This window comes from Natator depressus, chromosome 1 (assembly GCF_965152275.1).
Source record: "Natator depressus isolate rNatDep1 chromosome 1, rNatDep2.hap1, whole genome shotgun sequence".
Taxonomy (NCBI): domain Eukaryota; kingdom Metazoa; phylum Chordata; order Testudines; family Cheloniidae; genus Natator; species Natator depressus.
The window spans coordinates 130791938-131018237 of record NC_134234.1 but is presented as its reverse complement, the minus strand read 5'-3'; the positions used below and the strand labels follow the sequence as shown (position 1 = coordinate 131018237).

The 226300-nt window shown below is 42.3% G+C and overlaps 2 protein-coding genes and 1 pseudogene across 5 annotated transcripts; all 3 read right to left on the bottom strand.

The window, feature by feature from the left end:
• Positions 1-4641: 4641 nt before the first annotated feature.
• WWC3 (WWC family member 3) lies at positions 4642-175198 on the bottom strand. Of its 4 annotated transcripts, none has more exons than XM_074966528.1 (23): positions 174996-175138; positions 129181-129290; positions 124517-124720; positions 102371-102447; positions 99788-99867; positions 83890-84019; positions 79562-79711; positions 77161-77234; positions 42024-42266; positions 38713-38802; positions 35919-36493; positions 28235-28355; positions 26950-27027; positions 25567-25653; positions 23914-24106; positions 20246-20413; positions 19175-19326; positions 15268-15427; positions 13933-14097; positions 10971-11063; positions 9712-9939; positions 8791-8918; positions 4642-7075 (listed from the first exon to the last, which is right to left on the bottom strand). In XM_074966528.1, the coding sequence occupies exons 2-23, from the start codon at positions 129194-129196 to the stop codon at positions 7009-7011; spliced, it is 3279 nt and encodes a 1092-aa protein (XP_074822629.1). In that variant the 5' UTR covers positions 129197-129290; positions 174996-175138; the 3' UTR covers positions 4642-7008. The 4 variants fall into 4 exon arrangements, with proteins under 4 accessions (XP_074822629.1, XP_074822616.1, XP_074822620.1 ...); XM_074966515.1 differs by having other exon boundaries at positions 4644-7075; positions 9712-9942; positions 174996-175198; XM_074966519.1 differs by having other exon boundaries at positions 4644-7075; positions 9712-9942; positions 28307-28355; positions 174996-175124.
• Positions 175199-207003: 31805 nt separating this feature from the next.
• LOC141983098 (claudin-34-like) lies at positions 207004-207660 on the bottom strand. The gene has a single exon (XM_074945828.1). The coding sequence runs from the start codon at positions 207658-207660 to the stop codon at positions 207004-207006; it is 657 nt and encodes a 218-aa protein (XP_074801929.1).
• An 11686-nt stretch (positions 207661-219346) lies between these two features.
• On the bottom strand, positions 219347-223377 carry LOC141981478 (claudin-34-like; annotated as a pseudogene).
• Positions 223378-226300: the final 2923 nt, after the last annotated feature.

Genomic DNA, 226300 nt, shown 5'->3' with positions numbered 1-226300 from the left:
TAAGTAACTATGAACTCATGTGTCCGTATGTTATGAGCAATATTTCTGTTTATTTCATAGCAATGCCCCAAGGCCTCATTACATATTTCATAAAGATGAAAAGTTACTTCACAGTAGTAGTAAGTTACAATCACAGTAGTTTGAAAATGGCACAAACCACAAATTTCATAATCTCTTGCTATCCTCTGACATGCTTCTCACCTTACCCCTTACCAAGTCTATCAAAAAATGCAGCTGCAAAAAACATCTTTTTCTCCCACCATTTCACACTCTCATTATGTTGGATCATATTAAAGAAGTTCTGTATTAAAATCACAAATGAGTTTGATTCCCCATAGTTTAAATTCCAGGGTATTACTAATTAAGAGGTCTCTTGGTTTTTGGTACTGTTTCTCTCCCTCTCTATGTGAAACTTGCAAGCTGCTAATTGTGTTAGTACATTCTAAGACAGAGTCTGTTCGCAAAGCAATTCTTTGTAACAACAACTACTCACACAGAGAGACTCAAAGCAATACTCTGTAACAACAGAAACAGCACCCAGAGACTCCCCGCCCTTTTGTTGTATTCATCTCGCTTTGTTAACAATTGTGATTAAAATAGAGATAGGGGATGTATGTGGATGGATGCTTGGTGTGGATAATAACTGAATGATCAGGGAGGTGCCAGCCTAAGAATCCAGTGTCCATCAGCTGAAGAAGGCGTCAAGTGGAAATAACCACAGAACCCCCGGAGGGCAGACTGGAATCCACCCAACAGCCTCAAGAATGGGAGAACCAAAGAACAAGGTAACATCTGGCAGCACGGAGCCGTCAGGAATGTACCATCTGCTGATTGATTCAGCAACAGCATGATGAAGCAATTCCCATAGACTGGCATAGGAAGAAATTCCTATAAAAATGGACTCTAGAAAGTGAGAACTTTGGGGTCTGATTCTGCAAACCAACTTCCAGGAGCACCAGGTGTGCACCTGACAAGGCGCTGCTCCCTCCTCGTGTCCAGGCCACCTGGCCAGTGACTCGGCATGAGCGACTCTAAGGCTGGTAACTATGATAACAACCTTGCAGAACCCGTGTGTGTATGAATGAATGTGTGAATATATATGAAATTGAATGGAATGTTATAGCTATAACTAACTGCTTACTATGATTCTTTCTGTATTCACAATAAATATGGCATTTTGCCTTGTTCCCCTTTAATAAGATCCTGCTGGTTTTTATTTTATTGGTATAAGAGTTGAACCCTTTAACTGACTTCCTTTATCTTCCGCATCATGTTCAAGCTTCTTATCCTTACCTCCAAAGTTCAATACCTCCCTCCAGCTATGTTCTGATCTCTTATTCCCCCATTTTGCTTGCCCAGCCTAACCTCTCATTTTTGTATTCTTCTCCTACTCATCTTTCTCCCCTTTCTCTTCCATGCTGCCCCTTGTACTTGAAATTGTTCTTTTTCTATGTGCCACATGTTTACCCTCGTTTGTCAAATTTCTGTTTAATTATTTCCATGGAATCTTTTACTGACAATTCACTTAAAATACATTAAATAGCTTTAAAAAACCCCAAAACAAAAAAATCCCAAAACCCACAATCTTCATTGCTCCGACTTTCAAATCATTGGTCATCCAGCAGATCACATTTAGAACCATTCTCTAAGGAAAAGTTTGGACTGAGTTTTAGTCTAATTACAGTACTATTCTGTGCACACTGACAGTTCTCTAGTTCTAAAACTTTTTTTTTGTAAGAATTGTGTATGCCTCTAGATTTACCTTTCACAGTACATAGTTCCCAATGAAATTTTACAAAATATACTGTATATACATAATTCTGTAGGAGCATGTTAGCAAATTTTTTGTTTTATTATAGCATTACACTCACATTATTCATCCTCCCTTATTTGAATATAGCCTTAATGATCTTCAGTGAAGACTTTTTCAATACCAAACAGGAGAGTAAACACAGCAACATTTAAGGTGTTGTCTTAAGTCTTGCACTTTTATTACAATATTCTCTTTGCATCCTCCACAAGTCTCTCACTCACTTGGAATATGCATTTTGAACTGGTCCTCAAGTCCACTAGTCTCCTCATGGTCAAAGCCTTCCTCAAAATCCACTTCTATTGTGATACCTATGAAAAATTAGCTACCTAACAATAGGTAGGCTAAAATAGTATGTTTGCTCTCAGGGAATCATTAGCAGGCTACAGAGGGGGCACACAGGGGGATTCCACCCATACCTTTTTGGGTTGACAAAACAGTTCTGCAGCAGTTCTCTTTGCATTCATGTAGAACATCTGGGGCAGGCCAAACAAATAGCCAGCAGGTCCATAACTCTGTATACCCAACTGGGCCAAATCCTTAGGTAGGGACTGCATAGCAGGAGTTACTGTAAATAGCAAACTGGATTAGTGACTTCAGAATGGCTACACAGCTGCTCCAAATCTGGGCTCCAGGTTGAAGGAAGTGCCTGTCTCCCTGGTTTCTCATGCAGATCCTCTGACGAAAGCCCATTTACATGGACTTTGCATAAGAGTAGAGCTTGGCACTTAGTCTGCTATGTCTGGGTTTTCTCAAACATTTTCATTGCGTGGACCACATCTTAAGAGAGAGACTGGCTTATGATCCACCTCCCTGCACATGATCAGGCAGATCACCTCTCCCCCATCCTCATTTATAATCATGAAAGAGCCCTGTGCCAATTACAACAATTGTATCCATGGAAAAGTAGCAGTAGGAAAGTTTTTAGGGTAGGACGTTCAAAAGAGCTCAGTGCTATCCTAACTCTGCTCTACCTGGAATCAGGAGTAAAACTCCAATTGAGTTCAATGGAAGCAGCTAGGCTGTCCCATCTCTTGAAAATCCCATGATTAAGGGACCTGGAGTTTTGTTTAATGGAGTTTAGCAGTTCAAAATAAGGAGAGCAGGTACCATGTGACCCATCAGCTCCTTATGGGCCACAGCTGAGGAACATCCTATTACATACAAAATAATCCTAGTACCATAACCCTGGCCATAAGCAAGGGAGTGGATGGCTCCAATCAAATGAGCATACACCAAAGGGCTCTCTTTGTGTATAGAGAAGCTTCTACATTAATGGTATGATTCTTCCCTTCTTCTGTATTAGTCTCACTGAACTCATCCCAAAGTTTTATTCTCTGCCTATCACATCCTTGATGTGTATTTTTAGTATGATGGGCTCATTACTAATATGCTGAAGGATTTAAGGGGCAAAATAACTAATTCACCATAAAAAATAAAATTCTACCAGCTAGATGTTTCTGTAGGTTACAAACACACATGCAGCTAAAATATCCTGTAAAAGCTTTAAATAATCTGCTCAATTTATAGTCTCATATTGAATGGTGAAAAAGCAGTAGTACTGTATACATAATGGTTTTTCCTTTTGGGGGTGCGGTGGGGGATAGTTTTGTTTTCTCTAGTACAAAAGTTCTTGAGTATTTTAAACCTTCTCCCCGTAACTGGAACCTTTTAAAATCTCTCCTGTCTTCTACTTGTGGGGTTCCTCTACACTTAAAAAGCATACTGGATTCGTAAGGAACATAGTCTTCTTCCCTGGGATAAAATTTGGAATTTTATTATCCTCAACAGAACCTATAGTTAACATACATAATCATCTAAGCCTTAGAAAAACCTTGTCATCGTTATTTAACACTTACCTTGAACGATCATCTTTCAATATATTTACCACTGTTTGAGTAAAAGAGATACATAAAACTTTGTTCTCATACCATGTTGCAATTCCAACATATCCCCTTTAACTTTGTTGTTGATCTTGATGGCAGCAATGAGTGAAGGCTAAAACTTCCAAAGGCTATTTCCAGTAGACAGGTTAAAAATAGTCTAGCTCTATTATACCCATAATGCCTTGTAAACAGTGAACTGAGAACAGCGTACGTCCAGTGCTATAAATCCCCTCTGTGCTTATGCTGCCCATGGTTACACAGATACAATCAGGTCCCCACGCTTCTGCAGCATAGTGATCCACTGTCTTCCATGTGTATTGTATATTCATTTTCAAATTGAATGCATATTCTTCCGAAGAAAATGTCCTAGTGTGGCTTAGTAATAGGTCTGTCAAGCTAGGAATGGAACGCAAAAATTAACTTATCCTGTAAATCTTACTTCTGTTTGAAGTGATTTCCATCTAGGAACTATGATGCTCAATAAGTTGATAAAGAAGTAAAAGTAGTAGTAAGTAGTATGATGACGCTGTCTGCAGAGCACAAATTAAACCTTAGCAAGGAAATTTTGAACAGCCTTTTCTCTTCAGAGAAATTGCTCATCATAATACAAAAGTAGCAAATAAGCCCAGAAAAGATCTTAACCGTGAGCCTCTGATGCAGATGAGAGCTTGTTTTCAAGGGGAGGTATTAGTGCTAAGGCTTCAGGACTTTATTCCCATATATGGCACTCTGGATCCATTTCAAGCCTTCAGGGTAACCTTTCTGGACTGACTGGTTTACTATTAGATGAAAGTTTATTATAGTGATGTCATCTAAATAATGCTCTACAGCCCACGAAATTGCTTTGTAAAGGTATTATAATGACTTATACGTAATTATTTCAAAAACATCTTATATTGTGGGACATAACAAAGCTCTATTTGTATTTATAGTAAATTATTTTATTCTGTAAAAGAAATACTTTCCAAATAATACAAATGACACAATTGTACAAAACTGTGACAAAAACAAGAGAGATGAATACTGAATATTATAACTGATTACCACATCAAAAGAGTACTCGTTACAGCAGTCAGTCTTGGACTCTCAAAACATTCTGGTGATACTGTACCATTAAAAAAAAAAAAAACAACAGGAACATTCGCCATTAGATACCGCACTGTTATTTCCTAGTCTAGGTATAGGACAAGTCTGTGACATTTCAGATATCACAGTGCGTACCTGTTGGTAAATACTGCCTTTTTAATGGCAATCACTGTAAAGGAGACAGATCTATTCCCTCTCACGCACTGGGACATTCAGGTAATGAGCACTTAAAGAGTTGGTATTCTCAGACTTTCATCCCAACACAGACAATTCTTTCAATCGGTTTTTAGTTATTTATTTTAGTAAGTATTTATTTTTGTTGGCTTATATTCTGTTCATTTTTTGAATCTCTCTTATTCAGGCTTGAGACCCTTATCTACAGCTACCAATACCACTGTGAAGAAAAGAGGCTTGAAGGCAGTTAGTATGATAAAGCCAAATATTCTTTTTTCATGCCAAACTGGATGATAGGAAGCTTACAAACACTATGTCAGGTAAAAAGGAATATAATTTAAAAACAGAAATGTCTATGTTACTAATAATGTTCAATTACTAATCTGATGGGGTTTTTAATATAACATACTTTTGCTATTTATATTCTGCTTACTTTCTTCCACAGCTTGGACAATGAAAATAGACCCAGTCAGTTTAACTTTTAGGTTCTCATACTCTTACATAATGCTACAGTACATGAGTCCTAACACCGCAGGGAATGTTTACTTGTTTCTAAAAATAAATGAAAACGATCTACTGGTCAGAGATTTTGCAATTTTGTTAGCTTTTTACAAAACCTAAATTTGGGGCCAAATCTGTCCTGACGATGTCCCTTGAACCGAGAGAGACCTTGATTTTCACACTGGATGTTCCAACATTAGGTTAAATAAGTCTTGTGTGGGGTGCCCTTCTCCTTAGGTAATGCATGTTAGAAAATATTAGAAACTGCCTATAGTAGCTCAGTAAGAAGCATTTTTACATACTTGCAAGATGCAAGGACACAAAACTGGCATTGTCGGGAATTTAGGGTGACAGTCCTATGTTAAAGCAAATGGTAACAAATAAAATCATTCCTGGCCAAGTTGTAGTTGGCCCAGCTGCCAACCAAGTGAGCTATTTCTTCCAGAGGTATAAGCCCTGTTTCTGAAAAGCATCAGGAAAGCACTTACACATGTGCCTAACTCAAAGCACCTGCTTAAAAAGCTATGCATGTGTTTAACCCCCCTTCTGAATAGGGATGCTTTCCAGAATATAGGACTTAAGTACTTCCTGAATGGGGCCACAATCTTTAAAACTACTCGGATGCTATATTCTTTTACTGGTTTTATTAATATGGGAAGTCCCCTGCTCCCCCATTTCCATCTTTATTAAATCATAGCAAAACAAAGACCTGCCACCCTTTTCCTTTCCCCCGTTTAAATTGAGAATCTAATTAAAAATATAAAGATACATTAAACACAACTGAAATGAGAACAATCTGTTAGTGCACAGTAAGAACATGCAAATGAGTTCTGCAATGTTGAATGGCATTTTTAATCAGTATTAAAAACATTGCAGGTGATAATATTTTGCTATAACACAGACAGTGCTAAAGAATACAATTTACATGATAGGATACAGATAGTAAAGCTGATAAAAGTGACAAATTTAGAACATAGTATTTTCATTTCAGGTATCAGAAACAAAACCAGCTCAATGGTTCCATTCTACTGTATGACAAATACTGAAGAACAAAATTTCAGTCTTAAAATACATCTTAAAGTAGGTATTTTCCTTCAAGGAAAAATGTGCTATAAATAAATTACAATACAGTGAATTTGCCTGAACTCACTTTGTTTCTGTCTTCCAGCCTTTAAATCAAATAAAACAGCATAAAAACTGTACACACTCTTAACAGGATAGCTGATCTTTTATAAAATAAGTTGTCTTCAGAGATGTCAATTTCACAACAAGGAAAAACCAAGCCTTGTTGCAGTCACTATTATAAAATATATATGTGTGTGTGTGTGTGTGTGTGTGTGTGTGTGTGTGTGTGTGTGTGTGTGTGTATATATATATATATATATTTATTTATATATTTTTTTACTTTTACTTTTTTTACGTTTTTATTTTTTACAAAAGGTGTATATTAATAGTATTTTGCACAAACTTTTTAAAAGAAATTTAGCTAGTCTAATAATTTCATTAAAATAAAACAGACAGATAAATACTTCATGTTTACAATGCAACCTATTACACATCATCAGCTGGCAGAGGAGGTATGTTAATCCTTGGTCTGGTAAAAAATGCTATCTTCTCTCTGTCATTGAAAAAATAGAGATAAAAAGTAGTCAAACAAATGCATATATACAGACTTCAAGAAACTGAATTTGTTTCAATATTTATTTAGCTCATTAAATTCTTCAGATCAAATATTTATTGAGGTGTTTATAAACATAGTAAACCAGGCTCATATTGTATAGCTATAATAAATAATAATAAACAACACCTTGCCCTTTATATAGCACTTTTCATCAGTGCTTTGCAAAGGAGGTCAGCATCATAGAATCAGTCTTTTGGAAGAAACAAAAAAAGAACTAGTATCCACTACTAGCTATACACGATTGAACTAAATGGGGAATACAGACAAATTCCTCGACAATATAAACCACAGACACTATTACTTTTTGGATGAAAGCTGCCCCAGAGTACACAGAACCACACAAGGCTCTACACATCAGCTAAGCCTTGCATAGTTCCTCTTCACTGGACAAAACTGCACTGTTTCAGTTTTTACTGACAACACAGACAGAAAGTAACAGACTATTTCTGGATGCATTCATATCTAAAATAAGGAAATTCTTATTCTTTTCACTTTTTTATTGAGCAAACACCACAGACAGCAGATTAAATGTGATTAGAAACTATCCATGGTTTCATCTCTGCATACCAGCCCGTATATTTGATTTATTTCGTCCCTGCCTTGTGTTCCCCAATATGCAGGATTTAAGTTGGCTTCATTATTGTGGGAATTAGAGAGCTATCAAAAACCAACCCTGCAATTTCTGCTCTCCTGAGGTCCTGCCTGTCAGCCTAGGAGAAAGGGATTTTTGACAGCATCTCCCAAATGAAAAATGAAATTAAAGACCTGATTCATTTATTTTTCATTTAAGCCTTCCTGTTACCATTATAGCACATTTTTTCAATAATTACAATCAATAAAAAGAGATTCTAACAACCAAAGTGTTCTGTGAGTGTCTGCCTAATATGAAACACTAGCTGTGTTTTCCTACACAGTCATTGCATTGCAAGCATTTACTCTTAAACACTTTATGACATGGAGTATACATATGAATATACAAAACAAACTGCTATTTTAATACTAACAGTCAGAAAAATCATCATCTGAAATGCATGTTAATATTTACCAAAGTCACTGGTAAGCAAAGTTTAAAACTGTATATTTGACATAAGAACTATAAGCAGAGGAGGAAGGGATGAGGAAGGATACAAAGCACAGAGATTTTTGGAAAGAGCAGTTGGGAAACAGGACTTTGGTTTGAATAGTAAGAACAAACAGTTATGGGTACAATGCTGTTTACTAGAGTACATACAGAACATTAACTAATTGACTGTGCATACAGGGATGCAACTGGTTCCTTGGAGAACTGAAACCATGTTAGCTTGGAGCCCAAAGAATATGGTGGTGTTAGTAGCTGCCCGAATTAGCATTATAGCCTAAAAATGTGTGTACATAAATTTGGACACTCTCTTTTTGTACTACAGCATTTTTTTATTTGCACGTTGGGTGACAGCGCTTCTTCACTTCCGTTTTTAGTCTTTGTACCATGAATTGCTCAAAAGAAAAGCACTCTAATGAAGACAGGCCCACATCAATATATAAGTAAAGGTTATAGATACACAGGACACTGCACAGTGAAGGAGCTACTATAGTAATACATTAGTACATTACAACCAACAGAGACCGGTAAAGATTAAACATGTGCTATTTTCAATACAGATGTTATTGCTTACCTAAAAGTCTGCACCTGAATAGGCTCTTTCTGGTTTTGTCCACGCAGTAGGTATACTTCTTTGGATGCTTTCTTTAGCATTTTTTCAGCTACTTGTTCTTGGTGATGTTCAAATTTGGTCTGTCTTGTCTGAAAAGTATTAAAACCAAACTAAAAATGAATAGCTGGAAACATATGGAAATGAAGACATCTGTTTAAATAATATGCTTTCCCACTTCATCTCAGTGAAACCAGCCAAACACAAGGTCTGAAATAGCTAGACTCCCCAGAGCCACAGGACTGTTTCAGTCCCTATTGCTCCTGAGAAAGATGTGTTAAATTCCACGTAGTTTACTGTATTTCGATCTTTCAAATGAGACCGTAAACTAGAGATTATGTGTGCTCTATGTGGGCACTGAAAATCCAATGGCAATTTTTTGTAGTTTGCCCCAGCATGCTTTGGTACACTTCCCTTTCCCATCAATGGGAATTACAGTATGCATACACAGTAAGAGGAAATTATGCAGAACACTCATTTATGATAAAATATCAAATCAGTGGATATTCATCCAGAGGCCACGTGGGGAAAAATGCATTGCGATTCCCCTACTAAATATCTATAACTTACAGAAATATCAGAAAATGCTTTTAAAAATACCAGAAAGAAATCAAACTTTTGATGGAGAGTTTTAACGTCTCAGACACATTAAACAGTTCCATTCTCCAGTAATTGTCACCAGTGTGGTATTCAATAATAATCAATGAAATGATGTTTTCATGAGGGTAACAACAAGGGCATCCGGTTGAAACTGTTTATTTGAAATCATGTAACATTATAAAGGTCCATTCATTTAACTTCAGCACTTCCAAGGTATACTTACAATCAAGCAGGCTTTAATCAAGGGTTCTGAGTATGCCCAACATACAGCCCAAGAAACCATACCTGTCTCTCTGCTTCCTTCAACAAATTTCGGAATCGTTCGTCCCGAAGGACCCAGTGGGGAAGATCAGTTTGCCCTCTGAGTTGGGCATCTTCCAGACGTTGCTTCAACTCTCTCAAAACACATATCTCCTCATTCAGTTGTCTCTGTCTAGTTCTGGATGCCTGGAGATCCAGCTCCAGGTCTAGGGATGTCCTTGCCATAAGCTCAGCCAAAGAAGATCTACAGGACTGCTGGATTATTATAATTCAAATAAAACACACAACAGAGATGTTATTCAGAACATGTTCTATTGATATATTCTTAGCTGATTCAGGCAGACATTTCACGCATGTCTTTAACTCTTCTGGCACGGAAGTTTTGGAAATAACGTACCAATCTCACTGTGACAAGACTAAACATATTTTGTATTTCAGGTATACTATTTCAATTCGTGTTTGATGGCAGATCCAAATTTTGGTCTCAAAAAACTAACCACCTTTTCCTAGTAAGATGTCTTAGTTCATAAATATGCATAGGGTTGTGAACCAAGCGTTCTTATTTACATACATTCTGCTGCCATCATGAAATTCTTACTGTTAAATGATGACTTCAGGAATAGCTTTCAGCAAAGGGTGATGTACAAACTACACCACTCAGGAGTAAACCCAAAATGCATTGTGACTCAGGAGACACATCCTGAGTAAAAATTCCTTCCCAAGCTTCCTCCTTGCTCTGAAGGTGGTAGCAATTTGCTACTCATCTCTTCCAGCAATAAGTTACGACACCTGCACTGGCCAGAAAGTATGAGGGATGAAAACAAGGCTCCGCACACTCCCTGCCCCCCTTACTCTGGTAAGAGACTAAAGGGGCACTTAACCTTGCTTACTTCTGAACACCTAGGACCAAGGTCTAGGTGGACCACATAGGGTCGTGACCGGGATTTCTAATTGGTCTCACCGCACTTTGTGGGTATGCAGCCAAGCACAGTCTTACCGATAGCGTTTTAACACACTGGATAATTAAACCAATCCATAATCAGAATTGATTTAAATTGGTCATTAGGTGACAAGCAAGTTTTTGCAGTTGTTTATGACTGTATCTCAAATATCTGTCTCTTCTCCTAAAAAAACCCCAATTAATTTATTACATTACAGTATCAGATGCTTCATAAAAATTGTCTTAAATACACCTTTGAAATCCAGGTCAAAGTACTGCTGCTTCAATTTGTAAAAAAGGTCTCAGCAGAGAAAAATCCACATGCTCATATACTGTAGTATACCTGCTTATAGCGCAAAGTACGCCTTTCCAATGTATTGCGGATGAAGGGTGATTTCCTTGGCAGGGTTGAACTGTCACTGTCACTACGATACAGCTGATTAAAAAAGATATTAAACATAAATGGACATTTATTCATGGTTGCTTTGGAATCACCAATGTTACAAGCTTTTAATTGGAAACAATGCTAGACAACAGACTACTTTTCTAGGACACTTGGGATTTACTTACATTAATGGACAAAAGTTCTCAGACTGCATCATAAATTCATACTTGCCTTCACTTTAAAAAAATTCTGTTGTGCAGTTTCTGAACAATGTTTATTTGTTAAAAGATGGTGCACGTGCTTCACTATGTTTCTTTTTAAATTGCCAAATTGCCAGATTGTTGTGGTTAGCAAGAGTGATCTACCATTAAAAGTGGTTTATTGTTGTGTATAACAAGCCAATCTCCTTAGCGTATTTGCAAGAAGGTGGCATGTGACCAGGATTCATCACTGAATTTGGTCCGCTGGTGTCATAAATATAAAGGGAAGGGTAAACCCCTTTAAAATCCCTCCTGGCCAGAGGAAAAATCCTCTCACCTGTAAAGGGTTATGAAGCTAAAGGTAACCTCGCTGGCACCTGACCAAAATGATCAATGAGGAGACAAGATACTTTCAAAAGCTGGGAGGAGGGAGAAAAACAAAGGGTCTGTGTCTGTCTGTGTGATGCTTTTGCCGGGGACAGAACAGGAATGGAGTCTTAGAACTTAGTAAGTAATCTAGCTAGGTATGTGTTAGATTAGGATTTCTTTAAATGGCTGAGAAAACAGCTGTGCTGAATAGAATGAATATTCCTGTCTGTGTGGTTTTTTTGTAACTTAAGATTTTGCCTAGAGGGATTCTCTATGTTTTGAATCTAATTACCCTGTAAGGTATTTACCATCCTGATTTTACAGAGGTGATTCTTTTTTACTTCTATTAAAAGTCTTCTTGTAAGAAAACTGAATGCTTTTTCATTGTTCTAAGATCCAAGGGTTTGGGTCTGTGGTCACCTATGCAAATTGGTGAGGATTTTTACCAAACCTTCCCCACAAAGTGGGGTGCAAGGGTTGGGAGGATTTTGGGGGGGAAAGACGTTTCCAAACTATGTTTTCTCAGGAACCCAGATAAAGTTTGGTTGTGGCAGTGGAAGTCCAAGGGCAAAGGGTAAAATAGTTTGTACCTTGGGGAAGTTTTAACCTAAGTTGGTAAAAGTAAGCTTAGGAGGTTTTCAAGCAGGTCCCCACATCTGTACCCTAGAGTTCAGAGTGGGGAAGGAACCTTGAGAGCTGGTTAGATCATTAGCTTTCCCAGCCAAAGCTGGGTACTGACAGGGAGCGCGACATGAACAGTGATCCATGCCAATGTAAGGGGACTGTTGGCCCCTTACTGAAAGTTAGTGGGTTTTTTTGGCCCTCTCCCAGTATCAAAAGAAAGGGCCAATGAGAAATCAAGACCCTGAGACAGACAATCCCCAGGGCCAATGCTCCAGGTCAGTCTGATTGACAGGGCAGGCCAGCCAATGAGGGAGTCGGGAGTCCAGGGTCCCGTCCCTCGGTGTGAGCTTCCAGGAGCAGAGTGGGTTGGAGGTAAGGAGAGAGCAGCAGCCAGAGCCAGAGAGATCCAGAGAGCAGAGCTGGAGGCAGAACAGCAGCCGTGCTGAGGCAGAGTGGAGCTGCAAGCGGAGCAGTCCGGAGCCGGGTGCAGTGAGCAGCTGGGGGGAGTGTGGGGGGACCCTGGGCAGGGGGCCCAGCGCAGGGAGACACCCCTGGCCAAGAGGCCTTGCAGGCCGGACTTGGGAGGGGATTGTAACCCCGACGGGGGCAACACGGGGAAGAAGGGTCCTGCCACCTAGAGCCTGAGGGCGTGTGGCCGCTCCAGAGCAAGTGTATCACCACAGCACAGCCACGGCCGGGGAAGGCGGCCTTGGACATGTGAGGAACAGACTGAACTTCCCTGACATTCCAGAGATAGCTATTTGTGGTTCCCCCATACTCACAGGGTAGGGTTATATGTTTTCCTTTAACCTTTCCCATATTTTTCTTAATTTTTTTTAATTAGTTGCTATTTAATAAATTGTATTTGCTTTGAACTATATGCAATGACCAGTGGGTCAGGGAAGCACCCAGTGTAGAGAGAGCACCCTAGTGTGGGGCACTCTATCCCCGGTCCTAAGTGAGCACAACAAAGTTGGGGGGTCGAGCCCCCCAGGAAACCTTGCCCCGGCCTTGTTGGGGTTATGGGACTCTGCCTCACAGGAGAGTGGAAGGGGAGATAAGGCAGGCCTCTGTATAAAGGGAGTGGGAGCGAGGACTCAGATCTTTTGCTCACCAATTCCATCAGGGTGGTGTATGAGCCAGGAAAGTTCCTCACAATAGTGGGACTATTCCCCCACTTACACCAATGTCACTAAATTACTAGCTTTTCAGATTCAGTGAGGTGCCTGCTTTAAACAGTATATATTAAAAGAGTGTCTAGCATTACATAGTGCTTCACTTTGGATAGAAATGTGCAGCAATTTTATCTGAGCCTCTTGCAGAATGAGATAACAATGCATTTTCAAGGCGTGTCAAGTGGCTGCTATGTGAGTTATTATTTGTATTATGGTAGCAAGAAGGAATTCTGAACAAGGATCAGAACTCCATGATGTTAGACACCAAATAGACAAAAAACAAAGAAGAGTTATGTTATGGAAGTCAGCAGTATCTAGCATAAGACCCTAAAAGACTATTCTATCATTTAATTCTTAGTATTTTATAGAGAAATAGGTTCCTATCAGTGAACTCTTTCCAGTGATGATAATTTAATGCAGTGCAGAATTTTTGGCTGAACTTTAAAAAAAATATAAATACTAATTCTTGTAAATATGATGTAAGTACTGAAAAAGCACACTTTAATACACTTTCTGCTTCTGAACGTAAAACCACAAAAAATTTCTACTCACTCTGCAAACATACTGACTTCGTGCTCCAGGTGAGAAGGTCTGTGATCGAACAATAGTGCTACTACGAACAAAAGCAGAACCACGGGGCCTTCGGCAGGTTCTCTCTTTTGGAAGAATAGCGACTTCTTCTGGGAAGAGATCTTCTGTGTTAGTTTCTTTATCCACCTAGAATCACAGCCAAAAACAGTACTTTTACTCCACTGACCTCTTCTACAACAAAAGCAGAAAAACTTGTTAGTTATGATCTAGTTGTAATTAATATGTCCAGTGCATGAATCATCTCTCATTTAAGAAACCATAATTCTAAAACCACACAATTCAAGATAGTGGGACTGGTTTGCAAGTGCTAACAGCCTTTCTGCTGGGCCTTAAACCATCAGGAGATTAACATGTAGCATTCTGTAGCCACATCACCAAATCTGCTGGACTGGACAGCTTTCTAAGCTCTTACCTCAATGGACGGAGAGAACTAAATCACTTTTCAGAAAACTGTGCTGATTCTCGGGAAGGGAGCAGCCCCGCAACTAAGTCATTACAAAGGTAGGGAGACGAGTCAATCACGAGGAACCCGGAGACTTTGAGGATATCACAGAAAAACCTCAAAGCATTTGGAGATCCTGAACATATAAGTTTTGAACCAAGCCTCCAAACTTTTAGATGGCTCACTTAACTGTTCTGTATGACCCAACCACAATGTGACACTGAATGGTGTACCACACTCTGACAGGACAAGTTTCTCAGTACGTGTAAATAGATGTAGTTCCACTGACTTTCTGTGAGTTTCCAGAAGCTGATTTAAATGACGTACAGCCTTCAACACACCAAATTTGGTCTGAAAACCAGCTACGTTTATTTTAACACAGTGAAAGCAAGGTAACAAACTTAACCTTTCAGTTTTTACATTTTAAAAATCTTCCACGAATGCGTCATTGGTATGAGTATTTGCATTTGGGAATGGCCTTCTCCAAAACACTTCTAGGAAACACAGTTACTGAGTGTAAGTCTATACTCACTCATTATGCAGGAGCAAAAATATTTTAACTTACGAGCTGACAAAGTGATTCTGTTCAACAAGAAACTGGACAAGTATCCAATTATAGGAAGTAAAATTCAGAGACAACACGCAGTTTCCCCCCAAAAGTAACTAAAAAGAGTAAGTTTAACAACTCAATATAGATTATGATTTTCTGCATTGCAGACAACAATAGGTCAGGGTTCTTGATGCAGCTCTGATTTTATTTTCTGACCAAATGACACAAGTTCAGCTAGTGCCAGTAATGCACAGTGCGCTAGGCATTTGCCAGTCTTCAAGAGTATAGTGTTTTCTCTTCTTACCTTTAGGGGTGGAGGCTGCACTTTACCAGAACTGTATTGACCTGCCTGAACTGCAAACATATGTCCACGTAACGAATCGCCACAACATGCCTCTGGATAAGGTGGGCTGGTCTGAGTGCAATTACTACATCCACTGTCAACAGATTCTGCTTGCCAACTCCTAAGGACAGAACATTTCAAGGAACTTTTAAGAAATGTGATGGAACTGTGCAAAAATATATGCTGTGTTAATGAATTTCAATATCCAAATCTTCAAGGATAATTTGCCTTTTAAAAAATTTTGTTCCTGCAGTTCTGATTCATTCCATTTGAATGAGGTGATTATCCTATTTGGACCTCTAAGGTACACAGACAAGCCATTAATTTCAGGTCTTTCATGTAAGAACCAGCTTTTCTAGTCCTCCCAGCCAGTCACTTCCCAGCCTTGAAAAGAGCATTAAAATAAATAAAAGGACAAAATGCCTCTCAAACAACAAACTAACAACATGAAAAACAGTGATGTATAAAATAAAAGACTGCAAAGGTTGGATTATTTAGCTTGTAAAACAGAAGAGCAATAGGAGCACTAAGTGAAGGTATTCAAAATTATGAACACCATAAAGAAAGCGGCCAGTTCCTCTTTTTAAAATCTCTCTTATAACATGAAAAGAAAGGAACATTGTGTAATTAAAAGGAAGAAGAATACAGAACTCCTTAGTTATGCAGTTTATGAGGGCATTTTGTGATGTGATATTCAATATCAAGACTCTGTATAAAGTGGGCAGTGGGAGGGTGGTATCAAATCTCGCTGTTTGTTTTCTGAGGGATTCATCACACCACATGGCTAGCTTTGGGGGAACACACTTTTTTTTTTAAATGGTTCAGGTCCATCTTTCCGGGACCTACCCCTTTTCTTAAATAGATATAGCTATACCAGATCAGGCTGCTGGTACAGTTAATCTGGTATAATGCCTCCAGCAGCAGATCCTTAGCCAGTTGGAGGTTGGACAATTCCTGATGCTTGCAATGTACACCCGATAGTATGAGATTTGGTTGCCCATGTCATTATCTTACCTTGAATAACTCCAAGTATTGTTACTAGATCTACAACTATGCAGTCACTTTTTAAAGTCCAGCCACAATGTTTTTTGCTGAGAATTTCTGCATCAATAAATACAGGTTGATTATGCACTGTGTAATGAAACAGCCTCCCTCGTGCAACTTTTATCTAAGACAATACAACCCTAACCTAAAAATATCTTTTTAATACAAGCCAAAGCAAAAAGAAACATGGATAAGCAATATTTAAGGGCCTCTACTATCCTTGGCATTGGCAAAAGCTTTCTTTTCTTAAAAGTGGGTCATTCCAGGAGGTGAGACTGAAAATGTACTTGCTATATGAAAGGAGGTCCTAGTTTTGAAAATAAAGATAAAGACTAACCTTTATGGTTCATTTGTTGGTAGGAAAGGTGAAAAAAATGGTTTCTATAAGACGAAGCTAGTAACCTGCACAACTTTTTGATGGGAAAACAGTAATACTAAAATAAGTTGTTCACTTACTGACTCTTGAGAAGTAAGATTCAGCTTTAAAGCAGCTTCGCTGATCTAACTGGGATTCTCAGCCCATATGTCCCTAAAGAAACTAAAAGGGCAAAGGTCTTACAGACCACTGACATATCTCCTGCTCCCAAGAGGAATTTCAACGTTGTCACAATGTCTTTTCAAAAATGGACAACCCTGGAACTCATACCACCTATCAGCTATGTTCTACACTCATATATAAAAGACAAATGTCAAAGCATGTCAACATATTTAAGGTGCTAACTTCTGAAATGCCCTTCTTTCAAAAGCCAGGGAAAAATAGCAAAAATCTTCACTGTTGCATACAGCAAAGAAAGTCTGAATGCAGCAGCTAAAGGCATCTTATCAGTATAGAGAAATTGACCGTGTCTGTCACTTCCAGAACATCTAGGGAACGTGCCACAAGGGATTAAATCTTTTATGTAGAATTTGGGAATGGGAGGTGAATGGATTGGTTTATATGAAACACTGAGACAACTTTGGGCAGTAACTTGGAATGAGGCCTGGCAGTGACCCTGTCCTTATGAAACACACTGTACAAGGAGAACATGAGGGCCTGAGTCCACCTTACCCTTTGAGCTGAGATAAAGGCTATTAAAAAGGCATTTTTAATTGATAGGTGGTACAGGATAGGATTGATAGGAACAGGTGGGCGGTGCTCCTTTCTGCCTGTCAGAGGATGCCAAGATAGTGATAGACTCAGGAAAACTCTGAGAAGATCTGGCCTGAGAGCTCAGGGTGGAATCTTGGCTCTCCAGGCACTAACAGAGAGAGACTGACCAGATGGCTGAGGCCTTACAGTAGTCTTCCACTCAGTGTCTGAAGAGGTTCACATTGTTCTCTTGAGGAGTGCACTTGGAGAAAGACTGACAAATGGAACATTGCCACGGGATGTGTCCCTCTCCTCTGCACAGTACACACTGGGAGTGCCCGTGTCAATAGACATCAAAATATTGTACAAGGGATAGGTCTTGAATCCTAGAGATTTCGCTTCTGCCACATTTCTATTACAAATCGCTACCCTAACTGAAGTTTTCTAGCATATCTGAATCTTATCTAAGAAGTCATTAACTTTTAATAGTATATATATTGCCAACAGGCAATTAACTAAGATAAGTAACACTAGCTCTGTGTGCAGAGAAAAGGTGGACACTGCAGGGGTTCCATCTCACTGCCACAGGTGATAAGAAAGAACTAAGGGATAGTTGGGCCCATTCTTCCCTTTATATCCTGAGATGGAGGGTGTGAGGACATCTAGGGTTGATACAGCCTGGTTGGACACTGCTGGCAAAAAGAATCCAATCTCATGTACACGGGGTATAAGCGTACCAACAGTGGAATCCATGTGGACAACGTATCTTCAGTAAGAACTTAAGCCCTCAAGTCACTCAGGCACTTCTGAAATGTTACCTTACATATGAATAAATTCAGGATCAGCTGAATATTTCAAAAAGGAATCACCATAATAAGAAAACTCTCAAAAGCATGATGACTCTCTGCTGAGAATTGTAATCCAGCCATGCTGCATTTTACAAGATAGTTATGGGGTTTTATAAAATTCATTAAAATGCTCCGTGGAATCAGTGTTGTGAATGTCCTTAATTTTTGCACATTTCCCACCCTGTCCAGTTGATAGCACTGTATTGTCTCTAGTGTCCAAACTGGATCTTTTTGCTCTTATTGTAAGTGAGAGGAGTTAGGAAAATAGAAGACTGTGGTATTGTTAATGTATAACAAAATCAATCCCTCCCTCTCCCTTCCACCAGAAAATGCATCCTTTTATAGGGTAAACAACTCATGTCTAATTTTTGTACAAGGTCATACATAAACAATTTAAACGTATAAATGGGTATGGCCCAATCCTGAACACACAGGTATAGGTGTTTGCAAGGTCAGGACATGAACTATCTACATTTCCATTTTGTTTCCTCTGCAACATGCAGTTTTATTTCAACTTTCCTTCATGAATACAACAGAATTTTAATTAAAGTGCAAATTACATTCTAGAAAGTGACTGCAACAATGGCACTGCAGGGTTCCCTGCTTTCTGTTTCGCAATATCTCCATGTAAAAGGTACTCAGTTTGTAACAAAAAGTCATTTTCCACCCCCTTCCTAGCTGCCATCCCTGCAGACTCAACCTGGGATCTGAGAGGTAAGTTGGGTTCCCTTCTGCTTGCACGTGCTGATAGGCTATAATGATCTGAAACACTGAATACAGGCAGGGAGCAGAATTCAGAGTAAGATCTGTTGTTTTTACAGTCATATTTGAGGACAGAACCACAGTGTAAACTTCAGCCAAGATCTTACAAATTCTTTTTGATCAGGGTTTAACCTAATATTTTTACCTCTCTGATACAGCTTCTGCCTGATCTTCCTTTCTTTCAATCTCTAGGATTTCCTCCTCTGTGTACTCCAATTTCACTCTCTCTTCTGCCAGCTCTCTCTCCACTGCTTCCAGCTGAGCTGTGGTCCTAGCTAATAGGGCTGTCACTGCATCCTGAAAGAGAAAACGGGTTTCAAATGAAACAGCTTAAACCATGACTTAGCTTTTATGGAGTATTCAGAATAAAAGAAGTGTGTCCTGAATCATGACTTTATACTTACCAGGTGACCAAAACATAAATGCTGTTCAGTTACTGGAACTCTCCAGAGAGGTGGCAGCCTTTCATTGGGAAAGGGTGAATGTTTTACATTTATTTTAAATAGCAGTAATAGGATTAGGGTTGAGCACTAGCGTAAATGCTTGCAGTATCTCAGCCTTTATTCTAGCAAAGTGTGGAAAACTGGATAAGATTTGTGATTTCTTTTAAAGATACTGCAAAATGTAAGATATTTTCAGATTCTTGAGGAGTATCAGTGTATACAACTGGAACAAAATACAGCCTAATATTAATTGTCCTTCACAGAGAAAGGAATTAAGCAATTACAATGCAGTGTTCCTTACACTGAAAACGTAAGTTTGATACTTCTATTTTATAAAATACTTTCAAAATACTGTTTTTTAAATCATCATCAAATACTGCAATTAACAGAACACAAAGCACTCTCCCATATTAGAAAGCTATATTTTCTACTAAAATTCAGTGGTTCTGAAACTTTGTATGACCACCCATTTTCTGCAGCCTAAATGCTGCAGATTAGTTGAACAATTAAGCGGGGGGGTGGGGGGGGGATCAAACCTCTTTACAAGACACACATTTCTTCTGCTTTGATTATTCGTGCACATATGATGAGCATTGTATTATAATAGAAGAAACATTCATTTTTTTCTTTCGATGGTAGCCCCTCCAACAAAAACAAAGTTAAAATTTCACCTGTGTGTGCAGATAGTATACAAATTCCACACAGGAACAAACAAACAAACTTGTAGAGGATGAGGCTCCACTTTAAGTTAATACCGATTTCACTGGCCATACCGATTTCACTGTAGCTGTATTTCCAGAACTCTGTGGAGTGCTTTCTTCACACTGGTTTTTCTCCTTCACCCTTTGTGGGTCTGAACCAGTGAATATCTGGACAGGATACCAGTGAAGCTGCATCTCAGTGGAACTCTCATGATCAGCCAGGCTAATCTGAGCGATGCCCTGTAAAAACGATAGGCCAAAATGAGCAAAGAAAAGAATATACTTCCCATTCACAGAACTCTCTCATTTAATAGAAATACTGCATCAAAATAGTACACCTTATGGGTGACTGGCAATGGAAAAAAGTATAAAGTCTCCCTTGTTTTTCTTATTTATGTATACCAAAAAAAACAAAAACAAAAAACACCTTTCTTCCCACACCCCACCCCACAAAAGAGAAGTTTTTTTTTTTAAATTAAGAATCTAATTGCTAAGTTTGATGTTCCTGAGGTTTACTGGATACTGTTAGAAAGCTCAGCTCTTTATCTTTTACAAAGACAGCTTTTCGCTCAAGTGTTAATTCATATATTTGAGTTAAATTGTCATTAATGAAAAAAATTAATCTGAATAAAAATCACTACTGTTCTCAGTGAATCGAGTCTTCCAGGGGGGAAAAACAAAAAAAGATAGATAAGACCAGAACTGCTATGTAAAAAACAAGTAGTAAAAGCTTTCAAGCTTTCCTTATACATCATAAAGAAGCCAAATTGGGAATAAACCAAATTTGTTTCCTTTGTAAGTCACCTTTAGAAAGCCCCAAAATTCAAGGGGGCAACAAAGAATGAGGGATGAAGTGACCCTAATTAAATGTTAGACTAATTCACCCATCTGCAACTTATGCCTTTATCTAGCTAGCCATGGGACTTTATTTTTCTATGCTATGAACCTACCAGCAGGGGTCTCTTTCATTGAAATGGGTTATGTAAAAAGTATGGCTTAGATCTCTCACAATACAAGTTGGCTGAAGAAGTGTATCTAACAGTACAGTAAGTTAGTACATGTGTTCAGAAATTGTAATTTAACTTTAAGCAGATTTTTAAAAAAAAAAAGAGTTAATTAGAAATTGTGTAAAGTATTTATTTTATTTGTTTCCATGCCAAAAGTTCCCTAAGGCTCTGTTTGAACAGGTGGACAAGGGACAAATGACTGCAATGAACAAAATAAAATAACATACTGGGAAATAAATTATGGAGACTATAACGATTTTATGTCAATATTGCATACCACAAAGTAATACACGATTCATTTGGTATATTTGTTGCATCATCCAAAAAAAAAGGACTGCCTTGTTCCACAGCTGATATTTATTTTGGCTCAATACTAGAGAAAGAAACATCTTTTGCAGATACTGACACTAAACATCAAAAGGTGGAGGGTTCTATTAGAGAGGTTTGTATTTGTTTTTTTTTTTTAAAGACACAAACATTCCTCCAGAGTAAGCTCTGATAGAGACAGATTGGTTAAGTCAAACAAGGACTGCAAGATGGAAGCTATACAATAACTTTCATATCTTTACTCTTTCCTATATCCGTGAAATCTAGGGCTACTTGGGAGAACATTTCTTAGATTCTCTCTCTTGCTTAATCAAGGCCCAATTGAGATTTGAATCTTTTCTGTGGGAAAATCACTAACTGGGGTGGTACAGGTGAAGCAAAGGCAGCCATCAATGGTGGCAGAGAAAGATGAATAGGCTACATGGATCAAAGGCATGGAGAAGGCTGTAATCTTCTTCTTGGAACAGTTTTCGGAATGATAACACAGGAGATCACCACTATAAGTATGAAGGACCAGTTCACAACGAAAAGAGTATATAAGAAAATCCATTTTCAGGCCACTAAGAAAGGATGACTTGTATGCAACACTTTGAACTGTTCTTTTGTCAATCTTTGGTGGCAGCAGCAACTATAATTCTTTTACTTTTTCCAACACAACTTTCTAAGTAATAATATATTATTAGTATTCTTAATCGACCAAGTCTCACAGGAATCTGTGGACCAGCATTCTATTCATTTTAATAAGGCTCTGCATTGAAAAAGTGATGAAATACAGGCAGTCCTCAGTCTTATGACACAATTGGTTCCTGAACATTGCGTCATAAGTCAAAACGTCGTAACTCGGAACCACAATCCACTCAATTGCGGGACCAAGTGTCGTAAAGTATTGTCGTAAGTCAAATCAGGGTGTCAATTCAGAAGTATTTTAAGTGCCATTCGTCGTAAGTCGAATGCTGTGAAGTCAAGGACTGCCTGTAGCACCACAAATATACAGCAGGTAATATTAAAATTTTGGCATTCTCCAAGACAGGGGTGGGCAAACTACGGCCTGTGGGCCGGATCTGGCCCATCAGGGCTTTGGATCCGGCCCATGGGATTGCCACCCCCATAGCGTCGCGGGTCCCACCACTGCTCCCGGAAGCGGCCGGCACCACGTCCCTGCAGTCCCTGGGGGAGGGGAGCCAGAGCGCTCCGCGCGCTGCCCTTGCCTGCAGGCACCGCCCACTGCAGCTCCCATTGGCCAGGAACAGGGAACCATGGCCAATAGGAGCTTTGGGGGAGGTACCCACAGGTGAGGGCAGCATGTGGAGCCCTCTGCTACTCCCTCCCCCAGGGGCCACAGGGACATGGTGCCAGCGGCTTCCAGGAGCAGAGCAGTGCAGGGCCAGGGCAGGCAGGGAGCCTGCCATGGCCCCGGTGCGCACAGCTGCCACCCCGAAGCTGCTCCAGGTAACCGGCGCTGGGTCGGAGCTGCACCCCGAACCCCTGCTACAGACGGCACCCCAACACCCTGCCCTGAGCCCCCTGCCGCACCCCTCCTGCACCCCAACTGCCTGCCTTGAGCCCCCTGCTGCAGCCCACATCCCTGCTGCACCGAACCCCCTGCCGCACTCCTCCCTGCACCCCTGCCCTGAGCCCCCTCCGCACCCCCTCCTGCGCTCCAACCCCTTGCCCTGAGCCCTTTCCTGCGCACTACATCCCAACCCCACATTCATGGCCCTGAATGCAATTTCCTCACGCAGCTGTGGCCCTCGGGCCAAAAAGTTTGCCCACCCCTACTCCAAGACCTGTAACACTCTATTTTTAGCTAATTTCTTTGAACATTTAGACAGGGATTTTCAAAAGTTCCTAAGTGAACGAGAAGCACGAGCTCATTGACTTTGAAAATGGCTTTTGAAAATCCCATCCTTAAATTATATTTAAATTACAGGCAGTCCTCAACTTTACGACGTTCAGCTTATGACGAACGGCACTTATGACACTTCTGAATCGACACCCTGATTCGACTCATGACAACTGGTTTTGACTTTACAATGCTGGGCCCTGCAATGAAGTGGATTGTGGTTCCAAGTTATGATGTTTCGACTTATGACACAATTTTCAGGAACCAATTGTGTCGTAAGTCCAAGGACTGCCTGTATTTCTTGTTAGTTAGACAGACCTCAGACAGACAATTATACCAGTTATTCTTGTTATCTACATGGAAAAATACCCCTGATGATGAGTAGTCCAAAGAGATGCTCTGTATCAACACACTCCCTTCAGATTCCAGCTACATTTCTCTTATGCTTAAGAAAAAAATTAGTCCTTTTGGTGTCCTTTGCTGATATGGAAGTTACTTTTATTAAGGAACTTAGAGCACACAATACCATTTTTTTTTTTTTTCAGGAAAAATGGACCATTTACCAAGAGTTCTTCTTGCTGCTGGTGGTCAACTGAACAAATATACAGCTGCAGCGATTTTAATTTCAATGCACTTGAATGCACCGGGATTCGGAAAACGTCATTAAATATTAACGGAGTTTGGAATTCCAAAGCTCTAGAGCAGTAAGTGGTAGGTGTGCCTGACTCCAGGGGAGGTAAGTAAACTCGAACATGTCTGGGAACAGAAAAACAAGCAAAAAACAGCACAACTGAAATAAAGAAAGCTAGGTTCAAATTATTTTTTAAGTTTCTAAAAATTAAACTGAACAATAAAAATAAATGTAATTTCTACAGTACCGACACACGCTTGCAACTCTTCATTAAGGGAATTTAGTCTTGCATTCGTTAAGTGAAAGAAACACAAGGTTGAGCAGTTCTTCCACTTTCCAACACTACTGATTAACCCGGAGACATTACAATATAGCTATTGTTATTGTGTCCTGTTGACACCCCCTCCCTGCCCCCTTGGAGTTTTGCTGGAGAAGTGAGGCAGGAGGGGAAGAAAAGAAAGGTCACAGAGGGTGCCTTACGATTGACAATCCCTTACCTTCTTCTTTCACCGATGAAACTCCAAGCCCAAATTAGTAGTCACTACGTTTTAGGATGACTGTCACTATATGTGGCTCTCTTCAGAGACTATAAAAATCTCTCTTATTACATAGGAGCATGCGTTGAACAATACAAGATGATCTGTACCATCCCCTTCTATTCCCAAGAAAACCAAACCTTTGTATTCTATGTATGGCAGCAGACTAACATTAGGACAGGACCCAGCTTATTTTGAATTATTTTTAGCTGTAGCTTGGGGGAGAGGAGAAAGAGGGGAAAGAACAAGCTTTATGATCAAGAGGCCTTATGTTAATTTAAGAATCCCATTGGAATGATTTACTTTACAACGCTCATAACAGTTCTACAGTACATAAACTTTCCCAAGTTTTCAGGCAAGTTCATTGGGCAGAAATAAAAGCAGACACCTAATTTTCATGGTCCCGATCGTTTGTCATTAATTTAGAGATATATTGTCAGCTAAATTTCATCTGATGTTTAAATACAGAAATATAATTTCTGTAACTTTGGGTAAGAAATTCTGTAAATACACCTAATTAGAAATGTAGGTATATGTTCTATATATTGTGGCAAAGAAATGGAAGGGATGAATTGTCATACTATTAGACCAGATGTAGAGAGACTATAATTCCTCATTCTGAGACTCTGTCAGATAATTTCTTTGTTAAAATTAGTTTATCTTTATGGATTCTATCCCAAATGGTCTTTATAGCTGCAAAACCTACAGAAGTACACAGTGCTCCTGGGCTTTACAGCTGGATTATTACAATTAGCTAAGGGTCATAAATCATTACTTATGCGAGTAAAGGTTGCCATGACTGGGCCTCTAAGACAACTATTTCCTTAATGGTCACTTGTTAATGTCCCTGAATATTAACACAATGCAACCTCCCCTCCCCACCCTCCCCCATCTAGATGGATATAAAATTACCAAATTTTCACGCTTCCCCAAATATTGTACCATTTTATACAAACAGCATGTATCCAGATTTATTGCACATTTGTGGCTGGGGCACAATATAAGCAACGATCTGTAATAATCAGACCTTTGGTGATATTTGAGCTTACATTTTGCAGCCTTCTTTCACAAAGACACCAGTAAAGTTCTTCAGCTGTAACACATGGACTAGGAGACATTCACATCCACCATCATGCCTGGAAAAATAAATTGCCTGAGTAAGTTAGCAGAACTCAGTGTTTAGCTTGCCAAATTTGGAGGGAAGAATAAAAATGTTACAAGGAAGAAAAGCAGCTATGTTCAGAGTAAGATAAATCTTTTCTGTATATGCGGTTGAATGAAGTTAGTTAAAATTCTGTTGACATCCAGTGTGATTCTGGGTATCACATTCTGGTAAGAGAAACACAATATTATTACAATACTACACTAAAGAACCTATTAGAACCAACAGTATAAGAATCAAGTACTATTAAATTAAAAAAAAAAATCTCATCCATGCTACCACCCCTCAGCTACAACTGGGGCTTACCTATCCACAAACATTGTATTGCTTTCATTATACGGCTATAGTTAGAGCAGTACAACCACCTTCATGTAGATGAGGTTGTATCAGCATGAAGGTGCGTTATGCCACTAGAGCTCTTTTCATATGGGAAGGGGAATAAGCTAACACAGCTGTAAGGCACCTTTATACTGATTTAACTGCATCCACACTAAGAGTTGTACCAGTGTAACTAGACTGATAAAAGCATCTGAACATCAGTTGCAGTTTGCCATGGTCTACATTCTTTCGCTAATTCATGCACTGTATAAATAAGAGTTAATTTTTTCATGTCAACATTAATTTGGAAACTGAACAAACAAGTTAGACCTATTAGCTGAGGATCTGTGATGCACCTCTTAGAGAGACAGAGCAGAACTCATAGCCTCGGTGGAGGACTGCTCTGCGGGCTGACAGGCCCCTGGCATAACACAGACTTGGTGGCCTGTCTAGGTGCCTGTGGCTGCCATACAGGTGGCAGTGCTACCTGAAATCCCTTCAGCACGGTGTGCTGTGACCAGCCCTCCCCCCAGTACCAGGGCTTGCAAGGGGATACTTGGGAGGCAGCCTTAAACCTGTCTTCCACTGTGCTTTACGTGACACTAAGGGGCCAGAGAAAGGGTGATGATCTCATGTACTGAGACAAATCCTCATCTTCTTACTCACACAGAATTCCAAACTATGAAAAGGATACTGTGGAAACAGCTGGAAGGATGGAAAAGTGCGGCAAACCAGGTGCTCCTTTGCCAACCAAGGTAGAGGGAACTGAATGGAATGCCTGATGGTAGTATTTATATACTTCAGTGGTTGGTACATGATATCCAGTAAGGGCCTGGTTCATGCCCACACCCAGCTACCACTGCCCTCAGTGTTCGACGCTTAATAGATAAGACCTGAGAAGGAGAATCCTGGTGGGCAGTATCTACCGAAGAACCCAAGTATCATTACTTACAGGAATCCAACATGTATTTGTGGTTCTTCACTACTAGCAACAACATCACTGTAAACAGGGTCTTCAACATCCTCATTCCTACATGTTAAAAAAAAGCCAACTGTAAATTACACGCTGATTTGGAGGGGTTTATTTTATGATTAAAATGGATATATCCATTTAAAATGCAAAAAATGGATACAAGCTTTGTGACTTGTTTTGTGACCTGAAACACTGCAAATCAGAAAACATGGGAAAAGCTCATTAGGTAATCTAGGGTATGTCTACACTGCAAACAAACACCCACAGCCGGCCCGCATCGGCTGACTTAGGCTTCCAGGTTTCAGGCTGCAGGACTATAAAACTGTCGTGTGTATGTTTGAGCTTGGGCTCCAGCCCAGGCCCTGGGACCCTGTGAGTGGGAAAGGTTCCAAAGCCTGGGATCCAGCCCGAACCCAAACTTACACACTGCAGTTTTATAGCTCTGTAGCCCAAGCCTAAGTCAGCTGGCACAGGCCAGCCACAGGTGTATTATTGAGATGTAGACATACCCATAGTTAGGCTCCTGCCACTACAGGACATTCAGCTATATGTTCTACAGTGGTTACGCTAGACCAGTGTTAAATGATTCAAGGAATGGGCCTTCTACAGCTTCTCTGGAAAAATTATTTCACAGTCCAAGTGATGTCACTTTTAGAATGATTTTTTTCCAGATATTCTTTCCTTGATTGCTGTTTTACAGTGTTTACACACTTGTATATTGTTATACATGCTCCCCTTAATCATCATTTGGCCAAGCTATACATTTTAGTTTTACAATTTTCCACAAAAATCAATTATTCCTTTCCCTTTAATCATTTTTGTTTCCCTTCTGTTTCCAGAACTGTAAATAGTATTTTGTAGAATATTGTTTTCATGTTGATAAAATACAAATAGAATACATGATGACAGATGCTGAAATCAGAAAAGTGTTAGGATATGATGAGACAGCCAAAATAATTCAGCAAGAGGAAAAAGCAGCATTTTACATGTAAAAGGGAAAAAAATCTTATAGGTTGTTAGGAGAGGTACAAGGTGGAAGTGACATACTAACACCTGTGAAGATGACAGTGGAATGGCATGTAGTCAGCCTCCATTCTTTCTAAAGTGTTTTAACTTAATATTCTTACATTATTAAATATTAGGCATTATCACATATCCGGTAAGAAAAAATTATACCTATTTTAGAAATTTACAAACTATTTTTGCAGACTTTATGTGGTAGAAAAAGGACATTTCCAATTTATTGTGCATTTATACACCTGACCTTTTGCTTAAAGCTTCAAACACGCCACTGTCACTAGCCAGTGAATAATCGGATAGACATGCTGAGACTCGCCTGGCTCGCCTCGCCGACCTTCTTGCACTGTCTTCGCGTAGAGTTACGGCTACAATGGAAGGCAAAAAATTAAAGAAAGTGTCAGGTTGCAATAATCCCTCACAATGCACTATATAAAAAGCATATTTAATCCCTCTTAAACAGCCCAAACAAACATACAGTTGATGTAAATACAATTACACATGCTGGAACATTATTGCAACTTAGAACAATATATAAAATGGATTGGAGTTACTTTGCTGGAGAATTTAGGAAGGATGTTGATGGCTAACTTCTCCATGACAAGATAAAATATAAACTGATCTCCTCACTGTGCAATGTATTCCTGAGAGAACCACCACCACCAATGGGGTAAGCCTTAAACTGCCTCAACCCCAGCATGTATACACACACTATAGCCTAATATTAGGATTTACCTATTAACCATCCATTTATAAATGTGTGACACATTGGAAATATCCATAATGCCTATTTCTTTTAACCTAGCTAAAAAGTAAAGATTTAGGAAGGAATTTGCTGTTGGCAGTATGGGGGTTTTATTTGTTTTTAAACATTAATTCCTCAATCACAAATCAAACTGCCTTAGTCAGACCACAGTAGCAGCTTCTACTTGCAGTATGAGGCACACTGTCAAAATGGACCCGAACCTGACAAGCAGAGGTGGGTGACCTTTTTTTAAAATAAAAAATAAAATTTAAAAAAAAAAAAGATGAATTTTTTTTAAAAAAATTTGACATTCCCCTTCTTCTCACCCCTTACAAGCTAACTCAAACAAAAATAGTATGGACAATCACTTTCATATCATAAGGTACATAACAGAATGTATGCAAAATAGTTTTGCATATACAAGTGAGTATTGCAGTGTAGAACCTCAAATGGGCATGCACAAGTGACAGTGCTCAAGAACTGAGTGCAAAGTTATGCACATTCAAAAGGCCCTGTACGTTCTGAAATTCTATCTCTTGAGTCTCTGAGAGATTTACTTAAGTGTTTCCTCATTGCACAAATATCGCACATGATCTTTCCAAATTTAATTTCCCTTCCCTCAAAGGCAGAATTAAAACAGAAAACAGGAAAGCAACTAAAAATGTTTTAAGGAAGGTGAGTAGTGAGATGTGGCATTCACAAGTGGGGTAAAACAGAAATATATAATTCCCCTATCTATCCATGCTGTGATATTTCAAGGGGTGGTTTTGAGGTGCATCAAACTGCAACAAGCAACCCTTTCAGACAATTGTGTTTTTGCACATGCATGGATGGTAAGGGACAGTACATTGGAAAAAAATGACTAAAGCATACAGCCTATTACTATGGAGAAAGTACACAATGTATATCCTACGACAAACAGAAAGCACAATTAATTAATAAGTGCATCCTAAAGATTAATTATTTTAATGAATGGCAGTAAAACATTAATATTCACGATGGATGAAAAGCACCGCACTGTGCAAAGGGCCAGCACACTGCTGGGCATACGTGATGCGCAGGCCTTGGGCAAACCCTCTGCACTAAGGTGAATCTCAGCCCCTTTTGAGCGCAATATGAAGAGGACCGCGTAATTACTTATGTCATGCTCACGAAAGCCTTCAAATTACTGCATGTGTGCAGCTGTTGGTTTTCAAATATCAGTACCTGCTGTCACCAGAAAACTTTGGTCAGGATTAAATTAATCATGTGTTTCAACCTTCTACTGGACCACTTCACAATGGAGTTTAGCTGTCACCTAGATCAATGGGTCTCAACCAACGGTACATGTACCACTGCGGATACGCAGTGGTCTTCTAGGGGGTACATCAATTCATCAAGCTATTTGCCTACCTTTACAACAGGCTATGTAACAAGCACTAGTGAGTACAAACTAAAATTTCATATTGAAAATGACTTGTTTATACTGCTCAATATACTGTATGCTGAAATATAAGTACAATATTTATATTCCAATTGATTTATTTTATAATTATATGGTAAAATGAGAAAGTAAGCAATTTTTCAGTAATAGTGTGCTGTGAAACTTTTGTATTTTTATGTCTGATTTCATAAGCAAGTAGTTTTTAAGTGAGATGAAACTTGGTACAAAAGACAAATCAGACTCCGGAAAAGGGTACAGTAATCTGGAAAGGTTGAGAGCCACTGAGCTAGATGACTTACCTCATTGCAAGCCTGATATACGTTACAAACTCAAATGTTAAGAAAACAATGTACCTTGAGACTTGCAAAAGGTGAAAAGACCTGTGCAGAATCCAGAATTCAAACAACTAAATGAAGAGTATCCAAGTGTTTGCCTTTGTGGACTGATAACAAGCCATGTTTACCCTCCTCCAAATCTAATGTTTCTAGCTATCTGTATCTACTTAGGAAATTTAGACCTTCAATCAGGAGTGTCCCAATCTCTTTCTAAATCAGTAGAAGTGTCTTTGAGCTTGAAGAAAGAATTAAGCTCTCCTGGATCATTGCTTCCCATCTTAATCGTCCAGTAAAGATCATCATGCAACAGAGTGCATCTCAACCTTACCAAAAATACAAGCCAACTTCTCATCTCCAGTTAATTAGAGGAAGCAAAGGACTGAAGAAACGATATGCAAACTATGATGATGTTTGCATAATACCCCAATATGAGGCCTTCAAGATGGCGTGTGACAGTGAGTTTTTTTTATGCTACTCATTTCATTTTTTCGCTTGTCTACGTGAAAAAGTAGCATCAGCATAATTTAAGGTGTGAAATTAAAGTAGTACATTTTAACCGGTACAAAAGGCTGGATGGGCACTATTATTTTAGTATAAGAGCAGCTTACTTTGGATTAGTTTAAGTCAGTTAGGAACAGTTTCAGCTAGATTGATATAAGCCACTTTTACATCACAATAAGTGTCCAAAGAGCCTTTTGCACCAGTGTAACTGTATTAGTTTAAACACCACCTCAAGTTACACTGGTGCAATTTTTCACTACATGGATGGCTTGTGTGGATATAGGAGACAAAAGTAAACCCTGTAACCATAATAGGCACTTTGCAAGCTCTCTGTTTTGGGCTGTCATCTTTTGGAAATCTGTCTGATACGAAAAATTGATCTCAAAATGCAACGTGGTGAAGTCATGAATAAGTGATGTTACAACAATGTTGCAACTTACTAATGTTTTGCTTGCTGCCTGGAGGCCACGGAAACACCTGATAATATCAGGAAAATCCCACAGAATTTGGGATAGGTGGCAAATATCAGAACATGCCTTTGATTAGAAAATCAACGTGAAAAACAGCTTGACAACCAGAAAGTAACACCTTTGGTTTTGGATCTCATGTAATGGGATTTACCACTAGTTTTAGTCAAAGCTGGAAACTGGAAAGTTTTATTTAAAATAAAATTTGGTATTTCTACTGTAGAGGCAGCATTTCATCTTTTACTATCTAACGCCATATCTTAGAAATTTGGATACAAAATACTGACCTATATTTTCAGAAATGACTTGTGATCTTGGGTCAGCTGATACACTTTAAACATGCCTGGTTTCAGAAAGTTCTGAGAATCCACTATCTGAAAAAGTGGACTTTTTAAGGTGTCTCAAACTAGCGGTTAAATAACTGAGGCACCAAAATCACCAGCTACTTTGGAGACTGTAACCCATGTTTTATGAACTTGAAGTGCTGTGTATCAGCTCAAAATGCATTTTAATAGCAGAGTTAAACAGTCTCCAGAAAATAAACTTATAATGGAGACACAAACAGACCCTTATCTGCAATGGTACTGCTGGGTATTAGCAAGATATAATAAAGCTGAAGCTTACAGAAAAGTTTTTCTGAGAAGTCATCCGCAGCCATGAATATAATGTTTAGTGGATATAGCAAAAACGTAAGTATCCCATAATAATTAAACATATACAATGTGATACCAACTAAAACCAAATGTAGCACAGCCACCCTCTTCTCCACATGCAAATCACAGAGAACATACACACTACACACAAAAAAACACGCTAAGCATTACAGGCAAAACCAGCACAATAAGTAATTCCAGGTTCACTTACAGTGAATTTTTCTGCTGTGTCGCATGAGAAACAAGATACAAAATGAAAAGCACACGGTGATAAATCAATTTTTTATACAAAAGATTAGACATTAAATGGAAACTTTATACCTAAATAATTGTATCTGGATCTGAATTTTCCCCAAGTTTGGTAATGTTTGGATCAAGGATTTTAACTTGGCCCATTGTAGAGGTAAGGGCTGGCTGTGAAGTTTGGATCTAAATCCAAACTTCCCCAAAGTTCAGGGTTGTAGATATGGATTTTCTGTTTGGTTCCCTCTCTATAAGAAAACAAAATATTCCTCTATATTTAAATGAATATATAATTTAAACTAACAAAAATCATATTAATGATGGAAGTTCTTTAAATTAAAATTCACAGAAGAGGAGACAGGAAAAATGTAAAAGTTTAAAAACAATGTTCTATTCAGATGTGATTTTTCCCCCTGTGATCGTTGCAAGCCTCTTCCTGCAAGTGAGATGAATTCCATGGCTCAGTCGGGTTCTTTTTGTACACATCATAAAATCACCATATATTTTAGCACAATTCTTAGTATATTCTCAGGAGAGATGCCAGACTGGAGGAGCAGCAGAGGTGCCGGTCAACACTGAGGGGCATAAACAAGACATTTTGTGAAGAAATCTTGCACGCTGGCTGCATGCAGTAAAGAAGGGACTGTTTGCTGGGACTGTTAGTTTCTCCCCCACTTCCATGAGTAATAAAGTTCATCAAAATTACTACGCACTTTATTTTATTTGAATATTTAAGAAAGTTGTTTGAAGTGTCAGAATTAAGATTTGTTCCCTTTGCATTATGCTACAACACCAGTAGGTGGCAGCAACCAAACGCTTTGAACAAGAACTTAAAACCAACAAGCTAGCTCTAAGCCCCAGAGTTCCAATCTGTGGTATATGTACCCTGTTGGTACGTGAGCATCATGTTCCATCAGTTCACTTCACAACAGTTCTTCAGGTGGTATGTGAACCAATAAAGTTTGAGAAATGCTGCTTGAAAACAGCTGCTATGAAACAGAATACAAACTATCCAAGTCAATCAATTTACAGAGTGCAAAAGAGTCAAGAGCCTTGGCAAGAAATGTAAAGGGGAACCATTTTTTCCTAAATAATAATTTTAAAATTCACACATTAAAAGCAGCTCAAAAGAACACCACCAGAATAATTCTTTGGCCTTGTACTGTTTTTCTATTTCCAGTGTAAAGTTGCATGCTATATACAGTGAAGAAATAGGTGACCACAATGGAACAGAAAGCACTCTAGTGACAAAAGCAGAAGACAATGTTTAAATGAAAGAAAAGAGAAAAGACAGGAAAGAAAAGTTCATAGGAGGTGGGGAGAAGAGTTTAACTGAAGCAGCATCCCAGCCCCACTACAGCCTTCCTTATCTCAACACTCAAATCAGGTCTTAATTTCTAGGAACTAAGTTTAAGTAGGGCCCTACCAAATTCACAGCTGTGAAAAACACGTCACAGACCTTGAAATCTGGTCATCTCCGCAAAATCTGGTCTTTTGTGTATTTTTACCCTATACTATGCCATATTCTTTTACCCTATGCCTTCAGAGCTGGGCACTGAGAGCACGGCGGCTGATGGCTGGGCACCCAGCTCTGAAGCCAGCATCACCGCCAGCAGCAGTGCAGAAGTAAGGGTGGCATGGTATGAACACATCTGCAAAATTTGCCATTTATGCTGTGACCAACCCACAAAAAAAATGTGTGATTTCTCCAAGATTTAATATACCCCTACATATTCAATTTGTGATCCACTATAGCCTGCAGCTCCTTTTCACCAGCGCTACCACATGGCCAGTTATTCCCCATTTTGTAGTTGTGCATTTGATTTTTCCTTCCTAAGTGTAGTACTTTGCGCTTGTCTCTACTGAATTTCATCGTGTTGCTTTCAGACCAATTCTCTAATTTGTCAAGGATGTTTTGAATTCTAATTCTGTTCTCCAACGTGCTTGCAACCACTCCCAGCTTGGTTTCATCTTCAAATTTTATAAGCACTCTATTATCCAAGTCAGAAATGAAAATATGGAATGGTACCAGACCCAGGACTGACCCATGCAGGACCTCACTAAATATGTCCTCCCACTTTGATAGCAACCATTGATAATTACTCTTGGAATATGGTCTATACCCACCTTATACCAATTTAATCTATACCATATTTCCCTAGTTTACTTACGAGAATATCATGTAGGACTATGTCAAAAGCCTTATTAAAATCAAGGTAGATCATATCTACAGCTCTCCGCCTGTCTCCCATTCCCTCAATTCTAATCCCTAATGCCCCACTAATCCCTCAATTAGTGGCCCCCACTAAGCCAGTAACTCCGTCAAAGAAAGAAATTAGGTTGGTTTGGTCTGACTTGTTCTTGACAAATCCATGATGACTATTCCAACTCTCTGGCCCTTTAGGTATTTACAAATTGATTAATAAATTTGTTCCAGTATCTTTCCAGGTATTGAAGTTAGGCTGACTGGTCTATAATTCCCCAGGTTCTCTTTGTTCCCCATATTAAAGGCAGGTATTATGCATGCCCTTCTCCAGTTCTCTGGGACCTCACGCATTCTCCATGAGTTCCCAAAGATAACTGGTAATGGTTTATATGTGGGGAGCACCCATAATGAATGACCTGTTGTGATCATTTGCAATACAAGTGGAATAGTACCTATTTCAGGACAAATGGTATATATTTTTGAAAGTGTGTTGTGGTAACCACAGATTTTAGAGTAGAGATATTGTAAGAGTATAACTGCCCTTCCCTTCCTACACTTCAAGATCTGGAGATCCCTAATAGTCTCAACCAGCTCACTTGTTCGTTTTCCCCCTAAATTCCTGTATGCATGTCAGTTCACGTAAACAGAATAAGTGCTGGGTGGCACCCATCCATCCCAATTCTGGCCCAAATAACACTCACACACAGACATTACATACTCTGCCCACACAAATCAAGAAATACAGTAACATCACAGACTTACAAGCCAGTTGTGTTTGCCTGCCTCATACGATTGTAAAACAAAAGGGTCTGATCTGCATGAACCAGGTAGATTTCAAAGGTGTAGTTACTGCTGTTACTTGTGTTCTCTCATTGTTTGTTCCTAGTTCAGCCAGTTCAGGTTTTATCCCCATTTCCCTCCATCAAACTTACTGCTATTACTGAGTGTGTTAGGCACACAAAGAGAAGTGAGATCAGCTGGGGCACAGTCTAAGACTGTTCAGGTTCTCTCATTCGGGAATTTTCCTAAGAAGTAAACACGCAGGCCTGGTTTTTTTAATCAACAAAATTGGCATATTTTCAGAACAGTACTGAAGTTTCCATTATCAATTTATGTTAAAGTCTAAAAAAATTACTACACACACACACATTCTCTGCACTTCACCTTTGAACAAAAAATTTTTTTAGTTAACATCAGTTGTAGAATTGTTTTTTTTTTTAAATTAAATTAAAAAATAAATCAAACTGATAGCAGATGTGTATCCTCTATTATAATGCCATGCGTACATTTTTCTTGTGTTTTTCATTATCCCTTGAAGATTAAAAGAGACAAGATGGTAATGAAGAAAACAAACTCACCTCCACCAGTTTGGATATTTGCCAGGTGTGGTCCCATTTCTTGCAGTCCTTCATCATCCACGGGGTAAGCAGGAGTCTGTGATGAAGTTGTTCCTTGGGCATCATCGTCACCCAAAACCGAGACCTGAGCTCTGCGCATTTCTAGGGCTCCTACTCCTGCTATCTCCTCAAATCCTTCTGACATCTGGGCAAGTGGAGAATCCCGAGAAGCAGAAAGGAAGGGGGTGTCCAGAGGGGAACTTGGAGGGGACAGTGATGACAAAGAGGACCGTGATGACAGGGATGCCAGGGATTGAGGAGTATCCAAGGACCTCCTTTGTTTATTGAAGTTAAAATGCCCAGTGGGATCAGAGTACTGCACATCTTTACTGAGAGAATCAAATGGAATCAGGTCAAAGCGTAGATGTTGTGCATAGTCAGTAACACTGTCTGATTTGTCATACTGTGGGAGGCCATATATGTCCGTGAAGCTGACAGAGCTTAGAGACCCTCTGCTGGACGCCAGTGATCCTCGGCTGGATGCCAGTGATCCCCTACTGCTGCCAGAAGACATTGTGAGGGTGCTAGCAGACAAACTAAAACAGAGGAAGATCCATTAATATATGAATTATATAGCTAGGAACACAACATAGACAGAAAAATACCCATGTTAAGGTAGAGGATTTTACATGCATTCAGCATTGTAATACTTAGGTTAAGGGCCATCTTTCTTCTCCTCCCTTGCCTTTAGGCATAAAGGTGATGAAAGTAGTATAAATGAGAACCAACTTAGGCCAGCATGCCTAAAAAGAAGAAGTGGAGCAAGAAGGATCACCACATCCCTTCCTCAAATCTGCAGATGGCTCTCTGTGGGTTTTGCTGCAAAGGTGGCCAGAGAGAGGACTGGTGAAGGAAAGTCATAGATTCATGGAGTTTAAAGCCAGAAGGGACCATTAGTTATCTAGTCTCAACTCCTGTATAACATAAGCCATTATATTTCAATCAGTTGCTTCTGACTTGAGTCCAATAACTTGGTTCAAGAGGAGTGGGACATCAGCAGAACCAGGGAAGTGTCATTCTTTACAGCAGGGATCGGCAACCTTTGGCTTGCGGCCTGCCAGGGTAAGCCCCCGGCGGGCTGGGACGGTTATTTTATCTGTCGCGTCCACAAGTTCGCTGCGGGAAGCGGCGGCCAGGACATCCCTTGGCCCGCATCGCTTCCCACAGCCTGCATTGGCCTGGAGCGGCGAACCGTGGCCAGTGGGAGCTGCGATCAGCCAAACCTGCAGATGCGGCAGGTAAACAAGCTGGCCCGGCCTGCCAGGGGGCTTACCCTGGTGGGCCGCATGCCAAAGGTTGCCGATCCCTGCTATACAGCTTTATATCCAAGCAAACTCACAGAATTTCCATTTGAAAGCTCCCATTTGTGGGAGCTTTCAAGTAGCAATTTCAGCACGAACCCCAATCCTCTGCCACTCTACAAATGTGGAGATAAGAGTATAGCAGTGGTTAAAGTGTGAACCAACAGGAGCTAGGCTCCTGCATGTGGTGTGCTGGTGAGATAAGGGGGTCCTCAAGAGGCTGATCCTTCACGAAGATACTCTCAAACCTGTAGGATTTCCCTGTAGACCTCAGGGCATCTTCATGTTTACAGGGTGACATCTTCTGTCCCCGCCATAGCATGCAAACTCCTACTCTGGGTGACTATTGTCTTGGAATGTCAGAGTAGTGAATCTCTCAGAATGTTCCGAGCACATTTTATCCTCTTGCATTTTATCTCTTTCTCACTTCTGACTACGCTGTTTACCCTTTCATACCAGAAGTGAACCCTGAGCTCATTTCTGTCTTCAACTCTTCAGCGTTTGTGGGGGAGAGGGGAGGTTGGTCGGACTGTGGTTAGTGGAAGTAGTGGCTGTTTTGCTGCTACTGCTGCTGCCACTGTACTCATGCGTTTCTTCCAGCTGAAAATTATAAGATTTGCATAAAACCGGCAGTCTGGAAAGAGCCAGTTCTGATAGTGGATGCTGGGAAGACACATCACAACCTTTTCTGTTTCTTCTTAGCCCAAACTCCAGTGCATCAAGTGCCTATTGTTTCTTCTTTCACATCCCTCCTCAGAATTAACTTCTCCCACAAAACACAGTCCATGTCAGTAAAATGCTGCCTCCCCGATCATATATTGACTCCCCATTTACCTTCCTCTCGTTACCTAGGAGTTGTGTGTCTGATCTGTACTGTCTATTTAGCCTGTCTTCTGTGTTGTTTTCCGGTACAGCACCAGAGACCATCAATGCTTAAGAAACAAGAAATCACTAATATGGGCTTAAGAATGGCACCCTGAATGTAACTGAATTTTCCGTCTTTTGTCATGTGTAGTTTAAAGGCTTAATCTTGTTTGTGTGTAAATTTTTATTTATAAACAAAAATAATAATAAAATGGGTTCATCTGTATTTCTCCTTTCCACATATTATACAGACAGATCTCACTAACTTTCAAACCAGGCAGTCCAGATAGCTATTATTAAAAGTGAAAAGTACATTTCTCCTTTTTAATAACACTCTATCCAAACCACTGAATTTACGACACATCAAATACTTTGCTCAACTGCAAGCTGTGAATGCCTTTCAGTGCCCAAACTGTACTTAAAGAAAAAGATCAACAAAGTAGAAACCAATGCCCATCCTTTACTTATATTACAAACACACAAAAGTAGTATGAAAAAGTAAAATGGTCTGTTCTGTTTGTACTTTTTCCTTTTTCTGTGCAATTCAATTTTTTTTTTAAAAAAAATACTATTTTCTCTAAAGAACTCACCTTTTTAACTGGGAGTGTAAATAGGAGGCTAAACGAGTAGCTTCTTCCAGCTGCAAAAGCAAACAATTTCTCTTCTCCTGTAACAGTATCCTATAATTAAAAATTGCAATTATTTTTTTTCTTCTTTTGTTTATATTGCAGTAGTGTTCAAAATGTGCTAAGAGCTTTCCAAACACAGAAGAAGAGACCGTTCTTGTTGTATTAGGAGTATTCAGTGAATCCTTTTTTAACAAATAGAATTAGTTCACTTAGGGCAATACACAGTGTTTAATCCATGACGGAACTCCCATTGAGAGCATAGGAACTGTGAGCACTTACAGAACTGCAGTAACTGAGGAATAGGGAACCAAAAGAAAACACAAGAACTCTGGTGGTGAAGGTATATAACAGAAATTGCTAAGGCCTACCGTAAGGTGACATGTAAGAGGCAGGAGCAGCTGATTAAAAACAGTAAGACTTCTTTTCTTCCTGGTGTCAATATCATAGCTCAAGTAATACAGAGAAAACTATGTCACTTAACTGTCTGTTGCAGGAAAAAGTACATGGAAGTACCTCAATTACCCATACAGATCGAAAGTCAAACATCAAAAGGAAAAGACTTTTTTTTTTTTTTTTTTTTGATAACTTCTGTTCTGTTTTATCACCAAACTCTGTGATCCTGGCTTTCATTCAGATATACTGTGGCAGGAGAGGAGTGAGGAAGCACTGGGAAAACAGATAAGTATCGATTTGACCTTTAAGTAATGCCCCAAGAGTGAATTTACTGTAGTAAACTGTAATTATAATTTTTTAAATGTTTGTTAATGTATTTCTTGTATTGTTCTCCTTCAAACAGAAGTTAGAGCATTCAAAACATTAAACTATGATAAAAACTTCTTTCTGCTTGAGGAAAAAAAGTGACCATTATTGTTTCTTTACTGAGGCAAAAGCAAATTACTCAGCATTACTGCCCGAACAAAAACAGAGTCGTCATAACTTTGCCTGTATTATATGCTTGTAAAGTACTCTGATTACATTTTGAAATTATTAAACTTTATTTTAAAAAGGTGCAGCATTTGTTCCCAACCCCCCACCACCACCATTTATTCTCTACCGGAAATACAGAGTTCTCTATGTTTTTTCTGGAGTTTTATTCTTTTAACTCCAAATTAAAACCTCTCTCTCCACCGATTAAAATCAAGGGGGGTAATTTGTTTTGTTTCTTGGCATAATATGTCTCCATGCTGCAGCCCAGACCTGATACTTCCTCAGTCCTCAACGTTCCCAAGCTGGCTGATATTTGGAATGCAGGGGAACAAAGGGGTGGGTGTCCAGAGCTCTCTGGCTTAGCCAAGGGCAGTGTTAACTGGCTCCACAGACAGTCCCATCAAACCCTCCTTGACTGTAAAAACAGTTAATAAGATGCAGGGGGTTTGACAGAGAGGGTAGTAAAGGGGAATCGTTCAGATGAGTGAAATTAAAAATTAAATGTCAGCCTTAACCACTCATATTATAGCTATTTAAGAAACAAGAAAAAGCTACCTTCTCTACACAGCATAATCTTGAAGCCCCAGTGTAGTTTACTGTATGAGTTTTAAGTTATGCCAGCTCTTCGTGTGCTTAATGTTATATTTTAAAATCAGTAACAACAGAACTCTTATTAAATGTGCTTAAACATCAACCCCTTTTTGCAAGCTGGGGGAAGAAGAGGGGATGTGGAGGGAGATCCTCCAGTGATAAATGTTTTTTGTCTCAGACAGAATAATTAGTCTAGTCTCTGGTGTTGATCTCTCTCTTTTATTATAAAAAATACAGCATCCTTAAATATTGTGCTAACTTTTGCTCAATTTCTTGCTAGAATCTGAAATATCAAATATCACCCTGGAATGTTGGTTTCCACAGCACAGACTACAACATGGAAAAAGAGCTTGCTCTTTTTGCCAGCAGAAGTATGTGCTACCTAACATGAGATCCCAAAAACAACAAATAAAATTTACTACACTGCAGTGTAAAGTGAACTCCCTTCTCTGTCATTTTCTAGGCTGGAGTGCCAATATTGCAAAAATCACAAATAATGTCATACAAAACATCAACTGTGAATTCAGCTGTGAATTCTCAATCACCATTTGGATTTACTGCCTGAAGTAAGCCTTTTCAAATCAAAAAGAGTTCTACAAACTCGGATATGGGGCCATTTTCAAGTAATTATAAAGATCAACTTAATCACATAAGTGTTAATGTTAGACAAGATTGTATTAACATTGCCCAGTGTAGTGTCCTCAAGTGTCAAAGTTGGCTTTTTTCCATTAATTCATGCCTCAACCTGTGACAAAAACCAAAAGAATGCACAGAAAATCTGGGAAAACCTCTCACAGATGCTAGCTGCTTGCATGGAAGAACTAAGTGGGCAGAAATATTTCCTCTAATGTAAGAAAAAGTTCACCATAAAGCTTGGCAACGTTATTAGAGTATTAGGAGAAATGAGTTTTAGACAGAAGCTCTGTCCCTCTAATTGAAGGCATTTTATAATATGCACAGTTTATTGACATACTTGGCTGGAATTATAGTCCATTCCTTAAATTCGGATGACAATTTATGGCACCTTGAAATGAACAATACATCCCCCCAAGTGAAGAATGTTTTCATTTCTAATAAAACAGAGAGCTTCATATTGGTTTTAAATACAGAAAAATTATATATAGAATCTCAAAAAATCTTAGGGCCACATTTGGGTCCAGCCAAACTGTACATTGCACAGGTCAATGGGAATGTCAGTGTGTACAACTACAGCATAAAGATCATCTTTAAACTTCCTGGGTTCTGGGGCTACTGCTGTGTGCAGGGCTGATCTCTGTTCTGGTGTCTCTGCTGTTTCTGGGGATGTGACCTCAATCACTCTAACTTAACTCCAGGTGCCTACCAACTATCCCCATCATCTCAGGTCACCATTGTTTGGGTCCCCATTCATCCTGAGTAGCTCAATGGCATGTCTCTGCAGCTCAGAGCTTTTCCAAAGATAAGTGAAAAACTGACATGATTCTTATCAGTTCTGCTGCACCCCGGGTCTGAATAGGAAAAGGGAAAGTGACTAGTCTTGTTGATTTCACTCTAATACCACTTAGAGGAAAGCTTTCAGAAGATTGGATCTAAACAGTGGCATGGTCAGGAAGTGCCGACTGGGACCCCAGTTCCTTTTGTAAGCAAAGTGCACAAATAACCACTGTACTGCTTTGATCTCATATAAAGCTGGTAAACTGCACCAGCTCTTCACTTGGAATCTATGCAGCTGCATCCTATGGTAGATAAGAAAATAATTTGTTAAGTCCCCAAACCTTTCAGTGGCCCCCTGAGCAGAACTGGCCCGAGCCTGCTGAATTTCATCCTCCAAGCGCCTTTTTTCTTCCTCCAAACGTGCAATGTATTCTGGGGATCGTCTCTGCTGACTGATGAGCTGCAGTTCCTGAAGGAGAGCCTCTTTCTCCTTGATGAGCTGAAGACGGTCCCTGTCCGCCTCAGCCATTCCTGGCCAAGATTCACTATCTAGCAAGGCCAGCTGCTGCTGTACATTGGAAACTCTTGGGGGGAAAAAATGAGAGCGCGCATAAGAAATAGATAAGTAACGGGGGAAAAACACTGTGGAATAACTGTTGAGGAAAATCATTCCCAGACCACTAGCACTTAGCTACTTTTATTCTTAAAACTATTTGTATATGTGAAATAAACCACAAAAACTTGCAAGCATACATTTATAGTCTCACATAAGTGAATATGTTCAGATCTATAGCTTAACATCTTTAACTTACACATACACCCCGTTATGTTGGGCATTTAAAAGATACTTAATGACTTCTTCCACACTGTACCATATATGCTGCAGACAGATTCAAAAGATGATGTAAGGATACAATTGGGGAGTTTACTCTCCGCTTCCTCTCTTTGTTGGCTTTAAATTAGACCCTAATTTATATCTGAATTTTTTTAAATAGCAAATGAAGAATTAACAAAACTAATCATCACAACTATCATAATTAATTAGAGTGGACAATGTCTGCCATGATATTTTAGCAGTTTTGAGCTGCTATAATTCATATTATAAAGATGTGAATAAAATGACTATTTTTAAGATGACTAGATGCAGTTAACACGAAACTCGTTGACTGCTGTTCTAAGGAAATAGTCTGAGTGCTGTTTGTGTAGCCTAAGAAGCTGCCTTCTATTCTGAAGGAAATAGTCCCCTTTATTTCTTATTCTCCCCAGTCAGGATTTTGGGAATGCTTTGAGCCATCAACAAGTTCCATAATGTCTACAGCCAAGCTATTCTCCAAGCGACTGTATATCATTCAGCTGGGAAAAATCTTTAAGGGACAGAAAATATTTGGCACTCCATGGCTGACAACTCAAGGACAGGAATAAATAAGCCATGAGTCCAAAAAATATGGGGCTGGAGCAGAACAGTTGCCGCCAGGAGAAGCCATTATACAAGTACGACTGGGAAGAAGCCAAGCCCTCCCATACCCACCACTCCAACAACTTATTTCTTTTGTTTGAAAACAAAACACAAGCCATAACAGCCCATCCGCAAACCAAGAATTATTCAAGAGAGTACTGCAGCCTTAGGGTGGTATGGTGATGGGCAGAGAAGTAGAAATGAACAAACTTATCTTGAATATTAAGAGTTGAGGAATGCAGAAGTCATGGAGTTTATCTGCATAAACACTACTCCCTTTAGAGCAGAGTTCTTTTGAGTTTCCTAACAAATCAAATCAAGTTCTTTGAAATTTAAATTCAGTTTGAACAGTTTCCTTTTTCATTCGGACATGCCTCTGAACTTCCTCATCCTACCCAGGCCTGCAAGACCCAAATTCCCATGATCTCAAAGGCCTAAGGGACAAAATCTTCCAACCACACTAAGTTTGTCGACAAAACTGTCAGTGTAAGCTATGCTGGCCAACCTCCAGTGTAGATGCAGCTATGTCAACAGAAGAATGCTTCTGTTAACATTGTTAACTTGGTTTGGAAAGATGACATTCCTATGCTACCCCTTCTGTCAGTGTAAGCTGCATCTACGTTCAAGGGTTGTGCTGACATAGCTATGCCAACATAGCAATGCAGGTATAATCTCTGCAATGTAGGCACAGCCCAAGGGTGGCAAAATCTGGTCCTAATTTTGTAAAGCCAAACAATTCTGATAGGCAACTAAACAGAAGTAAATATCCTGATGCTGAAGTTTGTCCATCACTTTGCAAAACATGTCAGTTTTAAGTTTATGTATATGTAACAGGAAACAGCAGGAGTACAGAATCAGGGTTAGTGCACCTCAGTGGGACTATTTACCTAAGTAGAGTTTCTATGATGTGACCCTAAAGGTTAAAATCTAAAAAGCCTAGCCCATATTATTAAAATAATTAAGAAACACAAAAACCCAAGAGACCTTTTTATTTTAGAGTGTGAACAAAAATTCTTCAAAGCTACATGATACTATTTGTTCTATGCACTCAAATTAAAAAAAATGTCCAGAAGTTTGTTTCAGTGTGTGTTCCCTAGTGAAAATCTGGAATGACATGTCTACAGGAGATCTGATGTAAACAACCACATTCTTGTCACTCAATTACCAACATTCTGACAGCTCTTTCAGTAAAGTGGACGTATGCAAGAGGAAGAAAGTTTTGTAGGTGCAATATAAAATTTGCCATAATTTTTCCTCAGTTCTTAGGAACCTTGGCAATTAACCAACAATACTGCCATGCTGAATAACTTAAAAATGTTCAGTGGTTTCATTTCATTAAAAAGATGTTAACTAAAAATGTTTGTAAGTCAAATTCATGAAACAGATTCAAAACAGGAACATATTCATTTTAATCAGAGTTTTTTTTTTAAAAAAAAGATCATTCTATGTTCATCCTGATAAAATAAAACAAATTACATGCAATTTTACAAATACAGCAATTAATTATATCAACTCTGCTCCTGAAATCCAGATTACTTCAATGGTACTCTACACAGGCCCAGAAGTCCATCAGTGAAGATCCAATTGCAATACCGGGGTCTACCAAAGGATTTTAAATTCTGTCAGGTGAGTTTGCTGAAAGGCTATTGACAGACAGCTGAAGAGTAGTAGTGACTGGGACAGTGATCAGATCTGAAGCAAGATTTTTTTTTTTAAATGTAAACTTACAATAAACTATTATTTTTAAAAAATTCATTAATGAAGTGGGGCAAAAAAAATGGTATGGAAACCTGTAACTAATTATTGCATATTTCAAGTCTAATATGCACGCAACTACATTCCACAAGTACTTTCAAACATTGTACCGAGTGTCAAGAGGTGTATTCATTGCAACACAATTATGACCAGCACATTAGGGGCAAGGCCCATCTTTTAAATAGGAGAATCACTTCTTATCACAAACTACAGTTATACCAGTCCCAGGAAAAGTTTTTCAATAGGTAGTAATAGCACTACTTATCATCCATCTCAGTCACTCTTTGAAAGGATTCCATTCATCCAGTTCGATAGGATATATATATATTTTTTAATGTAAGTGAAATCAAGGTTTCCCTTGAGCTGGATGTTCCTCTTCACGGGAGCTAGCTAAAATGTTTCCTCCTTTTTTGTGCTGCTTTCTGTAGGTCACATTTCAAAAAATGTGAAGTTCCTACATCAGATTTTTCATGTAACCATTGTTTTGATAGCCCTAAGGCAAGAGATTTAAGCTACTGTTTAAACCAGTGGTCTCCTTCTTGTGTTATTCAATATTGACAATCGTGCCTTGTCTTGAAAAGGACCTCTAACTACTTGAAGAATGTTTGAGAGTCTAAAACTTTCTTGTGAAGCATTTAGGGTTGTTACACCCAATATACCTGGCATCCATGAAAACAATGAAACGAAAAGTTAGGACATTTAAACTTCTACTCCTCCACCCAGCAGAACATACCTTTCCATTACTAGACACTACAGGCCACACAGAACAGCCTTAACTCTATTGATTACAATTTGGTAAAGAAGTCTTCAGAGAAGTATTCTTCTTTAAGGATGCTTAGGAAAGCAGAGTTAAAGTTATAATGCATGGCCTATATTGGGTATGGTAGCTGTAGTAATGGTTAGGTATGGCCTGTGGATAAAGGAGAAGTTACTGTTAAGTTACTTAACTCTTCATTTCTTTGGCTTTGTGAGTTGTCTCAAGTACGTTATGAGTAGAAACTCTAACAGCTTCACAATGAAGTTTGGGTATTAATTTCCTAGGTTTTTGGGTTATTTTAAATTCTTAAGCAGGGCAAGCGTGGGACAGAGGAGATGCAGAAGTACTGCTGCAGCTGGAGAAAATTTTATCTGTCAGCAGCTGTGCATGAACCTTTGCATGTCAGCAGCTATGTATGAAACTTTCTCTGTTGTAGGATAAAATCTAACAGAATGTGTAGCTCCTGACAGAAGAATGTGTGCAATCAATCAGGTTTTCCTGGCCCCGCTCAATTAGATTTAGTCACACAGCACATAAACTAGCAGCATGATTATAGCCTAAAAATGACCCCTCCCAACCCCCCCTTTTTTTTTTAAATAATGAAAACTACTTGTTGCATCACATCTACTGAGGACACACCTTTCTATCAAGTCCGGGGTATCCAGAATTATTATTATTATTTTTTTTTAAGAAAGATATCAGTCAAAAAAGACTAGTAGAACTTCCCTGGAAAAAGAGCCAAATTCAAGCCAGAGCCTAAATTCAAGACTACCCATTAAAAATATATTAGGAGAAACCAAACACACACTGTACAGAAAATTCAAGGGGCATAAAAAACTAACCTAGTATGGCATTTCACGCTAATTGGCCACATATTTGGAAATGCAGGAATTTATGCCCCACTTCAAGCCCATTTCAAAACGTAACCCTAACTATGGAGTCGGTATCAGGCACCTCCTGATCATTTTTTCAATGTTTCTTAGTGCTTGACCTTGCAACATAGATAATGTTCTTTTAACAGTTTTTTGTAAGCGATAGTACATTAAAGACAAAAAAACACACTTAGTGGTGAGATGAGAAATTTTCGTCTCATTCTCATTAGGGCTGTCGATTAATCGCAGTTAACTCATGCAATTAACAAAAAAAAATTGCACTTAATCACAGTTTTAATTGCACTGTTAAACAATAGAATACCAATTGAAATGTATTAAATATTTTTGGTTGTTTTTCTACATTTGCAAATACATTGATTTCAATTACAAGACAGAATATAAAGTGTACAGTGCTCACTTTATATTATTTTTATTACAAATATTTCCACTGTAAAAATGATAAAATAAATAGTATTTTTCAATTCACCTCATAGAAGTACTGTAATGCAATCTCTTTATTGTGAAAGTGAAACTTATAAATGTAGATTTTTGTTACATAACTGCATTCGAAAACAAAACAATGTAAAACTTTAGCACTTACAAGTACACTCAGTCTTACTTCTTGTTCAGCCAATCGCTAAGACAAACAAGTCTGTTTACATTTTTGGGAGATAATGCTACCCACTTTTCATTTACAATGTCACCTGAAAGCGAGAACAGGTGTTCCCATGGCACTTTTGTAGCCGGCATTGCAAGGTATTTACGCTCCACGTATGCTGAACATTTGTATGCCTCTTCGTGCTTCAGTCACCGCTCCAGAGGACATGCTTCCAGGCTGATGACACTCGTTAAAAAAATGTGTTAATTAAATTTGTGACTGTACTCCTTGGGGGAGAGTTGTATGTCTCCTGCTTTGTGTTTTACCCGTATTCTGCCATTTATTTCATGTTATAGCAATCTCGGATGATGAATCAGCACATGTTGTTCGTTTTAAGAACAATTTCACTGGAGATTTGGCAAAAAGCAAAGAAGGAAATCTCACATTGGTACGAAAGATAGCTACAGCACTCGACCCAAGGTTTAAGAATCTTAAGCGCCTTCCAAAATCTGAGAGGGATGAGGTGTGAAGCATGCTTTCAGAAGTCTTAAAAGAGCAACACTCTGATGCAGAAACTACAGAACCCAACCACCAAAAAAGAAAATCAACCTTCTGCTGGTGGCATTTGACTCGGATGATGAAAATCAACATGTCGGTCTGCTCTGCTTTGGATCGTTATTGAGCAGAACCCATCATCAGTATGGACGCATGTCCTCTGGAATGGTGGTTGAAGCACGAAGGTACATATGAATCTTTAGCGCATCTGGCACATAAATATCTTGCAACACCGGCTACAACAGTGCTGTGCAAATGCCTTTTCTCACTTTCAGGTGACATTGTAAACAAGAAGCGGTCAGCATTATCTCCTGCATATGTACATAAACTTGTTTGTCTGAGCGACTGGCTGAACAAGAAGTAGGACTGGGTAGACTTGTAGGCTCTAAAGTTTGACATTGTTTTATTTTTGAATGCAGTTATTTTTTGTGCATAATTATACATTTCTAAGTTCAACTTTCATGATAAAGAGATTGCACTACAGTACTTTTTAAGTGAATTGAAAAATACTATTTCTTTTGTTTTTACAGTGCAAACATTCAAAATAAAAATATACATAAAGTTAGCACTGTGCACTTTGTATTCTGTGTTGAAATTGAAATATATTTGAAAATGTGGAAAACATCCAAAAATATTTAAATAAATGGTATTCTATTATTGTTTAAACAGTGTGATTAATCACGATTAATTTTTTTAATTGCTTGACAGCCCTAATTTTCATTACTATTTGAATGTACAGATACTCTTCTTTCTCAATTGAACGTTTCTTGACTCAGTGGCAGCATTCCATCCAGTGCTGTTTCAATCTCCACTGTTGGAAAATGGGTGTTCTATCTGCATCAGGCTCAAGGTACCTTTCCCATGCATTTGCAATTATCTGCGAAGATTTCTTGTTGGAGGCTTTATGTAGGAATAAAATGATCTCATATCTGGTGTATACTCCAGGTTTTTTGTACTGAAGTAGCTACATCAGTGCATGGTCAGTTACTGGTGCCCCATTTTGCACCAATGTAGTAAGTCTATACTATGTGGGATTGCACCAGTGTATTTATACCCCATTACCAAGGTTACCTAGATGCAAATTTCCCTACTCAAGAAAAGCCTAACATTGTATTTAAATCCACCTTTGGTATTTTCCCTGTGAAATTCCTTTTTGCTTTACTGAATGTGAGAAACATTCTGAGACGTACAGTAAATTTCAAATAAAGGTTGTAACACAGCAGTACACTTATATTATGTAAAGGAGGAACAAAGCAGTAGTTCTATACATAACAGTGAATAGCAGTTACTTTATTGGAAGGTGTATGCTGCCATTTTAAATCTGTGTTCACTTATGAACTACAGTGAAAGTTTTGTTTTCTTCTCTGTGAACCTCCCTCCTCTGCAGGAGCACTTACATTTTTTCAAAGTACATTTTGATATTCAAATAAGCAGCAGTCAGCCTGTTGACCCAGAAAGCAATAATTTGATACCACCTACTGGAGTATTGAATGCAAGCCCATCGGTACTTGTTATTCATGGATGGGAATGGGCAAAATGCCTAGAACACTGTTCGATATTTCAGAAATTTAGTTTTTTCAGAAAAATGTTAAATTACTACATCAACAGAGACTTCTATTTTTGGTATACAACCTAATGAAAGTATTACTTTTTAAGTTTAGTCACCGAAAAAAACCCATATATCTTCAAAAGCTTGTAGCAGGAAGAAAAAAATTATTTCTGAAAAACTGAAGTTTTACACAAGACTTTAAATGTGCATTTTGTCAGTTACATCTCTGTCAATACATTCATTAATTGTAAGAAGTTTGGGAAACCTCTTGTAAGAGGTGGTTAGGGAAAGCAAGTGTATTCTCTGACCCTGAAAAACAAAACAAAGCATACCCACTCTTTTTGGAACAGGCCAAAAGTAAAAAAATGGCTGAAGTTTAGAGGCTGAAAATTAGCCTATGCACATTCAATAGGGAACATATGCTTAGCGACAGTAGGTTTGAGAAGTGTGGGATGAGAGAGAAATACTACAGGCAATTCAAAAACACTTCTGAGCATGCTCAGTACACTGAGCATAAGGGTCAGCTTTGAGAAGAGCTGAATGTACTGCCCAGCCTCACATGCATAAGTGCAGCTGCTCTCAGATTTGCTTGAGGGAGAATGCAAATATGCCGATGAAATACAAACAAAAATGCTCCAAAAACCCTACAGAGACCAGAGAAAATGTAAACTACTGAGCATGTGATTTTTAGAGTCTCATCACAGTATGCAATATTATGCAAGTTCTAAGTTTTCCTTTTTTAAAAGAAGTGTAGTTCTCATGACCAAAGCTATATTTTAATTAATGTAATTTTTGTTATCATAAAGGTCTCATTTGGGGATTAGAGGCTTTTTACAAAAAAAAAATGTTATCCTCTGCCTTCCAGCCTTTTCCTTTACTCTGTAGCTGAAGGCAGACCAATGGTTGTTGCTCTGAGATCACGAATAGGGCCCTGAAAACAGTAACAGGGAGCAGCAAGGCAGGTTTAGCAAATAGTAGTTATTTACCTGCAACGGGAGGTTCTTTGAGATGTGTGATACCTATCTATATTCCACATGTGGGATACACATGCGTACCACATGACTCAGTCCAGAGTTTCTTGCAAGTAGTGTCTGCTGACCCACATATGCACAGTACCTCTCCTTGTGCTCCCAACCAAGGCATAAAGGCTGGGGTAGGCTGACACATCTCCAGTTTCCCACTCTTACTGCAGTGTAACCAATCCACAGCACAGAGGACAGACGGTAGGTAGCGGAATACAGATAAGGACCATGCATCTTAAAGAACCTCCAGTTTCGGGTAAGTATCCTCCATTTCTTCTTCAAGTGATGATCCCTATGTCTTTTCCACATGTGGAAGATAAACAAGCAGTCAAACAGGTGATGACTGTAGTATTGCTGTCCCCAAAGCCATAGCCACAGCTAACGACTGTACCAGGCCGTAATGGCTTGGGAAGGTGCACAAACAGCTCCAAGTAGCTACCCTCCATATCTGTAATATGGGTATGTCTCTCAGAGATGCAGCTGAAGTGGCTTGCCCCTTGGTGGAATGAGCCTTTACCCCTTCCTGGGACAGAAAGGGATGCCGAATAGCTGGTAAGAAAAAGGTAATACAACCCGAGATCCATTTTGAAAGTCTCTGCACTGATACAGGTTGATGACCTGATACCTCTGCTATGGAAACAAACAGTTTAAGGTGTCTTTCTTATGTCCTTTGCTCATTGCAGATAAAAGGCCAAAGCCCTCTGGGCGTCCAGAGAATGCAGTTCTCTCTCCTCGTCTGCGACATGTGGTTTAGGACAATATATAGATGACCTGACTCATGGGAAACGGAGAAACTACCTTGGCAAAGCAAGACCTTTTCTTTATAAAAGATAGTATATGGTGGGCCCACCATAAGCGCTCCCAGTTCACTAACTCTTCTGGCTGACTTTGTAGCTATCAGAAAGGCCACTTTCATGGACAGATGGGACATAGATCATGTAGCCAGCAGCTCAAAGGGAGTCTTAGTGAGAGGTGATAGAATAAAATTGAGGCCCTACTGAGGTGCGAACTTCACCACTGGTAGAAAGGATCTGAGCATCCTCTTCAAAAATCTAGTTGTGACAGGGTGCATGAAGATTATACGGTTAGCCACTGGAGGATGGAAAGAGTTGACTGCTGCTAAATGCACCCACAGGGAACTGAACGCAAGACCTGAAGACTTAAGGGTAAGTAGACACTCTAAAACGTCAAGCATTCTGGGGGACTCTGGAAACAAATTGCGTTGATGAGCCCAAGCAGATAAGTGTTTCCATTTAGCTGAGTAACAGCTTTGTGTAGAAATCTTTTTAACTTTGGATTACACCCTCCTGGAACATGAGCATTCGCTTTCTGATGGCCATCCAAATATACACAGCTTTGAGTTGCAGTCGCTCCTGAATTGCTGTGCGTGACCTTGCCCATGTTGTGTTAGCAGTTCCAGCAACAAGGGGATGCTCACAGGTGGTTGCACTGAGAGTTTCAACAGATCTGTGAACCAGAACTGTCTCGGTTCTGAGGAGTTGAGCATGAGGAGGATGACTCCAGCTGTCTCAGCAGATCTTCCATAGAACTTGTGTGATCAAAGGAATTGGAGGGAAGACATACCCCAAGTGACCCTCTGTGACATCAGGGGGCAATGAGCTTTTTTCAAGACCTGCTCTAAAACAGTATAGAGGAAGCTTCCTGTTTACCTGTGACGCAAAAAGGTCACAAGCTAGCATTCTCCATTAAGCAAAGACATCACTGAGAATGGAATCAAGACTCTCCCATTCGTGATTCACAGAAAAGTGTCTGCTCAGGCAGTCCAGTAGGGAATTTTGAACCCCAGGTAAGTAAGCTCTGATAAGGCTATGTGATGTTTGATTCACCAGTTTCAGAGTGTGACTGTCTCTATGCACAAAGAAAGGGCTCTTGTTCCCCTTTGCTTACTTATATAACTATTATTACTATTATATTATCCAACATTAACTGAACATATTTGGATTGGATGAGTAGGAGAAAAGCATTGCAGGCCTGGTGGACTGCCCTGGATTCTAGTAAGTTCATGTGCATTCTGGACTCCCAGGGTATCCAGCTGCCCTGTGCCACTTGATTGCCCATGTGCACACTACAGCTCATTCCTCCTCTTCCTCCTCTCAGCATCTATGCTGTGAGATGCGGGGAGCTGAACGCTGGTTGCAAAACCTGATTGTTATACTGAGTCAGAAGATCAGGATGAGGAGGAAGGGGTATGGGAGGCCGAACCGATAACATGAGGAGGTCAGAGAACCAGTATTGTTTTGGCCACACTAGAGCAATAAGAATGAGCTTTGCACAATCCAATTTAAGCTTGAGAATGACTTGTGGGATGCAGAAGAGCAGAAACCTTCAACCCTTGTGTGGCAATGAAGCACTGTTTCTCTCAGCATTTCACTGTAGGGGGCAACAAAGCTGGGGTATTCTAGAGGGCCTTTGAAGGTGCCAGGAAAGACTCATTTATCAGGACAGCTACTCTCCCCTGGAGCTGATGGTTGGAGAATATCCAGCATCTTATGGATATTCTCCTACAGGAATATTCTGCCTGGATACCAAAGGTAGCAGCCATACACCTCAGGAGGCCCTGATGCAACTTAAAATCCTTGGATACTGAGGGAGAGGAAGATTCCAGCACAGTACAGTCATCCAGGGAGGACAAAGAGGCAGTTAGGTGCGCCAACAATGGATCCTGTTCTTGTACCACAGGATCCAGCTGGAAGAACCCTGTAGGTCCCAGGGAATGGACTAAGTAGTTGCTTGCAGTTGAGAGGTACAGCAGTGGAAGCTACTATTGGGACTGATGACCTCACTCTGAAGTGGGTCAAAGAACAGGAACTCAGGGACCGAGGAGCACTCCAGTGATTCCAAGGAGGCCACTGGGCAGAAGGAGAAGGCGTTGGTGGCCAGTAGGCACTGGTCCAAGAGCCCCTGTCCTAACTTTGGGACAGATGCTGATCTTGGTATCCATAATGGTCTGAGTGCAATCTTTGGCGCCTATCCGGGAGGACAACCCAGAGGTTCTGTAATGACAACAGGAGGGCTTTGCCCACCCACTTCCTGGATCCCAATAGGACAACAGGAGAGCCAACCCTGATGGGGGCAAACAACTGATCAGACTCATATGAAGCCAAATAAGGAGGCAGCATTGGTGCTGAAAAGAAGTGAAGTGGAGTGTCGGCACTGGTGGCATCAAATGGGACACACTTGCCCCCACTACCAGGAAAGGTGTCGGCACCCATGCCAGTACCAAATTCCAGGATGGGATCTGCTGCCACGATGCCACCACCGCCGAAGGATGCAGCAGTGTCAAAAGGGTCTTCAGTGCTGGACCTGGCCTCGACTCCCTAGTCTACAACTCAGCTGGTTCGAGCTGCGGTGCCAATGAACCCGGCAGCTCTGTGACATGACCAGATATTGTCCAGGGCACTCTGGAGGACGAGCCGGTGGAAGCCATAGCACCAGAGAACTCCTGAACTAGCTGAGAGTCTGGGACTGAGAGGCAAAGTAAGTCTGATGCCGCCTAGTATGCTATCAGCTTTGAGACAGTTGGCACTGGTGCCAGCATCATCAGTACTGGACTCAATGGACACCCCACGGCTGGAATCAGAGTTGACAGTACAGGCCCTTGCTGCTCACAGCACGATACCGGGAGCTGTTGGATGGACCTGCTCCATCCCATGTGACGGAGGGAGTAAAGTGCCAGTCAGCACTCCCCTTCAAAGAGAAGTCTCCCCGAGCCCTGGAACAGTCTCAACACATTTAATGGGCCATCTTCTGCACTGCACCAGAGAAAGTTGAATGACCCCTTTTCCTCTTGGGGGAAACGCCAGAGCTTGAGTGTGCAGTAGCATCACCTGCCAGATCCAAAGGTGACAACTGATCAGATGAGGGTCTCGGTGCCGAAGCGGGCTTCATGGCCTGTTCCAGAAGGTGCTGCTTCAACCACAAGTCTCTCACCACCTGAGTCCTCTTTGTGAACGACTCGCAGATGGAGCATCTCTCTTTAATATGTCTGTTGCTAAGACACAACAATCACCTTGTGTGGGGGGTCGCTGTTGGGGATGGCCCTCCTACACAACAGGCAATCCTTGAACCCTGGTGAGAACATCACACAGGGCAACCAGCTACTCTAACACTAAACTAACACAAACTAAATCTATGGTATAACAACCACCATATACAAAAAATTCTCAGAAAACAGAGCAAAAGTGTGAGGTGAAGACACCCCGCACAGCTCCGAATCTAGCCTAGTCTGTGACAAGGAAGGTCGGGGCAGCAGGGAAGGGGGCCACAGAGCATGAGCATCACCTCTATGGATACTGCTAAACAAAGTTCTCCAGTTCTGGTGCGTGGGGCACCCCCACACCACATGCAATACAAGGCTTCATCTACTCGAAGAAGAAAAGTTAAGGTTGCACAACAATATTAACTCTGCCATGGCGCACATACAGTATTATTCCTAATTTTTTTTATGTGTAGTTTAATATATTATCTGTTTCTGCTGTTAAATGTGCCCATAAACTAACAAAACTGGAGACCAATATGAGCCAACTATTGTTTTGAAACCATAACTGTAGCATATCTTTATTTTTAGGGGTCTTCTCAAACACAGCTACATCAGTGGTGGAATCAGACAGCTTTCTCTCACAGCAACTCAGAAACCCCAAACCTCTCATGTAACGTACAACCGCTGTGATTAGGAGATGAGATGCAAAACAATGTGAGTTTGTAAGTCACCCATGTGTGCTAACTGTGGAAAGTACTTAGATACCACAGTGATAGATACAAGATCCTGAATGCAACTGTTCATCATAGGGTTGCCAACTTTCTACTTGCACAAAACCGAACACCCTTGCCCCACCCCTCCTCCAAGGCTTCGCTCCTCCTTCCCAGTCAATGGGAGCTGTGGAGCTGGTGCTCCGGGTGGGGGCAGCATGGGGAGCCCGCTGGCTGCCCCTATGCCTAGGAGCCGGAGGGGGGACATGCTGCTGCTTCTGGGACCCTGCCTTAGCCCTGTCAACTGAACTTTTAACGGCCCGGTCAGCGGTGCAGAGTGGAGCCGCCACGGTCCCTTTTCGACTGGGCATTGCAGTCGAAAACCAGACACCTGGCAACCCTAGTTCATCAGCTCACAGCACACAGTGGAACAATTGTGGGCAGGCAGTGAACAATAGCTAGTTTGAAACTTTAGGAGAATTGAGGTAGTCAAAATGTAAATACCCAAACTGAAATTTGGCCAGGACACTGTGATAAATGGTCTTATATGAGCAGAACTTTGTTCACGTTAAAACTAAAAAAAAAGGGGCTTGTCTACACTAGACATTTTTTTGGTTATACCACTAGAGTTATGTCAGTGTAACTCCCCTCTTCCAAAGCACTATAAGCTACCACTGAAAAACCCATTCTTATACTAGAATAAGACTGTTCACATGGGAGTTACGCTACAGCCATTTAAATATAACTACACTATACAGCCATTTAAATTCACACCCTACATTATAGCAGTATAACCTCTATGCATCTGTGCATTTGAACAAATCCTAAAAGATCATGGGCCTGTTTCTAAGAGCTGCTGAGTCCCTGAAGTTCCTATATAGCTTCATTTGGCATTTCTGGTGCTTGAAAATTGAGCTGCATATGTCATGGGAAATGTTTGCTGAGCCTTTTCAGTGCGGAACCACATACCAATGGATGTCAGGGAGTGGATAAACACTAATTTTGCTGATTGTTCCTGGTTCTGAGATTCCACTTAATGGTCTAGAAGTTCTTCAGGAAACCACAGCTGGAATACATGCACAATAGCTGAAGCACAAAGTACTGTATATACTCATTCATAAGCCGAATTTTTTTAGTAAAAAAGAGAAGCATCAGAGAAGGGGGTCGGCTTATGAACAGGTATAGAGCAGGAGAGGTGGTACACAGACCCTCTCCCCAACAGAGGGAACAAGGAGAGCCAGCACAGCCAGCAGAGCCAGAAGGGAAGAGGCGGGGCCACAGTCTCTCTAATTCTGGCCACGCTGCTCTTCCCCCAGCCTCCGAAGCAGCTGCTGCTCTGGGGCTGGCAGGCTGCAGCCGCACCGCTCGGCCCCGTCCATCAGAGCAGGCTGCAGCCCTGTCGCTCAGCCCCATCCACCAGAGCATGCTGCGGCTGCGCCGCCCGGTCTGGCTCACCGGAGCAGCTCCGGCCAGGCCAGAGACATCCTCCCTTGGCCCTCCCCAGATAAGGTGGGAAGGGATGGGATGGGGAGAGTGTGGGGGTCCTGGGGGGTGGCATCATGGGGGGGGTGCTCCCCTGACCCTCAGCTTCTCCCCACCCAAAAATTTCGACAGCAGTTGTTGTCCCGGCCCGTCAGGGTAAGCAGCTGGTGTGCTGGGACACTTTGTTCACTTAGGTTTACCTCCGTGCCTGTGGACGTTCGAGGTAAACAAACCATCTTGGTCCACCAGCAGCTTATCCTGATGGCCCAGGAGCCAAAGTTTGCTGACCCCTGAATTACAGGGTCAGCTTATGAATGGGTCATAACAATTTTCCATTTTTACTTATCCATCTTCAGAGGGTCGACTTATAAATGAACAGGCTTATGATCGAGTATATACGGTATTTAAACTATACAATACCAATTCACAAGTGTGCTTTCATTTATATTGCATTCACATTAAAAGAAGGAAATACTATTGACTGGCTCAGTAAAATATCATATTTCATTTGTGCATGGAGTATTTTAGTATGAAACTTATTACCTGCATTAAAATGAAAGCTACAAAAAATAATAATTTTCCATCACTAAAAACTCTGAAATATTATTGTTTAAAAAAGGTAAATGCAATGCTATCATATCATTGGTATATGGCTTGTAATATGGCTTACATTGATACTTGATTTTATTTTTTCCCCACCTGACATTGCAGATGACCAAATTCTTTCCAGATGGCAGTATGAAATAAACTTTACATTGGGTATTGTTTCTGTTGGGAGAAGTCCTTCCTGGCCATACTTAGTACTGTTTTTTCTCAGGAAGCTGAGAAATGTTATAATGTAGTGATTAACACTGGCTGTGGAGCTGCTGTTTCCTTGCCAATAAAGGGCAGAGTCTTTAAAAAACACTCCATTCATTTTTAGCCTCCCTTATGTTCCTTTTTAGGTTCCGTTCCCCACTCCTGATCTACGTTATGAAAAGACTGTTGTTTAAAGAGACATTTAATTGCAATGTGCAATGAAAGCATATGCTGGTTTGATAGGCTGCTTTGAAAATAATGTGATTTTTAGAAACAGAAATACATTTATTAATGAATTTCGAACACTAACATACCAAATGAAAAACTTGGTGAAGATAAAGCTAAGGCTACAAATACAGATTTATTAATTACATCACTCATTACTTTAGTTATAACAAAAGAACAGATGTTTGAATGTCAGGAAACTAGAAGGTTATAGTTCAAAACAGACGAATGTCAGAAAATCTCAAGTGCCCAAGTCCTTTTTTGAGATGGCAAGAATACATTAGAGGGCTTCACTAAAAATGAAATATTCTCTCTCAATGCACATGTCTCAAACAACCCTGTTTTATATACCCAGACTTTGCCAAAATAACTCTTTTGGCAGAAAGAAACACATTTGTGAAATGTCAAGCTATAGGATCTTTACTGTGGAATTTAGGAGAGCTCAAAATTGCCCTTTAATGGAAAGTTTCTTACAACCTCAACTGTGGAGTCACTGTTGTGCCACCTTAATACCGCTGCTCTGAGTGTTTCAACACACTGAGCCTTTACAAAATACCAGGATTGCTCTCTTAATTGCCTGACTGAGGCAATGGCAATGGAACAATCTGAACCCACCTGTAGGATGCAACCAATGTCCTTTGCATAAATACAATCTCCAAGTCCTGAATTGTCTGTTGACAGCTAATCTAAGATTTTTGGAGTTTGGTCTAATGTTTCCTGTCGTACTTGGAAAGGACTCAGCAAAATGATGCTGTCTAACCTCAGACTATAGAAGAAAGGTAGAAGTTATTGCTTGTGCCCTCATATGAGATCCCTCCAGGCAAGGAAGCCTTGATTTGTTAATTAAGACTGAGTTCAAAAATCAGCTGGTATCAGAATAAGTTAAAACCACTGGGCAAAATTCTTTTCCATTTTATTTAAAGTAACAGATTACAGATCTAATGACTTATGGGCATCTATCTATAATAAATTAATGGCATCTTGATCACAGGCAATAGTGCAGAAGTGCGCACACACAAATACTTAGCAGTAGTAAAAACAGATTTTTCAGATGCACATTTTTATTTGCATTAATTTAGGCTTACACAGAGCAGGATTTCAAATGTAAAGCTCCTCAGCATTACCCATGTTACTATTTTAAATCTCACTATTTCTTTTTGTGGAAAATGAATACTTTCTTTCTCTACAGCTCTTGGATTTGTTTTTTCATTCTGGCACACATACAACAGTTAAATCATTTTTGCACCTTTTGACCTTAAAGCTAGCCACATGATCAAGTATTTCACTGAAACTCTTTCACTAATACTATGATCAGTTCAGCTGTAGATTCATGCCAATCTCATTACAGTTAAACTGTGTTACTATTCAAATTGTATTTGACCAACAGCAAAGGATAAGAAAACGGAGCATTCTTATTCATGTTTTAAAAGTTTAAATAGCTTTTTCCTATTCTCTCTGCCAAAAAAACAGAGATTTGCCCAGGTTATGGTACTACAAATGAGCACTGCACTGAGAAATCATTTTCTTTTAATGTGTACTTGGGTCTATGACTTTTTAGATTATTAGCTGAAAAAAGGCAAAATGCATTATTTCAACTCTGCATCTTGGAAAGATACTGTGCACTTTCTTCAGCGAAGAAACAGCTAGCAAACAGGAGAGTTTTGTGAAGAAGTTCTGCAGGTGAAGGAGGAGCGATTACATGACCCTTGGGGTAAGTTTGTCTGTAATGCGTGTGTTTGTGTTGTGCTTGCTGCTCGACTGAAATATACCATGTGGTGTGTTTGTTTGGGGGACTGTGTGCTCAGCCTAGCAGCCTGCTAAGCAAGGCTGAGAGCTTCTTAACGAGGCTTTGATCCCTAAGCCCTTTAGCACCCATCAACCCTTAACCAGGGGGTGGGGCTACTCAGGAAGACCAGGGCTTTCAAAAGTGACTAGAGGACCTAGCAAACAGGAGAGGCTAACGGGGGAGTTTGGCAATGGAGTTCTCCAGGTGAAGGAGGAGCAATTACGTGACCCTTAGGGTAAGTTTGTTGTCTGTAGTGTGTGTTTGTGGTATGCTTGCTGCTTGACTGAAATATACCGTGTGGTCTGTTTGTTTGGGGGATCGTGTGCTGACCCAGAGGAGCTAGTGAACAGGAGTTTTGCAAGGGAGTTTAGAGAGGGAGTTTATGGGGGGGTGGGCTACATACACTTACCATTCTTTAAACTTAAAGCCAAAAACACACCCTTGTAAAAACAAAACATCAACAAAGGACTAAGCTGCAGGAGTAAAAAGAGAATTCAGGCAGAAGTCCAACACCACAGTGGGGGCTACCCAGTTTATTGCACCCAGTGCAGCATGTGTGATTACCTGCCCTATGGGCAGCTGGCGTAGGTGTACATTCGGTGCAAGAAGTTCCCGGCCCTCAGAGACCATGTATGGGCTTTGGAGACCACGGTGGCTAAACTGGAGGAGCTAAGGGAGACAGAGAGATACATAGATGAGACTTTCCGGGACACAGTTGAATGGTTCCACCCCCAATCTGACAGCCTCTGTGCAGTTGAGGGGATGAAAGTCTCAGGGAAGGACAACATCCAACTGGAGCATCCTCCTTCCAGATGATGTTGTGGTATTCTCTCGCACTAAGAATACCTCTCTGCTTGAGGGAACTCCAGTTATTAGGAAGAGACAGGTAATAGTTATGGGGGATTTGATCATTAGAAACATAGATAGCTGGGTTTGCAATGACTGGAAGAACTGCATGGTGACTTGCCTGCCTGGTGCGAAGGTCTTGAGACATCTAGATAAACTTATGTGTAGTGCTAGGGAGGAGCTGGTGGTCATGGTACATGTAGGTACCAAGGACATAGGGAAGGACAGAAGACAGGTCCTGGAGGTCAAATACAGACTGCTAGGTAAAAGATTGAAGTCCAGGACCTCTATGGTAGCATTCTCTGAAATTCTTCCAGTTCCACGCACAGGACCAATTAGACATGCAGAACTGCAGCGTCTCAATGCGTGGATGAGACAATGGTGTAGAGAGGAGGGGTTTAGATTTATTAGGAACTGGGGAAATTTTTGGGAAAGGAGGAGCCTATACAGGAAGGATGGGCTCCACCTAAACCAAAATGGAACCAGATTGCTGGCACTTAAAATTAAAAAGTTCATAGAGCAGTTTTTAAACTAAGGACTGGGAGAAAGCCGACAGGTGTGGAGGAGCACCTGGTTCAGAGAGACGCATCCCTTAGGGGAGGATCTATTAATGGAGATTCTCTATGTCCTAGTAAGGAGGAGAGGATGGAAGATGATAAAATACGGGTAGGATCTGATGAGAAACAGTCAAATTAAAAAGAGTCCCATTCAATTACATCATGTAATGGCAGACAGCTAAAAACTGACAAGTTTTTAAAGTGGTTATATACAAATGCAAGAAGTCTAAATAATAAGATGGATGAATTAAAGTGCCTCTCATTAAATGAGGATATTGATATAATAGGCATCACAGAAACTTGGTGGAATGAAGATAATCAATGGGACACATTTCAGAGTAGCAGCCGTGTTAGTCTGTATCCGCAAAAAGAACAGTACTTGTGGCACCTAAGAGACTAACAAACTTATCTGAGCATAAGCTTTCGTGAGCTACAGCCCACTTCATCGGATGCATGCAGTAGGTCACTCAATTACAGACCTAAAAGTCGCAATATTACAACAAAAAAACTTCAGAAACAGACTCCAATGAGAGATTGCTGAATTGGAATTAATTTGGAAACTGGACACCATTAAATTAGGCTTGAATAGAGACTGGGAGTGGATGTGTCATTACACAAAGTAAAACTATTTCCCCATGTTTATTTTTCCTCCCTACTGTTCCTCACACGTTCTTGTTGACTGCTGGAAATGCCTGATCTTGAATATCACTACAAAAGGTTTTTTTTTTTCCTCTCCTGCTGGTAATAGCTCACCTTAACTGATCACTCTCGTTATAGTGTGTATGATAACACCCATTGTTTCATGTTCTCTGTGTATATAAAATCATCCTACTGTATTTTCCACTGCATGCATCCGATGAAGTGGACTGTAGCCCACGAAAGCTTATGCTCAAATAAATTTGTTAGTCTCTAAGGTGCCACAAATACTCCTGTTCTTTCAATGGGACACAGTAATACCAGGATACAAAATATATCGGAAGGACAGAACAGGTCGTGCTGGTGGGGGAGTGGCACTATATGTGAAAAAAAGCATAGAATCAAATGACTTAAAAATCTTCCATGAACCAAACTGCACCACAAAATCTCAATGCCTAGTAATTCCATACTCTGATAATAAGAATATAGCAGTAGGGATCTATTAGTGACCACCTGACCAGGATGGTGATAGTGACTGTTAAATGCTCAGGGAGATTAGAGAGGCTATTAAAATAAAAAACACAATAATAATAATGGGGGATTTCAACTATACCCATATTGATTGGGTACATGTCATCTCAGGACAGAATGCAGAGATAAAGTTTCTTGACCCATTAAATGACTGCTTCTTGGAGCAGCAAGTCCTGGAACCCACAAAAGGGGAGGCAATTCTTGATTTAGTCCTAAGTGGAGCATAGGATCAGGTTCAAGAGGTGAATATAGCTGGACCGCTTGGTAATAGTGACCATAATATAATTAAATTTAACATCCCTGTGGTGGGGGAAACACCATAGCAGCTCAACACCGTAGCATTTAATTTCAGAAAGGGGAACTACACAAAAATGAGGAAGTTAGTAAAAGAGAAATTAAAAGGCACAGTGCCAAAAGTGAAATCCCTGTGAGCTACATGGAAACTTTTTAAAGACACCGTAATAGAGGCTCAACTTAAATGTACACCCTAAATTAAAAAACACAGTAAGAAAACCAAAGAAAGTGCAACCATGGCTAAACAACAAATTAAAAGAAGCAGTGAGAGACAAAAAGGCATCCTTTAAAAAGTGGAAGTTAAATCCTAGTGAGGGAAATAGAAAGGAGCATAAACACTGGCAAATGAAGTGCAAAAATACAATTGGGAAGGCCAAAAAAGAATTTGAAGAACAGCTAGCCAAAGACTCAAAAAGTAATAGCAAAAAATTTTTTAAGTACATCAGAAGCAGGAAGCCTGCTAAACAGCCAGTGGGGACACTAGACAATCGAGATGCTAAAAGAGCACTCAAAGATAAGGCCATTGTGGAGAAACTAAATGAATTCTTTGCATCAGTCTTCATGGCTGAAGATGTGAAGGAGATTCCCAAACCTGAGCCATTCTGTTTAGATGACAAATCTGAGGCACTGTCGCAGATTGAGGTGTCATTAGAGGAGGTTTTGGAACAAATTGATAAACTAAACAGTAATAATTCATCAGGACCAGATGGTATTCACGCAAGAGTTCTGAAGGAATTCAAAAGTGAAATTGCAGAACTACTAACTGTAGTTTGTAACCTATCATTTAAATCAACTTCTGTACCAAATGACTGGAGGACAGCTAATGTGACACCAATTTTTAAAAAGGGCTCCAGAGGTGATCCTGGCAATTACAGGGTGCTAAGGCTGACTTCAGTACCAGACAAACTGGTTGAAACTATAGTATAGAACAAAATTGCCAGACATATAGATGAACATAATTTGTTGGGGAAGAGTCAACATAGTTTTTGTAAAGGGAAATCATACCTCAAGCTACTAGAAAATTCTCTGAGGGGGGTCAACAAGCATGTGGACATGGGGGATACTGGGACAAGGGGGATATAGTATACTTAAATTTTCAGAAAGCCTTTGACAAGGTCCCTCACCAAACGCTCTTAAGCAAAGAAAGCTGTCATGGGATAAGAAGGAAGGTCCTCTCATGGATTAGTAACTGATTAAAAGATAGGAAACAAAGGGTAGGAATAAATGGTCAATTTTCAGAATGGAGAGAGATAAACAGTGGTGTCCCCAGAAGTCTGTACTGCATCCAGTCCTATTCAACATATTCATAAATGATCTGGAAAGAGGGGTAAACAGTTATATGGCAAAATTTGCAGATGATACAAAACTACTCAAGATAGTTAAGTCCCAGGCAGACTGCAAAGAGCTACAAAAGGAGCACACAAAACCGGGTGACTGGGCAACAAAAATGACGGATGAAATCCAGTGTTGATAAATGCTAAGTAATGCACATTGGAAAACATAATCCCAACTATACATGTAAAATGATGGGGTCTAAATTAGCTGTTACCACTCAAGAAAGTTCTTCGAGTCATTGTGGATAGTTCTCTGAAAACATCCACTCAATGTACAGTAGCAGTCAAAAAAGCTTACAGAATGTTGGGAATAATTAAGAAAGGGATAGATAATAAGACAGAAAATATCATATTGCCTCTATATAAATCCATGGTATGCCCACACACTGTGTGCAGATGTGGTCACCCCATCTCAAAAAAGACATACTGGAACTGGAAAAGGTACAAAAAAGGGCAACAAAAATGATTAGGGGTATGGAATGGCTTCCATATGAGGAGAGATTAAGAAGACAGGGACTTTTGATCTTAAGGGGCGGGGGGGGGGGAGAGAATAGGATAAGAGGTCTATAAAGTCATGACTGGTGGGGAGAAAGTAAATAAGAAAGTGTTATTTACTCCTTCTCCTAACACACAAACTAGGAATCACCAAATGAAATTAATAGGTAGCAGGTTTAAAACAAACAAAAGGAAGTATGTTTTTGAAGTTTTTTTGTTGAAGAATTGCCACTTTTAGGTCTGAGATCGAGTGACCAGAGAGTTTGAAGTGTTCTCCGACTGGTTTTTGAATGTTATAATTCTTGACGTCTGACACAAGAGACTGCTGAATTGGAATTAATTTGCAAACTGGATACAGTTAACTTAGGCTTGAATAGAGACTGGGAGTGGAAGGGTCATTACACAAAGTAAAACTATCCCCCCCTCCCCCACACACACTGTTCCTCAGACGTTCTTGTCAACTGCTGGAAATGGCCCACCTTGATTATCGCTACAAAGGTTCCCTTCCCTCTCTCCTCCCCGCCCCCCCCCCCCCACTCTCCTGCTGGTAATAGCCCACCTTAAGTGATCACTCTCCTTACAGTGTGTATGGTAACTCCCATTGTTTCATTTTCTCTATGCCCTGGTCTACACTAGGACTTTAGGTCGAATTTAGCAGCGTTAAATCGATATAAACCTGCACCCGTCCACACGATGAAGCCCTTTATTTCGACTTAAAGGGCTCTTAAAATCGATTTCCTTACTCCACCCCTGACAAGTGGATTAGCGCTTAAATCAGCCTTGCCGGGTCGAATTTGGGGTACTGTGGACACAATCCGAAGGTATTCGCCTCTGGGAGCTATCCTAGAGTGCTCCATTGTGACAGCTCTGGACAGCACTCTCAACTCAGATGCACTGCCCAGGTAGACAGGAAAAGAACTGCAAACTTTTGAATCTCATTTCCCGTTTGGCCAGCGTGGCAAGCTGCAGGTGACCATGCAGAGCTCATCAGCAGAGGTGACCATGATGGAGTCCCAGAATCGCAAAAGAGCTCCAGCATGGACTGAACGGGAGGTACGGGATCCGATCGCTGTATGGGGAGAGGAATCCGTGCTATCAGAACTCCGTTCCAGTTTTCGAAATGCCAAAACCTTTGTCAAAATCTCCCAGGGCATGAAGGACAGAGGCCATAACAGGGACCCGAACCAGTGCCGCATGAAACTTAAGGAGCTGAGGCAAGCCTACCAGAAAACCAGAAAGGCAAATGGCCGCTCCGGGTCAGAGCCCCAAACATGCCGCTTCTATGATGAGCTGCATGCCATTTTAGGGGGGTCAGCCACCACTACCGCAGCCGTGTTGTTTGACTCCTTCAATGGAGATGGAGGCAACACGGAAGCAGGTTTTGGGGACGAAGAAGATGATGATGATGATGAGGTTGTAGATAGCTCACAGCAAGCAAGCAGAGAAACCGCTTTTCCCGACAGCCACGAACTGTTTCTCACCCTGGACCTGGAGCCAGTACCTCCCGAACCCACCCAAGGCTGCCTCCTGGACCCAGCAGGCGGAGAAGGGACCTCCGGTGAACGTACCTTTTAAAATACTATACCTGGTTTAAAAGCAAGCATGTGAAAGGATTACTTTGCCCTGGCATTCGCGGCTCTCCTGGATGTACTCCCAAAGCCTTTGCAAAAGGTTTCTGGGGAGGGCAGCCTTATTGTGTCCTTCATGGTAGGACACTTTACCACTCCAAGCCAGTAACACGTACTCGGGAATCATTGTACAACAAAGCATTGCAGTGTATGTTTGCTGGCATTCAAACAACATCCATTCTTTATCTCTCTGTGTTATCCTCAGGAGAGTGAGATATCATTCATGGTCACCTGGTTGAAATAGGGTGCTTTTCTTCAGGGGACACTCAGAGGAGCCCGTTCCTCCTGGGCTGTTTGCCTGTGGCTGAACAGAAATGTTCCTCGCTGTTAGCCACGGGGAGGGGGTAGGGTTGAGGGGGTAGCCATGTGGTGGGGGGAGGCAAAATGCGACCTTGTAACGAAAGCACATGTGCTATGTATGTAATGTTAACAGCAAGGTTTACCCTGAAAGAGTGTAGCCATTGTTTTATAAAATGTGTCTTTTTAAATACCGCTGTCCCTTCTTTTTTCTCCACCAGCTGCATGTGTTTCAATGATCACAGGATCTTCTCCTTCCCAGAGGCTAGTGAAGATTAGAAAGAAAAAAAAAAAACGCACTCGTGATGAAATGTTCTCTGAGCTCATGCTGTCCTCCCACACTGACAGAGCACAGACGAATGCGTGGAGGCAAATAATGTCAGAGTGCAGGAAAGCACAAAATGACCAGGAGGAGAGGTGGCGGGCTGAAGAGAGTAAGTGGCGGGCTGAAGAGAGTAAGTGGCGGCAGCGTGATGAGAGGAGGCAGGATTTTCAATGCTGAGGCTGCTGGAGGACCAAACCAGTATGCTCCAGTGTATGGCTGAGCTGCAGCAAAGGCAGCTGGAGCACAGACTGCCACTACAGCCCCTGTGTAACCATCCGCCCTCCTCCCCAAGTTCCATAGCCTCCACACCCAGACGCCCAAGAACGCGGTGGGGGGGCCACCGGCCAACCAGCCACTCCACCACAGAGGATTGCCCCAAAAAAAAGAAGGCTGGCATTCAATAAATTTTAAAGTTGTAAACTTTTAAAGTGCCGTGTGGCATTTTCCTTCCCTCCTCCACCACCCCTCCTGGGCTACCTTGGTAGTCATCCCCTATTTGTGCGATGAATGAATAAAGAATGCATGAATGTGGAGCAACAATGACTTTATTGCCCCTGCAAGCAATGATCGAAGGGAGGAGGGGAGGGTGGTTAGCTTACAGGGAAGTAGAATGAACCAAGGGGCGGGGGGTTTCATCAAGGAGAAACAAAGAGAACTTTCACACCGTAGCCTGGCCAGTCATGAAACTGGTTTTCAAAGCTTCTCTCATGCGTACCGCGCCTTCCTGTGCTCTTCTAACCACCCTGGTGTCCTGCTGCGCGTAACCAGCAGCCAGGCCATTTGCCTCAACCTCCAACCCAGCCATAAACGTCTCCCCCTTACTCTCACAGATATTGTGAAGCACACAGCAAGCAGTAATAACAGTGGGAATATTGGTTTCGCTGAGGTCTAAGCGAGTCAGTAAACTGCGTCAGCGCGCCTTTAAACGTCCAAATGCACATTCTACCACCATTCTGCACTTGCTCAGCCTGTAGTTGAACAGCTCCTGACTACTGTCCAGGCTGCCTGTGTACGGCTTCATGAGCCATGGCATTAAGGGATAGGCTGGGTCCCAAAGGATACATATAGGCATTTCAATGTCCCCAACAGTTATTTTCTGGTCTGGGAATAAAATCCCTTCCTGCAACTTTTGAAACAGACCAGAGTTCCTGAAGATGCGAGCGTCATGTACCTTTCCTGGCCATCCCACGTTGATGTTGGTGAAACATCCCTTGTGATCCACCAGAGCTTGCAGCACTATTGAAAAGTACCCCTTGCGGTTTATGTACTCGCCGGTTTGGTGCTCCGGTGCCAAGATAGGGATATGGGTTCCGTCTATGGCCCCACCACAGTTAGGGAATCCCACTGCAGCAAAGCCATCCACTATGACCTGCACATTTCCCAGGGTCACTACCCTTGATATCAGCAGATCTTTGATTGCGTGGGCTACTTGCATCACAGCAGCCCCAACAGCAGATTTGCCCACTCCAAATTGATTCCCAACTGACCGGTAGCTGTCTGGCGTTGCAAGCTTCCACAGGGCTATCGCCACTCGCTTCTCAACTGTGAGGGCTGCTCTCATCTCGGTATTCATGCGCTTCAGGGCAGGGGAAAGCAAGTCACAAAGTTCCATGAAAGTGCCCTTACGTATGCGAAAGTTTCGCAGCCACTGGGAATCGTCCCAGACCTGCAACACTATGCGGTCCCACCAGTCTGTGCTTGTTTCCCGAGCCCAGAATCGGCGTTCCACAACATGAACCTGCCCCATTAGCACCATGATGCATGCATTGGCAGGGCCCATGCTTTCAGAGAAATCTGTGTCCATGTCCTGATCACTCACGTGACCATGCTGACGTCGCCTCCTCGCCCGGTATCGCTCTGCCAGGTTCTGGTGCTGCATATACTGCTGGATAATGCGTGTGGTGTTTAATGTGCTCCTAATTGCCAAAGTGAGCTGAGCGGCCTCCATGCTTGCCTTGGTATGGCGTCCGCACAGAAAAAAGGCACGGAACGATTGTCTGCCGTTGCTCTGACGGAGGGAGGGGCGACTGACGACACGGCTTACAGGGTTGGCTTCAGGGAGCTAAAAATCAACAAAGGAGGTGGCTTTACATCAAGGAGTATTTCAGGCAGGACTTCACGGAGGGTTCCAATAAGAAATGGTGCACCTAAGTTATTGTTCTTATTGGAACAAGGAGGTTAGTCTGGCCTCTGATTGATACATGGCTAGATTTACCTCGCTGCACCTTCTCTGTGAGTGACTGCAGTGTGACCTAGAGGAATGAGTCCCCTAGACGGGGGCGGAAGCAAATGAGTACAAAACAAATCTGGTCTATTTCTTGTTTTGATCCACTCCATCTACTTTTACATCTTTGGCTGGCAGCAGACGGTGCAGAAGGACTGCATGCCATCCACATCTCATGGCTGCCCAGCAGAAGATGATGCAATAGGACTGCTAGCAATCCGTATCGCCCGCCTGCTCACCATAAGACGGTTCAATAGGACTGACTGCAGGACTAAAGAGAATGACCTGGTCAAGTCACTCCAAATTTAGTCCCTGCGCCCTTGTCTGCCCAGGCGCTCCTGGCCGACGTGGCCAGGAGCACCTCGGACATGACGATGACGGCTACCAGTCGTACTGTATCGTCTGCTGCCACAAGGCAATGGGTTGCTGCTGCTGTGTAGCAATGCAGTACCATGTCTGCCAGCACCCAGGAGACATACGGTGACGGTTACCTGAGCGGGCTCCATGCTTGCCGTGGTATGGCGTCTACACAGGTAACTCAGGAAAAAAGGTGTGAAATGATTGTCTGCCCTTGCTTTCACGGAGGGAGGGAGGGAACGGGGGCCTGACGATATGTACCCAGAACCACCCGCGACAATGTGTCAGCCCCATCAGGCATTGGGATCTCAACCCAGAATTCCAATGGGCAGCAGAGGCTGCGGGAACTGTGGGATAGCCACCCACAGTGCAACGCTCCGGAAGTCGACTCTAGCCTCGGTACTGTGGAAGCACTCCGCCGAGTTAATGCACTTAATGCACTTAGAGCATTTTCTGTGGGGACACACACACTCGAATATATAAAACAGATTTCTAAAAAACCGACTTCTATAAATTCAACCTAATTCCGTAGTGTAGACATGTATATAAATCTCCCCACTGTATTTTCCACTGAATACATCCGATGAAGTGAGCTGTAGCTCACGAAAGCTTATGCTCAAATAAATTTGTTAGTCTCTAAGGTGCCACAAGTACTCCTTTTCTTTTATGAAAATATACTTCCTTTTTTCAGAGTAGCAGCCGTGTTAGTCTGTATTCGCAAAAAGAAAAGGAGTACTTGTGGCACCTTAGAGACTAACCAATTTATTTGAGCATAAGCTTTCGTGAGCTACAGCTCACTTCATCGAATGCATTCAGTGGAAAATACAATGGGGAGATTTATGTACACAGAAAACATGAAACAATGGGTGTTACCATACACACTAAGGAGAGTGATCACTTATGATGAGCTATTACCAGCAGGAGAGCGGGGGGGGGAGGGGTGAGGAGGAAACCTTCTGTAGTGATAATCAAGGTGGGCCATTTCCAGCAGTTGACAAGAACGTCTGAGGAACAGTGGGTGGGTGGGGGGGGGGGATAAACAAGGGGAAATAGTTTTACTTTGTGTAATGACTCAACCACTCCCAGTCTCTATTCAAGCTTAAGTTAATTGTATCCAGTTAGCAAATTAATTCCAATTCAGCAGTCTCTCGTTGGAGTCTGTTTTTGAAGTTTTTTTGTTGAATTGCAACTTTTAGGTCTGTAATTGAGTGACCAAAGAGATTGAAGTATTCTCCAGCTGGTTTTTGAATGTTATAATTCTTGACATCTGATTTGTGTCCATTTATTCTTTTGCGTAGAGACTGTCCGATCTGACCAAGGTACATGGCAGAGGGGCATTGCTGGCACATGATGGCATATATCACATTGGTAGATGTGCAGGTGAACGAGCCTCTGATAGTGTGGCTGATGTGATTAGGTCCTATGATGGTGTCCCCTGAATAGATACGTGGACACAACTGGCAACAGGCTTTGTTGCAAGGATAGGTTCCTGGGTTAGTGGTTCTGTTGTGTGGTGTATGGTTGCTGGTGAGTATTTGCTTCAGGCTGGGGGGGCTGTCTGTAAGCAAGGACTGGCCTGTCTCCCAAGATCTGTGAGAGTGATGGGTCGTGCTTCAGAATAGGTTGTAGATCCTTGATGATGCGTTGGAGAGGTTTTAGTTGGGGGCTGAAGGTGGTGGCTAGTGGCGTTCTGTTATTTTTTGTTGGGCCTGTCCTGTAGTAGGTGACTTCTGGCTACTCTTCTGGCTCTGTCAATCTGTTTCTTCACTTCAGCAGGTGGGTATTGTAGTTGTAAGAATGCTTGATAGAGATCTTGTAGGTGTTTGCCTATGTCTGAGGGGTTGGAGCAAATGCGGTTGTACCGCAGAGCTTGGCTGTAGACAATGGATCGTGTAGTGTGGTCTGGATGAAAGCTGGAGGCATGTAGGTAGGAATAGCGGTCAGTAGGTTTCCGGTATAGGGTGGTGTTTATGTGACCATCGCTTATTAGCACCGTAGTGTCCAGGAAGTGGATCTCTTGTGTGGACTGGTCCAGGCTGAGGTTGATGGTGGGATGGAAATTGTTGAAATCATGGTGGAATTCCTCAAGGGCTTCTTTTCCATGGGTCCAGATGATGAAGATGTCATCAATGTAGTGCAAGTAGAGTAGGGGCATTAGGGGACGAGAGCTGAGGAAGCGTTGTTCTAAGTCAGCCATAAAAATGTTGGCATACTGTGGGGCCATGCTGATTTGAAGGTATACACTGTCCCCAATATGAAATAGTTATGGGTGAGGACAAAGTCACAAAGTTCAGCCACCAGGTTTGCCATGCCATTATCGGGGATACTGTTCCTGACGGCTTGTAGTCCATCTTTGTGTGGAATGGTGGTGTAGAGGGCTTCTGCACCCATAGTGGCCAGGATGGTGTTTTCAGGAAGATGGATTGTAGTTTCCTCAGGAAGTCAGTGGTGTCTTGAAGATAGCTGGGAGTGCTGGTAGACTCCCTCCTCAGGCCCATCATTTGATGATTACCTGTTCTGTTCATTTCCTCTGGGGCACCTGGCATTGGCCACTGTCGGAAGACAGGATACTTGGACTAGATGGACCTTTCGTCTGACTCAGGATGGCCGTTCTTATGTTCAGAAGCATAATCATATACTTCATGGGAGATGTGGCATAGTTACTAGAATATTTCAGATGGTTTTGCTGATGGAAGCTCATATAAGGCATTAAACTATTAGCACCATTCAGAGTTTTGAAAGAAGCAATTTTGCTTTTGATTTCTCTTGCTATGCGACAATTCTGTCAGAGCAGTGGTCTATGATGGCCTTTCCAGCTTCCACCAACTACTTTCTGAAGAGGTAGGCTCTCACTGATATAGCAACTGAACCCAATACCAGTGCTCCAAGAAGGTGCTTGGGTCACTGCTCCAAGTGAGACTGTATTAATGTGACCACAGTTCTGTAGGGCGAGACTGCCAGGGCTCACAGACAAACAGTAAATCCCATGGCGTAGCATTCAGCCGATATTTTTTAAAAGGTGGGGAGGGCAGAGTAAGGGGTGGAAGGAAATAGATGTAGCTTCCCAGGGAGCTGGACTGAACAGTAACACACGTGAATTATGAGCTTCATGTACCCAGAGCAATGGATTCAATGTGGGAGAAAGGATGTTTTCTCTAGAACTTAAAGGCGGTCAGAATCCCCAACTCCATCCTGCAGAAGCTGCTCACAAGAGGAGGCGAATTATCCAATATGGGAAACTGTAGAAAATCTCTGTGCATGTCTTAATTTATGTAAATGTCAAGTCACGCAGGATGGTACAGGATGAGAATTTTTGAAAGAGGGATTTCAACTCAGATCACCTTCAATGGGAAGGGAGGGAGTAGAATTAGCCAAGGGAAATTTTTCTACTGCTACTGGGTCTTTTTCCCCCTAAGGAGCTCAATCTGAAATCTCACTCTTGCACTTCTCTACCAAGAGGCTATGCACACAACACGTAAATCAAATAGAAAATCGTATTTTTTTTTCCTTTACACATGGCAAAGCCAAAAGGTTACTGCTATCTGAAGCTGCTCTATCTTCCTGACTCTGTAGGAGTACAGATAGGCTATGGCATGCCAAATATTACCACTTTTACTTTTTTCCATTTTTTTAGAAAGAGAAAATGGAGGTGGTTTCCACCCTACACTGTGAGTCTATTTTAAATATTCTGTTAACTTTTTTTTTCTCCGAATAAACAGAAGAATTTATAGTGTACTGATTCACTGTGTGCTACCAGCATAACAGATTGATTCCATGTTACATTTAAGAAGCAAGGAGTCATGTTAAAATGTTTTACAATTATTATATACTGAAGCATTTTAATTTTCTAGTTTGTAGATTTTAATCCAACATAGCACATTCCTGCACCCACGCTGTGCAGTTACAATAGATGTTTCATCAGCGAAGCGAGGCTGAAGACAAAAATATTTAATGGAGACAAAAGCTCTACAGAAATGCCAGCAAGCTAAAGGGAAGGAATGCATGATAAATGAAGAATGTGACCAGAGATAACTGGTAGGGGCATACTGAGCTTTGTGCAGTTCCACTCAAAACTTAAAATGCCGATTACTACTGTACATTATACTGGGCAAAATAAAGACTTTTTAAAAGCAACTAACACACTTCTGTTGAACAACAGTTCATTGTCAAAGCTGTTATCCCAGGATAGCAAAATTGTATCCTTGTGGCAATTTTAGAAAAATATTTTTAAAACAGAGGGCCTTTTTTATTCGATTAAAAAAAAGTCTAAATTTAGTTCGTAGAGAAAGGTTTTAACCAGGTCACTTATTGATGTTCAGATAACACAAGTACCTCACACTTCGTGAAACGCTCAGCATTTCCCCTCTATTTATGCTTGTGCTACATGCTACAACAAAAAGAAGCAACCAATATGTTTATCCTGGCATCAAACAAAAAATCTTCTGTGAAGGACATGTAGAATATCTGATTGTACCTCAGAAAATCTAACTAACACCCCGTCCCACATGATTTATACAGTAAGATACAAATAACCCCTATTATATTATATTGCACAAACCACACTTCTCTCCTCCTTCATCCTTGATCAATGTCACATCTCTCCTAGACTGTAAATATGGGGCAAGGCCTTTGACTAGTTTCTCTGTACCATGTCACATGGCACTATATATATGAGTGCATTTACAGAAGTTATGCAGTGCAGGCAGTGTACGATGCCAAGCAAAGATGGGCGGGTCATGTAATCCGCAGGCAAGACAATAGATGGACAACCTGCATCAGTGACTGGATCCCCAGAGACCACAAGCAACTGCTGGGCAGACCCCAGCGGGCCGATCCCATGACAAAACTCTGGACAGAAATGGAAAGAAAGTGCTCACAACAAAATGGAATGGTGTGGCGTTGACTTGCGTTCGTGGAGGGACGAGGACAAGCCGGACAAAGGTGATTTAAAGAAGCTGACTGTTTTAGCATGGTCTTTCACTACTGCCCAAACCAAGATCCTTTCTAATTTCTTTGGCCTTCCCTCTAGGTTTATGACCGCAGTGAGCTGCACTATCCAGAGTGCCAATAGGCCAGTGTTTTTAGCAGGTTTGTAACCAGTGTGTTAAAAAACTGTACATTATAAATGTCTATCTTTTGAATCATTCCTCAGTCATGTTTTCCCAATTATATAAAAAGTAATGACCCAGTGAAATATATTAGTTTTTTCTTCCCTCCAAACTCACAATCACAGTTGGACAATTAAGTGGCATATGTGTTGGCCCTAACAAACAAAACAGGATTCCTTAACTCTTTGAAGTAAATGAAAAGGAGCAACAACTTGAAAAACTTTTAACCAGATCAAAGAGTTAAATTTCTAGGTCCTACCCCCTCGAGATTTCAGATTAAATTAGGTCTTATAAAAACAACAAGGAGTCCTTGTGGCACCTTAGAGACTAACTAAAACACAGTGTTTTTTTTTTAATTAAATAGAAGTTCTTCCAACTACCAGCCCTGAAACAAGTGATTTGACAAGCATCACACAGGACTTCTGTGACAGAGGCAGGGACAGAATCCTGTTCTCCAGGGCAGCATTTAACTACTTTAACAATGACACCCTCCAGTCTCATCCTGCAATCCACTGCCTAATTCACTACACACCTCCCAACTTCTGGTACACGTGAAACAGGTCCTGGAGACTATAGCCTCCCTTTCACTACAGGACCCTGATTCATTTCCAGATCAGGTCCATACCATGCACTGAAAGAGGGAGGTGATCTGTGGAAAAAAGGTGTGTGATTATGTTATTAAAGATTGTATCACATTGCTTGTATGCACAAAGGGTGCACAGACAGCCTTAATTTTGGCATTTCCTAACTTCTAAATGCTTGACTTTGCAACTGTAATAGTGTTCTTTTAACACAGTTTTTGGGTAAATTCCTTGCTTTTAAAAAAAAAAAGAAAACTGAAAAAACAAAAATTCTATCAAATAGCATCATATTGACACCTATGTGGATGATTAGTAGCATTGGAACCTTTAGATCTCCCACACAGACTTCTGAGATTTGAACTAAGGGGTCTCCAAACTGTGGGGTGTGCACCCATAGGGAGACCTGAGGAATGTTCAGGAAGTCCAGTGGGGCCGGGCCAGCCCCCAAAAGGGAGAGGGGTGGGTAGGGAGCGCCACCCAGCCCCACTCCAGTTCCGGCCCCAGCCCCAGTTCCACTCCACCCCCTACCCAGCTCTGGCCGCAGCCACAGTTCCACTCCATCCCCTGCTCGTCATCTAGCCCAGTTCTGCCCTCATTCCCTCTCTGCCCCCAGGTCAACTCCGCCTCTGCCCCAGTTCCTCCCCCATACCCAGTTCTGCCCCCAGTTCCACCATCATCCCAAGCTCCTCCATTATTGGTATGGAAAGCGACAGGAAAAGTTTGGGCACCACTGCTCTGTGCGGTCCGGCAGTAGAGGGGGATGAAACACACCCTCTGACAGTGGGTTTCAGTGATATTTGATGGCAGCAGAGGAAGCTCAGGAATCTTAAGTTCCACTCCAGCCTTTGGAGGGACTGTGTCTGGTGGACACAGACTCTTCTGTCCATTCCATCCAAGACTTCTTCTGCTCTGTGCCTTGCAACATGCCTGTCTGTTTTCCACCCCTGGCTCTTTGTCCCAGTGCCATTCTCCCCACCTAGCCAGTCCCAGCCTCCTAATCCTAATCACAGTCTCACTGCCCAACAAGTCCTTGTCTCACCCCCAGGACTCCTCCTCTCATACTCCTTGCTCAGCTATTCCCAGTTCCTCCTCACCCACCCAGTCCCAGTTCCCCCACTCTCAGAACCTTGTCTAATCGGTTTTTCCCCTTTTCCCCCATCCTCCACTACCCATGTTCTCCATCCTCACTGGCTCTCAATCCCAGTCTCTCTCCCTAGGTTTCTTGCAATCTGTCTCCCAGTCCCAGTCTCCTTGTCCGGTCAACTCCAGTAACCCCTGTTCAATTCTTTGCCCCAATGTATTTCCTCCCTCTCCCTTCCTCCCACATCCAGCTCTTGTGCCCCCTGCATTCACATCAGACTGCTTCCTGCTGCTTGCTTCCTGGGTCCAGCAGCAGTGCACTGAGAATGGATGAGAGTCAGCCTCCCTGCTTTCAGTCCTGGTGCTTAGCTGTGGCAGGGCAAGATTATTCTCATTTTCACAGGAATGGAGAAAAGAAAATCCCTGACACAGTGTTACCCTCACCCCCTGCCAAATGTCAAGACTCTGCTCCCAAGCATGGGAGTGCTATAGCTACCAAAAGAAAAGGTCACCATAATTTTTTATCATGAGCAAATATCTATTTTTTCTAGCCTCATTCTGAGAAATGCCTGAACCACTTTGCTTGAAATGTTGAAAAATTTAGGCTAAGGCAGACACCTGGCTTGGAAAATGTCAGACCCAAAGGTTAAGTTTTGGCAAAGTTATATGCTACTGAACACATGGTTGTGGGAGGTGTCACGCAATCTTAAAGGTGCTACCAACCCCACCTATAAAAAGCACAATTACAGCGATGCAATCTCATTGTCCTCAAATTACCATTTATATTAGTGCTACCCTATCACCTTCAATTGTACAGGTGTAACTGAGCACATAATTTGAGGAGAATAGAGCTGCTAAGTAGCACAGCAAACAGAAATTAGTTAACAATTTTCTTGATGCATAAACCAGAAGAGTGTCCAATTTACTTTTACAGTGTTATGTTCTGCAGGATTGATACACTAATGCAAAAAAAAAAAAAAAGTCAAATCACTAGGTAGGCAGGTATGACCGAAGGAATTAGTGAAGGATGAACCAACTTTCAAACATTTTGTTTTTAAAAATAAAAACCACCCTTTGTTAATTAGAGATCTTAAAAGTTTAAAAGCACTGCTGTTCAGTTAAGAAAGTTTCGTTTTCACTAGCTCGCTTTGAGTTTTAAGCCTTATCTACACTGATTTAGTTAAACTAGTGCAAGCCTTTATGCAGTCATACTTATATTGACTTAAAACTGGTTATATTGGTTTAGCTTGTCCTGTAAATTTACCAAAGAGCTAAACAGATATAAACTGGATTTAAATTAAGAGTGTCCACACAGGGTTTTGCAACGGTTTAACAAAGCCACTTTAAAACCACCGTTTTAAACTAGTGCAAGTGTATATGGGGCTTCTGATATGTCTGACACTTGGATTTTCCCCTGAAAACAAATATTGTAATCTTACTGATAATGTTATGTTACAGCAAACCTCAACTACCTCTGGACTAAGCACTAGCAAATTCAGTTAATTAATCTTTCTAAAATTGTTTCAGGAGGTAAACTGAAAGTGATATCGTTGCTTTGCTTCAAATCTATTTCCAAAGCTGTAGTCACAAAGAACAGACAACAGGCTTAAGTTTACTTACCTCTTTTTGGCCTCTTCATATTGCCAGCTCAGTCTTACTTTGTCCACAAGTCTTGTTTTATCATCAAAGCAAAACTTTTTTTGGAGTTGAGGACCAGGAAGAGAAGGAAAGGTGGAGAAACACAACACACATTAGTAACAAACATTGTAAAAAGACTAAAAATAAAATGTAGTCTCCCCACCCAAGCTTACCAAAAAACTGTCAATGTTTCAAATAAAAATGTGTCTGCAAGAGATAGTTTGGATTCTTAAGATAGGAAATTGGGTTATTAATAAATTATCTAAAGGTGCAGTAAGTGTAAAGTTAGCTCTCTCAGTAAAAACAGCCTTTCTGGAAATTAAACGAGTTAGTAACACTTAATTATGCATTGTCAAGCCCTTCCTAAGTCAGAGTTCAAAATGTAAAGTACAGGATGTATCCAATGAGTGCAATATTTAACTGCTTATCACAGTAGTATTCTTATTTTATGGGAAAATTCAGTGCAAAGTCATTGGGGTTTTGCTTCCAAAGCAAAAATAAAGATGTTCCCTATATGTTAAAGCATTACTCAGTATTTTAGTCCCTGGAATCCATGTCTCTTTGCCTTAAATTTATCTAGAAACAAACAGATTAAACAGTTTTATTCCAATGTGCTACAACTGCTTCTTGAATCAAAAGGTTTCAGCATTGTCACCATGCTGCAGTTCTTACTGTAGCAAAGCTAGCTCTCTTCTGCAAACCCTCCTTGGGCAATATGCTCTATCCCGTGCAGCTTTAGTTCCTCTCCCAGCCAGCCACATATAGCTTAATAGCTATAAACTTCTCTGGATCCCCATACACACCAGATCACTGAGCTTCTAGTCCCTTGTCAATTGCCTATCCTACTCTATGCACCTTCAGGCACAGGTAACACAATCCACCAATTTCCCACACTCAACCATCAGCTGATACTAATTCCCCCACTCCAGAATATTTTTCAAATTCAGGAGTGCAAGGGTTATCCCTATGCAGTTATACATTTATATTTTCTAACCAAATGTATACTATACAAACTTAGTCTTCAAAAGATAACCGTAGTTGGTTTGTCTTGGATGGTATTCAGTGTGCATTCTGAAGCAGAGGATATGGCTATTATCCTTTTGGTAAACTAGGAGCCTGCAGTCTGACCCACCACCAATTTCAACAAATGACTTTCCAATTGTACCACATGACTCTCACTTTGGACCATGTGAGAAAAAGTTAGTGCCAGATAAATTCCTTCAAACTCTTCACAGACCACAATCACACGTCGTATTTATAAAAAATTCCCTTTCTACTCACCCATCACTCATGGGTGAAAGGGACTAGAGGGAAAACGGACCGAAGAAAAATGCATGGTATACAACACTCAGAAAAAGCAGTTAACTTAAAGATCTTGAATTGTAACAATCTTTGTATCTGAAGTAACATTCAAATTCTTATACTATCTCACTGTGAATGGGCTCTCAACTACACTTCTAATTTCCTCAGATGCAGTTGCTTACTCTTTGCCCATGAAAATCTAATTCAAACGACCAAAGTAGCAGTGCATGGTAACCACTTTAACAGGCATGCACATGACAGTGTAATTCACATTGGGTTGTTTAAGTGTGGTGCTCTTATACTTTTCTTGAACATGTTTTAAAGAAGGACTTGAAGGAAATGACAGCGAAAGCCTGACCGACTAGATCTAGAAGGAAGTGGATTCTTATTAAGAAAAAATATTAGAGCCCTAATTTAAGTTGTAAATTTCTCTCTATCTTGGAAGAAAGGAGTGGAAATCAACTTAGATCTTGGATCTTTTAATCCAGATGAAAAGATGAAACCATTGTGGTAAAGAAACATGACAGCTCAGAGGGTAACAAGTCCTTGAAGCAAATGTCAAACTGGGCACCTACAATCCTTTATTTTTTCCCCTCCAGCATGGCTGTAATACTAGTAAAAGTTTGATGCTTGGTGCAAACAGCTGGCAACAATTGCACTATAAAAAGGCAAAACCACAGACTGGGAGGCTTGTGAACACTCCTGTGGGGAACTATTATTCAAAATCTACTTTGCCATCTGCCCATTAGTCATGGCGATGGTAAGAAAGTGATCACTTCAGCCCAGACTGATGGAACTGAGGAGCAGATTCCTTTGCAAACACATTTCACAAAGGCCTTTTGCATGTTTGAGGATTAGAATCACAAAGCACATAACTAGTGAACATTATTTGCATACTATTAAACTAAAATGGATTCTTTTAAAAAAATGGAGAAAAAAAACAAACAGTATTTTCTTCCAAGCATCCATTCCACCGCAGCCAAAACATCTTTGAATTAAAATGGAAAACGAACCATAATCATGTGACTAACATAAAAGCAGCTTATTTTCCACAGCAAACATCTCACATTGGAACACATACCTCTCCAGTGATGTCAGTTTGAGAACAAGCATCACAGTGTTGTTGAGGTAAACAGGAGTCACTGAGTGAACCAGAATTGTGCTGAAGACCTTGCAGAGAGTCTGTAATACAACAGCTATTCCTGAATCCATCCGTTAGCTTCGCCAGGCTCTAAAAAAAGAACATTAAAAAAGTGATCTAATAGAATCTAATTTTGGTTGTCCATTTAAAAAAAAATAGGAGAATTATTCCACCCACTACTTTTTCTATTATTGGGATATAATAGGAGGTTTATTAAAAAAGCTACCTGTAAGAAAGTCAAATTTATCATTTCATTCTGTGAAATGGGAACTTTGTTTTGAAAACTCTATTTCCAAAACCCGCCAATGATTGTATATTGTATGTAAGTGTATATTAAAACTAATGTAGTTTAAATCCAAGAACAACAAATAGCTAAGAAATATCTGTCAAATTTTCCAGTTTTCAGAGGTGTGATTAGCTCTGACTTTATACACAGCAGCTGCCATCTTCCACGACAGACAGCAGAGCCATGTCTTACCTGCCCCTGTGTCAAATACATGACACTCCTCAGTGACTGATCCCTCACCCATCCTGAAAAAATATCACCCATTGCTTCAATTTGAAATCACAGTTAATTCCATCCCTGGATTCTACAATCGCAAGGTCCATGCAGCCAGAGAGGTTTTTCACTTGGATTGCAGGAAGGACAGCACTGTGAAATCTGTGGATCTGAGCAGACTGTGTCGGTAAGGGTGTAGAACAGCACAGAGGGAGAACGACAGGTAAGACACAATCATGCAAAATGGCAACTGCCAGTAAGAAGGCAAGTTTTCAATTTGTTAAAATTAAATGTTAATTAAAAGAAGAAAGCAAATATCATTATTTTTATACAAGCTTAGACAACATGATTTGGGGTTTTTAAAGTTTCCATTAAGCAGAGTTTCCCTTCAAGATAAATAGCCAATTCTTAATTTCATGATTTGACTATTTGATTATTCACCCACTCCTGCAACCTTTCAAAAGATTTTTTCTTTTGGCACAATTAAAACAAAAACCATACAGTGTGGCATGCATGAGAGAGACCACTGGCATGCACCACTGTGAAAAAATTAAACATAAAATATTTAAATAAACTTCTCCCACACATTCCCAAAAAGAGATAAGCCACACTAACAAATCCCATCAAAAATTAAGTTAACCTACTATGACCATACTGACCAGCATCAGGTAGAAGACTGTTACCTTACAAAGAACTAATCGGATTCTAAACTACAGAGGCTCAGTGCCAGTGAAACACAGTTTGCTGATTTTAGGTTCCTATGGGGATTGCGAATTTGCAACAACCTTTAGTTATTAGGCACACCCAATTTATTAAGAAAAAAAGGACATAATATAGCTCAGTGGTTCTCAAACCGTAGTTCACAAAGAGCTGCAGACAACATGGTACTACTGGCATCTCCCCTTTGCTTACAATTGGACAACTACAGAAGCAAGAAAAAAGCCCTTCCTGAAAGCTAATAGAGGAGAGGGGCCTGGTGCCCTCTGATTCCCACACATGCTCTACCACATGGTGTGGTCCCACTTTCATCTATCCTGCCCGGCTCGAAGTCATTCATCTCCACGAGGTACAGGGAAAATGGAGCTGTGCTGGGTGTAGGGCAATGGGGGTCTTCTGCCTGAAATTTCTCCCACTTCATAGCTCTGTCCTGGGGACACTATATCAAATACACACACACACAATCAGATACTATTTTGGGGCAAGAGACCTGTACTTCATGTTAGATAGAAACAACTCTTCAACTTCAATATTTCCTACTCAATCCCCCAACCCAGTAAAAAAAAAAAAAAAGAAAATCTCCCCAGGGCTGTCAATGGATGTTAAAATTAAAAAAGAAACACACACACTGGCGCAGACAAAATCAATATAAATCTACACTTTGGAGGCACGGGGGAAGAGTAGCTCTCAGAAGTCTAACCACGCACACAAACTTTTATAAACATTCCCCCATCTTTTTGGAGCAATGACACCACATATATGGCATTATTTCTAACCACAGCACCCAGTTTAAATCTGTCCCCCTCTTCCTTCCTTGCCTCAGACTTCTCTCCCACATATCCTCGTCCAATTATCATATTTCTACAACAGCCACAGTTTTCTGAGCACCTACAGAAGACTGAGTCACCTCTGCTATGTTTAGGTCCACTGCCTACACCTTACAGATTTAGATTAAGAGGTAGTTATGAAGTTTTCTATTTCCTCTTTCTGGAATAATTTACGAAGTGTTTACACATAAAACTCCCAATTCCTCCATAACCACTGCTTTTTCCAAAATGTGTTTATTGTGAGTGAGATTTTTTTTCCCTTCTCCTGCTAAGCAATGTTTTTAAAATGTAAGAGTAATATGGAAAATTTTAAACAGACTTCATTCTGGTTCTATATGACTGATATACTCATATTTTGAAATTTAAATATTTTTATTTTGTTAAATCTTAAAATTGGGTCATGATTGTAAAGTATGCCGAAATTGAATAAAATATGTAACTACTAATTTTGAAACAAATGAATATTAAAAGACTATTGCACCATAAAACGCACTGGAAGAAATACACAATTGTGACAACTTCAATTCTCATCAGTAAAACAGATCTAAAACCAACGACCAATATCATCCTAAATGTCTCATTTGTTCTGTATGACTTCTTATTCCAGGCTTGCCAGAGGACCCATTTCAGTCCATGATATTTAACTTGATCCTAGATTTGTAACTACTTAATAGTACTTTTAGGCCACTGCTATCACTCTTAAAGTTTGTTTTAAAGGTCCAATTCTCAAGACTTCTCAGTCTTTTAGGTGGACACTGTGTTGCTGGGTTAAGACATAAGAATAAAAAAAAATAGTCTAGTGGGAGAGTTAAACAAGGTCAGTAGTTGAGCTGATCCAAGATTTCTCATACACAAGTCTTTAAACTGCCAGTTACTTTCCCCAAATGTGCATTATGGAATCCAGGAAGAATTGCTTTTCTAATTATTCTCACTAGCCGTGGCATGTGGAAGGCTGAAAACCATTTTAAAAGTTGGCCAATACAAAATAGCAAATATACTGAAAGTTGCCAAGGCTGAAATTTTTAATAGAGACTTCACTGTTCTGCCTACTTAGACAATGTTTTGTAGTCCATCAGCTGACCTTTGGGTAATGCTTCAGAGACTGAATAATTTTTAAACTATGGAAACATAATATAAGAAGATTACAAGATACCGAGATAATTAGTCAAACAAAAGGTAACAGAACATGATTAAACTACTGCAGAGAGAGATGAAAGATGCATTTGAAAGGCTATGTTAATTTACTAGGCTCCTAAAAGTTAGCAGCCAAGATATTCCCTTCCACATACAGCAGAGGTGATTTAACAGAACTATCCTTGTCATCTTTCCAAGCCCACAGGCTCTCTGGGTTTTTTTAATAATGTGTATAATGCTAACATATGGTATGTAGTTGAGACTTAAAAAAAGGAAAGGGGAGAGGTTAATGCCTAATGATAGTGAGATAGGGATGAAGAGGCTTCATACAATCATATGTGATTACATTCCAGTTATCTGGACTAGTACATCATAGTACTACTAGTCCTCCGCTGGAAGTTGAAGCCAAAAAGGTGGATCATTGAATTTTTAAAAACCATAGGACAAGCTGTAATGGTCAAGAGGGGCAACAATGTTATTAGAGGCCTGGATAGATTCTAAATGAGGATAAATTAATAAAATAAACACTTCATAGTTTGAAGAAGATAGGAGGAAACATGGTATAGAGATATATAAAATAATAAGTGGGTTAGCACATTCCCTGTTTCATTATACAAACAAAAAGAGAACACAAAATGAAATTAAAGACAAGTAATGTAAAACTGATCAAAGAATATATTTTCTTATGTAACATAATTACTCTGTGAAACTCAAGGTATCCGTGAAGTCAAGCGTTTACATGGATTAAAATAAAGATGAGACATTTATATGAATAATAAGATTTAGTTATACTATCTAGGGTATAATGATTCAGGGATATGAACTCTCAGGCTCAGGACATAGGCCAACCACTAATGGATAGGGATGAGTAAGAAACTTTCCAGAAAAGCATGTTACTGCATAATCTGTCCACGATGTGGGTTTTGCACCTTTCCTCTACTTCTGATCAATGTCAGACAGAATATCAGACTAGATCAGACCACTATCTGATTCAGTTTAGCAATTCCTATGCACCTACAAACAAGGGAAAACAGCAGAGACCAGGGGAAGCTACATTTTTGCAGCTATTCATCCAGTAGAAAGTTTCTTACCTGCATAAGGTCCTGCCTTTCTTTCTCACCCATACAAATAGCTTTCTTTATGGTTCGGAGCTCATTCATTATGGCCTGGGCTTCATCCAGTTTATAATTTGTATGAGCATTTGACATTTTACGATCAATCCTGTTTGCAAAAATTCAGAGAAATTTAAAAGTTAACTAATTATGCAAAAGTTCCAAAAGTATTGGCTGCTAATATGCCACTTCATTTATAAGAATAAAATGGTATATTTACTTTGAATTAACAAACACCAAGTATTTATAACATTCTGAAGTTATCTGACCATAAACCAGGAAACTTAAATGGCAATGCAGTTGGCCCAACTCAGCTTCCCCAGAACTGACAAGTTTCCTGTTTTTAACCTCCGGAACCAGAGTTCACAGTTCATGCAACATAAACATACACTCTAAAGGCAGTTTTATGTAATAAAATTAACTTACAAAGTAGAATCACAGATGGTTAAGTTGAAATAGACCCCTTAGTGTAAGCTGCTCCAATACCCTGCCAATGCAGCATTGATTCATAGATTCCAAGGCCAGAAGGGGCCATTGTGATCATCTAGTCTGACCTCCTGTATAACACGATACATAGAACTCCCCCAAAATAATTCCTTTTGATCTAGAGCATATCTTTTAAAGAAACATCCTATCTTGATTTAAAAATTGTCAGGGATAGAGAATCCGCCACAACCATTGGTAACTGGTTCCAATAGTTCATTACCCTCACTGTTAAAAATTTACACCTTATTTCCAGTATGAATTTGTCTAACTTTCAGTCACTGGATCTTGTTATACCTTTGTCTGCTAGACTGAAGAGCCCATTATCAAATATCTGTTCCCCATGTTGGTAATTCTAGACTGAGATCAAGTCACCCCTTAACCTTTTTGTTAAGTAGATAGAGCTTCGAGTCTACCACTATAAGGCATATTTTCTAATACTGTACTATAATCATTCTTGTGGCTCTTCTCTGAACCCTCTCCAATTAATCACCATCCTTGCTCTTTACAGCATATTTCCTAGGACTTTGTTCAGTCTAGTTTCTAGTGATGGGACTCTCACAATTTTCCTTGGGTCAAGAAGTTCTGATTGATATCCAGCCTAAACTAGGAATAATCAATACTTATTCTTTCTGCTGAATTTCAGTGTTCACATCAAAATGGGATCTCATGGCCAGCTTGAAATCACAGGACTCTCCCACAAAATTTCCAACTCAATCCATAGCAGGACACACTCTGGATCTTATCTTTGGTCTGTGAGTTGGGGGTCTGAAGATAACATCTTTATCATAGCCAGACCACTTCTTGCTCCAGGTTAAGGTCAGCTTCTTTCAGGGGGAAGATCTGTTAGGGCGCTGACGGACCTAGTGCAGGTCCAGATATCTCTGGTGGGTTCTGCTGCTCAACCATTAAATCATTCTGTCAACAATTTAGCTGATTATGGTAACTTGTTATCAGTAATCATTGACAGACCAACACCTACATACTCTCTCCCATTACCTCATCCTCACAACTCACGTAAAGATACCAATTAAAAATAAGACCAGAGTCCCTACAGATCTTTCTAGAATAAACACTCCGATTGAGATTTCAAAGCTGACAGGGGGATTTAGCCAGCCACTCACTAAAGTTAATGTTAACCTCAACTTCTATGCCTACAGTAGTGTAAAAGAAAGTGTGTATAGGGGGAGAAAGCACACATAGGGGGAGAGCTAGTAAGAATACTGTTATGGGCTATATGCCACAGCTAATAAAGGAAATCTGTCAGCAGATCTCTCATAATTCAATACAAAGATTGAGTAATACAAAGTGAGAATACTCACAAACTGTATTTACTTGACAATACTATGGATACTAAGAGCTCAAAAATATTCTTTCTGGTAAGCTGACAAGAGTATTGTCAAAGCCGCAAGAGTATTATAAATTAAAAAAAAAAAAAAGGACAAGGATTTGTGGCTTAGATAGAATGAAAATTATGATAAAAATATCAAAGTGCGAACAAGTATTTATGATAGGGAACAAGCATACCACAGGAAATTATCTTTCATATTCTAGCAGAATGATACAAGATAAACAGAGAGAGAAGATTTATAGCCACCATGAGGCTGGCAGACCAGGTGCCAGCTTATGACAAAGCCCCAGGCCTCACTGAACACTTACAAGTGCATAGTTAGAAACCAGTCTTGCTTATCTGTGTGTTAGCATTATCAAAATAAATAGTATATGTTAAGATTGTAAGAATGTGGTTAGTGGTTTATAAAATGCTTGTAGGATGCTGCATATATTGTTCTCACTCAGCTGTACCCCAAGTCAGAACATAACAGCAAACATCTGTATTGTATATAGCCTTATAACTAAGTAACCCATCGAACAAGAAAGAATGCAAATGCTGGTTTCTTACAAGATGTTTTAAATCCTGTTCATTAAACAAAAATGAGCCATTGTGTGAGATCAAGGATCAAAGACTTTGTAAAGTGCATACCTCCCCACCCTCCGGAAGAAGGGGCCTGTGTGGGAACTGCTGCTGTCAGCTTGGTTTGTGTGAGAAGAGGCTATAAATATGGTTACAAGGAAGAATTCTTCATCTCTGGACTGTTTGGATTCTAACTGAAAGAGAAGACTAAGGTCCCCAGAGTTACTCTGCGTAGCCCTAAAAAATTTTTGTGAACTGGCAGATTACTACATCTTTGCTACCTTTCAAAGTTATAGACTGTGACTCATCAGTACATATATTTTCATCTGCTTTAACCTCTGAACAACTCCTTTTTTCTCTCAACTAATATATCTTGGCTGCCAGCGTTGTATTTAATGTGAGATCTGGGGTGCAAATTGACCTGGGTGAGTGACTGCTGTCTTTGGACTGGGTGCAACTGGAATATTTTGTGATTTTTTGTTGTAAGTGACCACTTATCACATAGTCCAGTTTGCCTGGGTGGCAAAATAGACTGGAGTGTCTAAGAGGCCTGGCTGTGACTCCATATAAGACTATTACAGTACTTTGGGAGTTCACATTTGTTACTACGTTGGTGAAATCGATTATAGAACATACCGCCAGTTTGCGATGTCTGCCCTAAGGTAGGCACTCACGGTCATGAGCCACTCCAGACAGCGTGACAGCCACCACAAAAGGAGGACAACTAGGTGCCTGGAGTCGATTAACAAAGATTTACTTTTGATGTCCTATCTAGCAAGATGTCATTAAGCTACTCCAAGCTAGCAGAACCCTGACACAATCTTGAGCTACTCAGTGCTGACTAGCAGAAACTCAAACTTTACTGAAGGAGAGAGGCTGTTGAATTGCAATATGGAATGAGGAAAATGATAATAAAAATGATAATTTGCCAGCTACACTGAAAATACTAAAATATGACACAGAATACACTACTATATAAGAGGTTTCAGAGTAACAGCCGTGTTAGTCTGTATTCGCAAAAAGAAAAGGCGTACTTGTGGCACCTTAGAGACTAACCAATTTATTTGAGCATAAGCTTTCGTGAGCTACAGCTCACTTCATCGGATGTGAAGCTGTAGCTCACGAAAGCTTATGCTCAAATAAACTGGTTAGTCTCTAAGGTGCCACAAGTACGCCTTTTCTTTTTACTGTGTAAGAATAACTTTATATATAGCCTGAAGAGACACGTCGCTTGCCCGTCATACAGCATGTGCCTACCACCACCCACTTTCCATAAACTAATCTGATGAAACTGCATTTTCAATGGAGTCTTATCGACATAAATAAAAAATAAATTGAAAAAAAAAAAAAGAAAGGAAACCTATTACCAGGTAAATAAGCCATCAGTGAGTTTAGCAATTATGCTAATTCTGGTGATTCTATTGAGAGTCCTGTGATATTTTGATCTACTGAAAGACCTAGCTCCTGGAGTCATGTCACTAACCTCCTGGTTGCAAAGAAAAGGTGGGAAACATGAACCCTGAAATTTCAAACACTAGAGAGGACGTAAAGGTGTTACTTTTAACAATCTCATGATTCTTTTGGGCCTGACTCGTGATTTTTGAATGATATGAGCTGGCAGCACAGGTAAGATTCTGACCAGATCAGACCAAACCACAGTAGAAAAAGTGACCTTAACTCACTAAGAATTTCATATAATACAGAAAGTATTTGGCTTTAACCCAAGGTCACGTTAATATCAAGAACTTGGATTCAATTCAAGTATTAGGCCAGAAGGCCCCTTTCTATTGCTTGACATCTACAAGAAGACATCTAGAGAAAAGAAAGATATTTAACTTCAAGTGGAATATTCTACAGGTAAGTATCTGCTTATTCATGTTCTGGGGGAGGGTTGGAGGCTGACTAGTGAGTTTTTATTTTCTCAGACAAAGGGTCATAGCCGATTATACTGTAAACAGTATGATTGACAGCCATACAGTCAATCCAAGCTGACCTAGTATTCTAAGGCTGTGGGTCCCAAACTTTTTACTAAGGCGACCCACCAGGAATCTGCTAATCATCCATCCCCACCCTCATTCCACACACACACCAGTGTGTGTGTGTAAAAAAATAAAAATACTATTTTTTTTAAATCATGTAATTGTGCAACAGACATTTTTATTTTGTTTGCAGCTACTCAGCTCCTCTGCTTCCCTTACACTCAGTCCTACAGCCCCCTGCTCCTCCCTCCCCAGTCCATCCTAGCCCCCAAGCCAACGCTTGGCTCTCCCCAGCCCCCTTGCCCTTGGTCTCCCAGTCCTGCTCTCCCCCTTACCCCCCAGCTGGCCCCTCTTCCCCCATGGCTGGGCTGCGACCACTAACAGGCTGCTAACTGTCCATTCACTAGCTCCGGCCACTTCCTCCACGCTACTGCTGCAGCTGCCCAGATCTTGCTCCCCACATCGCTGCCTGCTGCCCCAGCCCAGCAGAAGAGAGAAGTCAGGATTAGTGCTTTGGGGCACACATGGAGGCGGGACCTGATTGGAAGGGTGACAGGTGACACACCTAGACCCTTCCTGGAAGACATCAGTGGCTTAGTACCAATTATTTGGGAAACATTTGTTCAAAAGAATACACAAAGTTACTGTCAAGGTTCCTTCCCCACTCTGAACTCTAGGGTACAGATGTGGGGACCTGCATGAAAACCTCCTAAGCTTACTTTTACCAGCCTGGTTAAAACTTCCCCAAGGTACAAACTATTTTACCCTTTGCCCTTGGACTTCCACTGCCACCACCAAACATTTATCTGGGTTTATTTTTATTAGGAAAGCGTCGTTTGGAAACTTCTTTCCCCCCAAAATCCTCCCAACCCTTGCACCTCACTTCCTGGGGAAGGTTTGACAAAAATCCTCACCAATTTGCATAGGTGACCACAGACCCAAATCCTTGGATCTTAGAACAATGAAAAAAGGATTCAGTTCTTGAAAAGAAACATTTTAATAGAAGAAACAGTAAAAAGAATCACCTCTGTAAAATCAGGGTGGTAAATACCTTACAGGGTAATTAGATTCAAAACACAGAGAATCCCTCTAGGCAAAACCTTAAGTTACAAAAAAGACACACAGACAGGAATATTCATTCTATTCAGCTCAGCTTAATTTTCTCAGCCATTTAAAGAAATCAGAATCTAACGCATATCTACCTAGATTACTTACTAAGTTCTAAGACTCCATTCCTGCTCTGTGCCCGGCAAAAGCATCACCCAGACAGAGAGAGAGGCTTTGTTTCTCCCTTCCCACATCTTTTGAAATTATCTTGTCTCCTCATTGGTCATTTTGGTCAGGTGCCAGCGAGGTTATCCTAGCTTCTTAAGCCTTTACAGGTGAAAGGATTTTTCCTCTGGCCAGGAGGGATTTTAAAGGTGATTACCCTTCCCTTTATATTTATGACAGTTACTATTAATTAATATTCTTCCAAGTCATATTCCCATTCATAAATTGCTAGTTTTGAAGGCAACACTAAGAAGATATATCCATATATTAAAAAAAAAGTAGCAGCATTCCTGCCCACAGGATTCCCCCCCATGGTGCCACAGGCCCCGCCCCGCACCGGCACCACGTCCTTGGGGTCCCGGGGGGGGGGGGAGTGGAAGGGGGTAGAGGGCTTCGTGCGCTGCCCTTGCCTTCAAGCACCACCCCCTGCAGCTCCCATTGGCTGGAAACAGGGAACCGCGGCCAATGGGAGCTTCAGGGGAGGTACCTGGAGGGCTGGCAAGGGCAGCATGCGGAGCCCTGTGCCCCCACCCCAGCGGCCATGCAGGGACATGGTTCCGGCTGCTCCCCAGAGCGGTCTGGCATGGGGCCAGGACAGGCATGCAGGGAGCCGGCCCTGGCCCCGCTGCACGCCGCCGCCACCCCGGAACCACTTTAGGTAAGTGGCACCGGGTCAGAGCCCGAACACTTCCTTCACCCCAACTTCCTGCCTTGAGCCCCCTGCACCCCTGTGTACCCCAACTCCCTCTCCTGAGCCCCGTCACACCCCGCACCCCTCCTGCATCCAACCCCCTGCCTTGAGCTCCCTCCCGCAGTCCGCACCCCTCCTGCACCCCTGCCCTGAGCCCCCTCCTGCACACCGCATACCTCCTACACCCCAACCCCCTTCTCTGAGCCCCCTCATACACTTCTCTTCCCCAATCCCTTGCCCTGAGCCATTCCCACACCCCCTTCCACGCCCTGCACTCCCTCCCGCACCCCAACCCCCTGCCCCGACCCTGCATACAATTTCCCCACCCAGATGTGTGGCCCTTGGCCCAAAAAGTTTGCCCACCCCTGCCTTAGATACAATAAAAAATGGGTAAGGCACAAACTGTTTGTCATCAAGGCATAATCAAACCACTAAATAACAGGAGACAGAAATAAACTTCCCCTTTGAGTACATTATTGTCCATTATGGAGATTGTTCCGTCTTTCTTTGAAATATCTGGTATTGACCACTGTCAGAGACAAGATTTTGGACTAGATGGACCATAATTCTGATCCTTCTTAGCAATTTCTATGATCCTAACTTAATTTTTCTTCATATTTCTTCAAATACTTGAAAGACGTTTGTCCCCATTGAGCATCAGGCCGAAAGCATATTTTAAGTTTTAAAATTAACTATTTAATTATGTGAGCATAAAAAATGTTTTGCCATTCTTTGCTTGGCATTTTTCCTCCCTCCCAAAGATACATTTTTCATGAGGCCCTCAATCAACAATACTCATTAGTTTTGATAAAACAAAAATCCCTCAATACTTGGATGAGCCCAAGTAAGAGTTTTTTGCCCACCAGACCCATTTCTGAGAAAGCTACATGAGAGTGAAAATACGGTTTGAAAACAGAATTACTTTTTTAAAGTTATTTTACTGTGATTGTGAATTCATTCCTTTTAGCAAAGAAATCAGGAAGTCTACATCCTGGATTCTTTACGAGAGTGGGATGGTACAGATTGTCTGTGTTTCTTAAGGTACATCTACACTGGCAGAATTACATCACCGAGAGTTACAGCACTGCTCAGAGAGCGCTGAAGGGAAACTGCTGAGGACAGGGCAGCAGAGTTCACACTGATGACTAGAGAGGCGAGAACAGGCATTGTGGGACGCTCCCCGGAGACCAATGGCAGTGCTGTAATCGCCAGGGTGTCTACACTGGCGCTGCGGCACAGTAGTCCTGGCACGGAAAGCTGTACAGCTCTCGTCGGGGTGGTTTGGTTTTGTTTTTTTTTTTGTTTTTTGTTTTTTTTAACAGTGCTGCAACTGTGCAGTTTCTGCACACTAAGTGGCTTGGCAGTGTGTTCACCTCGGGAGCTACACCACAGAAAGCTACTTTACTGTGCAGAAGCTTGCCAGTGTAGACAAGGCCTTACACTACAATGCTAACTGCATCTTTAAATAAGAACTTCGTCCCTTCTTTTGGGCCAAGGAGCTACAGAGCTCTCCAGGTTGGGCATTTGGTGAATCATTTGTCCCTAAGAGAATTCAATGGTATGAGCCCTCATTTGGGAATTAAGGGTAGGATTTTTAAAATTGCTCATCACTTCCCTAATTCTGCTCCCATTTAAACCAATGGGATTGACTTCAACAGAAGCAGAGTTAGACCAATGCTGAGCACTTTTGAAAATCCCACCCTAACTGCCTTTTCTTTGCAGCAAGACTTTTCATTTTGACTTTTGATGCACAGCACAGAGAATTATGCTAGTGACTGACTTAAAGTGACAGGATTCTGCATGGAAGCCTCCTTCATCTGTAACTTGAGCTGTACTTGGACACACACACAAATACACCCCCCATCCTTGTTCTCACTTCTACATCTCATATATTAATTATCCATTCTTTATTACGTACCATTTATAATTTAGTAACACTTAGAGGCCACAACAAGATCAGGTCCTTTTGTGTTAGACTCTGCAAAAAAAATTCTCATTCACTTTCCCCTCTTGTTTCGGTCTGTTCTTCTTCCATCCTCAAGTTTTTCTTTTTATGCATTTTGGTGATTTTTTTCTTCCCACTAGCTTTCTCACAGTGCTGTCCTATTTTCCTCTGCCTCTTTCTTCCAGTCTCTGCCCCTCTGTGAAGCCCCCCACTCTTAGCTTCACAGTATTCTTTCCCACATTTTCATTCTTTAGCAGTTTATCTCCCTTTCTCTATGCTATTCCCCTTGCATTTTCCCCTCCCAGATCCTTCACATTCAGTCTTTCCCATTTCCTTCCCCACTGCTTTTCTCCTTCCTTCCCTCTCTTCTCCACATTCTCCCACAACCCCCGCTGTTGCTATACTTTTTTCTCTTCTCTCCCCCACTCTCCTGGAGTTGGCAACAATTCTCCAAACCAGCAGGAACCCAGGAGCTGCCAGACCCCCAACTGGAGGACATATTTGTGTAACCTCTGAGCAGGTTATTTTCTTCATACAACATGAGAAAAAAAGGAAAGAGAAATCCTCTCAAATTCACCAGAGTGCACATGGAACACTCCAGTAGTTCCCAGACCACTAGTTGATTTAAAATACCATACCCTGATAATAACACTGCTCTGATTTCTTTCCTCTTGTCCATAACCTCCCCTCATAACTTGTGACATCTATCCCCTGCTGACTATTTTTGCTCCCCCAAAAGTGTGCAGGCTTCTTTCCCTGTTGCTCAGTGGACTACTACCTACTGCATGTCTCTCTCTTCAGTGCAAAAACCTGGCCTCCAGCTCCTTGTTCAGCTGGGCACAGTTCTACAGGCAGCTGCAGGAAGCCAGAGCTAGGATCTAGCTGTCTGCACCTAAGAGAAGCAAGCTGGCGAGGAAAAAGGTATGGGCTTTTGAGTAGCTGCTTGCCACAGTCCGGGATTGCAGTTTCCCAGAAGAAGTTTTCAAAACCTGGGAATGTTACAACCAAATCAGGACTATTGACAGGCATGCACTAGTGGCTTTCCTTCTCTGTCCTTTGCTCCCACTTACCAGAGGAATAATGGTAGGATCCTTTGATGCATGTGTTCTCCTTTGGGAGCACAGAACAGAATGGACATCTGCTCTAAACAACGAAGCTTAAAAGAAGCCAGCCACCACTCTTCTGCTCTTTGGCTTCAACTTTCAAACTAGGGAGCAGGTCTGCAGTGCACGCAAGAATCTGGGAGCTTCCCAGTTACCACAGCTCCTCAACTCCGGTATCTTTTCACCTGCTACATACTTCCATCTCCACAGTTAAACAGGCCCATCAAAGTTGGGTAGGAGCAGAGACAGACATTACAGTTAACAGTCGCCATGTTTATTTTTTTGTTCTACTACCTGTACTGCAGGCTGAGTGGCCTCAGTGACCACATATACCTGAAAGACCTGTATCCTTCTAGAGACGTCTTGGGCTCACATACATGAGGAGCTGCCTCACAGGTTAAAGAACCATTGGCTGTAAATGGTGAGATTCATTGTTAGTGGTAGCAAAAGGGCTTATCAAATTCAACTCTTAAGTAAACTGTTGCTGCAAATTTATCTTGTATGATATTTCTGAGGTAAAAGAGAAAGAAAATGTGTGATCTTTATTAAAAATAATAAACTTATGAATTTTTTTTCCAAAATTAAATTGGCCCCTATAAAAATGTTTTGCTTTCAAACACGATTTTTAAGTTGTCAAGAGACAACAACTAATAGGATAAAATTGAATGTGCAGTAATACAATTTACTGTCTATAATACTCCTTTTTACTCTACATACCCTGAAAAAACCACTGCCCAACCCTACCAGCTGATTTCCCATATCACACAATAGATTACATCCTAAAAGAATGGAAAGTTGTGTTACATCATCTGCATTTTACACCACTGATCCTGGCAGCAGGCCTTCAGTTAACCACAGAAAGTTTTCTGCAAGTCTTCGGTCAACAGCAGGTAAAGAAGACAGGTTTTCTGCAGAAACCATCCCATTACCAGAAACAATACCTTTTTTATTTTCACACTATTTTTATATCTTTTTTTTCCTGTTATTATAGCGCTAGTCATATCTGGTGTTTTCTCAGGGACCACATTTGCTGTAATTTTATATCTACATTATACAAGAAAACTACGTTAAAAGAACATGATTGATGTTGCAAGGTCAAACACTCAAAAACCGAAAAGTGCTGGAATTACGTTTACCTATGCAACCTTAATTTGGCCACCTTGTGCCTACAGATTACAATGCAGCCTTTAATTACATGATCAGACTCTATTTTGTCAACAGGACCTTCCTTACTGAGCAGGTTGGATGATGCTCACTTACTTTGTTTTCTCCTCATTGTTCAATGCTTTATTTACCGCATACTATTCAAACCCTCTTCTTAAAATTGAATTATTAATTTCCTCATGGGCCTTTCTCCAGCATTCATCATTATAAAATTTGCGTACTTCACAAACATTTATTAATTTACCTTCACAACACTGCTCTGAGGTGACACGGTGGTATTATCTTCATTTAATATATGGGGAACTGAGTCACAGAAAAATGAAGCTTAAGTTTCCACTAAATTTGAATGCTCAATTTTAAACACTTCGGACCTAATTTTTCAGAGTCCTTAGCTCTTTATAACTTCAAAGCACAACTCTCATTGACTTCAGTTGCAGCTTTGAGAGCTCAGCACTTCTGTAAATCAGACCCCAAGGTCTCAAGTCAGGCAACCAGAAAACGAACAACCACCTGTGAAAAGTTTAGTTGACGTGACTTGCCTCGCATGCTAAAGAAACTCTGTATCAAAGGCAGGGATAATATCCAATTCTACAGGACAGCATTCAACTGCCTTAACCATGAGATCATTCTTTGTCTTCTCACAATCTCCTACCTCATTCACTACACACCACCTGACTTCTGCAAAAAATCAGGCAGTGGTCCTTCATGCAACAGTCTCCTTTTCCACAAATCCCTGAGTAGGGATCCCTAGACTAGGTTCATCCTGTGCATGGAATGAGGCAGAGATCCTGAGGAAGAAGTATTATGTAATCACGTAATCACTGTCCCAAGTGAAGGGGGAGTAGCTGCCCTTAGTGGAAGAATTTAAGTATCTAAGGGTCTTGTTCATGAGTGATGGCCAGCGGGAGCAGGAGATTGACTGGCAGATTGGTGAGGTGGCGACAGTGATGCGGGCTCTGTGCTGATCTGTGGTGGTGAAGTGGGAGCAGAGCTCTTGGATGAATCCCTTGGTTTACGGGTCACTCTACATCACCATCCTCAACAATGGTCATGAACTTTGGGTACTGACCGAAAAGATGAAATCACAGGTACAAGTGGTGGAAATGAGGTTTCTCCGCAGGGTGGCTGGGCTTACTCTCCAAGACAGAGTGAGGAGCTCGGCTATACGGGAGGGCCTGAGAGAAGAGCAACCATTCCTCCGGATCGAGAGGAACCAGTTGAGGTGGTTCAGGCATGTGATAAGGATGCCCCCTGGGAAGTTTCCGTTGGAACTCTACTGAGCACATCCCACTGGGCAGAGGCCCCGAGGCTGACCCAGAACATGCTGGAAGGATTCTGTCTCCTGGCTGGCCTGGAAACGCTGGGGAATCCCCCAGGAGGAGCCGGAATCTGTTGTGGAGGAAAAGGGGGTCTGGTCCTCCCTACTCTCCATGCTGCCGCCGCAACCCTCACAAGGAAAAACAGCATAAAGGAAAAGTAGTAGTAGTAATAATTAAAGACTATATCATATGCATAAGGGGGGTGAATTATGGTTACACAGGCAACCTTAATTCTGGCATTTCCTAACTTTTGAGTGCTTATATTTACAACCTTAGCAATATTCTTTTAGCATAGTTTGTGTGAACGTAACTTCACAGATTTGGGGGGAAAAAAAAAAAGTATAGTGAAAAGACAGAAATTGACAACATATTGACGCCCCCAAGATTCATCAGCAGAGTTAGAACCTTTAGATCTACCACACAGACCTCTCCACTTGAGCCAACGGAGTAAATAATAGCAAGCATAGGATGTCATCCACTATGCAAACCAGGATTAGAGAGGGATGAAATACACACACACACACACTTACTTTGCCAGTGGTCCCATTCCCTCCAAGACTGACCCCTTTTGGTCAGTCACCTCCAACCTGCCTCTTTCCTGTATCTTTCCCACCCCTGGCTCCTTGCCCTATTCTCCCACTCTCCGCTTCTCAGATCAATCCCAGTCTCAGTCCCCACACCCTATTCCAGTCTTTTTTTTTTTTCTTTCCTAGGCAGCCCCAGTTCCCCACTCTTGGCTCTTCCTCCTATCTGTCCCTCCCCTCATCCACCACTGGCTCCCCTGGGGTTCTCATATAGTCAGTGTCCATCCTCAACCCCTTCCTAGCTCCAAAGCCCAGTTTCTCCCCTTCTTGGCTCCTGGTCCTAATCTCTTTGCCCCACCAGTCCCAATTCTCTTCCCACACCTCAGCTCCTTGTCAGATCTGTCTCCCTTCCCTCTGCCCCTTCTACCGTAGTTCCTAGTCTCAGCCTCCTTGTCCAGCCATTATCAGTCTCCCTGCTCCCCCAGCTCCTTGTTCTATCTCAGTGTTCCCTCCAACCAACTGATCTGGCTGGCTTTTGTCCCCTCTGCATTCAAATCAGATGGCTTACTCCTCCACACTGCATGGGTGCCAGAAGGGGGTCACTGAGCACACAGGAGAGACAGCCTCACTGCCCTCGGGTCCATTATCTGGCCCCACCCTTGCCTGGAGCAGCTGGGAGAAGCCATTAAAGGGAAAGTCAAGCTTTGTCACTGTAGCCCTGGGCTGCAGTGTGATCAGTCTCGCTGTGGAGATGGGCCATGCGCAATCTGGGCAGCACAAGGAGCGGTGATGGACCAAAACATGGAATCTACAGAGAAGTTACCTGCTAAAATCAAAATCTCTACTGAGCATTCAAAAAGTGTGTTTTTTCAAAGGTTTATAACTTGGCCAGGTTTTCAAAGGGATGGCAAAATGCATATCCCTCACACAAAGGATCCCCGCTGCTTCGTCCTGCTCCCACCCAGGCAAATATCAAGTCCCTGCTCTGAAGGACAGGGTCAGTGGAGCTATTCAAAGAAAAGGTCAACAGAATTTTTTTTAATATAGGCAAAATAATGTATTGTCCCCCTAGCCTCATTATCCAAAACCTCTGAACCATTTTGGCTGAAACCAACAAATAAATAAATATATAGCTCAGACTGAGAAAGACATCTAGCACGGAAAATTTCAGCCCAAGTAGTGTAAGTCTGGCAAAGTCATAGTAAATTGAAAACAGGGTCTTATAATGGGAAGTGTCAGGCAATCTTAACAGGCAGCACTACCTGCCCCACCTATAATAAAATCTGTCTGATCTTCTAGGTCTCAGTCCAGGACCATTGAAGTCAACAGGAGTTTTAACACTGACTTCAGTAGTATTAGGTTCAGGCCCCTAACTGCACATAATATTTTGCTGTTTGGAAGCTGTGCGAGGGTTTTAAAGACCTAACATTCACTCAGATGCAAAGCTCAAAACACAATGATTCCTACCATTGCTTAAAATCAGACTTAAAAATGAAAGGAAACACATGACTGCAAACCAAACAATTAAGACTTCACTCCTGCTATTTTATACTTGGTAATTACTTGAAAATGTAATTAATAAAATAGTTTTGACATAGCCTAGCGAGAAGACAGAAAGCAGCGGTGAAGACTGAAGTTTTTAAAGAAATTCTGCAGCAGAAGAGGAATTAACAAGGTGACTGAGCTTAAAGCACCTGCAAAAAACTTAAGTTTTCCATTTTAAAAGAATGGGGGAGAAGATCTACTTGGCTGTCTATTTTGTGACAATGCACTTTCTCTGTATGGATTGATACAACAAAATGTCAGATTCACACCGGATTCAAAACATATATCCAAAAAACAAGCCTTCCCAGAGCAGCCTTTTAAAAAAAAAAAAAAAAAAAAAACACCACATATCTCCTGGCTCATAAGTCAAGAAGTCACTGTGGAGAACATACAGAGATGAGCAAAGCAAGAGTGCTCTAGAGAAATTCTTGAAGAAAATTCCATCACAGCTTCAGATAATACACTAACAGACATAGAGCTGCCTTCAATAAACAATAATGGATGAGAAATGAGACAAAGCAGGAGCAATATCATGGCTTCAGTGTCAGTGATAAACAAGCATTAAAGCACTGAAGCACAGAACAGTTATGTCTGAACTTTTAAATCCGATGAAGTGAGCTGTAGCTCACGAAAGCTTATGATCAAATAAATTTGTTAGTCTCTAAGGTGCCACAAGTACTTCTTTTCTTTTTGCGGATACAGACTAACACGGTTGCTACTCTGAAACCTATCTCATCAGAGTTACCTAAAGAACTATTAGTTGATCAGATTCACAAAATCCTACTTTAAAAGTAATTATTGGTTTTTTCTCCCTAATGTAAGCAATGTAACTTAGACTAAAATCTTAGACGTTAATATTTAGGTTCACAACTACTTCTCAGGTTGTTTCCCCCACCCCCACAAAACCATACAAGAGAAAGGTTTGAAATTGCCTTCAAATCACTTTCTTTGTTCTTGGATCTTCCTAGAGAGGTGACTAATCCTTCACAGACCAGAACAGAGAGTTAAATTGGAAACCTATCATCTTCATTTTAAGTTAACCTCACGTCATGGGAAAGAAGGGAAACTTTTAAAACTAAGACATTATTAAGTCACTGTGTAAGGCATAAATTTTTATGTATGTATGTGCTACCTTAGTATACATACAGTATTCTGAATTATTGCTTGTCTTGAAACAGCCAAGGTCTTTTCACTATATTAAACAAACAGTTTCTTTGTGTGTTACTATATATTTTCCATTACTTTAGTATATTCATAATTGGTCTTCTATTTTATACCTCTGACTGTTTTTAGGCCTCGCAGTTACTTGATGTAGTCAATTTAAAAGACATTTGTGCATGAGGATGTCTAGTTAATATTTGCCAATGAAGTACTTTGGCCTGACGAGAGTTTTCTTCTCTTAAACTTTTAAGTACGAACTTTGTTGTTGCTTACTAAGTACCATCTTTAGCAAATGGAAATTAAAATGGAAAAGAAAGCAGCTGCCTGTTTTTAGATTGATGCCTGAAAGTCAGAAATTAAGGACAACACTCAGTTGTAATAGTAAGCAAACACCACTTCTACAGCAAGCTTGAAAGGGAATTACTATAGTCTAAAATACAAAAATTGATCAATTTCTGCATATTTTGCCAATTTTTCATAAACTTGCTGGCACATTAATCAACGGAATCTTTATCCAAAATAATTCCAGCCAATCTTGCTTACCTCAGTTTGCCTTATCAATGAGAGCACATTGTTAGCACCATCCGCGGTTGTCTAAGTAGGGACAGTAAGAAAAAAACAAAACAAAAACAAAGAACAATTCCTATGCAAAAATAAAAACTTGCAGCAGGAGTCTGTGCATTAAATAAAGCTTTGCAACACTTCCAGTTAGGTAACAAGAAAATACGGCAACAGGAAGAAAAAGAAAAATCCCCCCCCCCCACAACCTCCCAACTCACTCTTGTAGTGTTTCCACTCCTTTTTCTTTATACTGCAGTTCTTCCTTCATATGTGCCAACTCTCGTTTTAGTCTAGAAAGCTTAAAACAAAATATTTTTTAAGCAAAAATACATTATGGCAGCAAATCACTGAGTAACTATTATTATTCTTTCAAATAATTCTTCTTCAAATAATTGTTCTTTCAAGAATTTAAAATTACTGTGCATTGTTCAAAGACTAGTATTTTCAAAGTGAAAAGTGATAATCTGTTTGGTTTTTTAATCTACAGAAAAACAAAATCAACAAATGCTTTATAGAAATATTAATAAAAACCAACCCAACAATGCTCACAAAGGAACAACACTGCCAAATGTAAAAGGCAGCTGCTTCTTTGTATAATCTTCTACTATGCTATCTGCTATCACTTGTTCTGACAGCCAACAAGTCTCAGTCTACATGTCATTTCCCATCTTCCCCAGAACAGTGATTTCCCATCTAACCCTGTAGTAGACAGCCACCCAAAAACCTGCCCAACAATACTGAAAACTATACGTCAGGCAGCCGGGAAGGGGAAGAGGTTCAGCACTATGGCTTTTTCCATGGGAAGAATGTTCATTTAAAGTCACTAGAGACTGTGATGATTCATCTGCCCATTTTTATTTCTGTATTCTAAAACAGAAGTACAAAGTGACCCTTCGGCAGCAGTAAATAGTGAAAGTTGCCTGGCGGATCATTTACGTAATGTAATAATAAGGAGCTGTTCATTAGAATCTCCCCAAAATTTGGTGCATGTCTGCAGTGACATTTACTACCAGGTTTCACGATTTTAATAAAGGTGCTTCTTAATTGATGCTTATTGTAACAGATATGAAACCAGACATAATTCTGTGTATGGATGTGTTATATTTTTGGTTAAAAATGTTATATGTTTTGGGACAGGCTCTCCTTTGTTTATATACGCATTTAAATACATGATGCCGTCAACCTACTGCCACAGAAAAAAGGGAAAATGTGTTTCATAAACAGAAAAACTGAGTCGCCCAGAGATTTAGCAGATTTTCTACGATGTATCTGAAACACTGATAAGACGTATATAAATCAGTAAGTGACAAAATGATTAACATGACGTCTTCCTCATGCCCCGCAGAAACAGAAATCACATCATCATCACATCAAAACAGGCAGTATATAGTGACTTCTTGGATTATCTAGTCCAACCCTATAAAATAAACTCAGCTAAAATAAGAAAATATATCACTAATATCTTCCATGTTTACATATTCAATGGTGTATAGTATATTGCACTCTTTATATTAATTCCATCTACATGAGCATGCATAACACAGAAGTTCACCCTATGCGGGGAAGTAAAAAGGTGTATTTCATGGTCACTTTATTGTTCGACTACGGGGGGGGGACAGAGATGGTAATCCATATGCAAATAGAAAAGTCACTTATTTTCTTTAAGCCTTGTTTAGACAAATTGAGTGACATTTTAACTTGCTATATTTTCTTGTTTGGTTTGCTGCATTTTCTAAACATTAGGTCTATCACATACACTATGTTGTAAATGCATGCTGACAGAATACATGCCTTTGATGGGTGGTGAACATAATTTATTTTCCAGAGCCACTCCTGTGAAAAGTGGTCACTAAATCATGAAGTCATAAACAGGACCACCACCCTTCAAGGATATGTATTTTATTTATTTAATGAATTGAGCATCTGGCATGCTAAGTCCCATTTTATCCATTAATAAAAGGAATACGCAATTTAGATATAGGGTGGGCCTTAAGTTCTAAGCTGTTTTATTAATTGTGGACCTCTAACTAGCTTCCATTAAACGTGTAGAATTTTACTGTTCGTTAGGAACACTGACAGATTTGGAAACAAAAGTATAACTTTCCCCTCTACCACTGTAACTACTTCAGACGAGACAATATTCAAAGTATGGTTCTAACCTAAAAATGGTTAAGTAAAAATGGTACTTTCTTATACAACAGATGTGGTCTGTATGTGTTCAGAGTTATATATGCTTACCATAGTATGTGATGGAGTGGTGGGCGGTAGGGGGAGAGGGTTTATTTGTCACTTTTTATTCTTTTATAGATGCAGCCCTGGGAAAACGATCTATTCTGGATTGTGCATCAACTGAACTGATCACTGAGTTCTCAACACAGAGCCACATCCTGACCTCAGTTACATCTATAGAACCCTATGGAACACAATAGCAAAATCTAAAGACAATTGGTTTTGACAAGTGTTGCTGGGGACAGAATTTGGCTTGCAGCATATTTGCTACTAGTGGTAATGCTCGAGACAGAAAGGAAATTATTTTTAAAATACAAGTTGAGTTTGTGTGTCTGTCATTCAGAAAAAAAATTCTTTACACTTATAAACAGAAAAAAAAAATATTTGGAATCACTGAGACATAGAAAATATGGAACCACACTGCTATTTTTATTAAATAATTGTTCAAGAGTAGAAGAGCACTTTAAACATGTGCAGTTTTAAAAAGTATGCATACACAACTTCTAAGTCTAATGGTGGGTGCGTGGGTACAGCATTGTTTTAATCACATAACATCAAAAAAGATTACTCACTCTGTCACGTCGGCTTGCTATTTCTGCTTTAATCTGATATGGGTCATACTTGGTATTAGTTGAAAATCCAGAGAATGCTAAACAAATGGAAAACAATGGTATTTTATAATAAATTTTTCACGTTTTCAATGTGTTAAATGATCATGTGTGTGGGTTGTATGCCATGTAAATTGTACCAATAGGCTACCCAGTCCAAACAGGTTTCTAAAACTTCAAAGCCCCAACTGAGCAAATCACTTAAGCATGTGCTTAACTGTTTTGCGGGATCAGAGCCAAAAAAAGTACATACTTGTCAAAGTGTGGCTACACGTCATTCAGGGTTCCCAAAGTTGAGTCATTCTATTTCAAAGATGGAACAAGCTTATTTGTCTACAACTTCCAGACGTCTTTGTAGGATATGATAATCATCTGTGGCAAGACTTGCTCAGTGTAATTATTTTTGAGTATAACACAGAAATGTTTGTAGCCAAAATGATTTCTTCTAAACAGTAGCTGACAGTATGTTTAATGGATTTTTCCATTTATTTTTCTTGCAGTTAAAGAACTTTAATAAAAATTTAACAAATTTAATGTTCCTATGGTAACACAGTTTTTATTTACAACCTCCTCAACATGATTACAGATAGAAGTCATTTTTGGCTGTTAGTTAAGTGTATGGCATTTATATGCAATAAATATAAGAATTTATTTAGCTGGACAAAATTTGGACTGAACCATCTAACAGAATGTGAATCAATCTGGTACCAAATACATATAAAGGAAGTAAAATCACATCATCACAAATTTCAATTTAATAAAGCCCTTGTAAGAACAGAAAACTAGGAGAAATTGTTCCACATCAATATCAGTTTCCAGCTCAACCACCCCAGACTGATGAAATTCTGTCTGCTTGCAACTAAGTGCATTCAGTAACCACATCAAGTTTACAGTTCAAAAATGTCCTCACTCTCAGAGTTACAACCCCTCAATAGTGAGTGTTTTAATAATCTCATCACAACTTCTCTTAAGACAGAGTTTCAATTTAAAGACACCTTTGTGTTTTCTCTTTTGGTAGACTGAGGTTTTCCAAGATGCAACATCATTTCATACACGAACATATTCTTTCTTTTATAACGGTACAAGATTTCAAAAGTCAATCTGGGCTGAATTCTAACTGGGAAGTTATCTTGTGTGTACCTAAAGTTATTCACTATCTATCCTGAATTGCTATATAACAGCACTGTCTGTTGATTAAAAGCTGCTACCTTCCATTCCAGTGTAACTGTCAGGATCATCTCCGGAGCCTTTTTTAAAAACTGTCAATGCATTAACTACCTTCCAGTTATTTGCCACACAGGCTTGTTTCAGTGTTTATTATTGTTCAATGTATCAATTTGTTCCAAAACCTCCCTTTATCGACACCTCAATCTGGGACAGTTCCTCAGATTTGTTGCCCAAAAAGGATTGCTCTAATGTGGGTATCTCCCCCACATCCTCTCCAGTGAAGACAGATGCAAAGAATTAATTTAGTTTCTTTGCAATAGCCTTGTCTTTCTTGACTGCTCCTTTAACACCTTGGTGGACTATTGGCCTCCATCCCGGTTTTGCAGGCTTCTGATGTACTTAAATTCTTACTGTTAGTTTTTGCATCTTTAGCAAGTTGCTTCCCAAATTCTTTCATGGCCTGCCTTATTATATTTTCACACTTAACCTTCCAGAGATCATGCACCTTCTCATTTCCTTATTAGGATTTGACTTCCAAATTTTAAAAGATGCCTTTTTGCCTGTTACAGCCTCCATTACTCTGCTGTTTAGCCATAGTGGCATTCTTTTGGTGGTCTTCTTGTCTTTTCTGATTTGGGGCACACATTTAATCTGAACCTCTATTATGCTGCTTGCAGGCATTTAATCCTTCTGACAGCTCCTTTTAATTTCTATCTAACAAGCGTCCTCATTCTTGTGTCGTTCCCCTTTTTAAAGTAAAATGTTACTGCAGTGGGATTTTTTGGTATTATCCCCACACAAGGATGTGACACAATGTCTCTTCATACTCTAGGAAAAAGAGAATTTAATGTGTGCAGTTTAATGCAATACTGAAGGGGAACATAATGTCAAGTAACTGTTTAAAAAAAATTGAGAGTTGGGAAAATTATTTTCCATCACCATCCTAGGCATAAATGAGTAATAATGGCCTTAAATTATAACAAGAAATGTTTAATTTTAATGCCCCCTCATTCATTCAGTCATGTGGATCTGACCAGAATGCCTGTTTTGAGATTAGAAAGGATTTTTTTTCCATTGGGGCCAAATTAGCAAGGTGTCCGGGTAGGGAGGTCTGGGTTTTGCCATGGAAGTCCTGTTGGTTAAAAGGAATAGTTAATGTTAAGAAGTAATACAGGAATATCTAATTCGTAGCAATTAGCAGCCAGTGTCTAATGTGGATAAAAAGGCTAAAAGGGCCAGCTCCCAGAAGTAAATGTGGTTAAGAGTCCCAGAAAATGGCTGGTGGACCTGTTGGAGTGTACAGAAAAGGGGAGACCTGAAGCCCTTGCAGACTGAGGTAGTAAAAGGATTCTGAAGTGGGCTAAATCCAAGAGATTAGGTTGGAGACTGCAAAATCTAATTTGCTGGTTTTATTGTGTGAAGCCATTTAGCCCAGCACTAGGCCCAATAAAATGCCTGGTATTTCAGGAGAGTAGGATGAGGGGAGAGTCCCTCTCTACCCATTGTTAATGAAGCTGTGGCCTGACACTTTATAAGACAGCTCAGCATTTCATTCTGCTGTGTGTCTTGATCAATTGTGGAAAGAACTTTATAATACCGAATAAACCATGCAGTAACTTGCCAAAAGATGTCGTGCAATTGCTATCAATACATGAACTGAAATCTCTAATCCAGAATTTCATAAACTTTTTCATAGTGTTGATCACAATTTAAGAGTGAAAGAGTTTCATGGACACCTCCACTTCCACCTGCAAACATACAGATCTCACCTTCCCCTGCTCATGAACACATAGCCTTGATGAATTTACAGCATATGTATACATAGAAAGGTCTATGTATTTTTAAACTGTCTTTTAATCTGATTTGACAGATGGAAACAAGAAGGATTATACGATCATCGTTCGACAAACCAGCTCTCCACAGATCCAGAACTGCTCTAACTGGTCAGAGACCAATATTTAGAAATGTTTACTGATACTGAAAACATTTTTACTGGTCTAAAATGTTTCTAGATCTTAAAGCACAAGTGAAACAGTTTATTACAAATATTTTTCCAGTATTTTGTTAGGCTTCTGATTCTGGGGAATGCCAGCAACACATCTCAATAGTTCCAGAAACTTAAAAATTAGTTAGTATTTGTACCTTTCCTATGGATACTCTCCCAGCAAAGTCTGAGTAATTGTTTGTGTCCAATTCTGCTGCTGTTATACGCAGTTTACCTTTTCTGGGTAGAAGAACTACAACAGTCCAATCACATAAAACAGTAAAATAATAATAATTAAAAAATCAGACCTTATTTTCCCAATATTTTCTCCACTTATATAAAAACTGCCCTGTGCAAAATGATAGGAAATAGGTTATCAAAATTAGCGGAACTAAAGTCTTGTGGAACTACTGAAAGTCTTGAAAAATAAAGAAAAATATTTATAAATTGGATGACTTTCCTATTTTAAAATTACATCAAATTATATTAATTTGCTTTTTTCCCCCATTCCAATTATGACATTATTTTAGCAGCTAATCTTGCATGCCAAAAGAGCTGAGATATAAATGCTTCATAAAGCACCAGTTTCAGCCTGTAATAGTTTTTGCAATACCAGCAACTAAAACCATGTTAGACTATAAGTGGGAAGAAAGCAAGATGGCAATCTAAGTAGTATGACTTTGGTATCCAATACCTCAGAAACCAAAAGGGCCAAAAACAAAAGCTATTTCTCAGCTTTCCAACAGTACATACCACTAGTGGTTTGATAGATATTGGACTTTGCCACTGATCCCTTGGCCCAACAAAGTTTTTTTGGCCATTGTTACAGGAGTACATATATTAGATCAGGGTAATTTTCAGAGAGTTGGATTCACACCAAGAATAGATAAGAATTTAATAAGGATGTTATTGAAATCTATTAATATTATTCTGGGACAACAGGGAGGGAAGGACAAAGACTCAAGAAGTTCCTTACAACTCCAATATCTAAAGGAACTTAGTTTTATTTATCAGCTCACTGATTATTTCAACAAAAACAAATTCTCAAGTAGTTGTTGCAGAAAACAGCAGAGAAAAATGTAAGATGGTTTTTGCACAGCTCTGAAAAAACATTTTTGATTTTTAAACAAACATTAACCCTATAGTGATAGATTTTTTAAAATATTCTGAAACCAGAGGGCATACCATGTAAAAATTATTCACAAATTATAGGTGTTAGGAGGGAACTAAAATAGTGAAGCTGGAAAGAAGGACAGTCAAATATAGCTTTTACTTTAGAGGAAAAGAGACATATGCACTTGAGAAAACAGTCAAACATGAATTCATTTACTTTGCATTTGTCATAACTGCAACTGCCACGAGAAATATTAAAGATTATTATTAAAGATAATTATTAAAGATAAATACTTTTTAAACAGGGTTTTTGTTTCAAGTCTATTTTCACTACTTGATCTCGCACTTAAATTTATAATGCTGCTATCGTTAACATCATGTTTATTACCATGTTAACATATGACTATGTCGTCACAAAATGTTACCATTAAAACTTAAGAAAGAGAAGATCATAGAATATCATGGTTGGAAGGGACCTCAGAAGACCATCTAGTCCAACCCCCTGCTCAAAGCAGGACCAATCCCCGACTAAATCATCCCAGCCAGGGCTTTGTCAAGCCTGACCTTAAAAACTTCTAAGGAAGGGGATTCCACCACCTCCCTAGGTAACACATTCCAGTGTTTCACCACCCTCCTAGAGAAAAGTTTTTCCTAATATCCAACCTAAACCTCCCCCTACTGCAACTTGAGACCATTACTCCTCGTTCTGTCATCTGCTACCACTGAGAACAGTCTAGATCCATCCTCTTTGGAACCCCCTTTCAGGTAGTTGAAAGCAGCTATCAAATCCCCCCTCATTCTTCTCTTCCGCAGACTAAACAATCCCAGTTCCCTCAGCCTCTCCTCATAAGTCATGTGTTCCAGTCCCCTAATCATTTTTGTTGCCCTCCGCTGGACATTTTCCAATTTTTTCACATCCTTCTTGTAGTGTGGGGCCCAAAACTGGACACAGTACTCCAGATGAGGCCTCACCAATGCCCAATAGAGGGGAACGATCACGTCCCTCAATCTGCTGGCAATGCCCCTACTTATACATCCCCAAATGCCATTAGCCTTCTTGGCAACAATGGCACACTGTTGACTCATATCCAGCTTCTCATCCCCTAGGTCCTTTTCTGCAGAATTGCTGCCTAGCCGCTCGGTCCCTAGTCTGTAGCAGTGCATAGGATTCTTCCGTCCTAGGTGCAGGACTCTGCACTTGTCCTTGTTGAACCTCATCAGATTTCTTTTGGCCCAATCCTCCAATTTGTCTAGGGCCCTCTGTATCCTATCCCTACCCTCCAGCGTATCTACCTCTCCCAGTTTAGTGTCATCTGCAAACTTGCTGAGGGTGCAATCCACACCATCCTCCAGATCATTTATGAAGATATTCAACAAAACCGGCCCCAGGACCAACCCTTGGGGCATTCCACTTGATACCGGCTGCCAACTAGACATGGAGCCATTGATCACTACCCGTTGAGCCCGACAATCTAGCCAGCTTTCTATCCACCTTATCGTCCATTCATCCAGCCCATACTACTTTAACTTGCTGGCAAGAATACTGTGGAAGACCATGTCAAAAGCTTTGCTCAAGTCAAGGAACAACATGTCAACCGCTTTCCCCTCATCCACAGAGTCAGTTATCTCGTTGTAGAAGGCAATTAGATTAGTCAGGCATGACTTCCCCTTGGTGAATCCATGCTGACTGTTTCTGATCACTTTCCTCTCCTCTAAGTGCTTCAGAATTGATTCCTTGAGGACTTGCTCCATGATTTTTCCAGGGACTGAGGTGAGGCTGACTGGCCCGTAGTTCCCCGGATCCTCCTTCTTCCCTTTTTTAAAGATGGGCACTACATCAGCCTTTTTCCAGTCGTCTGGGACCTCCCCCGATTGCCATGAGTTTTCAAAAATAATGGCCAATGGCTCTGCAACCACATCCGCCAACTCCTTTAGCACTCTCGGATGCAGCGCATCCAGCCCCATGGACTTGTGCTCGTCCAGCTTTTCTAAATAGTCCCGAACCACTTCTTTCTTCACAGAGGGCTGGTCACCTCCTCCCCATGCTGTGCTGCCCAGTGCACTAGTCTGGGAGCTGACCTTGTTCGTGAAGACAGAGGCAAAAAAAGCATTGAGTACATTAGCTTTTTCCACATCCTCTGTCACTAGGTTGCCTCCATCATTCAGTAAGGGCCCCACACTTTCCATGACTTTCTTCTTGTTGCTAACATACCTGAAGAAACCCTTCTTGTTCCTCTTAACATCTCTTGCTAGCTGCAACTCCAGGTGTGATTTGGCCTTCCTGATTTCACTCCTGAATGCCTGAGCCATATTTTTATACTCTTCCCTGGTCATTTGTCCAATCTTCCACTTCTTGTAAGCTTCTTTTTTGTGTTTAAGATCAGCAAGGATTTCACTGTTAAGCCAAGCTGGTTGCCTGCCATATTTACTATTCTTTCTACACATCGGGATGGTTTGTCCCTGTAACCTCAATAAGGATTCTTTAAAATGCAGCCAGCTCTCCTGGACTCCTTTCCCCTCATGTTATTCTCCCAGGGGATCCTGCCCATCAGTTCCCTGAGGGAGTCAAAGTCTGCTTTTCTGAAGTCCAGGGTCTGTATTCTGCTGCTCTCCTTTCTTCCCTGTGTCAGGATCCTGAACTCTACCATCTCATGGTCACTGCCTCCCAGGTTCCCATCCACTTTAGCTTCCCCTACTAATTCGTCCCGGTTTGTGAGCAGCAGGTCAAGAAGAGCTCTGCCCTAGTTGGTTCCTCCAGCACTTGCACCAGGAAATTGTCCCCTACACTTTCCAAAAACTTCCTGGATTGTCTGTGCACCGCTGTATTACTCTCCCAGCAGATATCAGGGTGACTGAAGTCTCCCATGTGAACCAGGGCGTGCGATCTAGTAACTTCCGTTAGTTGCCGGAAGAAAGCCTCGTCCACCTCATCCCTCTGGTCCGGTGGTCTATAACAGACTCCCACCACGACATCACCCTGGTTGCTCACACTTCTAAACTTAATCCAGGGACATTCAGGTTTTTCTGCAGTTTCATATCGGCGCTCTGAGCAGTCATACTGCTCTCTTACATACAATGCAACTCCCCCACCTTTTCTGGCCTGCCTGTCCTTCCTGAACAGTTTATATCCATCCATGACAGTACTCCAGTCATGTGAGTTATCCCACCAAGTCTCTGTTATTCCAATCACATCATAATTCCTTGACTGTGCCAGGACTTCCAGTTCTCCCTGCTTGTTTCCCAGGCTTCTTGCATTTGTGTATAGGCACTTGAGATAACTCGTTTGTCCTGCTTTCTTAGTATGAGGCAGGAGCCCTCCTCTCTTGCGCTCTCCTGCTCGTGCTTCCTCCCGGTATCCCATGTCCCCACTTACCTCAGGGCTTTGGTCTCCTTCCCCCGGTGAACCTAGTTTAAAGCCCTCCTCACTAGGTTAGCCAGCCTGCTTGCGAAGATGTTCTTCCCTCTCTTTGTTAGGTGGAGCCCGTCTCTGTTTAGCACTCCTCCTTCTTGGAACACCATTCCATGTCAAAGAATCCAAAGCCTTCTCTCCGACACCAACTGCGTAGCCATTCGTTGACTTCCACGATTCGACGGCCTTTTCCTTCCATGGGGAGGATGGATGAGAACACCACTTGCGCCTCAAACTCTTTTATCCTTCTTCCCAGAGCCACGTAGTCTGCAGTGATCCACTCAAGGTCATTCTTGGCAGTATCATTGGTGCCCACATGGAGAAGCAGGAAGGGGTAGCAATCCAAGGGCTTGATGAGTCTCGGCAGTCTCTCCTTCACATCGTGAATCCTAGCTCCTAGCAAGCAGCAGATTTCTCGGTTTTCCCGGTCGGGGCGGCAGATAGATGACTCAGTCCCCCTAAGAAGAGAGTCCCCGACCACCACCACCCGCGTCCTCCTCTTAGGAGTGGTCGTTGTGGAACCCCCATCCCTGTATGGAAATGCGTAGGAGAACTCTGTCTTAAATAATTGTTATTTAAATAAATCACTTGCCATATAATATAGCTGAAAGAAAGAAATTTTAACAGAAGAACAACTATTTACCTTACAGTAACTACAATTCTTCAAGATGCTGTAGTCACTGTGGACTCGTGTGCGCACACGTGACTCTCACACACAAGATCAGTTTGTTTGTTTTGTAAACAGCAGAGTCCGTCAGAGCCACACACATGTCCTCTGCTTCCTCATGCTCCCATGTGAGGGCATAAAGGGAAGAGTGCCATGACTCTCCCTTAGTTCCCTTGTAATTGAAAGCTTGGGTAGCTGAAAAACCAAAAAGCAGAGCTTGAGGGCGGGTTGTGGGATCCACACTGACATCATCATCTCAAAAGAGCCATAACCATTTGTAGGGTAAGGAAGAAGGACCGGGGAGAGCATGTGTCAGTGTGGACCCCACTTTAGGTGGCTGGCAAGCAGTAACCCCTCAGCATGGTAGGAATGAGGCGTTCCAATTGCATGAGTTGAATAGGGATTGTAGTATTGCTCTCCGAAAGTTGGTATTTGGCCTAGCAGATAAGTTCAAGGAATAGTGCTTGACAAATGCCAGAGGGTTATTTCAAGTCACTGCCTTATCAATCTCTGATATTGGCAAAATCCTGTAGCAGGCAGAGGATATTGTTTGCACTCTGGCACAGTTTGAGTCTTGATGTTTGGTGGGAGAAGCTGACAGGCAAGTGAGGTACTTTGTGTTATCCATTTTTATATCCTTTGAGAAGAAGAGGATGGACCTTTCAAATGATCGGGCTACAGTCTGAATAGTTTGGTCCTGTCAGTATAATAAAGCAAAGTCCTGGAAATGTCAACTATATGTATTTTCTTTCCTCCTTGAGCAGAGTGTGATTTCAGGGAGAGGGCAAGTAGGATGAACAGATGGTTTAGATGAAAATCAGAGACCACCTTCAGAATAAACTTTGGGTGTTGTCTCAGCACAATTTTGTCACTATGGAAGGTCATATAAGGGGGGACAGCCATAAGTGCCTAAAGCCAGTTCACTCTCTTGGTTGAAATAGCCATGAGGGACACCATCTTCTGAGTGAGTTAGTCCAGGAAACATTCTGAGAGAGGTTCACACGGAGGTTTCACAAGTTTCAGGAGGACCATACTAAGGTCCCAAGCAGGAGCAGGTTTTCTGACCAGTGTGTATGAGTCTCTTGAAAATCTTTGATACTGTGGGATGATAAAAGATCAGGCACTGCAGTACAGGCAGATGGCAAGCTGAAATCACTATGAAGTAGACCTTTATAGAGCTAAATGGAAGCCTGCTGCTTCAATGGTAACCCCGTAGTAGTAGATCTTCAGTACTTAAGTCTGGGTCATGTCCAGACCATGATGGGCTGCCTATATTGGAGAACCTCTACCATTTAGATGAGTAGGTCCATCTGATAGATATTTTCCTACTTTGAACCAGAATTTCCTGGATCCTATCCATGGTACTTAACCCAGTCAATGGCCATGCTGTTAGGTGTGGCAACTCTGGGTCTGGATGGAGTATCTGAGTATGGTGTTGTGAGATCAGGTCTGGATGGTCAACGATTTGGATCAAAGACTGAATGAACATTAGTAAGAGACCTGTCAGCCAAAACCATCTCACCCAATCCAGGAACAATGAGAATGACCATGGTCTTGTCGCTCCCAGTCTTGGAGATCATCAGGGGAATCTGTGGGACAGCCTATTGAAGAATGCATCCAGTAATGATCCTGCGCTCAGACCACCTCTGGAGCAAAAGCAGTGACATGTGGTGTTGTTCTTGGTGTGAGACAAGTCTACTAGGGATTTCCGAACACGGAACAGCTCTTCTGCAACGAATCTATGCAAGGACCATCTGTGGTTAGTCACAGATCGCCTGCTCAGGAAGTCTGCCAGGTTGTTGCTGACTCCTAGGAAGTGAAGAGTCATCAGAATCACCCCATTCTGACAGCATCAAGTCCGGAATCTGATGGTTTCCAGGAAGATGGACAAGGAGCAGGTGTCCACTTGTTTGTTTATGCAGTGCATAGCTGTTGTGATAGACCCAGGCCAGTTGCGTACAGCAGAGTAGTAGAAGGCAGATATACTGGCCACTGGATAAGTAGTTTTCTGTTCCCTGACTGACCAGAGCAGGGGCTGCTCCAGGCTAGGGTGGACACATGACTCCAATTAGCCTGCAAAGAGTCAGGTGAGGCCGTTAAGCTAATGCAAACACCTGACTCTAATTAAGGCCCCTCTGATACTATAAAAGGGCTCACTCCGGTCAGGCCAAGGAGAGCCAGGGAGCCAGAGGAGAGGAAGTGCGGCTGAAGGGCTGGGTAATGAAGACACCCTCAAGCCACTGGAAAGGGAGCCCTAAGGTAAGGGTGAAGAAGGCATTAAAAGAGAGAAACAGGAGAGCTGTAGGGAAGTGGCCCAGGGAAATGTAGCAACTCTGGCAGTGAAAGGTCGGCTGCCAACAGTTGCTGCCATTAGGGTCCCTGGGCCGGAACCCAGAGTAGAGGGTGGCCCGGGTTCCCCACAACCCAACACTACAGAAACACCTCCTGGGAAAGAAAGACAGGCCCCTGTCAGGACAGGAGGCTAAACGGTTTGGGAATAAGCCCACAGGGACAACAGAGACTGTGGGAGTTCTCTCACCAACCTCCTTGCTGACTTATGATGAAAAGGGCTCAGTAGACTGTGACCCTGGCCCTAGAGAGAGAAGGGTTACATGGAGGGTCGCAGTGAGCCTCTGATGCTACCATAAACCGCCTGGAAGCTCGGGACCCATGGGGACAAGGTCAGAGCTCTGCCACACTGTCTTGTCCATGAAGATTTGCACTACCAAATTCCGGAGGATCTGTACGAACATCACACAGACAAGTCTAACGGCTCTCAGCTTCAGGACTTTCATATATAACTCCATATCATCTGAGGACCAGGTCCCTTGAGTCTGCAGTGGTCAAAATGAGTTTCCCTGTATGCTCCTGACACATCCGTGATCAGTGTAACTTCATGAGGGACTGAACAGGGCTTTTGTGGGATCCAACCACTAAGCCAGCTCAGCAGTGACTGATATGTGAGGCACAGAGATTTTCCTGTCTAGCCAATGTTGCAGAGAATAGCCTGACCTGAGCTAGAGCTGGAGGAGTGTGATTGCCTTGCCTTACCCAGGTGGGCAGCCACCACTGCTAGAGTATTCACAAAAAGCCTACGTGCCCTGGAGAGTCCAAATGGAGTACCTTGTATTGGTAGTGATTAAGTTCCACCGTGAAACTCAAGTACCTCCTGAGGGCTGAGTGAATATCTATATGAAAGTACACATCTCCCAAGTCAAGAGCCACAAACTAATCTTGAGTCTGAAGAGATGGAATGATGGATGCACATGTTACCATCCTGAATCTGGGGCAGTGTATGTATTTGTTCAGTCTCCAGTCAAATCTGCTAGCTGGATGACAGGGTGGAATGAATGCCAGAGGATCCAGAAGAGTGGCATCTTTGAGTATCATGATCATTTTCAGAATGGTACTCCAGCTGTCTGCCCTGGGAGTATGGATGAGCCCACAGTTTTCGTTGGGGCTGGTACTTATAGAGCTTCCTGTAGGGGGTCGGTGTGTAGATCCCCAGTAGGGTTACACGGGACATCTCCAATTTAAACGCAAAATTTATGTCCCATACTAAGTCAGTATGGGATGCATTTTATCCCATATTTCAACTTGGCACATGGGGTCTCAATGCCACTCAGAGTCATGCCAGAGGCTCCGACTGTTCCCAGCACCTGCATGGAACCTTAGCAGGCGCCACAGTGGCAGCACCCAGAGCTAGAGAAAGGACCCCTGGGAAGAATGGGAGACAAGAAGGGACTTTCCCCCAGAGATGCAAGTGAAGACTAGGCACATCTGAGGTTTGTCCCATACTTTTGAAATTTAAAGTTGGCAAGCCTAGTCACCAGTGATCTCAGGGTGGCCCCAGTGTCCTTTAAGGAATTATTTTGCCAGTTCTCTTTTTGAAGCGCTCCATGCCACAAACAGCAAATCTTGTTTGGTATCCTGGACTTCTCTAGGTAGCTCTTCTGACGCCAGACCCAAGAGGCCCATCTCATGTTCATGGTATGTCCATCTACCTTCTGGCTGCGCCAGAGGCACCCATGTCAGCTTGTGAGGCTGTTCTGGCCACTGTCTGGTCTTCTCTGATGACCTCCTTTAGTTCCTCCCAAACATCCTGTAGCACATTTGTCAGAAAGAGTCACTCTTTCCCATATCAGCAAATTGTATTTGGCTAACAGTGATTCATAGTGTGCCACACGGAGTTGCAGTGAGGCAAATGAGTAGGCTTTGCACCCAAACAAGTTCACACAGGCACCCGAAAAGCTTTTCAGGGTCTTTGTCCTTGGATGTGCCTTTTGTCAATTTTGATTTTTCCTGCACTGCTGCAACTACCAATTAATCTGGAGGAGAGGGGAGAAGGGAAGAGAAGTGCTCAATGGTTTTTGGAGGCACCTGATAATGCTTCTCCACCAGTCTGCACGTGGGCTGGATGGTTGCTGGGGTATGCAGAGCCCCCGTCCTGGTTCCAGTATGCCTTCAGTTACAAGAAACACAATTCTGGATGGAGCCAGTGTGATCAAGAAATTAAAGACTTTGTGTGATTTCTCTTGGATTACCATCATTTCTCTGTCCAGAGTCTTCACTATGTGAGTTGGAAGATCCTAGAGTACTTTAAAGTCCTGGGTCACCAGGGCTAGAGATGGTATGACAACCTAGTCAGGAAACAATGAAGATGCTTTGGATGGAGGCCAAGGTGCCATTGTTTCTCTGGTGTCCCTACTTCTTGGAAATCAATGTGTGGCTCTGGTGTCAGTGGTCCAGGTCACGATACCGCTGGGGAGCCTGATCTTTTCATCTTCCTCTACCTACAGGAGAGGGATCTGCTGTGGGATACCAGAGATGATTGGTCCCCAGTATGGCCGGAGTAGCCTGGTATATGGTTACTAGCCCAGGAGCGACTGGTTGACTCAGTGCCACTCCTGTTGTCTTTGTGGCTGCACTGCAACAGGGACCGCCCCCCAGGCCATCTTCAGGGCCACTCGCAGATGGTAACAGGGAGGCATCCGTGCTTGATCCTGGGGAGGAGGCATAGCTCAACAATGATGAGAAAAAGTAGTCCTCGAATGGTGGACGATTCGCTCCAGGGCTCAGTGCCACTTCAGTACTAACAATGACCCTGGAGGGAATCCTAGCAGTTCCACAAGGGTATACATCAGTCCTGTGGCACGGTTGATGCCTTCACTGGTGTCAGCTTAGTCAGTGCCACTCTCCATGGTAGAAGATTTGGGCTCTTTATCTTTTGAGGAGTGATGCCTCTTCTCCTTTCTATAGGGCGATGCCTCCCTACACTTGGGGCCATGTCTGGTCTCAGTTTGTCCCTTCCCATCCTTATGTTGGGTGCTGGCTCCAAACACGATGTTGTGTATGCCAGAAGAGCTAGTCCAGAGGTCAGTTGGTATTCATGCTGATTTTGTACCCGATTTCAGTCCTGAGGTAGCTATGGTTGGTGTAGATGATCCCAGTACCAGGGTACTTGATGTGCATGCAATGGTGCAGTTTTCTTCGCTTCCTTCCTTTCATTACCAAATCCTGGGTTGTGGTCCTTGCTGGTACTGTGGGGTCAGGGGTGGGAGGGAAGGAAATGGGGAGGCAGCGATTAAGTGCAGTTTCAGACATACATTCCTTGACTTGCTCATCCTCACTGAGGAGGATGTATACACCGAGCAGTTATCGGGCAAGTAGCTGCCCCCCGGACAGAAAAGTCATCAGCTCCACCTCTCAAATTGGGGAATGAGTCCATTACAGATCAGGGAGGGCTAAAACCCTAGGGCTCAAAAGAAAAGAAGCTCTAAACTTCTGACAAGTAGATTTCATCAAAAATTGAAGGGATGGAAATATAAGTCTAATCTAATATGGAAAGCCTTTGAAGGAAAGTAACCACAGATTTTTGTAGTATCCTGTTTTATTTATACTTTTATGCAACAGACCAAATATATAATACATTGAATGTACGTTTAACATTTGTGTTAGCAAATCTGTCATCTTATTGTGATTAATATGAACAAAAGTATTGTTAAACTAAAAATGAACAAAGGTATTGTCAATGTTAGGCCTCAAACTTCTGGAAGCTTCAAAAAGCAAGATCGGCAAAGTTAAATTGAAACTTGAGGTCAGGATGCGCCGCAACCAGATGACACTTTAGGCTGGCTCATATGTATGAAGATAAACTATGCACTCGAGCATAGCTTATAATATTAAAGTAACCACATTTGAGATAATTGGCTACATGAAGATAAACTATGGACCCGCTCATAGTTTATAATATCAAAGTAACCACACTAAGAATTTGGCCCACCCTGATTGGTAGGTCTGTTTTAAAAAGGCCGACAGATAAGATAAAAAGTACAAAGGCACAAGACTAAGGTGTGTGTGTTTGATCATAAGAGGACCCCTCTGATCGTGAAACCTGACTCATACCCCCTGAACCGAAGAGACGTGTACTTCTCGACTGTCTGTACCTGGCCAGTGCGGAAAATGGCCGACTGAAGGGTAACGTATTTTCAGACGAATGCAGGGTAAGATTATGTAGTAAAGAAGTCTGGTTGCTCGAGCTGAATTGATCTCAAGTTTGTATCGCTACTATACTGTTAAGAATAGTAGTAGCTAGTTGATGAATAACAACTTTACATGTATTTGTGCTTGTCTTCAGTATAACTTGCCATTTATATTAATCCTTATTCAGTGCTGGACTTTAATCTTTCTTTTCTTGTTTTGTCTGTGTTGCTTTTATAGCCGGAAATCATTAAAAACCCTTTTTGAGGAATAATTAGTAGTTTTAATTTCTCAATTAAATATGGGCTCTACTCAATCTCATTACATCTGTGTTGGGTGGTGGGAAGTAGCAATCACCCAGGGCACAATTAGGGCCCTGATGCATGTCCCCTTGTTCCTTCATCTCCGCACTTATGTAAAATTCTGTCCTATAATTGCAACTTAAAGTTATCAAAAGAAGTTCAGCCATGAAGAAAAACCACAGTGATTTGGACAGAAGATCTTTGCTTTTTCCTAACAGTGTGGTTCCATTCTGAAATAACTAAAGCATTTATGGCTAATACTCAACATCCTTCGCAATATTTTTTACCCACCAAGGGTGGGGGTGGAGGGAGGGGGAGGGATGGAAAATCACTGAGAACAGGGGGCAGAAGAATCAGAGAGGGAGTGATTCTGATACTCAGGGGTGAGAGAGTGCAGCCAGCAACAGATGGAGAAGGAAAGTTCTTGGTGTTCCTACCTGCTCCCATTGCTGCCCTGCTAGGTCCCGCTCCCTGCTCGATCCCGAGCGCCACAGCAGCCACTCTCCCCCCCACGCCCACCAGGCATGCACTAGTTTTCAAGGAAGCAGAGTTCCCCACTCCCAGTATTTCCATTGCAGGGCTGTAGCTCTGCCACAATATCTTAAAAGATCATTTTAAAAATACCTGGTTTTTTTGGTTTTAATTTTGAAAACCATATAAAAAAGAATCAATGAGGATTATGAGGTGGAGGGATCTCCAAGGTAAAAAGACATTGAGTTTTATGATATTATGCATGAAACAAGAACAACATCTAAGAACTAGCTAAACAAAGTAGCCTTTTAGTAAAGGCACATACAATTATTAAAGGGATTTTCTTACACAAATTATCTAGTTGTGTACTATATAAATATATTAACTATTTGGTCACTCTGGCACCGAGCCCTTCAAAATGCCAAAGTCATGCATCAAACATCTCTGTTCCTGGCTCTGAATATCAAAGTAAATGTTACATTTAAAAGCAGGCACTAATAAAAGAGAATAAATTGTACTGGGATTGGACAGTAAGTTGGACTGTGAAGGCAGTCATCTGTAGAAACCTTTTATGTCTATTCCACCACAGTCACCAACCAGTGGTTGGCCATATGAAAGGAAGCTTTCTCTGGTACTCACATTATAAAGTCATCTCTCATAAAATGTCCAGCTTGGCTCCTAAAGCCACTTCAAAACCTACTCTCAACTAGTGATGGATGAACCTCAATGGGTTCAGTTAATCATCCACTGTGATCCAAACTTTTTTGGACTTTCACTCATTTCATCCTTTCCTAATAGCCACCTCGCCCTTTTCCCTTTTGGTAGCCCCCATTCCTCCACAACCCACACTAAATACCATTTTTTTCCCCTGCAACATGCTCCTGTTTCCATGTACGACATACAATGAACCTCCACCTACTCCTCCATTTGTCCCTCACTCTCCTTTAGATATTTGTTGCAGGGATACAGTTGCCTCTGTGCTGGACCCCAGGAACTTGTACTTTTAACTATCACAAGGTCTGGCAAATCTTGGTGTGACTTAACCCAAACTGAACTATGAAAGACACAACGTAAGAGATTTTAAAGTTGAGGCAGCTAGGTTCTTCAACAGACCTTAAACAGTATTAAATAACATAATGGAGAGATCTGAGGGGGGTGCAGAGTTAGAGTCTGTTGGAGACTCTAGAGTTAGGGAGGAAAAATAACTAGAGGCCTGTGGGACAGTAAAGGAGCAGCAGAGGACGACTGAATTATAGTGTAGGGAGAAGTGAGTGAACCAATTCTTATTAGGTGATACTATTTTTTCAAGTAGCACTGACCAAAGAAATCCTTAGCTGAGGTAATACATTTATTAAGAACTGTGTATGGAGTTAATGAAATTTTTCAATTTTCTAAGTTAGCTTAAGGCAAGTAAATTTGTCACCTGCTGGTACAGTGTTGCAAATTAACACAATAGATTGCCATTGTGCAAAGGACAGTGCCTTCTGGACTGACAATCCATTAACACAATGGATTGCCAGTGCAGAAGGCACTGTCTTCTCTAGAGCAAACAGTACCTTTAGAAAAAGACAGTTACCTTTTCCGTAACTGGTGTTCTTTGAGATGTTGCTCATGTCTATTCCACAATAGGTGTGCGTGCTCGCCACGTGCAGCAGTGCCGGAAGTTTTTCCCCGAGCAATACCCTTAGGGGGGAGCGCCCCCCCCCCCCGACCCCTGGAGCTGCACCTGCCTGGCACGGTATAAGGGGGGCTGCGCTCCCCCAACCCTCAGTTCCTTCTTGCCAGACAACTCCGACAAAGGGGAAGGAAGGTGGAATGTGGAATAGACATGAACAACACATCTCGAAGAACACCAGTTATGGAAAAGGTAATGGTCTTTTCTTCTTTGAGTGATTGCTCATGTGTATTCCACAATAGGTGATTCCAAGCTATATCTGTTGGAGGTGGGTAGGAGTTCACAAGTTCTCGGGACGGTATACTGCCCTGCCGAACCTGGCATCATCCCTGGCCTGAGAGATGACCGCATAGTGCGAGGTGAACGTGTGAACCGAAGACCACATGGCAGCCCTACAAATGTCCTGGATGGGGGACATGGGCCACGAAGGCAGCCGACGAGGCCTGCGCCCAAGTCGAGTGTGCCCTCACAATGGGCGACGGGGGAACCCCTGCCAGCTCATAACAGGAATGGATGCATGAAGTAATCCACTTAGAAAGCCACTGAGCGGCAATCGGCTGACCCTTTGTGCGCTCAGCCAAGGCGACAAACAGTTGCGAAGATTTTCTGAATGGCTTGGTCCACTTGAGGTAGAAAGCCAGAGCTTGCCTCATGTTGAGCGTGTGGAGACAGCATTCCTCACTAGTCACATGAGGCTTGGGGCAGAGGACTGGCAGAAAAACATCCTAACCCATGTGGTAGGCGGAGACCACCTTCGGGAGGAACGCGGGGTGTGGGAGGAGCTGGACCCTGTCCTTATGAAAAACCATATACGGTGGTTCACAGGTTAGGTCCCTGAGCTCCAAGACCCGCCTGGCCGACGTGACACCTACCAGGAAGGCCACCTTCCACGAGAAGTGAGACCAGAAACACGTGGCCAGTGGTTCAAACGGGGCCCCCGTGAGACGAGCCAGCACCAGGTTTCGGTCCCCACTGTGGAACCAGAGGCTTGGAATATGGGTAGAGATGGTCCAGATCCTTAAGGAAGCGGCCATAGCATGGGAAAACACCGTGTGCCCTTGCACCGGGGGATGAAAGGCTGATATGGCCGCCAAGTGTACCCTGACTGACGAGGGAGCCAGTCCCTGGGCCCTCAGGTGGAGGAGGTAATCAACGATAAGCTGGATCGGGGCGGCCGTTGGGGAAACACCCTGGCCTGCTGCCCACCTTGAAAACCGAGACCACTTCACCACATAGGAAGCGGCAAGTGGAGGGCCGTTTACTTTTGAGGAGGACGTGCTGAACCTGTTCCGAGCATGGCCTTTCCTCGCCACCTAGCCACTGAGCAGCCACGCCATGAGGTGAAGCGTTGCTCGGTTGGGATGAAGGAGGCGGCCCTGGTCCTGAGAGAGCAGGTCTGGACGGAGTGGTACTGCCATGGCGGAGCTACCACCAGCCCCAAGAAGGTCCCGTACCAGTGCTGCCACGCCAGGGCAACAAGGAGAACCCTGGCTTTGTCCGTCTTTATTTTCTCCAGGGCCTTGCTGATCAGTGGAAACAGGGGAAAGGCAGAGAGGAGCTGGCCTGACCAGGACAGGGTAAAGACATTGGAGATAGCACCCCTCCCTAGGCCTCCCCGTAGCAGAACCAGGGGCATCATCGGTTCTGCCTGGTAGCAAATAGGTCCACCTGGGGAGTGCCCCACCTTCGGAAAAGCTGGTGAGCCACTTCCAGGTGTAGAGACCACTCGTGCTGAAAGGAAAAATTCCTGCTCAAGCGATCCGCCCTGACATTCCGGGCGCCCAGCAGTTGGAAGGCTTTTAGGTAGATGTCATGGGTTATACAGAAGTCCCACAGACTGAGTGCTTCGTGGCAGAGGGCAGAGGATCAGGCCCCACCTTGCCTGTAGATATAGAACATCGAAGCCATGTTGTTCGTGAGGACCCTGACTACCTAGTTCTCCAGTTGCGAGTAGAAGGCCATACACGCCAGTTACTCTGCCCTGAGTTCCTTGATGTTTATATGAAGGGATAGGTCTTGTAGATACCACAGGCCTTGGGTCTGAAAGTTCGGCACCCAACCCCGGTCCGACGCGTCGGACACCAGCTCCAACGAATGGGACCCCTTGGACTTAAACTCTTAAACTCTTTCTTATCGCGCTCCTGAAGGAGTCCTCAAACTTGGGAAGGGATTCCCAGAGGTTAAACTTGCAGCGACCCAGGAGAGCCTGATGGTTTGCTACTCGTAGCTGAAAGCTTGATGACGAATAAACTTTTCCCCCGAAAGTATCCAGCCTCCGAGAGTCTTTGTTCTTGGGGGTCGCGGCTGGTTGCCTCTGCCGCTTCCTGTGGTTGACTGACTCGACCACCAAGGAGTTGGGCGCCGGGTGGGTATACAGATACTCATGTCCCTTCGTGGGTACAAAGTACTTGCGCTCTGCCTTTTTAGAAATGGGAGCCAACGAGGCTGGTGTTTGTCACAGGGCATTTGAAATTCTTGCCACCCCTTCATGCCTGGTGCTGAAGGGGACAGCATATTGAACAGGGAGTCTGAGGGCTCTTCCATCTCCTCAGCCTGGAGGTGGAGGCTTGCTGCCACCCTATGTAGGAGGTCTTGGTGAACCCAGTAATCCTCCTGCGGGACAGGGGGGGCGGGGCCGCAATCAGCTCCTTCGGACAAGGCAAGGCCGGTGCAGTGCTTTGGGTGTCGTCCGGCACTGGAGGATCCACCACCTGATCAGACTCCGGGCACGGTACCGAGGACACAGGTTCCACCAACCTTTTTTCTGGTGGTCTAAAGGTGGACGCTGACGGTGCTTCCGAGGCCCAGGCCACCAAGCGAGCCTCCACCGGGGGGCTGCACCGTAGGCCACAGTGCCCACTGGTACCACTGGGCCAGCCACGATGCTTGGTGCCATTGCGCTTGCTGAGGCACCATCAGGGCCGGCTGATCAGGCTGGCTAGCTTGGCCTGTAGACGGGCAGCTGTGAGGGGAGGCCTGGCTGGCAATGATCTGCTGGTGCCTCTGGACCGGGAGTATCGGTGGTGCCAAGATCTACGTTGGCCACGGGACCGCGATCTCGACAGAGAGGAGTGGCACCAACCGTAGTAGCTGCTCTGCAAACGGCCTCAAAGGGCAGACCCATGTCGGCCACACGCCGGCAATCGACACCCTGGGCTACAGTGCCTTGGCGGAGACTTGGAACGGGAGTCCGAGCGGGAACGGCGTCGATGATCGTGCCATGACTGACTTCGGTATCTCCTGCAAGACGAGGATCGTTGGCGACATCTGCCACGGTCCCGTCGGTATTCGCTTCGCGAAGACGAGCGGTGCCAGGAGTCCCAGTCAGACGGCACCCATCCGGACAGTCTGGCTGGCATCAAGGGCGATCCACATGGACTGAGCCCTGGACGGTGAGCGGTGTTGGGAACGTTCCCCCGACCAAGACCGGTACCAGGCCAGTGGCGACTGCAGTGATCCCAGCGGCAGCTTGCCTCTGGAGCGTGGGGCCGACATCGGCGGACCTCTGGGCACTGGCACGGACATGACGTCCCTGGCTGACTGGAGGTCTTTGGGCGTAGATGGCATCCAGATATCCGGAGAGGCCTGCTCCAAAGGGGCCAGGCTACTCCACTCAACGTTAGTCGGAGGCCTAGGGCCTGATGGGAGTCGAGGACTACCCGACATGGGCCTAGCCTCTGTCCCAGACTTCCCTCAGTGCCGTTGCAAAGAGGGAGTCTTTCCGGTCCTCTTGGCATGCCCCATGGACGGGGAGCGGTGCTGACTGGACGATGGTACCGGAGGGTCTCCATGTACCAACGCTGCGGTGCGGGGTACCAGTTCGGAGCAGTGTGCTGGGGTTGGAGCCAACGCCAATTCCATCAGGATGGCCTGGAGCCTAATGTCCCTTTATTTTTTGGTCCGGAGCTTGAAAGACTTGCAGATCTTGCACCTTTCGCTGATATGGGTTTCTCCCAAGCAGCACAGACAAGCAGCACACCCCCCGCGTGTGGGTCACTTCTTGGCATAGAGCGCCTACAAGAGCCACTTGACTTAAAGCCTGTGGTGCGGGGTATGCCCCGGCCAGGGCTCAATGATTAACTAAACTACCTGAATTAGCTAACTGACTTCAGGTTACTACTGAACAAATGAAGAGTTCTGGGGACGAGCTGCAGCAAAGCTGGAGCTAAGCAGTTCCGACGCACCATCACTGGCGGCAAGAAGGAACGGAGGATGGGGGGACAGCGCAGCTCCCCTTATACCGCGCCAGGCAGGCGCTGCTCCAGGGGTGGCAAGGGGGCACTCCCCCTACGGGTACTGCTAGGGGAAAAATTTCCGGCACCAGTGCACGTGGCAAGCATGCACACCTATTATGGAATACACATGAGCAATCACTCAAAGAAGAACTGGAGTGCATGCACGTAACCGTAATCCAAACATACTTTAAAATATTCCAGTGAAGTAGGGGTTTTTCATTAATGTAACACATGACTTTCACATTCATAGAGCCTGAGAAGGAGAAACTAGGGTTGTCCTATTTCTACTCTCATTGCCACAATAATGCTTTCAATATTCTGCAGATGGATAAAATGATTAGCCTTCTGCTCTAAGTAAAGATAGAACTTACTTTTCAAAACTACAAGTTCATTAAAATGAAACTGCTAGTTATATTGCAGGAAACTGTCTTTGGAGAGGGTTATTTTCTTTTAAGATTGCAATTTCTTCCAAGTATCTCAGCAATTTCATGAGTAGTTTAAACTTTTACATCACTAAAAAGAGCGTGATGGAAGCAAGCTCTCAGATTATGTGTAAAAACTGAATAGTGGAAAAAATGTATTAGCAAGAGAATGAAAGTAAACTCACCACTTGCATAGGAACGGCTGTCATCCTCACACAATTTATGCAGCTGCTGGTATTCTTCTTGGGCTAGCTCAAAACGCTGCTGTTTAATTTGGTAAATCTCTTTCTTGGCATTAAGTGCCTCCTGGGCAACAATTAAATATTCCTTTAACATGCGTTCCTGTTCTCTTCGCCACTGCTCTCTTGGGTCCTCAATTTGTGTGAGCTCTGAGGAGAAAAACTTAAGTCCTGTTACTCCACTAATTACAAGTACTTTCTCAATGTCATTTCTCAATACCTACACTGATAGTTCATGACCACAGGAAATGTGCTCAAAGAATCCAGGTGAAGTCTGTCTCTAAACCATCTAGTATACTCAATTCAACACGAAGTTCAACATCACTCCAGCAAAGAGAGAAAAAAGTGACTGCACTGTCACTTATATTTGAGTCTTTTATTCTTAGAGATGAGGTTAAAAAGAAAACTAATTTTTCAGCCCTAAATGATCTTACTCAGTCAACTTGTTTTAAGATGACAAATTAGACCATTCTGATGGCCTAACCACAATACAACCCACAGACAAGTAAGAGAGCCAAATCAATATCCCAAGCCTTAACTCAGTGGGTGGTAGGAACAGTTCAGAGATTTCACATTTAGCCTCCAGAAAGGTGCAAGAGAAACACAACATCCTGAAAGGTTATTTATGTTATCTTTATGCCTGCACGGTCAAACAGTGAACAATGAAGTTAGCTACCAAGATTAGTGTTTTGGGTCCAGATTCAGGAAATCACTTTAACACATGCTTAATTTTAACTTTCTTCTATCCTAACAGTCATAACAAGATCCTTGATGTTCTCATCACTACCCTTTAAACGTTTGAGAACAGCTAACGTTTACAGTCACAGACTGAAAAGTAAAGCTTGTTTCTAGTATCAAGAAACTCTTTCAAATATATGTTTATAGTATAAAAAAGTTTTCAATATGTTATGTTCCTGCAAACACTTCGGTGGCCCACAAATTCAAAAAATAGAACAAAAAAACCCTGAAAAAACAGATTTTTCTGGGGTGTCTGGGAAGAGAAGTTTTACATCATCCTGCCTGTGCAGAGTCCGCTGCATATGCGAATGCCAGCCTCCTATGGCTGTGTTTACAAAAATCAGATGCATAAATCACCATTACTGCAGCTCCACTGTTGGTAGTAATTGTGCAACCTGTAATACAGCCAGGGGGCATGCATCTTACCATCATACTTCAGAACAGGGTTCGTCAGTATGGTAGTAAAAATGCTTATACCTTATCTGCATTGCTGTTCCATTGCCACCACATAAATCAATCTTTATGGTTCAAGTTATATCATTATCTTAATATGCACAAGCGCAGTAAATAGTTGTCAAAATCCTTTAGTCCTTTTTAAAAAAACTTTAGCCACAGTAAACCCCGCAGTAGGGTATTCCACAGGTTAACTATACCATAGGAAGTATTTCTGTTATGAGTTCCAAATGTACTAATAAAGCGATTTTTGAAACATCACACCACAGGCTATTTTGAGGAATGTAGAATAAGCCATAAGACAGATACTCAATACAAGCAAAGAAGATATTTTCAGTTAATTTTCCCCCCTAAAAACTCTGATTTTGCTGTTGCTATGATAGGAAAGGGGAAAGACAACTCTTTTGTTGGTACTAATAATAGGACTTAAAGCTATTTAAATATTTCTGTTTGTGCTGTGAAATCAGAGACTATAGTGATTGAGCCCCCAAAAATAAAAACTGCATACAAGCAGCTCTGTTGGTTGCAAAGCATTTGAAAAGTAATCGCCTAAACAAACAAGATTTTCAGGAATTAAAGAAGTGAAAATATTTAAAGTGGTTTAGAACTATGATTCCCCAATAAATGGCTCTTCACAATGTTCCAATTCTAATCCCAGGTAACAGGAAAGGTTAAAATGCATCAAACATAGCCCTTGAGAATAGGAGTCTGTACATTTTGAGGCACTGCAAAACCTCCTAAGTGACCAAAAATCTTCATCATCATCTTGTATTCCATGCAAAAAGAGCAACACTTCCTATTAAGTACAACACTGACAGTCTTCTGTGGAACACTGCACTGTACTCTGGCCTGGAATAAGTGTATGGAGCACAGACTGTACCAGTTACCATAGAGAAACTGAAACTGAAGGTGTTTTAGATTTGGATAGCTACTAATTTAGTTTCTTTAGAGCTGACTGAAATTTCTATAGTCATTCAAGCATAGCCCTGGCTAGCCAAGAACATGGAATATGTTATTCCCAAAACTGGGAAATGTGCAACTGGTTAAAGGAGACTTCAAAGGCTCTGAAAACTCAGAGGAGGAGGGGAAAGGAATTCTGTGGTTGGCAGCCACAGAAGCTTCTTAAGAAATGGTTGGATAGGCTCCAACACTAGCTCACCGAGGGTGTCAACCAAGTCCAGAATTAACAGGACAAGATGGAGATCAGGGCTGGCTCTGAAGGTAGCTCTGTGATTTACAGAGGATTGCTTTTCCTCTTGGGTTTCCTAATGTAAATGGAAAGTCATTGACCAGAATCCTTTACATCACAGCCCAGCTTGTGTTCCTCTTTCTTGAATAAAGCTATCAAGACAGGAGGCTTACAAGAGTGATATGCACTGCTGCTCTGTTTTGAAGAGTGGAAGGAAAGAAAGGATTTGGGTGTACATAGCTTGGGAGGTTTCTACAATGTGTGGACTTTAAAAAGCACTGATTTGAAACCTCTCTTGCATTTTCTCCCAACATTTCTGTAACTATTACATTAATTTCTGCCACGGTGTCTACTGATACACTAAGCTCTAGCTGCTGGAGAGGGCGTATAACCAGGCCATCGGGAAAGAAGAATGGAAAAAAGCCTAATCAAGGAGTGATCCTGTTCTCCTACTGGATACTGTTACCTGATAGCTACTGTGGCAAATATTTTAGGTAGATTCAGAACCCCCAGAGTAAGAGATTCTTTCCACTAGAACCTCTCCTTGATTCTTATACCATCAATGCATTCACCTGTCATTGCATCCCCAATGGTTACTGAATAATGCCCCCATAAATTCTACCCCTGCATTAGGATCAAGCTTAAAAAATTGAAACAAAAAAATAACAGATCTTTGTACCACAGCATGGAGAATTTAGCTCCTAACAAAAGAATCCTATTAATTGGATGCTTTATTAGCCTTTTTAGCCACAGCATCCCAATGGGATGTTGTGTTTAGTTCATTATCTACCATACCGGTAAGTCCTTTACAAAGTAAAGAAACCTGGGACAATATTCAGAATTATTGACACTGTGTTTATATGTACAGTGTGTGTGTTTCTATGGTGTTCTATTACAGTCTGAGATAAAGCTCTATCTTCTATAAAAGTTGTCCTGACAGCTCAAATAAAAATTATATGAGCAATATTCTTAACAGGAAGTACCTTAAGAATTACACAAGCACCTGCACTATGATTTTTCAATGGATCTTGAAATACTCACTAGGTTATTTATGCTTCCAGTGACTGCATTAAAATCTCTTTAAAGGTTTTTGTTCTTAGAGGGAAGAAATGTCTGTGTATGGATCTTTCACACACCAAAATCAGGTGAAAAATGTTTTTGTGAAAACCACAAAAATATGCAGAGCAGTTCAGAAACTGGTATAACACCTGAAACTATTAGTTTAAATTAACTAGATTCCGAAGAGATGGTTGAAATTGGTTTTGCAGAGAGCGCTATTTACCACTGATGTTACTGCTGCTACCGTACCTTTCCTCTTTTCTTACCAGCTAGTTGCCAATTCGCACAATTCTGAAAGCATTCGTTCATTAGTGATAAGCAGCTTAATGATGGCAGCACAATAGTACCAGTGGCAATAATATACAGCTATAAAGATAAGATATATACTTTAAAAAGTATAATTGGCAAATGTGCTAGACAGTGGTTATATGAAGCTCAGCAACAGCCCAACAGCAACAGTGCGTAATGTATATATCCAGTAGTAGTTCTAAGCCCACTGATTTGCTATGTGGAAGCATAAAATATGCAACGCGTAGGACAGGATGAGATTGCTAATTTAAATAAAAAAGATATAATAAATATATCAATCAATAATCTTAAAATTATGCTAAATAGCTGCTACAATGAAAAACACCACACACTTACTCTCAGCCTGTTTTGGGCGTTGTGGGTTCTTTTGTAAGGGAGCAAACTATGGACTACTGGAAATGTATACAACACACACAAAATGCAGTCTGAAAATGCTGACACTTCACCAGCATTAGCATTTGTATCACTTTTTGACATGCCCCTTCGATACTCTTTTGTCAAAACGAGAACCTGAAGTACTGATTAGGAATACATCTACCCTGGAAATTCTTGCTGAATATAAATATTAAAATGAAATTATAAACTTGACTTATTTCAAAAATGGCTGTTTAGATAACCCTTTGCATTACATCACAACAGTAATAATGATTTTACATACAACCATTTTTCATCCATAGGTCTTAAAGCACCTTACAAAAGGAGGGCATTATTGCCATTTGACATATGAAACACTGCAAGAAGTAACTTGCCCAGGACTTCTCACAGTAGCTGGAAGTTGAATAAATGTCATCTTAATCACTCTTGGTTCAACTATAGATATCAGCTTGTGAATGTTCATAAAACCAATTCCACTTCTACTCACGATTTATATGGTCCATGTAATAAATTCCAATCTGTTGATCATAAACAGTTTCCCATCCTAAAGGAAGTTCATCGCCAACACAGTCAGCAAATGTTAATGGCTTTGTAATCCTGTAAAAATATAAATAATGAAAATAAACTCAAAAGATGCATAGTTTACTATGCAATTAATGCTATTTAGTATGTGCTTTGACTATATCAAACCTCTGATTTGACCAAGATTAAATAGTTATAACACTTGGGTATGCAATAGTAATTTTAAGTAAATGAAAACTAAAATGTACAAAGAAAATGAACATTTAATTTAGAAAGTACGCTGACAGCTACTCCCAAAACAGGTGAGACAGCTTCTCCCTTGAAGTTCTGTGTTTAACTATTTAATTATGATGGTATGCAGTCCTGCCAGTTCCCCCCCACCCCCATACTGCAGTAACAATGTGAGAACAGAGCTGGAATTCATTGCTGTTCACATTTATTGGAAACTTTATAGCATCCAAGTTTTTAGACTGTCAAAGCAGTACAATTTGCTATCCATAGCAGCTCAAATGTAAAAGAAAAAGTATCTTTTTCAACTGCCAATGCACAACTGTTCAAGAAATTCTATTATCTTAGGCCAACATAAATTACCCTGCTCTGCCTGGAAATAGGCAATCACAATAGGTTTGTGAAGCATTTTGATATTCCTAGAATGAAGGATACACACAAGTATCAGTGGCAAAATTACTAACTGAGTATTTTGAATATCATACTACTTCTGCAGCAACTGCTCGACAAACTAATACGCAAGTGATAACATTCAATAGAGTACTGGTAAATAGTCATTCTTCCTACTATTCACTGCACCAGAGCTTCTTGACCTTTTTCTTTCTAACACCTCCACCCCCCAAATTTGCTATAAAACTCCACAGCCCAGCTGTGCCACAACCGTTTTTCTACATATAAAAGCCAGGGATGGCATTAAGGGGCAGCAAGCAGGGCAACTGCCCGGGGCCCCACGCCAAAAGGGGCACCACAAAGCTAAGTTGCTCCGGCTTCAGCCCTGGGTGGTGGGGCTCAGGGCTGCAGTCTTGTGCGACGGGGCTCTGGCTTTCTGCCCTGTACCCTAGCAATTCTAATGCCAGCCATGCTTGGTGGACCCCCTGAAACCTTTTCATGGCCCTTGGTTGAGTACCACTGCATCATGGATTCAACATTTGCATTGCTCTGGAACATCAAAACTACCAAGAATTTAAGAAAACCAATACAAAGGCAAAAGTAACCCAGACAGAACCAAGGGTGTAGATTTTTATCCAGTTTGACTTCCCACAGCATCATTCCAGCAGTTGCTGAAACCCTCACACAATGTATTCCCTAATAGTTTCTAAATGGCTCAAATAAAAAAAAATATAACTAGCTATGTAATCAACTCAGTCACAAAAGTAAAGTTAATTTTATAAAGATAAACATTAACTAAATATTCACAATACAAACATTAGTTAAATATAAACAATATAAATATAAACAATTCCAATATAATATAAGTGATCCATAGAATCACAGACTACCATGATTGGAAGGGACCTTAGGAAATCATCTATTCCAACCCCCTGCTCAAAGCAGGACCAATCCCCAATTTTTTGCCCCAGATCCCTAAATGGCCCCCTCAAGGATTGAACTCACAACCCTGGGTTTAGCAGGTCAATGCTCAAACCACTGACCTATCCCTCCCCTGATATCCGTATCACCACATACAGCCTAAAATCAGCTTCCAAATTTCTGCACAAATGTGCAATATCTGAATACAGTCTCCTATAAAAGATCAGAATTTGGACAACATTTATAAATGCATACATTTTATGGCCAGCAGGAATCCTAATGGTCATCAGTCTGACCTTCCATATAACACAGATCATTGAACTTCCTCCAGTAGTTCCTGCAAAAACTCTTATCTTTTCAAAAAAGACAGCCTTCTCAGTTTAAAGACTTCAGTTGACGGATTATCTACCACATCCATTGGTGAGTTGTTCCAATGGCTCATTACCCTGAGCCATGATAAAAAATAAATAAATAAAAATGATAAAAAATGTAAGCCTTAGTTATCGTTTCAATTTAATTAGCTTCAACTTTGAAAAGTCCAATACTGAATCTTTTTAAGCCTTTGTACATTGGATTTAAAAGCCCTGAAATTTCAGATATAGTCTCTCAGTGTTAATACAAACTTACCAACTTGTCTCTTAACCTTTGCTTCATGAAACAATCTACTTAGTTTATTAAGTCTCTCACTGGAAGGTGTATTCTCCAGACCTCAAACCAGTCTTGGCTCTTTTTTGTACCCTCTTCAGTTTTTCAGGACCATCTTTGAAGTACTGATACCAAAATTGGCCAGAGCATTCCAGTAGTGGTTTCACCAATGCCATATATAAAAGTAATATCAATTCAGTATTCCTACTCAATGTTCCTTTGAGCATCCAAAGTGATCTTTATCCCTTTTAGCCATCACATCACACTGGCAGCTCATGTTTGTTTCGTTATCTACCATGACCGCCTACGTTCTTTTCAGAATAAAGAAACTAGACTTATTGTTAACTGTCCCCAAGGCGGCCTGCAAGACATTGCTTATCTTTTTACATAAAAACAGTGAAATCTTTCATAATTTCCAAAACCTTTAGGCCCGATGTCAACTTTACAAATACAAATGGGAAAATATAATGACTCTATAGTAGTGTCTGGGTCTTGCTCTCCTCAAACCCTCTCTCAACTTAAAAAAAAAAAAAAAAAAAAGTATTTTTCACACTTTTATAGCAGCACTCTGCATTATACAATACTTCTATGTGAAAGTGTTCCACTCATTTTCAAAATGCAGGGAATATAATACATTATCATGTTTGTAAACATAATGGGAAACAAACTAATTTGGGCAATATTCAAAACAATATTAACAAAATCCTAGTTTGTTCTCCTACTTACCATATACTTGTGGTCTAGATGTTTCCCAGAGACACTGATTATTTCTTCTGAACAACAGATAGAAGATATGCACACACAAAAAAACCCCAAAAGTTTTGTTTTAGTACCAAACGAGGTTTTGGTTTGAAGGAGATAGGAAAATTATGACTGATCCAATTAAAAAGCCACTGCATAGTTAAATTTATTGAACACAAAATAAAGTAGCAAAGAAAGATTTCACAAGAGGATTCATTTTCTAACCAAGAAGGGGTGCACATCAAGCACATGTAGAATGTTCTTAAATTACACCCAACTTCACTACAGATGCAAGAGGAACACTTTCTGTTGCTCAGACGTGTTCATCGATGTCACATGCAGAAGGCGTGGAAAGTGTGCCACTCAAAACTATCTATATACTTATAAGACTCTCATTATCGCATCTGAAAGTTAAAAGGTTGTGTCTATACTAACACTTCTCTCACCTTTGGTCTTGAAGCAGTGCATCTGTGTTGCCAGTGCTAACCTTAGTGGAAGTGCTAGCGAAGAGAGCATGAAAAGCCGCTGCCATTTCCACGCTAGCACTTTCACCATCACTACCACAGGTGGCGCAGCACCAGCGGTGAAACCACACTGGGATAGATCCCAAAAATTCCATACATAGGCACATGCACGCAAACTGAACAATGATATTTACTTATCTCCCACGATTATTTTAAGCATTTTTCAATGCCTGTAGAGTGCTTTAAAACTGTGACTTACTTTGGAAGTACAAGAGAGTAATTCATAGTCACAATCGCATACAATCGTGCGGTTTTGAATGTGCCTAGTACAAGAGTTAGTGAACCGTATGATCAGTGCAATCATGTCCTTTTGTTTTTAAAGATAAAAATGTTAAATTAGGTTTGATAAAATTTTGCAGATTAAAGAATATTTTCAACAGTCTGCTAAAATGAATGTTATGATAGCATTACGAGGTATTGTACACAATACTTACCCAACAGGAAACCCAAACAATTGGGAATAAAAATAGGAAGTTTTATGAACTTTAGGAGCTACAGAAATATATTTAGACTAAGTGATTAGAGTTTACTAATGCTACATGATTTGAGATTTGAAATCTAGTAAAATAAGGGAGGAATTTTACAGATTAGAGCTATTGTTACAGTTACACTAACAATTAGAGTATTGTTACAGTAAAATTTTCTCTAGCACTACATATACAGTACACCTACCTTAAAATTTTCCATTACTGACAACTTGTATGATACTTCGTGTAGAACTGTCCATTTGAACCAAAAGCTGCAGTCATTGAGAAGAAGCTTTATTATAGAACAGCATAAGTGTTCTTCCAGGACTTTGTCTAGTAGTTATGCAGGCAAAATACTGCCACGTTAGTTCTAATTTCTCTGGACTTCTGTTACAATATTAAAAATACAAGAGAAGGCATAGCAATTGATTTACCTCTGATGATTTTGTTCTAGACACCACCGTGTTTACAATTACTCAAGATAGTCTAGACATTGGTTCCTACCTAAACTGCCACATTATCAACAAGATTTTCTTTGGAATGGATAGTGAGGCATGCTTGCCCATCACACATACACATCCCTTATTCATAAGCAAAACCTACATATGCAGTATTCTGCCTTTGCATGCCATAAGAACCTTAATCCAGCATCCTTAATGATCCCACCTCTCTCACTTAAACTTCTAGAACATAAACAATATTAACTTTCTGGGAACAGACAGAGCAAAAGTGAACAGTAAAGAAAGGGAATTAAGTAGATGCAACAGGTTTTATATCATTTTCCAAAAACCTGTTTAAACTGTGGAATGATAGTTTGTGTATCCAAAGGAAACCTTAGATCTGTTAAGAATTCATGTCAGCATTCTAAAAAGAAAAAATGGAAATAGAAACAATGATCCCACAGTCAACAACTCAGTTATTTAAGTCAAGTTTTTACTAAAGAATTGTCTCTATTCGAAATTGTACAAATTTAATTTTAATTCAGTTTAAAACTGATTTCCTTAAGCCAGTACAAAACAGAGTGGGTGTTCTTCATTTGATTTAAATCAAATTTATATTAATGTATCTTATTGATTCCTTATTTAATTAAGCTAAATCAAAATAAGCAAGGTTTAAATCAGATTAAGGTGTTTACACTGTGTTCGCACAGGTCTAAAGTTACACCTTGAGCTAAACTGGTACAATTCTGAACATAGACGAAGTCTAGAAAAATGTTTTTTCTGCTAGGCAAACTACAGGCTCCCATAATAATAAAATGTAAAATTATAGAACAGTAACATACAAACAGACACTGCTGCAGCAGGTCAGCCAAAAAATATATCAGGAGACTACTGAAATTAAACGTCCTCTGGAAGTATCACACCCCTTTCTTTGATTAATTCAACGGCTACAAAAAAATAGTAGAGGTCTCCTTTCCTGTTTCTATATAAGGAACTGTACTTGGAATGTGTACATCTGTAAAAACACTTTAAGATCATCAAAATTAGGAGCTAGGCAGCAACAGACCAAGAGCACTCATTTTTTTACCTTAAAAAGGAATTCAATAGGTTCTTGTCTGAAGTCACAAGTGAAAACAACCTTTGGTGGTCTTATTCTATTCCCTCATCTGTTCACAGTATAAAACCAAAACATAATATAGCACAATTCACTCTCTCTGCATATGAAAACACTAGTACTTGAAGAACAGGGGTAACTGAAATACTGAGATGTGCTGAAAGAACTATTGGATGAAACTTTCATAGATTCAGAGAGTTTAAGGCCAGAAGGGATCATTTATTCCTGTTTATCACAGGCCATTACATTTCACCCATTTCCTTCGTATTAAGCCAAATAATTTGTTTGGCTACAGCATATCTTCCAGAAAGGCATCTAAATAGTGATTAGAGATGGAGAATCCACCACTTCCCTTAGTAGTTTTTTGGCAATGATTAATCACCCTCACTGTTAAAAATGTGTTGCTTGTTTCTAATTTGAATTTGTCTGCCTTCAACTTCCAGCCACTGGTTCTTGTTATCCCTTTTTTCCACTAGTTTAAAGAACTTGTACAGTGCCTGACTGCTCTACTTGGATCAGACCAATGGTATTCATCCTTCATGTTGATGAGAACAAAATTCATTCCAGTTGCAAGGAAAAGCCAACTAAATAACGCCTGTTGTGCACAACCTGAGACCTGTTTAGTGCTCACTAAAAGACACAGACTCCACTGTGGCCCCTTGACTCAAGTCCTCTAACATTCTAAAATGAGCACATGAAAAAGTACTTGGTAGGTTCCATGTAAACTTTTATTAAAGACCGCCAGATTAAGTTTCAAACCAGTGATACGGTGAGATCACTCCACACTGGCTTTTTCTGTCTCTCTTATCATCTGTGGTGTACAAGCTAAAAGGGTAAATTTTAAAATGGTACATTTTTATATAAAAAGGATTTGGTCTCTCATCTAGGGACCATACTTCACAGTAGTCAATGAACTGCCACAACAGTAGTCTACCAGTATTTTTGCCATTATTCATACCATGATTCAAATCAAGATTAAGCTATTTCCTCAGCTCTTTGATTTAACTTTACCTTTTCCAAAAGTAATACCAATCTTCTGACATCACAGCCATTTTTGGCTATGCAACCCTTCAAAGGTTTAAATTTTGAAGCACATTACAAAGCTTCCGGAATCTGAATCCCCTTGGTTTAAAAATAGAAAGATATCTTGAAGAACCATGATATTTTGTTTTGGGGGATTTTTTCCCCACCTAAATTGTTTTGAGTAAAAACATTTTTTTTAAAAGACAGTCTTGTATGCACGTGCAATAAAGCAGATAAAAATATTCCTATAATGCCTAGCTTTACTAAATATTTACTCTGCCAATTTAAAAGCCAAATTATAAGAACAGTCCAATTACAAGATTCGAGACTTGACATGAACATGAGACAGTGTTGCCACCTGATTAGATTCTGATTGAATCAGAATGGATTGCTTCCCATCCTCAAATTGTTTAGTTTACATTATCATCTGTTGTAGATGCATAAGAGGCGCTCCTCTGGATAATGTAAATGCTTCTAAATATAGTTCAACATCTTTGCAAAAGTAGTTCCCAAAAAAGTATTAGCTCGGGGGGCGGGGGGGGGGGAAAGAATCACAGTATTTTAGGTGAATACGCAACATTTTAGCCCAAACTTTAACACCCTTTATAATAGAATCCTGTTTTTTCGTTTTAAAAAGGTGGAAATCCCCTCTTGGGATAAAAACAACACAACACAAAAAACTCAAAGGACCTTTGTATAATAAGAAAACCTTTATGGGTGCATAACAAGTGACAACTACATGCCCCTCCTGCTCCTGCTCCTTCAAAGAGGGCTGAAAGCAGTTTGGTTGTTAGTACAGACACCCGGTACAACCAGTGATGAGCTGCCAAAAGCTGAAGAACCAGTTCCTTCAGTCGCTCCAGGTCTTCGGCAGCACTGAAGGACCCACCGCCGAAGAAGTGCTGCTGAAGACCCGGAGCACCGCCGGGTGAGTAAAAATTAAAAAGGATTCTCAGGGGAGCCTCCCCAGCAGAGAGCTCAGGCGGGCCGGACAGGATGGTCCCGTGGGCCGGAAGTGGCCCACAGGCCGGAGTTTGCCCACCCCTTTAACAACCGGTTCTAAACCGGATTCAAAATTTTACAACCGGTTTGCGCAAACCAGCTCCAGCTCACCACTGGATACAACCAATTTTAGTTACTTCCAACACCCTGCTCAGAAATTGAGCTAGATCGGGGTGGCCAACCTGAGCCTAGGAAGGAGCCAGAATTTACCAATGTACATTGCCAAAGAGCCACAATAATACGTTAGCAGCCCCCCATTAGCTCCCCAATATTCCCAGTGCCTCCCGCCCACTGGCAGCCCCGCCGATCAGCGCCTCCCCATCCTTCCCTGCACCTCCTGATCAGCTGTTTCATGGCATGCAGGAGGCTCGGAGAGCGAGGGGAGGAGCAAGGGCATAGCAGGCTCAGGGGATGGGGTGGAGTGGGGGCAAAGCCAGGGGTTGAGCAGTGAGCACCCCCCAGCACATTGGAAAGTTGGCGCCTGTAGCTCCAGCCCCGGAGTCGGTGCCCATACAAGGAGCCACATATTAACTTCCGAAGAGCCACATGTGGCTCCGGAGCCACAGGTTGACCACCCCTGAGTTAGACCACTGGGAGAACAAGAGGCTGGAACATGTTGGGTGAGATTTTCATACCTGCTATGGCCCCTTTACAGCCAGTAGCTATGTCTTGTCAACATAGTGCTTTCTACATAGGGGATTAGTGAGTATAACTGTCAGTCGGGGTGTAGATTTTTCACAAGGTCACAGGATGTTGAATGAGAGTGCAATTTTACACAAGAAAACGATATTCATTATCTTATCCTTATTCATTCTGATAGGGCTAATGCTGGTCCTCTCACAAAGTGAAGGCACTGTTTTAAACACCATACTGGCAGTTGCTAGGGAGAAAAGGGATGAGAAGTGGAGAGGGTGAAATGAGGAGGAAAGCACATATCTAAACTGTTTTTGTCAGATGTCCGACTTTTCTCCTAATGTTTGTTTGCCTTTCATACTATGTAATTTCTAGCCACTTTAATAAGTTTACGCTTGTACATTAGCCTGGTATTTTAGCAACTCTTTTTCACAGAAGATATACAGTTAGGAAAGGGAAACATTGAAGAGGGCTTTTTTTGTTGTTTCACAAAGCCATTCACAGGAAAAGCTGTTTACAGCTTTTTTTAGTCACATTCCAATCTTGAAGAAGCTATAATGACTTCCTTCACCTTTGTAGCTACAGGCTGGCTAGGAGTACATTCCAAAGCCTGCAGGAACTTCTTTGAAGAAAGCCAGCCTGTGACCAATGAACTGTTCAGCTATATCCCTCCTGCAGCCCTAACCCTCACAGCTCCTCCAAACAGACTAATCCAAAGAGATCAAACACACTCTCCTTAGAGATGCCACCTCCCTCCCTGAAGGACAGTACAGTATTGAACAAATAATGAATGCACTACCCTGGCCGTGAAGGAATGCGCTTTTTCAGCAATATTTCTTGTCAAAAATATATAGTTTTTTTTTTTAAAAAGCTTTAGCAATGTGGCAGCAAACAAGATGACACTCATTTCTGTATGTAAAAATCTGTAACAAATTACATCATAAGCAATGAACCCTATATTACGGTACTTTTGGATATTATCACATTTGTCCAGCTTACATAAAGCATTCCATTCTATGAACAAAATTCAGAACATGCTAAATATTCTACTCCTGGGGGAATTCTGTGCCACTGCGCAAGCACAGAATTAATGTCCCCCACAGATTCCCCCCCCCCATACAATAATTGATTCTGACGGAGAGGCACAGGGAAGCTGCAATTACACCTTTCACCCATAAGGGGCTGATATGGCACTGGAAGAGAAGGCAGGTGGCTTAGGGGATGGAGCAGCCAGTCACAGAGAGGAAGGGGGCAGAGGCTGCCTTCCTCACAGCGCCCTGCCTACGGGACTAGGTGAGGAAGCACTGGATATGTGGGGACGGACAGACAGGGCACACAGGGCTCCTGGGAGGTGTCACAGAGACACGGGTTCAGAAGGGCTAGTGGTAGTGGACAGACTGGGGTTGGGCACAGGAGCTAGTGAGGTGACAACATTGAGCCAGGGGCTGAATGGGAGTGGGGGTGCAGGGCCACATGAGGACAGGGACGGGGGGGATGCAGGGACAGACAGGGGCAGCTATGACTGGCTGAATGGGGAGTGGGGGCTCAAGGATACATGGAGACAGAGGCAGCTACGCCTGGCTGAGTGAAGGTGAAAGGACACAAGGAGGAATGGAGGTGTGGGGCACACGGGGACAGCGACAGACATAGGCGCCGACTCCAGGGTTGGAGCACCCACAGGGAAAAAATGGTGGGTGCTGAGCACCCACCAGCAGCCCCCCAATCAGCAGCTCCTCCTCCCCCCAGGACCTCCTTCCCGCCGACAGGCCCTGCCAATTGGCGCCTCCCCCTCCGTCCACGCACCTCCTCCCGCCCACTGCAGACAGCTGTTTCACAGCATGCAGGAGGCTGGCGGCAAGGGGGAAGGAGCAAAGACGCAGCAGGCTCTGGACAGGGGAGGCGGAAGAGATCGGGAAGAGGTGGGGCAGGGTGGAGAAGGGGCAGGACAGGGCGGGGCAGCGTGGGGCACTGAGGAAAGGGGTGGAGTGGAGGCGGGGCCTGGGGCAGAGCCTGTGGGGGCAAATGTGAAATCGGCACCTGTGGGGGCAAATGTGCTTGACTGAATGGGAGAGGCTGGGGGCAGCCAGGATCTGCATGCAGGAGGCTCCCCAATTCCCTAACAATCCCTCCCACACCCACAAAAAACCTGTTCTATACTTTTCCCACCACACCCAGCAACCCTCCAAGATTCTCTCCCAGGCACCTTCCCAGCAACACTTCCTTATCCCTCACCTCCTCCGTTACCCTTGATTCCCCCAAGCCTTTGCACTGCTTCTGAGGGATACAGGAAATATGTTTCTATATTGCTGTTTAAATGAATTATTACTCAAAGTTTGTATTAATATACCTAGTAAGGAATCTACTGGTCAAAAAACACATTTCCTGAATCTTTTTTGTCTGTATTTTTACAGATATACTTGCTGACAGGTATTTTGAAATAAATTACCAAAATAACTGAAACTGGCATGATTATGTAGTGTTATTTTGACAAATAAAATATGCAGAATTTTAAAATATTGTGTGCAGAATTTTTAATTTGTTGGTGCAGAGTTTCCCTAAAAGTAATGTTCAAATCATAGACGACGATGGTTAGCATTTTAATATTACAACCTTTTTTTAAAGCCCACATTCACTACTTAAAAATATGGGTAGCTCAGAGTACTATAGGCTATAAATACACATTTTTTAAAAAAAGATAAAACCTTAAGGTAAAGTCTTCCCTCAAATAAAAGTGCACATTTGTGTACAAGTGCCTGACTGGCTAATTGGATTTCACCCTTGGAAAACGGCAGCTCAAATATAACCTTAATTTCTGAAATAAAATAATTTGGTACACATCAGCTCAGGCCCTCATGGACATAAATCCACAACATAAATGACCACACAGAAATTGGCACAAATGAAGCTCAGTGCTCAGAAGGACAGTGTTAGCACAGAAAATGTCAGAATGCAATATATCCTAGCCTGAGGTCACTGGGAGGAAAATACAGAAAGACGCATACTACAAGAACCAGCACTGTGCTCAGCAACTACACAACGTTCAATGCCAGTTGCCTTAGTTCTTTTATTTATATATAAACTCTTATAGTAATTCTATAATCAATATATGAATTATCATATTCTGAATTATTGCATATTTTAAATTACAACTTGCATTAAAAGCAGCCTCTCGCAATGTATTTTTCCCCCTCAGAAATAAAACATTACTTCAGAATGAGAGGGAAAAAAAAAAAAAGAGTATCAATTCAAAGGTCAGTTATTTTTATGGTCCTCTAGAGTGCTTCCTGCACTTTCCCAAACGTAAAAAAATTTAACATAAGCAGGTTACATTGTAGCATTATTCCAAAGGTATTTCAGTAGCATAAAAGAGAAGTAGCACAGTGATGAATCAGGCTCATTGTGCTTAAAAAACAATGGAAGAGAACTGCTTTCCACTGACTACCAGGTATATAATATTTTTTTAGCCGAAGTCTCTTATTGGTCTCTAACAGCATGAACTGCAAGTTGTTCTGTATTTATAAACCCTTGCACCTGCGTAGGACAAAAATTATAGGATTAATGCAAAGATCAGACTGCAGGACTGGGAATTTAGTGCCTAGTATTCTCAGGATGAGCAAATCATTTCATATTATTTAATTTGGCAACTGTTACAAAATACATAGAAAGTAGAAAGTCATTTGATAAATATCACTTATAATGGTATACAAATGAAGAAAAACATTCCCATTTTTCTTGAAATGGTCATTATATTAAATTAATAGGTCAGGAATATTCTGTTCTGACTTCTGAAAATTCACTAGAATGATTTTGATTCACAGTTTTATAGGATCTTGAGCCTTGTGTTATATGGCATACTGCATCAATTCAGAGATCACGGAGACAAGACGACTTCAATTTTTCACGCCGTACAACCCCTTTACATTTTCTTAAGTGTCAGTGATAATCAGCCAAACAGGAAAGAACCTCACCCATGCACCGGAATCTGAGAGATGCATTAAACACGTTCAGTGTATCCTCTGATATCTCACATAAGCCAAATGCTTAGGAAGGAGATGAGTACAGGTAAGCATGAAATACTGAAATCTCTAGTATGCAGCTCCTTCCATGCCACAAATAACCAATCTGAATAGGATAGCCCCAATGTCTGCATACACCAAGAGGGTAGAATCTCTTCAGGACAGCAGCTGTATGTTGAATTTGGGCTGAACTGAACTGTAAAACCCATAACAAACAATCCTGTACATTAGCAAAATAAGAATAAATAACAGTAGCTCATAGTCTCAATCTTGAGAACCTGTATACCTAAAATTATGGTTGAACAAACAAAAAAATTGGAAGACTCCACCCTCCGACTTTTTACTATCATCAAGTAAACCTATGAGCAATGATAGTTATATACTATATTTTCTTATTTTTCTTCACAATCAAATTCAGAAAAGGCGGCAAGGCTTAGAAAAAGTTGTTTTATTCCATTACACCTTAAAAACTGTAATAGTCTCTAATGGAAAAAAGAAAAGGAGTACTTGTGGCACCTTAGAGACTAACCAATTTATTTGAGCATAAGCTTTCGTGAGCTACAGCTCACTTCATCCGATGAAGTGAGCTGTAGCTCACGAAAGCTTATGCTCAAATAAATGAAGTGAGCTGTAGCTCACGAAAGCTTATGCTCAAATAAATTGGTTAGTCTCTAAGGTGCCACAAGTACTCCTTTTCTTTTTGCGAATACAGACTAACACGGCTGTTACTCTGAAACCTCTCTAATGGAAATTACAATAAGTAAAAATAATGTAAAAAGCGATATATAATTTGTTTTAGAACTCAATAGTCATCTAGATATTTAAAAACAGAAGAAAAAAAACTTCAACATATTTTCTGCAGCATGGGTACATTTCCTTTTCCAGATCACCAGAGTCTTTCCCCTAACCTCAAAGTTAGAGGGGCATGTAACCGCCCAATTTGTGTTTATCCCTTTATGGCATGTCAATTTTTACTTCAATTAGTTGATATTACTTGCAAATTATGTTTTATTTTATGTATTTAAAATCTCCAGGTACACTACAAAATACATACAAAATATTATTATAAAGCTTCATAAAACAGGTCTCCCAAATGTGGGCTAACCCAGCAAATCTTAAAAGATACAAGGACCTCTCACAAACTCTCCCAAACTCAAAGGAGCTTTCCCCATCATATCAGCCAGAGTTCTCTTCCACTCATTCTCCTAGTTCTCAGAAAATGTAGTGCTTGTTTTTCAGTTCTTCAGTACCTCCCAATAAATGTGTGTAGTCCCTACGCACATATGCCTATAAAGCTCCTACATGCTCCTATATGCCAAAAATGCATATAATCACTGTAAATTCAGCATGGTTATTACTTGAGGTTTAGTCATCAAGCTTAATATTCATCATATATTTTTCAGAGGTAACAATAATGATATCAAACCTTATAATCTTAAATGCGGCCAGTAGTTTCACAATACTTTATATTTAAATTTAAAGAAAGCTAGTGCAATTTAGTGCTTTAGAGAAAGTAATAAAACAGTTGCTCATAACTTCACTCTCACTCTTATGTGGCATATAGTCACAGAATTAACAATGTTCTGTGAAAATGTTCCATTCAGGAATGCTGACCAAACAAGACATTATTAATGAACAAAGACCAGTGGGAAAATAGGAACTTGCTTTAGGTAACAGAAACACTTAAGTGGAACCTGCATAAATATGGTATATTAAAGAAATAGATCTGTTAGAAAAAAAATTGCATTTTCTGTGTACCAAACTAAATACAAATAGTGACACAGTGATGAAGCCCTTTAACCTGAGTAAAACAGTACTAACAGACGTTATAAAATTTGTTAAGAGTATAAAATTCCAGCGCACTCAAAAAGCAAAAGAAAAACCATCAGCTAAAACAACAGAGCTGTTTAACATTTGCTTTGCACTGCAGCCAACTCTATCTGATAAACTAGCAGAGTGCTCTTAAAATAATTGTGAAAGGATTAAACCCATAAAAATAATAAAGTAATTTTGCAAAAATAATCATTTAATAAGTTTCCACAAAAAGCAGTGCAAATTTTAAATACATTAAATTCCTGGAGCAACAAGACATACAACAGGGTGTGACAAAGTTCCTCCTCTACCTGGGTGGGTCTTGTGCTTATTGGAGGATTTGCTCACCTTGGAGCTTCACGGCAGCCCTCAGCTTGGCCATTTTTCTGAACCCACAGTCCAGGTCGACTCCTCCTGTGTCTGACCAGAAGTTGGGAGGTTTGGGGGGAACCCGAGCCAGCCCTCTACTCTGGGTTCCAGCCCAGGGCCCTGTGGAATGCAGCTATCTGAAGTGTCTCCTGAAACAGCTGTGTGACAGCTACAACTCCCTGGGCTACTTCCCCATGGCCTCCTCCCAACACTTTCTTTATTCTCACCATAGGACCTTCCTCCTGGTGTCTGATAATGCTTGTACTCCTCAGTCCTCCAACAGTCCGTGTTTTCACTCTCAGCTCCTAGCGCCTATTGCTCCCAGCTCCTCACACGCACACCACAAACTGAAGTGAGCTCCTTTTTAAACCCAGGTGCCCCGATTAGCCTGCCTTATTTGATTCTAACAGCTTCTTGATTGGCTGCAGGTGTTCTAATCAGCCTGTCTTAATTGTCTCCAGAAGGTTCCTGATTGTTCTGGAACCTTCCCTGTTACTTTACCCAGGGAAAAGGGACCTACTTAGCCTGGGGCTAATATATCTGCCTTCTATTACTCTCCTGTAGCCATCTGGTCCGATCCTGTCACATATCCCCCCCTCTGCTCAACACTATGGGATTGGGCAACTTGGGACATCAGGCCGTGTACTCGTGACAAGCCATCTGCATTGCCATGGTGGCTTCCAGCCCGGTGTTGTATGGTGAATTGGAAAGGTTGTAGGGACAGGAACCATCTGGTCACCCTTGCATTCTTCTCTTTATTTTGCTGCATCCACTGGAGGGGGTGCATGGTCGGTCACAAGGGTAAACCATCGTCCCAGAAGGTAATAACGTAGTGTTTCCATGGCCCATTTCACAGCAAGGCACTCTCTTTCAACCACGGCATACTTCTGCTCTCTCGGGAGGAGTTTCCTGCTCAGGTAGAGGATTGGGTGATCTTCATCTCCGACCATCTGCGATAGGACAGCTCCCAATCCTACTTCAGATGCATCTGTTTGTAAAATGAATTCTTTGTTGAAGTCTGGGGCTATAAGCACGGAGTTACTGCAGAGGGCTGTCCGTAGATCCATGAATGCTTTCTCTGCGGCATCTGTCCATTTCACCATGTCTGGACCCCGGGCTTTTATTAGGTCTGTCAGGGAACTCGCTTTGGTAGCAAAATGGGGAATAAATCGTCGGTAGTACCCCGCCACACCCAGGAATACCTGGACTTGTTTTTTCCAATTTGGCCAGGGCCAATTTTGGATAGCCTCTAGTTTGTTTAGTTGGGGCGTGACCATGCACCTTCCTACAATGTAGCTAAGGTACTTAGCCTCGGCTAGCCCTATAGCACACTTGGCTGGGTTGGCTGCGAGGCCAGCCCGTCTTAGTGTGTCCAGAACTGCTTCCACCTTTTCTAAATGGGTTTCCCAGTCGGGGGTGTGAATAATCACATCATCCAGGTATGCTGCTGCATAACTGGTATGGGGCTGTAGGAGCTTGTCCAGAAGACGCTGGAAGGCGGCAGGTGCCCCAAGCAGTCCAAAAGGAAGAACAGTATATTGAAACAGACACTCTGGTATAGAGAATGAAGTCTTTTCTTTCGCATCTTTGGCAAGGGGAATCTGCCAGTATCCCTTTGTTACATCAAGGGTGGTCAAAAATCGGGCATTGCCCAGGCGGTCAACTAACTCATCAATATGGGGTATGCATCGAATTTGGATATTTCTCATTCAGCCGGCGAAAGTCATTACAAAACCTAGTTGAGCCATCGGGTTTGGGCACCAACACAATCGGGCTTTACCACTAACTGTGGGACTCTTCGATGACTCCCAGCTCCAACATCCTTTTTACCTCTGCCTTGATCTCCTCCATTTTTGCCGCTGGGACCAGATAGGGCCTTAAAGTTACCTTTGCCCCAGGGTCTGTGATAATGTGGTGATATGCTTTGGTGGTCCAACCTGGTTTGATTGAAAACACGTCCTGGTATCGGCTGATCATCTCAATTACCTCCTTCTTCTGGTTTGGTGTCAGATCAGTGGATATCCTGATCTGCTCCTGCATGTTATTTCCCTGGATTGGGGTCTCCTGGCACACTACACATGCCTCTCATTGGTGCCAAGGCTTTAAGAGGTTAATGTGATAAATTTTTCTTGTTTCCGGCATCCTAGCTGCTGCACCTTGTAGGTTACTTCCCCCATGGGTTCAACCACCTCATAGGGCCCCTGCCATTGGGCCAAAAGCTTGCTTTCTGCCGTGGGTACCAACATCATCACCCAATCCCCTGGTTGGAACTGTCGGACTTTTGCCTGGAGATTGTAATGGGTTCGCTGGGCCTCCTGCGCCTTTTCCAAATGTTCCCGTACAACAGAGGTGACCCAGGCTATCCGTTCACGCATCTGCAACACATGGTCAATTATATTTCTCCCCTCATTGGGTTCCTCTTCCCAGATTTTTTTTTGCAATATCTAGTATGCCAGGGGGGAGACATTCGTATAATTCAAAGGGGGAAAACCCAGTTGAGGCCTGAGGTACCTCCCGGATTGCAAATATAAGGTAGGGTAGTAGGGTGTCCCAATCCATCCAGTCCCGACTTTCCTTATCATTGCCTTAAGGGTTCAGTTAAACCTTTCTACCAGCCCATCAGTCTCCGGATGATGGACTGAAGTTCTCAGGGTATGCATATGGAGCAGCGTACAGAGGTCCTTCATTAGCTTAAACATAAATGGAGTATCTTGGATTGTTAATATCTCCTTTGGTAGCCCCACTTGGGCAAAGATCCCCACCAACTCTTTAGCTATCGTTTTAGAGGCCGTGTTCTGCGGGGCAACGGCTTCTGGGTAGCGACTAGCATAATCCAGAACGACAAGTATATATTGGTGGCCCCGGGCTGTCTTCTCCAGGGGTCCCACTAGATCCATGGCTATTCGTTCGAAGGGGACCTCTATGATGGGAAGGGGTACTAAAGGTGCCCTGAAGTGGGGACGGGGACTGTGCAGCTGACACTCCGGGCAGGATGCACAGTACCTCCGCACTTCTGCATGTATTCTGGGCCAGAAGAATCGTCGCAGGACCCATGCCAGGGTCTTCTCTACTCCCAAATGCCCCCCAAAAGATAACTATGGGCCAGACTTAATACAGCATTCTGGTGTTTTTGAGGTACTAGGATCTGCTGTACCTTCTGCCCCTGTACTGGTGCAACCCGGTATAAGAGATTCTTCTTCATTACGAAGTAGGATCATGGTCCCTGGGTTTTCCCTTCCATGGGGACCCCATCTATTTCGGTCACCTCTTTCCTAATGTTGTCGTAGCTTGGGTCTTCAGCCTGGTCCCGTCCAAAATTTCCTTTCCCGGGGCTAATCTGCCCGAGATCTAGGGGGCCAGTATCTGTTGCTTCTACTGGTTCAGAGGTGTTAGGGTGTGGGTCAGACTCAGGTGCTTCTCCCTCCTGGGTGGCCTCCTTTTCAGCTGCTCGGGTCCACCTACCTAGGAGAGCGGATGGGCCAGTATTCGGGTTCCCAAGGCCTTAGCTGCCCTTCTTTCCCTTTTCGTCTTTCTATCCTGTCTGGGAGTGGAGAAAAAAATCTGGGGATATTTCAGAGAAGATTGGGGGTTGTCTACTGTGGATGCCTTACTAACTTCAGGGCTTACCCCTTTCCCCAATTCCCCTACCGGGAGTAAATCTCCAAACCCTGGGAAATCCCTCCCTATGAGCGTCAGGTATGGGAGTTCAGGGACTACCCCTCTGCTACCTCAGTAGTGTTCCCCTGAATCTTGATTTTTCCTGGGATGGTGTGGTAATAACCAACTGTCCCATGGACACATATTATCCCCGTACACTTAGGGGGGATTTGATAGCTGCTTTCAACTACCTGAAAGGGGGTTCCAAAGAGGATGGATCTAGACTGTTCTCAGTGGTAGCAGATGACAGAACGAGGAGTAATGGTCTCAAGTTGCAGTAGGGGGAGCTTTATGTTGGATATTAGGAAAAACCTTTTTTACTAGGAGAGTGGTGAAACACTGGAATGTGTTACCTAGGGAGGTGGTAGAATCTCCTTCCTTTGAGGTTTTTAAGATCAAGCTTGACAAAGCCCTGGATGGGATGATTTAGTTGGGGATTGGTCTTGTTTTGAGCAGGGGGTTGAACTAGATGACCTCCTGAGGTCCTTTCCAACCCTGATATTCTATGATTCTATTTCCTCCGGACTCTGGGACTCAGTTCGTAACCACTTTTGTGCAAGATGGATGAAATCATATAATTGGGACCGTGGGGTTTTGTTGTCCTGGTACCTCCACTCATGCTATTGCTGGGCCCACACTGCTGTCATTACCCCAGATCTGATCAGGATCTCTGCTTTCAGCTGGGGGTAGTCTTCAGGCAAATCATAGTAGGCCTTCTGGGCCTCCCCACACAGGAATGGAGCGAGGATGCCAGACCACTGTTCTGGGGGCCAAGCCTCCCACAGGGCTGTCCTCTCAAAGGCCAGGAGGTATGCCTCTACGTCATCCTCCCGCGTCATTTTCTGCAGCCAATTGCTGGCCCGCATGATCTGCGTCCCATCATGGCCACGGTTCAGCTCTGTAAGGGCCTTTACCTGGTTTACCAGTTCCTGCAGCATAGCCCAGTCTTGAGCAGCCTGGTCCATCAGCAGCCAATTAGTCTCTTGCTGCAGCCACACTGCTTCCTGTTGGGCGATTGCCTGGACACGGGTAGCTTCCTGCTGGGCAGCCGTGGCTTGTATCAGTGCCCACACTACCTCCTCCATTGTGGTGAAAAAAAAGAAAATAGACCCTCTCCCTTCTCCCTCCCGCCCAACACCCTCCTTCTTCCGCCACGCTGTGTACACCAAATCCCACTTCTCACACCAGTTGTGACAAAGTTCCTCCTCTACCTTGGTGGGTCTTGTGCTTATTGGAGGATTTGCTCGTCTTGGAGCTTCACGGCAGCCCTCAGCTTGGCCATTTTTCTGAACCCACAGTCCAGGTCGACGACTCCTGTGTCTGACCAAGAGTTGGGAGGTTTGGGGGGAACCCGGGCCTGCCTCTACTCTGGGTTCCAGCCCAGGGCCCTGCCTAAAGTGCCTCCTGGAACAGCCGTGCAACAGCTACAACTCCCTGGGCTACCTCCCAACACTTTCTTTATTCTCACCATAGGACCTTCCTCCTGGTGTCTGATAATGCTTGTACTCCTCAGTCCTCCAACAGTCCGCGTTTTCACTCTCAGCTCCTAGCGCCTCTTGCTCCCAGCTTCTCACTCCACAAACTGAAGTGAGCTCCTTTTTTAAACCCAGGTGCCCCAATTAGCCTGCCTTCATTGATTCTAGCAGCTTCTTGATTGGCTGCAGGTGTTCTAATCAGCCTGTCTGTCTTAATTGTCTCCAGAAGGTTCCTGATTGTTGTGGAACCTTCCCTGTTACTTTACCCAGGGAAAAGAGACCTACTTAACCTGGGGCTAATATATCTGCCTTCTATTACTCTCCTGTAGCCATCTGGCCCGACCCTGTCATAAGGGCTACAGTATAAACAGCAGTGAAGACACACACTGTGATCTTGACTACAAAATTACATGCTACTGCACATCTACAAGTACCGAATACCAGCACCTGGCAACTAGAGAACAGAAGGCAACTGCTGCTGGTGAAAAAACCAGTTCACCACAGGACAAGAGACAAATCCTGCCACTTCTATCAATGAAGAGGAAATGTACACAGGTAACATACTCAAATCCTTCAACACTAGATAAGGATCCTCCTCCTCCTCCTTCCCTCAAAAAACAAATACGATTAAGAAAGTTAAAAATAGATATTTCCGTTTCCTAAGATTATTTCCCTTTAATTCCATTGCTCTGAGAAAGTTTATCTGGTTTATCAACTTCCCATGTTTGTGTTTGAAAAGGAGGAGTGTTAAAGCCATACTTCCATCTATAACAACTCTAGAAACTGATTTTATAAGCTTTGTATTACTGTATTATTACTACTACTAAATGGCATCTTATTAGCATTTCTCTCCAAGTTCTGTCTTAGAAGGTCTGGCATAGGGGCAATTTTAATTATGAAATCACCTCTTCACTCTCACCCCCCAAAAATCTGTTAGGTGTTCTTCAACACAGGCTTATTTTTCTAAATTTAAACATTCCTTTGTGGTCAGGGGAAGCAGATGTGAAGGTCATTTCCACTACTGATACACAGACTGATTCCCTGTGATGTCTAAGCAGCACTCGGAGCAGAATGGGGCCCTGCAGAGAGCCAACCACTCTCAACCACGCAGTCCCAGAGTAAGTTAGAGCCAAGGGGCTGGGGGAGGGGAATGGTATATCAACACAAAAAGGGAGGAGTGGCAGGAGATAGATAAGAGCAAAGGGAGGACACAGCGTGAGGATAGGACAGAGAGGGACAGAAAGCCTTGGGAAGAGGGACAGGAGAGAGGGACAGGCATTAGAAAACGCTGCCCTACAAAACCTGGAATTGAACCCGAGTCCTCAGTCTCCACATTCCTCAGCTCTCAGCACATAATTCTGAAACCCACTGAAAATGTATGTCTCTCTTCCCCCTTTCAAGGGACTGATACACAGAGAACAACAGCTTACTACTGCCATTAGTTATTCCACTAACACAACAAGTAGAGGTCTGTATTCTAGGTCTAAAGATCCAGATCCTGCTGTGGCATGGGTTCTGTGGAAAAAGTGCATATGATCATGTAATTAAAGACTACATCTCCCACTTTACCCCTTATTCGGGACAAGATCTAAATTTTAATATAGCATAAGAATTAAGAAAATTATAGTCAAAGATGTCAGACCCATATTTAGGGGTTGTTGTTTTTGTTTGGTTAACTTTCTTACGCCCACTTAAAAAAAATGGTAGTCATCAATCTAGCATATGTCAGTAGTATTATAACCCCCAGTTAGTGTGCAGGCTTAATAGGGGAAGCAGGGGGAGGAAGGAAACAGACTTCTGTTTTCAAGGAGGCTGGTACTTACAAACAAAACAGCCAAGCACATAGATTGGACAGATTTATTCTGACAGGCAGAGCGGCTAAGTGCAAGAGACTGGGGACTGCCATATTAGAGAGCTCAGTTCAATTCCCAGCTCTGCTAGAAGTGACCTGATGTTTTTTTCAGTTGTACAATGTAGATAATATGACTGCCTGACTCATAGGGAGGGACACAAAGCCTTGCTCAATAAATATTCTGTGCACTTCACAACCCTTAATAGTCAATAGAGGAGTCAAATATTGAACTCGTCTCCTTGCTCCCAGCTCAATGCACCTTCTACTAGGCTACAAAATATTTTCTGTGGGTCTGTTCCTCTGGGCTTGTCTACACTACCGGCCAGATCGATAGGCAGCGATCGATCCAACAGGGGTTGATTTATCGTGTCTACTATAGACGTGATAAATTGACCACCAATCGCTCTAGCGTTGACTCCGGTACTCCACCGCAATGAGAAGCGCAAGGGGAATCGATGGGAGAACGTCTCCCAATGACACACTGCAGTGAAGACACCAAGTAGATCTAAGTAAGTCGACTTCAGCTACTTTATTCACGTAGCTGAAGTTGCGTAACTTAGATCGATCCATCCCTACCCCCCAATGTAGACAAGCCCTCTCTGTCTGTCTGTCTGTCTTTCACTGGAATTTTGACCATCTTAGAGCTAAGCAAGATAGGTGAGCCAGTCTTCAGGGACTGTCCAGCAAAATTTGAGACAAGAGGCAGTCGTAGGGCAACAGTTCCTGATTACTTAAAATCCAGTTAAGTCAAACCCGCAGCAGTTCATGAGAAGAAATCTGCAGGCTTAAAAGCTCTGTAATGCAGAGCAGTGCGTTGTTCTCTCAGATGAACACAGAGTAAACTGGAGTCAATGTGCAATGTTGCAGCAGTCCAGCAAAAGGAGTCTGAACTCAAAGGAGAAATGAAGGGTGCGGGGGGAGAGTAATCTTCCTCCACTGCTGTGGAATTAGCGGGGGGGGGGGGGAGGGAAGAGTGTAAAGGGCACACCAGAAAGATCCAAGTGTAATGGGGTTATGATTCTTGCCTACCTACGGTCCCTATACACTGCCTGAGTTCTGTTATTTTTACAAACATTGAGATACCTATTAAATAAATTTTGAAGCCTCCCACACAGTCTAGTTGAAAGGGTAGCTCTCACTCTTCCCCCCTGTGCTACGCCACAACCTAATGATTGTCTCAGGGGCAGAGGGTTTCTCGGTTATGCTGACCGCTTCCCATCGCCTTGCAGCTGCCAAATAGATGGCTCTCCTCTACTATCCCCTTCCCCTGCCTCCTTTTTCAGGTCCTATTTTCCCATAAACACAAATTGCCCACATATGCTGCTGCTTATAGCTTTCCCAGGTACCTGCAGATTTAGATCCACAGGATTCTTGTTCACAGGGTTTTAAATAGAATTAATGAAACTCACCAGCATTTTATTAATTTCCCTCTGACACTGCTTGAGATAGCTGAAGTAGTAACACAGGCACTAGAGTAGTGTCTGCAGACTCAAGAAGACAGCAGTGCATTGGTAAGTGTGTGTGTACCCAGCTCATGATGCTATTTGAAAGTCTGATCCTGCATCATTAGTGTCCATCAGAGTTCTGCAAAAGACTGCTACTGAGTTCAATGAGAGCTGAATAGAGCCACTACTGACAAAACAAATCATCATATTGTAATCCTGTGTGTGATTTAGTTTCTTCCCTCCTTCCCCAAGAGGATTGTTCCCTGCCCTTCCCTGCCCCCCATTCAAGGTTATCTTTGGAGCCATAAGGATTAGAAACTGGGTAACAAACAATCCTTAAAAACAGGTTTCAGAGTAGCAGCCGTGTTAGTCTGTAGCCGCAAAAAGAACAGGAGTACTTGTGGCACCTTAGAGACTAACAAATTTATTAGAGCATAAGCTTTCATGGGCTAAAGCCCACTTCATCGGATGCATAGATAAACCTGGAAATCCTAGCCACCCCATCATCTCAGGCATTGGCACCCTGACAGCAAGATTGACTGGCTATGTAAACTCCCTCCTCAGGCCCTACGCTACCAGCACTCCTAGCTATCTTTGAGACAACGCTGACTTCCTGAGGAAACTACAATCCATCGGTGATATTCCTGAAAACACCATCTTAACTACTATGGATGTAGAAGCCCTCTATACCAACATTCCACACAAAGATGGACTACAAGCCGTCAGGAACAGTATCCCCAATAATGTCACGGCAAACCTGGTGGCTGGACTTTGTCCTCACCCATAACTATTTCCCATTTGGGGACAATGTATACCTTCAAATCAGTGGCACTGCCATGGGTACCCGCATGGCCCCACAGTATGCCAACATTTTTATGGCTGACTTAGAACAACGCTTCCTCAGCTCTCGTCCCCTAATGCCCCTACTCTACTTGCGCTACACTGATGACATCTTCATCACCTGGACCCATGGAAAAGACGCCCTTGAGGAATTCCACCATGATCCTCAGCCTGGACCAGTCCACACAAGAGATCCACTTTCTGGACACTACGGTGCTAATAAGTGATGGTCACATAAACATCACCCTATACCGGAAACCTACTATACTTACCTACATGCCTCCAGCTTTCATCCAGACCACACCACACGATCCATTGTTTACAGCCAAGCTCTACGATACAACCGCATTTGCTCCAACCCCTCAGACAGAGACAAACACCTACAAGATCTCTATCAAGCATTCTTACAACTACAATACCCACCTGCTGAAGTGAAGAAACAGATTGACAGAGCCAGAAGAGTACCCAGAAGTCACCTACTACAGGACAGGTCCAACAAAGAAAATAACAGAATGCCACTAGCCATCACCTTCAGCCCCCAACTAAAACCTCTCCAGCACACCATCAAGGATCTACAACCTATCCAGAAAGACGACCCATCACTCTCAAAGATCTTGGGAGACAGGCCAGTCCTTGCCTACAGACAGCCCCCCAACCTGAAGCAAATACTCACCAGCAACCACACACCACACAACAAAAACACTAACCCAGGAACCTATCCTTGCAAACAAAGCCCGTTGCCAACTGTGTCCACATATCTATTCAGGGGACATCATCACAGGACCTAATAACATCAGCCACACTATCAGAGGCTCATTCACCTGCACATCTACCAATGTGATATATGCCATCATGTGCCAGCAATGCCCCTCTGTCATGTACACTGGCCAAACCGGACAGTCTCTACGTAAAAGAATAAATAGACACAAATCAGACATTAGGAATTATAACATTCAAAAACCAGTCGGAGAACACTTCAATCTCTCTGGTCACTCGATTACACACCTAAAAGTTGCAATTCTTCAACAAAAAAACTTCAAAAACAGACTCCAACGAGAGACTGCTGAATTGGAATTAATTTGCAAACTGAACACCATTAACTTAGGCTTGAATAAAGACTGGGAGTGGATGTGTCATTACACAAAGTAAAACTATTTCCCCATGTTTATTCCCCCCCCACACACACACTGTTCCTCACACGTTCTTGTCAACTGCTGGAAATGGCCCATCTGGATTATCACTGCAAAAGTTTTTTTTCTCCTCTCCTGCTGGTAATAGCTCACCTTAACTGATCACTCTCCTTATCGTGTGTATGATAACACCCATTGTTTCATATTTTCTGTGTATATATCTATATCTTCCTACTGTATTTTCCACTGCATGCATCCAATGAAGTGGGTTTTAGCCCACAAAAGCTTATGCTCAAATAAATTTGTTAGTCTCTAAGGTGCCACAAGTACTCCTGTTCTTTTTGCAGATACAGACAAACATGGCTGCTACTCTGAAACCTAACAATCCTTAATCACCATTCAATAAAACTGAATTTCACTGCATCCAATCCTCCTCCATAAGTTGTCTGTACAGATTATAAACCCCTTGAGTCAAGGAGCTTGACTTCACACCTGTCCGTATACACCAGTGGTCTCCAATCTTTTTACACACAAGATCACTTTTGAATTTAAGACCAACCCAGGATCTAACCATGCCCCTGCTCACTCCATCCCCCCTCCATCGCTCACTCTCCCCCACCCTCACTCACTATCACTGGGCTGGGGCAGCGAGTTGGGGTGCAGGACGGGCTGCAGGCTCTGGGCTGGAGCCAAAGGGTTTGGAGAGTAGGAGGCAGCTCCGGGCTGGGGCAGGAGGTTGGTGTGAGGGGTGCAAGCTCTGGGAGAGAGTTTGGGTGCAAACTCAGGGCAGGGGGTTGGGGTGCAGGAGGGGGTGAGGGGTGCAAGTTCAAAGAGGGAGTTTGGGTGCGGAGTGCGGGCTCAGGGCAGGGGGTTGCGGTGCGGGAGGGTTGTGGGGACTGGGAGGGAGTTTGTGTGCAGGAAGGGGCTCTGGGCTGGGGTGGGGGGTGAGGTGTAGGCTCCAGCCGGGAGGCGCTTACTACAGGCGGCTGCTGGTCAGTGGCGCAGCGGGGCTAAGGTAGGCTCCCTGCCTGCCCTAGCCCCACGCCGTACCTGGAAGCAGCTGGCATGTCTCTTAGGCACCCGGGGGCCGGGGGGGAGGCAGGCGGCTCCACACACTGTCGCTGCCCCCACCCCAGCACCAACTCCACAGCTTCCATTGGCCGGGAACTACGGCCAATGGGAGCTACAGGGCAGTGCTTGCAGGTGTGGGCAGCACACGGAGACCTGCTGCCCGCAGCCAGCCTCAAGAGATGCCCCCACAGCTCCCATTGGCCACAGTTCCTGGCCAATGGGAGCTGCGGAGTCGTCGCTAGGGGGTGGAGGCAGTGGCAGCACGCAGAGCCACCTCCCACCACCTGTCCACCCTCAGGGGCCGCAGTGACATGCCAGCCACTTCCGGGAGCAGCATGGGGCCAAGGCAGGCAGGGAGTCTGCCTTAGACCAGCTGTGCTGCTGCACTTTAAGTGGCCGGAGATCGCCATCGACTGGCAGAGGCTCCAGGATCAACCAGTCGATCATGATCTACCAGTTGGTGACCACTGGTATACATTGTCAGTGTTATAGAAAAAGTAACAAAAACTTTTTAATGAAAAATGAAATTTGCAGAAATCAATGGCTTAGCCCCTCCTCTCCATCCCCACTCATCAGACAAAGCCTCTTACTCACCAGTGCAGTGCAGATGTCTCAAGTCTTGTATTAAATTATTTTTATGGAGGCTATTAAATGTTTTCTCCCATGTAAGGAGCAATTATATTACACTGATTTTATAGCTATCAATCAACACACTCCTGAGTGTAATATTGATCTTCACTCCTTTTTGGCACGTATACAGCCAAGAAATACAAAGAAATACACTTGAATATAGACTAATGTGCAAGCAATTGTGTCACCATCGGTCTGCACAACATGTCACTTCTTGAGGTGGCAATAGTGATGCCATATAGTCTTGAAATGTAAAGAATCATGAAACAGGCCAAGTTCCCATTGACTAAATTGTCTGCATGTCTCAAAACTCTGCCAACTAAGAAAAGAAGTACTATTCAACATTTACTGTGGCTCCGAAAATTAAAGGAATGCCAACAACTGAATTAGGAGCTAGGAAGAATTCGCAGTGAAAAATCTGCCAAGCAGGGTTAATTTAGAACTCTTAAAAAGGATAAAATACAATTTGTTGTTTGCTGTGCCAAAACAATTTTATGCAAAATCAGGAGAAACAGTATACAGTTATGAAATATTTTAAAAAGCTATTGCCCATAGTTAAATTTTAGAAGGAGACAATTGTTACACAAATGCCATTCTTGTGCAGAAATTGCTTTCATGTTTATCAGGTCCCTAAGTATTAAAAAGGATAGTAAACTGGAATAAGATTATCGAGCAGAATTTAGCATCTATCAGAATCTTATTCTGAAGAAAAAAAAAAAAATAGTTCCAGGCATTCTTTACAGCTGCTTTTCTCTCTCTCTGTTTTGTTTTTGTTTTTTGAGGGGCAGGGCCTCCTCAGAATGCACAACAATGAAAACTCATTCACTCTATCTTTAGTAAACTGTACGGCATGTTGCACTTTCTACTCAAGCTCATGACATTCTTCCCTTATCTTGAACATATACGGTTTTAATTTCCGCTAACCTCAATGTCCAAAACAAAAAGATCATAAAAAATATTCCCAAACACATACACCTTCACCTTCAAGGTCATTTATACTCTTGCATCTTTTCCCATTAATGGCAAATGCAACTACATTCCTTTGCTCTTTTGATTCATATGATTTCACACTGACACAAATTTTGATGGTGTATTAGAAACAAAACCTTTTTTTTTTTTTAAAACTGTCAGGATACTATTTTACCAATGCGGTCTTCTATCTCTTTTCTTCAGTGCAGTCTCTTTTTTGTTTGTCAATCAGAAAAATGACTCCAGCTTTCCAAACTCTTTGAAACCCACTATTAGACTGGGGTGATCAGTTCCATCAACTCACATGCTTACAACATTCAAAGCTCCTGGCTTTAAATTTAGTTCAGAAGGGCTTTAATGACTGTTCTCCACTATACAGTGAATTAATTTTCATTGTAGTGGCGTTTATTCATGAATGTGTGTTAGAGATTGTTGATACGTCCACTTAACCAGTGCTGGTAGAAACTGAATGTGTACAAATACACACACACGATAAAGTACCATATCTCCTACCTTTTAAAAAATTAAAATAAAAAAGTAGGGCTGTCAATTAATCACAGTTAACTCAAGCGATTAACTCAAAACAAATTAACTTGATTTAAAAAATTAATCGCGATTAATCCCAGTTTTAATCGCACTGGTAAACAGTAATAGAATACCAACTGAAAATTATAAATATCTTTGGATGTTTGTCTACATTTTCAAGTATATAGATTTCAATTACAACACAGAATACGAAGTGTACAGTGCTCACTTTATATATTATTTTTATTACAAATATTTGCATTATAAAAAAGAAACAAAGAAATAGTATTTTTCAGCTCACCTCATACAAGTACTGTAGTGCAATCTCTGTAGTGAAAGAGCAACTCACAAATGTAGAATTTTGTTTACATAACTGCACTCAAAACAAAGTAAAACATTAGAGCCTACAAGTCCACTCAGTCCCACTTCTTGTTCAGTCAATCGCTAAGACAAACAAGTTTGTTTACGCTGCTCTGCAACACGGAACTCCAATAAAAAGGAGAGTTGTGCAATTTAAATAGAAGGCTAATTCATTTTACATAGAACTACCAATAAATAAAAACATTACATAAATTAAGTTCAAATCAAGACAGTGCAGTCAAGAAGCTTATATAGGAAGTCAAATGTTTCCTTTCAGTTCTGGAGACAATATTGGTAAGTGCAAAACAGTACGCTTAGAGTAAAGTCTCCACCATAAAGTTCTAAATCAGAAGCATAATTTGAAGAGTCGCTAATACTGCCAATTTCTTATGGTTGCAGTTTTAGGCAAGGAAGTGGTTAAGATTTTAATCATGTGTACTAAGGATAAATTTGCATTTAGTGGACTGAGTACTAAAAGCTGGCAAAAGGCAAAAAGTGTACAGAACACAGACATACACGTGAAAAACAGTAACATTTTCTGCGTAACTCCTGCCACATGATTCTTTCAGAATTCTCTGAATAGAACCAAACGTCAAACCCAGTACTCTGCAATGGACCTCCCACCCTGTCCTAGACATTCACATGCAAGTTACCCAAATATTTTCCCTTCCAAAGCTATTTTCTTTAAAAATACATTAAATATTTCCTTTATAAATCCACAACAGGTCCTATTTATGTGAACAGAGCTAGATGCTGAGGTAGAAATACTGTAACAGCTGAAGATTTTAACTGGTAACACTCTTGTAGTGACATACCTGTGTGTCATATCGGCTATGGAATCCATATCTTTAAACATTTGAAATATCATGGCTTGAAAATTTAATTCACTTAGAGTGCATGTGGTATTGTTACATACATATTTACACACACACAAAAATACATGATTATGTGTTAGAAAGTTTATGCCACCATGAGTTTGCAATAGTCACATTATTCATGGGTGGCAAAGCTATGAGCAAGTTAGGTAGTGCAGAAAAAGTGCACAAAAAAAGTGCAGAAAAAACCTTCATGATACACCATCATTTATTCTGGATATGCCATATATGGTATAGAAAAACTACTTTAAGATTTTTTTAGATTTTAAAACAAGCTGAAACTGTATTTGTTACCTCCCCATGTAATACCAAGTGCCTATAGGCCTAAGTTACCTGAAAATAAATTTATCACATAACTTTCCACATATCTTGGGACCAGAACACATGTACATATATTAGTAATGTTACAATAAGGAAATCTGTTTAAGCATACCAGAATTACACACATTAAAAGATGCTACACTTATGTATACATCTAAGATAGACTTTTTTTCTTTGTTATTTTAAAACAAATATAGGTTGACACAATTAAAGACCATCCTAATGTTTATTCAAGGCAATCACCAGGGGTGCAGGAGAGCAAAGCACCTTCTATCCACAATGTTGGTATTTCCTGACATCTGAATGCTTCAGTTTACAACTTTAATATAAAGTTAAAGTCGTTTTATTGCATTTAACATAGTTACAAGGGAAGGCAAGAAAACAATTGCTGGTAACACTGAATTTCATGCCCCAATAGGCAGGTAAAGTACTTTTTAAAAATAGCTGCCCTGATTAAAAACGGCCTGCCATGGAGAATCAAAGAAATATAAATTTGGGGACCTGATCATTCATACAGTAATTGTGTTTATTTGTTTTCATAAATATTTAAGAAACAACTTATGGTATTTGATATTACTGAGTCCATTGTAGTAAAATCCCTCTCTTCACAACATAAGCAAATACAATCAACTCTCCTTATTTGTTATACTTCTCTTCAATATTCAAGGTTAATCTAGTTTTAGGTCAGGAAAAAGACTGTGGTCTATCATTTTAAACAAACCATTGTAGTAAAATGTGAACAGGAAATTCCAAACTATGCTACTCAAAAAACAATGATTAAAAAACCCTTAACTTACAAAGCATAAAGAACCCATACATGTATCACATTAAATGGGAACAAAAGAAAAATGTGTAATTACCTCTGTCATTTTTCTTTTTTTTTTTTTCCCATTGGGGTAAGGGCTTTTTATGGGTTTGCTGAGAGAGAAACATTCATATCTGGAGAGAGAGAGAGCACGCAACATATACAGCTCTGTCTGATACCTTGGAAATAAACAGCCTGTGGGAGTTAGAGAAGGCATGCCATTCATTCTTCACCATATAAATACCTTCTTAGAGTCTCATCTGAGCAGCAGTTTCACTTGGATCTTGAGGCACAGGTCTGACTTGTTTTTCAAATAAGACAGCTAATTTTTATACTCAAATATATTTTTTAAAACATGCTTGCTAACATATAGACATTTATATAAAGCCTAACCAAAACATGGGGTCAAGGATCTGAGCAAAATCTTCCCGGTTAGAATCACACATCTATGAGGTACTCAATTTTTTTCAAGAACTTGGTCTTACAAAAATGATGCATGCCATATTTACTACTTTTAGATTACAGAAAAAAGGTATATTCTTAACTTGAGCTAGCTAACCTGAGGTACAATCAAAGGGGGGGGGGGGGATGCACATGTTCACGCAGGCACACACCTTTATCCTAGTGAAGACACAGCCTACTATAGAAATTGAGATATTACCATTGCTACTGAGTTTTCTGACTACAATACCAAAACAGATACCACAGATCAAATACAAGGCTAACAAGAGAAATTATTTTTCCCCGATATAAAACATGATCATCTTACCATCCGCTAAATACAGGACTTACAAATTTACAAACGCATATTCTGAAGGACTCCATCTACAGAAAGGAGGGGGTGGGGAGAGGAGAGACCTTTCCATGACATGGACATATTTTCCATGGTTCTTTTACATGGCACCAGAGATTTTTAAATAAAATAAAATGTTTCTTAAGTTCCATAACTTCTTTCCCTTAAACAGAGGCACAGGATTCCCTTTTCATACATCTAAAAGGTGATTAGATAAATAGATAGACAGACAGACACACACTCTCACTGTACTTCCCTAAGATTTACCAGTTGATTTCAGAAAGTATAAACCAAGTATCTGAACAAAGTATTTGTTTTAAAGAAATCTGGGAAATGGTTAAATGTGGAAAATCTAAAAAAATACAGGCATTTTTGTGTATTAGACATGATACATGTAGCAAAAATGTCAGTGATTTATTATGGCAAAGTTGTAATGACAGAATGGTTCACAGATTTTATAAAAGCAGAATACAGACTGCTGAAACTTCTTAACCAAAATTTTAAATCAAGCCACATTAGAAAAAAACCACACATAGCATTCTCCTTTAGTTTATACTGACAAGCTAATCAAGTATCTAATGGGGGGAAGCAATACATAACAGAGGGCTTTGGCAATGAGATTAAAACTTAGGTCATTAGTCTAAAACCAGAACAGGTCAGTGGTAACCAAAAGTCGATACAATCTAAGAGCTATTTGGTAGCCTATGTGAAATAAAATGAAAGCCTGAGCTAGTATGCAAAGGACAGAGGCCAATGAAACAGAAACTCCCAGTATAATCGCTCCTACATGTCATCAGAGAGAGAAAGTAGAGATAGTTTGGTGTTTGTGGAGACTGGTTATCTAGCTAGAAGAACTCAAATAAATAAGAAGAAATCAGGGCCACATTTCATAGGAGAATATTTCCAGATTTCTCCTGCAAGTTGGTAAATATCCTTCTAAACTAATGACACTGAAGATTAATTGTCCAATGAGGAGTTATTGTACAAAATACAGAGAGTAAATTCAGGTTTCAGAGTAGCAGAGTAGTAGTCTGTATCCACAAAAAGAAAAGGAAAAGAAAAGAGTAAATTCAAACACTTAAATGTAAAACAGAGGAATTTTAATGCTATTTAAGCACCAATCTCAAGGCAACTTCAACCCTGGAGACACTACTTGCACTTCTGCAGTAAACACGCAATAAGCCTTTCAAACTTCTTCTTACATAAATTATGCACTGACGGCGAAAACGAGGAGTGCAATTCAAAATGATTGTCAACATGCCTGTTTCACAAAAAAGAATACATAACTTTTAAAACTGGCAACACTTAAGTTTAGCCTTTCACCCTATGTTGCTTGAGAACGACAGCTTGATTTAAGGATATTTACTCTGCATATTTTGCATGTGATGTTGACAATGTGTTTAGCAGTGACAAAGCTTTAACTTTTTGAATCTCAACATCTATGGTCATTAAATAATTATTGTCTGACACTCCCTCGAATATTTTCCACAACTGTGAAAATTTAAATTGATAAAAAAAGGAAAAAATTATTAAAAACAGACTGATATTATTCACTGAAATTATTTTAAAAATGAAAGTTAAATTCTGCCAAGCCTACTTCTGCACATGCTTAACTTTACTCAAGTTAAGCACATGTGTAAGTAGTATCAGGGCTTTAAGTTTGGCTAGAAATTAGACAAATTATCTTCTGGTAAAACCCTTACATTCATTCTGAGTAATATTTATCATAGCTTCAGGGTAACTATAACTGCATCCCCTGACCCGCATGGTCCACTCAACTGGAACCCCAGTCAGGTTTCAGGTCTGCTGCCATCACCTACCTCTGGGTAAGGACCTTTCTCCGACTCCCTTCTGACCAGCGGGTTTTAAGGCTGCACATCTCCCTCCCATACACTGTGACAGGCAGACAGACTTGCTGGTGCTAACAGCCAGCGCCCGTGAATTGTTTTGTCTCCAAGAGCAATGAACAGCGTATTACTAGCAGTTCCCAGTTACTACACAACTCTTTCTAAGCAAGAACATTTATTCTTAAGGTAAAAGCATTACAGAAAAACACATATAAAACACTAAAAATTCTATTTGCATGCTTAAAGCTTACCAGAGGTCTTATGGGGCATAGGCCAAAATCTTGCAGGGCCTTAGTAAGATGAAGTCTTCCAACCATTCCACAAGGGCTAGGGCCACCCATGGATAGAAGATTCTGTCCATTTGCGGAATCAGAAAGAAGGCCCTGGGTCTTTTAAACTCAGCTTTTTTACGTCAAAAGCCCTTTCTTTGTTTGAGTCTCTGGAAAACCCAGCCTGAACCAATACATGCAAGCCATTCCAAGGGGTGGTACCTCTCTAGGGTTGCCAACTTGGTAATATTTAAAAACTGGACACTCCAGCCCTGCCTCTTCCCCCGAGGCCCCACCCCTGCCCCAACTATTACCCCCAAAGCCCTGCCCCTACCCCACCTCTTCCCCCGAGCTCCCACCCCTGACCCGCCTCTTCCCCTGAGGCCCTACCACCTGTCCACTCCTCTTCCCCCCTTCCCAATCACTCGCTGCTTTTCCCCTCTGATCCTCCGGGCCAGGAGGGAGCTGCCTGAGGGGCTGGCTGGGAACAGCTGCCCAACAAAGGTAGGAGGCAGCCCCAGCTGACTAGGGGCTGTAGCAGGTGATGACCAAGCGCATCCCTGCCTCCCCCGCTTGTAGCAACCGAACTTGGGGTGTCCAGGCAGGAGAGCTGACTGGACACTGTCAGGTCCACTTTTCAACCAGACTTTCCAGTCAAAAACTGGGCACCTGGCTACCCTATACCTCTCAAATTATTTAGTCTCAGTAACTCACTTTAATCACCCCTACACACACGGTTTTAGTTCCTGGATGAGCTGTAGTAATCCTCCCCCATGTAGCAGAACACAACCATACAAAAATTATTCATAAATTTATTACAATGGCCCCCCAAGATACTTCATGGGATTACAAAATCTATCACAATATTATTAACAGCGAATTGTCAATGTCAGCTCTCTCCAGCAGGTGATGGAAGCCTGTTGAACTACTAAAGGTTTCTTTTGTATTTTAAAATCCGAGTACCCTACAACATTAAATACCCACAATTATTGCATTCTGAACATATTTTAAATTGCTATATTGCTTTTAATAGTATGTTTAAAACCAACTAATTTTAATAGAAGTAATTTTACTATTTCACTATTTTTTAAACCACATATAACATCCACAATAACAGATCTTGACGTTTATATGACTTCACCTTCAGTCAGGGAGGCATAATTCCTTTAGTTATTGGGGAAACAAAAGCTGAGCAACTGGAGATTATTGATTAAACAAACGCCTACATTGTTTTCTCAACATCAACTAAATGACTTATCTCTACACAATTTTCCCTTTTCATATAAAACTTTTAGTTCATTTTTTATTTTAAAGCTTTTTTTAAAAAATACAATCTAAACAATCCTTCGTGTAAGCATCTTAAATTTCAAAATTGAATTCCAATTCAAAACACTGCTACCATAATCCCTTTTCTATAAAGTGCCACACACATTGTCGGCGCTATATAAATAACTATGAGATATTGCACTAGTCTTTGCTACATGCACAAGCCACCCTTTTATTGTAGGTTTAAAAAAAAAAACATTAATATACTATCTCAATGGTGACATGAAGAGTACAGGACAAGAGCACAGGATGGATGACAGAAATGACTCAATGGACTATTAAAAGTGATATGTACTACAACTTCTTGGTAGAACCGATTAAAATTATTTACCTAGAAAGGGTGAGGACACAACAAAATTCAGGTCAGAAAACCATCCAGAATCTCCAGACATGGCTAACCAAGATCTACTTTGATGTTCAAGTTTCCTCACTGATCCATGGCCCATTGTTCCAGAATCAGAAGTACTCTCCTTGGCATGAAATACTCCTATTACTAGCAGTGAAGCAAACAAAGACATCCAGCCCTTTTCTCTATTCAGTGCATCAAAGCTTTCATCTATCATCTTGTGCCTCAATTATTGTAATCGCATCCTCTCTGACCTTGAGTATTCCAATCTTGCTCCATACAAGCCCACACCGAAAAATTTTGAAAAATTTCAAGCATCTAATTCAAATTACTACTGCCAGAATAATCACCTTAGCCTACCACTTTGATCACAGTACCTCCCTCTCCTCACATGAACTTTAACTATTTCCATTGGCTCTCCCTTACAAACTTTTGGTCCCTACCATCAAGGCCCTTCTTCTATCTCACTGTATCACACACACCCTTCACTCTGCCAAGGATGTCCACCTCCATCCTTTACTTGTCCACTTCTACCACACACACCTTCATGCCTCCTTCCTTGCTAACCTCAGTGACTGGAATGCCCTCCCCAAAATGATTCACAAACCCAGTACCCTGCCCTGCAAACCCCTTCCAAAGATCCACCTTTACCATGATACAACTATCTAATGATAATTACTAAGCACGTGACCTATTTAGTGATTCATTATTATCCCTCATACACCCATCTTATTTTTATTCAAAAACTTAAGCCTCCATATTATACGTAATATAAGACTTGTCTTTTTTTTTTTTTAAGATCAGTTTAGTTAGACTGGTATCCACATAGGGATTTATACTCTTAAATTAAGATAAATTGATGAGTCAATTTAAAATGAAGTCAATTCCTTACCAACTTAAGCTCAATCGATATAAGCCATTTTAAAATGGATTTACACCAGGTTTTTTAAGTCACTTTTAAAACACACCTTTAGTTAAACCTATGCAAGTCCATGTGTAGAAAGACCTTAAATAGGATATCTAGCGTTCCTAATATTTCAACCTCTTCCCCTGCCCCTCTACCTCATTTTGTTTCCACACACCTCTGTGGCATCTTGTCCACATTTAGACTGTAAGCGCACTCAGACGGGAAATGTCTTTGATGTTTGCACTGCACCTAGAAAAGGCCACCAGTTTTGTTTGGGGCCCCTAGGTGCTACTGCAAACAAAAACAAACAAGAATCCTACTGCAGAAATATGAGAAACATTATTCCCTGTAGGCTAGCCCTAATTCAGCCTTTTTGCAACTTTTGTTTCTCTTTTTATCTTGCTTCGACTAGTACAGACGCTACCCTAGTCTATATTCGATTGGGAAGATTGAGAGAGATGAGAAAACACCTACATCTATTTTCATTGGTCAATGTTGCAGTCAAACTAAAGACCCAATGTTAAGAATCTGTGGCACTTGCTTGCTCTGCTGAAGAATGCAAGTTGTCACATCTTAGCAGACATGATATTCAGGAAGTTCTATTTTTAAACTGTAGGCAAAAATAGTAGTTTTATTTTGTTCTGCCAAAAAAGCAATTACATGTATTTCTGTAGAGACCCATACATACCTTTATAAAAGTACTCCCCCATACACTCCCACCACAATATTAGAAGCCCCATGAATCAAGCATTATATTTAATAGTTTATGAAGGACAGGTTAAATATAGTGGGGTTTTATCCACTATAGACAAATTCCTACACTTTTTTTCTTGCCTGTAAAGGATTTGTTCTTCTGTTTGTACACTGTTACACTTCATACTCTAAACAAACAACATTTTTGCCTCTAACACAAACTAAATTGATATCTATGGTCTCTAAATCTATACTAAAGTTTGCTCAAGACGACAGAAACCTAAATCCACATTTTATACTCAGGACTGAAATCTCAAGTCACTCATTCTTAAATCAGCTAATCATAGAACCTGAGAAGCAGAGTAAAAATGTTCTTTAATATGACATATGCATTCTAGCTACCGTTTTTTAAAAAGCTAATATTTAAGTTCCTGTTCAGTAACACCTACATGCATGTTATTTCTAAGTGCTTCTGGAGCACATTGCATTTTACATGCAATTAAAGAGACTTAGAGCTTGTCTACACTGGCAATTAACAGCGCTTCAACTTTCTCACTCGGGGTGTGAAAAAACACACCCCTGAGAGCAGCAAGTTGCGGCGCTCTAAAGCACCAGTGTAAACAGTGCCCTGTGCTGGGAGCTAAGCCCCTCCTTGAGGTGGGGTTTGTTTTTTTTTTTAGAGCCGCTGTGACCACAAAAGGCACATTAAAGTGCTGCCACGGCAGCGCTTCAGCATTGCCGGTGTAGACTAACCCAAAGTCCCTACCCCTTGCAGCTCACACTTTTAACAGCATATGAAGTCCCATCATCTGAGGACACATTTAACATTTCTCTGAATTTGCCTTACCTTAAAACTCTTACACGCATTTGCTATTAAAGAAAGTATCCTCATTTTGTCCAAGATTAAACTGCATTACCTTTCATCCATCAGTACTCAGCAGTGATAGGTCTCAAATGCTCAAGAACAAATATTTTCCAAAAATTCCTTCTGTTCAAAACTTGGCTGCTCAGGGCTAGATATTGCGAGCTGCCTAATGCCCTCAAGTCCAACTCAAGGGTGCTCACCACCTCCCCACAGACAGCCAGGACCTTCTAAGAGTAAGCGCTTATCATACATTCCTATATATTCCTGTATCATTGCCGTAACACTGCAAAGCCCTGAACTCTACGAACATTTTTCCTGATAAATATATTTGAGCAGCAGATCATCTGGAAGTGCAAAACTGCATGGGTTTATCGAGCGCACAAAATAAAATCTAATTTCTGTGAACTCTGACAAAACATTTAGCAGCCTATCATCTTTCTGCTTGTTAAGGTTTCACAGCACTCTAATTTTTTTTTCCTTCTTAAGCTACTGCAAAAATTGGCTAACCTGACCACAAAGTTTAGTGTCACTCAATCTAAACTTAAAAATCTAATGTTCTTTTTAATACACAAATCTATCATTTGTACTGTACTGTAGGGAACAAGCCTTCACTTTTTGGAGAGAAATGGTCTGCATAATCTAGAGAGAAGCTTCCATCTCTACATTCTACGATTCCAGAATACTACTCTCCAACACATTTTAGGCCAGTAGTAGTCAGAATCTTCTGCCACAAGAGGTACAGCATCAGTGTTCAACAAGGCTGGATAAACCATAGGATTTCAAAGCTATTAATTAGGAAACAAGTGGACATGGAATTAACACATAACTACTTTTCCCCAAAACAGGCATATAATTTGGGTAAAAATAATACTGTAATCATCTCACTTGTTTCAAAGTATCTAAACGACAAAGCACTGAGGGTCAAAAAGATCATGTTCAAATTATTACCCATGAACTAGATTTCAGTTATCAAATAAGAATAACAAAGAAGCTACAATTTTTAAGTAAACATCAAGTTTAAAAAAGTACCCAACACTGACTAGCCTGACATCTCTGGCCCCAATCCTTCAAACACTTAAGTCACTCACAAGTATCAAGTTAAGCATGCGTGTGTTGGGAGAATCAGGGCCCAGGCCAACAAGTTGGAGTAAAAAATATTTGCACCTATACATCTCCAGCAATTTAAAGAAATAGATTAATATATTTTAAAAGCTAGATGGGATAGTTGTGATTATCTAGACTGACCACTTGCATAACACAGGCCATAAAAAGTATAATTCCTGCATTCAGAGCAAAAACGAGGGGTGGGGGAGGAAGGAAACCCAGGCCAAACTGTTGAAATCACCAGGCAAATCACCTGTTCTCTAGAATGTTCGAAGAACAACTCTCACTGACTTCAGTTGCAGCTGTGAGTACTCAGCACTTCTGCAAATCAAACTCCAGGGTCTCAAGTCAGGCAGCCAAAAAATGAGAAATACACAATCAGTGATCACATGTGAAAAGCCTGGTTTAAGCGACAGAACCTGGGGCAGAGGAAGAATAGAATCCAATTCTCCAGAGCAACATTCAACTGCCTAAAACCATGAGAACCTCCCTTCTCTTCCTTCAATCCCCAGGCTCTGCAAACCTTCCAACCTCCAAACCACTTCTACAGAACATCTGTACATGCTCGTGCTTCACACCATACACTTCCCTAGCCCTCGCATCCCACCCCTACACCAAGTGGTGGGATCTGCTGCCACTTGAGGAGCATAGGTGCTGGAACCAGAGGTTCAGGTAGTGCTGCCACACCCCCTTGCTTGAAGTGGTTTCCATTATACACAGGGTTTACAGTTTGGTTCAATGGCTCTCAGTACCCCCACTGTAAAAACAGTTCTAGCACTCCTGCTGAGGAGGGGGAGGAACCCCAGTAGGCCAGTCTGTACTACACTTTGGTTCAGTGGCCGAGAGTCTGGAGGAAAGCGTGGCTGGTGCCCATCCATCCAAGTATGATCCCATTCTTTTCTGCTCTATCCCTCCCAACATGTCCTGGTCCTGTCTCTTCCCAGTCCCATTCTCCTTATTTAGCTGGTCTCTACACCTCAGGCTTTTCATCCCAGGATCACCAAGCCCTAGTCTCACCCCGGCAAACTGCTCATCCCAGTCTCACTCTGCCACTCCTACCCCGTCTCCTGGCCCAATCTCTCTCTTCCCCCCCACCACCCTGCTCCCCTATCCATGTTCCCTGTCAGTGGCTCACAGTCTCCCTCCACATAGGCTCCTAATCCAATCTCAGTGTCCCTTCTTCCCCATCCCAGCTCCTTGTCCAACTAGTCCCATTTCTCCCCCACACCCTAGCTCTTCTGCAGATGTCTCCCCACCCCCTCATTTCTTTCCCCCTCCCCTCTGGTTCCCGGTCCCAGTCTCCTTCACCTCCACCTCTTCCCCCTCCCAACCCCCCTTTACCCAGCTTCCATTCTCAGTTTTGGGGTTCACTCCCCATTTCCTTCAGACTATTCCCCCTCCAAATCTCGCTTTTGTCCCCTCCGCATTCAAATCAGGTAACTTTCTCCTCCATGCTGCCTGAATGGGTGCCAACAGGGCATCACTAAGAGCACAGGAAAGGTAGACGTCCATCCCTCAGTTTAACTTTAGGTGCCCATGCCCAACACAGCCTGCAGCAGCCCAGATCTGCAACTGCAGAGCATGTCCAGCTCAGCTCCAAGTCACAGCACACTCAGTGCAGACAGAATCTTCAGATAATTTAGCTTCTAAAATCAAAATCTCTACTGAGCACATGCAAACTGCAATTTTTCAAAGGCTTTTTCAAATTTCAACAGTTTTCACAGGGACAGAAAAAGGCACATCCCTGACACAAAGTCCACCCCCTTGCCAAACTCAGAAAAAAACGGTCACAAGAAACGTTTGTATTACCATAGTATCTAAGCGCCCTAGCCACTGATCAAGACCCCCAGTGAAGAGTTTACAATCTATGGCCTTGGTCTACACCACAAAGGTATGTCAGAAGAGCTATGCTGGCTAGGAATGTGGAACAAAAAAACACACCCTCTGAAGATAATTAGGCTGACAAAACCACCAGTGCAGACGCTTCTGCCATCTTAACTAATGTCATTCAGGGAGGTGGTATTACTATGCTGGCAGAAGAACTTCTGTCAAGATACACTGCATCTACCTTTGGCCAACACAGCCCATGTCTACGCTACAGAGCCCAGGTATAATAGATACAGAGGGAGAGACAGACAGACAGATGGGGGAATTCAGACTCATTGATGATTATCCATTAATAATTTTGACATCTAATCATTTATAATCCATTTAATACATAGCACATTGATTTTATATAGTGCTAAGAAGTCTAAATACAACACAATTATCTTTGTCAACCAAGGCAGTGATCCATCTCAAAGATAAAATACTCTCTAAAACTGCTTGGCTGACTGTGTTGGGACGTGCTCTCCACAGCAGCCCTGAAAGAGTTGATTAGGCTAGGTGGGCCCCATCAACCAATTAAGCTGCAAATGGGGGAGATTTAGGCTGTGTGGAGGGCCTAATTATAGGGAAGCTCACCTATGAGGGCGCAGGCAGGGCTTCTATAAAGCTAGGAGGCTGGCAGTTGCAACAGGGTGGGAGGCAACAGGGATGAAGCCTTCAGCTTCTCTCCTTGCAGTAAGGGAGCAGGAATGGGAGACAGGACTACTCATGAGGAAGGGTTTACTTAATGGGGCTAAGAGAAAGGGGTCTGACTAAGAAGGCTGATGAAAAAGAAGAGGGCAATAAGATTGATGAAGTCCCAGAACCAACTGCTTGCCACAGAGCCCTGAACAGGAACCCAGAGTAGAAGGTATGCCTTGGTTTCCCAATCATCCACTGCAGAGTGGTTTTGTTAAGGGCAGTTGATACGAAGACTGCTGGAGACACTGCAGGAGTGACATAGTCAGGGCAGTCGGTATGAAGACTGCCTGATGCTGTGGGTGCAGAAGGACTTTGAAAGACTCCCCATGAAGAGGAAATTATAGTGTGATCTCGCTGGAGGGCCGTGTCATGCAGTAGACATACTGTGACTTGGTGAGCAGGAGAAGAACTGTACGGGGGAAGACCAAAAAGGGGTTGCTAATCTAGGCAGAACTAATCATCAGGAGGCACCACCCAGTGGCCAGCAGACCACCCTGTGACACTGACCTTCCTTACTTCATCTCTCATATTATTCCTTGTTTTCCTTCCTAACTTTACTCCACTTTCTTTCCTATAAGTGATCTAATGTATTTTTCCTGAGTCGTATTCAGTTTCCAGTTCTCTTCTTTCTCTTTCCATCTACTATCATCTCATCTCTTTTCACTGTGTTCTCCTCCTTTTCTCTCTTGCATTTCGTCCTCACCTCTGCCTCCAAAAAAATCTGTATACATACTGCTTTCCTAACTTATCCCATTAACCTTTGCCCCTCTCCCTCCTGCCCACCCTGACATAGGGATCAATTTGTTAACCAAACAACTGGTGGTAGGTTTAAGTTTGTACTCAAACAAAAGATTGAGACACACACACCCCACGCCACACTGTCTGGAGGCAATGCCCAAAAGAAGAGCCACGCCCCAAGCTGCTGGGAATGGGGAGCATGCTGGAATGCCTAACAGAGTGCTGTCCCTGATGTGTGCTTGAGAATTGGGCTCCATCTTTCCTATCATTCTCTAGTTAGTAGACGGCTGATAATTTGAGGTGCCTGTGGGCCAAGCTTCAAATTTTTCCTAATACCTTTTGGCTGCTAGATAGTAAAAACATACTGGGTTTGTCCTCCTCCACCCCCATCCCTACCCCCCCCCCCAAAAAAAAACAACCCACCACCACCTTTTGGCTGCTTCAGGAATGGGGAGTAATTTCTGCTACTTTACTCCTCCCCCAGTCTCCTGGTTGATGTGCTCAGGGGTGGAGGGAGAGATGTACTATTGCTACCCTGACAGGTTTCAGAGTAACAGCCGTGTTAGTCTGTATTCGCAAAAAGAAAAGGAGTACTTGTGGCACCTTAGAGACTAACCAATTTATTTGAGCATAAGCTTTCGTGAGCTACAGCTCACTTCATCGGATGCATACTGTGGAAAGACTTTCCACAGTATGCATCCGATGAAGTGAGCTGTAGCTCACGAAAGCTTATGCTCAAATAAATTGGTTAGTCTCTAAAGTGCCACAAGTACTCCTTTTCTTATTCCTACCCTATCCCTCCCTCAACCTGGTGTTAAGTCCTTTTCCCCAAAAAATGAATAGCTACAGTACATATGTCTCCTAGCTGCTTAGGGCTTTCCCAAGCATTGGCAAAATTGAGTTCTTATTTGTTCCACTGCCATCCAGAAGACTTTGAATAGCAGCAATGAAAACTGACAAGCCTGGTCAGTTTTCACTCAATAGTATTTCCAAAGAAACATCTAATCAGCAACATACCCTGAAGATGTCTGTCTGTAAAATAACATAGCAGCAGTTTATCCTGAGTTTGCATTTGAAAGGTTACCTTTGCAACCACAGGGCTAGAATGAAAGCTTAAATTCTGCAGCAGTTGATGGCACTGGCCTGATATAAATCACCTTTGTATTTGCTTCAAGTTAAATGTGTCAATCTCCACTGAACAAACTGTACCACATATTCATGCATTCTTGGTGAACCAAGGGAAGATTAAGCATTAATCTAAATTAGTATTTGGACAAAGCTATACACGTATCAGACAACATCCAAATTATTATTTTAAAGAATTAAGGCATATGATAATTTGAAGCACAGTGAAGTAAATTTAGTCATAAATTCAACGATAAAAAAAAAATGGATGCATCCGATGAAGTGAGCTGTAGCTCACGAAAGCTTATGCTCAAATAAATTGGTTAGTCTCTAAGGTGCCACAAGTACTCCTTTTCTTTTTGCGAATACAGACTAACACAGCTGTTACTCTGAAAAAAAATTCAATGGTATTATGCTAAGACTTGTTTAATTCTTTCCTCTGCACTCTATATATTTGCTCCATATATTCCGAAGAACCATATTGAAAGGCTTCCTCCTTCCATTACATTTCAGGTGAAAGCAAAGAGAGAGACGGACTACTGAGACAAACATACTTGCCTTCAAACACCCCAAAGGTAGCATATTCAAAACCAAAAATTGGGCCATTAAACCTCACCCACCTTGTCTCTCTAACATCCTGGGACCTAGATGGCTGTAACACCACTGCATATTCAAAATAAATGAACAGCATTAGAGTATACAATCAATGCAGAAAATTATATGCCAACTGAATACACAAAACTGCAGTACATGAACACAAAGGATACACATATACACAGTCAATAGAATACGGAAAAAGCCAAACTTTTGTTTTCAAATAAAACAGCTAACTGTATAAATATTTACCTACAAAAACAGCAGTGTACCATTGTGCAAGAAAACAGGAATTGAACAAATTATTATTACAGTCTTTAAACCAGACTCCATTTAAATGTTTCTGTGGCCTGCTTAACATTCCATGCATATTTCTGGCAAGGTAGTTCTGGCTGAAGTTCAAACTGTCCTTTTCTAACTTTCACTTACTATAAAAAATTGTTTAATATAGAAAAGTATACAGCAAATGTTCTTATTTTACCAACACCTAAAATACTGACACTTGTGTTCAGTAACTCTACATGGAAACTTTTAGAGCAACTCTTCAAAGTGAGATTGTGTTTACCAGACCACACCATCTATAAATGTTACATACTTCCATAATCTTTAAACTGTAATAAATTCTTCATTTAGCCAATGCAAGTTTATAAAAAATACTAAAAACCTATTTTTTAAAATTGATGTTTTTTCACTCATTGAGTTCATTTAATCTTATTTATTACATGCCACCAAGCCCAAAAGATGTGAAGTCATTCTGTGACAATGTAGTCCAAAGAAATTTGTAGTAGCCCACATAGTCCTCAAATTGATTAGAGAAACACTAATTTACCAAATTTCTCCCTAAATGTTATCTTCTGATAAGGTAATCTATCATATTATATAATTATGTCTCAAGCGGCTGTGTTTCCAATTTGTTCAAACCAGCTAATAAATCAGCATGGTCATGCTGCAAAGTTATAGTGGATTCTACACTAGCATTTGAAAAATGAAAACACACTCCAGGCTTCTAGTTATACACCACTCACAAAACTATGTATGGGCACTAACCACAGACAGTGCTGCTTTGTCTCCTAAAATAAGTTTTTACCGCTCAAATAATATTTACAAATTGGAAGTAAAAAGATACTTTAATACTATACAGAAATGACTGGGGACCTGATCCTGCAAACACACACACCTAACTTAAGTGAGTTGGCCCACTTCAGAAGTCAGTGTGATTATTCATGCAAGTAAAGTTAAGCATGTGCAAGTGTTTACAGGGACTGAGTACTGTATCAGAATAAAGCTATGCAGCTCAGTCAGTCTATCCACTGCAAGGCTTTATGCTCCATTTCTTTTAAAAACACAGCTACATCTAAAATAGTGCAGTTTGACGGGTGTAGGAGTTGTTTGGGGTTTCTAGAGCAGAGAAGCAAAGATTCCACACAAGGCCCCTTTAAGAATATTTAAATCGGAGGAGGCCTAAACATTTTTCAGTTCTTCTGAGAAGGAATGTATTAGATTTCAACAAGTGACAACTCCGTACTTCTAAACTACACCACACTGCACCAAATAATATCTCCACTTTCACACTTCAGAGCAAAGTGATATTTCACCCGACTACAAATTCTTTAAAAGGCTTATGTTGAAATACAAACAATAGTTTGCAGAAGTTTCGATGAGAGCAAGAAGAGTTCCTTTGACTTCATATTGGGAATTGAGTTAAAGATTACTAGAGCAACCCGTGACTTACAAAAACCCAATCAAGCCTTTTAATATGTTGTGGGAAGTGTCCTTTCTGGATTTCCTTGGCTTGTAAACTTACACCATGGAACAGACAAGCCACCACCATCGCCAGATCAATAAAATCGAGTGCCGCCGACCGGCTGCTCTTTCAGGTGGCTTCAGCCCATTATTGCAAGCTGAAACGCTGCGACAGTTTTGCAACTTGGAAGGTCTCTTTCTGTCCGTGCCGTGCGGGCTGAACCTGGCTCCAGAGAGCGGGCAGCCCGGTGAAGGCGTGACGGCCCCAGCCAGCGCGCACACACCTCCCGACCGCTCGGCTGCGTGAGCGCGGAGAGGGCGAGCGGGCAGGGGCTGGATTCGAAACCCGGGCCCGCTAGTGTCCAAAAGCAAAGCTGAGGCGAGGCAGCCGATCCACCCTAGCCCGGGCTGCTGCCCGCCCCCAGGGAGGGAGCACAAAGGGGCAATGGAGACCCCCCCAAGAGGAGGTGGGAACAAGGGGGCATCAGCCAGATGTAACCAGGGGCTCGCCAGGCTCCAACCCCATGTGCCCCCCCCCGCCCGGCTCCGTGCAGGCGGCGTGGGTGCCCGCTGGCCCCTTACCTGTCCCGGGGGTCGATCCACGAGGTCTGCCGGGTGTTGTGGTCGATGTAGAAGACGCGCCCGTCGAAGTCTCTCGCCTCCTCCCAGCCCGCGGGCAGCGGCAGCTCCGAGCTCTCCCGGCCCCGCGGGCCGCCCCCCGCCGCCGGCTGCCCGGCTCCCTGCTGCGGCGCCTGCCGCCGCCGCCGGCCGCTCACCCACGGCATGGCCCCGCCGCTCCCCGGCCGCCGCCACCCGGCCCCGGCCGCCGCCCGCTCCCCGTCCGGCCCCGCTGCCGGGCCCTGGCCGCCCGCCGCCGTCGCCGCCTCCAGCGCTACCAAGCGGCCCCGCGGGGAGCGGGACTCGGGCGGCTCCGGCAGCGCCGCGCCGGGCTCATCCTCCCCCGCTCCGAGCCGGGACCAGCCCCGCCGCTAACCCCGCCCGGCAGCGGCCCCGAGAGCCCGCGTCGCCCAGCGCCCGCCCCGCTCACAGCCCCGCCGGCTCCCCCCGCTCCAGCCCGGCGCCTGCCCCGGCCATCTTCCCTCCCTCCCTGCGCCAGGGCCGGCCCCTCCCGGCGATTCCCACGCTGGGGCGGGGAGCGGCGCTTCCCCTCCGCCTCCAGCCCCAGCGGCGCAGACACTCCCCTCCGGCCAGGGGAGCGGGCCCGGGAGCCGGGGTGAGGCGCGGCGACCCAAGTTAGCGCCTGGCCCAGGTGGCACGGAAACAAACCCGGGCGTAAGGGAAAGGGGGCGAGGGGAGGGGATCCGGAGCGGCGGGTCCACGCGGGGCTTGCCCCTGAATTCGGAGCCGGGTTCGGGTTACAGCCACACGCCCCCACCCAGGGCAGTGGCTCGGCCTGGGGCGAGAGAGCCGCCCCTGTGTGAAACCGCTCCAAGTTGGGGGTTGTGTCGTTCCCACATCTAACCCCTTCTAGATCATGCGAATTTCACCCCTCGCCTGTGTTCACACCGGCACTTGAGGGACTGGAGCGGCCACACGTCATGCCTGGATCCCAAAGCCCAGATCCTCACGGTACTTCGGCTCCTAACTTTAATTCATTTCACTGGAAGCTTGGAGCCTTTGGAAAATCTGGGACCACGTGTCCGTCAAAATCTGTAGCTGTCACTAAGATGGTAGGTAATATGTATGTGTGTGTATGGGGAATGTTTGACCCTTAGAGCCTCCAGAAAATAAGATTTAAAGGCGTGCAGAAGAGACCAGCTACACAACATCAAGGCAGCCTTAACGCTGACTGCCTCCCGTGAGTTGGCAATAGCCACTGGGAATTATTCGCATCCACTCTAGCTGCATATACTGTGTTAGGTGTAGCTGTACTCAGTGATGGACAGAGGAGTTGGAGAAGCTGATCATTGTGATATGAGATGTGCGGGGGTTTGAGCCTCTCTCCCTTCCCCCATGTGTCCCCATTTCTCATGGTACACAGGCATCTGTGTCCTTTGATCAGCATCCCTCATTTCAGTGCTGAATTGTGGTGTATTAGTAGCAACACACAAGAGTCTCCTTGCCATGGGGATTGCCAGCAGTAAGAAGGGATATGAGAGTGGGGCATCACACAGAGCTAAGGTTGTGTTGGTATGTACTTTAACTCTTTCCGACTTCTGGAACTTTCTTTGCTTTACCTTAACTCTTTATTTCCTGATTTTCAAAGATCTGAGTTTAGCTGAACTTGTTGTTTCAGAAGGGCACAAGGCATCTCCAGGCAACTTTAATTCTAGGGAAAAGTTTTGAGGTATTTAATTTTTATTTCTTTAAAAGTAATTTATTAGCACTTCCATGTATCATATCCAGCTCTCCCTTCCACAGCCTTGGGCTCCTTCACAGTGATTAGTCCCAGTGCAGAATGCACTGGCTGCATGTTAGGCCCTTCCCTGCCTCTGCATCTACTCCATGTCTCTGCCAATCTAGAACAGCCTGGCTCTCCCTCCTCAACCATCCGCTCCATGCAGAGGCAGGCAGCAGCATGGAACCTGCAGGTGGAGGGTTCAGGGTCAGGGACAAAGAGTCAGCGGGGACATGTTTTGAAGAGGAAACAGACGTGGATGACCAGAGAGGAAGGATGGTCTAGGGGTTAGGACCTGAAACTTGGGTCCAATTTGCTGCTCTGTGACAGACCATTTGTGACCAAGTCAGTCTCTCTGTGACTAAGCTCCCCATCTGTAAAAATGGGAATAATAGCACTTCCCTGCAGAAATGGAGCCCTTCGGTCTACCTGCCTTAGGCCCACAAGCAGGTGGTTTCAGGGGCCGCATTTCCGTGGAAGGGGCAACAGAGTGAATCGGTGCCCAGAAGTCTCCCAGAGAAGCCAAAGGAGGAAACAGCTCTGCAGCCTTCTGAGACGGCCTGCTTAAAATATCTAGGTGTCCAGAGGTTTGGATTCCCCTCACAGATGTTTATTGAGTGGCCATGAGGGAGCACTTGAATGGAGCTGATGTAACCCACACACCTCCTGGGTGTGGTGCTCTGTCCCATCTAGTGGCACTGAGACCACTTAGAGATTAATGAGTCTGCTCTACAGCCGTAGCTAAGAGCCATATGGCTTTTAGCTTATGCAGCAGAAGCACATTCACTAAGCTCTAGAGGTCCTAGGTTCAATCCTGTCTGCCAGTGACTGGGGTCTGTTGGTGTTACAAGTGGGGACTCATCCAGGATTTCAACTGAGAAATCTCTGAAGCTTGGGATGCACTTCCTTAGCTAGGGAAAGTATATAACCCCCACACCTCCTGGGTGTGCTGCTCTGTCCCATCTAGTAGCACCGAGACCACTTAGAGAGAGAATAATGAGTCTGCTTTACAACCTTAGCTAAGAGTCACATGGCTTTTAGCTTATGCACTAGAGGCTCATGCATTTAGCTCTAGAGGTCCCAAGTTCAATCCCACCTGCTGACGACCGGGGTCTGTTGGCGTTACACTGGCACACATGGCATCTGTGAAAAGACCCTGGCCTGGAGGCTATCCTGAGAACCAGACAACCCCCACCTGAGAGAAAAGTGGGAAGGGTTTCTCAATTGCCTGTCAGTTGCCCCACAAGAGCAAGGACTCCCTCAGTCCTTAACACACACATGCATAAGATGTCAGGGCAGGGACTTTCTCAACCACCCCAAGAAACCTGGACAGAGAACCACTCAGCTTCTGAACAGGAACCCCACCCCAATCCCCCTGAGAGGCCAGGCCAGGTACCCCCAATCTTCAATTACCGCATCCTCCTGCCAGTTCCAGGGACAGGAGAGAACTGAGCACCTTGGAACCAATGGTTGTTTCTAAGGAGGATAGAGAAATCAGGCAGCACCACTAAAATTTTAATAGGAGGGGAGAAGCGTACTAGGCTCTGTGCCACTGCCCATTCTTTGCCATTCTCCTGTCTTTCGTTCTGTGGTATGTCTATTCTGCAAGTGAAGGTGCGATTGTAGCAAAGGTAGACAAACCTGCCAGGGACCTTGGGTATGTACCCTGGTTGGTAGCCCATGCTGAAGTCTGTGGCACTGTGCCTACACTACTATTATTACCACTGCAAGTATTTCTTCACACAGCTCACAGTCAACTTGTGGAACTCTTTGCCAGAGGATGTTGTGGAGGCCAAGACTATAACAGGGTTCAAAAAAGAACTAGATAAGTTCATGGGGGATAGGTCCATGGTGTCCCTAGCCTCTGTTTGCCAGAATTTGGGGATGGGCTACAGGAGATGGATCACTTGATGATTACCTGTTCTGTTCACTCCCTCTGAAGCACCTGGCATTGGCCACTGTCAGAAGACAGGATACTGGGCTAGATGGACCTTTGGCCTGACCCAGTATGGCTGTTCTTATGTTCACTGCTAGTTATACTGAAGCTAGCATGATATGCCTACCTCTACTACAGTCACACTTTCCCTTGCAGTGCATTTATGAAAAATGTAGTATCTCAGGCTGCCTGACAGCTCCCTCCTCCCCTCTTCAAAAAATACCACTGGCTCCTCTCAGCCAGCTCTACTTCTTGGAGGCCTCTCTTGTCTAACAGGAGTAGGGTACCCAGTATAATGCAAAATTTCTCTACGTTAGGCAGACCAGGAGAAACAACCTGCAGCCAAACCAGAATGCTGTGCACAATGTATAGCACTTAAGTTTATCCTGAGTTTGTTTTGCAAGAAAGACAACGCAGTTTGTACAGTACATGCATACTGCCAACATTTGCAAACAAAGAAAATAATTATTAATTAAATTATTATAATTACAATTATAGTTATAAAATGAATACATTTATTTTCATCAACTCATTGTCTCACACCCACTGCATGCATTCAGTACCTCTCAGCTCTCACTTATTTCACATATTTTCACTCCACACCCACTTTCACTCCACTCCAAGTTGTTACACCCACAAACACACACACTCACTCACTCCTGAGGCACATCTTACTTCACATCTACCCAAATTCATTCTACATTTACCCACCCACTTCTTCTGCATGCACACACACCTTCCCTGTCATTCTGAACATATATATGTCACTAATTCTGCACAGCCATCTGCTTACCCTACATCTGCCCATTCCATATGCACATATACCCACTCCCATGAATGCCAACCCAGTCCCTATCAACTACATAGTTTCTGGCCTTTCTACTAGGCTACAGGGAAAATCCTTTATCTGTGGGGAAATCTTTACCTGATTGACTGGCTCATCTTCATTCCTTACTTGTTTGGAAATGGCAGCCAATCAGAACTGGTAGCAGGGAGAGCTCCTGTTTCTCCAGCTTCCAGTTGTGAGCAGCTATTCTAAGTTTATCCCCCATATCCTGTTGTCCCCAACCCATCTGAATCCTCCACACACATTCTTCTGACGGAGGAGCACTGATGGATTCTCCCCTCCTCCCATCTCATTGTAATCAGAGGTGGCCTGCTGACCCCCTCATCTTCCAGTCTTCAGGGAGCCACTGTGCGCTAATCCAGCAGAGAGTAGGAAAATGAAGGGAAATTTTAATTTCCCCGACTGTGCTCTGCCAGCATCATCCCCTGGGGGAAGAATAGCTTAATCCTGCTGATGGAGAAACCCTATTATGACTGAAGAACCCCTCCCATGGGGCTGGAGCTTCCCTTGGGCTGCCTGCTCACTGTTAGATTAGAGATCAGTGGTCCCCTTTGGTGACCTCCCTAAAACACAAGAACAGGAGAGTTAGCTGATCAACCTTTGAAACCAATGGGTTGGTAAGAGAAGGCCATTGAAGCTCCCCAGAAGACACCAGTGATAAGTGGGGAGCCAGAACCTGGGGTTAGGTGTGTGGGTCAAAAGGGGACAGAGGGATATTGGGGTGGCATGGGTAAATGAGGGGATGGAGTGACACAACAAGGTGACTGCACATGGGGGCAAGATGACAAATTTCATGTGGTGCTCCTATTGTATGTTATTAACATAACAAATGTCATCAAAAGGCTACCAGACATGGATTTGTCATTGTCTCACTATGATTAGCAATGTGAAATTTGTTTAGGGTCCCTGTCTGGGACAGCACAGAAGAATCATAGGACCAGCTGTGTGTGTGTACCAGCTCAATGTGACTATCTTTCAAGAGTCCTCAAGGTGAATAACATTAACATTGTTGCTCTGCAAGAAACTCATGTGGCAGACAATGAGCAAACTGCAAGATACAAATGCATGGCTGTGAACTGATTGCCCTCATGAATGATGCAAAGTATGGCCTTGCCATGTGCATCAGGCATGGTCTTAAAGATGTCTTAGTCCTGGAGGAATCCAAGACCATGGGAATCTATTGCTCCAATAAGAATCAGACAACTGACCATAATGGATATCCACAAACCTCCAAACCTTGAATGGTCAAATCTTGCTTTACCATCTAGCTGTGTACCTTGGTGATTTTTAACAGCCACCATTCACAATGAGGCTATTGCAGAAATGAGCAAAACACAGATTGGGCCTTGTTCACAGATGTCCTCCTTCTGTAAAACCCCAAGCAACCAGGGGGTTTTCACTTGGCCAAATGGAATACTGAACACAACCGAGACCTCTGCTTTCTGATGAAAGACAATAGCAGTGTACCCCTGTAAGCATCATGAACAGTGCTTTGAAATGTTCTTCACAGCGAACACTACCCCACTATTCTGCTTGTTGCCTTTGGATTACCATTGATTGATTCAATGCCAAAACGGTGCTGGAATTTCCGCAAAGTGAACTGGGTTGTATATACCGCAGAAGTTGAAGTTGGGATATACTGTATCATAAACCATATCTTTGAGACCATCCCAGAAAACAATAAGCACTCTGTTCACTTTCTTATCAAATCTGCTGCAAAACACATTCTCCACTGCTATTGCAAGGCCTATACTCTTTGCTGGCAGCTGGCAACAGGAGCACTCTTCAAAGAGTATGAGAAGAGTGGTGATCCAGACACAACAAAAGCTCTAGTAGAATCATTGAATTCTGCCCATCTGAAGAGATGGAACAAGACAGTGGAGGATCTTGACTTCGTGCTTTCCAGTCACAAATCCTGGGCACTCCTCCATAAGCTTGGAGTTGCTGACCCAGTAAAACACCATCAACTGAAAGTGATGGCCAGTGCTGTCTCTTCGCACCTTGAAGACCAAAATTGACAAGCCAGTTAGACAGAAGGGTCAGAAAGAGCTCTTTTAAACATATGACAAAGCTCACCACTATCACCCCCTCTTCACTATAGAAGAAATAAGCAAGGCTTTTATGGCCACTAAAAGCAAAAAAGCTGTTGGCAAGGTTGGCATTTATCCTGAATTCCTTAAGAATTTAGGGCCAAAGAGATGAGCATGATTGGCAGACCCATTCATTGCCATACATTTGACTGGGAAGATCCTAAAAAGCTGGCAAGAGGTGAAAATCATTGCCTTCCCCAGAAATGGGAACCATTAAATGATGCTGCCAGCTATCGCCCAACATCACTCCTCTCAACAATTCTCAGGTTAGTGGAGAGGGTCTTTCTGGCCCATTTCATCCCTATCTTTGAGACCATCCTGCCAAAAAACAGGCTGATTTCAGACAAGGAAGAAGTTGCCATGACCAGGTTCTCACCATCACTAGTCACATTAAGGCTGGCTTCCAGCAGAATATAAGAATCAGAACAGCAATATCTCACAAGCCTTTTTCGGATCGGGCTAAAGCTCTTAAAAAGCACCTTCGTCCAATCCAGAGGCATACTGGAAAGAGTTCTGGGATAATACTAATGTCCCAAATAAATCCCTGATTGCTGGCCACACAGAAGAACTCTCAGGCTTCAACATACCCCAAAAACAATGTTCGTCACTGAATTATTTCAGAATATCACATGACAGATGCTGTCATCTCTTACACCTCTGAAAGATGAGAGATAATGCACAATGTGACTGTGGACGCTAGTCATACACGATGGACCACATTGTAAATCAGTGCCTGCTTTGATCATTTGCCAGTGGCATTTCAGACGTACACCAACCCACTGCCATAGTTATTCACTAGCTCATTTATCTGGACTGGGCTATTTGAATGTTGCTAATCACCTCTATTACCAAATAAAATAAGGTAGGGACAGAGGGCTGCCTTTGCGGGGAATCAGGAGCAGCATCCAGTGGGTGGAAGTGGTGGCTGCACACATAGGCTAGGCATATGGTGGGAATCCTGAGCAGAAGCTGAGGACCATGGAACCTCATTGCTGACCTGGGGCTCATTGGCCAAGAGGAGAACTATGGTGATGGAGAGATCGGGGGGTTGCTCAGTGGCAGCATCTTCACTCTCTGGCCTGGGACTGGGGGAGTACAAGGGTCTGAAGAGCTGTCTGGAAGATCAAAAGGCTCAGTGCTGCATCTGGGAGGTAGGCCAGAAGTCAGACTCTGCCCGCCTCTGTGCTGAGCAGCCAGGCTATCCCCTCAGCACATGGAGCAGCTTTGATTAGCTGCTTTTCTCCAGAAAGTGGGGGAATGGGGAGAAGCAGCTGGCTAGTGGGGGGAGGGGTTATCCATAGCCTATGGGATTTCCCTGTAGAAGGCTCTGAAAGCCCCTGGTCTGTGGGAAAAATTTCTATGGTTGGCAGGTCTGAATCTGAGTTGACCTGAAAGCTTTCATTGGAGAAGGTTGTTTTATTAAGGAGGAATTTGAGTGAAGAGAAATCTAGCCAGTCTTCATCAGCAACTCAGAGAGAGGAAGGGACACAGTGGTGTGAGGAGCTCATAAGATAGAGATCTATTGTTGTTGTAGTGGGGGATTTGAAGCTGACCAGTGCAACCAAGGTCAGTCTCAGGACGAGTGGAATGAGCTTTGGATTCCAGAACTGAAGCCAGAGGTCAGAGCCAGTACTGGGGTCAAAAGACAAGCTATGGATCAAGCCAGAGTCAGGAGTTAAGCCAAGAGCCAGAGTCAGGCCTGAGGGTCACTATCAGGAGTTCAGGAACAGAGAAGCAGGGCACGTGTAATAGCTAGCTAGGGATACCCACTGTTGCCTGGACACTTCCTGCTAAGCTCCATGGGTTTATGAAGGGCCAAGGAACCAACAGGGATCACTAAAATCACTATCGGGTCACTCAGTGTGGAACTTCCCATGACCTAGAACCTCTGCAGATTGTGGATCACAGAGTGTGCCTGAGTTACAGCTGCTGGTGGGTGGCAGTTTGGGGATGTTGGTTGTCAAGCAGGCCCAGGTTCAAGTCCTGCTGATCCTATAGCCAGGAGGATAAAGGGAAAGGATCTATTGTTTTTCTGCTATTTGTATTTTATTTCCTCTTTTCTCTCATGCAAACATTACTTTCAATGGGATATGGAGCCTTTTACCTCTGTGTCATTGGTTCAAATCCAGCTCAGGAAAAGACAGCAAGCTGTCACCCAACTACTGTTTGGTGGGCTACTCCTTAGTAACGAAATATCAACATTTAGAAAATCATCAATGTTACTCAATTGACATCTTCAGCAGAGGGTAGGAATGAATGATTTTTGCGACTGAATTACCCTCACTTTTGAGATGGTTCTTTCAGAACAGGATTGAGACAATTTACCATTAAAATATTATCCACCTTGAGAGTTGCACCTCCTCAGGGAGGTGCAGTTCCTCCCGCAAGCTCCTGGATGTGCATGCAGGAGTGTGCATGGATGATGCAGCCTGCTGTACAAGACAGTGCCTATGGGGCACCCAGAAAGAGCAGTCCCTGCACTGTAATGAGCACAGGGATTGAAACTGCGGTTAGCCTTTATGTGAGTGCAAATCGGGTATTTAAATGTTCAAGTGTAAGAAAATGCGTCCACAATTATTTTTTCTCACAAAATTGCACATACACTTATTCGACAATCCAGAATCTAACACCACCTCTGTAAATTACAGCCTTTGGGTAGATCTATACAGCCTGGGTCAATAGACTTGGGCTAGTGGGGCTCATGCTAGCATTCTAAAAATAGGAGTGTAGACAGTGCTTTGACTTGAGGCTTAGGCTCTGAAGCCTAGGGAGGGTGTAGACTGGCTTTTACGGTGACCCTTTTGGTAATGCACACCTGAAAGGTAATACTATGAAATACAGTGTAGTCAGAAAGCTCTTAATGTATAGCATTTATTAGATGGTAACTTAAAAGGGAAAATAATTCAACAAAATATTGTAAAGAAACCAAATTAGGCAGAAACAACAGTACATGATCTCTCTCTCTAGACTCATCTGCTTACTAACATGGATATAACTGCAAATAGGAAAGTTGTGAAATTTACAGGAGTTAGTAAAGTTCATCCTTAAATAATCATAGCAGACTTTTTGTGTAGATGAGTTACCATGAGCAGACAGCCATACTTGGGAGTTGCCTCTGTGTTTTTAAATCCTCTGTTCCTCTGTATAGCCCTTAGCTCTCACTGACTCTTCTCTGGGAGGATAGGGATAAAGGCAATCTTACTTCCTGTCTTGCAGTCCTTGCTGGCCATTTTCATACTATCTCCAAATAAAGTATTGTTCAAGTTAATGTAAAACTGCTCACTAAAAAAACCATACAGCTCAATTTTACTAGGACAGGCCCAGTTTTTCATTTAACATCTTGGTGTCTCAAGAGCCTGAAATGCCCCCAGTTTTTTTCATTTATCAATCAAAACATGTTAGATTTTTATAACTATGAAATGTTTTCTCCCAATATATTCCTATCAGAGGTTTCTTACTCTCCTGTTTCACTCCCGTGACACAGTGAGAATATGTTTCATACCAGCCATTGTTCAAGGCCTAAGCTTGTCATAACTTGTCAGGCAACAATGTTGCAATCTTAATTCAGTTATTCAAATTTCTACAGTGTAGCTATATGGGATGAACAAGTTTAGTCAGTGCATAAGTCCTGCTCAGGCCCCAAAGGGGTGTTTGAAGGTCAAGAGGTGGGCACCTAGCAGACCTCCGGTTATTTGTTTTCCCTCCTTCTATGGTTATCAGTGGAAGAGGTAGACCTGAGCCTTTCTTTGATCTGCTTTGTTGTTCCAAGTGGAGCTTTCCTGATCCAGGCAGAGCAGATCAGAGACGAGAGACAGAATACAGTCTAGTACTTTGTGACCCTAAAAAATGTTGCCACAAAACCAGTTTTTGATTTTGAAAATTGGCTCTCACAGCACTGAACCTCCCACCCATTCACACACCCACCCATCCAGGACAACTGCTCTTCCACCTTTGTCCTTATGAGGAATGTTGGTCCCCACCTCACCAATTGTTCTATTTGCAAACTTAAGGCCATTTCACATAACTGCTTTCCCAGCCAGCTACTAATAGGCGTGGGTAAGAACTCTTTCCTTCTGAGAAATGTATACATGACAGAAGTTTTCATCCTTTTTTGATTCTACAGAAGAAACCCCAGTGAGAGTCCAGCGAACTTTAAGGATTGCAGAAACAGAAACTTACTGTGTAACTGCAGAGAACTATGTTAGGGTCCAAAGAGGATATCACTTGTTTCTTCTTTGATCCTTGAATTATGCACACTAACAGCACCACCCAGTGGTCAGGAGACTCCATTATTGCCACTTCTCTGCTCTTCCTCATTCAGTACACAGGTGGATCACATTAAGCTCTCATGTAAAGGTTCACAGACTGGTTTGTTTCTAGAAGTTATTTGTAAAATGAATACATTGATTTTTCTTTCTCTTTAGGGATTATTTTAAAAAATATATAAACAGGGACCTTCCTAAGTGAAGGGCCTCATGGAGATTCTGTGCAGGGTCTCTAGCACAATTCTAGTTCACGCCACGATTCCTGTTTCCCTCACCAACACTCTGCTGCTTGTTCTCAAACTGACATTACTGGAGAGATATGTGTTCCAGTGTGAGATGTTTGCTGTGGAAAGCAAGCTGCTTTTGTGTTACAATCACATGATTATGGTTCACTTTCCCTTTTAATTCAAAGATGTTTTGGCTGCAGTAGAATGAATGCTCAGAAGAAAATATTTTTCCTGTTTAAAGAAATGCATTTTTGGTTTAATAGTGTGAAAATAATGCTCACTAGTTATGTGTTTTGTGATTCTAATCCTCAAACATGCTATAAAGCACCTGGGAATGTGTTTACAGATCAGTGGAGGGAGAAATCTGTTCCTCAGTTCCATCTGGCTGAAGTGATCACTTTCCTATCATGACCAATGGGCAGATAGCATAGATTCCCAGGTAACAATTCCACACAGGCATGTTCACAAGCTTTTCCAGGCTATGGTTATTTTATCTGCCTTTTTATAGTGTCATCAGCAGCAGCTGTTTGCAACAAAATTTTAACGGTATTTACAGCTATGCTGGAGAGAAGAAAATAAAGGTCTGTAAGTGTCCAGTTTTAAATCTCTCTCTAGGATCCTGTTATCCTCTGAGCTGTCACATTGCAGATGATACAAATCTGGGAGGTATTGCCAATTTAGGGAAGGACCGGGATATCATACAGGAGGATCTGGATGACCTTGTAAACTGGAGTAATAGTAATAGGATGAAATTTAATAGTGAGAAGTGTAAGGTTATGCATTTAGGCATTAATAACAAGAATTTTAATTATAAGCTGGGGACGCATCAATTAGAAGTAACAGAGGAGGAGAAGGACCTTGGCATATTGGTTGATCATAGGATGACTGTGAGCCGCCAATGTGATATGGCCGTGAAAAAAGCTAATGTGGTCTTGGGATGCATCAGGCGAGGTATTTCCAGTAGAGATAAGGAGGTTTTAGTACCATTAAACAAGGCACTGTGAGACCTCACCTGGAATACTGTGTGCAGTTCTGGTCTCCCATGTTTAAGAAGGATGAATTCAAACTGGAACAGGTACAGAGAAGGGCAACTAGGATGATCCGAGGAATGGAAAACCTGTCTTATGAACGGTTTCAGAGTAACAGCCGTGTTAGTCTGTATTCGCAAAAAGAAAAGGAGTACTTGTGGCACCTTAGAGACTAACCAATTTATTTGAGCATAAGCTTTATCACATCCGATGAAGTGAGCTATAGCTCACGAAAGCTTATGCTCTAATAAATCGGTTAGTCTCTAAGGTGCCACAAGTACTCCTTTTCTTTTTGCTGTCTTATGAAAGGAGACTCAAGGAGCTTGGCTTGTTTAGCCTAACTAAAAGAAGGTTGAGGGGAGATATGATTGCTCTCTATAAATATATCAGAGGGATAAATACCAGAGTGGGAGAGGAATTATTTAAGCTCAGTACCAATGTGGACACAAGAACAAATGGATATAAACTGGTCATTGGGAAGTTTAGACTTGAAATTAGACCAGGGTTTCTAACCATCAGAGGAGTGAAGTTTTGGAATAGCCTTCCAAGGGAAGCAGTGGGGGCAAAAGACCTATCTGGCTTTAAGATTAAACTCGATAAGTTTATGGAGGAGATGGTATGATGGGATAACATGATTTTAGTAATTAATTGATCTTTAAATATTCATGGTAAATAGGCCCAATGGCCTGTGATGAGATGTTAAATGGGGTGGGATCTGAGTTACTACAGAAAATTCTTTCCTGGGTATCTGGCTGGTGAATCTTGCCCATATGCTCAGGGTTTAGCTGATCACCATATTTGGGGTCGGGAAGGAATTTTCCTCTAGGGCAGATTGGAAGAGGCCCCGGAGGTTTTTTGCCTTCCTCTGTAGCATGGGGCACAGGTCACTTGTTGGAGGATTCTCTGCTCCTTGAAGTCTTTAAAGCACGATTTGAGGACTTCAATAGCTCAGACATAGGTGAGAGGTTTTTTGCAGGAGTGGGTGGGTGAGATTCTGTGGCCTGCGTTGTGCAGGAGGTCGGACTAGATGATCATAATGGTCCCTTCTGACCTTAGTATCTATGAATCTATTTCTTTACCACACTGGGTTCCTCCTTGCACATAGATCAAAACATTCAAGATCCAAGTTGATTTCTATCCCCTTCCTCCAAGACAGAGAGAGAAATTTACAATCTAAGCCTCAATTGTGCCTTTTAGTCACAGATCCATTGTGGGGGTGATGTGGAGCGGCACTATCCCAGGAAGCACTCAGTGAGAAAAAGGAACGAGGAGTACTTGTGGCACCTTAGAGACTAACAAATTTATTTGGGCTAAAGCCCACTTCATCAGATGGATGCAGTGGAAGTTCACCTCATGGAGGGAGAATTCCTCCCCAGACTCCCCAGTATGCATGGTTAAGAACAATCACAACTTCTATTTTTATAGAAGCATTACGTTCATATCCAAGTCAAGAGTAACAAGAAGGGTTTCTTCAGGTATATTGGCAACAAGAAGAAAGCCAAGGAAAGTGTGGGCCCCTTACTGAATGAGGGAGGCAACCTAGTGACAGAGGATGTGGAAAAAGCTAATGTGCTCAATGCTTTTTTTGCCTCTGTCTTCACTAACAAGGACAGCTCCCAGACTGCTGCGCTGGGCATCGCAACATGGGGAGTAGATGGCCAGCCCTCTGTGGAGAAAGAGGTGGTTAGGGACTATTTAGAAAAGCTGGACGTGCACAAGTCCATGGGGCCGGACGAGTTGCATCCGAGAGTGCTAAAGGAATTGGCGGCTGTGATTGCAGAGCCATTGGCCATTATCTTTGAAAACTCGTGGCGAATGGGGGAAGTCCCAGATGACTAGAAAAAGGCTAATGTAGTGCCAATCTTTAAAAAAGGGAAGAAGGAGGATCCTGGGAACTACAGGCCAGTCAGCCTCACCTCAGTCCCTGGAAAAATCATGGAGCAGGTCCTCAAGGAATCAATCCTGAAGCACTTACACGAGAGGAAAGTGATCAGGAACAGTCAGCATGGATTCACCAAGAGAAGGTCATGCCTGACTAATCTAATCGCCTTCTATGATGAGATTACTGATTCTGTGGATGAAGGGAAAGCAGTGGATGTATTGTTTCTTGACTTTAGCAAAGCTTTTGACACGGTCTCCCACAGTATTCTTGTCAGCAAGTTAAAGAAGTATGGGCTGGATGAATGTACTATAAGGTGGGTAGAAAGTTGGCTAGATTGTCGGGCTCAATGGGTAGTGATCAATGGCTCCATGTCTAGTTGGCAGCCGGTGTCAAGTGGAGTGCCCCAGGGGTTGGTCCTGGGGCCGGTTTTGTTCAATATCTTCATAAATGATCTGGAGGATGGTGTGGATTGCACTCTTAGCAAATTTGCGGATGATACTAAACTGGGAGGAGTGGTAGATACGTTGGAGGGCAGAGATAGGATACAGAGGGACCTAGACAAATTGGAGGATTGGGCCAAAAGAAACCTGATGAGGTTCAATAAGGATAAGTGCAGGGTCCTGCACTTAGGACGGAAGAACCCAATGCACAGCTACAGACTAGGGACGGAATGGCTAGGCAGCAGTTCTGCGGAAAAGGACCTAGGGGTTACAGTGGACGAGAAGCTGGATATGAGTCAGCAGTGTGCCCTTGTTGCCAAGAAGGCCAATGGCATTTTGGGATGTATAAGTAGGGGCATAGCGAGCAGATCGAGGGACGTGATCGTTTCCCTCTATTCGACATTGGTGAGGCCTCATCTGGAGTACTGTGTCCAGTTTTGGGCCCCACACTACAAGAAGGATGTGGATAAATTGGAGAGAGTCTAGCGAAGGGCAACAAAAATGATTAGGGGACTGGATCACATGACTTATGAGGAGAGGCTGAGGGAACTGGGATTGTTTAGTCTGCAGAAGAGAAGAATGAGGGGGGATTTGATAGCTGCTTTCAACTACCTGAGAGGTGGTTCCAAAGAGGATGGTTCCAGACTATTCTCAGTGGTAGAAGATGACAGGGCAAGGAGTAATAGTCTCAAGTTGCAGTGGGGGAGGTTTAGGTTGGATATTAGGAAAAACTTTTTCACTAGGAGGGTGGTGAAACACTGGAATGCGTTACCTAGGAATGCGTTACCTAGGAAGGAATCTCCTTCCTTAGAAGTTTTTAAGGTCAGGCTTGACAAAGCCCTGGCTGGGATGATTTAATTGGGGATTGGTCCTGCTTTGAGCAGGGGGTTGGACTAGATGACCTCCTGAGGTCCCTTCCAACCCTGATATTCTATGATTCTATGAATATACAGAATGGATTTTCTTACCTAACGTTGCTTGGTATTTTGTTCTGGTTTTTATGCGGGCAGCTCTGTCTCACCAGCTGGGAGGGCACAGTTCTTTTAAGTAAACAAAAGCCTCAGAAACCAAGTCAATCCTTGGTATCAGTGACTGTGGTACAGCTCTTTGCCAGAAGCAGGATGCATGCAAGGAATTTCTAATACTCAGTGATAATAGGTTAAGGATGTGTGTGATGTGTTGCTTCTGAGCATCAGCTTCCCTTAGCAAATACTTGTCCCACAGAAACTATGTAGACAACTTACGGGCTGGCAATAACACCAGAATTAAAACAAAACAAAAATACACCTTTTGTATGTTTTTATGTCAGGCATTTCACATAAACCTTAAAATTTCAACTGGTCTCCAATGAGCCTAATCAAGATTTAGGTTGGTTTATACTATCAAGAGATCAGTTATGCTTTTACAAACCTCAAAAGTGAATTTCAATTGCCCAGCAATTTTTCAATTATTTACAAATCAGGAACTGATCTTTTAAATTAATTCCGAGACCCCTCAGCACTGTAAAATAATGTCTCTGAAATCATCCTGCTATTCCATCCTTAATATAGGAAACTTGCTCCAAGCAAGTTTCTGTAATACATTTAGACTGGTACAGTCCATGATAATCATATCCTCATATGGCCCTGGTGCAGAATAAATGGAAGAGTACATGGGGAACTCCCCACATCTAAGTCAGATCAGCATCCAATAGTCAGTCTTTATACATCCAGCTAAGTAGAGCAATACGGAATTCAGTAAAAGTATAATGAGACTGGTGTCCTTAAATTTATGATGCTTTTTTCAGGCAGAATTTGGTGCAATATCTCATTTTCACAGAGGAAATCCTGTATCACTAGCCTGAGACCACGTGGATCTTCTTGCTCGCATTACCAAGCACGGACTAGTTCCTAGACCTGGCCATCATCCCAATTTTTTCCAGCTACAGTGCAACACAAGAGAGCCCCTCAGATAGATTTAATCAATGGGCCAAATCTCAGCAAGTGCAAATTAGTCTTGTGTCACTGAAGTTGAAGATACACCAGTTTATAACAGTTGAGGAGCTGGCCCATTGCCAACTTGAGACAGCTTCTCTACTAGACTTCATCCAGACAAATGAAGGTGCCTACCCTACATAGTCCCTTTTGGAATGTTGTTGCTGTCATTGCCAGTCCTTATGTGGTCTGTTAGGGTTTAACCTTTTCTTCTGATAGTTTCTTATTTATTCATCAGTAATTCATATCATGCATTTTATTGCCACTTTTGCCACATATATATTATAAAAGCCTATATTAAAAAGAAACATAAAGTTGCAAAGTCGAACACTCAAAAGTTTGGAATGCCAGAATTAAAGATGGATGGTGTTCACAGCATGGAGTTATTCAATATTTCTTTTTTCCTCATCCCTCAATGCATGGTTTCATGCATTATTCATTGCATGGCATCCAAACACTGAAAACTGAATTATTAATTTCCTGGAGGGCTTTTTTGTTGTGCCCTCATGATATTATCTGGGTGCTTCACAAGCATTAATTTATCTTCACAAAACCCCTGTAAGGTAAGGTGGTGTTTTTATGCCTATTTTACAGATGAGGGATTAAGGCCAAGAGCTATTAAGACCAAAATTGTTAGAAGTATTCACTAATTTTGGATGCCCCAATTTACGATAGCTATAGCCTAAGATTTCACAGTTCAAAGAATGTATTTAGTACTGTCCAAAGCACAGTTCCCGTTGACTTCAGCTTACTCCTGCAGGCACTTTGTGCCAAAAAAATTAAAATTCTGCACACAAAAATTTAAAGTTCTGCAAAATTCTGCAAGTTTTATTTGTAAATAAATAAATGCGGAGCTCCAGCATGGCAGTGGGAGCACAGGCCATTGGCTGCATAAAGGTGGGAGATCACCACCCACCCCGGGACATGGACTCAGTGGTGAGGCTGCACCCAACCCTGACACAGCACAAGGGCTGGGCCTGCCCCAGAAATACTCAAGGGCCCTGCTCCTCTGTGCCAGGTGCACGGCATGCAGGCTCAACCAGGCAGGAGCCAAGTGTGGAGGGGCTCAGTGTGGGGGGATCCAGGTGTGAGGTGAAAAGGTTCTGTGTGGGACAATCTGGGTGCAGGCAGAGCTCATTGGGGTGGTTCCAAGTGCAGGGGCAATGGGACTCTACAGGGGCTTCCAGATGAAGGTGGTTGGGGCTCATCAAGGGGTCTGGGTGTGGAGGGCTCAGGGTGGTGCAGCAGGGGGGTGCTCATCAGGGTGGGGATTTGAGTGCAGGGAATTCAGTAGTGGGTGGTCTGGGTGCAGAGGTGGGGGTCTGGAGGCGGGGGCTTTGGTTGCAGGGAGGCTCCATATGCAAGGGTTGAGGTTCAGTGGGGTGGGGCCTGGGTATACAGGATGAGGTTTGGCCTGGGGGTCCAGGTATGGGAGGTCTGGTTGCTTGGGGGTTGGGCAGATGGGGGAAGCAGCTCCTCCTACAGTGACCCTTCCCCCAGTGACTAAGGAGTGATGGGGGCAGGAAGCAGGGGAGGATGCTGAGCTTCCTGCAGCCAGGGCGAGGTTTCTGGGGGTGGGTCTGACACAGTCCCATCTACTCCTTGAAGGAGAAGAGGAAGCCCCATCCCCTGCCTCCAGCTCAGCTGGGACTAGCAGCTGATCCCGGCACAGGGTAGGAGCCACCGGCAGTGATTTACCTCTCTGCCGACTGCTCCAAGTGCCTGAAGTGATGTACCTGCGGTGCTAGGGAAGGGTCATGACTGTTCCTGCAGCTTCCCTTTGCTTCCCTGTCAAAGTCATTTTTCTACGGGGAAGCAAAGAAATCTGCAGGGGACATGAATTCTGTGCATGCGCAGTGGCACAGAATTCCCCCAGGAGTATTCAGCTGTGAGTGTTCAGCACTTCTGCAAATCATGCCTTAGGTGTCTCAATTAGACACCCAGAAAATGAGGAATAAACAATTAATGGCCACCTGTTAGAATTTTGCTTTAAATGACTTGCCAAGCATCACACAGGAGTTCTGTGCCAGAGGCAGGGATAAAAACCAGTTCTCTACGGTAGGATTCAACTGCTTTAACCATGAGACTTTTCTTTTTCCTGCTGTTCCTTACTTTATTCACAATACACCTTCCAGCTTCCGCAACACATGAGACAGGGTTGCTATGCACAACTGTCTCCTTCACTACATAACCATGATTAATCTCCAGAGCAGGTCCATTGTATGTGCTGAATGAGGCAGGTGTCCTGTGGAAAAAATAGTATGTGATCATGTAATTAAAGACTATCATAATGCATATGCAATTTTAACTGGAATTTCCTAACGTTAGAGTTCTTGACTTTGCAATCTTAACATTTTTAATAAAGTGGTGTGTGCGTGTGTTTATGTAATCTCCTAAAATTTTAAAAAGCAAAATGAAAAAATAGAAATTCCATCATATTGGACCACTGAGAGCATATATACCTACTCTTAGTTCTGGTGCCTGGGTACACAGCAGCCCTATGCCACTGCAAGGAGCAACTGAAAGGGAAGTTTTGCTCACCCCTTACAGCCTGGAGCATGGTCAGTCACAGCATGGGAATCATAGGCGCCATGTTAGCTGATTTAAAAAACAATTCAACCATTCACACTGCATGGAAAGTTTTGGTTAAAGTTTGGCAATGTTATAAACAACTGAAAACAGGGTTTTATAATGAAAGGTATTGGGAAATCTTAATTATAGGCATAGCTACCAGCTTCACTGATAATATGTATCCATCAGTATGTGGAACTGTGTACAGAGATACCTGAATTTTAATAAACCTATAAAAGCCATCCCCACAAAGTAAAGATACCATTTTCTTCTTGGAGCTGAGAATTTAAGAGGATAATAGAAACAAGGATGGTACCTCATGCTGTTTCTGTTTTATCTTCTCTGCACAGAAATTGGGGCCAAAGCTGACTTGTGAATCTTCTCGTAACCAGTGGGCTTGGCTGCTGATGGTTTTTGTAGAAGTAGAGCCTGCAGTCTGCTCCCTCTTTCCTTACTAGCAGAGCAATAACAGTGCAAATAGAGCACATGGAGGAGGAGTGTGTCTCTCTCTCTCAGGCAGGCAAGGCATTGTGTGTGTGCATTTGACAGTGGTAAGATGTAAGGAAAAGTAGCACAGCACTTAAATTCTTGTGTAAAGGGGTTCACCCACTGCAGGAGTGGCATGGCATAGCAGCTGTCTCCCCCATCTAGTGCCCCCCCTGCTGACAGTCACTCCATCACTGTGGTGGTTTCTGTTGCCACAGTTTGGCCCTCTGGCTAGGTCACATTTTAGTCCACCCCTTCTAGGGTAACAGTCCAACAAAACTGTAGTCCAGTGACCTTACAATAGATCATCCATCTATCTCTGGACTCCACAGTGCTTACATTCCTTACCCCTTCATTTCCTTGGTAGCTCATAGGGGAACCCACACCCACCCTCTGGGTTCCAGCGTAGGGATTCTGTAGCTGGCAGCCAAAAGCTATTCCCTCAGACTCCTTGCTGCCTCCCTGGACCACTTCCTACCTCTTCCATCTACCAAAGAGTGACTACAGACTCTCTCCCTACAGCCATTTTCTGCTACAAACTTTCTGGCTTTATAATCACCACTCTGCCCCTCCTCAGCTGGGCTTCATCATCAATTAAGCCTCGCTGTCCCGCTCTTGCTCTCTCACAGGTGCTGCCATCAGGGCCTGTGTGGGGTACACGGCCTGTCACACCAGGCTTCTTAATCTTTCAAGCTGCCATCAGGGTTTCTTCAGAAACACAACCTATGCTCCAAGATAACTACACTGCCTAACATTCTAATAAACTACTCTGATTTAAATGCTATTGCTAACTAATACCACAAATTTTCTAAATATTTAATAAAAAGTAGCATAGGCCTGAAGAAGGAAGCATCCAGTTCTTAATCCATTGCGGCTGGCAACTGGAAGGAACTGACCAAAGCAACATGTCCCCCTTTTGTAGCCTCACCCATAGAATGTCCAAGAGCAAGGGCCAGGTGGGAGGGGGCAGAAAAGCACTCCAGCAGGCACAGCTACCTGGGGTTCCAGGGTCTGAAAACCCAGCCAGCACATCTCAAGAGTAGGAATATGCAGAGGGCACTCAATAGGGAAAAAGTTCTTCCACCATGTATGTCTCAGCTACAGGCAAAATGCTAAAATCAACAAGTATAGAAATAACTGCAGCTAAAGAGCCAAACAAAGGAAATGGAAGGCGGAAAGTCAACATGCCAAGACCCACATTGAGTATATGGCTTACAAAAACTTCATAAAAGATCATACTATATGACTAATAGGCAGGGCTGGTTTTAAGATTTTAGGAGCCCAAACAGATTAATAATAGATTCCCAATCCTTTTATTCTCTCCTTCACTTTTTCTTCTCTCTCTTTTTCTCTCCTGCAATCAATATGCATAGAGAGCAGCACACCCAGTAATCCTACATTAAATTTGGGATTGTTCTAGAAAGAGCCTCTCTTACTAATCTAAGACTTTCCTTCGCCAAAAGTTTCGTGGGTCCCAAAAGCCAGCTCTGTAAATCAATCGCATGACTTAAAAATAAACTTGTGGTTCACATATATTTCTGGAAATTGTTAACATCAAAAAACATAATGGACTGCACTGTGTAAAAAGTTTAGGGCATAATTTTAGCCAGTGCCTGATTTAGAGATTATGGATTAGGTCAGATTTGATTACAGTGGGTTTCACAGAACAATATGGAGCTCATTAAACAAAAACAACTGCAGTGATTTAATTAGCAGCTGCATTTTGATATGAGATTTGATGGAGTGAACTCAAAAGTAAGGACAAACTGAAACTAATTTCTCTGTGTTCTTTTGGATTTATGTCCAACAAGACTGCTGTGTCATGATTCATTGATGCAGTTTATTTCCAGCCAGAGTGAGTCAAGACAGAAGCAAAATGGATAATGACTTGGCTTTGCTGAACTTTCCGGGCTCTTCCTTGTCCTTGTTGGCTATATTTGCTCTCTGGTGACTATACTGTTGTTAGCCTCAGTTGTTCACATTGTCATCAGGCTTGCTTGCAAATGAAAATTATCTGCTGCATTTATGGGAAACATATGTAGTTCAGGATTTGGGGAGCAATGTATGCAAAAACTATGACAGTCTATTGCACCTTCTTGCTGAAATCCAAATGGATTCATATATGTCTTTCTGTAACCACTAGCTCACTTGGCTATTTGATCACTACACCTGGTCAGACCTGTATGAAGTTCTGTGGGAGCAATGGAAAGCCTGTAAAAAGAAATATGTCCATTTTAGGTGGAGTTCTCTTTTCTCTTGCAGGTTCATGGCTTTGGCTCTTCTGTTTTTCATGGATCACATCTTAGTGGTGAAGTCTTGGGATCCTAATGTACCAAACAACATGTCCCTTTGGAAATATGGTGATATTATGTTCTGTGGCTAGACTGGTAGATTTTTGCTTTTGGCAGGGATCTTTCATCTGATCAAATCATAGTTCTATTTCAACAGAGCTCATGAGCTAAACAGACATTTTCCTACCACACACATTGTTTCAAGACATTTTTCTTTCTACAAGACAGACTACGTATGAACTTGATTAATACCAGCTACATTTCCTAAAACCATTAGCCTTTGGGAGTATCATTTTACTTAACATCTAATACATTGACATATTCTTTTTTCCCCTTCTCTATTATTATTCTATGAGTAGATTTCATAGCTTGGTTTTATTAACAAAAGATCTGATTGTATGTTTGGTAGTAATTCTTTTGATGAGAAGACAGAAAGCCTTAGAATCAAAATCATGTTTCTCAAATACACTTGTTCCACACTGAAGAGTATCTTTCTAAAAATGGGTAGAATTGCGGTAAAAAAATTCTACATGAACACTGGGAAAACATCTGATGAATTGGTGGGTTATAAGACTATGAAAACTTATGGCAGAAAGGAAACTGTGTGCTGCATGTAGAGAAATATATTGACTTACTGCGGCAGGTAGCTGATCCACTTGACAGATAATATGGTACTGACTTGTTACAGAATAACAACATTTGCTAACAGACATCTAGTCCTGTAGTTTTTTTTTTTTTTTAATTTAAGTCATTAAAAAAGATCTGGTAGTGTGTTAGCACATTTTGATGAAAATTAGACTTCACTGTTGTGCATTTGATTTTTCTTTGTATGGTATTACGGTTTGTTCACTCTCAATTCTAACATGTCCTTCATATCTGTGAGAGAATTACAAATGCCTTAATTCATAGCCATATTGTGTTTTTTCAAAGGTTACATAAATCATTGTCATCTCATTGAATTTACTGTGACATAAGACAATCTGGTGATAAGGCTTCATTATATTGTGCTACCCATCGTCATGTCTCATTTTAAAAACTTGGACAATTAATTCACAGAGATGCTGGAAACTATGTCCTAAGTAGCAACAGTTGATATGCTTAATTTCAGATTTACCCATCTGCTGTACATTTGTAGGTGGGTCTGGAAGATTTTCTGTTCATTCTCAATTTACTGACAACTTTGTAAATCCCCCTTTGACCTAAGCAGTTAGCTAAATAAAGGGTGCTATGGGCTGGTCCCAGTAGGAGATGAAACTGACAATAAAGTCAGATATTAGAACATAAGAACAGCCATATTGGGTCAGACCAATGGTCCCTCTAGCCCAGTATCCTGTCTGCCAACAGTGGCCAGTGCCAGATGCTTCAGAGGGAAGGAACAGAACAGGGCAATTATTGAGTGATCCATCCCCTGGGTCTGGTCCCAGCTTCTGGCTTTCAGAGGTTTAGCAACTCCCAGAGCATGGGGTTGCATCCCTGACCATCTTGGTTAATAGACATTGATGGACCTATTCTCCATGAACTTATCTAATTTTTTGCACCCAGTTATACTTTTGGCGTTTAAACATCCTCTGGCAATGAGTTCCACAGGATGACTATGCGGTGTGTGAAGAAATACTTCCTTATGTGTGTTTAAAGCCTCCTTCTGTAGGCTCTCTGTTGTGGGTTCATGAGTGGCGGGCCAGAGCATTCATGAACACAGCTGGGTGTGGTCCCTGCCTGTGGAGGTTGGTGTGAATGCAAACTTGAAGGGCTTTGCAGCTTGTCAGAATGTCACAGTGCAAGAGAGAACCCAGATTGGTGAGACAGAGGGCTCAGCTGCACCCCATCACATACTACATTTCCTTTGTCTAAAAAATCAGTTATCTTCTCAAAGGAGATCAGGTTGATCTGACACAAAAAGTGGGTGTATGCTAATAAAATTTATGGCTGACACACAGTTGGGAAGTATTGCCAATACAGAGGAGGAACAGAATATCATACAAGAAGATCTGGATTACCTTGTAAACTTGAGTCTTTAAACCATAATTTGAGGACTTCAATAAAACAGCCAGAGGTTAGGGGTCTATTACAGGATTTGGTGGGTGAGGTTCTGTGGCCTGCAATGTGCAGGAGGTCAGACTAGATGATCGTGATGGTCCCTTGTGACCTTAAAAACTATGAGTCTATATACATATAGTTTGAACCTCTACCGTGATGTTTTTATAAAGTTTCCATGCCGCTTGCAGGCATTTCACTCTGGTGACAGTTTCATTGGCAAAGAGTGAAGCTAAATGAAGGTTAAATTGAATAGGTGGAACTTTACTGAACCCTGTAAACTGGTCTATCCATGTGGCTGAATTCCTTCCAACCCAGCCCCTCACATTCCCTGTTTTCTTGGTGTCCGCTTAATAACAGTCCCTCCAAGGAACATGGATTCCATGGATTCTGATTCCAGTTCCACTGATCAAGATATATCTTCCCTATTTTACAAACATTTAAAACAAATAATTGATACCCAGGCCTCCCAGCCCACGTCCCTTGAGCCTGCCACATTGCCAAGTTGGAGTCTCATCTTTACCACAGACTCAGCAGGTTACATAGTCTTTGAGATAGTTTGGTCTCCTTAACAGATGACCACACCGGGAGTGACCTCTGTCTCCCTGTCACCTGTCTCTGACTCTAACAAACTATATATCTGTGGAGTCTCCTCCATCCCTGTGGAGTTGGTCTCCAGATGGTTCTCTGTCTCTCTAGTCTGTGATGTTCTCTGTAGGTTCTCTCTTGGTGCTGTGTCTGCTGGTTCATAAGGGCCTCCTGTTCCTTTGGATCACTTGTCCCTCTTACTTCATCACCTTTTTTGACCAGGGTGCACTGCGCCCCTCTAGTCCACTCTTTCTGGTGTCTCTCTAATTACTGGATCCTCACAGGAGTGCCTATCTCCAGGGCCGGTAGATCCTTGGTTAACCTGTCATAGTCTAGTGCCTGCTTTCTCTGATTATTAGTCATCTCTTCTCGGTAGTATCTCCATCCTTCTGGCTGCAAGAGGTCTCCCCTTACTAGTAGTAGGGTTTTGGTCCTTTGCCCCCATAGCACCTGCAATGTACTGTTTTGGCACCCCTGTGATGGGGCTTTCATGTGTGCCAAAAATGCTAACAAGGGGTCTGAACCAAAAGAAACAGCCTAATGCAATAGACTCTTAGTTGTTTTCACAGCTGATACCACCTTCCTATTACTCTGTGGGTATGCTGGGAAGAAGGAAGTGGGATGGTCAAACTTCCATGTGCGTGCAATTTCCTTGAATTCTTCCCAGGCAAATTGGGGTCTGTTGTCAGTGAATATGGTGTCTGGAATGCCATACCTCACAAAGTGGGCCTTCTGTTAGCCAATCACTGATTTTCTTCTTGAGTCATACAGGGCATCAACCTCCAAAAAACTGAATGGTAATTAACTGTAATCAAGCACTGCTTTTCATTTAAAGTAAATAAATCCGCTCCCACCTTTTCCCATATTTGTGTGGGCAGTTAATGGAATAACAGAATGTCTTTTTACTAGTGGTTATCACAAGACTGACAAGTGTCACACCCTTCAATCAAGGAGCAGAGTTTTGTATTCATTCCCAACCAGTAAACCTACTCTTGATCCCTTCTAAGGCAGCTGTCAATGCCAAGGTTTGAGGCATGTATTTTTTGTATGCCATCCCTATATAATGAGGTGGGGACTACATTACTCTGTTCTCAAAACATGATTTCATCCTACACACTCAACTCGTCTTTAATTTGAAAATATAATTCTGCCCCTATTGGTACTTGGCTTTTGTTTTCTTGCCACTGTGCGAGGATAACTCTATTGACTGCCTGTAGTTGGATGTCCCTTTCCATAGCCTCTTTGGATATGTCTACCCTGCAATTAAAAAACGATGGCTGGTGCATGCCCAGCTAACTCAGGCTTGCGGGGCTCAGGCTAAGGGGCTGTTTAATTACAGTGTAGAAGTTCAGGCTTGGGCTGGAATCCAGGCTTTAGGACCCTGTGAAATGGGAGGGTTCCAGAGCTCAGGCTGCAGTCCAAGCCAGAATGTCTACGCTGCAATTAAACAGCTCCTTAGCCTGAGCCCCGGGAGCCTGAGTCAGGTGGCACGGGCCAGCTAAGAATGTCTAATTGCAGTGTAGACATATCCTCTGATTTCCATCAGCTTTGCTGTTGAAACTGGGAGATAGTGCAGCACGCTAATGCATTCAGTGTCATGATCCCTCAACTCACTGATGGTGAGTATATATGCCCTGCCAACGTGTCAGTTAACACCAGTAATTGTCCTGGATGATATCTGATCTCAACTTGGCAGCACTGGAGAGCATCAACATGGGCTGCAGTCTCTTTGGAGCACTAAGAAGGGGCTTTGCCCTGATTGTCTCTAGGGGTTTGTGGTCTAGGGCACAGGTTCCCAAACTTTTTCTTGCTGAGGCCCCCCTTAACATGCTATAAAAATTCCAGCGAAGGCGGTGAGAGGGACTCAGGGCTCCAGGCCTGGGATGTGGAGCCCATGGGCATAGACAGTTGACTTCTATTTTGCGGGGGCAAGGGCTGGCAGGGCTCAGGCCAGCTCCGCACAGCAGGGCTCGGGAAGGGAGCACCACCTCCACCCCCTGACTCACCTCAGCAGGCCACCCAGTTTGTCTGGGTTGCAGTATGCGCAACCAAAAATATAACTCAAAGCGGGACTCAGCTCAAAAAGTTTGAAAACCACTCAGGGTGTAGGCAGGGGGTACCTAGGGAACACGTGGGTAGAGAGGTAGCTCAGGGTGCAGGCAGGGAGTAGCTAGGGGCTGTGTGCGGACAGGGGGGTAGCTCAGGTTGCAGGGAGAAGGATGGCTAGGGGCTGTGCACCAGGAGGGCTCCCCCTGTGTTGGCTGCTCCCCGAGGGCTCTGCTGGCCCCCAAGCCGGGTCCCCACACCTGGGCAGCTCGTACCAGCTGCGCAACCCCGGGCACCAGCAGCAGACAGGGAATACCATGGCTGCCTGCTCCATTGCACCACCAGCCAGAGGAGCAGCTGCCCAGCACTGCCTGGCTCTGGCTTCCCACCTACAACCTGGCCAGAGGGCTGGGCCTGAGAGGGGCTGGGGGAAGAGGAGGAGGTGGGTGGGTAGAGCTGCCCCTGGACTGCCCCACTTTGGGTAAGGCACTGCAGTTTGGTGGGACAACACCCTTGGGCCCCCCCCAACTCTGCCCATGGATCTTGGGGCATGGCTCCCAGCTTCAGCACAGGGCGGGTCTGGGGCTCTCAGCTTGGAGGGACCGCCGGTTTCATCCCTGTGCCTCTCCTAGCTTGGGGTCGGGGGTTGCCGGCTTCAGCCCCACACCATTCCTGGCTTCACACCGGGGGGGAAAGGGGAGGTGCGGAAGGGGGAGGCCGACAGCTTCAGCTCCACACCCACTCCCAGCTTCAGCCCTGCAGGGTGCACTAGGGCTTGGGGCACCAAGTTTCAGCCATGGGGCCCTGAGGCCTCCCTGAAAGGGCTCGCAGACTGCCGGGGGCCATGGACCCCCAGTTGAGAACCACTGGTCTAGGGGTTTGCACTAGTACTGAGTGGCCATAGCTGTACTGATGGAATCACTCCACTCCAAATACCACAGCCAGAAGCTCTTTTTCTATGTGGGTTTACCCCCATTCAGTCTGACAGGGTTCTGCTGTCATAAGACACCGGTCGCTTCTGCAAAAGAGCTATACCCAATCCATTCTCTGATATATCATTCTGGAGTGTCAGTGGCTCCCTTCGCTGGTAGTACTTCAAGACAGGGGCATCCATTTTCCTTTGTTTCAGCATGGTAAATGGTTGCTGTGGGGAACCTGCCCAGTCCCACTCAAAGTGCTGCTTTGTGGTGTATGGATTCCACTACTGCAGCCAGGTGTAGATAGAACTTGGACAGAAAATGTATCATTCCTATGAAGCACGGTGCCCCGTTCACATCCACTGGTCTGTCATGTCTCTGACTGGCGTGATCTTGTTGGGGTTTGCATTTAATCCCTCTGTTGCAAGCAGATGTCCACTGTATGTCACCCTATGCTGTTTGAGTCACATTTTTTCAGGTTTTATGTTGTCCCTGCATTGCTGTAGAAAAGTTTGTAGTTTTCTGTCATGGTCTTGTTCAGCTTCTGTATCATTGCTCCTTTCACCTGCAATGGGGCTATCATCTGCAGTTATTTTCACCCCCAAGCAGTCCTTCCAGTGTTTGGGTGAGTCTCCTCTGAAACACCCCTACACAGCATTCCCACTGGTACATGCAGGCATCTGTAATGACCAAATGGTACTGCAAAGGTTGTCAGTATTTTGGATTCTTTATCCAGACTTATCTGCCAAAGCCCATTCCTCACATCACAGACCATAATAATTCTGGCTTTGGAGAGTTCTGGCAAAATGTCATCAATTCTGGGCAGTGGATAGCATCATCTTTTCAATACCAGGTTCAGAGACTTTGGGTCTATGCAGATGCATAATTTGTCTGATGGCTTCTTTACCACCACTATGGTGCTTACCCAGGCTGTACTGGGCTCTACAGATGCTATGATATGATCTCAGACTCAATGAGAGAGTCATGATGTCATCACCACTGTCTGATGTGCCATCCCCCTCTTGTGCAAGTCTGACTGAATCTCTCTGAGAGCTTCGGCTCTTGCCCACACAGCTAAAATGATTCAATTTACTTTAAAAAAATGCTGTCCTAGTGCTTCTCCTTTACCCACTCATGCTATCTCCCACAGTAAGTGCATCTCACTATGGGTATGGAACCCTGAGCACCTGCTCTCCTTTGTTGTTGTCTCACTGCATGTACTTCTGGGGGTGTTGTGCCTCCTAGAGCTTCCATCCTCGCTCTTGAAGCTTCTGCTGCATGCTTCATGTCTAACATCTGTCTAATGTGAGACTCTCTTCCCAGAGCAGCCGTTCCCACAGGTGATAATTCCAAATGCCGCAGACTATCCTGTCCTGTCAAGTCCCCAAAATTCCATGTAGCAGACAGTGAGAAAAGGCAGTAACATAGGGGTCTGTCCCTTCCCCCTGGACTGGTCTCTAGTGAAAAACTTGTGTTGTTCCACAGTTTCATTCTGCTTTGGGAAGCAATAGTTCCCAGGGCTCCTAGGACTGCTGTGAGGCTTGGGGCAGTGGTGAGCTTCAGAGTGCTACAAACCTCTTTTTACCAACAAGCATTGCTTAATTTGTGCCAGGGCTGAGCCCCAGCACCTCTAGGCTTAGCAGTTCAGAGCCCCGGCACCTCCAGAGTTGCCGCATCAGTTATGAAAGTAAAAAATTTGCTTGAACCCCGGCACCTAATTGCTTGAGCCCTGGCACCTCTTTCATTACAAATTAAGCACTACAGTTAATTAAGCATAACAGTTTTATTTTCCTGCTGTTGTTGGCCTCCTTCATGGACAGGTCTATATATATCTGGAACTCCTCTTTCCACCAGGTCCCTCACTGGGCTAGGTCTGTGTCTGCAAAATCCAGCGATCTTGGGCACTTCAGACCAAATTCCATGGCTCATGCTGCCTACTGCTACACTGCAGAGAACTGATAGCTCAGATGCTGCCACTGTGTTTCACTACCAAAGAGTGAAGCTGAATGCAGGTTAAGTTCAACATATGGAACTTTATTAAACCCTGTGGACTGCTCTGTCCAAGATGCTTCCAGGCTAACTCCCTGTGTTCCCTGTTCCATTTGTGCCTTCTCAATAACAGTCCCTCCAGGGAACATGGTGCCTCTGACTCCAGTTCCACTGATCAAGACACAAGGTATTTCTTTGATTCAGTCACGTTTATTTACAAAGAATATATAAAATCCTGCAAAGAGTCCTGTGGCACCTTATAGACTAACAGATGTATTGGCGCATAAGCTTTCATGGGTGAATACCTACTTCGTCGGATGCATATCACATGTATCCGACGAAGTGGGTATTCACCCACAAAAGCTTATGCGCCAGTACACCTGTTAGTCTATAAGGTGCCACAGGACTCTTTGCCACTTTTACAGATCCTACCCCTCTGATATATAAAATTCTGTTTCCCTGAACACAGGAGGAACCAAACAACAGGACATAGTTTCTTTGCTTACAGCCCCAAACCTCTTTAACTAGCACCAGATTGATAAGGCCCTTCTAGGCTTCTCTCAGGGTCACACACGGTGCTAGTCCAGGTTGAGACTCTCCCCCGGTGTGTTGTGGATCGCCAGAAAATGTCAACGAAACAAGCATGATTAGTCTAAAAAAGCTACCCAAAACCACAGGGACGGGGTTAGAGAGCAGCAAGGGGCAGGGTTTGTGTTATCATGCGGGTTGTGGAGGTGCAGTTTGCATCATTAGGTCACTAAGCTTGGTGTTTGTGTGGGGGATTGTGTTTTTATGTCATCACATGGGGCATGGAGGTGGGGTTTGTGTCATCATGCTGGGGGGTGCGGTTTGTGTCTTTAATCATCACGCTGTGAGTGGAGATAGGGTTTGCAGCATTATGCTGGCCCTGGCGGAGGGATTTGAGGCAGCACACTGGGCATAAGGACAGCATTTGCATCTTTGTGGCATCATGGTGGGTGGAGGCACGGGGTTTTCATCATCATGCTGGGCATTGAGGAGGGGTTTCCATCTTTATGTCATCGTGCTGGGCATGGTGGCAGTGTATGCATCATCACACTGGGTGTGGGGGACGGGGCATGGTCCAAGAAAGAAAAAAAAAAAGCCCAGAGAAAGCAGAAAAACTCACTGACCATAACTCAGGGGGAGAAACCATGCAATCTTTAAAAGAGAAACCCAAAAGTTGCTTCAAGTAAGCTACTCTGGGTCCTGTTTCTCTTACAGACACAGATACACACACCACTAGTCAAACCGTATCCAGCAAACTCCTCCGTCCGGGTCGTTCAGATTTCTGGGCAGCCTTTGTTTTTGGAAGAGAGATGTGCCTGTGTTTTGGGTTTGGAGACTACTATTACTTCAGTTACCTCTTTACATTGATCCTGAATGAATGGCAGTGGTTGTGCCCAACCCATAACAACAAGATTTAATGCAGCCCATAATAATATTAAAAAGAGAAAAGCCTGATTCTTATTTATGTTAAGGCCTCTTTACACTGCCCAAGAGGGAAGTGTCAAATGTAGATAAGAGGCCCAATGCAGCCTGTTTAACAAGGGCCTTACTGTAAATGACAGTCAGGCCCAGAAACGTCTACTGTATACAGGGTAGGACAATAGGTAAGACCTCTGTCACAGACAATACGATACAACTTCATTTGGTAAAATTTTAGTAATATGCAAGAAGAGTTTAACTATGGACCTGTCTGCATGTAAACTTGCACTGAATTAGCTAAATCAGTTTTAAAACACACCTTTAAATAAATGAGTGAAAGTTTGGGTGTAGACAAAATGTAAGTATAAGAATCCCTGCTACCTTATATCAATGACAGTTAATGAAGCTAGTTATAAAAGTCTTCTAGTTGGCACACAATTCCTGAGAGTTTGTTTAATTTCCTTTTTTCACACATGGCTCTGTGCCTTGTCCCATGCAATCTTCTATCTAGTATGCAATACACCCTCACTCTTCAAAGCAATTCTAAAGACCCACCAGCTAGCCAACTTTCTGTCATTGAATCTGCAAGCTCAACCTTCACTTTGGACAAACACCATCCACAAACCCTAACTTTTGATTTAAAAAATCAATCCAAAGTGAAGCTAATATATGAATATTACTTTAAGCACATTTCATGCTCTATCACTGTTGTAAACCATTTTCTTGCCACACTATCATTTTGTTTGTCTTCACCATTCATGCCAATGGCATTGTATAAATAACAAATACAAAATTGATGATGATAACAAGCACACCAGGAATTTCTATTCTTAGAAGATATAGTCTCAAAAGGTGTTACAGTGTCAGGGGCTTACTTATGCAACTCCATTAAATGAACACATTAACAGTGAACAGTTGAATGCCTGTTTTTTAAATTCTTTAGTAGGTGAGTGAAGTTTACACACAGAGGGAAGATACCAACATTTATCAGTGGTAGAGTGAAACATCTGTTGATATTATTGACAAATCCTTGGAAATATTTGACAATTAATAGAAGTCATGGCTTTATTTTTGTAAGAACTAACCCTCAACTTTATTTATATGTGTCTGATTCAAATCCAAAGAGTTTCTGGAAAACGCTTTCTGGAATGTTTTGTGTCTCTTTAGGCTGATAGTTAAGATCTTGGGTTCATAGGGTTTACCCTAATTGATGTCACAGGAGATCTGATACAGAGGGAAAAGAGCCCACTTATAAGCAACATGAGGCCAGATGAGATCCCCATAGGAATAGCAATCCCAATTCTCTGTGCTACTGGGCCAGAGGGCAGGTGGAAAGAAGGAGGAAAGGGGATGCTGCTATTGTTTGCTACTGAATAGAAATTCCAGCTCACTGGGACTAAGACACAGAGACCTGCAATTATATATAAGATCCCTCCAGCTAGAAACAAGCAGATAGCCTGAGTTTTGCGCATTGTTCCCATATAAAAGTGCCATGGTGATAAGAAAGTGAAAAATATTCCTAATCCTCCCAAGAAAGTAGCAATGAGCAGGAGGATCTGGGCAAGAAACATTTCCACAGGGAAAAAGTTTTCATTGAAATTGAATTCGTGACAGCACACTATATCATAATCACTGGAGATTTTTAAGTTTGGGGGAAAGCAGATTTTCCAGATTCCCACATGGGCAATACCAGAGGAGAAGATGGTGGTATTATTCACAAGCCACAGCCTCCACTCTGCATGCCTTGTTGTAATACAGGATAAAATCCAGCCGAGAGAGCCCAAAGAAACGCCAACTAGTTGGAGGGTAACTCTTTTAAATAGAGAGAACATTGCCTCAAGATCTTCATCAGTCCTCATGCAAGCAAATTAGCCAAGAAGATAATCACAGGAGCACTGAAAAGAAACCCAATATATTTATTATTAATTATATTATTATTAATTATTATTATTGTTGTACTGTTAATGTTCAAAGAAACCCAATATATAGTTATTAATTAGGATTACATTACATTTTCTTATAGTGAGGAAAAATCTCACACTGATGAGTTTTACATATACATGTCCATTACTTTATTCATTTATACCAATGGAGCTGTTCATATATGCAACCCTATGCTTATGCATTTGCAGGATAAGGCCTGTATTTGAACTTCATGAACAAAGAATAGAAGTTTCGTCTCTTTCCTCAGGATGTTATCCTCATTGCTGCTTGAACTCAGTATTTCATATGACATAATTTATTCTCATTGTGACCCAAGAATATGTTAATGTCAACTGACAAAGCAGAGTCTCAATGGGAATCTCCTGATTCTGGTATGTATGTTCTAGTTCACCAAAGAATGTCATGTGAGATTTCAAACAACAGCTGGTGTCACCCTGGTCATTGATATCCCTATGAAATATGTGTACAAATACTAAGTAAGGAGTTAATATATATACTGAAATATGTTCTTCAAGTCTGTAAGGTAGTGCTCACCTGCAAAGATGAAAAATAGGTTTTCTGCCAGACAAGAAATGTTTACTCCCCTATCTGTTGACATGTATATCGAATATTGTCTCATTTACAACAGGCTATCACCATTCCAAGCTGAATTTTACAAGCTGGTGTGTTCTGTTCTTTTGGGAATAGGAGGCCTGGTAATTCTGGGTGTCTTCACTGTAAGAGGGGCTGGACACTGTAGGGCACGCTCTGAGGATTAGGGGTTTGGTGTGTGCCTATGACTGCCTGTACAGAGAGAGTGAGGTCTGCAGAGGCCTGAAAGGTAGTACTTGTGCTGCCAGAGGCTGGTGGATTCAGGAAGCTGATCTGCAGCATGCACAGACAAGACTGCCTCATGCTAAAGGCAGATGGTGGTGAGGGACCTTCCCATCCCTGGGTACCTGTTGAGAGCTTCACAGTCATCTTTCATATATGCTATATTCCTACAAGCAGTTGCGAAAAATATATATATTTTTCCTCTCAAAAACTGATTTTCTTCCAATATCCTCCTTTCCACCCTCCAAGAAATCATTTTGGGGCTTAGATCAAGCCTTGAAAGTTTTCAGCAATAAGGAATATATTTTCAGAAAGTTATGAACGAGTGAAACAGGGGCTTCCTAATGTGAGTGAGGTTTCCACCCCAGCTACAGCAACCCCCATAGTATAGGCATTCTCTGATTAAGCAACAATTTTCAGCTGCAAAATTACATTCCGTATCAGAAAGTTCCATATGTTCTGTGTTCTGCTGTTCTTAATTTTTTTTAAAAAAATAATTGAGTGTCTCAGGCCTGGTCTACACTGCAGAGGGCGGGGATCGTGACATAGCTGAAGTTGACAAACTTAGATCTACTTACAGTGGTGTCTTCACTGTGGTAAGTTGACGGCTGACGCTCCCCCATCAACTCCGCTTCCGCTTCTCGCTCCAGTGGAGTACTGGAGTCGATGGGAGAGCGCTCGGCGGTCGATTTATTACGTCTAGACTAGACGCGATAAATTGATCCCCGCTGGATCGATCACTGCCCGTCAATCCAGCGGGTAATGTAGACAAGGCCTTAGAAAGGTGCCAGATTGGCAGTCCTGTTGACTAAAGTCATGTTTGTTTATAGAAGGTACCAGCAGTTCAGTAATACTCCACACTACCTCATCATTATACTTTGGTCCTGAGCTAGATGATCCACACAAAGGAATGAGAAATCTCAATATCTATATACTTTTAATGCTTGGCCTCTCTTCTCAGAATGCCAGCAAGGTCCAATTAATACCCACTGAAATGGTGGGTTTTATAATAGGGACATCAAGGAATAGAACATAGACCACTATTTCAAGATCACCAGACAGCCCAGACTGAAGTTTAATTACTGCTGACTTGGGTTGAATCTGAACATGTGTCCTTGAAATGAAAGACACAGTAGCTTACTATCAATCCACTGTGCAATCCTATTTCTTACCTCCTCTGTGTTTTTACAGATTTTAAGCCCTTAATTGAGGTATGTGGCTATGTTCATGGCTGTCTCTGTGACCCTCATCCTGGAAGGTATCTTTGCCCTGACACCATCTGCCATTTAAGGGTTCCATTCTCACAGCTTATGTTCATTGTTAACCAGAACTTTTACTGTGGTGACCCCGAGGTGTGGAAATTGCCTCACCTCCCGCAGGCTTACTCAGGTCAGCTCATCAACTTTTAAAATATGCCTAAAAGCTCTCCTTCTCCGAGCTTTTTCTGTATGATGAGAATTGGCCCTTGTTGTTTTGGTCTTTCCCCATTTTAATGAATGTATTTGGTTTTCACACAATATATTATGTTATAAATATACTGATTTTTATTTGTTAGAGCAGCAGCTCTCTGGGGCTGGGCTGCTTTATAAGTTTTTGATTAGTGATTCACATTTAAATGATAAATTACACAGCAGATTCACAAAAGGGGTATGTTTGGATTTTTGAACTTCAGTAAATATTTCCTAGTGATCAGTATCTAATTGCTATTCCCTAATCTACTTGATATGTGAAAATAGTTTTAGATCTTTATTTTTAAATCTTTCCACAATCTACCAGTCCGTCTTCTATTTGCACAGTAACATAGTGTATGTCTCAGCAAACACATTTCTTCCTTACATGTTTTTTTACCTGTTCTCTACAGAAAAGTAAATTCCTGTAACAAAACGGTAGCCACTTGTGATAGCCTCTATGCCACATACCACAAGCACTCATAACTTCCTGTTGTAAGGTTCCACTAGATACTTAACTGAACGCTCCTGTTGAGGTGTGAAGCGCCCTCAGTATTTTGCAGGACTGAGCATAAGGCCTACTACTTGAACTAAAGAAGAAAAAATGGTTACCTACCTGTAACTCTTATTCTTTGAGATGTGATGCAGCCCTGTATTCTACTTAGGTGTGTGCACACCCAGCACACCAGACCTAGAGTACTTTGACTAGCAGTACCCATATGGGGGCACGTAGGCCCTGAAGCCCTAGCCTCTCCCCTTGCCATATAAGGGCAGTGTCACCCCAACCCCTTCAGTTCCTTCACATGAATGTCAGAACACATACACCAATGCAGAGGAGATGGAGGGTGGGTCCCCTACATCACATGTCGAAGAACAAACAGTTACAGGCATGGCTGCATCTTCGAGATATTCTACTTAGGTGACTCACAAGCAGTACTCATAGGAGGTGGGTCTTTGAATTGACTGCAGGGTTGCCTTCTCAAAGTTTGCATCTGATCTGGATACAGCAGTAATGAAATACTGGGTTGTAAAACTATGCACAGATGGCCAAGTGGCAAATGTCCAATATAGGAATGTCACTTAGAAATGTTGTTGACATTACCTGTGCTCTCATGGCCTGCTAGGCAAGGCTGAGAGCTGAGAGCTTCTGAACGAGGCTTTGATCCCTAAGCCCTTTGGCACTCATCAACCCTTAACCAGGGGGTGGGGCTACTCAGGAAGGTCAGGGCTTTAAAAAGCCTGCTCCTGAGGGACCAGAGGAGCTAGAGAACAGGCGAGTTTTGCATGGGAGTTTACAGGGCGAGTCGGGGGGGAGGGTAGAGGCGGGCTACGTACATTTAATATTCCTTAATCTTCTTTAAACTTAAGCCAAAAAACACCCCCTGATGAAAACAAAACAAGAGCAAAGGAACAAGCTGCAGGAGTAAAAAGAGAATGCAGGCAGGCATCCAGCAACAGAGTGGGGGCTACCCAGTTTATTGCACCCAATGCAGCATTTATGATTACCTGTTCTATGGGCAGGTGGCGCAGGTGTGCATTCGGTGCAAGGAGCTCCTGGTCCTCAGAGACTGTGTACAGGCTTTGGAGACCAGGGTGGCTGAGCTGGAGGAGCTAAGGGAGACAGAGAGATACATAGATGAGACTTTCCGGGACACAGTCAAATGGTCCCACCCCCGATCTGACAGTGTCTGTGCTGTTGTGGAGGATGAAAGCCTCAGGGAAGGAGAACATCCAACTGGAGCAGAGGGAAATGACCCCACAGTTGGGTCCCTCCTTCCAGATGATGATGTGGTATCCTCTCGCACTGAGGAAACCTCTCCGGGGGAGGGAACTCAAGTTGTTAGGAAGAGACAGGTATTAGTAATGGGCGATTCAATCATTAGAAATATAGATAGCTGGGTTTGCAATGACTGGAAGAACTACATGGTACTTGCCTGCCTGGTGCGAAGGTCTCGAGACATCTAGATAAACTTGTGTAGTGCTAGGGAGGAGCTGGTGGTCATGGTACATGTAGGTACCAACGACATAGGGAAGAATAGAAGAGAGGTCCTGGATGCCAAATATAGACTGCTAGGTAAAAGATTGAAGTCCAGGACCTCTATGGTAGCATTCTCTGAAATTCCTCCAGTTCCATGCACAGGGCCAGTTAGGCAGAACTGCAGGGTCTCAATGTGTGGATGAGCCAATGGTGTAGGGAGGAGGAGTTCTGATTTATTAGGAACTGGGGAAACTTTTGGGAAAGGGGGAGCCTATACAGGAAGGATGGGCTCCACCTAAACCAAAATGGAATCAGATTGCTGGCACTTAAAATTTAAAAGGTCGTAGAGCAGTTTTTAAACTAAGGGCTGGGAGAAAGCCAACAGGTGCGGAGGAGCACATGGTTCGGACAGAGACGTCCCTCAGGGAGATTCTCTATGTCCTAGTAAGGAGGAGAGTATGGAAGATGATAAAATACAGGTAGGATCTGATGAGAGACAGGCAAATGAAAAAAAGTCTCATTCAATTACATTATGTAATGGCAGACAGCTAAAATGTGACAAGTTTTTAAAGTGCTTATATACCAATGCTAGAAGTCTAAATAATAAGATGGGTGAACTAGAGTGCCTCGTATTAAATGAGGATATTGATATAATAGGCATCACAGAAACTTGGTGGGATGAGGATAATCAATGGGACACAGTAATACCAGAGTACAAAATATATCAGAAGGACAGAACAGGTTGTGCTGGTGGGGGAGTGGCATTATATGTGGAAGAAAGCGTAGAATCAAATGAAGTAAAAATCTTAAATGAACCAAACTGTACCATAGAATCTCTATGGATAGTAATTCCATGCTCAGATAATAAGAATATAGTGGTAGGGATATATTACTGACCACCTGACCAGGATGGTGATAGTGACTGTGAAATGCTCAGGGACATTAGAGAGTCTATAAAAATAAAAAAACTCAATAATAATGTGGGATTTCAGCTATCCCCATATTGACTGGGTACATGTTATCTCAGGACAGGATGCAGAGATAAAGTTTCTTGACACCTTAAATGATGGCTTCTTGGAGCACTAGTCCTGGAACCCACAAGGGGAGAGGCAATACTTGATTTAGTCCTAAGTGGAGCACAGGATCTGGTCCAAGAGGGGAATATAGCTGGACTGCTTGGTAATAGTGGTCATAATATAATTAAATTTAACATCCCTGTGGTAGAGGGGAACACCAAAGAAGCCCACCACAGTAGCATTTAATTTCAGAAAAGGGGACTATACAAAAATGAGGAAGTTAGTTAAATAGAAATTAAAAGGTATAGTGCCAAAAGTAAAATCCCTGCAAGATGCATGGAAACTTTTAAAGACACCATAATAGAGGCTCAACTTAAATGTATACCCCAAATTAAAAAACTCAGTAAGAGAACCAAAAAAGAGTCAGAAAAAGGTCAGGATGAAGAGGAAGGTATATAGGAGGCTGCAATAATAATGCAAGGAGGTTGGAGAACCAGCATTGTCTCAGCCATGTTAGAGCAATGAGAATGATCTTAGTGCTGTCCAAATTCAGCTTGAGAATGATTTGCGGACTGATCAGAATTGGCAGGAAAGCATACAGGAGTGACGATTCCCAGCTCAGGTGAAAAGCATCAGTCAAGGAGCCTGGACTGAAACCCCCCTTGGGAGAAAAACAGCCAGTATGTCTTGTGGTCCTCCTAGAAAACAGGTCAATTGTTTGGGTATCCCAACCTGCAAAAATGAACCACAGGATACTGGCTTCAGGGACTATTTATGATGCAGAGATAAATTACTGCTGAGGGGATCTGCCAGGTGATTCTGGATCCCAGGTAAGTGCTTGGCCACTGGGGTGATGTTCTTCCTGATGCAAAACTGCCAGCGCCTGATTGCCTCCTGACACAGCACATTGGAGCGTGCTCCCCAGTTCACATAATACACCGTGGAGAGTCTGGGACTGAAAGACATCATCAGTGCCTGGCCACCGCTTCCCCCAGCTACCATTGGCCGGAAACGGCGAACCGCAGCCACTGGGAGCTGCAGGGGGCCGTGCCTATGGACAGTCAACATAAACAAAATGTCTCACGGCCCGCCAGTGGATTACCCTGATGGGCTGCGTGCCGAAGGTTGGCGACCCCTGTTCTAGGCAAAGTTCTCCAGTGCCAATGTACTGGATGTGCCCATACCTAAGTAGAATGTATAGCTGCCTCTGCTCAAAGAAGAAGATCCATTAGCTGTTAGCAGTAAAAGGCCTATAACACATACAGGAGAGTAGTGCTGATTCTAACTACTAGAGGTCAATAATATTTGTAGACACTGGGCAGTTTGTTACAGTACTCACCAAAGAAAGCACTAGGGAAAAGATGGTGTCAAAATTATTTTCAAATCTCACCCAGATTTAGCACACTCTGCAGTATGATCTTTACAGATCCTAGCTCCGGTTCTTCATATAAATTCTAACTTGACAGGAAACCCTTTACCTGTAGGAAGACCATTAATACTAATAATGTGTATTTAATCAACTGTTTCTTACACAAATTAACTCTGATAAATTTCCCTTTGTTACCAGTACATGCTAATCCCTTCATAATGTAATAAAAGCTATTTCATCTATGTTATTCAAAAAGACATTAAAGAAAAATCAGTAATTAGCAGCTGTTAATAACACACTGATATTACATCCTAATTGGGAATAAAGACTGGTATATCCTGTTAGATATTCTTATTTATTTATCTATACCTATCTAAATATATACTTGTTTAGTAAGAATTTTTGTGTGGCCCAAACAATTATTTTTCATATAGAATCGATCTGTCAATTTATGTATATCAATAAATAGAAAGGAAGACAAATTTAATACATAAAACAGTGCCATAAAATGTCAGTATCAAAGACACTTGGGGAATTCTCTCCCCTTGTCCTCTCCCAACTCCTATGCAGTAGATAAGACAGGGATAGGTAGATTGGGGGCATGGCCAAAGCATGCTCATCCTCAGCTGGCAGAGTCTCTTGGGAATTGTTCCCGACTGGCATAAATTAGAGTAGCACTCTGGCTGCTCTACTCTGTATTGGATTAGGATGGAGCCAGGCAGAATATCAGAGAGTCATAATAGGTTCCTTGGCAAGACGGCTCTCTCGGCTGCACTGTGCATAATCTGAGCGCAGAATCTGGCCGATAGTTCTCATCTTGCTATGAGAATTTACATATAGTGTCTTGCACACTACCATGAGATTATTCAGTTAAATTATTCTTCTTCACAGCCTGTATTTCTTTTACACTAGTGAGAACATCAATAATCCTTTTACTTGTACTATAAATCATTATTACATTTTTTGAACCAGTAGGAAAAAAGTCCTACTTTTTTATATTAAATACAATATAGCACACTGTGAAATTGGCAAAACAAATGATTAAAAAAGTCCACTTTCAAATTAGTCCTCTGCTGCAAGTTTTATTATTATTATTATTATTTACCAGTCTAGTTTTGAAAGTGAATTTTTAAATAAATTTGTAAATATAGATCTTCTTTAGAAAGCAGATTTATGAGCAATACTGTTTATGGAATGAGCATATCTAAATGAGGTATGTCCTCAGGTAACTCCAGTGTAGCATTTCTGACTTTGCAGTTTCAGTCTTACTTGGTTAGGGAAAGCTTTTGCCTTCTGCCACTCTAATTATCTGTCTTGAGTCTTGCATTACACCATCAGTTTAACTTTTTGTGACATGCCCCCTTTAGTAGCCCCCTTGATAATCGCAGCCCAAACAATTGTGCAGCCACCATGTACCATGCAGAGCCACCCTGCTCTCCCAGCTTGCTCAAATCTACTTTAAGTTATATAGGTTTATGTATCACATAAGTAGATGGTAGAAACCAGAATGACTTATTATCTGTCTGTGACATTTCTATGGTCCCTGTCTCATTAGTATTTAAGGACTGGTCTTACACCTAAAACTTAGGTCAACCTAGCTACATGGCTCAGGGGTGTGAAAAATTCACACCTAAGCCCCAGAGTAGACAGTGCTAGGTCAATGGAAGAATTCTTCTGTCAACCTAGATACCACCTCTGGGAAAGGTGGATTTACACAATGATGGAAGAACCCCTTCTGTCGCTGTAGTATGTGTCCACACTACAGCACTGTAGCTATGCTACTGTCGCATATCTAGCGCAGACATATTCTATGCTCTATGACTCCCATTCATATATTGACCGGCTGCTACAGGTTTAAAGGTACTTAACACCTATTGCTAGTAAGCAATATGCTAAAATAATAGGGTATTTACAGATTAAAGAAAAGTAGTAACATTTAAAAGTCTAACAGTTCCCACCTGTTCCCACCTGTTCCCACCTGTTCCAGGGCTCTTCCTGGCAGTATGTGTGGCTGAGCCAGAAGTCATTCCTAAAGAATAAGCATTATGAAGAAGAAATTCCTCTCAGAAATTCTCCACCTGCAGTGTGCTCCTGCCTTTTCAGAACAATGGAAAAGACTCACCCAACCTGTTGACTTTAAAACTGAAACTAAACATTCTCATCACCATCCCAGAAATATTGTGTTTCCACGGTCACTGTTCCTGATTGGCTGCTTTGATTATTCTATAACACACACAACTCAGAGAGTTCTTAGAACATTGTCACATGATGCAGGACATCTTTCTTCGTAACATCTGCTTACCTGAGCCATCAGAATGTAGGAACCATGGGCTAAGACAGCCAGAACAATGCTGAAGCATTAGGAAAATTAAAGGGAGGTAGCAGGGAGGGACATCTGTCAGACCACAGAAAACCAAGAAGACTAGAGGACAAAGAACTACTTTTTGTCATTAAAATTGATAAAGAAAAATTTGTTCAATAGAGTTAAACCATCTTCACCACAATATTACAGTCTAGGAATACGAAAATAACACAGTAAGATAAACATCTCCCTTGTGATGGCATCACTGAAATGAACTGAGTTAGATTTTCTCAGCTCAGGACACAGTAGACAGAGTACTTTATTATGGCACCGTAATTTAATGGAGCAGTGCTATGTTCAGGAAGGACCCAAGACCAAGCTAATGAGCAAAGAGGGTGCAGGGCCATGGCCCTGCACTGCTTTTCTCATCAGCCAATACTTTCAAGGGACATTCTTGACTTAAGGTTCCAAAGTGAAATATGCAAAAGACTGAAGTTGGCAAGTGAACTCTGCCCACTTGGGCATGTACATTATGATACACTCTTTAGTTACATGACAACATATTTTTTTCAAATAAAAATATAATACTTTTCTACAATTTTTGATACACTCATGTAGCATCCCATGTTATAGGACAGAGCAGGAATTCTAGAAGGGCTAAAAGTGTATTAGATGGACAAAATTATACAATTGAGCAATCTTTAAGGTTTCAATCCTGTACAACTGAGGCCTGTGGAGGGTTTATAACTGATTTATTTGTAAATGCTGGCTGTACATATAGTTGGAATTTTTTTGTTTACTTTAAGAATAATAAAGTAGGACAGATGGAGGAGTAGGTAAAAAATGGAAGGAGTTTTTGTCCCAGATCTTGAAAATCCTGATGGTGAGCCTGTTTGCTTGAGAAGCACTTTTTAAACTACCGGAATAATAAATTATTCTTCTGCAGTATGTCTATGTCCAAAGAAAACAATATTGCTCGTGTGAGAAAATAATTAATTTTTTAGAAAAAAAGTTATCATATGAAACATCAAAGTCACTAGAACAGGGGTGGGCAAACTTTTTGACCTGAGGGCCGCATCCGAAATCATAGGGAGGGCCAGTTAGGGAAGACTGTGTCTCCCCAAACAGCCAGGTGTGGCACAACCCCCGCCCCCTATCCAACCCCCCCTGCTTCTTGCCCCCTGATGGCCCCCCTGGGAGGGACCACTGCCCCATCTAACCCTCCCTGTTCCCTGATGGCCCCCCGGGACCCCTGCCCCATCCACACATGCCCCCCCTCTCAGTCCCCTGACCGCCCCCAGACCCCCCATTCCTAACTGCCCACCACCACCCCCATCCAACCCCTCTCGTTCCTGACTGCCCCCAGAACCCCCACCCCTAACTGCCCCATCCAACCCCTCTCCTTCCTGACTGCCCCCCTGGGAACCCCTGCCCCATGCAACCACCCCTTCTCCCTGTCCTCTGACTGCCCCCCCGGAACCTCCACCCCTAACTGCCCCCTGCTGCCCCATCCAACCCCTCCTCTCATTCCTGACTGCCCCCCGGGACCCCTGCTCCCATTCAACCCCCCTATTTCCCACCCTCTGACCGTCCCGACCCCTATCCACACCCCGGCCCCTGACCACCCGCCGAACTCCCCTGCCCTCTATCCAAACCCCCACACACACACTCCCTGCCCCCTTACATACTGCCTAGAGCACCAGAGGTTGGCAGTGTGGCTGCACCAGGACAGGCAGCCGCACCGTCTGGCTGGAGCCAGCCACGCACCACGGAGCACAGAGCACCGGGTCAGGCCGGACTCTGCAGCCCCGCCACCCAGAGCATTGCACCGGCAGCGCAGTGAGCTGAGGCTGCAGGGGAGAGTGAACAGCAGGAGAGGGGCCAGGGGCTAGCCTCCCGGGCCAGGAGCTCAGGGACCAGGCAGGAGGGTCCCGTGGGCTGGACGTGGCCCGCAGGCTGTAGTTTGCACACCTCTGCACTAGAGTCTACTGTGCATTATATTATATTATTAGTATCTTTTTTATGTACATTAAATTCAGCACCTTGCTCATGCACATTTTGCAAGGGCAATGAGGGGATGATGTGTGTGTGCCCCTGCCCTCTCCTCCGGTCAGCTTCCTCCATCCCCACAACTTCACAGTTTTTCCCCATGTGGACCATGCTCTCCAAGGCTTAGAGAATGAGGGGGGATAGTGCCATGGAGGCACTTCTTTGATCTCAGCAGCACCTGGTGGGAGCACAGCACTGTTGAAAATCAAACTCTTTATTTACATACCTAAATATGGATTTAGAAGACTGAGTTCAGGCTCCTAGTTTTGAAAGAGCTTTGCCCCCGTCTTTATAGTATGTGTGGAAGGTATGGATGGGGTCATCTTGGCCATACTTTGAATGGGATTTGGCAGAGGATTGCCATCTGGTGATGGAGTTGGCGTGGGTAGACATATCAAATATTATTCAGCCACATATTACTGTGTGGCATTAATATTCCTATTATTCAGCAAATGTAATAATGTTTAGCTCTTCCTTTCTCTAACATTTACATCTATCAGTAGTTTGTTGTTTACCGTTGACTCCCTCTTCTGGCTCTTCAGTAGCATAACACAAAACTGGTAGATCCTACATCAGCAGTGCATTTTGTGTGTTCATTCTTAATTTCTTGGTGTCAGTGGATATTTGTAAAAACTTAGATTTTAAGTATGACCTCTCTTATTTTGCCTAGCTTCACAACCCCAGAAGTCTCCCTGACTCACCTTATGGATGACCTCCTTTATTTCAGATTCTGCCAGTCCTGAACTGAAATGATCTTTCTTAGTGAGACAAGGTGGATAGGGTAATATCTTGTAGTAGACCAACTTCTATTGGTGAGAGAGAGAAATTTCTGAGCTTACACAGAGCTCTTCTTCAGTTCTGTGTAAGGTCGAAAGCTTGTCTCTCTCAAAGATGTTACCTCCCCCAGCTTGTGTCTCTAATATCCTAGGACCAATATAGCTACAGCAACACTGCATACAACAATGGATGCTCTTTCTTTGCTTTCTCTCTCCTAGCAGACTCTAGCTATTCTGTTAGGAAATGTAATATATATTTGTTTGTGTACAGTATTCCATCTCTAGACACTAGTCAGTTTTACCATTCATTTGTGGTCTCTCCAGTACCCTGCTGTAATTGTTCTGAAAACTTTGATGTTCAGTCTCAGTTTTGTGAATTTCACACACAAACACATGAAAAAAAGCCACTTATTCCCTGCATAAAGAACTATATGGTGGGGTTTTAACCCAAGATCGCAGTGAGGATGAGGAATAGGGCCAGGAGCTCCACAGCAGCAGCATTTCTGAAGGGATTACGATGACCCACCAGATGTTGGATCATATTAAAGAAGTTCTGTATTAAAATCACAAATGAGTTTGATTCCCCATAGTTTAAATTCCAGGGTATTACTAATTAAGAGGTCTCTTGGTTTTTGGTACTGTTTCTCTCCCTCTCTATGTGAAACTTGCAAGCTGCTAATTGTGTTAGTACATTCTAAGACAGAGTCTGTTCGCAAAGCAATTCTTTGTAACAACAACTACTCACACAGAGAGACTCAAAGCAATACTCTGTAACAACAGAAACAGCACCCAGAGACTCCCCGCCCTTTTGTTGTATTCATCTCGCTTTGTTAACAATTGTGATTAAAATAGAGATAGGGGATGTATGTGGATGGATGCTTGGTGTGGATAATAACTGAATGATCAGGGAGGTGCCAGCCTAAGAATCCAGTGTCCATCGGCTGAAGAAGGCGTCAAGTGGAAATAACCAGAGGACCCCCGGAGGGCAGACTGGAATCCACCCAACAGCCTCAAGAATGGGAGAACCAAAGAACAAGATAACATCTGGCAGCACGGAGCCGTCAGGAATGTGCCATCTGCTGATTGATTCAGCAACAGCATGATGAAGCAATTCCCATAGACTGGCATAGGAAGAAATTCCTATAAAAATGGACTCTAGAAAGTGAGAACTTTGGGGGTCTGATTCTGCAAACCAACTTCCAGGAGCATCAGATGAGTATCTGACAAGGCCCTGCTTCCTCCTCATGTCCAGGCCACCTGGCCAGTGGCTTGGCATGAGCAACTCTAAGGCTGGTAACTATGATAACAACCTTGCAGAACCTCTGTGTGTGTGTGTTTGTATGAATGAATGTGTGAATAAATATGAGATTGAATGGAATGTTATAACTATAACTAACTGCTTACTATGATTCTTTCTGTATTCACAATAAATGTGGTATTTTGCCTTTTTCCCTTTAATAAGATCCTGCTGGTTTTTATTTTATTGGTACAACACAGAATCCTTCCAGTGGCTCTGAGGAAGCGCATGCTGGAGTAGGAGAATTTCCCTCTTCTAAAGGAAGCATGCACTGCATCCTGATGTCAGTTCAATGACTGATATTGGTATCTTTCTCAGCTTTCCTGCTACAGAGCTGGACTGCAGGTCCTTGTGCTCAAGGGGGGCAGAGTTTGGGGTTGTGGCTGAACCCTGAGCTTGAGTGCAAAGAAAGTAAGTAAGGGTATGTATCTAGGTATCTACAATAAGTTCCTCTCATTATTTTGTAAGGTTCCTTGCACTCTCTTACCTAGTCTCTTTTCACATCCATGCAGGGCCATCACAACCTAGCCCACTGTGTCACACAGTGAGTCTTATACAGTTTGAATGACATATAAGCGCAGACAGAGTTTAAGCATGGATCTGCTGCCAAAAGGAAAGATGATAAAAGTCTCTTCTAGGACACACACATCTTGGCAGATGGAAATAAACATGTAAGGACTTAGCCCTCTTAGAAGCTTTGGCCTCACAGGTTGTGAGACAATGCCAGGTTAATTACAAGAGGAAAGTCACAGGAACTGATCCTTATTAAAGAAAGATACACGCCTATTTTTCATTTTTAAAATTTTAATAAAAGAATACAGTTGATACAAAAGGTAACAGATGATAGTAATCAGCAGTTATAGAGTGAAACAACTATTTGCCTCAGTGATAAACCTTTCCAAATGTTTGCCAATTAATAGGAATAATCATTTTATATTCAAAGACACAATATTATGAAATGCTAAACTCCTCCTGAGACACCTCCATTAATTTCAAGGGAGCTGAGGGCATACAGCACCTCAGAGGACTACACCCCTTTATGTGTTTTATTAGTATTCAACGAGTTCAAGTTAGTACATGGTTAATATAATTGTAAGTGGCAATAGGATCCAAGAGCTCACCAAGGGCACAAAAGGCTAAATTCTGCTCCCAGTTACACAGGAGCTTTACCTGTGTAAGTGGAAACAGAACTTGGCCCACCCCAAAGGATAAAATCCTGCTGTCAGATTTGCACTTATCTGCAGTGCAGATCTCTCTTGGGAGTTATTCACCATATGGGGCCCCAACAGACATCAATGAGAGCTTTTGGGGGGAGGCTTGAACAGGTTTGGACCTAGGTTTTTGTATGATGTAACTTATGGGTCCCCAACCAAGTCCCTGTCAAGTGGGTGGGGCCCCTCACGTCTGATACCTGTTTTTCTGATACTCAACCTTTCCTTGCCTCTGTAAGAATTGAAATTGGAGGAAGCTAATCAAACTAAAAAGAAGGCAGCTCGTCACTAATTATTAAAATACTAGAGTCAGGCGTTACACATTTGGATGGTCGGTGTGGAAAAGGTCCAACAGGGATCTGAAAGGAGGTTGTCAGTTCTTCTCCAAGTACCTGATTCTTCATTAGTGTGGGGCCTCTATGTGAACGGGCCCCTGAACAGCTGTCCATGCCAAAAGGTCTCTGTGGGCCCCACAGGTCAATTTCCAAGGAAGATCCACAGTGTGGATAAGTTTGGTTTGATCTGGCAGAAGGATGTCTGGACTGGCATGTTTGCCTCTGGCTTTGTGCTACCTGATCTGTTTTTTTCTTTTTAGGATGCACCTTACAGATTAGTTTAAGAGACCTGTCACAGAGCAGTAAGAACCCACTCAACAGCAGCAGGAGGACAGATATAAGCCCCACAGGAATAGCAGCTCCAGCTTTCTGAGACTTTGGAGTGGAAGGCAAGTGGTAAGAAGGAGGGAAGGCAATACTATGATTTTTCATTATGGAATGTAAATTCCAGCTTACTGGAATTAAGATAAAAACACTTGACATGATGTTCAAGAGCCCCGCAGTTAGAACAAAGATATATTGTTTCTTAAGCTCTTTCTTATAAACATTCCACAAAGTAAAGAGGGTGGAACCTATAGCTACTGCTTCCATGATAATCGCTAACATCAGAAGGTCTTGGGCAACAAAAATTTCTGAGGGGATGAAGGTGTTCTGAGGAGTGAATCTTTGACAGAGCATTAAGGAAGAGCCATTGGCAAGTTCAGGGTTAAGAGTAAAGCAGACCTCCCAGATTCCGATCCAGATGATGCCAGAGGAGATGATGGTGGTGTTGTCCACATGCCACACTCTCCATTGTATAAATCCTATTGAAATAACACACAGAATCCAGCCTAAAACACTCAAAACAAAGCCAAATAGTTGAATGTGAGAAGTGATGACCAGGGACTTCACAACCTGGAGATTTTCAACTTCTGTCACAGCTCTTTCAGGTGCACTATCAGCCATGCAGACAATTTCAGGTTCTCTGAAAAACACCAACATATACACAAGCATACATGGATTGGAGTGCATGTAGTACATACACAGCCATCCGTCTAGATTTATATACCATTATCATCACTGTGATAGCTGAGCTTCTAACCAGAGACACCCCCAATCATTTAGAATTAGTTCAACATTAAAACTTAATTTCCTCATGGTGTCATGCTGATTCGTAAAAGTTGTAGTTCAGGATTTTAATGCCCCCATTTCCCCCTATGGACTAGGCTCCCAGACCCAGTAACATTTCCTACAATGCACCTGCAGTTATGTGGCTCCTAGGATGCACCACACAGCTTGGTCAGAAGGGAGATGATGTCCTCCAGGGAGCTCAGCCAATAGGAGAAAAAGGGGAGCCTGAATTACAGCTTCCATAAGGCAATGTGACACGATAAGAAAATGTAATGTAATATTGAAATGACTCAGAATTAAGTTCAGTTCACTCAGGTCAGTTCAAAAAAAACAAAATATTCCAATTTGCGTGGAACCAACCTGAAACAAAATGTTTTGTTTAGGTTTTCCTGATAGAAAAATCAAAAAAATTCAGAAAAATTGAAATTTTCCTGTGGAAAACTGCATTTTCAGTTGAAAAATCATTTTGATGAAAAATTCCCGACCTCGTGTACTCAAATGTCAAAAAATTCCAAAGCTAAGTTTGTTTGTGTAATCTTGACTTATGATATACAGTATTATTGAAGCGGCGTTGGTCCCAGGATATGAGAGAGACAAGATAATATCTTTTACTCGCCCAATTTTTGTTGGTGAAAGAGACAATCTTTCAAGCTACACAGAGCTCTTCTTCAGGTTATGATGGCAGTCATTATGATATTCATCTAATTTTACCTCATCATTCTATAGATGAATATCTAGTTACTCCTTCCTACATTAATATTCTTTTCATATATAAACAGTAGAAAAAGCTATTTTAGAACTCTTAAGTATCACAATCCACTGGTTAGTCCCTGATCTATTTGCAAAGTGATTTTTGAAGGCAAAATAACCTTAGGTATTCAATTCCTCACATACAGTAGTATGTGTGTTATGTACAAGAAATTAAGCTACTTACAGTACCTCAATATTGAAGGAAGTGCTTACTAAGAAGGGTTGGCTGAAACATTTTAAAATATCAGGCAGACACAGCATACTCTGGAATGTGATTTCTTGAGTTCCTCGCTCCACTTCTTCATTTTCAGATGTAACCTGATAGGCTTCTCATTTCCTGTGGGAAGAAGATGAAATATGCATTGGTACTAGTAGAGTTTATCAATTATTTCTTGGGAAAAATTGTTCAAAATATTGTTGGGGCATTTTCATTTTCTGAAAACTAAGGGAAACTAGGGACTGTTAAACTGGTATTATATTTAAATGCCCATGGCTGAGAAATCAGTCATTTGAAGTTGCTAATGACCACACTAGTATTAAGTTCCCATGGGGAATCAACACCGGGCTAGTTTGTTAAGTTTTCTGAATTTTATATTTGTAAATTGCAGATATGCTTGTGAAATTGGAATGTAATGTGTGACCCTGTTCTCCTTTATGAGACTATGTAACCAGTCTATTAATCAATTGACTGATAGCAGAGCTATAAACAAACCAAAGTTAAAGAGCATCTTGGTACCTTGGGTCACAATTCTGAAGTCACCATTCCATTAAAGTGGCTAGTTTTCCTTACTGTCATTTCTGCCTTGATTGCCTGATTCTTTTGTGTTTCATGACTTTGGATAATTCAGGCTGGTATGGGGTTTCCTTCACACCTGTCACCAACCAGCCCACGATAAGGTGGATAGGCAATACCACCCTGTGCATTGGAGGGGACAGCAAAAGAGACTCCATTATCTCTGTCTTAGTGGTCTCTGTATTAAACAAGACAGCCTAAACTATTGTTAATAGACAGGAAGAAGGTTGGTATCAAAACTGTAAACTGGGGAGTGGGCAGAATCACAGGGCTTCTCCTTCATTTCCCACTGAGGCACTGAACATTGAAAAAGTACACCAGCTTGTCTTTCTTGTATCCATATAGAAGCCTTCACCACCCCCATAAGTCTGGATCAGAGCAATAATTTGACACAAAGGGTAGACATACTAGCTGTGCCAGAGTAGACATCCAATCCACTTGTCTTAGAGTGCCTTGAAACATTAATGAGTACATCAAGACTGGATGTACAGACACAGATGTTGAGAAAGCCTTTGACAAGGTCCCTCACCAAAGGCTCTTAAGCAAAGAAAGCAGGTGTGGGATAAGAGGGAAGGCCATCACATGCATCAGTAAACTAGTTAAACATAGGAAACAAAGGGAAGAATAAATGGTCAGTTTTCAGAATGGAGAGAGGTAAATAGTGGTATCCCCAGAGAGCTGTACTGTGACCAGTGCTGGTCAACATATTCATAAAAGATCTGGAAAGAGGGTGGCAAAAATTGCACATGATACAAAATTACTCAAGATAGTTAAGTCCAAAGTAGACTGTGAAGAGTTACAAAGGGATCTCACAAAACTGGGTTACTGGGCAACAAAATGGCAGATGAAATTCAGTGTTGATAAATGCAAAGTAATGCACATTGGAAAACATAATCCCAACTATATATACAAAATGATGGGATCTAAATTAGCTGTTATCACTTAGGAAAGAGATCTTGGAGTCATTGTGTATAGTTCTCTGAAAACATCCGCTCAATGAACAGCATCAGTGAAAAAAGCCAACAGAATGTTAAGAACCATTAGGAAAGGGATAGATAATAAGACAGAAAATATCATAATGCCACTATATAAATCCATGGTATGCCCACCCTTGAATATTGCATGCAATTCTGGTTGTCCCATCTCAAAAAGGGTATTTTAGAATTGGAAAAGGTACAGAGAAGAGCAACAGAAAATGATTAAGGGTATGGAACAGTATCTGTACGAGGAGAGAGTAAAAATATTCAGACTTTTCAGCTTGGAAAAGAAACTCAGGGGCAA

Excerpts from the sequence above, each read along its gene's own strand:
- LOC141983098 (XM_074945828.1), bottom strand. The coding sequence starts at position 207,660 with ATGTTCTCTCTATTTAAAAGAGTTACCCTCCAACTAGTTGGCGTTTCT.
- WWC3 (XM_074966515.1), bottom strand. The coding sequence starts at position 175,198 with ATGCCGTGGGTGAGCGGCCGGCGGCGGCGGCAGGCGCCGCAGCAGGGA. Across the intron at positions 102,448-124,516 it reads CAGCCGTTCCTATGCAAGTG|CATTCTCTGGATTTTCAACT; the intron begins GTGAGTTTACTT and ends CCATTTGTTTAG. Across the intron at positions 25,654-26,949 it reads CAAATACATGTTGGATTCCT|GCATGATGGTGGATGTGAAT; the intron begins GTAAGTAATGAT and ends TTATTTTTCCAG.